The 281,151-nt window shown below is 54.0% G+C and overlaps 5 protein-coding genes and 3 long non-coding RNA genes across 21 annotated transcripts; 3 read left to right on the top strand and 5 right to left on the bottom strand.

The window, feature by feature from the left end:
- Positions 1-64,110: 64,110 nt before the first annotated feature.
- Positions 64,111-77,730, top strand: LOC125090225 (uncharacterized). Of its 4 annotated transcripts, none has more exons than XR_007124247.1 (6): positions 64,111-64,358; positions 65,649-65,756; positions 66,004-66,325; positions 72,326-73,364; positions 73,692-75,367; positions 76,826-77,730. It is a non-coding gene; the product is annotated as an uncharacterized LOC125090225 (long non-coding RNA). The 4 variants fall into 4 exon arrangements; XR_007124246.1 differs by lacking the exon at positions 76,826-77,730 and having other exon boundaries at positions 73,692-73,764; positions 74,221-76,381; XR_007124244.1 differs by lacking the exon at positions 76,826-77,730 and having other exon boundaries at positions 73,692-76,381.
- Positions 77,731-77,781: 51 nt separating this feature from the next.
- On the bottom strand, positions 77,782-85,083 carry LOC125090226 (uncharacterized). Of its 2 annotated transcripts, none has more exons than XR_007124248.1 (3): positions 84,967-85,083; positions 82,821-83,018; positions 77,782-81,547 (listed from the first exon to the last, which is right to left on the bottom strand). It is a non-coding gene; the product is annotated as an uncharacterized LOC125090226 (long non-coding RNA). The 2 variants fall into 2 exon arrangements; XR_007124250.1 differs by lacking the exon at positions 84,967-85,083 and having other exon boundaries at positions 77,782-80,092; positions 80,325-81,547; positions 82,821-83,437.
- On the top strand, positions 83,480-146,887 carry FOXK1 (forkhead box K1). The gene is made up of 9 exons (XM_047712760.1): positions 83,480-84,102; positions 126,181-126,366; positions 134,547-134,703; positions 135,258-135,404; positions 136,037-136,230; positions 138,573-138,739; positions 138,829-139,113; positions 139,833-140,057; positions 140,561-146,887. The coding sequence occupies exons 1-9, from the start codon at positions 83,480-83,482 to the stop codon at positions 140,833-140,835; spliced, it is 2,259 nt and encodes a 752-aa protein (XP_047568716.1). The 3' UTR covers positions 140,836-146,887.
- Positions 94,980-99,512, bottom strand: LOC125090227 (uncharacterized). The gene is made up of 3 exons (XR_007124251.1): positions 99,390-99,512; positions 95,225-95,390; positions 94,980-95,081 (listed from the first exon to the last, which is right to left on the bottom strand). It is a non-coding gene; the product is annotated as an uncharacterized LOC125090227 (long non-coding RNA).
- Positions 146,888-150,793: 3,906 nt separating the features above from the next.
- Positions 150,794-169,441, top strand: AP5Z1 (adaptor related protein complex 5 subunit zeta 1). 4 transcript variants are annotated; one of them, XM_047713350.1, is made up of 21 exons: positions 150,806-150,894; positions 153,441-153,578; positions 153,665-153,851; positions 154,147-154,291; positions 154,465-154,577; positions 154,964-155,132; positions 155,493-155,633; positions 155,909-155,946; positions 156,027-156,189; positions 156,632-156,810; positions 157,410-157,552; positions 157,879-158,019; positions 158,689-158,800; positions 159,036-159,133; positions 159,625-159,757; positions 159,834-160,048; positions 160,294-161,671; positions 162,206-162,367; positions 162,925-163,083; positions 163,562-163,784; positions 165,925-168,303. In XM_047713350.1, exons 1-17 carry the CDS (start codon positions 150,854-150,856, stop codon positions 160,562-160,564), a joined length of 2,427 nt encoding a protein of 808 aa, XP_047569306.1. In that variant the 5' UTR covers positions 150,806-150,853; the 3' UTR covers positions 160,565-161,671; positions 162,206-162,367; positions 162,925-163,083; positions 163,562-163,784; positions 165,925-168,303. The 4 variants fall into 4 exon arrangements, with proteins under 4 accessions (XP_047569309.1, XP_047569306.1, XP_047569307.1 ...); XM_047713351.1 differs by having other exon boundaries at positions 160,294-161,695; XM_047713353.1 differs by lacking the exon at positions 162,206-162,367 and having other exon boundaries at positions 150,794-150,894.
- Positions 163,419-228,692, bottom strand: RADIL (Rap associating with DIL domain). 3 transcript variants are annotated; one of them, XM_047713348.1, is made up of 15 exons: positions 228,636-228,692; positions 224,109-224,707; positions 186,608-186,840; positions 184,428-185,066; positions 182,288-182,325; positions 176,877-177,037; positions 172,643-172,755; positions 171,276-171,513; positions 170,401-170,573; positions 166,775-166,925; positions 165,666-165,856; positions 165,208-165,502; positions 164,397-164,536; positions 164,013-164,152; positions 163,419-163,811 (listed from the first exon to the last, which is right to left on the bottom strand). In XM_047713348.1, exons 2-15 carry the CDS (start codon positions 224,641-224,643, stop codon positions 163,517-163,519), a joined length of 3,342 nt encoding a protein of 1,113 aa, XP_047569304.1. In that variant the 5' UTR covers positions 224,644-224,707; positions 228,636-228,692; the 3' UTR covers positions 163,419-163,516. The 3 variants fall into 3 exon arrangements, with proteins under 3 accessions (XP_047569304.1, XP_047569303.1, XP_047569305.1); XM_047713347.1 differs by lacking the exon at positions 228,636-228,692 and adding an exon at positions 226,722-227,493; XM_047713349.1 differs by lacking the exon at positions 228,636-228,692 and adding an exon at positions 226,722-227,491 and having other exon boundaries at positions 163,419-163,705.
- Positions 210,296-213,488, bottom strand: PAPOLB (poly(A) polymerase beta). Its single transcript, XM_047713354.1, has one exon. The coding sequence runs from the start codon at positions 213,293-213,295 to the stop codon at positions 211,367-211,369; it is 1,929 nt and encodes a 642-aa protein (XP_047569310.1). The 5' UTR covers positions 213,296-213,488; the 3' UTR covers positions 210,296-211,366.
- A 13,135-nt stretch (positions 228,693-241,827) lies between the features above and the next one.
- Positions 241,828-276,885, bottom strand: MMD2 (monocyte to macrophage differentiation associated 2). Of its 5 annotated transcripts, none has more exons than XM_047713397.1 (7): positions 276,651-276,885; positions 254,599-254,680; positions 252,766-252,926; positions 250,832-250,906; positions 248,064-248,165; positions 247,276-247,345; positions 241,828-243,519 (listed from the first exon to the last, which is right to left on the bottom strand). In XM_047713397.1, the coding sequence occupies exons 1-7, from the start codon at positions 276,695-276,697 to the stop codon at positions 243,316-243,318; spliced, it is 741 nt and encodes a 246-aa protein (XP_047569353.1). In that variant the 5' UTR covers positions 276,698-276,885; the 3' UTR covers positions 241,828-243,315. The 5 variants fall into 5 exon arrangements, with proteins under 5 accessions (XP_047569353.1, XP_047569355.1, XP_047569357.1 ...); XM_047713399.1 differs by lacking the exon at positions 276,651-276,885 and adding an exon at positions 276,130-276,370; XM_047713401.1 differs by lacking the exon at positions 276,651-276,885 and adding an exon at positions 266,978-267,164.
- Positions 276,886-281,151: the final 4,266 nt, after the last annotated feature.

Raw genomic sequence — 281,151 nt, 5'->3', positions numbered from 1 at the left:
CCATCTGCGGACACACAAACCGCAGAGAGGCTTTCAGCTTTTTCCTTCCAAATCTAGACACCAATTGGCAATTTGCGCGTCTATTGTGTTCTAAACGAGGCTGGCTACACTCAGCTCCCCGAGGCGTAGCCAGGGTTGAGATGGGCAGGGAGGAAAGTCTGAGCAGTCTCATGAGGCGGTGAACATAAGACTTGGAGCTAAGCCTCCCAAATGAGGGAGGCTCGGGGACAGGATGGCTCGGGCAGGGCTTCTCGAAGCACGGTCCTCAGAGCGCAGGGGCAGCATGGCCTGGGCACTTGTCAGGGTGGCATGAGCTCAGGAAGCAGACACTCGGGCTGAAGCCCAGCTGCCCGGGGTTCTTACCTGTCCCCTGGACCCCGGGGACTCCAGCTGGGGCATCAGCAGTCCAGCGGGCCTCTCTCCCCTGGGCCGCTTGAAGGAGCTGGGGCGGTCTGCAGAGGAGAGAAGGAAGGGGAGCCCCAGGGTGGTCGTGGGGGTGGGCACAGAGCCAAGGATGATGCAAAGGTTGATGGCGCCGGCCCTAGGCGGCATCATTCCTTTCCTACTACCGCCGCAACGAAGTCCACAGACCGTGTCACTTAACCCACGTGCAGGTCCTGCCTCCATATGGAGGCTGGGCAGGCAAGGGCAGGGCATGGCGGGGGAGGAGGGTCCTCTGAGGCCGTGAGGGAGTGTCTCTTCCATCCTGTCTCCTGGCTTCAGGTGGTTTGTTCTCAGTCTTGGTCATTCTTTTCCTTGTGGAGGACTCACCCCCATCCCTGCGTTCTCCCTATGTGCCTTTCTATCCCTGTGGCCGGCTGTCTCCTTTCATGAGGACACCAGTCATACCGGGTTAGGCACCTCCTCAAGACCTCGTCTTGACTAATTATATCTGCAAAGACCCTTTTTCCAAATAAGGTCACATTCACAGTTACTGGCGGTTAGGGCTTCAACATCACTTTGGGGACACAATTCAATCCCAATTTAATTCCTGCTGATTGTGATTCACACAGGCAGGGGCATCTGTGACCCAATAGGAGACAAGACACTGCCAAGATTCTAGGTTGGAACTTGGAGGACATGAGGTCTGACGTGGCGCAGCCATCTGGGGCTTGTCTGGGTAGGATGGGAGTCCGAGAACACACGGTGGGAGCCAACCCCCTCCTGGTGGTAAGTGGAACCAGGAGAATGTAGCAAAACACCGGGTCTAGGTAACATCACTTAAAGGCTTAAAGCCAGGCCTATTCCCACATGTTCCAACTACATGAACCAGTGTCTCCTTTTCATCAGGATCATTTCAGACTGTGGTTTTCTGTCCCTTGAAATCTAAAAAATGTGATGATACATATGGTCCCATGTCTATCTAAAGTCGAAGCTAGTTCTTAGCCCAGTGTGGCCCGTGGAGAAAAGCAGCACAGCTGGAGTCCAAGGGTGGGCTGCTCTCAGCTCAGGAGGGGCCGTGCAGGGCCTCCCGCTGCCCCCAGGTCTGCTGCAGAGAGAGATCTCAGTGCCCAGCACACCAGGGTCTCCAGGCTGGGCACGGGGAGGCCCCAGACCCCTGCTGCTCAGAACGCGGTGCATGTCCCAGCAGCACCCGTCCCCCCACCCCCTGGAACAGGTCAGAAACGCAGGTTCTCAGGGCCCACCCCAGACATTCTGAGCCAGACTCCGCATTTTAAACAGGATCACCATCGATTTATGTGCTCATTAAAGCTCAAGACGCAAAGTTCCAACCTAATTAGTGAGCAAAGTTTTGGTGGATTAAATCCCAGCTATTTAACAATCAAATTGGATTTCTGCTCTTTCTATCTGACTTAAAGCTATTCCTCCAAGGACTGAGATGACCGAACAACCAAATCATCCTATGAATATTACATTATATTGTTATATTCTATCATATCATTATATTAGAAACATAACAACAATAGTAATTTATATTAGAGAGCAGCATAGTGTATAAATCCCACTTTGACGTACACGAGGCATTGGACAGTATGTTTTGTGTTCAATTTATATCTTTACTGAATGGCGTCCTAGAACACTACAAACCATGAGGACAAAGGCTGTGCCCCAAGTGATACTATGCTACCGGACATCTTCAGCACCCTGAGCAAAAATGGCTCAGCTCTCGACTCCACGGGCATCCAGAGTAGCCGAGCAGATACCAGAAGCCCCAGAACAACATTCCCCAGAGACCTGGGCAACCGAAAGCCCCACTGCCAACCTCTGGCAGTCCGTCTGCTATAGAAAGTCAGTTGTCTTTTGCTTCTGAGGTTCATGGAGTTGTTTTCCTGGCCTTGTACTGGCTTCAAGACCTGCTCGGAAAGCCTCGTGGGAGTTGGTTTCCACCAGTGGTCATCGTTCGTGGCACAACGGCCAGGTGAGGACACCGGGCCACCACCTTTCAGCAGGGACCAGCGGCGGTAAGGAAGAATGGCTAGAGGCCACAGACCACCAAGAAACCAAAATGGAACTAATCCTCACATGTGCAAGGCTTTGCAGATAAATAAAAATTAATTTTGGCCTTTTCAGATCTTTGACTCTTTGTATCTTTATTTTATTCTGATCAGAACGGATACCGTCGAAACATAAAACAAAGACAGCCAGAGCTTAAAGAAAATGTACAAAGCAGAGCCCTGGTAAACGAAGAGTAGGAGCGTGGGCCCACGAGGAAACGCACCGAGCAGAAGTGCCAGGTTTGCGTTCTGGACAGGGGAGTGCTAATTAATAACCAACAGCTTCTGCTGCGGGTGGAACAGAATGAGCCCACCAGTGTGTGCACCATTGGTTAAAACAAGCCCTATTGCTCCCTGGTCTGGACAACGCTATCAGTTTGGTCCATTTGGTCCAGGTAGGGTCTGCGATCTGTTCAAATCCACAGCCCTCCCTCCACGGCCACTGGCTGGGGCCAGTCGTGTGACCTCTCCTGGACACGTGCAGCTGTTATCTGGGGTTTTCTATATACAACATACCTTCAGGGACTCAATATCTATTGATCCTGATATCGACGGCTTCTTTTTGGTTGTTGCTCAGATGACACCACATTGGAGGAAACTGTGCCCCCTGACCCCCTCCGCTCCCCACCCCCAGCCCCCGGGCCTGTTCTACTCCTCCTCCTAGTGCCCACCACCGCCTGTGCTGCAATCCTGCTGGGTGCTGCCAGCTGGGTCCGCTCTCGGCAGAAGCTCCACGGGAACTGGGCTTTGTTTTGCTTCCAGCTGCGTTTTCACATCTAGGACAGCGCCCGGCTGGGAGTAGGTGCTCTGAAAATATTTCTGAGTGAAAAGCAGTGCATCAGGTGCTAGACTTCCTAGAGCTTTTCAAGTAAAAAGAGTATTCTAAAACAGAAGTCAGATGCCCTGTATTTTAGTAAAATATATTTTAAACCCCGTACTAAAAAGCACAAGGGGTGGGACAAAAAACATTTGTATCCTGCTTTGGAAGGCAATTTATCAGCATCTAGAAACATTTTAAATTCTCATCCCCTCCCACCCCAGGGCTCTGTCTCTCTGGATCTGCCCCTCCTCTCGTGCCCAAGGAGGAGTGCCCTTGGATGTTCACCCGGCTTTGTTTGTGGAAAACTGAGAGCGGGTCTCGGGCTCCATCCACTGCGTGCCTCCCGTGGGTCTGCGTGGAGAGCACAGCGAGTGCCCAGTGACTGCAGACCTTCCCACCTACAGCAGGAATCCAGTCCCTCCCATCGTGGCCTTTGTCACAGCCGCCTCCGGAAGGGATCCGACCAGTTCCATCAGCAGTCACGGTCTGTTTCCACAGTCTGTGACCCCAGCTTGGGATGTCCTTGATCTGCCCAGGTCTGAGAGTCTGAGCTGCCCTCAAGGGTGAACTGGCCCGCCCCGTCCAGGCCGAGGCTGCCCTGCCCTAGCAGACGCTGTCGGGGGTCGGCTGTTCCGGGGAGATTTTGTGAACTGTGAATGAAGGACCCCAGCAGAGCCGGCAACTCCTGTGCGGCTTCAGACAGCCGAGCAGGAGACAAAGCTTTCCCCCCAGACACTTTCTCGTACAAAGTGAAGATACCACTGGGGCCAGGCTGCCGCAGCATCAATGCTCTGTGTCCACTGGCCGGTCACAGAGCAGTGGGAATCTCTGCCGGAGAATCCCAGACATCCAGGGCTCAGACATCCCGTTTCCACCAGAGCTCAGGAGCACGTGAACAGCTGCTTTTCAAGGGTCACGTGACCCAGGAGCTGCCTCGAAATGCAAGCCCAGAGCCCCACAGGGTCCTCGGTGGTGACTCTCTTGGGGGAGGCTGCCTCCCCTTGGAGCCCAGAGGCAGCAGTTAGTGAGATCTTCATGCCCGTTCTGTCCCCAACAGCCGAAGATGTCACGCCAGCCTCGTTGCTGGACACGTGAAGTCAGAATCTGGACAGGGCCTGGGATTTTCCCTGACATGCAAGCTAATTATTTAGTTTGCCAAATTTTTATACACAGACCACGACAGAAGGACCCAAGACCCCTGGGGCAGAGACAAGGAAGGTTTATTACTCACAGCAAACAGATTAACAGAGCAGCATCTCGTCCATTTCCCCACACCCTAATTCCCGCAGGGCCAGGCGCTGAGGGCCAGATGTTACCTGTACGCGCAGTGGGGTGCACCATGGGACCCTAAAATTAAAAGACTCTGACCTTTTCTGTGGCTGCTTAGCTGCTGGTCCTCGCCTCTGAAGAGATAGATTATTCATTACCCTGGAATGTAAGCAAATATTTCAAGAAGACAAAGGAGATGGTGTCTTTCCTATCCAGAGACCTCCCCAGGGAGGCATTTCTCTAAATTTCTCCGGTGGCAGTTTCTCTAGTTTGCAGCACAGGCTTGCTGTTCGAGCCTGCTCTTTGTTCGGAAGGCCTCCACCATGCAGGAACACAAGAACCCCATGGAGAACCGCCTTCCAACAGTATCACCTTTTGTGAATTGTCTTTTCCAATATTTGGCCCATTTTTTTTTTTTATCTGGCAATCCGTCTTCTTATTGAGCTGTAAGAATGTTTGTACAATTCAGGTCCTTTGTAAGATACGTGTATGACAAACATTGCCAACAAATAAACAAATAAATCCTCCAGTCACATGACTTGCCCTGTTATCTACTCAATGATATTCTCTAGCAGAAAGGTTTTTTTTTTTCAAATATTTTTTTTTAAGATTTTATTTATTTATTTCACAGACAGAGATCACAAGCAGGCAGAGAGGCAGGCAGAGAGAGGGGGGAAGCAGGCTCCCTACTGAGCAGAGGGCCCGATGTGGGGCTCGATCCCAGGACCCCGAGATCATGATCTGAGTCGAAGGCAGAGGCTTTAACCCACTGAGCCACCCAGGCGCCCCTAGCAGAAAGTTTTAAATGTCTTCTAAAGTCCAGTTTACCCATTTTTTAAAATTTCACCATTTTCTTTTTGTATCCTGTTTGAAAAATTCTTGCATGCTCTATGCATTCTTCTAGAACCTTTATAGTTTAAGCCTTCACATTGAGGTCTGTGATCCATTCCGAGTTCGTATTGTCTGTGGTATGATGCCTCACTTGTCTCCCACACGGATATCCCATTACTATAATGCCGTGTGTTGGGAAGACTGTTTTCCCCCACTGGTTTGCCTTGACATCCCTGTCAAAAAATTATTTAATCATATGTGTATGGACCTATTTCTGGATTCTCTATTTTAGCCCAGCCCAGTGTAAATATAATGCAAAATGTAAATGTCAGCTACAAATGTAATTTTGAAATTTCTAGTAGACACATTTTCAAGGGTGGATAGTTATGGGACTGCTGTCTTAATAACCCACAGTTTAGTCGGCCACGAATATTTCCGACTGGTGCTGGGTTTTTTTTTTTAATGACTGGGTCCAGGCTGGCCAACCCAGGTGATGGTCCATCATGAAATATGTGTCAAGTGAAACAAAATTTGACATAGTAAGATTAAATTGGTCCTTAAGGGGGAGCCTCAGCCGAATGCAGAGCCCATGAGTTGCGACTTTCAATGCGATATTACATCAATGCTTTGCATTTCCTCTTGCCCACGCTACACGGAGCAAAGAGTGAGAATCTGTAATCCATACGATGAGTAATATGGAGCTTATATGATTCAAAGAAGAAAGAAATCACTAAAGACTGAAATAAATCCTACAGTTTAGCTAGAAACAGCATATGCTATTCTGCACCCAGCTTTCGTGGGTTAAGCTTCTGGACACAATTGGTAAGGCTTTGTGGTGGGGGAAAAAAAAAAGATTTATAGGAGAATCACCATTAGAAGAACAAAGACTGTGAACAAGGCTGCCTTTAAAATCGCTGATTAGTCCACGAAGAATAAACAACAGAAACAAAGCAAAATAATATAATAAACATCACTTTCCTCCAACTCTAAATCCCATAAAATGGTAGAAAATACAATTTTAAAGAAAATAAATACATGGGGTGCCTGGGTGGCTCAGTGGGTTAAAGCCTTTTGCCTTCGGCTCAGGTCATGAACTCAGAGTCCTGGAATCGAGCTCCGCATCAGGCTCTCCGCTCAACGGGGAGCCTGTTTCTCCCTCTCTCTTTGCTTGCCTCTCTGCCTACTTGTGATCTCTGTCTGCCAAATAAATAAATAAAATCTTCCAAAAAGAAAAAAAAAAAAAGAAAGAAAAGAAATACATAATGGTACTAGACTGGAATTTTAGAAGATTTGTTTGAAGTATAAAAAGTACACAGGATATGATCTAGTGAGGGGGAAAACACAGCAAACAATAGCCCAAAGGCAACACAAAAGCTAACACAGTTTGGGGACCCTCCAAGCCCGGGTCAAAACCCGGAACTCCTGTCTGGCCACTGACTGCTCTACCATATTCCCTATCTTCACTAAAGATTTTCCTAAATAATGTAATATTTTAAAAGTATTCTCAGATTATAAAAATTTGCCCTTTTTAAATCGATTAATTAATATACAGTGTATTATTAGTGTGAGAGGTAGAGTTTAGTGATTCGTCAGTCGCATATAACACCCACTGCTCATAACATCATGTGACCTCCTTAATGCCCATCACTTAACCTCCTTAATGCCCAGCACCCTTCCCCCACCCTCCTCCTGTTTTCAACCTTGGCTGAAGCAACTTCTTGCTAAACTGTCTCCTAAGGCAAGGAAGACAAAAGCTAAAATGAGATATTGAGACTTGATCAAGATAAAAAGCTTTTGCACAATGAAGGAAAGAGTTGACAAAACCAAAAGACAACCAACAGAATGGGAGAAGATGTTTACAAATGTCTCATCAGATAAAGGGCTAGTATCCAAAGTCCGTAAGGAACTTCTCAAACTCAACACCCAAAAACAAATAATCCAGTCAAAAAATGGGCAAAGGACATGAATAGACATTTCTCCAAAGACGTACAAATGGCCAACACACACAAGAAAAAATGTACCACATCACTCGGCATCAGGGAAATACAAATCAAAACCACAGTGAGATACCACCTCACACCAGTCGGAATGGCTAAAATGAACAAGTCAGGAAACAACAGATATTGGTAAGGTTGTGGACAAAGGGGAACCCTCTTATGCTATTGGTGGGAATGCAAGCTGGTACAGCCACTCTGGAAAACAGTATGGAGGTTCCTCAAAAAGTTTAAAATAGAGCTACCCTACAACCCAGCAATTGCACTACTAGGGATTTACCCCGAAGATAAAAATGTAGTGATCTTGGGGCGCCTGGGTGGCTCAGTGGGTTAAGCCTCTGCCTTCTGCTCAGGTCATGGTCTCAGGGTCCTGGGATCGAGCCCCACATTGGGCTCTCTGCTCAGCAGGGAGCCTGCTTCCCCTTCTCTCTCTGCCTGCCTCTCTGTCTACCTTTCTGCCTGCTTGTGCTCTCTCTCTGTCAAATAAATGAATAAAATATTTTTTTTTAAAATGTAGTGATCTGAAGGGACATGTGTACCCGAATGTTTATAGCAGCAATGTCCACAATAACCCAGCTATGGAAAGAGCCCAGATGTCCATTGACAGATGAATGGATAAAGAAAATGTGGTTGTATATATATATACAATGGAATACTATGCCGCCATTAAAAGAAACCAAACCTTGCATTTTGCAATGACATGGATGGAACTAGATGGTATTATGTGAAGCAAAGTAAGTCAGTCAAAGAAAGACAAATATGATTTCACCATAAGTGGAATTTAAGAAACAAAACATGAATATAGGGGAAGGGAGGGCAAGATCTTGGCTTTAAAAAGCGAACAAGGGCCACATGACTGGCTCAGTCAGTAGAGCAGGCAAATCTTGATCTCAGGGTTGTGAGTCTGAGTTCCATGTTAGGTGTGGAGATTGCTTAAAAACAAAAATCTTTAAGAACCATATGATACTCTCAATAGATGCTGAAAAATCATTTGACAAAGTACAGCATCTTTCCTGATCAAAACTCTTCAAAGTTTAGGGAAAGAGGGTACATACCTCAATATCATCAAAGCCATCTATGAAAAACCCACCGCGATTATCATTCTCAATGGAGAAAAACTGAGAGCTTTTCCGCTAAGGTCAGGAACACAGCAGGGATGTCCGTTATCACAACTGCTATTCAACATAGTACTAGAAGTCCTAGCCTCAGCAATCAGACAACAAAAAAAAAATTTAAAGGCATCCAAATTGGCAAAAAAGAAGTCAAACTATCACTCTTTGAAGATGATATGATACTATATGTGGAAAACCCAAAAGACTCCACTCCAAATCTGCTAGAACTTGTACAGGAATTCAGTAAAGTGTCAGGATATAAAATCAATGCACAGATATCAGTTGCATTTCTTTACACCAACAACAGGACAGAAGAAATAGAAATTAAGGAGTCAATCCCATTTACAATTGCACCCAAAACCATAAGATACCTAGGAATAAACCTAACCAAAGAGGCAAAGAATCTATACTCAGAAAACTATAAAGTACTCATGAAAGAAATTGAGGAAGACACAAAGAAATGGAAAAATGTTCCATGCTCATGGATTGGAAGAACAAATATTGTGAAAATGTCTATGCTACCTAAAGCAATCTACACATTTAATGCAATCCTTATCAAAATCCTATCCTTTTTTTTTTTTTTTCAAAGAAATGGAACAAACAATCCTAAAATTTATATGGAACCACAAAAGTCCTCGAATAGCCAGAGGAATATTGAAAAAGAAATCCAAAGTTGGTGGCATCACAATTCCGGACTTCAAGCTCTATTACAAAGCTGTCATCATCAAGACAGCATGATACTGGCACAAAAACAGACACATAGATCAATGGAACAGAAAAGAGAGCCCAGAAATAGACCCTCAACTCTATGGTCAACTAATCTTCGACAAAGCAGGAAAGAATGTCCAATGGAAAAAAGACAGCCTCTTCAACAAATGGTGTTGGGAAAATTGGACAGCCACATGCAGAAAAATGAAACTGGACCATTTCCTTACACCACACATGAAAATAGACTCAAAATGGATGAAGGACCTCAATGTGAGAAAGGAATCCATTAAAATCCTTGAGGAGGGGGCGCCTGGGTGGCTCAGTGAGTTAAAGCCTCTGCCTTCAGCTCAGGTCATGATCTCAGGGTCCTGGGATTGAGTCCCACATCAGGCTCTCTGCTCAGCGGGGAGCCTGCTTCCTCCTCTCTCTCTGCCTGCCTCTCTGCCTACTTGTGATCTCTGTCAAGTAAATAAATAAAGTCTTTGGGAAAAAAAATCCTTGAGAACACAGGCAGCAACCTCCTCGACCTGAGCCACAGCAACTTCTTCCTAGGAACATCACCAAAGGCAAGGGAAGCCTGGGCAAAAATGAACTTTTGGGACTTCATCAAGATCAAAAGCTTTTGCACAGCAAGGGAAACAGTTAACAAAACCAAAAGACAACTGACAGAATAGGAGAAGATATTTGCAAACGACATATCAGATAAAGGGCTAGTATCCAAAATCTATAAAGAACTTATCAAACTCAACACCCAAAGAACAAATAATCCAATCAAGAAATGGGCAGAGGACATGAACAGACATTTCTGCAAGGAAGACATCCAGATGGCCAACAGACACATGAAAAAGTGCTCCACATCACTTGGCATCAGGGAAATACAAATCAAAACCACAATGAGATACCACCTGACACCAGTCAGAATGGCTAAAATTAACAAGTCAGGAAATGAAAGATGCTGGCGAGGACACAGAGAAAGGGGAACCCTCCTACACTGTTGGTGGGAATGCAAGCTGGTGCAGCCACTCTGGAAAACAGCATGGAGTTTCCTCAAAAAGTTGAAAATAGAGCTACCCCATGACCCAACAATTGCACTACTGGGTATTTACCCTAAAGATACAAACGTAGTGATCCGAAGGGGCACGTGCACCCAAATGTTTATAGCAGCAATGTCCACAATAGCCAAACTACGGAAAGAACCTAGATGTCCATCAACTGATGAATGGGTAAAGAAGATGTGGTATATATATACAATGGAATACTATGCAGCCATCAAAAGAAATGAAATCTTGCCATTTGGGACAACATGGATGGAACTAGAGGGTATTATGCATAGCAAAATAAGTCAATCAGAGAAAGACAATTATTGTATGATCTCCCTGATATAAGGAAGTTGAGAGGCAATGTGGGGGGCTTGGGGGTAGGAAAAGAATAAACAAAACAAGATGGGATCAGGAGGGAGACAAACTATAAGAGACTCAATCTCATAAAACAAACTGAGGGTTGTTGCGGGGAATGGGGTAGGGAGAGGTTGGTGGGGTTATGGACATTGGGGAAGGTATGTGCTATGGTGAATGCTGTGACGTGTGTAAACCTGGCGATTCACAGACCTGTACCCCTGGGGCTAATAATACATTATATGTTAATAAAAAAATAAATAATAAAAGTTTTTAAAAATAAATAAAAACAAAAATTCCCTCATTAAAGAAATACCCTAGTTTGTTACCTTTTCTCTTTTCTCTTTTTTATTTTCCTATTTTCAAGTGTATTTACGTAGGCATGATGATAACAGTAGTGCACCTGCAATTTTATGTCCCGATTTTCATTTAACCTTATAGAAGTATTTCCCATCTTGCCACTGAATCTTCGTAGCTATCATTTTTGATATCTACATAATATACTTTGATTGAATGTACCATGGTCTATTTTCTGCTCTCCTTCTTTTTGACCACTTGGGTTGTTTCCAATGTGTGCTATTATAAATAATGCCGTAATTAACATCTTTATTTCCTCAGCTAAATTTAAATCTGTTTTATGAATTAAAAGCAGCTGAGCTGACTTCTGTATCATTCCTTTTTGAACAAAAAACGGAATGTCCTGGTTTCATAACAAGGAACAATCTAAATTTAGGTGTGTAGAGAGAACTGTGTGACAAGTCAGAATAGCAGTGGCAGAGTTCCTAAAGCTTTTCAGACAATGTCTGTTTAGCTCACTTGTCCCTCTTTGGAGAATAGAATAAGTCCCAGGTTGCTTCAGTTTAAAATGAATCTCAAGATTGGTAGTGTTAGCCTTGACAGGAGTTATTTTTTTTAAAACAGTAGCACTTCTGGCTGCATTACTTTCTTCAAATCTTTTCCCACTTGACCAAGGTGAAGGTCAACCACAAATACATAATTTTCAAGCTCTTTGAAATACTGAAACTGACACCGAAAAGGTTTCTGTTTTTTCATGAAGTATTTTGTTGCCACAAATAAAGCAGTGCCTGGTGAGAGTAAGACAGATACATGTGGGCAGGCCAGGGTGAGGTAGGGTGGCGTGAATTTTATAAAAAGGACCGGTTAACAAGTCAAAGAAATTTAGAATATGGTATTAAAAATTTTAAACTCAACAGAGCAGATGACCAGCAGACCGATGCAGCTAGAGATGAATTACGTCCTCGATAATCATACCACTCCAAGAAACACCTAATATGAATTTCGTATGTAGAGAATTGTGGGAATGAGGAAGAGAAAGAATTCTTAATATAATTATCCAGAGTTCTATAAAGACACACGTATGGGGTTGACTGAGTTCCCTGAAAGTTGGTCAGAATGCATGAAACACATTAGCACCTACAGAGCACCCTGGGAAATTTCACAAGGGGAAAGTCCTAAAAGATTACAAAGCAGGCCAAAAAAAAAAAAAAAAAAAGAGGCAGAAGGAGAAAGCATTGCCCGCACAGGAACAAACATCGCATTGGATTCTACCTTCTCTTTGGCAACAATGGTGCTAGAAGACAATGAGCAACAACCTCAAAAGTCTGAACATCGTGTTACAAAGTGATCCCCACCACCGGGTTAGTTAACATCCATCACATCACGACGATTTTATTTCGGGGTGAAAACATTTAAGATCTACTCTCTCAGCAAATTGCAAGGATATAATACAACATCATTAAGTGGAGTCACCATGCTGAATCTGAGATCGCCCCAGAACATTTCCACTTTATCACTGCAAGTGTGTGCCCTTTGGCCAACACCCACCCATTTCCCCCACCCCCAGCCCTGATCACCGCCATTCTTTTTTTATTCCACTATGAGATCACATCATATTTGTTTTTCTCTAACTTCTTTCATTTAGCATCATGCCTCAAGTCCATCCATGTCACCAATGGCAGGACTTCCTTCTTTTTAAGGCTGAATAATGTTCCATTATATATGGACCACATTTTCTTTATCCAATTATCCATTGATGGACACTTGGGTTGTTTCCACATCTTGGCTACTGGGAATCATGCTAAAATGAACATGGAGGTACAGACCTCTCCTTCAGACAGTGTTTTCTTTTCCTTCTGATATTTACCCAGAGGTGGGCTTGATGGATTACGTGGTAGTTCGGGTGTGAATTTTTTGAGGAACCCCCCTACTGCCTTCTGTAGTGACGGCACCAAATCACATTCCCTGCAGCAGTGCCTGAGGGTTCCCTTTCCTTCACATCCTCGTGGACCCTTGTTAGCTCTTGCCTTTCTGATGACACCCATTCTAGCAGTCATGAGGTGACCTCACGGTGGTTTTGATTTTCATCTCCCTGATGATGAGTGATGTTGAGCACCTTCTTGTGGACCTGTTGGCCATTCATATGTCTTTTTTGGGAAACTGTCTGTTCGGGTCCTTTGTCCGTGTTTTTTTTTTTTTTTTTTAAGATTTTACTTATTTATTTGATAGAGATCACAAGTAGGCAGAGAGGTAGGCAGAGAGAGAAGAAGGGAAGCAGGCTCCCTGCTGAGCAGAGAGCCCGATGTGGGACTCGATCCCAGAACCCTGGGATCATGACCTGAGCTGAAGGCAGAGGCTTTAACCCACTGAGCCACCCAGGTGCCCCTTTTGTCCATGTTTTATTAGATTATTACCGTTATGATTATTTTGTTATTGAGTTGTGTGAGATCTTTATGTGTTTTGGACATTAAGCCTTTGTCAGATACACGGTTTGCAAATATTTTCTCCCATTCTGTAGGTCACCTCTTCTTTTTGTTGATTTTTTTTTTTTTTGCCATGCAGAAGTTTGTTTTGTCTTTGTTGTTGCTTATGCTTTTGATATTGTATCTAAAACATCATTGCCATGACCAGCATCGAGGGGATTTTCCCTGTTTTCTTCCAGCAGTTTTACAGCTTTAGGTTTTACATTCAAGTCTTGTCTCCATTTTGAGTTCATTCTTGGGAGTGGCGTGAGATGGGAATCTAGTGTCAATCTTTTGCATGTGAATATCCAGTTTTCCCAACACTGTTTATTGAAAATACTCTCTTTCCCCATTAACTTGACCTTACAATCAAATATTATTTGGCCGTATGTGCAAGGACTTGTTTCTGGGCTCTCGGTTCTGTTCTGTCAGTGCACATGTCTGTTTTCATGCCCGCGCCGTGCTGCTGGACCACTATAGCTTTGCAGTGTAGTTTTAAATCAAAAGTGTGACACCTCCAGCTTTATTCTTCTTCCTCAAGATAGCTTTTGCTGCTCAGGCTCTTTTGTGGTTCCATATGAATTTGAGGATTGTGTGTCTATTTCTGGAGTCCATTAAAGGGGCACTTTCTTAATCTACAGTGTGACCAAGTTTGGTGGGTTTCCTCCCAGCGGCCCCTAAACCACAACCAAGAAGAGCTCACGAGCCACTTTGAGGTCACAGCGAGTACTGAGGTCTGTGTGCCTACTACCCCCACATGGGTGGGTGTAACCACTCCTGAGCCCTTTGGTACTTGGTGCTGGTGACGGGACCAAGCCCAGTGGGGCGTGGCCAAGTTCTCAGGGACACAGAGCTATTTCTGGGGCTGTGGCCAAGACCACTGTTGGCGAACCAGCTGCCTGGGTTCGAACCCTTCCTTCTTAAAATCCTCTCCTTGGTCTTGGGCTGTGCTGAGGCTACAGTCTCCTACCTGGATTCCAGGAACTCCCACAAAGTCACTCTTGTCCACAGACTGATGCCACATTACTGTTGGGGACAGGGGGATGTCTTATTTGTCCACTTTGCTGGCATTGCCCCAGGATTTTAGTTCATACCCTGGTTTCTGGACCCCCCTCATCATCCTGGATCCTCTTATCTGATTATATTTCAAATTTGTCTGGGATTTTTTTCCTCTTAATATAGAACACTCAAGTTTGTAGGCTTACCCTGAGAATCGCCTCTTTTCAAAATCTCTCTGAGCCTTGATACAGTTATCCACCAGAGGATTTGCTTCCCAGCATTCTGGAGGGATTTAATTCACCAGGAGATGAGTACAATGACCACATCCAGGCCCTTGGAGGGACACACACCCACACACACCCCAAAATCGAACATTCCCCGAGTCCATTCAGTGTTGTTCACAAATTCCCCAAAGAGATCATTGGTGTGTTTCATGCTTGCCATCCTCGTGTGGGTTCTTGATTCACATCAGAGTTGCAGTTCGAGTCCCCAGGGTGAGCCAAGCAGGTGGGGGAAGGACCTCGGTTAGCAGATGGCAAGAGCCATCCCGAGGTAGCCCTGTCTTCTCACTTTTCCCAAAAAGGCAGAAACCTAGATTTGGCTGGAGACTCCCCTGACTTCTGTAGTTTGCCAACAAAATAAAATAATTTTTAAACATTCTGTGGGCAAGCAAAACAAAATGCACCTGATTCAGAATAGACTGGAAACGTCCAGCTGCAGCAAAGTCTAATGGGAAATAATTCGCAATGGTGATTAAATTTCTGGGGCCAGAACTTTGGCTCCAGCAGAGAAAGGGAGGTGTGGCAGGGGCGACAAGAGTCACGGCCATCTCTTTGCCAGGGACGCCCCATGGGAGGAGGCTTATTTTTTTTTTCTGTCTTAAGAGATCCACGGGACACTAATAACAATCCCATACATTGATGTAACACTTCAAACCTGAGTGCTTGCTCAGTCACAATCTCATTTGATCCTTATAACAGCCCCATGGGCTTGTCAAGAGTATCCAACACTTTCTCACCCGGTTAGAGGGAGCCAAGGACTCACACAATTTCACTCACAGAAAGAGGGGAGACAGAAAGGTGACCTTTCCCAGCTTTTAGTGGAAATGCTCGAGATAAGTTCATTTTCCCCTAACGTTCATCTGCTCTCTCTTACCCTCCATCGGCTCAACACGCTCCCCTCTTGTTGCAGAAGGAGGAAGAGTTTGGCGCACAGAGAACGGGGCTCAGTGGCAGCAGGAGTGAGAGCTCCAGCCAGGGAAACGGAGCATACCTGCAAGGTTTGTAATGAAAATACCACCTGGTGTTTGAGATCCAGAAACGACCCTCACTGACTTGTTGCTAGCTGAAGAACCAAGCCTTGATTGACCTCCATCAAGTCCTTGGTCAAGTCCTTGGAGCCAGTTATCTGGAGCCAATCCTTATAATCTAGTGGCTCAGAGGTAAATGAGTCTTTTATCAAAATGGGGTAGACGTACCCATTGGGATGGTTTCTAACCAAAAGGGGGAAAAAAAAACACAGAAAATAACCAACGTTGTCAAGGATGCAGAGAAATTGGAGCCCTCGTGCTTTACAGGTGGGAATGTAAAAAATACAGTATTTCCTCAAAATGTTAACAATAGGATTACCACAGGATCCAGCTACTCTGCCTCCCGACATTGACCCCAAGAGATGAGATCGTGGTCCAGAAGAGGTGTTCACACCCTCATGCTTGCAGCGGCATTGCTCGCCCTAGCCGACAGTGGCAGCAGCTCCATGTATGTGGACGCTCCGAGAGGAAGGGGACTCCGACACCTGCTCCACCATAGGTGAACCGTGAGGATGTCGTGCTGAGCGAAAGGTCAGTCCCGGAAAGACAAATGGTGTACGATTCTATTACCAAGCGCCCTTCCATTCAGAGCAGTCAAACACACAGAGACAGAGAGTGAAAGGTGGGTCCCAGGGATGCGGAAGGGAGTCAGGGTTTAATGGGGTCAGAGCTCCAGTGTTGCAAGATGAAGATTTCCAGAGTCGGCCAGGACTGTGTGGGGAGGGCCCATGAAAGCTGACGGTTACCAGGCAGTTTCTCAGCCAGCTGGGGCAGAGAGCAAAGACCCAAATATCTGGAGATGGAGTGTAATTCAAAAGGGGTTATATTGGCCATAAACATGCACACTTTGTGACTTTGTGGGGCATCTCCTAACCTCCCTGAATGGTAAGCACACCAGAGGCTCCCAGGCTGGCATCACTGCAATTTTAGACATCTCTAGGGGGTCTCAGGAAGGCTCCAGGCAAAGCCAGGACCCATGGGAAGTGGGTGGGTTCCTGGCGTGGTCCAAGGTTAAGAGTCCCATAAACTGGGTCCCCAGGGAGGCAGGAGGGCTGGGATTGGGGCAGTGGGCCAAATAATGAAAATGCTTTCAAAGAACAGCCCTGGACACCTACACACACCTCGTCTTACCCAACCCTTCAGGGTACCTGGGCTACAGTCCCTGGAAGAGGAGATCCTACAGCAAACAGTAAAAGAGACTAATTAAAAAAAAAAAAAAAGTGATACCCCCCAAGGGTTATGTAAAAGCCTATTGAAAGGGGAGAGAGACATAGAAGAAGGAAATGAATTATGAATTAGACCACATACGGGTAGTTCAATGATTTATTACAAGAGTGCCAAGGCCACGCACAGAGAAAGAAATCACCTTTTCAGTAAACAGTGCGGGCACAGCGGAATACCCATGAAGGGAAAACGGTTAAAATCCTTACTTCACACCACGTACAAAACTAACTTGAAGTGGATCATAAGCCCTAATATAAGAATGAAAATCCCTAACAAGAATGAAAATGTTCTAACATCTAGAAGAGAAGCCTTGAAGAAAAACTTTGTAACTTTGGGTTAGGCAGAAATTTCTTATATCTGACGACAAAATCACAATCCTTGTAAACAGAGATAAATTCGACTTTATTGAAGTTAAAAACCATTGCTCTCCAGAAGGCACCATTAGGGAAACAAAAAGACAAGCCACAGGCTAAGACAACGTTTTTTCAAATGGTGTATCTAATAAAGAATTTGTATCCAGAATATATAAGAAACTTCCGCATCTCAGTAAGAAGAAAAGAACCCCATTAAAAATGAGCGAAGGACTTGAAAAGACAGGTCATCAAAAAGTTAGGCAGATAGTTAATAAGCAGAAGAAAAAGTGCTTAGTATCCTTAGTCATTAGGGGATGCAGATTAAAACCACTGCGGGATCCCATTACACCTGCTAGAACAGCTACAAGCCTAGGACTGTCGGGCGGGGAGGCAAGGACTCAGGGACGGCACACGCTGTAACACTGGGAAACCCTCGGAAGTTTCTTGAAATGTTAAATGTATACTTCCCTTATAAGCCAGCAATCCCACTCCTACCCCGCTACCCAAGAGAAATGAAAAGCCCACCCAAAGTCTTGTCCCCGAGTGTTCGTTACACTATTATTCATAAGAGCCCCAAACTGGAGACCAGCCGAGTGTCCATCAGCTGGTGGAGAGAGAAGGACCCGCACAGTGGACCATGACCCCATACTAGAAAGGAGGGTGCTGCTGGTGCAGTGAACAGCGCAGAGGGAACTCAGAAGCACGATGTTACATGAAAGCAGCTCAAGGCGAAAAGCAACATGTTGTATAATTTCATTCATAGGAAATTTCTAGAAAGGAGCAAGCAGATCAGTAATTATCTGACTTTGAGGTCGGGAACAGGTACGAGAAAATCTGAGGGGTGACGGGACTGTTCGAAGATCGGATCACAGTGACGGGTGCAGAGTGTATAAGTTTAGTAAAAAACCATTGAACCTGCACTTAACAGTGGTTGAGGTTTATGCTGTATAAATTATACTCCAGTAAAGCCTTTCGCCCAGAAAAGGGTTCTATATGTTACCCAGAAATTCTACACCCAAAAATCTATCCTTAATACGCTTTAGCAAAAACACAAAATGGCCCAGGCATTAACCTGTTTACTGCAGCATTTTGTATATGAGCAAAGGTGGGAAACAGCCCCGTCGCCTGTCAGTGGAGGACTGATCAGCTTGTGGTGTATCCATAAAATGGATACTCGGCCCCCGTAAAAGGGCGTGAAGCAGATTATGGCATATCCTGTATAACAGATTCCCCAAAAATATTGTTAAATGGGAGAACTGAAGCTTCAAAAGAGTTCGCTGATAAAGGAGTTTCAGAACAGGGGTAGTAATGTATTTAAATGTGTGTTTGCATAGCCTTTCAATAAAGACTCCATTTCAGTCTATATATCGATTTTAAAATTCGCTTCCAGAAGAGCCTCTCGCTGGCGTCCGATTCAGTCCAGAACAGCGGCATGGCCGAGGCCGTGTTTAATTCCATGACAATGACAGCTGCCACAGCTACACGGTGTTAAGACTCACGGCCACCAACAGGTGGAGTCTCCCGGGTCTGATAACCTAGGAGTGAAGAAGACGGGGTTTGGGGCTGAAAGAGGACCTCGGAGTCATGGTGGTCAGGGCTTATCACCTGAATCTCCAGGAGAAAATCCTGACTCACAGCAATTTGCCAGTTTCCGTGGTGCAAATGTTGCCATCAGGGCCGATTTCCCGCAGATGCCATGATGTCCCTGAACCCAGCTCCAGGGAAAACTACATTCAGCTGTCATGGGTGTCTAGACCAGTTCAGCCCACAGCTGCAGCGCACTACCATGTCTCCCATCTAGCTGGCCAATCACAGAGCCTGAGGCCACCGAGGGTTTCATAGAAAGAGGCCCCACCGCGTGCCAGGTCCAAAAAAGGGCACGACTGCTGTGGAGAGCCACGCGGCGTTATTGGGAAAGCAGACACACAAACTGCAGTCCAGAAATGTTTGCAGCTCCCACCAGGAGCTGTGGGAACAGCGCTTTTTGCAACATCGCTGGTCGGAGCAGAAAAATAGAACCACTTAAAGGTCCATCGGTAGGAAAAAATTATAAATAAATCCGAGAACAGCCGTTCTATAGAAGAATGCCATCCAGAATTTAAAATTAATAAGCTAATATATGTATCAAGAGGCCCGTGGCTTGGAAAACACAATGTTGTATTAAAACTCAAGCTTTCAAATGTTATGTTATGCATAACAGAGAACTTCCTGAAAGTGGAAAATGCATGAAGTGATTCTCTGCAATTCGGTATAGAAATATACGTTCATTGGGGCGCCTGGGTGGCTCAGTGGGTTAAGCCTCTGCCTTCGGCTCAGGTCATGATCTCAGGGTCCTGGGATCGAGTCCCGCATCGGGCTCTCTGCTTGGTGGGGAGCCTGCTTCCCCCTCTCTCTCTGCCTGCCTCTCTGCCTGCTTGTGATCTCTCTCTCTGTCAAATAAATAAATAAAATCTTAAAAAAAAAAAAAGAAATATACATTCATTGACGCGTGGTGAGATCCTTATAAACAGAGTGGACAAGTTCAAGCTGAATTTATGGTATAGTCCTCTGGAGAGAGAAAAGGAGAGACTGAAACTGGAGAAGGTAGAGAGCGTACTTCGTCCTTCCTGTATTATTCTAGCTCCTTTAAATATTAAAAAAATGCTCATCTGGAATTTAAACAGCAACACACTAATGATTTGAATTCCAGATTCTGAGTCATAGGGCCTGGTGCTGGCTACCTCTGCCGTCACGTTTTTCTGAATTTCAGAAGCTCCTTCGAAACCCTGAGGCAGCATCTTCTGTGACAGAGGTCGTCGATGCTGTCGCCGTTCGCCGGTAAATCCCACGGGCCAGGTGTCCTGGCCACTAAGTGCCACTAAAGCATGGTCGTCTGAGCATTTCCCACGCAGGTGGCATAGGACCGTGGGGATTTCATGCCCCCTCGCCTGACTTCTTCCTCTGAAACCCGACGGTGCCTCACAAATGTGCCTACCGTGACATTGGTCACACCGTATATGCAATAATGACATTGCTGACTCCCCTGCTACACTGTGCGGCCCTCCTGGGGAGGACCTGCACCTTACTTGTCTCTCCATGCCCAGGCTCTGAGGGTGCCTCGGTGGCCACAGGGGTTTGAGCGAATCTGTGAATGAGGCATCATCGTCTCTGTTTGGCACAACCACCTTGTAAATCCAGGGGGAATTCACATATTGAAATGCTAACCCGCAGGGTGGCAGTCCTAGGAGGAGGGGCCTTGAAGGCAGGATGGGGCCACGTGAGTAGAGCCCCGAAGACTGGGATTCACTTTCTTATAAAGGAGACCCCAGCGGGTTTCCTCACCACTTCTGCCCCACGATGTCCTGGGGAACGGTCAGCCCGGAAGCAGCCTCCCCAGACACTGGACCTGCTGGAGCCTTGATCCTGGATGTCTGGCCCCCGGAACCGAAGAGAAAAAGGTCTGTGGTGTCTAGGCCGCCCCGTCTGTGGTGTCCTGTTGCAGCAGCCGGAACGGACCAAGACGGACACGGAGTGCAGAGGTCACACCACTCTGTGAACAGACCAGTCAAGTCACCAGTACCAGCCCTTGCGACGTTCACACACGGCCGTGGGACGTGATGATGGAAGCCTCTTGCAAGTCACTGGGACAGGGAGGGTGGAGCGTTAGCCATGGCGGCCGCTGTCACGACCATGCCAACATCTGGAGCAGCTGGCTTTGGGCCCAGAGCTGCCTTCTGGCTCTTAATCCAAGATAAGTCAATTCGCCAAAACCGTAAGACAATAAGGTCCAGGATATTCTGTCACTCTCATTTTTCTGCTAGAGACAGGGTTGTAACTCCACAAAAATAGAGAAAACAGGGGCGCCCGGGGTTCTGGGATTGAGTCCCGCGACAGGCTCCTTGCTCAGCGGGGCGTCTGCTTATTCCCCTGCTTCCCCCTCCCCCTCTCAAGCTCTCTGTCTCTCTCAAATAAATAAATAAAATCTTATTAAAAATCAAGAAAACAACGAAGTGGGCTTATGGGAAAGCCCACCCGAGGTCCCATGTGCCCACAGAATGGGGGCAGCGGGGTAGGACAAAGAGAGGACAGTGCAGACGGTGGGCGATGTCAAGGCAGGGCCTCAGTCCTGATAGAAAAGAGTGAAGTGTGTTTGCAGGAACACGCAGTTCACACAGCGGTCGGGGTTGGGGAGGGTCTGAAGCCTCATGAGCGATCCTCGGGAAGCCAGTGATGGAGTCATTCAGCAAACCCGTCTGTTTGGTCTAAACCGGGGACTTCCATGCCTTCTGCAGCCCACGAGGGCCTGCCCAGGAAGTGCAGGGCTCCGTGACCTCTGCCAGCAGCTTCGGTGGCTCGCCTCGCGCCTGGAGTCCTGTCGGAGCATCACCTGCATGAACGCCCTCGGTCCTCAGAAGACATCCCCAGGTAGGTGCTAGGATCGTCCCTGCAGCACACATGGAGAAACTGAGGCTCCCCGGGATTGAATAACTCGATCCCCCAGCTTTCAGCTGGCAGAGTCTGCCCCTGGACCAGCACCTCACCCAGCACTGCCTTGTGGTGGCAGCGATCTTCAGCCTCTGAGCAGATCAACAACACACACTCGTACACACACCCCTGTACTCGTGCACATACACTCCTGGATACACACTGATGGACACCAGTGCACGCCAGATGACACATGGGACCCCAGGAAGCAGAGGTTCCAGAAGTTTTACCACAGCGAGCTGCATCCCAAGGGGCTCACGACTGAGACTGTCTACACCATGGGGGCCTCATCACAACAAGACTATCCGATGGAAGTTTCCAGAATACTCACCCCCACATCCTACCATACTTCCTAAAACATTTCTCATCAAAATCACAAAAACCCTGCAAGAAACAAAACCTATTACTAATCTAAAGGCCCATAACCCTCCTTCTAATGGGGACAACAAGGATTCAAATCACATGAAATGCAGCTTGCTCCCTCTCCCGGGCAGTTAGAGGGGAGCTCCTATTCCCAGGTGACTTACAGGAAAGGAGAGAAAACAGAGGATATATTGAAACAGAATTCCAAGTGCCTCTTGAATTCTCGCCGAGTATCGTAGGTACTGATCATCTTACCCTGTCCGTGGGGGCAGCGTAACCCCCGTCTGTCTGACGAGTTTGGCTTATGCCTTTGTTGTTGCTGAATCTCAGAACCCCTGAGTTCTTACCTCCAGGGACACATGGGAAACCCGAGCTGAGGGACAGTCTGAACACCCAGTCAGCATCTCTGTCATAGATCTCCTGAGCCCTACTGGAACACCAGTGGGTTTAGGAAATTCAGACATCAGTGACCTCTTGTAGTCCAGCAGATTTACAGAAGTCTAAGACTTGTTTGTTGAGTGAATAAATGAGAGATGAATAAGTAAATGACGAGGCAGACTCCCCTTCCAGTCGTCCAGCTCAACACAGAAAGTGGGAACAATGCCACCAGTCCACAAACGACAGAGAAAATAAAACACTTGCCCTGTGCGGCCCCTGGGTGGCTCAGTCAGTTGGGTGTCCGACTCTTGATCTCAGCTCAGGGTCATGAGATCGAGCCCCACATTTATTGCATTAATGCACTAGGCATGGAGACTGCTAAAGGAAGAAAAAAAAAAAAACTTGTTCTAAGTTTTCACTTCTGTCACTTTAAAAAAAAACAACAACAAAACTTCCCATCACTGAGTTCAGCTGTGATTTGGGTATTTTAACTGCAAAACAGGGTCCCAGAACTCTACTAAGGAGTTGATACGGGAAAAGTCGAAAGAATATTATTGTGTTTTCAGAGGGAAAATGTCCAGGAAATTCTTAGACAGTACTTGGGCACCCAGGGTCTCAGCAGGGAGGAGTGAGATCGGGCAAACAAGCCTCAGGTCTGGGGGAAGTGAACCCCACAGCGGAGAGCACCCTGCAGGTGGGACTGCCCACTGGCCTTCTAGACATGCGCTCCTAACCTTCTGTCCAGAAGCGGGTCCTAGGACGAGGCATCAGAGCTGGATTACCCAGCAACACCACCACCATCAGTCTGTGCGTCCGCTCGTACATCCCATTCAGTACAGTAATTTCTCAATGATAACGTCAAGCATCTCTCTCCTAGTGCATAAGTGATTCTACTTTTGTATAAACACACACACACATAACTCGTTCAAAGCTTAAAATCTGAAGTCTGTAGACAAGCACCCTCTCCCCTCCAAGCTCAACTCAGCCAGAACGGGCATCCCCTGAAGGTAGAGAAGTGAAGCAGACAGCTCTGGGTCAGGCACCCCAGAGATGTCGCCGTTAGCCAGCAGTGAGTTCGAGCTTGGAAGTAACCACAGGGGGCTGGGAGTTCAATTCTTGAGAGGATTCAAGTATGTGCACGTTTCCCGAAGCTGAACCTTGGGCTGCCCGACAATCTGAAGTTCCAGAGCCATCCTGGAAAATGAAAAGGCTGCCCAGAGCTCGTACTAGGAACAGCCAAGTCTGACTCTAGCATACGCAGCCTCGTGGACCCCTAGCGTGGACCCTCTTGATGGCTAGAACAGCAAGTCCTGGGCTGAATCAGCCCAGGAGGGGGCTGCCCCCCACCCCCGTGCCGCTGGCCACAGGTGCTCCTAACAGCAGACACCAGAGAGCCGAGTGTAGACCTGGCCATGAGCCAGGTGCGGCCTGCGACCGCACTTCTGGAAAGTCTGAAACCTAAGCCCTTCCTCCTGAGGAGGAGCATTTTTACGAGGAAACTAAGCTGGGATTTGCAACCATAAGGAGCAAAAAGGACACCCAAACAACACTTCTCTGACGGTAGCCCAGCGCAGTTCCAAAAAGAAGGCGGAGGTGTTGACTCTCCCAGCATTTAGGGGGTTCTCTTCTGGGTGAAAAGGCCAGGGGAAATGTCTCTTTGTGCCGGGATGGTTAATTTTATGGATCAACGTGGCTAAGCCTCAGTGCCTAGTTTTTGGTCACCCGGCAGGATGACACACACACCCCCGCCCCCCCATCGTGGAGAGGAAGATGCTTCGTTCAAGGTACTGATGTAAAAGTGAATCACATCCTAAAAAGACCATCACACCAAGAGTCTGTGTCTTCAAATTCAGAGAGAAGACTCCGGCTTGGGGCGCCTGGGTGGCTCAGTGGGTTAAAGCCTCTGCCTTCAGCTCAAGTCATGATCTCAGGGTCCTGGGATCGAGCCCCGCATCAGGCTCTCTGCTCAGCGGGGAGCCTGCTTCCTCCTCTCTCTCTGCCTGCCTCTCTGCCTCCTTGTGATCTCTGCCTGTCAAATAAATAAATAAAATCTTAAAAAAAAAAAAAAAAAAGACTCTGGCCTGCCTAGAATTCTATGCTTAAACTATCCATCAAGCAGAATTATATCCAGGCATGCAAGTTCTTAAAAGAAGAAAAAAACAGTAAACAAAACAAAACAAAAACAAAAGAACAAAAAAAAATCTACTCCTATGCATCACTTCTTGGAAAGTTCCAGATGGGAGCTGAAGAACGTGTTAGCCAGCCTTCTTGCAGGAAGCGTTTCGCAGGATAGACACACATCGAATTGTCAACATTGTATACCTTTCGCTTTCACGATGTTACTTGTAAATTATACCTCAAGGAAGCTGGGGAGGGGGGTGATAAGAAGGTGCTCTCTACCAAAGCAAAAGAAGAAACGGAGAGAGGGAAAGCCCTGGGATCCACGAACAGGTAGCAGAGGCCAGCCGAGCAGTTGGCTGATGCTCCGTGGCCTGCAGCCTCGTTTCTGAAGACCTTCCAGGGTCCAGGTGGTGAGTGGGGGCCGAGCGCCGAAGCCAGAGGGGCAAAGCTGCACGGTCCGGGGAGCAGGACAAGGTGCGAGGAGAAGCCCCCCTGCTGCCGCGTTCCCAGGTGGAATTAACGAGCTCGTCTTATCTTCGGAAACCCAGAGCGGCTCCGGGGAGAGCACGGAGAGCAGCGTCTACACGGGTGTGCGGCCGGTGCTGCTGCCCCATGAGGAAACGCGCTCTTCCGTTCTCTTGGCTTGGGCAGGCACCCTCTCCAGTCCCATGGGGGTGTTCTCGGTGAGTCACCCAGCAGCGTCCCCGAGGAGGGAATGTCCCAGGTCCTGCGTGGGGGAGGGGCAGGAACCTTTCAGGTGGAGCTTGTTCTTGTCTCGCACATTACCTTGCTCAGTGTCCCTGGTGTCACAACCACGGAGAAAGTCCTTTTATCGTTTGAAACCGGAAAATGACAAATGGGCCAGCTTTATTCCCCGTTAAATAATGGGACTCAGGCAACGCGACTTTCCTTACTGCCCAGACCAATAGGATTTCCGGTTCCAGATTTGAAATTTAATCACAGTGACTTAGTCCTTGAGGGAGCTTGTTTGTTCCTTTTCGTGGCTTTGATTTATTTTTTCTTTTCCCATAACCTTATTGAATATGTCTTTTATTCTAAGCGGCCTTAATATCTCTCCGGGAATCTCCCAAAGCCGGCTCCACGATCGCCTCCCCATGAATGGCTCTGGGATCCAATTAGTCAAGTTTACAAGAAAGAGAATCATGAAGGCCTGTCTAGAAAAACACTTTTAAGAGGCTTATTTAAGGGGCGTCTGGGTGGCTCAGTGGGTTAAGCCGCTGCCTTCGGCTCAGGTCGTGATCTCAGGGTCCTGGGATCGAGCCCTGCGTCGGGCTCTCTGCTCAGCAGGGAGCCTGCTTCCTCCTCTCTCTCTGCCTGCCTCTCCGCCTACTTGTGATCTCTCTCTGTCAAATAAAATCTTTAAAAAAAAAAAAAAAAGAGGCTTATTTAAGGGGGAACAGGAAAAGGAAGAAAGAAGGATATTCAGACCATTGTGGCCATGAGCGGCAATGATGTGCCCACTCACGAGAGAGTCAAGAGGACTACCACCATGAATGGAGGCCATAATATGAGAAACAGGCAGAAAGAAAGGGAAATGTGGGAAACACAATGTGACCCTAGGAAATAAGTGAACGTTTGTTGGGCATCTCAGGGAAGTGGGAGCGATTGTGGTTGCAAATGGGAAGCTAATTATCAATATGGATAACGTTTTGGTGCAAGGAATGTAGTGTTTTCATACTACGCACATTTCTAGGTTTGCAACCCGAGAAATATTCCACAGAGCCAGAGGTTTCAATAAAGCCTTGCAAAAAAAGAGATGACAAAGCCTGCTGGAGGTCCCTACACTTGGAAATGGAGAAGGGATATCTAAATCTGATTTTTGGTAAAGAATTTCAGACGTCTTCTTCAGGGACCGAGGGGTGAGAGCCGGGATTTGCAGCCCACACTCTGTTGCTGCATCGAACAGTAAGTCCAAGCTGAACAAGGTAGAACAAGGTAGCGTATGACCTGCCCAGGCTTCCCAATCCCGAATGAAATGCAAAGGGGGATAAATTTCAACGGCTGATAGCAGCCATTCCTAAGGCGCTACATTAGGCCTTCCTTAATGAATGATGTTATCGCAAGGAATCAAAACCTTCGCTGACATTTAAACAGGAAAATCAGTCTGGGGGCACCTGGGTGGCACAGTTAAGCGTCCAACTCTTTGATTTCAGCTCAGGTCATAATCTCAGGGTCGTGAGCTCGAGCCCCATTTGGGTTCTGTGCTGGGTGTGGAGCCTGCTTGGGATTCTCTCCCTTCTGCCCTCCCCCTCAAAAAAAAATTGTTAAAATAAAAATCGGTCTGATTTAGAAGCAGGTGAGGGAGGGAAGGAACCTCTTGCTTCCTAACGAATTTTTAGCTAAAGGAGGGATGGATAAATACATCTTCTTGCAACATCTGTCCCCTTTGCTCCCTCTCATTCCTGGACACATGTCCTCTACCATCCCTTCATTCCCACCAGACTGAGTTCCACGTGTGGATGATAGAAATCCTGGATCTCCCGGTGGGGCTGTGTCTTGCATATCACACTCAGAGTCATCACAATGAACTTCGTGCCTGCCCACTGCCCACAGGGCCTCAACGGGACACTTCCAGGCACCGGGTGCAACCCAGCCTCCCACTTCGTCCACTCCCGTGGCAAGGGTTACAACAAGCCATCCAGCTCCTCGGTTCTGCTGGCCCCGAGGACCCATCCACAACGCGGGAGACCGTCAGAGCTGCTAACTCCCTCGAGCTGCTTCAGACAAAGTTGGCCGGTCCCACTGACCCTACACTGTCCAGAATCACCTAGAGCATCAGTGACTCTGCACCCACCAGGCTCAACCCCCAGGAAACACTTCTCCCCAACCACAAAGTCAGGCTCCTCGGTATCTTCTGTATTCAAGGAGTCCAATGAGTGTCCGTGATGTGGCCGTTCATTCAGCGAACGTGTTCTTGGAGCCTCCCGGGGGCTCTGCTGGGCACCACAAGGGGGGCACCGAGAATGCGAGACCTAGAGCAGCGGAAGGATGTGGCTCAACCTCAGACCAGAGATAAAGGCACAGGCTGGTTTGCATCTGGAATATTAATAATTCATTCAGTTACTCACTGAGCTGTTTATCGAGAGCCAGGCATGCTATTCAAGGCTGAGTCTACAGCACAGAAGAAAACAAGCAATTTTCTGCCCTCACCGAACTCCCTGAGAACAGCAGGTGAATTAATAGTAATAAGAATTACAAGAAGAGGGTACCTGGGTGGCTCAGTGGGTTAAAGCCTCTGCCTTCGGCTCAGGTCATGATCTCAGGGTCCTGGGATCGAGCCCCGCATCGGGCTCTCTGCTCAGCGGGGAGCCTGCTTCCCTTCCTCTCTCTCTGCCTGCCTCTCTACCTACTTGTGATCTCTGTCTGTCAAAGAAATAAAACCTTAAAAAAAAAAAGGAATTACAAGAAAACCAGCAAAGCTCTCAGCTGCTGGGTTGGGCGTCGAACAGCCCGTCCCATCCCGCCCACACCAAGACAGTCGTGTGATCACTCCCGATTCACCAGTAAAGAGACAGAAACACAAAGAGTTTCAGGATCTGTGACTCCCAGAGCGTTTTCAGTCAGCCTGTGGTTCGTTTTTTTATTTTTAACATTCGGCACCATTTGGGCGGTGTTAGGACTTCTGATTACCCTCTTTCTTCTTGGACGTCTCATGGCCGGATCTGCCATTTCCCAGGGGGAAAGTTCATGAGACCTTAAAAGTTAAACACAGGCTATGCGAGAAGAGTCAGGCCTTCCCTCTCGGGCGGCTGATAATAAATGAACAATTTTTCTTGAATCAGAAATCTCGCCAAGGTCAGAGAACTCGTAAGTGGCAGAGCCGAGCCTCGACCCCATTCAGTATGCTCCACAGCTTGTCCTCTTGACCATGACATTTGCTAAATTAATCACATAAAGTCGGTTTGCCACGGCCAGGAGTCTGAGCTCACCGCAGTTAGCAAGGATAGATTTAAAGGTGCTGGATTCACTCCCTGCACCTGGCTCGGAAATTGTGCCATAATGCAGGTCGGTCCTGTTTTTGAATTATTAACGAATGCCCTTTGTTTCTTTTTTCTTCTTGGGGTGAGAGCCACACCACGTAAAAATGAACTTTTGTAGACGGATCGGTGGCATTTGGTACATTCACAATGGGGTCTGGGATACATTCACATCGCCTCCCCTTGATTCCAAAACGTGATGCTTTTATCATGCCCGAGACCTCCTTCGACCCTGCTGGTAGTGCTTCAGTCGATGTATGGCAGAGCAGAAACGCAGAGAGAAAGGGAGCCATAACTGTGCTCTGAACGTGACCCCCAAAATTCGTATGTCGAAATCCTAACCCCCAAAAGGTGTTGGTGTCAGAAGATGGGGCCTATGGGAGGCGCTTGGGTCGGGATGGTGGAGGGTTCCTATAAAATGGGATATCACAAACGGGGTTTGTGTTCTCATAAAGGAGGCCCCACGGCGCTGCCCAACCCCTCTACCTCGTGAGGACGCCACGAGTCCGCTGCCATCTGCAGACCGGGAAGGCCTTCGCTGGAACCTGGACATGCTGGCAGCTTGACCTTGGACGTCCAGCCTGCAGGATGGTGAGGGATGAATGTCTGCAGTCTGTAGCAGGACCGCCTGAAGAGACTGAGTGTCAAAAGTCTGTACCCAGAGGTCTAGAACGTTCTCTCCTATGTCATGAGATTGGAGAAGCAAGTTGAATAGGGTAAGAAGGCGTCTCCCATGTGAGACCGGAAAGGCTTCCGGCCCGGCGGGAGTGGGAGAGAGGAAGAGGGTGTGAAGGGTGAGGGGAGAGAGCCTGGAGGAACAGCGCGGGCCAGAAAATGTCCATGCCAGCCAGCGGCTGGGTGCTGCGTGGAGGCCGAGGCCCTGCCCAAGGCTGCCAGTCTGTCCTGGGCAGAAGGCTTCTGAGGGACAGGTCCTTTGGAAGGAAATGATGCCCTGCCATCTTGTCCCCACCCCCGTTTTTAATAACCTTTTGCCGAGGCATCACCTACGTGTGGATGTGCATAGCCCATAAGCATAAAGCTCGGTGTCTTCACAAACTAGATGTGGCCACGGACTCAGATTAAGGAGGAGAACATGACCAGAACCCCAAAAGCCCCCGGGCCCCCTTCCAGTCCACTGTTTCCCCCCAGACGGTACCCTCTCTCTCAACTCCAGCGGCACAGGTGACTTGGGGCTGGTTTTGTCTTTTATATCCGAGCAATGACACGGGATGGAACCTCCCGTCTGCCTTGCTTCACTGAACGTCACCTTTGTGAGATGAGTCTGCATGTGGCGATGATCTCTCCATTTTCACGGCCGCGGAGCATTCCGAGCTGTACCCATGCACAACACACACACCCGTCCCCTTACCGGCGTGCGGGCAGGCGGCTTCCAGCGGGGGACTTCCCTGCGTTTCACTGGAGCGTGTGCTCCACGTGATCCTCCAGTGAGGATCTTGGGTGGGAGATCCTCCGGGCCGGAGGGCGGAAACAGGTCGACTTCAGCAGCCACGGCTGAGCAGTTTTCTAAAGGAATTCTACTCAAACTCACGGGGAAACACAGAGGGCCAGGAAGGGACAGGGCACTGCCTGAGAAGGGGCGAGAAGAAGCAGAAGGAGCAAGTTGGAGGGTAGGACTCTGCGATGGGACTTGTTACAAAGCCACAGTAACTAAGGCGGTTTGGAAATGACTCCAGAGGATAAGATGAGGTGAAGAAGCCTCTCAGAAGAAAAACAAAAGCCTTAAGCTGGTCATGTCCGTCTCACCAGGAAATGAAAATGTCTGCAACGTTGGAAAATATCTGAAAGGGAATCCAAGGGCTTTCATGAAGGTAGGCTGGACGGAGGGGCACCAGCTTGCCCAGCTGTGCTTTGCCGAACAGCCCACCGCCCCCAAGGGGAGGAGTGGGACAGGAACCCAGCCAGCGGTAGGCTTGATGAACTGAGTCCCCCGGGACTGGGTCACCCCAGAGTGCGCTTTTCCCCCAACAGCTTATCACGAAATGTTCCAAACAAGCGGCAAGGTTGAAGGAATTTTGCAGTGAATGCCCAGCACCTGGCTTCCACCGTGAACACTCAGCTGTGCTGACCTTATCGCTTATCTATCCATCACATCACCCACCCCTCCCTTATTTTTTTTTGATACATTCCAAAGAAATTGCAAATATCAATATGCTTTTTCCTAAATACATCGGCATGCATATCATTATCTAGTCTGTTTACTGTGCTTTATGTAAATTTGCATAGAACGATATACATAGATTTTTTTTTAAGATTTTATTTATTTATTTGACAGAGATTACAAATAGGCAGAGAGGCAGGCCTGGGGAGGGGGAGCAGGCTCCCCGCTGAGCAGAGAGCCCGATGGGGGGCTTTAACCCACTAAGCCACCCAGGCACCCCTGCACAGATTTTTTTTTAAGATTTTTTTTTTTTAATTTATTTGTCAGAGAGAGAAAGAGAATGAGCACATGCAAGGGGAGGGGCAGAGGGTGAGGGAGAAGCAGTCTCCCCGCTGAGCAAGGAGAAGAACCTGGGACTCAATCCCAGACCCTGGGATCGTGACCTGAGCTGAAGGCAGACACTTAACCGACTGAGCCCACCAGGCGCCCCAACATGCAGAGATTTTAAAAGCATGTTCATTGGGTTTGGACAAAAGCACACCCTATGTAGCCCAATCCCCATCAATACATAGAACTTTTTTTTTTGAATTAACAAAGAGTTACCTGTGGTTCTGGATAGAAGATTCTAAAAGCCTGAGCAGCCATGAGGTCCTGAGCAGGGCTTCGTCTCCGGAAACTGTGACCTCAGGATCATTATTATGTTGGAAATATATACACTCTTCTAATATTTCATTTATGTAGAGAGAACATGCACACATGTACAGGAGCAGGGGGAGGGACCCAGGGAGAGTCTTGAGACAACCCCAGGCAGACGCCCGACACAGGGCTCTGACCTGAGCCGAAAGCAAGAGTCTGACATCCCCACCACAGGAGGCACCCTGTGCTGCTTGGACTTAAACCCTAATTTGCCAAGCGGAGCCCAACTCTGATTCTGGGTTTCCCACAGGACCGGCGTTGTAGAGCCCGCTCAGCGTCCGGTGAGCACTGAGACCAGCTGAGGAGGCCACGGCAAAGGGACAAACAGTGAGGATGGGCCCCTCTCCTCACAGCAGGAATGTACTTTCTAGAAAACATCTTTTTTTAAAAAGCCGAGGATGTGGCCCTGTGTGAAGAAGGATCCCTCTCCCTGGAAGATGTTCCTGCAAACTGCTCCATGGTGAAAAGCTCAGGCTTCAAGGGCAGGCCTCCTGGATTCAGATCCTGGCTCCCCCAGAAGCTGCTGGGAGCCAGGCCGGCCCCTCTGGGCCCGCAGTCCTTCTCATCCGATGGCTTCTAAGAGTGTCGGCCCCTCAGAGGTGTTTGCATGTTCTTGTTGCTGCTGCAATCATTTACGGAGGTGAGATTCATATCACCTAAAGTGAACCATTCTCAGGTGAACCATTCAGGGGCATCCACTGCCCTCCATGGGTTGGCCCCCAACCTCCCCGGTGGAACGAGCTCACACTGTGATGGGCAGATGCACTCCTTATCAGGACCTTTACTCAGTGCGTCACAGCGAGGATAACATCCACCGCCTCCACGGGGCCAGATTTCCCTCCACCTGACAGAGAGGCTGGTCGTCAGGCTCCAAGAAGCAGGAGCAAGGACCTCACGCACACGTGGTGTGGTGGAGCCTTCCAGAACCTTGACGTTGAGGAAGCAGCAGGGGCCCTGCCTAGAAACAGCTGCGTCCCCAACAGGAGGGCGTCCGCTGGTCGAGCAGCCTCTGGCCTTCTGTCTCGGGCTTGATTTCCACTTCCTTTCTCCTCTCCATGTACATTGCTTCTCTGATCAATTTCCTTATATTTGCAATTAATTTGGAGCTTAATTAGTTTAAGTTTTAGAGGGTGTGCAACAGCTCCAAAGGCTCTCTCGGGACCAAACCACATAAAGCTCAACCTAACAAACCGAGCCGGTCACACGGCCGCCCGTGCAGGCCCCCCGCTGCCCAGGGAAGGCAGCAGGCAGCTGAGGCTCTTCAGGGCAGGCCAGGAAGCCGGGGGCATCCAGAAGGTTCTGTCCTCAAAACCTGAGTGCTGCAAGGGTGTCATTCCGTGCCTGGATTCTGTGAGTCTGGAATTGGGCAGGGCATGGCAGGGTCAGTGGACCTGGGGCTCCCAGGCTGTGGGGGCCTCGCTGGAGGTCGGGGTGGTCTCCCAAGGGGTCTTGGCTCACACATCTGGTGGCTGGTCCATTGGCTCAGCCCTCATCGGGCCTCCAGTGCACCCATACTCAGCATCCCCGTGTGGTGTCTGCGTGGCCGCTTGGGCCCGCTCACCTCATGGTGGTACATCCGAGAGCAAGTGTCACACAAGAAGAAGGCGGAAGTGTGCCCTACGTCGATGACCTCACTTCAGAAGCCACATAGCGTCCTTTCTGCCGGACTGTGTTCCCTGAGGCTGTCTTGAAGGACTGCTCGGTTTCAGAAGGTGAAGGGGACCCTGATGAAGGAGGCAAGGTTCTAGAAGAACACAGAGATCACTGTGGCCATCTCTGGAATCTGTGTCCCCAGCGTCCACGGGAGGGACACCTTATTCCCCCCTCAGCAGGGCGCAGAGCAGGTGCCCTGTCTCTCAGCAGAGCTGCCCCCCCACAAGGAACCTGGCAGTGGCTCCAGAAACCCCGGCCCGCATCAGCCTGTGACCTGAAGGAGGTGCCAGCTCTGTGGAAGGAGCCCTGGGACGTGGAGGTGTGTCTGTAGCTGCGGCTAGACTTGCCTACGCCGGTGAACAAAACCACCAGCCGGAAGAAGACGAGGACACTGACCCGAAAAGACACACGCACCCCTGTCCTTACCGCAGCGTTATTTGCAACAGCCAAGTGTCCGCTGACAGGTGGATGGATGCAGAAGATGTGGTGTATGCACCCAACGGAATATTCTTCAGCCATAAAAAAAGGAGATTTTGCCGTCCGCAACAACGTGGATGGAGCTAGAGGGATCGTGCGAAGGGAACTAAGTCAGAGGCAGACAAATACCGTATGATTTCACTCATATGTGGGATTTAAGAAACAAGACAAACGGGCAAAGAAAGAGACAAAAAGCTTTTTTTTTTTTAATGTAAATTTTTTTTATTTTATTTATTTATTTTTTTTAACCTCAGTTTTTTTGAGACAAAAAGCTTCTTAAATGCAGAGAGCAAACTGGCCGTGGGCAGCGGTGAGGGGGATGGGTGAAGTAGGTAAAGGAGATGAGAAGTGCTTTTACTGCGATGAGTACCACCTATGGCGTGGACTGTGGAATCACTATATTGAACACCTGAAATTAAGATAACACCGTATGTCAACTATACTTCAATGAGAAAATAAAATAAATAAAACCATCTAAAAATGGAAGCCAGGGCTGCCTTTCTCACCAGGTGCCAGAGAAAGGACACAGTCCTGCCAGATTCATCACCCAAGAGAACCCTTCAGTGCTCACCAGAACCCACGTGTTCTCGGCTCAGTTTCTCCATTTACAAAACACTTTCACTGTCTTCTCCCTTAATCAGGGTAACCAAAGCCAACCAGAGATGTGCCAGTTTCACCTCCTAAAGCCCTCCAGACTCCACCGACGTCCCTCCACACCGTGTCTGAGCCCCAGCTGTCCTCCTCCTCCCCCTCCCCTGCCCTGGGCTCTGCACGCACTCCTGTTCCCACTCCATCCTTTGGGACACCCTCTTACAACCGTCCATGGCTTCTGCTTTTCTTAAGACCAAGCCCAAAATCCTAACCATGGCTCCCAGGCCTATAAGTACATAGAATGTGTATTTTGGGTGGGTGTATACAGACATTTAAAAAATCCTAACCATGGCTCCCAGGCCCCACCTGCTCTGAGAAGTGGGACGCTCTCCAGCTTTTACCCCTGCCTTCCCTTCCCTACGCTCCGGTCCCACAGAGGCTCCTTGGTGACATGGGCTCACGAGCCACGTGTGGCCAGCAGCCTCCTGGGGTGGACACCCTCGTCCCTACGCTGCTCTGTCTCTCCTTCACTCCCTGGGCAGCTCTTCCTCAGTGTTGTGCTTTGTCCTGCTTGTCCCCCTGAGGCAGATTCTATCTCTGTGTTTCTATTTTTAGTACACATTATTCTGCTAAGCCACCTAAAACCATGTGTGGACCGAATGTCTGCTTTGTTCCTCTGAATGTGGCTGTGCGGCTGGACAGCAGGATCATGCCTTTTTAATCATCTCATTATAGAATCTGAGATGTGCAGTTCTGTCTCTCATAAACTCACAGAGAACATCTTATTCTGTTATATTTTATTTATTAGTAACTAAATGCTTCTGTCGAAAGAAAAGTCCCTGTGGATACAGAGACCCCCCAGCCCCCATATGAAGAGTCTCGGGCAGTCAGAGCTGCTGTGATTGAAATGGACAAGGACCTGCCCACCCCCTCACTCTCTGCCCTGTGCTGGGAAGGCCCCACGGCCCTCCTGCTCCAAGGAACAAAGTTTGAGAACCAGCGATTCAAGTCATGACAACACATAAGCTTCTTTATGAATTCCAGCATCGTTTGCATATAAAATGTATATTAAAGTCTGGAGAGATCGCGTAGGCTCTTCAAAGTTATTAAAAGATCATTTTAGAAGTGAAAATCGCCTTAGAGATAACTTCTGGAGAATTTTAATTTGTCTGTGAGTTCAAGACAGCTGAGATAGAGTGAGAGAGAATGTCGGTTAGAGCCAGAGGACCTGGCGAGGAGTTCTGACTCCAGGTACCAAAAACACGTAGCTTCACGAAGCTCCTGTTAGCCGTGTTTCCTGCAAGACGGCAGGAAGACTTCCTGGCCAGTTGCCTTGAGAGCTAAACAAGACAGAAACTGGGAACACACCCAAGGTTAGAAAGAATGCACAAGAAACTTCCCCTTAAAAAAATAATTGGACAGGGGTGCCTGGGTGGCTCAGTCTGTTAAGCGTTGGCCTTTGGCTCAGGTCATGATCCCGGGGTCCTGGGATCGAGTCCCGCATCAGGTTCCCTGCTCAGTGGGAAGCCTGCTTCTCCCTCTCCCTCTGCCCCTCCCCATGCTTGTTCCCTCTCTCCCCCTCCCACCCTCTGTCAAATAAATAAATAAAATCTTTGAAAGATAATAATAATTGGGCAATTAGCACACTACGGCTATAGAAACCGAGGTTGAGGAAAAGATTTATGATGGAAAGAAATTCGTAATCTGTTGCAGAGAGCTGATGCATATGCCACGAGTTTTGTAAATGTGTTTTTAATTTTGTACAAATATATAATTTTATCATCATCCAGAAATCATCCTATAAGTACGTAGAATGTGTATTTTGGGTGGGTGTATACAGACATTTAAAAACCAGAGGGTCACTAATAAAATATTGGTGGTGGTTATCTCCGGGCATCAGGCTTCGTGAGAGATATTTAATCTTTGTGTTTTCTGTGGGTTGGTTTAGGGGTTTTATTTGTTTTTCTTTTTTTTTTTTTTCAAGTTTTTTTTGCACTGGGTATGAACTGTTTGTGATCAGACGGCAAGGTCGCCCGTTCCCCCGTGTGAGCAGAGCTCTGAGCGACCGACCGCTCCTTCCAGATGCACACAGGCAAGGAGAGTTGCCCGTCGAGTCTGATTTACGGGAAAGTTGTTTGTTTGGTTTGGCGGTTTGGTTCGGGTTGGCTTGACCTGGTTTGAATGAGGCCCGAAGAGACAGCTCTGTCTTGACCTTGGCTCTTTGACCCAACCAGCCACTGGACACCTGGCAGACCCTCTGTGCCAAGGAGGGCGCCCGAACTGGAGGCAGGTGCCAATATCGGCAAAGATCTGCCTGGAAAGGGATGTCCCGGTGCCCCTGGAGAGGGGCCTGGGCACTGATGGGTGGTGGACAGCAACACGAGAGAAAACCGGGGCCCAGGTGGGGGTGCACAGGTGTGAGTGTCATGGAGGAGAGTCAGGGCGCCGGGGGAGCCACGTACCAAGTGTTCCAAGCAGGCTCCACCGGGTGGTCTCGGGAGTTGCTCAGGACAGAGCTGCAGCTGGATGTCTGCTCTCAGTGCAGCCGAGATCACCGAAGAAGTGAGTGGAGGCAAGGGCAGGGCCCCGAAAAGCACTCTCCTTGATTCATCAGGAAGGATGGAAGGCTGGGAGGGAGGCTGGCATTGGCCACTCGGTCTTGTCATGTGAGTTGCGCAGGCTTCCAGTCGGATCTGGAGACAGAGAACACCAGAAGTCTTCTTGTCAGAGCTGAGTGCACACGTCCACCTGCCCGGGGGTAGGACAGGTGCAGAGGGAGTCTAATAGGACTGTCTGCTCAAGGTGAATTTGATCAGGAAACAAAGGAGGCTGTAGACAGGTGCTTTGGAAAATGGAAGCCCTGTTCCTGTTCCTCCTACTGCACTGAGAAAGGGCCTGGTGACAGGAAGCTTGTGGGAAGCCAATGCAGCACTGCCTCTGTGCCCCCTGCCTGCAGCTGTCCTAGACCTTCAGCCCTGCTGCACACTGACCTCCTGCTCCTTCCCTTCACCGTCCCCTTTCCTTGACCACACGGAGCCCAGAGGCCAGCTCTGGTCCCCCACAGTGTGATCCCCTCCCATTCCTCCTGATCCTTCCTGGCTGTCCCCACCTTTCCCACACCTTATCTAAAGCCCCAAACTCATCCCTCAGATGGGCAGCCTGGCCTCTCCCTTCAAGGGGATCAGGACCCTCAGATCTAAATTATTCCATGTCTCCTCTACTCTCTACTCCCCTCAGGGCCGGTGCCTCCGTTCTGTGCACACCTGCTTCCTGGCCCCACTCAGTTGCGTTAACAGCTAACCCATCCCAAGGGCATCGACTGGATGTGGTCATCAAGAAGTCATTCCCAGCCTTGAGCGGGACATCTCCAGATGGGATGGGGGCATAAGGTAGATTGTGGTAGGAGGTCAAAAGGAGGAGGTGGAGATGGAGCGTTGGGGGATGATGGAATGTTCTAGAACTCCATTGCGGGGGAGGGTCCATGATGATATTTGTCAAAACTCATAGAACTGCACACCAATAAGGGTAAATTTCACTAGATGTAAATTATACTTCCGTGAAACTGACTTCAGTATAAACATTTAAAATAAATCATTCTCACTCAACAGTGATCCCTTCCTTCTCCAAACGACTCTGTTCCCTTCCACACATCACAGCTCAGATGGCGCTAACAGAAAAGACAACGCACATAAATATTTCTCTCCCGCTCCGTTTTCCACTTTCTCTGCTCACCAATTTTCTTCCCATTTTTCCCTCAGCACAGACTTTCCTCCATTCCCTTAATAGTCCCCGTTCTATAATTAGTAGCTGTGATAATTCTTTTATCATGTATGTTTTATTTCTAAAATATTCACTGCCGTGGCTCTCCCATAATGCCTTAATTCTCAATTCCCTGATCACCGTTTTTACAATCGTGTGGTATTAATAATATCTTCTATTTCGGTAGGGCCTTTTTTTTTTCTTTTTGTCTAACGAACAAAAAAGTACTTTGCAGGCATTTTATATCCCTGTGAGGTAGTTAGAGAATGAAGAGAGATCCTGCAGATGGAAATACACAGGTATAAAACGTGCACCGTGAGCTGCTCGGAAGATGGCAATGAACATTGGCCAAAGCTCAATTCAGAGCTCCGGATCCCAAGAAAGGTGCAGGGGCCCCCGACCCGACAGTGCCCTCCTCTGCTCCCTCCACACCTGGGGCAATCTAGGGTCAGCCCAAGACCAGCCTCTGAGTGGGGGCCCAGACTGCGCATCTCCCTTTACAAGGCAGAATACAGAATCGGCCCCATCCTGATCCTGACCCTGAGCCAGAGACTCACTGGAGGCTGGCGTGGGAGACCCAGCGCTCACCTGAGCCCACCCAGGACTGCCAAGCCGAGACCCAACCCACCAGGGCTGCCTCCAGCATTGTTTCTCCGGGTTCCCTGGGTCCAAGTCATTCTCTCAACAAATGCAGGACCTCTGGGTCGTTGGACTCTCCCCAGTGTTCCTCCTGTGGCAATACTCTGCCACTGATCAGGGTGCCTGGGTAGCTCAGTCGGTGAAGCACCTGCCTTCAGCTCAGGTCATGATCTCAGGGTCCTGGGATCCAGCCCCACGTCGGGCTCCAGCCCCACGTCGGGCTCCTCGCTCAGTGGGGAGTCTGCTTCTCCCTCTGCCTCTGCCTCTCTCTCTCTCTGTCTCTCAAGAATAAATAAAATCTTTTTAAAAATCTCAAAAAAAAAAAAAGAAAAGAAAAAAAGGGGGGCGCCTGGGTGGCTCAGTGGGTTAAAACCTCTGCCTTCGGCTCAGGTCATGATCCCAGGGGCCTGGAATCAAGCCCCGCATCGGGGGTCTCTGCTCAGCAGGGAGCCTGCTTCCCTTCCTCTGTCTCTCTCTTTCTCTCTCTCTGCCTGCCTCTCTGCCCTTGTGATCTCTGTCAAATTAAAAAAAAAAAAAATTCTCTGCCGCAAAATCTGCCTTGTCACAACAAAGTCAGTGGTAGACATCAGTCTTCCTGACAGCGCAGGCCATGTCACATACAGACCATACGCATGGCAGTTAAGACGTGCAAAGGGCCTGGCAGCTGACCTGAGGCGGTGACCCTAACAGGCACCTCCAGCCACTGCTCACTGCACACTCCAGCTCTCATGTGTGCAGGAGGTACAGGTCGAAGGTCACTCTGGGAATGAATGGAGGAGCCCAGCTTGGACCACAGACCATGCCCCTTCTGCTGCCTTTCTCTTATGTAAATCATAAATAGGGGCCGTGGGTGGGATTGGCAGAGGGTTCTTCCAAATCTTTGGTTCCTTGGCGTCACTGTCTCCCTCCAGTCTTAGGCAGGTCGCGTTTTCTGAAAGTGACCACAGCCCTATCTCCCATCCCACCTGCTCTTCTAAAAATAGTAACTTGATGCTGCTTCCGCAAAATGATAGGACCTGTGTCCCCTCCCCTGGAATCCGGGCGGCTTGGGAAGAGTAAACCTCATTCACTCATTCATTTATTTGATACTATTTATTGAGCACCCCCTATGTGCCTGGCATCCTCGCTCTGCTTTCAAAGACTTAAGACTCCACATTTGCCTTTCAGGAGAGAAACTGCTCCCTCGCAGGTTGCTGCCTGGTTTGCCCTTGGAGCAAGACGACCATTGAGGACCCAGGGCGGTGTCTCTGCTAGGTACCAGGCAGACCCAGTACCGAATCCACACCCAGTCCCCACCCTTTGCCCTGGGAAGCTGGGTTGTGTGTGGAGCAGGGAGGAAGCGTCCCGCGTTAGACTCCCCATCTGATTGTAGGAGATCCAGCATCCGTCCAGGAACCTTACGTGTCGCCCGGAGCAATCAGTGTGACCACCCATCGCCTCCCTTGTTTGTCTGGGTGTTCGTATTTAAGGCACGCCAGTCCCCTCGCTTTGTAACATCGGCTTCCTCTTAAATCATATCCCAATACCATAAAGCGTCAGGCTGACAGGGAGCTTGGGAAACGCACTGCTTTGATTAATTGTGTTTCTGGTTGACAGAGTCGAGCTGCAGCCATTCTGCTCTGATTCTTGGTGTTGTAAAGCTCTCTACTCTCCAGACTCGGTAAGTGTTGGCTAATAAACATAATTGGATCCCACTTTGATGACAAGCCTTTTTGGGCACCAGGGAGCCTCTGTTTCCATGTGAGGTAGGACTTCCTTGGCTCTGGGTTACAACCAACCGCAGATGGGATTGGCATACTAAGGAGGCAGGAGTCGTGAGCATGACTCAAGGCTCCAGAACAGACCGCAGCCAGGGACCTGAGCAGTTGAAGGAACCCAGGCATCGGTCCGCCTTCTTGGCATGCCCGGTCACCTGGGAGAGGATGTCCTCTGCCCGAGGCACACAGGGCTTCCCTCCCCGGGGTCCAGTGAGTCAGACTCAACTCTAACCGACCTGGAGTCTCTGGTTGGACCAGCTGTGGTCAGAAATCCCCTCCAGAGCGTCCGTGGCCGGTGCTGAACAAGCTTGGTGGCTCCCGCTGGGACTGTCAGTTGGATGTTGGATGCACTGGGCAGGGGGGTGGGGGGAATTTCCCAAACTGAAGCCTGAGTAGACAAGATCGCAGGTCTCCAACTGCACTTTCAAGATCTGTGGTTGATGTCCAGCCCTGGACCTGGAAACGCAATTCCAGCTGAGCCCCCCATGTCGTGTGTCCTCTGTGTCAGGTGCAATTGGTGATCACAGCGGGCTTTCTCAGCCTGGGTCCTCCCAGAGGCGGCGCTAGATGCCCACGGGAGTACAAGCCGTGTATCCGGGACGCGCATGGTGCGTTGTCTAAGATCACTTCTGACACGTTCAGAGTTTTCTCTGGAGACGGAAGGCAACCTCTGACAAAGAAATCACATATTTTATGCAAATAGGAGGGAGAACTTCGTGTCCCCAAATAATGTATTTTCAAGTTTTAGGGCAGCACATCACTGACTATTACCTTCTTTGGAAAATACAAAACTTGTAGATTAGAGGCGATACTGGAATTCGTTTTCCATGGCGCTGTGTGTGTGTGTGTGTGTGTGTGTGTGTGTGTGTGCGCGCGCGCGCGCGCGTGCACGTTGTCTGTTTTTACCTATTAGAGTTTTCCGGAGACTTTTGATGCAGCGTGTGCAACAGCGCCCCCTAGTGGTCGGTATGTTGCATTCCGTGTGTTGGCGTGTTCTGGGCTACAGGGCAAGTCCCTCAAGGAAGGAGCCCCTCTCATAGGTCAATTTGCTCCTCTCCTCCTGCCTTCTCTTTCTTCTCCCAACACCTCATTCATCAAACTCGGGCTAGCTGCTGTAACAAACCAACCCCCGAACGTGCTGGGGCTTAACGCAGTGAGAATGCTCTTCCCTCGTTCTCAAGGACCAGACCCAGGCTGGGTGTTGCTGATGGGCTGGGGGCTCCGCTCCACCTCGGCGTTCCAGGGCCCAGCCTGCCTGGGAGCTGTGCTGCCCTGGGTGGGTCTGGGTCTCCCAGGCCGACCTTCCCAGCTGTCCACATGGAAGATCATGGGGGAGGGGACACGGGACCAGCAGGTGTGCTGTGCCCCTAAGCACAGTGGGGACACTCTGGTGCTGGGCAAACAGGCCTGACAAGGAAAGAGAAAAGCACACATTGGCAATGGCTTTCAGCCCAACCTACCCATCCATGGAGCCACCCTCCTTCTGCAGAGAGACAAACTCCCCTCCCCCTCCTGCTATGCCCTCTAAGAGAAAGCCTCCTTTCCATGGAAATATGAGTCAAGGAGCCCCACCCAGCCTTGGAGGTTCTCTGCACCCCTTCTCCCCAAGTGCCTTATGCTCCAGCCACCCTAGGTGACCCCTTTTGCCCCAGAACTCCGTGCACTTTTCTGCCTCAGGGCCTTGGCTCATGCTGTTCCTCCACCATACTTGCCCATCCTTTCTTTGTCTAATGGGGAAAACTGTATGCATCCTTTCAGACCTAGTGCTTTCAGACTTACCTCATTTCCAGAAGATTCCTTAACACCCACCTCCCCAGCAGCACTGACGCACCCCCAGCAGTGCCCCTCCAGGACCTCGTCACTTGTGTGGGTATCCTCGAGGCGCTCCGGGCCTCGAGGGCTGGGTCCGTACAGGAAATAAGGCACGTATTCAACACCTTATTTTTTAATGAGGACATAAATGGATGAACACGTCCGACACATTTTGACTCCCGTCCATGGAAGGACTCCGCACACGTCACCGCCCCCTGCCCATCCCCAACACCCTTCCCTACGAAGATGAAGAAGGCTCTGTGAGTTGTAGAATCGCCAGGATTCAGGCAACGGCTCTTTGTCTCCTTCTCAGAGGGAAATTTCTCATTCTCCTGGGTGGCTACTCCTACATAATGTAAAATAATCACCTCTTCGTGGCCTAAAAAAAACCTCTTCTTGCATCTAGCTGGTAGATGTCTCAGATGGAAGGCTCCAGCACAGCAGAACGTGCAGAGCCCGAGTGCTGGGGAGCTCCGGCACCCCCTCTGCTGGCTGGCACGGAACGTGGTGAGCCCTGCAATGTCAGAGCCAAGGGAGGGAAGCGCCGGGCTCCAGGCCCAACTCCAGAGGAGAAACCGTCACACCCTCCCATCTGCCTCCTCCTCCTGCCCGCTGTCGTGCCCCCCCTCCCACCACCACCACCGCAGTCACACTGCTCTGGGTTTGCCCAGCATGCCACGAGCTTTGCAAACACTCCCATGCCGAGCTCTCGTGGGATCCTGCAAGGGCATCCCGAGGGCCTGGTTACTCCCCATGCTCTCCTGCAGAGGCCCAGCCTCAAGGGCAAGACAGAGTTTACTGGATGGAGCAGGAGTGCGGGGTCAGGGCTGCCTCTGCGCCGCACCTGGAATTAGAGATGACCCACGGGCCCCCGAGGAGGACGCCTGCTCAGAACAGCCACGCGCAGGATCCAGGCTGCCAAGAGCTGTCAATTTGAGAAAGGCCTCTCCAGGAGAGGGGGCAGCCGTGCCTTCCCGCCTTGCCGGGGAGAATGTAAATTGGCTGGTCCTTCTAAAAGGCAGCGTGCTCTGATGCCTGCCGGATTTGGAAACTCAGAGGCTCGACATCGGGTGGAAAAAATCAATGAGTCAGGACCCAGGCTTCTGATTCCGGTTCTGCCACCGTCGCGGCTGTGTGACCTTGTACAAAGTGCCCGGTCACCCTGGGAGGCCCTGTAAGAAGAAGATAAGGGGAGGCTTCCGGGGGTCTTCAGCCTGTGGGCTCTCAGAGTTCATGACTTCCAAACTCAAAAAGACCCACATTTCCCAGAGAGCAGCAGTGTTGTACCAGCACACTGGTAATTATTACAAAGCACTCGCTTCCCACCCACATTCTATCTGGCGCCACAGGTAAGAGGTTCTGCTTCTAAATCAGACAGTGTCTGAGCAGGAGACCCGCCACCGGGAAGGTCTGGGTTCACACCCACCCGCCCACCCCCGCGGAGTGTGACCCTGGGCCTTACCTGTAAATCCAGTCTACAAAACGGGGCTTCTGTTAGCGCACACAATAGGTCAGACAGCGCCACGGTGAAGGCTCTTGGAGACGACAGCGCACCTGCACACGGAAGGGTCCAGAAAGCACACCTAATACTCTGATCATTCACATTGAACAAAAATGATAAAGACAGTTACTTCAAAGTTAGTTGACTTAGCCACCAGATGCCAATATATAGATAAGGAGGGAGGGAGGGAGATAGGTGTAGATAGATACTGAAAAATTCTTGAGTTAATGAAGAGACTAGCTTAAAGCAACATAACAGAAAGACCTGACATTTCGAATTCTGTCTCAACCCCACAGTAGGTTAAGTGGCTGCCCCTCCAGCCCTGATCCCTGGGACCCCAGGTTCCCTCCCAGCAAGTCCTAGATGCGGCCCCTCCCCCTCCTGCTTGCCCTGCCCTCCCGCCGCCATATTCACCCACTTTTCACCATCGCTTGGCCACTGGTGTGGGAGGCACCAACCCCTTGGGGCAGGTCCTTCTGGTCAGCTGGAGCCTTTCGACCCTTTGGTTCCACAGAAACCTTGTCCGATGGGATTTGCACTCCAGCACCAAGGAGATGGGAGTTATTTTATCTCACAACTTGATGAGCAGCTTGGGTGGGTTTTTGGTTTGGGTTTTTTTTTTTTTCCTTTGTCAGTGTCAAGACTAGTGATCACAGATTTATATGCCTGTAGCAGCAGTTACCATAAATAAGTGAAGACTTGGGGAAGGAATCCGGTGCCAGCATTAGCATATGTCCATTTTGCTACAACCGTTGACAGAGACTTTGGGCTTGGGGGACAGTATGGTGTGGTGAAAACTGAGGCTAACTGGAGACAGATGCAAAATAGCCTCTGTGTTATAATTTGGGAGTGAGAGCCCTAATTCTCTATTTTCTCTGATTTCCCAGATTTTTCCAGATTTTTAGACAAGATCTGCCAGATTTAAAAATATCAGCTCAATTTTGTTCCTTGTGTGGGCCAGATAGCCCAGCAGGCCAGATGCAGCCCGTGGGCCATCATTTTGTGAGCTTTCATTGGGCCATCTCTGCCCCGTCCTCACCATCACCTCTGTTGTGTGTGGACAATGGTGAAGAGCGACAGGGTCACCCTGTGTGGTTGTCCAGGGTGTGCACTGCCCAAGGGTACCACACCTAAGAGGCTGCACGTTCCATCTCAGACATCCAAGGTCAGTACTATGAATTTCAGCAGTCTTCCAGCAGAGGGCAGTCACATGTCATGCTCTAACAAAATCAGCTTTTATCAAGAACATTTTCATCGGATGCAAGTGTCTTAAGGCAGGGGTGTCCTTTTTCTAATTCCCGAAAAACGTTGTAAGAACCAGTGGTGGAGAATATTTTTTTTAAGATTTTATTTATTTATTTATTTATTTATTTATTTGAGAGGGAGAGAAGGCGAGAGACATACATGAGTTGAGGGGGAGAGGGAGAAGCAGAGGCCCTGCTGAGCAAGGACCCCGATGCGGGACTCTATTCCAGGGCCCCGAGATCATGACCTGAGCGAAGGGCAGTCAATTCACCGACTGAGCCACCCAGGTGCCCCCTGAGGGTGGAGAGTATTGAAGAGTATGATCCCATCCATTCTGACTGGGTTGCAAAATGGAGATTCCAAACCAAGTGTCAGAGCAGTTCTAGGAGGACGCAGAGCTGCCGCGCAGCTCCGGGGGGTAAATCAGCACACCCCCACTTGTCAAACCGGCAGTGAACGTACAAATACTCATGAGTTGGCAGTTCACCAGGTGTACGCCCACCAGCGCTCGTACCTACACGCACCCAGGAACGCGTTCTAGACCGTCCCCGAGCACACCGTTTCAGAGACCCCAGACGGGAAGGAGCTCTGATGTCCATCGGTGACTGGAAGGATCAGTAGACAGCCATGCAAAAGAGGAACCACTACCACAAACCATAACATAGAGGAGCTCACAAAGCTCACGTTGAGTAAGTGAACCCAGCCCCCCGAGAGCACTTCCTGGGAGACAGCATGTGTATAAAACGTAAACAGGAGGGGCACCCAGGTGGCTCAGTCGGTTAAAGCTTCTGCCTTCAGCTCAGGTCATGATCTCAGGGTCCTGCTCTCTGCTCAGCCGGGAGCCTGCTTCCCCGCTCTTTCCCTCTGCCTGCCTCTCTACCTACTTGTGATCTCTGTCTGTCAAATAAATAAATAAATCTTAAAAAAAAAAAAAAAAGTAAACAGGAAGCAAAGCTCACTTCTCGCGCCCAACATCGGGACAGCACTTTCGGGGATTGGGGAGTCGGGGAGAAGAGGTGGGGGGCTAGGGAGGGCACACAGGGAATCTCGTAAGGTGCTGGAAGGTTCCGCTCCTTGAGCCGGGTGGTGGTCCCACGAACGGATTCACTCTGGGTACATCTACCCATGCATTCACACTCTTGCTTTCTGCACTTTCCCATAAGCATGCACTAGCCCAGTGAACAACGTCACAGTAGACAGTCCCATGTGTGCATCGGGCAGGGAAGGGCTTTGGAGGAGAGGGGAAGAGAAAACCACCACACCACTGGAAAGCGTTGTTGGCCTCTTGCTTCCTGGAGGAAACGAAACTGTTACAAGTTATCAGCACACATTTAACAATTTATCACACCCAGGAGCCTGATGAAGTTGATTTGTGACTTGTGAGCAGGGTGGGCAGCCACCCATCCCCCCCAGTTCCAAAACGGAGATGTTCAGGCAGGAAACACCACGAGGTCAAAGTCTAGACCCAGCATTCCCCCATGTCCCAAGAGACGACCGCGTGCACTATCTGAACTCCCCCAAAGTCTCACAGTTCTTTTTGACCTCCCATGGCTTTGGGGGGAGCTTTGCTTCTGATGGAAGCACCTGTAGAAATGGAGAGGTGCCTGGAGGGTGCACCCCCTAGATGAGCCCTTGGTCAGGGACACACAGGTATTTGAATATGAAAGCCCAGCTCCTTGGTGTAAGCCTGGACACACCCTCTGGGGGAGGTTGCCAAAACCACTGACCCCTTTCGGCTTCTTTGTCTCTTCCCCCTTTGCCCCTTCCACCCTGGGACCACGACCCGACCCTAACGGGTGACTTGCACACCAATCTCCATCTCAGGGTTTACTCCCCGGGGAACCTGACCTAGAAGAGAGGGGGAAATGGATTCTAGCATCTAGGAGATTTCGAAATCTGAGACAGCCACGGCCGTGGCAGGGACTCCTGCCTCCCACATGCATGCCTGAGTGTCAGGTTTCTGCAAAGACCAGCCAGAGGCTCGTAACAAGCTTGCAAGCGGCTGTCATCATTTCCAGAACTTGCTATTACTCAAGTTGTAATGTTTTCTTTGGGTACACAGACAGGCTCCCACAGGCGGTGCACCAGGGCTCTTTCCGACATCCCCGGCCTGGAACTCGGAACAACACGCTTTCCCGTAAAAGTCACAGTGACAGCAAGCATCGGGAAGGGCACCATAACTGACAAAGCCTGCTCCCCGCAGAGCCTTCTTGACCCACGTGTGGCCGCCTTTAACGATTAAAGCGCTCATCTGAAAAAAAAAGTACAAACCGAGTTCTAGTGGTCTTCCTCCAGTTTGAGGGGAGGAAAGAGATTGTTCCTCTCCTAGCACTTCTGCAGGGCCAGCGTGAGCATGCATGCTCTGCCACGGGAAGAGGGCTGGCTTGAGCATTTACAAGCTGCTCATCTTCAGACAAGCCACGGGCCCTGCTTGCCCTCCCAAAGTCCCCATCCGTCCAGTGGTCACAAGAGTGCCAGCCTCTCAGGATTATAGTGAGTCTCATTCACATAGAACATTAAGTGGGAGACCGGCCTCCGCAAAGGTGTTCTACATGATTAACCACCAAAGAAATGCAAAGAAAACGCACAACTGGGGTGCCTGGGTGGCTCCGTGGGTTAAAGCCTCTGCCTTCAGCTCAGGTCATGATCCCAGGGTCCTGGGATCGAGCCCCGCATCGGGCTCTCTGCTTGGCGGGGAGCCTGCTTCCTCCTCTCTCTCTGCCTGCCTCTCTGCCTACCTGTGATCTATCTCTGTCAAATAAATAAAATCTTAAAAAAAAAAAAAGAAAGAAAGAAAGAAAAGAAAGCGCACAGCTCTATCACAGGTTGGGCAAAAGACAAGCCTCTCCCATTCCGTGGGAGCACAACCCACGTCCTGGCAAGCTCACCCCTTCCCAAGAGAAATAAGGGCCCGGATGCACCCAAAGGCAAGTTCAAGAATATCCACCACAGCCTCATTTATGACCAGCAAAATCTGGACGCTACCCAAACGTCCCTTGGTGAGTTGTACCGTGTGGAATATTCTGGTGATGGAATCACAAGAGGGAGCAAACCCCCTCCGCAACAACATGCATGGGTCTCACAGACACTGCCCGGCAAGGAAGCCCAATCAGGTTCAAGAACAGGCAAAACTGTCTCAGTTCTGGTTGCTACAACAAAGTTCCTGCGGACTGGGTAGCTTATAAATAACAGAAACTTATTTCCTGCAGTGCCGAAAGCTACAAGTCCAGGATCAGGGTGCCAAGGGGGTCAGGTTCTGGCAAAGACCCCCTTCTGGGGTGTAGACGCCTTTGCATAGAATATTCCAGCAATTCCACTCTCAGGTAAATAACCAGAAGAGAGGAAAACGGGCGTTCAAGCCAAGACCTGTGCGTGAACTTTCGTTAGCACGATTCACAAGAGCCAGAAGGTGGAAACAGCCCGGTGTCCATCAGTGGAGGAAGAGATCAACCAAATGCGGTCCGTCCAGAGAGTAAACTATTATTCCTCCATAGAAGGAACGAAGTGCCTACTGCCACATGCCAGAATGTGGTTGGACTGCAAAACCTAAGTGAGAAGAGCCAGATGCAAAAGGACGTCTATGGTAGAATTCCACTTAAATGAAATACTTGAGATCGCAAATCCATAGGGACGGAAAGCAGATGAATGATTTGCGGTGTCTAGGGGGAAAGGGAATGGGGAGGGGGTACAGGGTTTCAGTTTAGGGACAACATTCTGCAACCCGATCATGGGTATGGTCGCACAATTTGCCATTTACTTAGTGGCACTGAATTGTGCACTTTAAAATGGCTCGAATGATAGATTTCATGTTCTGTGTATTTTGCCAAACACACACACACACACACACACACACACACACACACACGTACAGCTAAACACAGAACTACCATATGACTCAGCAATTCCCCTAAGTTTAGAGCCAAGCAAAGTGAAAGCACATGTCCACATAGAAACCTGTTCATGACTGTTCACAGCTGCGGGACTCCTAACAGCCACGAGTAGACACAATCCCGATGTCCCTCAAACTATGAACGCGTGTGTGAGCTTCCTAGGGCTGCCGAACCAAATTTCCGCAAACCAGGTGACTTGCAACCAGGGGAATGTCCCGTCTCACAGCTCTGGAGACCAGATGTTTGAAATCGGGGCACGGGCAGGGCTGTGCTCCTCTGGGAGCTGGAGGGGAACCTTCCCTTGCCCCTCGCAGCCTCGTGGTGGCCCGCCATGCTCGGAGTTTCTCCGCTCGTGGGTGTGTCACTTCCCTTTCTGCCTCTGCTCTCACCCCACCCTCTTCTCTCTGCCTATCTTATCAAGACCCCAGTCATTACCCGCTCACTCCTCAGCATAGCCGTACTCAACCAGCTCCCTCTGCAGCCACCTCATTTCCAAATAAGGTCACATTCTGAGGTTCAGAGGGTTAAGATTTCAACATCTCCTTCGGGGAGGACCCAACTCAGCTCCTAACAATGGATACACGCACCGTGGTCTGTCCATACAAGGGAATACTATTCAGTCAGAAAGGCGAATAAAACCCCAGCCGCCGCTAGGATGCGCAAAGCCCAAAAACATGATGCTGCAGGAAAGAAACCGGACACACAAGGTCCCGTGGTGTGGGATTCATGCCAGAACAGGCGAATCCAGACAGACAATAGATTTCGGGGGCTAGAGGAGAGGAAAGAATGAGGAGGAACCACTAGTGGGTCTGGCGTTTCTTTTTGGAGTGATGGAGGTGTTCAGGAATTTAATAGTGAGAACGGTTGTGCAACATTGTGAATACACTGAAAACTAGTGGGGTGTGCACGTTAAGGGGGTGAATTTCTGGTATGTCAATTATATCTCAGCGGGGGCGGGGGATAAAAGACCCTGTTAAGGGGTTAAAAACACAAGTTACAGACTAGGAGAGAATATTTGCAAACAACTTCTTTAGCAAAGGACTTGTATTTAGAATATATTTTTAAAAGAACGCTCCAAAATCCACTGGGAAAAAAAATCGAATCGGAAAATGGGCAAAAGGAACAAAAAGGCATTTCACTGAAAAAAAAAAAAAAAACAGACGGCAAATAAGCACGTGCGGAGAGTCTGACGATATTAGCCCCTGGAGAAATGCAAATTAAAACCACCATGAAATGTCACCACACACCTATCAGGATGGCTAAAATAAAACACAGTGACAACTCCCAGTGCTGGCGAGGGTGTGGAGAGACTGGATCCCACACACGTTGCTGGCAGAATCGTAAAACGGGCCAGCCGCTCTGGAAAATGGCTTGGCGATCTCTCACAGAAGTAAATACACACTCACCGTACAACCCAGAAATTGTGCTCCTGGGCATCTGCCCAGAAATGAAAACTGAGGTGCTCACAAAAACCTGTACACGGCTGTTTGTAGCAGCTTTATTTGCAACGGCCCGAGACTGGGAACAAACCCAGTACGCTTCCACAAAACCGTTACCTCCACCAGCACGAATGCTACCTAGCAATGAAAAGGAACAAACCATTGATACACATAATAACTTTTATGAATCCCAAGGGACTGATGCTGAGTGGAGAGAAAAAGCCAGTCTCCAAAGGTTACGTTCAACAAGATTGCAGTTAGTGAACAGTCTTTCTTTCTTTTTTTTTTTTTAAGATTTTATTTATTTATTTGAGGTTGGGGGACAGCGAGAGAGGGAACACAAGCAGCGGGAGAGGGAGAGGGAGAAGCCGGCTTGCCGACAAGCAGAGAACCCGATGCAGGGCTCGATCCCAGGACTTTGGGATCATGACCTGAGCCAAAGGCAGATGCTTAATGACTGAGCCACCCAGGCGCCCCTAGAACATTCTTTAAATGATAAAATGATAGGGAAGGACCCCAGATTCGTGGTTTCCCAGGGGTGGGAATGCGGGTGGGTCGTGTGCACCATAAAGGGGCAGCATAAGAGGGATCTTTGTGGTGGTGGCACAGTTCTGGGTCTTGATTGTGGTGACGGTTACCCACGTCTACACGTGAGATAAAAGCACACAGAACTGCCCACACACACACCCCCCCCCCCCAGAGGCGCTGAAACTGAGTTCTGCATCTTTCCCCAAATGTCAGTTTCCTGGGTAGGTAACGGGACTCTGACTATCCATGTTACCATTGAGGAAAACGGGATGTAGTCCGTGGGACCCCCCCCCCCCGCATATATATGTTTTGCAACTTTTTGAGAGCCTGCAGTCTGTTCAAAATAAATAGCGTTTTAAAAACAGATCATTTATTTACAAACACAGCAAGCAGCCAGTACTCCCGGCGCAGTAACGCGTCGGAACAGAGCCCAGGCGTGAACAACCCGTGTGGCCAGCCCCACTGTGGCGGCCCAGCAGCCGCACACAGACCTCAAGGTGAAACCACCCAAGTTACCAAATGTGCCGTGGAAGCCTGCGTCCCTTTATGATTCTGTTTATTTCCTAAAAGCTAGAAAACCACAAGTTGGTGGAGTATTTATTGTTATGAATATGTTATTAATGATGTTTATCTCTGGGTAGTGGTATTACAGGTGATTTTGATCTTTTTTTTTTTCTTTCCTGTATTTTCCTTTTTTTTTTTTTACCCCCACAGTAAATCTGAATTGTTTTTATAAGAAGAAAAAAGTAAGTTACGGTATCAGTCTTCTTTGGCTGAAAGTCACAGAAAGTAAGCAATCTAAGAAAAAACAAGTCCTGGGAAGGACGTTGGGGGCTGAGGCAAAGAGTGAGACTTGCCCCCACCCCCCCCCAACATCCACTTTGTGTCTCTCTTCCTTCCTAATAGAAGCCTGCTTTTAGTCAGGGTGGGAATGTGTCCAGTTTCCCTTAAAACTGGGGTGGCTGTGTGACACTGTTATGGTAGACCAGATATAAATGCAAGACCACTGGGTTCAAATCCTGCGAAAGATTTTTTTTTTTTTTTTTAATGGCTGACTGTGCTGCCAATGCCCTTTTGTCCCTCCTCTCTCCTCATTCTTCCTATATGGAATATGAACGTGATGTGATGGCTGGTCCTACAGCAGCAGTCATGGCATTATTTGACCTTGAGGATGGAAGCCACAAGCTTGTTGGAGCAGAAAGACAGGAAGAGTCTGGGACAGTAGTGACTCTGTGGGGCCACAGACCAGACCAGCTCCTATCTGATATTTAAGCCGCTCTTTTTCCACGGTCTGCAAACTCTTCTCTGGGTGATTCTGGGCTCACAGGACCCACAAGAAGCTGAAGAGCCAGGCTTGAGAACAGGCCAGAAGGAAGACGACTCAAGAGTTAAGAAGAACCACACCCACAAGGTTATGGGTGACCTCCTCACCCACATGTGAGGACCCTCCTTCTGGAGGAGGCAGCTGGGTTCGTAAACAGTCACCTGGGTCTGAAAGCAAACCACATCCTTTCCTGGAAGCCAAGCTATAGGTTAGGAAAAGGAGAAAAACAGCAAGGTCTATACATTTGCCTTCTAAAAGCCCCTCTTCAGAGGTTCTGCTTGGTTATTGTCATGGTGTTTCCAGGGCAAAACTCACCTTCTCCTCGTCTCAAATAAAACCTAAGTTATGTGCCCACAGGTCTCTATCACAAGAGACTTCCCCACCATGCTGAACAGTGAGCTGTGAGCAGCTGCTTGTGCCCATACCCCCGCCAGATAAGCGTGGCCCCCTCAGATCCCCCAGAAAAGCGATGACAGCGGCCTCCAGCAGAGAGCTGGAAGGACTGTGGATGCCACCTCAATATGGTGTCCGGTGGCGTTCCCTAAGGAAGAAGTATTAGCAAAGCCCTCAAGAGCTCTAGAAATTCCATCGTGTTGTAATTGTCAAAAATCTAAGTATCCCCTAACCCCATAGGGGGCAGGGCCCTCGTTTCAGCACATCCTAAGACAACAGAAGGCCCCATAAGAAGGGGCACAGAAGGGGCGCCTGGTGGCTCAGTCATTAAGCGTCTGCGTTTGGCTCAGGTCATGATCCCAGGGCCCTGGGATCCAGTGCCACATCGGGCTCCCTCTCCCACTCCCCTTGCTTGTGTTCCTTCTCTCTCTGTGAGTCTCTGTCAAATAAATAAAATATTTTTAAAAAGGGGGGCTCCGAAAATAACCCCACTCATTTTGTTGCCTCTTTGTTCTTTGCCCTGGGTGGGGTTTCCAGAGGAAGAAGCCTCCAGGGGGGCTGGCTTGGGTCATATGACCACCCCCCCACTCCCCCACCCCAGCAGTGGCTGGCCGGGGGGAGGGGCGGTGGACACTGGACTCTATATAAGCCCCACCCACCACCCTTGAGCTGTCCCTAGCAGGAAAGAGACAGGTGACTCCTTGTGCAGAATGAGAGGGAATGGGTACTTGGGAAATATGCCTTTTCTTAACTTTTAAATACATAAAAATTAGATGTTCAAAAGACAATGTAGGGGCGCCTGGGTGGTTCAGTGGGTTAAAGCCTCTGCCTTCAGCTCGGGTCATGATCCCAGGGTCCTGGGATCGAACCCCACATCGGGCTCTCTGCTCTCTGCTCGGCAAGGAGCCTGCCTCCTCTTCTCTCTCTCTGCCTACTTGTGATCTCTATCTGTCTAATAAAAAAATAAAATCTTTAAAAAAAAAAGACAATGTAATCTAAAACCTTCACTTTTTAAAAGAGAAAACCAAAGATCCAGGGGAAGTGAGGAGATGCTCAGATGGCGTGTCTGTGCTTTACGGGTTCGCGTTTCTAGGCCCAGATGAATCCTGAGCTGAGATCTGCCTGAACAACACTGTGATTCTCTCTGGCCGCACGGAGATGAGTGAGGGGGTCGCTGGCCTTGACAAGTCCTCAGTCCAGAGAGGGAGATAGAGCTAGACAAACCATAAAGCAGGGGGTAAGACCCGTGAAAGGTACCTGGCAAAAACACCACAGGAAAGCAGAGAAAGAGGCTTGTTAATTTGACCCTCAAGATCAGAGAAGGCTTCCTGGAGGAGGTGACCCTTGAGTAGAAGATAAGGATGAAGACAGCGACTTGGACCAAAGGATGGGGAGTTTTGAATGTCACACTGGATTTTCCTGTGGAAAATGGGAGAGTCTCTGAAGGTTTTTGAGCAGAAGGATAGAATACGGTCTTATCTTAGCAGGCGGGTAGAGATTAGATTACCCCAGGGGGAGAGGTTAAAGGTCAGGAGACCAGCAGGAATGTGGTGGTGGTAATTCGGATGAGACACGATAAGGGGCTGTTTCAGAGCCCAGGGAAGCTACGGTAATGAGGAGAAGCCACATTCCAGGGAGCAAGACTGGGCAAGTCTCAATGAATAATTGGACCTCCCGGGGGATCAAATGTAAGATAATGTAAGATTTCTGTCTTGGGTGACCTGGTGGATAGCGATGCTGTTAACCAGTCTAGGGAACTTGGGAAGCAGTGCAACGGATGATGGGTTGATTGGGGTCAGGTAGGGTTTGAGATGTGTTGGAGACCCCCCAGCAGAACTGTTGCATACGTACCTGGAAATCTGAGTCGAAAACTCCGGAAGAAAACGTCGGCAGTCATTTCCTTGAGCACTGAAGTATGGACTGCCTTTTGTCGGGTTATTTTTAGGATCCTCAGTGGGCATGTGTGACTTGTAGAGTTACCAAAGAGGACATGCTGTGTTTTAAGGAGAACTAATGCAGGAGCCTGGCGGGGGATCCAGGACACCGGGACCACCACAGACAGGATGGCCAGATGGCGGCATTTCAGTTCAGGGTGGATTGACTTGGTTACTGTATGCATGTACTCTGCCAGACTCTGGGAGTGCCGCGGCACACGGGTCAGGGACCAGGACAGAGGTAACCCCCATCCTCAGAGAACCCCGAGGCGCGGGAAGATGCCAGGAAGGAGAGATGAACATCGGTCCTTCTTTGCAAAAAACCAAGGAAAGGCAGATTCTAGAAGCTGTGGACCTCGACGTCTGGCTGGTCAAAAATTCTTTAGTCTTGTAAACCCTAGGACCAGAAGGGGCAAGCAGATGGCCCTTGGAGGGGGGCGCCTGGATCCAAAGAGACCACTCATCCCAGAGGAAGCTCATCTCCCCTCCTGGGAGGAGAGACGAAAGACACGATGGGTCTGGGGTTTGGCCTGACAGTGGGCAGAGGTCCCCAGGAGGCTCCTGTGGGCAGGCTCGACAAACACGAGCCGAGGGGAGTCAAGTGAGACAGATTCAGTAGCGGCCGAAGGGCCAAGTGCAAAGTTCTGATTAATGGGTTGATGTCAAGCAAGAGAAAGGTCTTGTGACCCACGTTCTCGTGGCTCTGTCCTATTTATCATCTTTCTTCTAAAAAACTAGGGAAATAGATACCAGCTCAGGATAGAGAAGAACTTAAGCAGTCCAAAAAAAGAAACGGTAGAGCCATTGTGGTTGGGGAGTCCCCTCCCCGAGTCTGTGGGGGCAGCCCCCATGACCCTGAAACGTGAAGTCCCGGGTGAAGGGCGCAGTGGCATCCTTCCCAAATCGAGCACCTTCCCACCTAGAAGCAGCCTCCGGACACTCCGGACGCCCCACCGGCCATGTCGGCAAACTCAACACGTCTGCAAGTGAGCTTTCCAGCCTCTGAAGGCAGCCGGGCTTCGCGGGAGGCCCAGGGTCTTTCCAGCCATCGGAAGCCACCACGGTCCAGATGTGCGCGCCAGAGACAAGGCACCCACTCCTGCCCTCCCGCAGCCTCAGGACCTGCTCTGTTAGAGGCAGACCACACCTCCCTCACTGTTTCGAGGGTTCAGTAAGGACCATTGTGACCTTCCAGCGCCCGGATCCGCCATCTGCTTGTGCCGAGTACTCCATGAGAGGCTGGGAATCCGGCAGAGAGGCCACAGACAGACAGACAATTAAAATGGACAAATGAGCCAAAGAACGTATCATGACAAAGAGGGAGAGACCGGGGAAAGGCGTGGGGCATCAGAACACACCTCTCTGACTCTGAAAAACGATCTGAGAATTTTGAAGGGGTGGGGGGTGGGAGGTTGGGGGCACCAGGTGGTGGGTATTGTAGAGGGCACGGATTGCATGGAGCACTGGGTGTGGTGCAAAAATAATGAATACTGTTATGCTGAAAAATTTAAAAAAAAAAATTAAAGTTATTTTGTAAAAATAAAGAAAGAAAGAAAGAAAGAACACACCTCTCTGAGCTTAAAAAAAAATCATCTGTGCAGAGCCTTTCAAGCGTGGCACACAGTAGGTATCTAAAAAATGACAGTCCCTTCCCTGCACCAGCCATGCTCCAAATGGTGAGGATTCTGACCCAGATGCCCCAACAAAGAGCCACAGACCAGGCAGCTTACACAACAGAAATATACTTTCTGCACAGTTCCAGCAGCTGGAAGCCCGAGGTCAAGTCCGGCAGAGCCTGTGGGAGCTCCCGCCCTGGCCTGCAGACGGCCACCCCCTCGCGATGGACCTTACGTGACAGAGAGACGCTCTCATAGGGACACTCAGTGGACGGGATCGGGCCCCATTGGCATCGAATGTCATCAGTTCCTCGGAGGCCGCATATCCAGATGCAGCGCCCCTGAGGGCCCAGGCTCAACAGGTGCGTTTCCGAGAGGCACCAGCATCCATCCATCACCTGCGGTGGTCTCACCGCACAGTGCCCAGAGCAATTTCCACTCCCTGGCCTCCGGCATCGGGCCCCTCCCTTGTCTTTCCCCTGGTGAACTTGGTGGCCTGTTAGGACTTACCCTCGACATTTCCCCCAGGGCCAACGGCAGCCAGATCCTCATGCCTCAGACCCTGCCGCTACACCCCTGCTGGCCTCCAAATTCACAACGGTTGAACTCTTAGGACCTCAGCTGCTCTCCCCAGACCTCGACACACTCGAAGGTGAACCATTCAAGACCCCCATGACCTGTCAGTGATGCCGACCACCGGAATGTCTACTACCTACCGACTGACGTGGGGTCATGACATGGAACAGAGATCAGCTATTGGCTACGTGCTGTGCTCCGCACTTGCTGTGATTCACCAACCCTGGGAGCTGGGGCGGGTGACTTCTCCCCTTCCAGGGAGCCCAGGCGCCGACCCACCAGGTCACATGGGAAGGTCAGGCAGGATTTGAACCCAGGCCATCAGGCCCCGATGCACCCAGGGAAGGAGGTCTGCCTGGCCCATCTGTCCAGCCGAGGAGGAGCGGGTCAGTGAAATGCCTGAAACCTGTTTGTCTTGAACTATTAAGGAAGAAAATTCTAGTAATTTAGCAAGTAATTCAAAACATTGTTTTTATGCTGAACACTCCTCTGTCACCGAGTAGATTGCAAAATGCATGAGCATTTGTAAGATAAAGCTGGATGCTTCAGGGGAATTTCAGCAAGGTGGGTGCTGTATGGTCCCTCGGGGTAGTGAGGGGGAGCCCTGGCTCCCTGCTCCCAGCATCAGCCGTGCCGCCCACCATGCCTCACGACCCTGGTCCACACTGCCCTAACCTGCCCACTGTCGTGTCCCTCACCTGCCGGGACCACCCCCATTCCTCCCCAGCACCCACGCTCTTCCCTCTGAACCCCATGGTGCCTCCTCACCCCTTCAGCACCTGCTCCACAACCACGCCGGCCTGTCCTCTTCCTTCTCCCGTGTGATTTCCCATCTCTTCGATGGAAGCAGTGGTTCTTGGCAGGCAGGAGCTGGGCTTTGCTTCTCCACATGGTGCACGCCCAGGGGACACGTGCTCATTATTTCGGGAGTGGCTGTTTCCTCAAAAGTCAGGCTTCTGTGGGTTGGGAGTGACACACTGTCCCATAAACTCTAGCTCTGATTGGCTGCGACTAGTCTGAGCCAGCGATAAGGGGCGAGGGTAGGGAAGTGTGTGGTTTGCAAAGATGGGCATCAGGCTCTGTCTCTCAATCTCTGCACTGCCCACCCTGCGGAGCGCCTTATCTGTCCCTCGGATCTCGCCTCCCCATGAGGTCACGGCGCTCTCCCTTCGGCCCCAAGCACCAGGAGGCTCTCCTCGGAGCACTTAGAGTTTACAAGGACTCGGGGAGACTTGCTCACTGTTGGTTTTCTTGCCTTGGATCTCGGTCCCCAGCACTTGGCAGGCTGCTGGTCACACAGTCGACAATCCATTAAGTACTGCTGGTTGAATACGGAGCGCTCCCCGTTCTGGCCGGTCAGCACGGCCCTACTGCCCACGTCCACCCCCACGGTCCTGTCGGAGGATGGCTCCGGGAGGGGTGCTCGCCTCACACTCCCCACGTGGCGAGGACACAGGGGCTCGGGGCTGGAAGCCCAGGGAGAACCCATCCCGGTCCGGGAGGAGCCGCTGCGGTCTGCCGCTGTGGCCTGCCGCTGTGGCCTCCTTCAATCCCCGGCCTGCCCCCTCCAGGGCTCTGTGGCGCTCTCCAGGATTGCCGAAGGGGCGGCAGACCAGGCCAGCAAACACAAAATCACCCTCCTAATAGGGGCTTTCAATCCAAGAATGGGGGGGGGCATGGGGAGGCAGTTGTTCAAATCTACCAGGGACAGAAGCCAGAAGCCCTGACACCCGCCGCCCATCCCCTCCACTATGAGCTGGTGAGATCACAGGGCCGAGACAGGGAGCAGCACCCTAGGCCTTGTCGAGTGCCGCTTCCCAGGCAGGGGGCTGGGGTGCAGCCTGAGAGTCTGAATTCTCAGCAAACCCCAGCTGCCGCTGGCCTTATGCCACAGTCCTTCCTTGATGTTGAAAATGCGGACCAAGGGCCAGCAACAAGGGCCTCGGTATCACCTGGAAGACTTCGCTACTCAAAGTGCCGTCCTGTTTTGGCAGCTCCCGCATTCGGAGATCCTTAGAAACAGAGTCTGGGCCCCATCCCAGACTTCCCGGATGGGAATCTACATCTGAACCAGACCCCGCCCCTCCTGGAGTGAGTCACAGACACAGTGAAGTGTGAGATGCTCTGTTCTCTGTTCTCGAAGGCTGGTCCTCGAGCCCCGTCCACACGTTGACACAAACCACCGGTGGGGCTTTAAAAAAAATACTGATGTGGGAATTCCTAGAGACCCTGGTTTAGTCTTTATTGGGTACAACCTGTCTATCAGGGCACTGGAGAAACTTCTTCCGTTATTCCAACATAAAGCAGAGTTTGAGGGCTTTGCTCTATATTAGAATATTTTCTCAATATTTTATTTTTAAAAAAAGGTCCTGTCCTGGCTGCTAGATTCCTGAAGTGCTGTAGATTCTAGGCCCTTCTTTGTCTGTTTTGCATATTAAACACTATTTATCTTGGTTCCTGTTACCCCTTGATATTGTTTATAAGGTTTGCTGTAATACATGTTGAATTATGTTTGCGGGGTTGTCATTTAAAAACACACACACACACAGAAAAAAAACTCATTAAATTTGACTAATTTATTTTCTTAATATTGATTAGCATTTCCTTTCTCCAGGGAAGACACATAAATGTCCAACCAGCACATGAAAAGATACTCAACATCATTAATCATTAGGGAAATGCAAATCAAAACACAGCAAGATACCACCTCGCACCCACAAGGAACGGATATAATTTTTAAAACGGAAACTAGCAAGTGCTGGCAAGGAGCGTCCAGAAATTGGAACCCTCGGCACATGTCTGCTGGGAATGTAGAAAGGTGTGGCCACTGTGCAAAGCGGCATGGCAATTTCTCGGAAGGTTGAAATGGAATTTCCATGTGACCCAGCTGCTGGCAGTCCCAGCTGTACACTCAAAAGAATTGCACACAGAGCCTCAGGACTTGTAGGTACAGGTTCACAGTGGCATGATTCTTTTTTGTTGTTGTTTTAAAGATTTTATTTATTTATTTGACAGAGAGAGATCACAAGTAGGCAGAGAGGCAGGCAGAGAGAGAGGAGGAAGCAGGCTCCTCGCTGAGCAGAGAGCCCGATGCGGGGCTCGATCCCAGGACCCCTGGGATCATGACCTGAGCTGAAGGCAGAGGCTTTAACCCACGGAGCCACCCAGGTGCCCCTCACAGCAGCATTATTCTTAAGGGCCAAAAGGAAGGCACAGCCCAAGTGTTGATCAGCAAATCCACAAGTAAGCAAAACGTGGTCATACAGTGGAATCCTATCGGGCCACAAAAAGGAATGATGTGCTCACTCACACCAGAACACAACGAGCCCCCAAATCATGATGCTCAGTGAAGGGAGCCGGCCAGACACAAAGAACACTGCATGATTCCGCTTACACGAAGTATCTAGAACAGGCAGGTCCGAGGAGAGAGACATGTATGTACTCATATGTCTTTGCAAGAAGCCACAAGTTCCAAGAACCGCACCGCGGCTTGCCCGGAGGTCCTCTAGGTCTCTTGCCCGGAGGTCCTCTAGGTCTCCTGCACAGAGCTAGGGACCTTCGTAAGCTCGATTTTGTCCAGAAAATTTCTGGTGTCTTCTAGTTCTCAGAGAGAGAAGATTACTCATATAGATTTTGCACATTTTTTTTTTAGTGTATTCCTGGTGTCATTTATTTTGCATGGTAAAAGGGGTAGTTTCTCCCACGTATTTTCTGAGGAGCTGCCATTTTGTATATAGGAATATCACTGATTTTTTTTTTTTAATATCCATCTATCGTATGGTCATTTTCCAGTTGTGGTCTTGGGTTTCCAGGTATGGCTCATGCCATGCCCAAAAGTTTTAGGTGAGTCCCTTCTTCCAGCCCTTCCCAAGCTATGTGCAGTGAAGGACGAGGCTCTGGGCCTCTTCCCAGTGCGTTTTGTAAGACAGATGACAAGTCTGTGGGAGCCACTCTCGGATGTCATTAAAATGTCAGATTCCTAAAGAAGTTTCATCATGTGTATTTCCAGTGTCTGTCCTTTCTGGTCACAGACCAGTAAGCAGTTGGCAGACCAGGAGAGATCCAGAACCTCACTCCGCATCTCATTGCTTTAGCCCTGTTCTCTGATGATTTGAGATGCTAGGATTCATGCTCTGTGCCCAGGTACCAAATTCTTTTCCCGATGGTGAGGTCCTCAGCAGCGATTAAGCCGAGTACAGGAACCTGGGTTAGTCAGTTCCATAGTCCTGATGTGTGTGTAGTAGACTTATGTCTAAAACTGGGGAAAAAAAGGGAGGAAGAAAGGACAATATTCCAGGGATAGATATACAGAGATAGTGATACTGAAAGATAAATATAGATACAGATATTGATACAGATTTTCTCCAGATTTGGAGGATTGGGAAGGAGCAGGAGGAAGCTGGGCCAAACACTAGGGTTTTAAAATTCTGAACAAATTACAATTGGGTGGGAGAGAAAAGCTAAGTGTTTAAAAATAGGTCCTGCACTGAAGACGTCTCACCTCACTGTTGCTTGGTGGGACGAGGCAGGAAGAGCCTAATCGCTCCCACTGCAGGAGAGCCACGCCCACGGCTGGGATCCCGTGACTACACGTTTAAGAGAGGAGGTGTGATGTAAACTCATGTTTGTTTGTTTGTTTAAGATTTTATTTATTTATTTGACAGAGATCACAAGTAAGCAGAAAGGCAGGCAGAGAGAGAGGAAGGGAAGCAGGCTCCCCGCTGAGCAGAGAGCCCGATGCGGGGCTCGATCCCAGAACCCTGGGATCATGACCTGAGCCGAAGGCAGAGGCTTTAACCCACTGAGCCACCCAAGTGCCCCAAACACACGTTTTAATAAGACTTTCTCACCGGGTACCAGTGGGACCCCACAGCTGACCAAAGCCCGGCCCGTACCACCTCTTTAACCCATGGCAAGCTTGTGCGGACCCGGCGTGGAATCCAGCGATTCCTTCCAAAGGATCTACTGAGCGCTTCTGGTGCGTCAGGCCGGCCTGATGCTGCCGACACACCCAGGAACGGGAGCAGGGCGGCTCTCAGAAGCAGGCGAGGCCCAGTAAACCACCCTCCAAGGCTCTGGAGGCAGTGAGACGGGGTCACGAAACAGAAGGCTGTGTGCTGCTTTAGGAGGGGACTGCTCTCTGAGGAGACATCTCGGCCAAACGAGGTCCGGCGGACTCAGACCCTGAAGCCCCCATCTGTGTGGCCGGAGCAGAGGCCCTGGGATGGATGCGAGAGAGAGCCGAGCTCCAGGCCCCTCTCTGCTCTGCAACCCTGGCCCTGTCATTTCACTTTAGACATCCTTTTCTCCACCTGTAGAAAGAGCTAAGATCACCTGTAGTGATTTTTAAAAAAATGGCTCCGAAAATCGTGGATGTTCCTCCCCCCAAGAGGTGGATCCGTGTCCCCTGCCCTTGAATCTGGACAGATTTCGGGTTGCTCTACCCAACAAAGTATGACAGAAGTGAGGCTATGTGACTTTTGGGGTTACATCCTAAAAGGCCATATGGTTTCTGCCTGGTTCACTCGGGGGCCTCTGCACAGGAGAAGTCCAGCTACCCTGAGGCCACTGAGCTGAAGGAGCCACAGGTGGGCACGCCCAAGGCAGCCCTCCCTGAGCTCCCAGCTCCCAGCCACACCAACCAGCCATGGGGGCAGTCAGCCCCCTCCAGATGCCCGCACTTCCACCCACACCAGACAGCAACCGCATGAGACCTCGATGGAGAACTGCGTAGCTGAGTCCTAAATGAACTCCTGACCTACCAGACCATGGGCCAACAAAGCGATCGCTTTACACTAGCAAGTTTGAGGGCACTTCCCATAGTTATAATAACAGGAGCCCTAAGTCTCTGCCTTCATCTCTTAAACCCCTCCCTCCCTCACAAGCTCCTACCGCCTGGTCTCTTCCTGCTCCTCAAACACTCCAAAAACGGTTCAGGCCTCAGGGCTTTTGTACTAACTGTCCTCTCTCGCCAGAAAAATCCTCCTTTCCACTTCTCCCCCGCCTCTTGCATGGAAATCTCCCTGTGATTCAGGCCTCGGTTCCAGCCGCCCTCACTCAGAGCACCCCAACTAGCTTCGAACCCCGGTCCCCAGCCACCTTATGGTTTTCCCAGCACTTCTGCCAGCTGACATTTTGCTGTTGGTGTTTATTGACTATGCCCTCTGCCAGAATAAAAAGTCGAGGAGAGTCTTTTCCTATTTGGATGCCCTGTGCACCCCCGGTCTTGGACGTCTAGCAGAAAATAAGCACAGGTCTGTGTCTATTGAATGAGTCCGCAAGAAGGAAACAGCTGTGTAGAGAAGGAAAAGCATGTCTATCAGAACACCGAGGAGCAGTGACGATGGTGTGTTCTAGGTTAGAAAGGCGGCTAGCTGGGGCTGGAGGGGTTCAGGATGATGTGAGCAGGGACTGGAGAGGTGGAGCTTTTCAGAACCTAGAAAGGACATCCTTGGGCAGAACTCGGTGTGATGTTCAGTGGGGAGGATGTGGTAAAACATACACCACATACGATTTGCCATTTTAGCCATTCTTCTGCGCAGGATTCAGGGGTGTGAAGCAGCTGCCATCACCATCCGTTGACTCTGTCCCCATCAAAAGAATTTTCATCCCCTGGGCACCTCTATTTTTCTAGATCTCTCCTCTTAGTGGACTCCTACATTAGTCGTCCTTCCGTCTCTGGCTTCTGTCAGTCAGTCTAATATCCCCTAGGTTCACCTATCCTTGGGTCAGAATTGCCCTCCTTTTTTATTGTGATGAAATACACCTAACATAAAAGTTCCTTCCATGCCCTTTAAACCTAAGCAGCATTCCACTTAGTCTAAACACCACATTTTGTTCATGCATTTCATAGGAGGCTGGCGGGGAGGGGGGGGCAGCTGCTGTGTTTAAAGGCTCTCTGGGGCCTCCACGTGGGCCAGGGAGGACATCGGGTCAAGTCCAGAGCTCACATGCCCGGCCAGCCACCTGAGGTCCCCTTTATAGGCGAGACCCGGGCTCAGGGCACCCAGACGGCCTGCTGCGGGGTGTAGCCACGGAAGGACCCCCGCAGGGCCTGGAGAGGCTTCAGGCGCGGTCCCCAGCTCTTCCCGGCCGCCGCCCTCCCCCTCCCGGACACCCGTCCCAGCCCGGCGCGGAGGCGTGCTCCCTCGCCAGTGCGCTTGCGCAGAAAGAGACACGCAGAGGGCACAAGGCGCATGCGCATGAGGCTCCGCTCCCCGGGCGGTAATCCGCGATCCGGGGTTTAGGCCCTGCCGGGAGCTCTGTTTATAAACACACCGCGCGGCCACCGGCCAGGGGTAACCCTAAAGGTGGTGGGGTCGAAGGCCAGAGGTCAGCAGGGGTGCCAGCGGGGAGACCGATTCTTTCGCCTTCTCCGGCTTGCTGGTTGCGCAGGGTGGCGGGTCGTGTCGCCCTACCAGGGTCCCGGGCTGCCGGGTGCGCCACGTGGTGCGCACGTGGTCCGGTCCCAGCGCTGCGCCTCCCTTCCCCCCGCGGCGCCGGCGGCCAGTGGCGCCCTCAGGTGGCGGCCCCGCGCCCTGCACTGCACGTCGCGCCTGCGCACAACGCGTCACGACGCGCCTTCCGGTCTGCGTGCGAGCGGGGCGTGGGTCGGTTACGTCCTCGCGACAGCTGCGCGTCCGCCGATCCCGGGGTCCCGGGCGGGGGCGGTGCGACCCGCCCAAGGTCGCGCCCGCGGCGCTGCCTTCGGGCAGGCCCTGGGATCCCGCGGCAGGCGGGGCGGGGCCTCCGGCGTCCACGTGGACCCGGAGGCGGAGCTCTGGGCTCGCCGCTAGCATCCCGAGTCCCCGTTGCTGTGCGGCGGCCGCGGGGGCGCTCCCTGGTGCCCCGTGCGAGGTGAATGCGAGCCGGGCGGCGCTGGCGGGCGGCGGAGAGAGTGCAGCAGTGACGTGTCCAGCTTCTCCCGTCAGCTGCGGGGCGCACGCTGAGCACGGGGCTGTGCGGCCCACTAGTAGGGCTGTTCTACCCGCCTTTGATTTTATACCTCATTGATGCCAGAAAGATAGCAGGAGGCTGCCGGCTTGAGAAAGCCGACTCCCCACCCCACCCCCCGACTTTTTTTTTTTTTTTCTTCCTTTTTGTCATTTTCTCAGAAAGGCTCACAATTGCTTTGCCACTGCCGGTTGCTCTGTCAAAGTCAGTATTTCGCTCAAGTTTGCATGCTTTGACAACATTTAAAATGCCTGTGTGCCAGGCGCTGCTCTGGGCTCTGAGGGACCTGGGTCACACGTGGGAAAGAGGCGACTCTAAACCTGGCCGAGTTACCCGGGGAAGCCAGAAAGTGCTCACGCTGAAGTTCAGGCCATGGGACTGTAGGCGTGCCTATGTCGCTGATAGCAAGCAAGGGCAGCGCCCCTCTACACGATAAACAGCAGTCTCGCTTCTAAATCTCTTAGAGCCCACTGATGCTCGGAGAACGCTTTTGCTTGTTTTCGCTGGACTCTTGTACCCTGGCCAACCCCTAGTTGACATTCTCCCCAGATATGGCAGATTGAGTTGCCTCCCAACCTACTATTTTCCAAAAAAAACTTGTCAGTCAATGTAATCCGGGGTATGAACACGGCTGATGTTTCATTAATAAGTAAGACAGAAAGGAAGCCAAAGAGATGTCGGAATTTCATCAGTGCTGTGAGCAACTGCTTTGCCAAATTCGATGGTGGCTTCCAAATACAGTTTTTCCTCAACGTTTTGTGCTGTTTACTAGATAAGGGCTGCAGACTTGACACAAAGTTAAGTTTAAATACATTGTTAATTTTCTTTATTACTTGGAAGTCTAGACTAGTGGTTGGGTCAGATGGCAAATATTTTAGACTCTGCCAGACACATGTAATCTCTGCCACATAGACTTTGTTTTGTCTACCACCCTTCTCAACCTCCAAGCTCTGAACTATAAAATTTCTAGATCCCGGGAATATAAATATTCCTCCGATGGCCGATTTCAAATGACCGACATGGAGTGTCTGAGGGCAGGGTTGAGAATGCTACTTCCAGCATATGGATCCGATAGATGTAGATAATCTAGAGAGCATAGGTCATGGTAGAATAATTGGGAAGTAATGGATTTTGAAACCTTGTTGTCAATAGCACCGATTTCACTGTAAACTTACATAATTTAACTTTTGATAGTACCTGTTCAACAGCAAGCCCACAGAATGCCTGAAGATTTAACATTTGGTTCTCGTGAGCCAGTTCCGGCTCGGCAATGGTCTTACCCCTAAGTGGAGACGGGAGTGGGTAAGTTAGGCTTCCAGGTTGGTGGTCAATGTTCCGTTTCTTCACCTAGGTTCCACTTAGGCACACCCCAAGGGGACCCCCAGTGAGTCAACTCCCTGTATCATCCCCTCTGTGCAAGTATGGGCTGGACCCGTCATGTGCTTCTGACCAACAGAATTTGGTGAAAGGGGCAGGATGTCCCTCCTTTGACGATGTCATGTCATGTGTAAGGATGATGGATGTCACGCCATCATGCTTGTTTTCTCAGGATGACTGGAGACGGACTTTCTAGCAGTCCTTGCAGGAGCCAACAGCCAAGTGAAAAGGCCCCGGAGAGGATCACGTGGCCGGGGACTGTGGGCATCCTCCAGAACCTGAGGGTGGCCTCCTGCCGGCAACCAGGAAGAAGCTGGGGCCCTCGGTCATGCAGTCACGAGGATACGCATCTCCCGGTGACCTGAATGAGCTTGAAAGAGTCGCATCTCCAGACAAGAGCAAAGGTCAGCCTGTCCCTGAATCATAGGCCCTGGGAGACCCTGAACTGGACCCAGCTACAGCCAAGCCCCAGCTCCTGCCCCACGGAAGTGGAGGTAAGTGCATTTTTTAAGTTCCTAAATTTGTGGTCGTCTGTTATACTGTTATACGTCTTTCTACTGAAGCAGAAAGTGAACACGTCTTTATTTGCAAGATGTATGCACCTGTGTGTGTGTGTGTGTGTGTGTGTGTGTGTGTACATGCATTACATTCCTCAATTTTAAAAGGTTGGGGAGAGGAAATGTACACAGTACACGATACAGAGAGCAGGAAAGATCTGTACCCGCGTGCCGGCCAGAACGCTCTTAGACAGTGTGACTGTGAGGAAACTCACAGAGGGTTTCCATTTGAAGTCTTTTCTTTCTCCTGATGACCCTCTGTCCTGACTGCATGGCCTGTCCGCACTGTGAGGTGGGTGTGAGGTCGGGATCAAGCCCCGTTTACACCTCGGTGCCAGAGCTCCCTGCCTGTGTGTCTCAGCACGCCTCTATGTGCTCACCTTTAACGTGGAGATGACCAGAGTAACTGCTCGGGGCACCACTGGACAGGACTCGGTGGGACAGATGCTGTCAGGGGACCGCGTGGTGTGGCCTTTGTCCCTTGTAGCCCTCGTGTTGTGGAGCCGTCGGGGCGGGGGGGGGGGGGGCTCCTCCAGCTCTGCACCCAGCTGGGTCTGTGCTGCGCATGGTGAGTGATTCAGGAATCTAAGTCGGTCACTGTCTGCCATTCTCATGGCCATCAGGGAGAGGTCAGGCCTCCGTTTGATAGGAATTTCCAGAAAAGTATTCTTTCCTTCTGAGATGTTGCTGTGAGAAGAGAGGCCATGGGAGGGGGCTAGCTCTGTGGCCATAGCCTTCCAGGCTGCCACAGAAAGAGAGCAGAGCTGGCCTCACTGTCGACTGAGGGAGCTGGGGCCGTGAGGTCCAGCCAGCCCCAAATTCTACCTACATCCAGAGCCCCATCGTGTGGACTGACACAGTTTGGCATTGTTGAGACCATCTCGAGTTGAGTTTTCTGGCTCCTGACAGCCGAGTTTGCATCCTTGTTAGGTCATCACGTGAAACTGTACCCTGGGGAGGACATGGTGGGGGGACATGAGGGACAGCGGACGGCGGATGTTGGATTCTGTGTCCACAGCTCCCCCTGGAGTTGGGTGTGTTGGGCATGGCACGCTGGCCACCAGGTCATCGTGGCTAAAGCCCTGGGAGGCTTTCTGTAGCCTGGCTGCCGTCTACTGGCACCTTGAGCTTGGACTCCCAGCCTCCAGACTGGGAGAAGTCAGCGTCTGTTGTTTGTAAGTGGACCCGAGCGGTTTGTTGCCACAGGCTGAGCAGACTAACATACTTTCCACTTCAAGCAGTATGTGCCATTGCCTCTGAAGTCTTTTTTTTTTTTTAAAGATTTTATATATTTGCTTAGAGAAAAGGAACAAGGGGGAGGAGCAGAGAGAGAGGGAGAAGCAGACTCCCCTGCTGAGCAGAGAGCCCAGTGCGGGGGGGCTCGATCCCAGGACCCTGAGATCATGACCTGAGCCGAAGGCAGACGCTTCACCCACTGAGCCACTCAGGCGCCCCTACCTCTGAAGTCTTGTCGCGAAGCACTTCCACACTTGGGCGAAATCGCCGGTGGCCATGTTAGCGCCGGGCCTCCCACCGAGTCAGAGCCGCCAATGCTGAGCGCCTGGCTTTGGAATCTGCTCCGGAGGCTGCCGTCCACCCTGCCTGGCACCCAGCAGCTCTTCAATGGAGAGACGGGGTCTGTGCTCTGAGGAAGCGAAACGTCCCCATTGCCCCTCACTCAACTGTGTCTAGAACAACCCGCCGATGCCCGCGCTCAGACTCAGGCACCCAAGCAATGTCAAGCTGGTGTGGGACCTGCTGGGGCCACGGTTGCCGGGCCTGGGCCTCCTGGCAGTTGCTTTGCTTCCTGCTTTAATTCCCCTCTGCCTTGTCCCCTCCCTTCCACTTCCCAAGCACTCCCTAGACTCTGCTGTGGTCATAGGAGCCTGTCTTCTACTCCCGGCACTGAGGCCTGGAGGCCCAGCCAACTTGGCGCCTCCACGGAGGGGCCGTCTCGCAACCCCTTCCCCAGGATCACACGTCACCAGTGCCCAGCCCCCCTCCCCCACGCCTTTGCTCTTCTCTTGCCTGCGGGATCTCACAAAAGAGAACAGAGTCTCTGGGCCCCTGGCCTCCGAGTGCTTTGTGAGGCCAGGCCTCCCCACTTTTCCGGCCAGACTCCAGGGCCCACCCCGGAGGAGAAAGCTCCTGCGAATCGCACTGCCCAGGATGCAGGCAGATGAATTTTTACAGACCAGCATGGGTCTGAGGTTGGCCCGGCAGGGGCGAAACCAAGCGGCCGAGGACCGGACCGGACTCCCAGCTGGCAGCCCTATCTCGGCTTTATTGCCTGTTTTCTGCCAAACAAAGGCCCTGCCCGCCCTGGGAGCTCACGCTGCCGCTCTATTGAAATCTCGAGGTGGTTCCCTGTTAATCACTCCCTTTGGTCCCTCTGAGGCCAAAAAGAGTCAAACAAAACCTCTTTTCTAAGCAGGAAGAGCTCTGCAGAGACCTGAGCAGAAAGACCCCCCCCCCACCACCGCTCTCCAGTATGACACCAACAAGATGCTGGGGCTCCCAGACTCACACAAACAACACTTGCTTCCTGGCGGCTGGAGGGGTATTTGGAATGTGACCAGGTCCTCCACATGCTCCAGAAGGCTCCACACAGGAGGCAGGGCCCCTGAGCGAGCAGTCTCCCTGCATGCAGCCCCCTCTTTATTTTAAAAACCAAAAAACAACCAATTAAATTATTATTATCTTTTTAAGTAGACACATACTAGGAAGGTGGGAGGAGGAAAAAAAATTCCATCTCTCTCCCTCCCCTCACATAACCTTGACCCTCAACTCCCAAGCTTGTCTTTCATTCTGATGTTGCCATTCTGCCATTAATCAGTAACTAATACGGCATTATTCATTATTCTATAAATATGAAGTTTGGCTTCTTTTCTTAAACAGACACACCAAGGCCAAACAGCAAGCCGTCACTGACCGAGACAAGTCTTCATTTCCCAGGGAGCAGGCCTGGTATCTGTGGGCCAGCGTTCGGATTCTCCTGTCGCAGAGAGAAATGGCTTTTTCGTCCAGATGCTATGGCCCCTATCAGGCATGAGGACCAACAGGCCCAAAATTTTTACGCCTCTGAACGGAAGCACGTTCTTTTTCATAAACATTATTTTAAAAGGGGAAAAAAATTGGCTCGAAGAATACTGGCGTGCCATCCGTTCGCGTGAGGACAGAAGACCATCCTTTTAAAACCAGTGTATCGGGGTGCCTGGGTGGCTCATTGGGTTAAGCCGCTGCCTTCGGCTCAGGTCGTGATCTCAGGGTCCTGGGATCGAGCCCCCATTGGGCTCTCTGCTCAGCAGGGAGCCTGCTTCCTCCTCTCTCTCTGCCTGCCTCTCTGCCTGCTTGTGATCTCTGTCTGTCAAATAAATAAATAAATAAAATCTTTAAAAATAAATAAATAAATAAATAAAATAAAACCAGTGTATCATATTAGCTTGGAAAATCAGTTGGATAAAGAGACAACAAATTCACAGGAAAGGCATCATCCTTCACCCGGCAATACAGGGAACACGCTTCGAAGTGTAGAATTTGGCCCGGCTCGGATACAGCGGTCGTCTTGTGAGTCTAAACCAGGTTTGGTACAGAGGACAGGAACGATGCAGCGGGGGGGGGGGGGGGGGGGGGGGGGGGCTAGTATTGTCACGCTGGGTGATCAGTGGGGACGCTTCAGCTCAGGAGGGCAGACGCTTGCCTCACAAAAATAATAAACCCGAGAAACAGATCACGTGGCTTGATTTGTGATCGGCCAGGCCTCCTCACTCCTTAAAGCTTACCGGAATTAAATGAGTGGACCGTATCCGTGTTCGGGGTGTGGATAGACCAGCCTCATGGGCAAATCAGGGGGAGTCTTACTAGGGCAGTTGGAAAGTTCTTCTGCAGCCTCGCTGTTGTGAGGTGGTTGTTTTTTGTGTGGTTTTTTTTTTTTTTAATTAGAAAAATGACACTCATAATAGGAGAGATGATTATGGTAATGGCTCTCCAGTGCTGCTTAAGGATCCATCAGAGCAGTTAAGGGAGGAAATTTAAGGTGCAGCAGGGGGGTAGCTCACTGTTATTCTAGGAAGGGCTCGGGCACTTGATGGCTCATCTTTTTGAAAAATGCCACTAATAGAGAGTTTGATGTTCCGCTTTATGGTTTGTAGCACAAATCAAGGCTCCGGGATCCCCCCTTGCCCCCCCCATACACACAAATCAGACACGTTCCTCCCACCCCTTCCTCCTTGATACAGGCTTTCTCCCCACCTCCCCCCTGCCCTGCCCCCCAGCTGAAGAAGAGACCAGCAGGCAGCCCAGCCTCTGACCTACCTGCACCAGGCAGCACGTGACGACAGTGAGTGATGTGAACACTTAGGTTCTCCGCTCCCCGATCCCCCCCACCCGGTGATAGTCCTTCCCGAGCACAGACTTATGCTGTTCTGCCAAAAGTCACTGATCGATGCGTGCGCTCTGCGGTTAAAATGACGTCAACTAAGAACTTTTAATAACGTGGGGGAAATACCACGTACAGGGAAGTGACTCGAAACAGGTAAGCCAAGAGACAGAACATGCGGGCACACACACAGGGCTGGGGGGGCGGCGCGTGCCCGTGCGCGCTCGGGGAAAAGCACTCACCTGTTGGAAAGTGGTCAGTGGTGAGATGAGGCATGCGACTCATTTCTTTTTTTGTAAATACTAAGTGATTTTCTCCAACGAACCTACGTTGCATTTCTAAGCAGGAGAAGTGTCCTTTCTTACAATGAAATAGAACAGACACGGGAAAGGCTCTCCGGTATTCCTACCCACCCAGCCCCCTCTATGCCCCCTTTCTCTGATGATTGATTTCTGTGGCCCGTTCAGGCCCCCTTTATTCCATTCCTGCCGTGCTGGCTTGTTGCTTGGTAACAATCATTTTTACTGATTGCCGGCTTCTCATCTGCGCTCGTTAGCGAGGCTGCACTGCGGCGCGATCTGCTGCAAAAGGGTCTTCTGTCCAGGGCAGTCAACAAGACCATCTCATCTCCTCAGTTATCACACCTTCCACCTTATGAGGCGTGAGGGCCGCTGCCAGCTTCCCAAAACATTGCATTTCGTTAACGTCCCGCCAGAGGAGCAGCTTGCAGGTTCCAGGGCCCTAGTTTTCACTTCCACACCCAGGCATGAGATCTCTCCTCTTAAGCTGCCCCCGATGGGGCTGCTGGTTCTCAGCATGTGTCCTCTGCCCTTTGTGGCAGGTGCATTCTGGCTGCCTCCCTAGCCGCCCCTTCCCTACCCCTCCTCTACCCCTCCTTTTCCTGCCCAGAGAACTCCACTTTTGTCCGGATACCCACCCCCATCCACTGCAGGAGCAGTGGGGCCCAGCTCGCAAGAGAGCCATCACGACTGAGCTAAGAAAAGCATGGTGGTGGGTCCCGCAGCCCTTGCCGGGACGTAGTTTGGGCACAGGTACAGAGGGTAATTTTGGCCAACAAGACATGAGGGGAGGTGGGCTGGAGAGGGAGAAAAGTGTCTCTGTTCCTAAAAAGGGATGCATGAAGCAAACCTGGTCTCCAGATCCTGGTTTGGGAGGATAGGGGGGCTAAGGCCCCTGGAGCCACCTCAGAAGCCCCAGAGTCAGTACATCAAGGCCGTAAGAGCCACATGGCAGAGAGAAACTGAGTGCCCGGTGGTGCCACAGAGTCAGCAAATCCACACGCCCAAGGCCCAGCCTTTCTCCTAAGTCCTTACATGTGAGGCCATAAGTCCCCTTTGTTTCAGAGCCACATGGGGTCAGGTTTTCTGTTCTTCACAGTTAAAGCCTTCTAACCAAGCCAGTGCTGAAGTTAGACGTGTGTGCATGATGGAGACCCCCGGTCACCCTCACGGAGGGTGCCTCACGGGTCCTGGGCTCTCCAGCCCACTCACACCGTGATCCTGGAACAGTTTCAGCCGGTGTCCCATCTTTCTCTGCAGAGTGCCCCAGTTTCGGATGATCGACGCTACGGTCATTGTTCTGGGTCAAGCTATGTCCCCACGATTGTCATATGTCGAAACCCTGCCTTAAGCACCTCTGAGTGTGGCCTCGCTTGGAAGCAGGGTCATGACTGGTGTAATTCGTTAGAACGGAACCGCTCAGGAGGAGGGCGGCCCCGGATCCGGCACGACTGGGATTCTTACGAAAAGGGGAAATTTGGAGACGGGTCCTCCCCTAGCTCCTGTACCTCCGTCTCAGACTTCCAGCCTCCAGACTGTGAGACAACACTTCTCTGTGGATTAAGCCACTCGGTTCAGGGTACTTTGTTTCAGCAGCCCCGGGACACTCATCCAGTCATCCTACCTACACACTGTGTCTGAGGAGGAAGGCATCTTCCAGCTGCCAGTGACCTGAGCTGTTAGCATTTGAGAGGAAACTTGAGGAGGGCTGGGACGCCACAGACCGGGATGGTGCGTGGAGAGAGGGCCTGACCCACACCCCGTGCAGCAGGAGGGGGACAGGCAAAGGGACACGTGCTGGCCAGCGGCCTCTTCCCCTTTCAAAGGACCTTCTTTGAGAATGGCCAACAGTTCCAGTTTGCCCGGGACCATGGGGTCTCCCAGGATGCAGGACTCTCATCGCTACACCCAAGAAAGTCTAGGCAGACTGGAACGCGTCGGTCATCCTGAGCCCTGTGACCTGTGCTGAAGCACATTAAGCGCAGTGACCTTGAGTGGCCGCCCCTGGCCTCAAGGAAGGCTCAGGGCCATCCCAGGCAAAACCGGAGTTGTGCGAGTTAGGAGGAAGTGCAGAACAGGCACGGAGGAGGCTGCTGGTGCTTCTGCCCTTGTAACTCCAGCCTGTGGTCTGGCCCACCCCACAGCACCACCTGTGAGCATGTGACTGCCCGAAGCACCTGACCAGAGCCACGACTGCCCACAGTGGCTTCCCGGGGGCCGTGTGGCCCGATCTCCTCACTCCAACACTGCTTCACTTCTGGCATCCTAGAGAGGAGAGCCCCCCAACCCCCAGAGCATTGTAAGTCTTCAATGGCTAGTTCAAGTCTGTAGGGGAGGGGCCGGACAGTCAGGTCCCACCCACGAGAGTAGCTGCTGCGTGATCGTCGGCCCACAGAGAAACATGGAGGTGTCATAGGAGTCCCCTTTGTTTTTCTGTGCATGGGGTCAAGCATGGCTTTTCCCAAGTGGGAATCAGCAGTTTTCATTCTTAGTTTTAAGAGACGTTCAGGGATCCTGGGGCCTGTACTCTGTTCCTTCCTTTCTTCTTTCCTTTCTTTCTTATGCTATGTTCTGTTTTTTTGGTGCTTTTCTCAGACGTTATCCTTTTATTCTTGGTTTATTCTAGATACCCTTTAGGACTTGCATTTGCTGCTTTTGGCGAGGCAAGAAAACGCTTGCCCGGGAGGATTTCCAACCTGGTGAGTGGATGTGTCCGTGCCCTTCAGCTTTGGTAGCTAGCTGCTCATTCTGGATCCAGGGCACCGATAGACATACAAAGAGGGAAGCAAAATGGTGTCTTACTGATTTAGTCCTTTTCCATTAGCATGAGCTCTGTGAGACTCTCTTAGCCAGCTTGCCTTTCCCTCTGATGCTGTGATCGGGTAAACAGCGGAGGGGAAATACGACCGGTGGATACCAGACACCGGGGGGATGCTGGGCTGTGCGGGTGTCGTGTGCGTTCCGTGGCCTCCCTGCACCGCGTCCACGGCAAAGGTACGTGCAGAACGGGAGGCCAGCATCTTGTCTGCTTTCAGTGACCCCCGATCAGAGTGCGTCTGGCCCAGCCATGCTTTTGATAAATGGCTGGGAGTTGGGCTGGAAGCCAGGGCTTCTGGAATTCCATTTCCTTCTCTAAGCTACGCATTTCTTCACAGATGTGGGGAGCTGCGTTCGCTGCTTCCTTTCCTCCCACTTCGAAACCAGAACTGTGGTCATGTGCGTTTGGAAGCGGGTGAGAAGCAGGCAGCCACCCCCTGTGGCACCGTGTCCGTGACGTCCAGTCTCATTTTGTCTCGCCGTGTGTGGCTCCATCTTCTTCCCTGTACAGACCTCGGGGGATTTCTGGTTGCGCTCTACACTTGGGTCTGTGTCTGTTTTATTGAGCTAGGGTGCTGTTGATAACCATAGGTTGAAACATATGAGATTAGTGACCGTTGGCCGGAGGTGACCTTTCTTGAACAGCAGTGGGGTGATTGGGCCTGATGACGAGTAGCACACTGAGATCTGGCTTCCCTGCCAGGCGCTGCAGTGTGCCCTCTACACACAAGACCCCCCCATCTACTCCAGAGGTTTACAGGAATTGGGAAACTGAGGCACAGGAGGGAGCGAGTAACTTGCAGGCAGTTTAAGTGTGGGAGCCACACCTAGAACCTGAGGGGGTTGTCCACGCACCCACCACCCCTGTGAGCCATCAGCTCTCCTAACCGAGGGAGGAGAAGCATATTGTCACCTGTGTGGGTGACAAAGCATTTTGTAGGAAGTGTTATGGGAAAGCTTTTTGCCTATGTATTTTAGAAAATTCCCCTTTACCTAATAAATTTCAGCAATTCGCAAGGAGAAGGGGGTACAAAGAGCCCAAGCGGGCTTTAACAACACCCTGGTCCGGCAACTAAACAAGCCGGGGGCCTAAGGTGACCCCTTCACTTCTTTAAACCTTGGTTCACTTGTCTGTGCTGTCAAACAGGGCTGGTGATCATGCTTTCACGGGGTCGTTTAGAGAACAAATAAGAGGGGCGAGGTGCCTAGCACAGTGCCTGGCATGCAGCAAGCACACAATAAATGTTAACGGAAATAAAGTATGATGCAGCAAATCGCCAAAGGAAGAGATCTGCTTTCGGGACTAGTTGGGTTAATTTTTCACCAGCAGCTTCCATGGGCTGTGGCAACACTTCATATCTAGTCTCCGTCCTCCCAGCTGTCGAAGCAGGACAACGGTGGCCTCCAGCCACCTTGTGAGGATGGACGAGAAGCTGCCAGAGGTCTTGGAGAAGATCGCGTCCTTGTAGGCACGAGCAAGACGCTGTAAGCTGGGGGCCCTGACCCACCCTATCTGAAGGGTAGCCTCCTGGTTATAAACAGATGTGACAGCACCTCCCTCTGTTTTGGCATCTGCTTGCAAATCAGATTAAAACACCCCCCCGCCCACCCACAAAAAAGACTTTGAACAAGATAGAAGCAAAGTATTGTTTTAAGACACAAAGTCATGGTCCCTAACAATGGGCAGGAGGTTTCCTGGTGTCTAAATTTGTATCTTGTTCTGTCTGCATTTATTTCTGGACTTAGCCCAGCCTCGTGTGCCCTTGCGTGGAGGCCACTGGGACTGCAGAACTGAACTCACCAGCCTCCAGCTGATGCTAGAGCTTCTGAGGAGGGAGGAGAGAAAGGGAAGAGTTCCAGAAGGGGCACTCTGGCCGCCCCAAGATGCTTTCTCCTCCAAAATTTTCCCTTCTTAGCCATTTCCCAGATACAGAATCATTCATCGTGGGGTCCGTGGTCTGCTTTCTCTAAGCACCAGGCTTGGGGTTCATCCTTATTGTCCCACATACCAGCAGGCCGTCCTTGTTCGTGCCGATTGGGCTTGATTGCAGGAATCTACCGGTTTAAAAAAAAAAAAAAAAAAAAAGGAAACCAGCCCACTAGTTGATAGACATGTGGATCGTTTCCAGTTCGGGTTTTATGAATAATTCTGCTGTAAACATTCACGGAGGAGTCTGTGGCATGTGCATTCATTTCTCTTGAGCAGATTCCCCAGGGTGGAGGTGCTGGGCTGAACCCTGAATGTACGTTAGAACTTTTCACTACGCTGTTCTCCTGAGCGAGGACTGGCTGCCGTTGTGAGTGGCGGAAACATTCTAAATAATATCAGAAGACCGGACGGGGCGACAGTTCGTCAAACTGCACTCACAGGGTGAAGTTGAATTTCTGCCTGATAACATTGTTAAATAGTGAGAATCTTGGGGCGCCTGGGGCACCTGAGTGGCTCAGTGGGTTAAAACTTCTGCCTTCGGCTCAGGTCAGGATCTCAGGGTCCTGGGATGGAGCCGTGCGTCAGGCTTTCTGCCCCGCAGGGAGTCTGCTTCCCTCTCTCTCTGCCTGCCTCTCTGCCTACTTGTGATCTCTGTCTGTCAAATAAATAAATAAAATCTTTTTTAAAAAAAAGAATCTGAACACCGGCCAGAAACGTGGTCCGATTACAGCATTGTTGGAATTCTTCTATGGGTGATGACACGGTGGTTATTTATTTATTTATTTATTTATTTATTTTAAACAAACTCTTGTCCCGGAGAGACACCCGTGGAGTTAGAGGAAATGATATAATGCCTGAGATATGCTCCGAAATGATTCAGGAGGATTTGGGGAGCTTATAGATAAGACAAGCCTGACCCTACCTGGATCCTTGTGGAAGCTGGGTGACGGGTCCGTGGAAGTTTATTTTTTACTTCCTCTTCTGTACGAGTCTGATGTGTTTCCACATTTCAGAGTTTGCAAAGATGGACTTAAGAGTCTCTCAAAAGAGCTGAATTGGTGGAGTCCTCCAGTGGTCACTGACGAAATCAGGTTGGAATGAGGCAGTGGATACGTACGGTTTCTGCCTGCTCAGCACACCCTCCCCCTCCCGCTCACAGTGGGTAGACTTTGCTTGGAGGACCGGCCGCCCTCTGCTTGTGTCTTCAGGGTCTGCCCACCTTTGGCCCAGATCTGGGTCCAGAACCCCTGCCGGCCGGCCAGCTGCCGTCCCCTGGGCATTCCTGCACACAAGGGATAGTGCAAGAAGGGGAGAAGCCTGAGCTGCTCTATCCCCAGGGGCCCCCACTGCTCCCCCTTGCCCCCAAGAGAACAGCCTTGGGGAGCTGCTGCTCTAAATTCCCACGGTGGCTGACTCCCACCCTTTTCGGAAGCCCGGACCTTGCCTCTCTCTGGTCCTGTGAACTGCCCAGCAACACATGGATGAATTCCCTTCTTGTTTAAGTTGGCCGGCGTTTGTTCCCATGGCCAAAGACCAAAGCACCCTGGGGCAGACACCGCGCATGGCTCGGCACGCGCTCTGCGCGTCCCTTCGACGTCTACACCTCCCTCCCTGGCAGATTCAGCTACGGACGCAGGCCACTTGGACACGGTGACTTGCACAAGGCGATCTGACAAGTAAGAGAGGAAGGAATCCCCACGACACTGAGACACCAAACTGAGAGCTAGGAGTCCTTGCTCTACTCAAACACAAACGGAAAGGATCATCAGGAAAACAGAAATATCTACCGGACCCAAAAACGGTCGCTGGCCTCTAACATACGATCCCGCAGAAATAGAATGTGAGACACAGATGTACTTCTAAATATCCTAGGAGCTGCGTTAAGATGGTGAAAATAAGTGACTTTAATTTTAGTGTTACACTAAATAGTGTTACACTATTTAACCCAAATATTATCATTTAATTAACCCAAATATGCCCCAAATATTATCATTTCAAACTGTAACCCATATAAAAACTATGAATGTATTAATCATATGTTGCCTTTTTTGTAACTAAATCTTTGAAATCCGTTGTCTAGTGTACTTGACACTTTCAGCATACCTCTGGACCAGCCACATTTCAAACGCTCAGTGGCTGCATGGGACCGGTGGCTGCATGTTGGAAACTCAGGGGCTGGAAGCTGTCCCTCACGCATTCCTGAACGTGTCCGGGATCGCGAACCCTTAGAATGGCCACCGCATCGCCATGCCATAGTGCTTCCCTGTCCGGGCTCTGACCTGAGGCGGGGAAGCTGGGGGGACCCCGTTCACCGGGTGCAGAGGTGATCCACGGGGCCCTTCAGACCTCTCTCCAGAAGAGCTAGCACTCGAGCTCTTAGGGGATTGAGCCGTCTGCGGTGGGGGTGGACACTCAAACCTTTGCTGAGAAGCAGAAACAGAGCTGCTGAACCATCACTTATCCTCACTTCCCCCTCCCAGTCCCGCGTGCCAGGGCCATAGACGTCATGGTTCCGTCCACACTGCGCGAGAAAGGCGAGCACGTGGGAAATGAACGGCTCTTCTCAGACCCCTCCGAGAAGCGAGGCCACAGGGCAGACCTCTGTCCACACACCAGGAGACAGGCAGTGGACGCAGAGAGTCACAGCTGCCCAGAGCACAAGCCCGAGAACAGGAAGCAGCGGAGGAACCCGCAGGGGTCAGGAAAGCCACCCCTCGACGACACTGGACACGTCTGGGAGTTGAAAAGTCTCAATCCTGGGGGGGTCCTGAGACTTTCATGAGTTTCCCCACCCCATCAGGTCTTCATGGTGAAGATCAGAAGAAAATATCTACCCCGGGCATGTCCATCGTGCAGTGCTCTTGCAGTCCGTCCAGAGCGCTCCCTGGGGGGTGCTGGCCTGCCCTTGTAACCACGGGGATGTTGTAGACGTGGCAGGGTGGGGCTTTTGAGGGTCATACAGAGACCGTGCAGCCCTCCCTCTGCTCTCTCTTGGATGCGTCCTCCTAAGGGAAGCCAGCCACCCTGCCCTCACCCCGCCTGTGGGGAGGTCCCCCAGCTGGGGAGCAACATCTTGACAGAGACCCTCAAGCCAGAGCCGCCTGGCTAAATCATTCCCCAGTCCCTGACCTACAGAAACTAGGAGGTGACATGTGTGTTTCTGACGGAAGCCACGGCCTGTGGCAGCCAGTGATCACACAGCAGTTGATGAGTCACACCCAGCCTGCCCCTTTTCCCAAGTGCCAGCACCAGTGTATCCTGCCAAGAGAACTTTCCGCCCCAGCCTTGGTCTCCTCCTGTGTTGCCGAAGTCAGACACAGCTTTTCCCAAACTGGTGTTTCAGGAAGGACAGGGTGGTAGGCTGTAAAAGAAAAACAAGTCAGCCTGCTCCCAGGGAGCTCTGCACGCAGCAGGGCTCACATCTGTTGGGTTCTTGGGCTGTGGTCTCAAACCCGCAAGGCAGGGCTCCGATGGAGGACTGTTCTGTCTCTCGCGCTCTCTGTCCTCTCTGGCTGTCTTTTGCAGTCCTGTCCAGTAAGGGTCTGAGGTCCCTTGGCTGCGTGACGGGAGGCCCTCGGAACTCAGCAAAGAGGCAGGAAGCAGCCCCGGGGCCGCAGGAAGGATCCCAGGAGGATACGGCAGCAGCAGGAAGAGACACTCGGCAGACAGGAAAAGGATGAGAAGACAGTGGTCTGGGTTCCCCAGGCATTCCACAGATGTTAAGAGAGTTCCCACCCCTCCATGAGGCTGGTGTGGACCAGCAGCTTCCAGACTCGGAGGCTTCTCCTCCTCGGCCCCACCAGCCAGCTTCGGGGCTGAAGTTTCCTTCAGCCTCCTGTCTCATGCTGGGGCTCTGCTCTGCTTCTTTGCACGTATCTGCCCCAAGACCAAGTTGAAAACCCCTCAGAGCTGCTGGGGCCCCCCACCGTCCCTTCTTTGTGGGTTTTGTGCAGCTTCTCTGCGCAGGGCATGAATCCGGACTTTGGAAGATAAAGAGAGGAGCAACCAGAAGCCAGCAGCCCAGCCTCACCCCACCCTCGGAGCAGCCAGTAGAACTCTCTGCAATGATGGGAATGTTCTTTATCTGCATCAATCAGCACAGCAGCCACGCAGCTGTCCAGATCCCACACTGGACACAGGGCCCATGCCCACCGAGGAACGGAAAGTTTCATTTTCCTTCATTTTAATTAGAATATACATAGACAGCCAGTCGTGGCTTGTGGCTTCTGAATTGGGCAACCTGGTTCTTAATCCTTGACGGGGGTCTGTAAACACAAGCTCTGTAGAGTTGTTTTAATTTGTAAAAAGGCACTATTTACATACAGTAAAATTCACTTTTCTGAGTGTACAGTTTTGCTACTTTGGACAGATACACAGAGTCACACAGTCGCCACCACCATCACCGCCCCCTCCCCCCCCCCCCCCCCCCCCCCCCCCCGCCAAAAAAAATTCCCACGTGTCATTTTATGCTCAGCCTCTCCCCAGCCCCCCAGCCCCCCAGCCCCCCCTCACCTGCTTCCATTTCTCGAGTTGTACTTCGCCCAGAATGTCTTATAAGAGAAAGCACACGCAGGGCATTGGGGGGGGTTCCTCCGTGTCGTTCCACACTTTGCTCCTTTTCCTGGGGCCGCGAAGCCCATCACGTGACTGTACGGCGGTTTGTTTACCCCTTTCCCGGCTGAGGTTCATCTGGGCGGTTGGGGTGTTTCCAGTGCTCGGTGGTGAGTATTTGTGTACAGGTCCTCGTGTCAACACAAGTTTTGTTTCACTTGGGTTAAAGCCTAGCGATGGGACTGCCAACCACCGGGTCAGTCTACTGACCCGCACGAGAACCTGCCAGACCATTTTCTCAAACACCTGCTATGTCGGGGGCCCTGCCGCCCCTCCTCGTTGGCAACGACAGATGGTTTCATCATTTCCTTTAAGTAATTTTAATAGGTGTCCAGTAATATCTTGTCTTTTTAACTGGCTCCTAACAAACAATGAAGTTGAGCATCTTTTCCTGTGCTTGTCTGTGATTGGTGTATCTTCTTGGAGAAATAATGTGTTCCCATGTTTTGTCTTTTCTTTCTTTTTTTTTTTTTTTTTCAATGAGCTCGTTCTCCAGATAGCTCACTGCCTCTTTCTAACACAGCCTTAATGGTCACCTCCCAATTCGGCCTACTTGTCGATGGTTTAGTGCCTTGGAGTTAACTTCTGTTCCTTCCTGTTTCCGCAGCCAGCTCCAGAGGCTTCTAACAGGGTAAGAGCCTGCGTATCTTGGATCCCAAAGGTTGACAAGGCTCTCCCCGGCCAGCCGTTCATTGCTCCTTTCTTGAGTGTGTGCTTTCTGGACCAGGTTCAGCATGCCCTCTAGACCAGGACAGAACAAGAAGAACCCACTGTCTTTAGTGGTCCTTACTGGCCCTTTCCTTGTGCCCTCTGCTGACTCTGTCAGTATATCGAGCAGCTGGCTGTTGGAGGGAGGAATTGCAAAGGATGGGGTTCTGGACTTAGCAAGGTCACCCGGCGTCAGCCCTGTGAGCTCCTGGTGTTAGCACACGCAGGTTCTTGGTCCTCGGGAAAAGATTCCTATAGCTTAGGTTGTGCGTAAGTCTTCATGTGTCATAGTCCAGAAGGGCCTGGAGGTACACATGGACCACTTGTCCTCAAACAGACCTGGCATTAAAATGCAAGAAGTCCCCTCAGATGAGCCAGAAGAAAGAAACTTGGAGGTTGCATGTAAATCCCTTGCTCTTAAAAATATAGATACCACTGTAAAATAGACCACGTGAATTTCACCGGCTTAACTATCTTAAGTGTATAGTTCGGTGGTGTTGAGTACAGTCACAGCACTGGGCAACCATCACCACCATTCAGCACCAAAACCTCTCTATCTTGCAAAACCCAAACTCTGTCCGCATTAGCTCTCCATTCTCCACCGCTCCACCCAGCCCCTGAGGTCCACCCTTCCAATGCCCGTGTCTAAGACCTTGACCACTCTCAGGACAGGACGTGTCCTTCTGTGGCTGCGAGCTTCCTCCACGTGGTGTCAGTCGGCTTCCTTTTCAAGGCTGAGCTATATTCCCTTGCCTGTGTATCCCACGTGTGTCGATGGAACTTTGGCTCACGCCTTTGGGAGTTGTGAATAATGCTGCTCTGAATGTGGGTGTACAAATACCTTTTCAAGACCCCGCTTTCCGTTCTTTTGGCTTTATACCTAGAAGTCTCATTGCTGGATCGTGTGGCCACTTTATGTTTAATGTTTTGAAGAAGGGCCATCCTGTTTTCTCGAGTGACTGCCCCATTCTACCTCCTTAACACCAGAGTGTTTCTAAATGCCTTTGGGTGACGTAAGCATTGCCCAAATCCCCCAACGTCTGTCCACCTCACTCCTCCAACACCCCCTTGCCTGGGCCACCAGCTTCCCAACCAGCCACCCATGGTCACTGACCCCTTTCTGATCCAGACTCCACATACCAGCTGGTGGGCCTGCCAGTAACCCCTCACTGGTTTCTGTGGCGAGTAGAACAAGACCTAAACCCGGACATGACCCAAATGGCCCTAATCGGGTTCAGCTGACCTGGTCACTCTCGCTTCCATCCCCAGGGACCCGTCAATCCCCCCAAAGGTGCCCCGCTCCCTTCCTTAACATGTGCTGTTGCATGGCTGGAATGCCATCCCCCAGACCCCAGCCCCTCTTCCCACAGATCAACCTTGGACTTGTGTCATTCCTTAGGGACGAGATCCCTGACCCCGTTTTTACTGTCCTCCTCCCTCTGTCAAGTAGGTTCTCTTGTTACAGCTTTTCATAAAAATATGTTCCTTGACCAACACCCCCCCCCCCAACATTTGCCTATCTCTGTCTGTCTCTGTGTATTCGCTCAGGTGATGATTGGCCCAATATGGACTGCAGGTCCAGGGGAAAGTGAGTAAGCAGACAAGCTTCCCACCCTGGGGGCCCCATCTCCCCGCACACTCACAGGCCACCACCCAGCAATGCCTTGCAGGACTCGCCACATTTCTTACCGGACCGGACCGGCTGAAGGGGGAAGGCCTGATCAGCACACTGGAGCACCAAAGGATCCAAGCCCCGATGCCCCACTGGCCCGGCATCTGGCTCCCCATGAGCCAGCCGGTCAGCGGTTTGAAGGGCGAGGCGGTGGCTGGTGCCCAGAGTGCGGCCGCGGGATTTGAGCTGGCTGTTTGTTGAGTGAATAAATGACTCTAGAAAGACACACGGGGCATTAGGGATCACAAGCATCTTTTGACAAACTTCAATTACAGTTCGAAAACCGTTCATTCGAGTGAGTGTGACCTCTGTTTAGGGTGGGCCGAGGGAGGAAGCGAGTCCGGCCCAGAGACTCCTGAGGTCACTGGTTCCTGTCCCCAGGGAGCCTGGAGCAAAACTTTCCAGGGAGACTTTCGGGGGTTCCCCTCCGCGACCCCTCCAGGACGAGGCGGCAGCTGGGGCCGGAGGCGGCGGCGGGGTTAGGGCAGCGCGCCGGCCGGCGTGGACACCTCCCCGGCTCGCCCCGGGAGCGCCGGCGGGAGGGGGCGCGCGCTCGTTCGGCCACTGGCTCCGCTCCGCAGAGATCCGGTCCGGGATGCCGCGCCCGCCCGCGCCCCGCGGAGCCCCGCCCCCCGCCGCCGCGCCGCCGCCGGAGGCCGCTCGGAGCTGCGCGAACATGGCCGAAGTCGGCGAGGACAGCGGGGCCCGCGCCCTGCTGGCGCTGCGCTCGGCGCCCTGCAGCCCCGTGCTGTGCGCCGCCGCTGCCGCTGCCGCCGCCTTCCCCGCCGCCGCAGCCCCCGCGGCCCCGGCGCCCGGGCCCGCCGCCCCGTCGCCGCCACCGCCCGCCCAGCCCCCGCCGCCGCCGCCACCGCCGCCGCCGCCGCCGCCGCCGCTGCCGGGTGCGATCGCGGGCAGCGCGGGGGCCGCAGGCGCTGGGGGCGCGATCGCGGGGGCCGCGGGCGGCGCGGCGGCGGGCCCGGGCGCGGGGGCCGCGGCGGGCGAGGCCCTGGTGGCCGCGGCGGCCGCCTCGGTGCGTCGGAGCCCCGGGCCCGCGCTGGCGCGCCTTGAGGGCCGTGAGTTCGAGTTCCTCATGCGGCAGCCCAGCGTCACCATCGGCCGCAACTCGTCGCAGGGCTCGGTGGACCTGAGCATGGGCCTGTCCAGCTTCATCTCGCGGCGCCACCTGCAGCTCACCTTCCAGGAGCCGCACTTCTACCTGCGCTGCCTCGGCAAGAACGGCGTCTTCGTGGACGGGGCCTTCCAGCGGCGCGGCGCGCCCGCCCTGCAGCTGCCCAAACAGTGAGTGCCACGGCCCCCGCCCGGCCTGGACCCCGGGCCCCCCCTGGATCCCTGACCCGGCCTGGACGCCAGGGTCACCAGGGCCCTCGGCCCAACTCCGACTCGGGGTCGCTTTCGGCCTTTGACCCGGCTTGGACCCGGAGGTCACCCTGGCCCGGGGCCCAACCACCCCCTGGATCCGTAACCTGATTGGGTAGATCCTGGGGTCACCCCAAGCCCTGGCCCGACCCCGCCCTGCCCTGCCCGACACCCGAGACGCCTCCGACCCCGCCCAGCCGGGGCCTCAGGGACGCTCTCCGACCCAGGTCCGATCCATGCTCAGTCTGGACCCGGGGTCCACTCCCGACCTCCAGCCTGCCCGGACCTTGGGCTCCGAGGGTCTCCCGGCCCCGCCTGGCCTAAACCGTAAGGGTCACCTTTGCTCCTGCCAGGCCTGGACCAGAGGACACCCCTGAGGCTCGGCCAGCCTGGGTCCCCAGGTTCGCCCCACTCCCCACCAGGTCTGAATCCCGGGTCGACCCTGCACGCACTCCTGAAAAGGGTAGCATCAGGTGGTTTCAGTGTCGGAGGTGTGCCCCCTCACTTCCCCACAGTGGGGGTTCAGGTCTGAATGGCAGTGACTTGGGCTGGGAACGGACGTCCAGGACAGGAAGTGCTGTCTCTCCAGTGTCCCTGGAGATGAAGCTTCTGGGACAGGACAGTGGTACCCAGCACTCAGGCTTTCCTAGCACAGCTGGGGTTCCTGGGCCAGAAGGGAAAACAGCAGGGCATGGGGGCCAGGGCAGGGAGAAGGCAGCCCCCAACAGCCTTAGGGATGGCTGGGCCCCAGATGCCCCATGGGTACTTTTAGGGACATTGACTCACTTTCCCTTGTCTTCTGGTTCCCGTGTCCGCTTTTCTCTGCCATGGACTGTGCCCGGTGATCCTTGCTTTCTCAGGATCTGTTGATCAGGAGAGGACCTATTTAACTACTGTGCTTCCTCTTTGGGCACTTTCTGTTTCTGTGTAGTAAGTGCCTTGAACTCCTCACTAGTGTTTATATTTCTCCAATGGGTTTCCTGTTCCACGCTTGTCTCTGATGATCTAGTTATGCTTCTGTGAGAGAGTCCAGGGGATTTTTGCTGGGGTGATTCCCAGCGACCAAAGCTTGCTTCTGTAAACTTCTCCCCTCTCTAGGGTCTCCCTGTGTTTGGTTGTAAATAATGCATTGGTTTCCCAGTGCAGCCTCAACAATGACTTACTCCTGTTTAGGGTGTGAGAGGGACATCATACCTTTATTTTATGAAGGTGAAAGGTATGTATTTTGGTGAAGTCAGGGCTTGGTGAGTAACAAAGTTATTCTGTCCTATTTTTGTTACTACTTTGTTCTCTTTTCCTAACCTGCTCAGTGTCTGTTCTGGGCCATTAAATACATTTCAGGGCCAACCACTCCTCTGATGAGAAAGTGACAGGCAGAACAGCCGCATCCCTGCCCTGCCCCCAGGCTCTTAGAGGCCTGTTGCGCTAATGCACTTTTCCATAATTCAGTGGGATTTTTAGAGCTCCCTGCCCACCTGCTGTGTAGGTCAGCTCCTGACTGGGGCCTAGCTTACTGAATCTGGTGCCCTCTATAGTTTGTTCTCTAACTGGAGGGGAAGGAATGCCAGCTCGCCGAGGCCTCAGATCATCCTCTGAATAGGCCAGTACCAGGTCCGTCGTTTACATGGTGTCGTGGGAGCTGGTGGACCCCCGGCTGGTTTGTGTTCAAGGGGCTTGACTTCTGGGTGGCCGACAACCTGAGCCCTTCACTGCTCTCTGACCACGTTCTTTGCCCCACTGTGCCTGTGTTTGCCTTCGGCTGGGCTTCTGAGCAGTCTCCACGTAGGCAGTGATGTAAAATGCATGAGAACAGAACGACCGGGCAGAAGGAGAACCATTCAGGGGGCATCTGTGTCTCCCTCCTCCTGCTTCCTTCTGAAAATTGGCCGAGCCTGTTGACCTGTGCGTTTAGCGGTTGGAGCTAGCTTACAGTTTTTTCTGTTTTGGAGAGTGTAAACCTGAGTAGTCCTGTATGTGGAGTGGGCTGTTGTAAACTGCTTTTCTAGCGCTGGGTCAAGGCTCTTTGGCCTATCACATAGAAAGCAATCAAGAAATTTTACTGAATTTAGTGCAAGGAAGTTGAATGTGTACGTTTTTGTTACTCCAAAGTGGGAAATTCATTACTGGCTTTTAAAGAAGGGTAGTAATTACGGTCCATTTCCTCTCAGACGTTGGTACGTGGTTTTGCCTTTAATGTTTGAAGCTCTGATTATGAAGTTTGAAGCTATGATTATGATAGTTTGAAGCTATGGTAAATTTCTTTACCATAAATTAATTAATTAATTTTTAAAGATTTTGTTCATTTATTTTACAGAGACACAGCGAGAGCGGAACATAAGCAGGGAATGTGGGAGAGGGAGAGGCAGGCTTCCCGCCGAGCAGGGAGCCTGATGTGGGGCTCGATCCCAGGACCCTGGGATCATGACCTGAGCCAAAGACACACGTTTAATGGCTTGAGCCACCCAGGCGGCCCCCATAAATTAAAAATTCCTGTTGTACTGGGCATTTCATGGACTTGCTATGCTTGGATTTAGTGGAGTGAGGTTCATGAGCCTTGAAGTTTTTGTTTTGTTCTGTTAGCGTTGTGATGATATGCATGCCAGTTCCTGATAGGTGACGTCCGTCCTGAGAGGCATCGCTCGCACTGCCCACTCCCAGGGACAGCTCCCACGATGTCTTTCCTCCCTCTTCTTTCCTACTGCAGAAAGCGTGTGTTTAAGATGAATACCAGAATTTACCCCCATTTATTACTGCAAGTACGTTCTTCCCCAAAGATCAGTATTTTTTAATTATTGGCGGGAAGACCATTCCTTGTGATCCATTCAGAACTGATCTTGCTGTCCTGGACACTCCCAGGGAGGGAGTGCACATCCGTTATAACTCAGCCCCCACCTGACTTGACTCAGCAAAGGCTTCTGGGCCCCGAGTCTAGCATTTCTTCCACCCTGCGAGCTCCCCGAGGGCCGAGAATAGCTCTCTTTCACCCAGGACAGTAACTGGCTGGCAGGAGGTGCACAACTGAATTGTGTTTGTTGAATGAATATATGAGTTAACTGAATGAATTTGCAGCTTCCGGGGGTGTGGAGGAAGCAATGTCATCGATTTCACGTGGTTTTCAGAGGTGGCAAGTCAGCTTTCCTCTGGTCTGTGTGGCCCGCCCTCTCTGGGTACATGGGCGGGTGTGGTTCCTGTGTGACTGTGGTCCTTTATACCGTCAGATTTAGAGTTGGATGTGAACTACACAGAAACAGGCCCATACACGGCCCCTCACTTGCTCTTCCCTCTTTTTTTTTTTTTTTGTATCCTTTTTTTTTTTTTTGTATCCTTTTTTTTTTTTTAAACATGTTTGTAATAAACGTGAACTACTCGATTGATTATAGTAAAAACAAGACTTCTGTTTGTGGTAGCCTCTGTGAGTGGTAAGGTCATGGGATTCTTTCTTTTCTTTTTACTTTTCTGCATTTCCCAGACTTTCTGCGATGAGCATGGCTCTTTTTTTCTTTTTTAACACTTTCTGTTACCGAAAATTTCAAACGTGAGAATAGAGCAGTGAACTTGAACGTAACCGTCCCCATCATCAACGGTTAACATGTCGGGACCTAGCTTGCTTTACCTTTGTCCCCACTCATCTTTCCTCGAGCCCCCTGGCGACCTGGAAGCTGGTCACAGATGTCCCATCGTTCTGCGTGTGTAAACACTTCAGTAAAAGATGAAGATCCTATTTTTTAAAAAAAGATTTTTTTTTAAAAGATTTTACTTATTTATTTGAGAGAGAGACAGTGAGAGAGCGCATGAGCGAGGAGAAGGTCAGAGGGAGAAGCAGACTCCCCGTGGATCTGGGAGCCCGATGTGGGACTCGATCCCGGGACCTGATCTGACTGCCTGAGCCGAAGGCAGTCGTCCAACCAACTGAGCCACCTAGGCGTCCCTAAAAAAAGATTTTATTTATTTATTTGATAGAGATCACAAGTAGGCAGAGGCAGATGGAGGGCGGGCAGGGGTGGGGGAAGCAGGCTCCCCACCGAGCAGAGAGCCTGATGCAGGGCCCAATCCCAGGCCCCCAAGATCATGACCCAAGCCGAAGGCAGAGGCTTAACCCAATGAGTCACCCAGGCACTCCGAAGATCCTTTTTTAAAGAAACCTAACCACAATGTCATGAACACACCTTAAAAGTTAATTGTAATTTTTTACTGTCATCAAACTTCTGGTTAGCACTCGCATTTCCCTTGCTGTCTCACAGATTTCTTATGGCGCGTTTGTTCTGATCAGGAGCTAAATCAGACAGCGTGATCGGTTGGTGTCATTACATCTCTTGTCATCTATAGGCTCCATCTGTGTCTTTTTTTCTTCCTCTTTGAAGAGACGGGTCCTCTGTCCTGTAGAGTTCGCACCCCCTGCGTTTATGGACTGGGTCCCCTGGTGTACGCTTACTGTAAATCAGTTGTGGGACCCAGAGATTTGATCAGACTCAGAGTTGATGTGTTTTTGGCCAGAAGCCACCTCATAGACGCTAGTGCGTGTGTCTGTCAGGAAACAGAGACGTCTGTCTGTCTGTGTTAGCACCTGGGTCCATCAAGTGATTACTGCCCGTACTGTAGCTGTTCACCTTGGCCGCGTGGGTGCGCTCCACCCCAGGAAGGACATGTGGAGGGTGACCTGTGGGAGGGATCATAGCTTCTGTGCGTGGACTGCGATGGGACGTGACTGTGACCCCCACAGCATTTTATTGCAGATGAGTTTGTTTCGTATGGTTTCCCAGTGCTCTTCCAACCGGTCCCTTAAAAAGTATGGGATTAGTTACTAACCGTCACACAAGTAGTTACCAGATTGAAGTCACTTTGAAATTCGTTGGAAACTGCCGCAGACTTGAAGACGGCAGTCAGCCAGCGGTACCTGGCCGTGGCCGTCGGCCTGGGAGCGGGCCCTGTGCTGCACGGGGTTTACACGGGGGGCAGCGGGTGGTGTCAGCTCAGCGGACCCGTGTGTGGGGGTGTGTGGGGCCGGAGAGAGGAGCAGTAGCCCAAAGAGCCTCTGAGGAAGAAACGTTCCCGTCTGGTGCCCGTTTGGACGTGGAAGTTGGAGGAGTGAGAAATGCCGCGTGGAGAAACCGGGACCCTGGGAGCAGGAGACACGGAGACGAAGCTGTAGCAGGTTCAGCCGCGTCGTGTATGGGGAGTATGGCCAAAACCTGGCATGTGCGTTTTTGCTAAGTAAACCCTTTATCCTGGTTTTTTTGCTCGTTGACAGTCACTGTGGGTCGCATACATTTTCCAGAGTTACTCTGTCGCTTCCTTTGTGAGGATTTATGGGACTGTAGTGAATTGGGGGCTAGGACCCTGAATGTTTGTTAATGAAAATATGGGCCACTGTCCAGCATTCAGTTCACGCCGAGGTTTTTCGGGCCTGTCACCCTTACAGGAGAACATATATGGTATTTTAGACATCGGTCTCTCACGATGTGTGTGCTGAATTGAATTTATGTATTTATATGTTTATATATTTATATATTTATTATAATAATTTAGGAAAGCCTCTTGTGAATAAAGGGAGATGGTTGGTGGACGCTACAAGGGTATCTTGTAGAGTTTTAACGATGTTCACGGTTAGTGCTTTGGAAAAAGAGACACAGCTCTGTTTCAGATCATGTGCTGAGATGAAAGGAAAGCTTTTGATTTGGAGATACAGTCATTTACTATTTGCTGTTTTTGCATCTTGTGAATGTCAGGGGATAAACTTGGTAAATTAGTGACAACTCAAATTACAGCAATGTCTCATCTCCATAATTACCCTACATTTAAAGCATTTCATATTAAAATGAGAGGATTATAGAAATGCTTTTACTTTGATTTCCTGGAAGTAGGGCCTGGCATTGTGACTCGCTAGGAGGTTTCATGTGGTTAATGTTCAGTCCGCTCTCTCGCCTTTTGCAAGTTTCCGGTTTTCTGGTAAGAGGTTCCTGATGGATTTAAAGGATAGAAAATGGAATCTCTGGGTGTAAACGTATTTTGTGAAAATACAAAGGAAGCCGCGAGGGTGTGCCGCAAGCCGCCTGGGAGCCTCGACCGGGGCCTGGGAGCCTCGACCGGGGCTGTGGGGGCGTCGGGTGCAGCTGGCCTGTGTCCCTTGGGCCTCGGCAGCCCCACTTCTGGGAGGCCGACGGCAGGACTCCTGTCTTTGGACATAGCAGTTCCCGCACTAAATCATGAGCTGATTGCAAACGTGTGGCTTCTCTCTCCTACGAATACTTTCCAGGAGGCACACAGAGAAGAGATGCGTGTTTTATACATGGTTTGATGAAGAAGAAACTTCCCCCTTAGTCATTGGTGACATGTTTAACCATGCCCAGAAAGGGCATTATTTCCTCCACGGGGGAGGGATCTTGCCCTGTCCACACGTGTGTGCAGAACGGGGCTCAGACCATCACCTTCCTGCTGGAAGCCACAGCAGCTGCCCCCAGCCCACTCGGGCCCGGCCTGGCCCCTCAGCCCAGGTCCCCATGTCGCTAATGGTGACCTGCCACCTCTTACCCCTGGCCACCCCCTGCCTTTGTCTATTCCAGGAAGACCCAAGGTTTTGGGTCCAAGAGCCCTTTCACACCCTCACACGTTGCTGGGGACCCCAGAGAGCTCACATGTGGGTGCGGTTTGTCTCTTACACTCACTGCATTAGAGATGAGAACCAAGAAGTTAAAATATACTTATTTATGAACCTATTAAAAACAGCAGGAGTAAACAAATCTCAGAAATCATTTCTTGTGATAAAATCACTGTATTTCCCAAAACAGAGAACGAGAGAATAGGGCTATTTGTTTTTTGTTAAGTCTCTCCTGTCTGGCTCGTGGAGGACAGCTGGGATCTCATGGTGCTTGTACTTTTCCTCTGTTGTGATAGGTTTCAGTTCAGCATCGGGAGAAAAGCCAGCCTCCCGTAGACCTGAACTGGCAGGGGGACGGCTGTTTCCATGGGCTTTCGGATGGTGGTTGATGCCCTTCCTTGATGCTGCACCAGAACTGGACAGGCCGTGGTTACTTAACGGTCACTTGTGCTGTGGGGTCTGAAGCGTCCTCAGGGGGCTTTTGTACTCTGTTAGGTTAAAATCCACTGCTCTGTCTTGCATTTTGAATACATCTTCGATTACCCATGCATGGTTTTGTTACTTCATGCATTGATCATTGGGGGAAATATTGATTGAATTATGCAGATCTTCTAATGTCAGTATGTCTTACTATATACAGAAAAGCATATTTTGATCCCCGTCAAACTCAGATCATGTTTGAAAACAGAAATCTTTGAAAGGATCCAGAATTTTGGTATAGTTTAATTTTGAAATTTGCTCTAAAAGTTGAGTTGATGGTATATTTTTATAGAAATAAAAAAAGGTCATATGATGTAATTATGGGTCTTATTAGTACCTCATAACATCATTTGGCTTACATCTCATATTGTGTGTGTGTGTGTGTGTGTGCGCGTGCGCGCGCGCGGTCAGTGTGTGATGACTTTGGATGGGCCCGTGCGGCCCATGGTTAGTGCTGCTCGCGCCCGGTGCTGGTGAGCCCCATGTGACTCGGGTTCACGCATACGCACAGGCAATGACCAGCACCAGTTGTCCATCGACAGCCTTCCCAGGAAAACTCCCTCCTATCACATGAGTTGACTGTAGTTTACGGGTGAAGCTCAGGATCCTTCTGTACCATTCCACTAAGCTGTGTCTGGAACACAGTGAGAAGGAGCTTGGGAACCCCATGAGCTCTTGGAGCTGATTTAGAAGGAACGTGAACAGGGAATCTGATGGCAGAGCAAACAGGTTGCCAGCTGTGAAGTTCTATGAACAGAAGTTTGTATACCTCCTCCTCTGCCCTTGGGGACACGAGTATATCCGGTCAGTTGGCAGGTACATCCCTGAAGCTGGGAACGGTGACTCATCACAGCCTGAGCAAAACATCTTTCCCTTTAGAGTATCCACCTCCCTTTGGTTGGTTCCGTATTAACCAGGAATGTTTATAGCCCTCCCTCCACTCCCAGTGTGCGGGAAGACTGCTGAGTATCTCGTTTTCTTAGCAATTGTGTTTTTCTCTGCAAATTGCTGCATGAATGGATTTTCCACACCTGCTGACCCTTGGGTTAGCCAATAGGAGATCTCACAGAGTCAAGAACTTTCTGCAGTGATAGAGATGTTCTTTGAGCCGTCCAGGATGGTGGCTCTAGTCCTGTGTGGTCACTGAGCCTTTGAAATGTGGCTGAGAACTCAGTTTTTAATATTTAGCTGGAAGTTCATTTAAGTTTAAGTAGCCACACGTGCTGACGGCCATGCAAGCCTGGATCCCCAGCCCCTGGCTGTGGCTGCTGCCTCAGTTTACCCCATTCACCTCCGAGGCACAAGTGTTCTTTTCTTCAGTATGCTTCAAGGTGAGGAAGACCAACTGGTCCGGTCTGGGCTTGGGGCTCAGGCAGACCCACGGCTGTTCCACGGGCTGCGGTGAGGAAGTAGCCAGCCGAAGTATTTGCGAAACGTCTTCTGGCCGAAGAGGCTGGTCATTGTCTTCAATTTCTACTATTCTGAACTGCAGATAAGTGGAGAATGGGCAGTTTTCATTTTCCCCTTTATTACCCTAGTTCTGGAAGCCCCAGGAAAGAAGTAAGGGACCTAAGAGATCGTTCCTGGGGGTAATAAAGAGAAGAGATACATTTGCTGGTGCAGGAAGTTTTCTGAAAAACTCTGTGGCCCTTTCTAGCCCTTGATTTACCATGTATATTGGTTATTGATGGATTCCTTTTGAGCAGTTCCTTTATAAAGAAGTGCATGAGTATCGTGTGTCTATCCCGTGTGGCGCGTATGTGGACTCCTGCTCATAGCTGGTGGCACTGGTCATTGTGGCTGGTCATTCTGTGTTGTGACTGTGGGTCGTGTCCTCCCCTGCAGGGAGTGGGGGCAGGGCTGAGCTCTCCATGGCATGTTGTATTCCTGGGGCCGGCGGAGTGCGTGGCACTTGGAGGACACGCAGCGTATATTGACTGGATGTTGACTTACAGACACAATCTTCTGTGGCTGCTGCTAGTGGTAATAGATCAGTTCCAGCATCTGGCTCACAGTTAGTCCCAAATCAGTGCTTCCAGTCAGTGGTCAGAAAATGTGTCTTTCGTGTGGCAAATGAGCGACCCAGCCGGCACCAACTGGTAAGCCCACCATTGGTAACGTGACTCTCCAGGCTGTAGGAGGGTTGTGTGGGGGAGTGTTGGTGGGCCGGGCCTGGAAGTGGCAAATCCCACTTGTGCCCGTGTGCCCGTGATCAGAGCGGAGGCCACGACCACTCCAGGGGAGGGCCGTGTGTCCAGGAAGAAGAGGAAAGGCTCTGGAGAGCACTTAGCCAGTCTCAGCACCGTTCAGTCTGGGCAGCAAACTGCACCCTGTGGGCCCAGGCCCGCCAGACTATGGTTTGTATAAATAAAGTTTTATGGGAACACAGCCACACCCTTTGTTTACGTGGTCTGTGGCTGCTTAGTTGAGACAGACTGTGTGGCCTGGAAACCTAATTTACTTAGTGTCTGGCCCTTTATAGAAACGGTGTGTGCCTCCCCCACAACCCGTGCTCTAACGCATACACTTTCCTCCCTGCCAATGATGCTTTTTACTGGGGTTAATCCCCACCCTTATGTTATGGTTTTCTTTGTATGGAGCTTCTATGTTTCTTAATATGTTATGCTCAATTTCAGGCGTTTTATATATTTGTTTTGGGGATGGTCAATATTGAATGGGATCTTTTTCCTTATTTTCTAAAGGGTTAGTGTTTCCATGTAGGAAAGGTGGGGTGTGTGTGTGTACGTGTGTGTGTGTGTGTGTGTGTGTGTGTGTGTGTTTCTTTTCTCCTTTTTTTGGTATGGGCTTTATGATACCAATTTAGTTTTAAAATTTTACACTTTGAAAACATTTCAAGCTTCCAGAAAAGTTGCCAGACTCGTTCAGACTAGTTCAAATAACTCCTGTCCTCGGCCCTGATTCACCCATTTTTAACATTCCACTGTATTTGCTTTACTATTTCCCTGCATGCGTACGTGCTACGTAAGAGTCGGTTAAATGTACTGCACCCCCTTTTCCCTTACTACTACAGTCTGTGTTTCTTTAGGATAAGGGTGTTTTCCATAACCACAGCCTGGTAACAGAGTTGAGGAAACCGGACCTCACTGTGGTGCTGCTCTCTGACCCACCACCCGGGGGACAGGGCTGTCAGCCCCCTCGGGGACCAGGGCTGTCACCTGCCCCAGGGGCATCCTTGCAGCGTCCGTCATCCTGTCCAGCGTGGAGCTCTGTGGTCTCCTTATTCTGGGACAGTTCCTTGGTCTTTCTCTGTATTGACCTTGACATTTAAAAAAACAGAGCAGGACAGCTGTTTTATCAGATGCTTCTGGAATGAGATTGGTCTGATGAGAGAGTCATGCTGGGCTACTGAGATTGGGGGTGGGGACCTGGGGCTGGAATGCGGGGTGGGAGGGCGCCCACCCTCCTCTGGCATCTCTCCAGGCGAGGCGCAGCTGCCCTTCCCGGCAGAGTTCACGGGAATCGCTTGCTTTAGGTATTGGTGGTAGCTTCTCCACCCAATGGTTACTGTTTTTCTTTTTGTAGTTAATAAGTAATTTTTGCCATTCAGTGCCGGAATAAAATATTTATTTTGTATCCAGTCACAGCTACCATTTCCCCTAACAGTCTTTTAAGTTAACTTTTTTGCATGCATTTTCTAGGTCAGATTTTCATCCACACATGACAGTTTTGTCTCTTTTCCGATGTTTCGTTGTTGTTGTTGTTGTTTTTAATCTCATTCCTTGTTGTTGTCTTGTTGAACTTGCTAGAACCTCCAGATACCACGGAGTAAATCCCATGGTGGTGGGCTCTGTTCTTGTTCCCAGCCCTACAAGGAGGGCTTTCATGTCCGAGTCAGTGTGGCTTTGCTGATCAGAAGCCCCTTTCCTAGGGCAGCTCCCTGGTTTCTCCCCGAGGTGCGTCCTGTGGGCTGCACGCCCCCAGCGCCCCTGGTCTCACGGTCCCACTGACCGTAGGGCTGGTAGTCTGTTGCGCAGACCCGCACTGGTGTCGGGGCAGGACGGCCTTTTTCTTATTACCGCTGTAACCCAGCGCCACCCGGTGATCCCAGGCGGGGCATGTGGTTGACACTTTATAAATTGGTGGCAGAATGAATAAAGACGCCAACAGAAGAGGTCTGAATGCAGAAGCAGCGGGGCAGAAGACAGTGATCAGAAATGACAGAAGCTTAGCGTTTAGCAGGTGTGCGTCTGGGGTGCCTGGGCAGTCAGTAGGTGAGGCCTCTGACGCGTGATTTCAGCTCAGGTCGGGATCCCAGGCTCCTGGGATCCAGCCCTGCTTTTGGTCTGTGCTTAGCGGGGAGCTATCTCTCTCCCTGTCCCTTCCCACCCTTGCTCATACGCACACTCTATCTAAAATAAATCAATAAATCCTTTTTAAAATTTAATTTAAAAAATAATAAAAGGCCTGTCATCACCCCCCCCAGCTGGGTGCCCTTGGGCAGGTGCCCTGACCTCAAGCTCCCCTTTCCTCATCTGTAAAATGGGCACACTGCCCACTTGGCTGGGTATTTATGAGAACTAAAGGTGGTGTGCCAGAGTGCTAGCTTGGCGTGTGGTGCATGGGTGCTCTCTCCACAAGCCCGCATCATCACTGTCGCTGCCATCATTGTGACCATCTGTGCGGCATCTGGGTGTCAGAAGTGGCCGGGAGGCCGTACCCCAGTCTGGAACCAATCCCAGTGGGGTAGCCTGGTCCCCACTTCCAGCAGAGGCGCCAGTCACTGACGGGGTGTCGCTGAGGACAGCTGCAGAACGGGCTTGGGCGGCCGGGGTCCCTCCCAGCTCCTGAGAGGTACAATCTGAGCAGATTTGTCGGGATTTTCTCTGAGCTGCTTGCCCAGAGGGTAGGGATGTAAAAAGACAGCTCGGGCTTTCTCTTGAATCGGTTTGAATGACCTTGGTGGGGCTCAGACCCCGGCTCACTCAGGAGGCTGAGAGGGAGGCTGGCCTCCTCCCATCAGCCTGCTCCACCCTGTGGCAGTCCACAGAGAAGCAGCAAGAACGGGATGGAAGGCAGATGTGGTTCCGTGATCGGTCTGTCCGTCCAGGTGTTTGACGGTACAGACAAGTACAGAAGATGATCCAGCGTGTGCTTGGGGCCCATGGAGAATGGACCCTCGTTCACATTTCGCCATGTACTCTCAGTGGAGAAGCATCACGTCAAGGTGACCTTACCACGGTGTCTCTGTCCCTTCTCCAGAGGCACGGAGCCCTCGTTCTGTCTCTCGGTGCCCGGTGCAGAGCCGGCTCTCTGTCTCAGTGGTCAGGGCGGGGGCATTGCGAGTCTCCTTGTCGTGCCGTGTGCATTCTGCACTTCTCCAGAAGACGGCTTCAGAGGTGACACCGCGAGACACAGGCCTGTGCCTGTGTCTCCATGGCTTAGGTACCTGGACCTCCGTGCTTCCCCGCTCTGCAGCCTGCCTCCTGCCTCTCCTTCGTCCCCTCCTTCCCCGGCTTCCTGTCAGCCCCTCTAGCACTCCCACATGCGCGCCAGCTTGCGGGGGGGCCCCTCCGTGTCTCAGCCAGTGCATCTAGGCCTGCTCTGCTCCTACCTGGTCTGGGGAGACTCCCAGGTGCGTTCCCAGGCTTGTCTCCCCTGGGCCCACCCGCAGTATCCCCATGTGGAAACTAAACAGAGTTGGGAAGATGCCCCCCCGCGCCCCCCCCCCACACCCCCATGCCCAGGTGGCTCCTAAGGCCTTCGATGTTCCTTTCATTGCAAGTGGGCACTCCCTGTGCGTTTGGTGCCGTGGGAGCTGGAAAAGCAGACGGAGCAGGACAGACTCGCTCCTCGCCTCTGTGAATCGGGGGGACGTCATAATCACAGAGAGGAGCATGTGGTGTCATTTCTGCTAGTGCAAGGAGTGAACCAGAGGACATGTTCTTCAGGTGGATGGGAGGACCCTTCTGGGGAAATGCTGTTTTCAGATCTAAACTGCGAGCAGGAGCTCCTGATGGGGAGCGTCAAGCATGGGGACTTTCCTGGGAGTGGGACCCACAGGTGCAGTGGCTTGAAGTGACAGGGGGAAGGCCCGCTGATAGGGGAATCCAGAAATTGAGGTGACCTCAAGGGCTCCCGGCAAGGTTTGAAGGAGAGGAGTGATAAGCCCAGCAGGGCCCCCTGGGAGGTCACACTCAGGCACAGGGACCAGAGTGCTGACCCTGGCCCTGGGGAGAGGTCTGTAGAGTCTGCAGGGCTTGGTGATAGGCTGGCTTTGAGTGTGTGGGAGACGTGTGTGTGTGTGTGTGTGTGTGTACACACAACTCCCCAAAGCCCCTGAGGGATGCCCCCTCTCCCGGACCTGGGGTCCTCACCTCGCCCAGGGCTTTCCAGCCGTGCCTAGACTCGTGGTACAGGAGGAAAGAGAATGTGTACAAGATGTATGGAGCCCATAGACAAGGGTGGGTTTTTACACCTGAACGTTGGGGACAGAATTAAGAATTAAGAATGATTGTTTCTGTGTGTCAAAGATAGAAGCTTCTGTAAGGAAAGCTCATGAGCTGGTGTGAGCCCCCCAGGCAGGGGCTGTTGCTCCCCGAGAATCAGAGCTCTGCCCAGACAGCGGGAAGGCCCTTCCGGACTCTGGAGACATTTTCAGCTCATCTTTCCAGGAACGATGAATGAAAGTACAGTCGCAGCCATGGTTTCATCTGGGGGTTGGAGCGGGGAGCAGCAGGCAGTAGTCACGTGGGTTGTGCCTGGGAGCTGAGCCCCGCTCGTGTCTGTGAGTACGGAAAACCTCCCCGTGGAGGGAAAAGGTATGTGTGTGGGCTTGTGGCTGTTTTGAGAGCATCTGTCTCTGTGTTTGGGATATGTGTTTGGAGGCTGCTCGCTCGGTAAAAGACCGTGGGGCTAAATCCCCCCGACAGCTGGTTGTGGAGGGTCCAGACCCTGCCCCTGTAGGCTTGGTGACGGCACAGGAAGCAGGAAGCGTCTTGGCTCGAAGGATCCTGAGTCCTTTGTGAGTGATGGGGACCCCTGCTTGGAGACTGATGAGCCGAGGTGCAGACCGCCGCGGAGGGGTCCAGGTATCACAGCAGAGGCCAGCGTTGGGGACCCAAGTTAGCAGCTCTCCCACTCACGCCGTGGTCTGCAGTTGCTGCCGCTTTGCTGGGCCTGTGGGAGGCGGCGGGGTGGCCAAAGCCCCCCCCCCCCGACTGATGCTGGAGAGAGCGTGCGTGCTTGTTGCCCTGGCCCACCGCCTCCCCTTGCCTGCAGGCCCTGGGGCACAAGGTGAGCTCTGCCGCCTATCTCCCTGCCGACCCCACTCGCACCCGGGAGACCTGGGCCCTGGCTCCAGATGGAGCCCAAAGAATGGATCTCCCAGCTGCTGGGAGCCCTGTGCGTGCCAGGGCTGTCCTTGGCCCTGGTTACTGTCTGCCGAAAGAGACAGGTGACCCAGCCACTGGGGTGAGAGGATGTGAACTCTAAAGGCCTGGAGGCTGGAGCCACATGGACGGTGTCCCTCTGGGGCTCTCTGAGGGGGCCTGCAGGCGGGCCAGTGACAGGGAGCAGCAGGTGGGACAGAGCCTGACCGGCCTGACAGGACCGCAGGGAGGAGCGAGGGGCTGTCCCTGTCTGTGTCCTCTGTGTGCAGGGGCCCGTGGACTCCTGTAGGTATGCCCTGGGCAGGGGCTCGCAGCAGGAGGGGTGCTTCCCTCTAACACACAAGACCGACGTCCACTTCTCTCTCTGGGCCAGGGTGTCGGACTGTCCCAGGAACCCTCCAGCTTCACCTGGAGGCGGGCAGAACGGCTTCTCTTCCCCCTGTTTCATGTACTGCCCCTTCCTGTAAGATCCTTCCTAATACTTTGATTTACGAACTTGCATCAGCCCAAGAATTTAATTTTTCTAAAGTAGATTTTTTTTTTTTAATTTGTTTTTCAAATGCCAGTGAGATTTGAGATGGGGCCTCACTGGGCAGCTTTAACCGAGCGGGGGTGGGGGCACAGACTGAGCCCCCCAGTGGGGGCAGCGTGCCTGCCACCCCAGGCCCAGAAGCCATCCCCCCCACCCCCCCACCCCGCCCCGGCAGCTCCACCCCCCCTTGGACACTCCCTCCCCAGCCCCAGCACTCCCTTTCCCTCTCCTCTCTGGATTGGCCTCCTTTTACCCCTCTTGCCTGTCTGAACGTCCACGGCTCCTTAACGTCTGTGTTGGTGTAGGCCCGCGACTTCTCAGCAGCCAGGCCCTGCAGTGTCCCTGCTGCCTGCCTGCTGTCCAGCCAGCTCGTCCTCAGCCCAGCTTCTTCTGTGACGTCGTTCCAGCGTCACTTCCTCAGGCCCAGTTGGGGCACTCGTTGTTTGCAGGCTCTGCATTTTTTCAAGGTATTAGTGTTGTTTGTAATTGTGTATTTTCTAGACTTAGTGCTCTCCTCCCCTCCCCCCTTCCTGCCCTGTTAATCTGGAAGGTCCGGGAGGGTGAGAACCACACGTGGAAGCATTTCTGGTGTGGCCTGTGAGATTGATCTGGGCCTCTGCCCTGTTGAGTGTGTGGTGGCAGAGGAGAGCGTGAGTGTCCCCTCCTGCCTTCCAGGACCCGCAGGTGACATGGCTGTTTGAATAGTCCCCTCCTCCCTGTGCATGTGCGGTCAGCATCCCTGGGACGTCCGGTTCCGGCACTGCCTTCAGGCACCTCCCGCAAGCTCGGCAAACCCTAGCAGCACGTTCAGCCCATGTTCGCAGATGGTTAATCCTTCGAGTTTCTGGTCTTCTGATTCCCCTCTTGCCTCTAAGGGACTGAACCGTAACTCTGACACGTGGAGATTTGATGCACGCATTCGTACCTCTTTTTCTCATCAGTAATTTTGTCCATTTTTATTACAACTCTGCCTTCGTCTTTTACTAGTTCAGAATGGTAATCTCATTTTGTTCATAGTCACCGACGAGGCCACGGAGGTTAAAATGTGTTTTTAATAAATTAACTTTAAAAATGTGCGAAAATTTCAAAGTCAGTAATTTTCCACAGGAGCAGAGGATTATCTCTTCAGAGAATTTGTCTGTCCAAAATGCATTCTGTTCTGGAGGATTCTAGACTGCTAATACAGTAATTAGCAGAAAGCGCAAAGTCTTTTGTTCTGCAGTTTATTTAGGAGTTTATCCTATAAGCCTGCGTTCTGTAATTCTTAAAAGTCAAAAAATTTTGGTCATTTCTTTTTTTTTTTTTTTTAAAGACTTTATTTATTTATTTGACAGACAGAGATCACAAGCAGGCAGAAAGGCAGGCACAGAGAGAGGAGGAAGCAGGCTCCCCACTGAGCAGAGAGCCCAATGCGGGGCTTGATCCCAGGACCTGATCATGACCTGAGCCGAAGGCAGAGGCTTAACCCACTGAGCCACCCAGGTGCCCCAATTTTTGGTCATTTCTAACAGAGCCAGTTTTTAAAAGAAAGCCCCAGACAGTGCTCAGTAGCTTCTGTGCTCTGTGTTTCCTTTACTGCGTGAGACTCTTCGCTATTCTGTCTGCGGTCCACACTTAAAGAAACTTGGGAAAACATGGAGATGTAGAAAGGAGAAAAGCCCTGTCCAGCTGCTTGATGTGGCGACGCTTGCTAACACAACACCATGTCTTTTCCTTGTGTCTGCTTCCTTTTTAAAGGAAGGCATTTTGCTGAAACTGCATATTTGCAATTTCACAACCACTGATGATCTGAGTCCCTCTGGTCCGGACTCTGAGGCGCCTTTTTTTAATGTTAACGTCTGTTTAACCAAACTGCTCTGCCCCGCTAAGCTGGGAGTCCTCTGCTAGCCCGCCTGCCCAGGCCACTGGGCTTCGTGCTAAAGTTTCCTCAGTGAGGGGGGAGGCCCCAGCTGGCAGAGGCCTGGCAGGCAGCTCCTGGCACCTGGCCCTGCTTTCTGTGATTCCCCCTTATCAGGAAGGAACCTCTCCACCCGTCCTTGGCAGACAGCGCCAGATAAGGCTTGTGGTAACCAAATCCAAAATATGATTGCTAGTTTTTTCTGAATTGTTTTCAGGGTGGGAAAACTTAGAAGATGTCCCAGTGCACCAGGTTACAGAGAGCCGTGTTTGCAGGGTGAGCGAGGGACTGGGTCCTCTGCCATAAGTGCCGGCTGGGTCCCCTGGGGCTCGGGGGCAGGGTTGGTCCTTTCTTCGCCTACCTGGGCAGCTCCCTCTCCAGAGGCTACAGACACTTGCCACTTTTCTTTTAACACTTTGGATTTGCAGGGTCTTCAAATGAATTTATTGAGAGTGAACAAATAACACCGGTTTGTGAAAAACTCTCCCCTAGAATTAACTCAGCTACTTTTGCCCTGGCTCAACTCCATTGCACTCTGAAGAAATGCCAACTACAGCCTTCGAGTCTCCTGCCTTCGCCCAATCGGGGACGAGATGCTGTGGCGGGCCTGCCTGGTGGCCAGCGGGGAGGGAGAGAGATGCTTCTCCCTTCTCCCCATTTTCCGTGCCCCCGGAGTGCCGATGTGTACCACAGAGACGCAGAAGGAGGGAAGAGCGCCTGGGAATGTCGGGGCTGCGGGAGAAGGGTCTGCTCCATTTTTATTTCAGAGCAAACTGAGCTGATGAATAGGCCGTTGGGGATTCCGGGATGTGGCCGAGTGTGCGATTTACATAACAATTAAACTAGTTCAGGGGCGCCTGGGTGGCTCAGTGGGTTAAAGCCTCTGCCTTCGGCTCAGGTCATGATCCCAGGGTCCTGGGATCGAGCCCCGCATCGGGCTCTCTCCTCAGCGGGAAGCCTGCTTCTCCCTCTCTCTCTCTGCGTGCCTCTCTGCCTACTTATGATTTCTGTCTGTCAAATAAATAAATAAAATCTTTAAAAAAAAAAAAAAAAAGTTCAGTAGGCCTCCGCTGCTGCCTCCGAAACCAGGCCTGACTCCACGCGAGAGTCTTGGGCTTGGGCGGTATTAATCTGCTTTATGACCCGCTTTCCCCAGATGGCTCATTTCTTCTCCTCAGCACTAAGTATGTACGGAGACCGGGGTCTTTGGGATCGGGCGCCTGGTTCCATGGCATCCGTGGCCTGTTCTCCGCCCCAGGCCAGGGCCATCCGTCCAGGGTGGGGGGAGGGCTGGCTGGTCCCCCGTCTTTCCCGTGTGTACAGCCCCGGAGAGCCGCACGGTCCTGCCTGGCCTCCGTGTGTGAAAGCGGGTCTTGCCCTCCACCCTCAGGTTTTCCCAATGTTCTACCGATTCTGAGTCAGTGCGGAGGAGGATGCAGGTCCGGCGCAGGCCCTGACTCCCGATGAGCTGGGAAGGACTCGCGGTTTCCCCTCCGGGGCCAGTCACGGGGTTGGACCGGCAGGGCCGCGCTCTTGGAAGGGGCCTGCGTCCTGAGCCAGATAAAGGCCTTTTCACTTTCTGCCTGGTGCTGATGCTGTTCGCTGTGTTTGCTTCTGGGCTTGATCCGGGATGGCAGCGAGGTCTCTCCAGCGAGTCTCGTCATTTCGTAAACATCGATTGGTTGCCAGCGATGATCCGGCTTCACTCAGGAAAACCCGCAAGTGCTTCTAGACTCTCTGATCCAGCTTCTGCCTTATCAACGGCTGCTAAATTGGGGGAGATTAGCCTGAGGGTAACTTGGAGAGTATCTCAGGAGAAGACTCTGCTCCCTTAGGAAAGGGACAGTCGCTTCGAATCTCACTTGACCTTAAACTATCTAAAGTTTCTTGGTTTAGTATGGGATTTTATGTGGCAGAATAAGGACAAAGGTGTATAGGGTATAATAAACTCGTGTCATAAAAATGTAACAATTTGCCCCCGACAATAAGCTTCAGCTTCTTTTGTGTGACCCGGGAAAGAGTTTTCTCTGAACGTTTCTGTGGTGAAGCCACAGCAGCCTGGGCCCACGGACTGGGGGGTGCAGACAGTGGGGCGCAGGTGTCTGTGAGCCTCAAGCCCCGTTCCTGTGTCCCCAGTGCCTCCTCCATGCGTGGCCTTGAATGCCATATCCGCTCCTATCTCCCGGCCTCACATGCCTCTCCTCCCCCAGTTTTGTTTATGGGGCTGGGCTGAGGCCCTTCTCTGGCTGCTCTCGCCCCCCTCGTCGCTCCTACGCAGCATCTCTCCCATGGCTGTGTTTATTTGCCTCCCTGACTCGGTCACGGGCCCCACAAAGGACTATTTTTCTTCTCAGGGCCCATGGGGAGCGGGGCGCTTCACAAGCACCTACTAACTCTCGGTGGCTGAGTCACCGGCTGCAGGGTGCATGGTGGCATGGACTGTCGTTGGCCAGGCTGCGGTGACTCACACTGCCGGCCGGTGACCCGGTGAGTGCTGCCCTCTCTTCTGCTGTGGGCCTCACCGCCACACTTGGGTCTTGTCAACCAACTCAGACCTCGCCCCAGAGCTCAGACTGTCCCCTGCACACACACATGTCTTCCCGGCATGGAGACAGGTGGCTAGGTCTGGGGCTGGCACGTGTGGTCACCTGGCACTGGAAGGGGGCGTTTCAGAATTTAACGTCAGTAAAACATGGACTGATTCTGCCACGTGAGGTTTCATTCACACAATAATACACTCAGGTCATGCTGCTGCACGTAAATGCCGTGCTGATGGCCCCTGGCTCGAGTGGCTGGGCACTGCCCGTGTGTCCGTCACTGCTCAATGGCAGCTTCCTTTCCGGGAAGTGCGCAGACCCGTGCCTGGCACCGTGGGTAAGGTCTGATGCTCCAGAAGAGAACACGAGGCAGGAGGAAGTGGTCCCGTAAGCTTTGATCGTCCAGTGCAAAGCTGACTCATCGGCAGCGTCAGTGGTTCTCACTGTTGAAATTTTTCACAAACTTCGCAAAATTCTTTGCTTTTGCATCTGAGGAGGTAAAAGGTCAAGGCTTACACAGAGGCTGTCATTGACTGCTTCGATAATTCGATGGCCTGGGACAAATGACTCATCCCCCCATGTCCCTGTGTCCTCCTCTATAAGGCAGAGCAGACCCACTTCCTTCCTGGGCTGACGGAAACCTTGCAAAGTCCTGGATGAGGGAGTGTGTGGCCTTAGGACCTGCGCACACTTGACCCACACGCCTGGGCTCCAGCTGCAGTGGCCTCCGTCTGTGTTTTAATTCACGACTGAATGCGGGACGCAGACGGGGGATTTATGTACGGAACCACGTGGGTGCCAGGTCTGCGGCTCCTGCTAGCGGGACATCTCTCCCTCGCTCCAGAGACAGGGCCGACTGCCTGGCAGCCTCCCACAGGCCTGTCCCCACAGTGAGTGCAGTCGAGACTGCTCGTAGCGGGAACGGAGCTCGGCGGAGCCCTGGCCTGCGCCGTGCGGAGTTAGCGCAGCTCCGTGTCCACGTCCTGACCAGCCCCCACTCTGTGCTCTTCGTGGCATTGTTGGTTCTCATCACCGCGCTGCCGTCCTGGTGTCCTTCCTGCTCAGTTCTTCTTTCTACAGAGGCATGTGTCCATCGGCGTCATGTCCGGAGCCCCTGTCCGGTGTTGTTCTAGCCGTTGGGTGCTTGGGCCACCAGGCCGCAAGTCCAAGACTTGAGACGGTCTCTGAGCCACTAAGGGCTCACAGGGCACCGAGAACCTGGCAGGTGGCAAAGCTGGGACAGATCCCTCCTCTCTGACCCTTGGTCGGCATTGCTTTTGGCACGGAGAGAGGTGTTTCTGCATGGCGCCGTGCCCGAGACAGAGTTTACCGTGGCTTGGTTTGGGCATTGGTGTGCGGTGTGCGGTGTTTGTGCGGCGGGTACCTCTGGCAGCACAGGGGTGGCGCGTTCCTGCCGCAGGGAGCTTCTGCAGAGGGCAGCCTCCGGGAGCACAGCCGTAAAGGCCACGTGCTTGTGCGTGAAACCGTGCATCTGCCAGAGGCGAGGCTGGGTAACAGGGACACCACCGACGATGGTTTCTCAGCGGCTGGAACGGGAGGAAGAGCGGTAGACAGGCCCTGCTGCTGATGGGAGCAGAGCTCCTTCCCGGCGGGAGGGGCCGCCACAGGGAACAGCCACCCTGTCCTCAGGATGCTAGCCCAGAAACGGTTGCCGTCCCAGCACTCACATTCCTTTGGAGAGAACTGGTCTGGGGGCACCCACAGCCACACAGCCTGCTGTGAGGGCTGGTTCAGCAGTGGCCCCGGAGGAAGACGTGGTTTTGGCAGAAGCAGCCAGCAGTCACTCTAGCAAGACCGCCGACCTGGATGTTTGAGGAAGAGGGACCTGGGGTAGAGGAGGACGCGGTGCTCCTAGTGGACCTCAGATGTGCTGGCCAGTGGAGAGGGTGGGGACGTTGGAAGTTTTCAGAGGAGGCACATGTGTGGTTAGCAGCACGGTGAGGAGTGCCAGTCAGCAGCAGCCCGCCAGGGGGTCGGAGTGAGGTGGCCACGAGCCTGTGGGAGAGCGGTGACGATGACGATGGTGGTAACTGCTCTTAGTCCTGGGCCCGTGGCCTGTGCACAGGCCTGAGCGTATCACCCAGGCTGACCAGCCGTTCTCCCCGTAGTCCCATGTGGCAGGCGAAGTGCCATCACGGAGTCCCTCCCTGGGGGCACATAGCCAGCCAGGCCAGGCCCGACGTGCGTTCAGATGTGCCCTCGATGAAGGAGCGCGGTAGCCTCAGGGAGAAGCAGGCCAGAGCCGCAAGCTGGCCTGGAGTGCAGCTGGGCTGGGCTTGACAGGAGCTCAGCCTCTTGGACTGGGGCAGGGCCTCCGGGCACTGGGAGACGTGCATTTGCAGGGAGGCAGGCGGGCAGGGCTAGAGCCGGGCGGTATGCAGAGGACGGCCTGCCATTGCGGTGCCTTGGGAGTCCTTTCTTATGAGGACATCCAAAACCAGGCATTCGTGTGCTTGACCTGTCAGGGAGCGCCTGCCAGCTCTGCCGCGCCTGCTGGAGACCCTAGACGTGGAGGTGTGGTGAGCGCCGTGGCCTGGGGTCGATGCTGCGGATGGTCTTGGCTAATCCAACTGAGGACGGCCGCTTCCCTGAAGACGGGAGTGTACTCCTTCCGAGTCTTCCCCGGCGCCTTCCACCTTGCAGGACCGTCACTGCAGACCGGGGGACGCTGTGCTCACTCCTGCTTGTCCATCCACCGGGGGGAGGGGCGCTCCTAACAGGTGGGCAAGCCCCTTTGTTGGGCCTCCCATGCTTCCTCGGAAGGGGCGCTGAGAGCTGACAGAGTCCGACCACTGCCCTCTGAAGTCTGGATTTATTCCCGCCACATGGTGTGTCTTCAGTTTCCGTGTCCCAGCTCTCTGGCTTCTCGCTTTATCCCTTGGGCTTCCTGTCCTCTTCCTTGCTCATCTGGTCCTCAGGGAGGCGACACTTAGTTCTGCTGATAATTTGGGGTGCGCTCAGAGCCACTTATGACGAGACGCTGCTCAGACAGCCGGCGTGAGAATTACTGACCGAGCAGGTGTGGTGTGGACGGAGGGCTTGGGAGGGGAAGGAGGAGTCGTAGTTCTCTGTTCTGTGTATTTCCAGTTGACAAGGCAGGACGTTTATTTTTAAATTGTGCTCAGAGCTCTGTGACTTCTGCAGAACTCTGAGCAAGATTTCATTTTAAAATTATGGTAAGAAAGGGCATAACAGTCAGTACTTCTGAGGGCCCGTCCCTGGTCCCTGTCCGTCTGTGAGCCGCACGTCCAGATTTGTAGTCAGTTACCTTGGTTCAGGTAGTTTATCCAAGCAGGTTTGTGACTTAAAGTCTCCTCCTGTCCTGCTGTTTTGCTAGTTACTTAGTTTCTAAGTAGTCAGCTAAGTTATTAACTGTTCTCTAGCTCACTGTATAAGCTTAAAGTAGTGAAAAGTGGTTCTTTCGTGTGATTTTTTTCAGCACGGTTCTGTGCCAGGCCCTGAGCTAGGCCCCAGGCTTGGCGGAGGTCGGGGCTCCTGCCTTCACCGAGCTTGGTGTAGTGGAAAAGTTAGGTGGGCAAGAACCAGACCGTGCAGCCCACGGGGCCACTCACTCCAGGAGGGCCCATGGGGGGTCAGCTCCCAAACAAGATTCCGAGAGCCACCGTCTGTTTGCTTTCTCTCTCATCTTGGAGCTGTTCCTAAAGTCCCTGGTTCCGAACGCTGCAAAGCACTTGCTTTGCGGCTCGCAGGGTTTGTCACTGACACACAGACGGACGAGGACAGAGGTGAGACCGTCTCCTCTTGTTAACCTCGTGGAGTTTGAGGGGGCAAACCTCCCTTCACCTTCGCAGTCTGCTAGACACGGCCCAGGTGCGAGATGAGATCCAGGTCTCGCGTTTGTGCCCAAATCGGGCGCTCTTTTGCTTGCTTCACTTTTAGAAAACACATTTTATGAATTTTGATTTTAATGTTTTCTGAAGAGGCGACATGTTCCCACAGTTCAAAATTCCAAGGGTACGCCGTCCGCAGTCTCCGCTCTGTCTTCCCGGCTTCCATTCCTGATAATCCGGCTCTGCTTCCTTGTACAGCAAGCCTGTAAGATTAAGTGTCCTTTCTGCACTGACCTCCATTTCTCCAAAGAGAGCCCCGATTAGCGTAATGTTTTCATGCACATTCTTGGAGAGCATGTGTGCACGTAGAGGTGTGCGTAAGTGTCACACCGCCCTGCCCCTTCCTGCCCCAGCCGCAGACCCAAACCCACAGCACCAGAAATCAGGCTTCACGTGGAGGCGAAAAGGTAGCTTTTCTGGGTAGCTGAGTTTCTTGTTTTGTCTAATACAGAAAATACTCAAAAGGCCTCTACGTGAAATTGTGTTGGAGCGCGTGGGTGTCTCATTTCAAGGAGCAAGCGTAATTAATGGCTTCCGTTTGCTGGAGGAGCATGTCTCCTAGTGACACTGTCAGCGTCAGGCTGAGTGTGACACGGAGCCCAGGCCCTGGCGAGACGGTCTGCACACCCCACTCTGCCTGGCCGTCCTCTTCTTCAGCGGACCGGCTGGGCCTTGGGCCCTCTGGCTGGTGGCAGAGTCGGGGATGCCTAACCTATGAGAAGCTCTCTGTATATCAACATTTCAGCTTTTGACTTGAGCAGAGCCAAGTTTGGAATGAATGAATAGGATATTTGGAAATACTCTGGTGTTGTGAAATATGAAACTTTGCAAGTTCTTTGTTTTCCTCTGTAACTGACTAACAGGAGCCGGTTCTGGCTGAGAGGCTTTGTGGGGCATCTGAGGAAGTCATGTGCCCTTGGACAGCCCACAGCCAGCCTCTCCCCACGACGGAGAGCTCATGCCCACAGCTGGTTCTTGGAAGATAAAGAAATGGAAGCAAAAGCAAGCCTGTCTACAGGCTAGGAGTTGCCACACTTGAACCTAGACCTCACCACCTGGAATCTGTCCTATGAGGACCAGCAAAACAGGGTTGCCTCTCTTGAGTATCTGCGGGAGCCGTGTTCTGTGTCTGAGGGCACTTCCAACATTTCCTAGGGTACCTGGGGCCATGGCTGTCCACATCATAAGAATGCACGGACACAGGCCAGGCCAGTCTGCCTGGAGGGAAAGAAAATGGGGGCCTCCCAGGAGCACTCGCGTGTCCCTGTGGCCAGGGTGCTCTTTGGGCGCGCTCAGGTCGGGCACGTGTGTGGGAAAGGCACACGGTGCAGGTGGACCCTGTCCCCAGCAGCCCATGAGCAGAGCACCAGACCCCACTTCACAGAGTCCGAGCTGGCTTACGAAGAGGAGGCATCACAGTGTTGGTGTGTTTTAATTTTATGATAATTTTATTTTAAGCCGATGGCTTGATTTTTCTCTTTTCCTTTTTTTTTTTTTAATCAGAGTTACAACTGGTTGTCAGTTTGTGTCTGGTTTTTGAGGTGATGCAGCTCCCCGGGTGAAGGGGAGGTGTGTGCCGTGTGGGGCACATGCGCCGGGACCAGGCCACGCTGCACCTGCCCCCGACTCCCCCCACCGCCACCTCCCGCCGTGTCGCTGGGCACCTGTTCCTTCATCTGTAGCAAGGAGAGTGGGAGTTGTACTCTGAGTCCTGTTGATTCTGAAATGTTAACTGCGTTGGTCTGGACTTAGCTTTGGTGCACCTGCCCACGTTCCCTTCTGGAGTCACTGGTACCTTCCCAGAGGTGAGGAGCCCGGCCTCGAGTCGGTAAGGCTTTTCGGTTCTGCCCTCCAGCTGTGCTGAGGGCTGTCGGGTTATTTTTTCTGTCATAGGAGAGGAAGACCATTAAGCACCCTTACCTTCTCCCCTCCCCTTTCTGATAAATGCGCACTGACACTGTTTTGTGTGGATGAACTGGCCGCCGGCTTTCTTATCCCCTACGTGGTACTGACATTTTGAAAAAAAGGAGCGTGGAAGCCCCCTGCATGGGTGGGGGCGGGGCTTGCTGCTATCAGTGTGACTTTCCCCAGGAGTCCCAGCTCCCCCGCACACTTCTTATGTTGAGGTCATTGTAGATTCACAGGAAGCCGTGACTCTGTTCGGAGAGGTCTGCCGTGTGCTCACCATTGCCGCTGCCGGTTGGATCTTGTGGTCGTGGGACAGGGTCCGAGCCAGGGAGCTGCTGTGCGTGCTTATGTCATGTGACCCCACGGTGGGATCTGTGGAACCCCCAGCTACCCCCAGACGCGTGACCATCCCAGCACAGCACAGCCCTCCCTGGTGCCGCCCCACCCCCCACCCCTACCCCCCACCCTGAGCCACACCTAGCCCACGCCCCAGCCCCTGGCAACCACGTCTGTTCTCCCGCTCTGTCGCCTGTGATCTGGGGTTCGGCTGTTTGATATCACATACCGCACCACACCTTCTGTGCGGGTGTAGCCTGCCCCAGCGGTGCTTGGCCTCCACGGCCAGGTAACTGGGCCCACCGAGCAGTCTCCTCCACCCACGGAGGGATGTCTGTCTGGCCCAGTTTGGGGGCCGTTACCCATAGAGCTGCTGTGGACAGTGGCGTCCAGGTTTCACATGGATGGGAGCTTCATTTCACAGGGGAAAAGCCCAGGAGCATAGCTGCGAAGTTGAACCGTGGGCATGTATTTGGGTAAAGATACTGCCAGCCTACCATCCGTGGGAGCGCTGGTCGTGGGCCACGGGAGACCACCTGGGAGCGCTGGTTCTAGCCATGGCCCTTCAGCCAGAGTGGTATCAGACAGCCTTTGTGTTCCCGACAGCCAGGGATGGCGTCCCCTCCTGCGCCTCTGCCACCTGGGGACCCTTTCACCGACGTGTCTGCTTGTGCTTTCCTGTCTGCATTCTACCTGAGTGGTTTGGGTTCTGCTGCTGGTTTTTCAGAGCTGTTGGGATCTCGGTGTGAGCCTCTGCCCGGCCCATGGTGGCAGGTCCCTCGGCCAGCCTGAAGCCCTTTGTCCTCTGACCAACATGCACCAACAGTTTTAATGGTGGTGAAGCCTAGTTTGTTATTTTTTCTCTTTTACGGACCACACATTTGGTGTTGTGTCTAAGAACTCTGCACCAAGCTCTAGCTCCCAAAATTTTTTTTGAAATTTGAATTTCTCCCCCCATAGGGAATGCACCATTTCATGCTGGCTGCTTCCAAGATATAAAGAAAAGGTCTTGGGTGTTCAGAAGTTTGGTGTGGGTTTCTTTGCGTTTATCCTGCTTAAGATTCATCCGTGTTCTTGAATCTGTAGGTTCACCTCTTCTGCCAGATTTGGGGACCTTTCAGCCGTTCTTCGAATGTTCCCTGCGCTCTTCCATGTGTTGGTCTCCCTTCTGAGGCTCGGGCAACATGGATGTTCAATCTTTTGTAGAAAGTCCCTTGCGTCCTCTTTCTTTCTGTCCCCTGCTTCCGCATAATTGCTTGCCAGAGAGTTTCCACGATGGCTGCGCTGCAACCCTTGTCATGTGACCCTGACATCACCGTGGTCCTGCGTTGGTGTCTGTTGGCACCTTTTCTCATTTCATTTGAGACCTTCTCATTCTTGGTAGGGCAGGTCATTTTTTATCGGAACCCGGACATTTGGGGTATCATGTTGAAAACGTTGGATTTTACTTAAATCCTTTGTTTCATGAGTCCATCTCTGATACCACTCTGGTGGGTGAAGTAGGCATGTCCCTCGTTCTTCCTTCCCACTTGCCTCCAAGGGGCCCTACAGCTGTGCCCGGTGCACACACATCGTTCCCACCCCAGGTCAGCCTGCCTCTCACTCTCTGCATGGCTTGTTGTCCCCAAGTCCTCAGGGGAATGACCTGTTCCCTAGATGCTCCCTCAGTGGGGAACGGCCTGGGTCCCTGGCCTTGGCACATGTGGCAGTGGCACGTTTTGCAGGGGCTCTTCTCCACTGTGGGTCTGTGGCTGCCTCTCAGACCTCAGCAGCACAAGGCCTGTGTGTCTCCAGCCCCGCTGTCTGTGTGCAAAGCATTGTCATCTCAGTCACCTGGCTCAGTGTCCTTTCTCCCCGATGGCAGATGCCTCCTTCGAATCCGACAGATGCCGGGTAGACTCTGGCAAACTGTTAGCATATGTTCACGTTCAGGTGGGTCTCCTTGTCCTTTAGTGGAGTTTTACAGTGTTCCTTCTTGGTGTACCTCTGTGGCTCGTTTGTTCGTAGGTGGGCTCTTTCTCACTGTCGCTGCTGGAGCCTTCCAGGCAATTCACTCTCTGCCGCGAGCCTCCAGGCTCTGGTCATCATGCCATGGAGTGCACCTCTGCCCAGATCTAGCTGCGGGTTATCACAAATCAGCTCAGCCTCACGTGGGGTCCTGGGCTTTGTGGGGCCTTGCGGTGTGTGCTGCACTCGCAGTGCATGGAAACCCCCGCCCCAGCCCCAAATTCCCCAGCTGGCCCCTGTGGCCTTGTGGCCTGTGGTGGCAACGTGACTCCCCACCTCCCCTGTGGCCTCGGTGAGAAGGTAGCGTTCCCTGTGACAACCAAGCCTGTTGTCAAGAATAGGCAGGCGGTATTCTAGAAAATGGCCTGACTGCTGACCATGAGCTGACAGCAGTCACTGAGAAGAATTTTCAGCTTTGAGAGTGAGAATCATTCCACCCCTCCAGCCATGAGAATCCTGGGCTGATGGCTCAGAAGCAGTTTCCTTCTGTCCCATTTCAGCGAGCATTGCTGGGCCTCTCCTGTGTGCCAGGCCTGGGAACACCGCTGTGAGCAGGAAGGGCCTTGCCCTGCACCCTGGACACCCGCCCCTGTGATCCCAGAGCACAGCGTGTGCTGTGAGGGCAGGAACGGAGTGCATCAGAGGGCAGGTGTGGGGCTGCTGTGCGCTGGGACAGAGGGGTCCTCGCCGAGTGTGACCACCATGCCGTGGACCCACGTCAGGGCAGGGGTGGGTGTGAGTCTTCCCAGCAGGGCAGCCGCTAGAGGAAGGAGCATCGGGGGCGCCCCATGGGGCTCGAAGTTCGCATTTTCTTCTGAGAGCTGTGGGTAGTTCGAGGAAGGACCTGATTCGATGTGAGGCTTCTCGAAGACCGTCCCGCTGTAATGCAGAGAGCAGAGGACATGACAGGGCGGGCATGGGAGGAGCCGAGTTTAGCGATGAGAGCTCTTGGCCCCGGCCCGGCCTTTGAATTCCAGCTCGGCATCTGACAAATGTGTGAGTTTTGGTGAAACTTAATACTATCTTAATTTTTAACTGAAAAATAGCCCAGAAATACTTAAACCTTCCTTGAATTAAGCCTGAAGCAAGCACACTTGCTCACTGCCACTTAGAATTGTCATGAGCTGTCACGGGATGACTTTCTTCCTCGAGTGGTGTGTTTGCCTCAGACCTGGAAACACTGGTGTTAACTCTTACTTTCACTGGTGACTGCCACTCCCGGTAATAAACGTGACCACATTTAAGAGGCACGGCGACAGTAGCTCATCTTGGGCTGTGTGGAAGGCGTCACTTGGGTAATCCCCTCCATCTTCAGTGAAGGAGAACGGGAAGATTGTGGAACAAATAAAACTGCGAAAACAAGAGACGTCCATATTGTTTCATTTTAGAATTGAACTTGAATTTCAGTGCAGCCCATGTCCCGCAGGACACGTGGCTGCCCTGCGCCCCTGGGGAGGTCCCCCCCATCCGTGGGGACCTTGCTGAAGGGGGGCCTGCGGCAAGGTGGGGGTCATGTCCTGCCCTGACCAAGTAGTCGAGGAAATGGGGGTGTGTGCCCTTCCCCTGCCGCCTTCCCGAGTGTCCCTGCTCCGGTGACCGTCCACACGCTCCTGTTATAGAAGCTCTCCCGGGTGGTGCCTGGATTCTCATTTTAGCTCTGACGTGTGTTGGCAGGATTTCCTTACCTGAAGGCGTGTTCTGTGGGTAGGTGTCCCATGACATCTTGGCCAGAGGCTGTCTGGAGCCCCAGTTGGTGACAGTGCGGGCTGCGTGGGGGTGCTGCTGTGATCTGGGCATGGCAGGTGTGGTGTCCTGGGCTGCCGCAGAGATGGCCTAGGGCTTAGTTGTTACACGGTGGTGCACTCTCATGCGTGTTGTGGGAGGTTCTCAGTGGACTTTCTCTCAGAAACGCCACCTACAGGAATGTTGAGGAAACACAGTGGGCCGGCAGTGAAGCCGGGTGGGGGGCAAGAGTGGCCTCCACTGCAACCCTCCGCAGTGTCCCCGCCCCTTCCCTTTCTCCCTTGGGTGGGTCCAGCTCCCAGGAAGTCAGGTTGTGCCCAGGAGCCTTGTATGCAGAGTTGTCTGTTGGAGGCATGTGGGCAAAAGCACAGAGTCTCCCTGGAGAAGCCCCGGAAGAGGTGGCAGGCGCTGGCACCCTCCGACTTTGCCATCCGAACAAGAGGCTTGTTCAGCCTCATGGTCCCGACTGACATGTGCTATCTCCAAGCCCAGATCCTTCGTCTGTCAAAGTGAGGAGCACACTGGGTCCGCCTTAACGCTGTGGGAGTCGGCGATCTGGTGCTCGGAAGTGCACCCCGTTCCCACAGGACATCGGTGCTGCTCCCCCGAGTCGCAGGGGCAGGAAATGTAGCCGGAGAGCCTGTTGGTTGGCATCGCCTAAAAACATGGGCTTCGTTTGTCTTCTCAGAGCTGCTTTGCTTTGTTCGTTTTGAATGTGCTAAGCTGACTTCTTTCAAGGACCGTCTTTGAGTGATGTCGCTGGTGAGAGGCCTCCTGAACACGCAGAAGGAGCCCGTGCCGCGTGGTGCCGGCTGGCCTGGTCTCCCGGGCCGGCGTGCGTGTGTGTGCCCTGCTCCCTGCGGACGTGCTTCCCTGGTGCTGTGGCAGGACCGCCCTGGCTGCAGCATAAAGAGGAGTTCTTCCAGGAGCCAGGAAGGGTTTTCTTCCTCCTGTCTTCTTCAGGCACATTTTGCTCAAAATAATCACCATTAAATATCAAGAAACTGAAGCGATGTAGTCAGCATTTTCTGCTTCTTAGGTTTTCTGGGGCCATTGGCCTTTTGGGTCTTTAATTTGTGTGCATTAAAGTGATAATGGCATTGCCAGACAGGCTCCAGGCCCACTCCCCAGTGCCCTGCTGTGCACTGGACTGTTTTGGAAACTCAGCCCGCCCTTCTGGGAGCTGCTGTACAAACAGTAATTCAACTTTTTCTTTAGTAGGGAGCCCTGACTTATTTTCCTTTCTAAAACCAAGCAGTTTTCTTTGATCCAAGATGTGGAAAGGATAAGAGGCTTGCTTACACCTTGCTGTGTGTGTGTGTTCAGTGTAGTTTTGCTGCCTCTATCACAGACTGCAGCTGAGGCCCGACTTGGCTCAGCAAATACCAAGCCTGCTTCTGTTTTTCTGTCCCACCATTCTTAGCAAGAGGCTTTTGTTTTCAAGGTCATCTTGTCCAGGGTGGCTGCTGATGCACCGGCCATCACAGTTTCATCCTAGGCAAGAAATGGAGGAAGAACTAATGGACAGTTAATGCTCACATGGTAACTGTCCCTCTGCCTCTTTGGGGACTCTCTGCGTGGCCTGCCTGTGAGGTTCTGCTCACTTTTCACTGGTCAGTTCCCACCACAGAGATAGCTGGAAAATAGTCTTTTAGCTGGGACATGGGCACGGAGGAAAAAGTAGGGGGAGGAATAAAGGAAGTGTGTTCAGGTGTGTGCGGCACCTTCTCCCCTTGCCCAGTTTGCCTGGGCCGCCCTCTCTGTACCCCACCACCCAGCGCACCCCTTCACCTCGCAGCCCCCATGGAATGCCCTCCCCTGGCCTTGCCTGTGCGGGCTCCTTCTGTGACTCAGCCTGGTGCCATTTAAGGTTGCTGGGAGGTAGGGGCTGCCGCTTGAGAGTAACAGCCCTTAGCTTCTCCTCTCACACAAACCCCCAGAGGACACCACCCCTGTTTCCCTTTTGCTGCCTCCAAGGACAGAAGAGGGCTAGCAGGAGCTCCGTAGATCAGCGAGAGGATGCTGCTCTGTACAGTTTCAGCGCAGTGTCCCGTCCGATCATTTCCACATCTGTGCCTGAAGTGAAACCCAGCCGGGGTGGAACTGAGGGCAGGAGAGCGCTTTCCCTTTTGCTCTGGGGCCCTGCACGCCTGCTCAGGGTGCGGGGGTGCGTGGTGCACCAGGAGCAGGCCCGCCCAAGCCTGGACGGGCCTGGACAGATTGTGCACAGTTCTCAATCTCTGTCAACTGTGACAGCTTCCCAGGCCTGCTGGCGGGCTTACAGTTCTTTGGGAAGTGGCTGGACGCCAATGCAGCTCGCAGATGTTGGGGGGGGGCAGGGGAGACAGAGCTGCACAAGCCCGCTGGCGGCCCCTCCCTAACTTGGCCCAGCTGGCTCCCTGCAGGTTTCGCTTTGTGCCTAGTCGCATTTTCCAAATTAGGAAAGTAAGCTGAGCTTTATCCTTGATAAAGCAAGGATGTGATTTGTCGGGCATTCAAACGCAGTCCCTGTTGTGTTTTGACAAATGGAACCTTAAAAAAAAAAAAAAAAAAAAAAAGCCAGCAAGAACTATTTATTCTTTGTGGAGGTGAACTGGCAGTTTCTGTTTGAGGGTTCTCTCTCGGACTTTGCTACTGTCTTGGGGTGTATCAGAAGGGAAGGTCTTGAGTGCAGTGTGAGGTGTGTGGGGGGTTGCCTCGTGGTTTGCCCGGAACATTCCTGTTCATGGCAAGCTCGCGCAACCCTATAGAAGGACAGCCTTGCCACAGACCTTCCATTGGGCGGCTGTGGTGGGGACGCCGTTCTGGCAGGCCCTCCCGGGCTCTGCCTTCAGCTTCTGAAAGCATTTTCTCTGCCAAGTTGAACAAAATTGAACTTGGGCCTTTTTGACAAAAGTTTCCAGAATCCAGAAGATAAACATGCAGAGCTGATTTCTGCTTTGTTTTCTGTTTCTCCGCCCCTTGTGCAGTTCAACAGCTGCTTTGTCTGAAGTTTTTCCTTTCGGCCCCTCTGTTTCCTAGGGCAACAATACCACAGCAGTTTCTCTGTGCTGTCCTCCGAGTACACGTATGGAAATAAGAGCAGTGTCCGGAGAAACGGGGTGTCCGGGTTAGTGCCTGTGTTTAGAGCCTTGGGTGTGTGGTTCCCTGGCACACTTGCTAACAGCAGATGCTAGTTTTTAACTGTTAGTGCGTTATTATTGAATTTTGGGTTAAGGTTTAGGAAAAAGACTAAATTTTGCAAATTATTTTTTGCTAATTATTTTGCAGTTTATTGCAGTTTTGCAAATTATCCTTGCATGGAATGCCTCTCCTTGTGTGCCATGTCCCGGTGGCTGTCAGAGCCCTCCCTGACCCATCCAAAGTTCCTCATGTCACCTGGATGTCATCCCCCATAGGGTGTGGGTCTGTGACCTGAGGAAGAGCAGGGAGTTTTGAAGGGCAAATGGGACCATTACTTACTGGGTGGTGACTTCTCTTTCCTGGAGCTCCCAGTGGCTTTGCTCTCCTGCCCGAGTGCCCCATGCTCCAGGAGAGGAGGGGAAGCGGTATGTACAGACGGGGCAGTGTGGGCCCCCATCTCCAGATCAGGTGGCTGTTAGGCAGGTACAGATCACTGCACAGAACACTCCCCCCCGCCCCGTTTCAGTGACACAGTGACCCCCCCCCCCCAACCCCGGCAACCTGGCCCGAGGACCCTGGGCTCTGTGGGCAGAGTATCTACAGCCTGCTGGGTGGCACTCAGGGCTGCTGCCAACAGTGCCATCTCCGCCTGAGCCTGTCTTTAGAAAGCATGGACATGGATGGGAGCGGCTGAGTCCGAGACACACGGGTCCCCCACGAGCGATAGAGCAATGGCGCAATGGTCCCCCCCTCGCGCACTGAACGTTCTCTGACTCTGGCCCGTTGACCCTGCTAAACACAGTGAAGGTGTACCGTCTATACCCTTACGAGGTGACTCTCTTGTCCTTCATCTCTGGCGATTCTGCAGCAGCCAGGTGTCAGCTGTACCCCTGCCTCGTGCCGCGGCTTGTGCGGTGCTCCAGTGAGAATTTACCTCTTCCCACCTGTAAGCTGTTTCCGTGCCCTCGCCTCTTTTTTTTTTTTAAGATTTTTATTTATTTATTTGACAGAGCAATCACAAGTGGTCAGAGAGGCAGGCACAGAGAGAGGGGGAAGCAGGCTCCCCACTGAGCAGAGAGCCCAATGCGGGGTTCGATCCCAGGACCCCAAGATCATGACCCAAGCCAAAGGCAGAGGTTTAACCTACTGAGCCACCCAGGCGCCCCATGCCCTCACCTCTTGATAGACTTTAAGTTCCAAAAATAGGTTATGGTGACCTTGTTGTGGGCTCTGACATGCGTGTGCACCACGTGCCAGGAGAGCAGAGCACCCCCAGCAGTGACACCTCCCTTGGGGGCTGGCAGGGTGGAGCAGCCCCGAGCCAGGCCCATCACCGTGCGTTCCAGGGAGTTCGGCAGTTTCCTGAACATGCCCGAGAACGAGGCTTTCTTGGGGGGAAGAGTCTCTGGCCCTTGAAAACACAGGTGCTGGGGCTCTCCCCACCTCAGAGGACACAGTAACACTGCAGACACGAGCAGGAGTCCTCAGAGGGACACCCCAGAAATGACCCCGAACCCTGTGGCTGGATTTGGTCAGAGTCTTGCTTCCGAGAAAGGGGGTGAAATGATTCTGGAGGGACCAGGAACCCCAGGGTGCCTCCTTGGCCGTCTCCCGCAGGGGGTGCCCGGAACTGCTATGAGTGGACCCCACTTAGCAGGCTCTGGGAGACGACGGCACGTCATCACGGCTGCTCCCACGCTGTCTCTACTCGGGGCTCCTCAGCTGGGGGCTAAACCTTCATTTTTACCAAGGACCCCTGGCTTTGACCAGGCCTTTGGCTGCATTTTTGACTGGGTTTTGGAGTTTACCAGAGGGGCCGGAGTATTCTGCAGTCTTTTTTCTTTTCTTTTTTTTCTGTAAAAGTAGTTTTGGCCTGACTGTAAAACTATATTGTTGTTTGTTTTTTTTTTAAATAGATCATAGAAAAATATCTAACGAACAAAGCAGGGGTACCTGGGTGGCTCAGTCGGAGAAGCGTCTGCTTTCGGCTCAGGTCATGGTCTCACGGTCCTGGGATCAAGTCCCACATCGGACTCCCTGCTCGGCGTGGGGCCTGCTTCCCCCCATCCCTCTAACCCTCCTCCTCCTTATGTGTGCACACGCGTTCTCTCTCTCTCTTTCTCTCTCAAATAAATAAATAAAAATCTTCAAAGAAGAAAACCAAGTAAACTTCTAAACAAGAATTATTTAAGTTGCCGTATTTCATTCCCACGCCCACGTTGCTGCTGCACCGACCAGAGCTGAGCGTGCGGACAGCACCGTGTCTGTCACCGCCTGCTCCCTGGCTGCTGGCTGGCCAAGGTCACAGCTGTGTGAGTGGCCCCTACCCAAGGCTGAGGGGTCACTTCAGAGGTGGAGTGAGCAGACGAGCAGTCAGGATCGCAGCCTCGGTTCATGGAGGAGGGATGAGGAGCAGGCAGAGAAGGTTGGGTTTTGAGTTTCTGTGGGTGTGTCAGGGACCGGACAGAGCCAGAGCCTGGTCAGGGACAGTGGTCATCCCGCCTTGCGAAACCTCGACAGTCTGCTTCCCTTTGCTCTTCCTGGTTCGAGCTTGTATTTTGATTCCTGCCCTGTTGGTCCACCTGTGTCGTGCACCCCTCCACCGATGGCCCCTGGCTTTGCCGTGAGGGTGTCCTCACAGCCTGACGAGCCCCCGTGGCTGCAGCCTGCCTCCTGCAGTTTTGGCTGTTCCAGCAAAATGTATTAAATTGTTAGTAAAATTCGATCTTTTAGGCCTAAAAAAAAAAAAAAATAAGATTGTCAGAATCCCTTGATTTGGGGATTGGATATATAAGTTTTTCAAAACCTTGTCCTGAACAGTCTTATTTTCCTCCCATGTTCTTACAGAAGTCCGAGCAGATTCTAGCCCCTCTGGCTTTCTAATTGCAGATGTAGGTATGTGGGAGCCGCTGTGGGCTGCGTTGAGGACAGCTGCCTCCTGGCCTCCACCTGGAACACAGGGCTAGAGCCCCCCTGGGCTAGAGGGGCCTGGCGGGTGGTCTGTGGAGTCCTGTTCCGGGGGCCTCCCGGCCTTGCCTTCAGACCTAGTGGCCTGGCCACGTTGCCACCTTCCTCCCCCCAGATCTGGACACAAGGGCAGATCTGGGCCAGGATTAATTCTCCACAAGGTTTCTGGAAGACCTGTCATGTCTTGGAAAATCCAAAGGACTCATTATCAAGTATTTGCTCTCCAATTCTTTTTTTTTTTTTTTAAGATTTTTTATTTATTTATTTGACAGAGAGAGAGATCACAAGTAGGCAGAGAGAGGGGGGAAGCAGGCTCTCTGCTCAGCAGGGATGCTGAGGCAGATGTGGGGCTCGATCCCAGGACCCCGAGACCATGACCTGAGCCGAAGGCAGCAGCTCAATCCCCTGAGCCACCCAGGCGCCCCTGCTCTCCAATTCTCGACTGTTTCATTACTTAAAGGACCCGGTAACAATGTCAAAAGAATATTTGGATAGAAGACGGGGGGTCCTGGAAGGCCACCCCAATCCAAGGCTCTTTCGTCCTTCTTCCTCGCTCTCTCTGCTCATGAGAACACCGGCGTGCTGTTGGCCACTTGCTGTGTGCCAGGCCTCGTGCTTGGTGTCCTCGCTGCATCTGGGCTCGGAGACTTCCAGGTTCCCCCCCCACTGTCCCCACAGCCCGTACTCCAGCCGGGCCTGGTCAGCTCCAGATCCCACACCATTCACCATGACTCTAGGCCCTCTGGTCTCTGCATTTGATCTGTCACCATCACACTTGTCCATGGGGCAGTGGTTAGTGTGTGGTGTGCCCAGAAGCTGTGTGTGCTTCTAGTCACTTCACTTTCTGTTCCCGTTTACGTCCCTAAGAACCCCGTGCGCTGTGCTCTGTAGTTACCCAGTGCTTCTTGATGAGGAGAGCAGGCTGATGCACGGCGATGAGATGTATCCTTCCAAGAATGTTTGCCCGAACCACACACCGTAGTCTGTTCAGCAGTTCTTCACCGTAGGGAGCTCTTTGGCTGTTTACAGTTAGGTTATAGTTTTGGTTTTTGTAACCAGGGTCAGAGTAACGAGGGCAAAGTTGATCTTTTTTTCCTGGATGTAACAGTCTTAACGTAAGCTGATAGAGCAGTTCCCAGCTTTTTTCTATGACATCGTTGTGTTACCCTGTATCCATTTTATGCCCCACGGTAGCTGCTGCAGCTCCTGCCATCACACTCGCACTTTGGCCATTGGGAAGGGGAAGAGGTGAAGAAGACGCTCTTTTCCTCCTGAGGGCATGACTGTTAGCATCTCATTGACCAGCACAATCTCTTGGTGCAGGAGAGGCAGAGAAGCATTGTGTTTAGGCAGACGGCTGCGTGCGTAGCTGTTCACTGTCAGAGCAAGAGGATGTGTGTCCAGTGAAGTAGCGGCTTCTGCCATAGTCCGCCTTTTGGCCACACACATATGTGTCCCTTCTTCCAAAATAAAAACACTCCTCCCCGTCATCAGAGGAAGCTGCCCAAGTCCCACCCAGTGACTGGACCCCATAAAATGCAGGGTCTGCGGTGATGAGCGCGTCCCTCATCAGGGCGTTCCAGGTGGTCCCTCTGTGGAATGCTGAGGCAAGTAGAAGGCAGAAGAAAGCAATCCCAACTCCCCGCTGGAAAAGAGAAGAACAGGAACCACCCTCACTGGTCACAGACGTTCTCAAAAGCATGACCCTGCAAGGCCGTTGCTGGGTCTGCATTCTGGAAGGATCTCTGCCCACCAGCCTCCCTGGCCTCATCAGAAGAGGGCCGTGGAGATGATCTGCTTCTTAGCAGCCCGTCCCACCTAGTGCAGGAACCACGGCAGGGACCTCTGGAGGCAGGTTTTGAAAACTGGTCTTTTGTTTACCGTTGTCTGGTGCGGGCCCTCTCTGCCGGTCTCCCATGAGTGGGGGATTCCTTGAGGCTCCCCGAAGCCATAGGCTTGCCAGGCTGGTTCCTATTCTCTAGCCAAATGGCAACCGCTTGAGGAAGACGCAGCACCCCTCCTGCAGCCCATGGCGTTGGTTCACTACAAGCCACACCGGCGTCCCCGTACATCTGATCCCGGTGGCAGGCTCTGTCCACGCCAAGCCTGCTGTCACGTGCTGCCCGGAAGGGTGAACAGATTGTAGCCCGTGACGCCCTCGTCAGGGGTGAGGACCTCCTAGCCAGCCAGCTTGTAGCAACACTGGGTTCTCTGATGGTTAGGAAGTTGGTACAAAAGCCACGGGTCTGGTCCTAGGATCCCGTGCCTTCTTCGCTGTAGCTTCCTGAGAAGGATTCCTCTGTAGAAGAACTTTTGTTCCGATGTGAACCTCTTGGCCAGAGCCACCAAAATTTTTGTGTCTTTTCAGGAGACATTTTCCAGCCTCATCCAGCCTTCCTTCTAGAGTTTTCTTTCCTTTGTACGTCTCATTGTCCAGGTTTCTTGTTTTTCCCTGGAGGTAACTTTTGGGGCCCTCACTCCATAGGCAGCAGGGGCCTTTATCTTGGGAGACAAGGGGTCTGCCTTCTCTTCTGCTCTGGGTCATCTGTTTCTCTGAGACCGCCCCCCAATTGCTTGGTTCCTGTCTTCCTAAGAGATGCTCCCCAGCGTCTGTTTTTTCCTGGCTTTCCGTCCACACGTAAGAGCTAGGTCCTCCCACGGACGGCTGCTGCACCTGCCAGGGTGGTCTGCTGGCTGGTTCCTTGTCCGGTGGGCTTCACCGGGGGCAGGACACAAATGCCCGTCTGCAGCCTTCGTCCTGGGCTGTCGTCCGCTGGGGGGTGTTGGGAAGGTTCGGGGTGGCGTGGCTGGCATGCAGAATTTCAGGCATCCGTAGTCAGTGCAGGATGTCGTCCCCATTCATTGTGCGGGCCCAGGCCCATCCGCTCTGCTGGACGCGGTGGGATGAGCGGCAGGCCAGGGGACTATTACAGCTTTGGAGGGGGAACGCTCTGTTGCCTTAATTTTTTAAAATTTTTCTGGAAAGTTTCACATGGAGTTCTTTCTCTCTCTGCCTATTTCCTGTGTCTGGAATGAAGATCACTGTACTTGTATTTGTATCAGTAAGGATTAGAGGAGCCCTTTTGTGTCCGGCAATGTCCTGGCTGGTAGGGCCGGGGGTGGGATTCCGTTTTAAGGACCAAGTGGAAGCAACAGTAAGCGACCACCCCAGCCCCCCCTGAAAACCTTAGGCTCCTTCGTGCTGAGCAGAGCCAGAACCAGCCTTCTGGGCCATGATCTTTGACCTGCTGCTGAAGAGAGCAGCTTTGCGTGGCAGCAGGGTTGCCACGGTTTGGCCCAATTTCTAGGAGCCTTTGGCCTCCACGTGGCCCCGGGAACTGCGCGAGCCTGGGGCAGACCCTGAGCGCGGGAGCTGTGAGGCACGAACATTGTTTCACAGGAGCCTGAGGGACGTGTAATTCATGGAGCTCACAACTAACCCACTTAAGTTGTCCAGTTCAGTGGTTCTTTCTCTGTTGGCAGTTGTGCAGCTCGCACCAACGTGGATTTTAGAACGTCTCTCCGTCACCCGTGAAAGCCAGCTCCCCCCGCCCCAGCCCTGCACCAGCACCCAGTTCCTCTCTGCTGTAGGTGAGGGCCAGCGTGCTGCAGGGGGATCGGAAGAACCGTCCCTCGCAGGGTGGGTGCATGCCGGTCGGAGACGTGCTGCAGGCTGGGGTGGGACATGCACACACATGCACGCACACACACATATGCACACACGCCTACACACGCTCCTCTGTAGCCGTGATCCCCAGTGCTGACGGCGCTTGGGGTCAGGTCGAACGTGGAGCACCTCCCAGAGAATAGCTTTAATTGCAAAACATGCTCATTAAAACACTGACCAGGGCCCGAAACCGGAATGGAAATATTATAGGGAGAGAAGTAATTGGTGAACCCGGGAGCACCCTGGGGAGATGTCTGTTTAAAATTAAGTAGCTTCCTGGTGTTTCTCCTCCTAGGTAGGAAACAGTTTGCCTTGGGGTAATTTCTGGAAGAGTGGGTCAGGAGCTGCTTTTGAAATAGCTGTTGCAGTAAATAATAAGAAAATGTTTATTGTTAAACTTTAATTGGGGATGACTCTTACAGTAGGAAATTGCATGTTTGAATCCGTTATAGACGGTGTTTGATTTCGCTACTAATTTGCTAACCCAAATCCCTGACCTACAAGATGTTGTGTTTTGTTTCACTAAAAACTCCACACGTATGCATGTATTATCTGGAATCTTTGTTTTTTTAAACTGGAAGGTGCCTAGGAGGTCATCTCGTGTGCTCAGAGCCTCCCCTTTTGTTAGCTAAGAACGGAACTACGGAGGTTGGGGCACTGAACTCAGGAGCGGTTCTCAGCCCCCGTCTTCCTACAGGCTGTGTCCCTGATTCTCAGTTCCCATCCTGACACCTCGCCTTCAAAGGGGGGCTCAGAAGCCCTCCCTGGGCACGTAGCTCACTTCCCAAGAATTGCCCTGGGGTCTGGGAGCGATGCAGCCCTGGGCCGGCCGGGCTGCCTGGAGCCTGGCTTCCCCACCCCCATTCCCAGGATCCTGCGCCAACCCTTGTCTTCACCCACAGCCCTGTTTTCTGACGTTCCACTCTGCCTTGTGACCTGTCATAGGCCAGAAGCCACATCCTCTTTCTGGTTGCCCTGATGATGGTAGAGGGGTGCTGTGAGTGCACCCTCGTGTGGGGGCTTTCACAGCACGGACGGCACAATGCCGGGCCCTTCTGGCAGGTAGTGGAGTGGAGTTTATTGTGTCCATTCGCAGCTGCCAAAGGAAGAGACAATGGTTAAGGACAGAAACACTGCCTTTAAATATTCGTCGTTCTTGCTTCTGTGTATGACACTGTGGCACAGGGCTGCATGCGTGTGTTTGTGTGTGTTCGTGTGTGCGCGTGCGCGCGCGTGTGTGTGCATGGGTATGCGTGTGCATGGAGCCCTCAGCCAGATTCCCCGTTGCAAACTCTTTCCTTCCTCCTCTGGTTCGGGGACGGCAGCCGTCTTCAGGCATGAGCTGGGACGGATGTTGGCTCCATGCCCTCCAGGTCTGGAGAGCCCGGAGGCCTCAGAGAGCATCGTAGGCAAGTGTGTGATGTAACTTTCTAGCCAAAATACTAACGAAGGAGGTTTCTGTTGGGTTGTGGGAAACTAAGGAAAGTGGAAGCAACATCAAACGTCTTTTAACCACGGCTTACAAGAGGAAAATTGCAGAATGTGTTTGGATGGCCGCAGGTGGCCTTACGCAGAACGGGGGCCGGGGGGTGATGTGGACATGACAGGGCGGACACCCCACCCCCGCCCTGACATGCTGGTGTTTGGACCGCATCTCCCAGAACTGAAATAGTGTCAGAATCTCTGTGTTGTGGTTCTGGGTTTGGAAATACAAAGCTGGTGCCCGTGGGTCAGACAGCGGCCTGGTGCTTTGTTCCCTGCCTTTGCGGAGATGGCCAGTCCCCGTGTTCGGGCATCTCTGGAAGAATGAGTACTGGCCAGTCGAGCCAGTTTGAGTTACTGACTTCCCCTGGGAGGTGCAGGCGGCCTGGCTGTTGGAGCAGACGCCGCCTGTGCTGCTGAGTCATTCCAGGAGCAGGGGCTTCCCGAGGGGAAAGCTCGTGTACCCCGTGCGCCCACTCTAGACGTTTACTGCCTCTCGTGGGCCCAGAACCTATTTTGACCTGCTCTTAAGTCAGGTTTTTGATGACTTTGATGAAGAGGAAAAGGGAATTGAAATGAAGAGGGTGAATGCTGTGTCCCCGGGAGTCTGAAGGTGTCCCTGCCATGTAAATCGTGCTGCTGAGTTAACACGGGCACGCAGCCTGTTTGAACACCTGGCGTGCTCTGAACACCTTTCGGGAACGGTCGGGAGTGCACTGAAGGTGGGAGTGGATACACGTCCCCTCCAGTCCCCTAACCACGCTGCCCTTGTCTTGCAAAGAGCCTTTTCTGAGCAGTTGCTACAGGCAGGGCTGTCCTCTCTGTTCTCACTTGGGTTTGCATTTCTGTTTGTAACTAAAGTTTCAGTTAGCAACCTGTTGATGACTTGTGCGTCTGGAAGTCAGGTGTGCTGGATACATAATGTCCAGATTTTACGCAGATGTTTCTTGGAGGGTAGGCAACCTTGGTTTGGCGTGGCACACGCAGGGTGTGGCTGGGTGTGTGCGGCCGCCTGCCAGCAGAGGCCCAGAGCTGGTCACACAGGGAGTCACGGGCTGTTCTCTGCCGGGTGCCTGCCGGCCTGGCGAGGGTGGTTCCGCCCCCGTGGTCCCACTCCACAGCTTCTCAAGACACGGCCTGTCTTTACGCTCGCTGCTGAGCGGCGACCATGGTGGTTTAGCTTCCCAACGAGCGTACTCTGCGAGCTAGTGAGCCCCACTAAGGTATGCCTGCACCCACCCCAGTAGGCGGGAGGTGGCGGCATGTCTGAGCCTCTGCTGGGGCCCCGCCGGGTTCCTACCTCTGTCTTCACGTGTGCAGGAAAAGGAAAACCCGTATCAATGTCAGTAAGTGTCCCAGATCGGATTTTGGCTTCACTCTGTGAACCCAGAGTGACACTGGGGTTTTGTGACGTCAGGCGACCCCACCATCAGGTGAACCAGAAACGTTCTGCAGCCTCCTCATCCCTGTCTCCCCTGCACTAACACACGCTCTCCTTGTTACAGGTGCACTTTCCGATTCCCCAGCACGGCCATAAAGATCCATTTCACGTCACTGTACCGTCCAGAGGAGGCCCCAGCATCTCCCCTCCGGCCCCTGTACCCGCAGATCTCCCCTCTGAAGATTCACATTCCGGAGCCGGATCTCCGCAGCTTGGTCAGCCCCGTCCCGTCCCCGACCGGCACCATCAGGTAAGCGCCCCCCAGCGCCCCCGCCAAGCACCGGGGTCCCCCTGCTCTGGCCGTCTGTGTGAGAAGCAGGAGGGGGACACAGGCATTCCAAGTCTTGGACAGCACTCAGTAGGTCTCTGGAAAACTGCAGGGCTTGGAGATTTTGAAACTATTTTAAGTGCATCAAGGGACCTGACGCCTTAAATCTCCAGAGAGTTCTCTCCTGGACTGGAGAGTCCCTGCTGCACAAATCACTTCTTCAGTCTGTCGCTCAGGGTCTCGGGAGCTTGCTCGAGAAGCAGCACAGGTGTGGTTGCGCTAAAGACACAGACCGCTCTTTCATCTGTGCACGGCAGGACTTGAACTTTGTTGTTCTAAACTCTAAACTTCATTTACAAAGTTTTAGGACTTGATCTAGAATCAGAAGGAGAGAAAGTCCTCAGACGTTCTCGTCCTCAGTGTGGTGTACAGAGAGTCCTTGGGGGAGGGTTTCGGGGAGATCCCCGTAGAGAGGGGCTAGCTGGGCTCTCGACTTCGTGTCCTACCCTCTCTCCGTGTGGTACTGGTGCTGGTGTCACGGCTCTGGCCTCGGCACCGGCAGCCTGCCCATGGCTGCTGCATCCTTGGTGTGAATGTCAGACCTGGAAAAGGCAGGTCATGGCTGAGTCTGGTTTTGCCCCCACATACCTCCTGCAGGGGTCTCGGTCCTCAGGGGTGTCTCCGAGTCACGCCTAGAGAACCGCTGCTGCTCGGGTGAGAGCTCTGCTGTCCCTACAGTCGTCTGGTCAGATGCCATGCCATCCCTCACTAAGGGACGCTCTGGTGGCCCTCATGTTCTAGAACCATGTGTCCCTTGGTCTTTCTGGAACAGTTGTGCCTCACCGCGCGTCCTGTTCTCCTGCTAGGACACGTTGCTGACACACTGGGAACAGCTTGCATTCAGCCAGCTTGGAGTCCAGGTCCTGAAGAGCCAGGGACAAGGTGTGTCTCCCTCTTAGGGAGGGAGTGACAGTGTTGATCATGGCGTGGCCTGGAACTCAAGCCTGGGCCCCTGGTTCTGGTTCTGGCCATGTATCTATGGGAGAACCAGGGGCTTCCTTGGGCCTTGTTTTCCTTGTCGTGAGCCCAGAGGCAGATGTCCTGGCTCTGGGACATGGGGACGAGCAGCAGCGTCCTGCGAGCCACATGCACATGAGGTCCTGTGCTCGGCATGATGCTGGCAGCATTGCTCACTTCAGGTTCCTAGAATGACTCTGCTCTAAAGCCCCGCATGGAACGTGTGATCTCGTTGTTCCAGACGGCGAGCTAGAACTTAGTGTAGAGCAGGAGTTTCATGCTCACGTGAAATACCCCTGCACTTTCGTGTCTGTGATGTATCCACTGCTAGGAAATGACACACGGGGAGATGAGGTGGCCCCAGCGGACGAGGCTCTGGCTCTTCCTCACACGGCTGACGGGCCGCTCTGGACCCGCAGCTCACCGGAGCTGGAGGTCCTGGCTGGAACTCATGCACAAGCGCTCACGGCATCGGTGTCCCTAACAGCTGCGAGGCGGGAGCCTCTCGGGGTCAGATGTGTGCAGTCACGGTGGAACGTTATTTGGCCATTAAAGGGGATGAAGCGCTGACACGTGGCAGAATGTCCCATGGGAACACGATGCGGAGTGAGGGCGGCCAGGGCAGACAGCCGCCACCGTTAGGACACCGTTGATAGGAAACGCCTGGAACAGGCAGGCAGCTGTGGGGCTGGGGGTCGGAGGGTGGGCTCGCCAGCTGCTGCGGCATTTGTTCCCCGGGGCGATGATGGAAACGCCGTGGACTCAGGCAGTGGGGATGGCCACTGACTCCGTGAGTACCCCAGAAATGCGGGGCTGTGCTCTAATGCGGGACTGACCTCCCAGTGAAGCTGACACAAAACCAGGCCTGCCCTGACACCTTCGTCCAGGAGCGGCCTAAAGCCGTGGCGGGCACAGTGACCAGCGGCGTGCCATGCCCGTGCTGCTGGCCACTCGCGGCTGGTCCTGGGCGGCTGGGGGCGCCTGGAGGGCCCAGGCCATCGGCTTATGATCCAGCCCAATAGACGCTTTCTAAGAAAGAAAAATGTGTTGGTTTTTTACCTGGAGGGCTTCAGAAAGTAAATCTGTCTCCCAGGAATAATCCAAGTCCAAATGGTGGCCACCCGGTTACCATATTCAAGCCAGGCTTTGTGGTCCGGATGTCACTTTTGTGTCAGAAGGAGGCACGAGCTGGAGGTAGTCAAGGGAAGTGTGGACGCTGCTGTTAGGGGTTGAGCCTGTGTGGCTGGAGCTGTGCTGAGCCTTTGGGGAAGCAAGGGGCCAGGCCCCAGCCTGATTTGTGGGGGCGCTGTGTCCTCCCCACCCCCCTCTCCTTTCCATTTGGCAGAAGATCTGGGGAGAAAGCCACTGTGGGACTGGCTCTCTCTCCCTTTCTGGTCTTTAAATATCAGAGAAAGGACCTCTGTTTACATCCGTTTATCTTAGCGCTGTGGAATCCACTTGAGTGTTTAGAAACCTCAGGGGCCCTTGTGGTTTCACTTGCCAAGATCTGATCATCTTCTGGGCGGTTGCAGGGGTGGGGCTGTGTGTTTACAAACACCCGCCCCCTCCTCCACCCTGGGACGCCCCCCCACCTCCCCACCCCACAGCGCTGGAGGAGGGGCCCAGGGCAGAGGGGGTGGGGCTGGCCCCCTTCCCGTGGCCTGCCTGCTGCAGCTGTCCCCCACCTTCCTGTCCCTTCGGACTAGACAGCGGCAGGAGGGGAGGGAGCCCCTTTTCCTAGTTTGGTGTGCCTGCGTCCTGCTCTCGCCATTGGCCAGCTCACCCGCGCCGCCTAGGGGCCTTGGTCTGAGTCGCTTTCCTGCCGGAACCCCAGTTTCTCCAGCACCCTGGCCTGAGCCCCACCCCCTCCACGGTTTTCTGAGTGGCTGTCCCTGGAGGAACATTCCCGGGAGGAACTTTCTGGAGAACAAACAGCCCCGCCCCATGCTGTGGCCCCACCCGCCTTCCTTTCAGTTTGGCCTTTTCCTGCTTCCCTGGCAGGCCAGGGGGTGTGGCGCGCCTGCGGTGGGATTTGTGTTTTTGTTTTGGGCGTTTGTGTGTGTGCGTGCGCGTGCGCGCCCCCCCCCCCGCCCCCCCCCCCCCCCCCCCGGGGGGCTGATGTACTCCACCCAGAAAATGAATGAATGCTCTTTGAAATAAATTCTGCTGTCTCCAGCAGCATTTTGTTGACTTTTTTGTTGACTTTTTTGCAAAGAAGTGGTGTTTTTAGGAAGAAAAAATCAGTTCATCATTTTCTGGGTTTTACAAAGCGAGACCCCAATCTATAAAGAGCTCTTGGAGCCGGGAGTTTCAGGGACAGAGTGGAAATGAAGGCAGAAGGGGCGGGGGGCAGAGCTGGTCTTCACAAGAGCCACACTTTACAAGCGGTTTCTTTAAGAAGCTTTTCCTTTCCTTGATTTTATTCAAGGTGTCGAGCTCAAAAACCTGAGTAATGTGTGTTGTGACTCCGGCAAAATCTAGGCCACCCTTGACCGTGGTCTTCAGGCTCAGTCCACCCCGTCAGTGGTTGGAGCTCGGCCACCTTCCCTTCCTGCCATCCATCCCGTCCCATCCGTTGGGGAGAAGCGCTTGCGTTTTTCCAGCCGACGGGGGCCCTTTCTTGGGGTGACGTTTCCTGCGTCACAGCTCCCAGCCCTGCCTCCAGACACCTCCTGTCATGCCAGCAGGGGCCTTTGCCCGCTGATGCATCCATTGCTCCAGGAACCCCAGTGTCTGAGGCTCACTTGGGGGCCACTTTCCTTTCTGGCACCTCTCCTGTGGGCCTCGCACCCCCACGTTGCCCTTGCCCTTCCCAAACTCCAAGAAGTAAAAATTGGATCGTCCAGACAGAAAGGCGGGCCCCCGCGTTCTCTGTATTTTCCCTTCTGCCAAAATCTGTGCCAGGATGTATTTTGGCTCTAAAATGTTGAGATAAAGTTCTTATATTCGCTAGAGTAGCCATTTTCTGGTTCTTGGCCACATCTCATGGGGGCCCTTTGAAGGTTCCTGCTTTGAGTGTTCTTGGCCATGCCTTGTGGGCAACGCCCAGCCTTGTGGGTGCTGCTGCTCAGCGTGGGCCCATGAGCCTGCGATACTGGGTCTCCCAGGCCTCACACTTGGGAAGCAGGAAGAATCTAGAGTGCAGGGGCTGGGGGGCATCCCCCCAAGGTCTGCCCCAGACAGGCTGCCCCTCAAGGTCTGTGTGCCTGGCGACACCTGGGCTGACCAGCAGCTCGGGCCAGCATGCCGACCGCTGTGCACGGGGCAGAATGCGTTGCAGAAACGTGTTGGGCTTCTGAAATAGCTTCCCAGGATTTCGCAGCATCACATTTATCGTAAGCGTTCCTAAGAGAGGCCTCAGAAGCTGGCCTCTGGCTCTTCTTTCCCTGTTCTCTCATTCTTTCCAGGTTACAGAATCACTGTGTGTGCATCACACACAACTCAGACATTCTGGAGAATGAAGCTCGCGGAGTGCACCGTTCCCAGGACCGGCTCGGTGCCCTCTCCCAGCAGCTTGTCTCAAAGGGCTGCTGTGGGTTTCTCCTTCCCTTGTCACCACACTGCCGGGGCTCGGATTGCTTCCTGAGTCCCCACAAGGGGACCCATGGGCCGTTTCCAGGGTCTTGCCCTCAGGGGCAGCCCTCCCGAAACGTCTGCCTACGTGTCTTCCGCGGGGGCGATGGATTCTCAGATTTGGTTATTTTGTTGAAGATAAACTCTGGGAGGGTCAGAGCTGCTGGAATCGAGGAACAGTGATGAGGAGAGGAACTGGGACACTTATTTTAGAGAACAAAAACATCCTGATCTTCAGAAAAGTTTGAAAGGCATGAATGAGAAACAGAATTACCACTCAGCTCTATGTCTTCATCGGACGTATGATCTTCTGCTTGAAAAGTCTGTTTGCTCAGCCGCCGTTGAGGAGCTGATTCTGTATTTTGACTAAAAATTAATAATCTAATGAAAATCTCAGTAGCACTCCACAAAAAAGACTGAGCTTCCAGAAAACCATCTGGATGATCCCTGAAGCGGTGGTATGGGTCCGGGGCTCATGGAGGGTACCCGGTGGCCACTCGAGGGGCTGGGGCAGGAAGTGGGGCATAGATGCCCCCAGCAACCGTCCTAAGCACACTGTTTGGGGCACGGGGGCCATGGTTCTCTGCATGATGGCCAGGAGCGGTCCCGGGAGGGGAGAGGACCTGACTGCGCCTTCCAGACTTCAGCCCAGCCTCTTCTTCCAGCACCCATACCTGGGTGGTCCCAGGCACCCATACTGATCTCGGCTATGCGGTTCGAATCTGGGGAGGCTGGCACGGGAAGAAAATGCCCACAGTCCCAGGGCAGACCAGGCGGGCTGGCCTCTGAGTGGGGGTCCAGGCCTGGTGGAGCCTGGGGCCGCCTGGAGGGGTGGCAGTGGGACGCCATGGAAAAGGCCACAGGGACGGAATTGGCCGGCCTGCCTTTTTTCCCACTGGTTTTTCTCAGCATGATTTCTTACCGTCACAGTGAGACCTAGAAACAACTTTTCCCATCGGGTTGCTCCTTCTTTTCCAGAATCTGTCAACATAGGGTGCAGAGTCAAGGCCAGGCGTGACCCGCGTGGTCACAGAGGTCATGTGCTGGGCCCGGCAGTCACAGAGCCAGCCTGGGTTTGCCCCAGCCCGGAGAGCTGCTGGCAGGACAGGCCAGCCCAAGCAGCCGCCCCCCGAGACCATGAACCTGTCTTGCCTGAAACAAAAATGTGACTTCAGAGCTGGTTTCCCAGAAAAGGGGGAGTCAGCAACGAACGGTTGAAAGTGCACGTTCTGCTGCATTTCCCCTGGAACCCTGAATTGGGAAGAACGGGCACTCGTGTGGTGTGACGTCTGGTAGGCGGCAGCCACTCGGGCTCTGCTCCTTCCCCGTGTGCCCAGATGCAGACGCCCCCGCCACCCCGACAAAGTGAGCAGTTCTTTGCTAAGCCTGGCCGGCTCAGTCAGTAGAGCCTACAACTTTTGATCTCAGGGTCATGAGTTCAAGCCCCACATTGGGCATGGAGTCTACTCCAAAAAAAAAAAAAAATCTTTTTTCCAGCTTTTGCTAGTAGGGAGGGAGATTTCCAGCATGGTGGGATACATCTCTGTAGGGACACCGAGTGTCTTGGTTGGTTCCTGAGCCCCTTGAGTCCCCATCTCACACCTGCCCCTTGGAGGCCCATCTTAGAGCCGAGCTCATGTGGCTTCTTGCTTTCATCCTTCTCTTCCAGAGGCGGTGCGATGTCAGGGCCACCGGGTGCCAGGGACAGCTGTCTTAGCACAGACAGGCCCGCGGGGACAACTCAGGGGGTCACGGGAAAGCTTGAGGCTCTGAGACTAGAAGGGCTGTGTGCACACACACATTCTCCTGGGACAGGCCCACAGGGCCATGGCGGCAGTGGCGCTCTGTCCCCTGTGAGCACTGGCCAGCACGAGTCCCCAGCTGCCCCCTTGCTTGCTCCCCTGTGAATTATTCCCGTTCGAAATCACTCTTGGTGAATGACAGCCTTTACTCTGGATTTTGCCTCTGAGAGTTAGAGATAGATTTTCTGCAGTGTTCTGCAAAATAGTGACCTGTGGTGGCCAGCACAGCCCCATGTGCCTAAGCCCAGAGGTCGTGTGTGTCCTCGCCCCTGGTAGGGGCGGCTGGTCCGCGTCACACAAGGGCAGGAAGCCACCTGCCTCCCGGCTGGTGTGACTTTGTGTCCAGGAGTGATGGTTTTTGTCCCTGTGGTCTGATGTGCTTTACTGTGTTCAGGTCCACAGGGGGCGTCGCGTGTGTGCGGGAACCAAGCGGGCTGACAGGGCTGCCACGCACCAGGCATCCCGTGCTTCTGCACTGTTTGGCGGAGGACAGCGCAGAGAATCTTCAGGAAAGGCGCCTCACCTCAGGGTCGTGTGACCGCTGAACCACAGCTTCGTGCCACACGGTGGCATTTCGTTCCCAGATGGCTGTGTTTGAGAAGCCTGCTTCCGAGCGTGTGACTGTTACCGGTCCCCTAACGTTACGAGCTTGGGTGTTGTTTGTCTGGTTCCGAATTAAGTTAAGAAAAAGAGAACGTCTCAGCTAAGATTCCTTGAGTCTGGGGCACCCGGGCGGCTCAGGAGAGGGACGGAGGGGAGGATGCAGGAGCACATGGGGTGTGTTCCAAAAGCTGGGGCCTTCTGGACCGTTCCTGGTGGGGTGCTGCCTCGGAGGAGCTCTCCTGAGGGCAGGGCCCCAGGTCCACTGTGACTGGCCTTGTCCCCGCCCTGTGGGCCAGACTCCGTGCGGGAAGGGGCGCCTGTGGTCCCACGTGGGGCTGGCCAACGGGGCACCTTTTACCTGGGCTTGTTACCTAGTGTTTGCATTGGTGTTTTCTGAATATTTTGTAATAGAATTAGTTTTCAGAATCGGAATTTCATTGTAGTTTGATAATCAAAGTCCGCCTTGTCAATGAGAGGCACTGTGCCAGCGCCTGTCACCACTGGGCTGGGCTGGGCCAGGCGAGCTCCAGCAGGATGCGGGCCAGGGACCCTGTAGGCCTGGCAGTGGCCAGTGTGTGCTCAGGACCTGCTTGAGCCACAGGTGTGCCTGGCCCGTGTATTTGGCTGCAATTCCCCACTTCCGATTGGCACGGCAGCCCAGGAGAGAGAGCCACTGGGCCACAGAGGTGGAAGCCGTGGCCCTGAGAAACTGGGGGAGGGCCCATCCCAGAGGTCCTGATGCCCCTGCGCAAGGCCTTGTCTCCCCAGCCCTGGTCCACAGCGCCCTCGTGTGGACAGTGAGCACACGACAGCCAGCCCTGTCAGCAACCCCTGCCCTGTGGGTGGTGCCCCTCTGGGCCCAGGCTGTGTGCGGTGCTGGGGCGGGGGTCAGGACCCACAGCTCCGCACCACGGTCAGAAACTGCCGCTGTAATACCACACATCGCACCTGCCGCATGTGGACATGAACTGTTCTCTGGCTGCTCACGGGTGGTCCTTTATCAGAGGCAAGGTGTGGCATCCTGACAGTACAGCACAGGGAAGGAAGGGGTCACATTTCCCCGTAGCCCGGCATCGCCCAGCATCACCTGGCAGGTCCTGAAGTCCTGTGACTTCATGTCTTCCTTGCCAGGGTCATGAACTCAGGCCGTGTCGTTTCTCTCCGCAGTGTTCCCAACTCCTGCCCGGCCAGTCCGCGTGGGGCTGGGTCGTCCGGCTACCGCTTTGTTCAGAACGTGACCTCGGACCTGCAGCTGGCCGCAGAGTTTGCCGCGAAGGCCGCCTCGGAGCAGCAGGCAGACACATCCGGAGGGGACAGCCCTAAGGTCTCAGGACTCATGGCGCACGCGGCTGCGTGGTGACCGTGCCCGGGGCACGGCACGGGCACACCCAGGGCTGCTCCAGTGAGCGCGGTGGGCTTGCGGGGTGCGGGCGTGAGAAGGAGCCGCGCCCGGGGGCAGGACGCCAGCCCCCTGCCTGGATAGCACACGTGGCTCCCTCAGTGACATCGCTCGGGCCCCAGGCCCTCTCTCCGGCTCTGCACCTCCTCGGCCTTCTGTCCTCATCCCCTCTGTGGGTGACATGACGGCTTCAGGGCTTTTCCTTGCAGCTTTGGTATCTTAGCTCATTCTCCTCTGATATCAACCTTAAATCGATTTGCTAAGGAAGTGAGAAATTTCAGAATTAAATTATGATGAAAATCTGATTTCTCCCTATGGGGCTGGAACGGCTGTCCCTCGTTGAGTGCACGCGCGTTGGCAGGCCGCAGGTGGTCCCTGGGATTGAGTTAGCTGGACTTGGGTGCTCTCCAGGAGCAGGGGCACATGGCAGGTGGCCCGGAAAGCCTGCCGGAGCTGACGGCTGCTGCCTTTCCCTTCAGGATGAGTCGAAGCCGCCGTACTCCTACGCTCAGCTGATCGTGCAGGCCATCTCGTCTGCGCAGGACAGGCAGCTAACACTAAGTGGGATCTACGCCCACATCACCAAGCATTACCCCTACTACCGCACGGCTGACAAAGGCTGGCAGGTGAGGCCCGAGCCCAAGAAGCCAGACTCCCAGTCTGGGAACAAGGAGGTTAACAGGGAGGTCATTTTCTGTGGGACAGAGTGGTCCCAGGGGGGAGTGTCTCTGCTGATGGCCCGTGGCACATCGGAACTGAGCGACAGCCCCAGTGAGTCCAAATAGTCTCCCTCCCTCCGACGTCCAAAAAAGGGAGGGCAGTTGCCTGGTGTTTTCAAGCCTACCGTGGCTTCCGATCGTGTGCTGTGTTGGAAATGGACCATGCCCCTGTGCCTCACAGCGGCCCGCGTGTACCAGGACCGTCAGACCTCGTGTCAGGCTTGTTCAGGAACGTTTTCCCCATGGTTCTTCTTTTCCCCTGGCCGGTTGACTTAGTACAAGTTCTGATCTACAGACTCTGGGTCATGGCCCATCTTTCGGTTTCACTTTTTGTCTGAGAAATGCCGTGCTAAATTTTGTTAGGAAAAGCTACCACTGTGCCTTTGCACTTCCTGGTAGAATCCAGTGACCTTGCCCCCTGTGGGGCGCCCGCACCAGCACGAACGCTGGGCTCTCCTATCGCCTCTGGTCTCGTGTCTCTTACGTTCAGATTCCGTTTTCTGACATGCTAACTGGTGACTGTCTCTGCTTGCCCACAGAATTCCATCCGACACAATCTCTCTTTGAACCGTTACTTTATTAAAGTCCCTCGTTCCCAGGAGGAGCCTGGGAAGGGGTCTTTTTGGCGAATAGACCCTGCCTCAGAAGCGAAGCTTGTGGAACAGGCATTCCGAAAACGGAGGCAGAGGGGCGTCTCCTGTTTCCGTACCCCCTTCGGGCCTCTGTCTTCCAGGTAAGCCCCCGCTCTGCCCTCGCTCAGCACCCCGGCTCCCCAGACGTCCACGTTCATAGGACCACCTCTGGCTCTTCAAACGCGTCACTTTTATGTTTTTGAGTGAGACGGTGTCAGGACCGGTGACTCTGGGACAGTGAAGTTAGTAAGTGGGCCATGGGCTGCTCCTCTGACGGGTCTGTTCTCAGAAGCTGAAATGTGGGCAGCGGTGGGACCAGAACCTGAAGCCAGAGAGGAGTGGAAGGGGCCTGCGGGGCTCCATGGACGCGAGCGTGCTGGCAAAGGGCCTGACAGGACAGGTCTGGCCGAGCTCAGACAGGCTGTGTTGTTAACGAAGCCGCCGTTGGGAAGTGGGCACCGTCTGCCCTCTGGTCAGGGCCCCTCCCGCTCTGCACATGGACGGGCCAAGAGGTCTTCCCAAGGTCGCCAGTCCAGGGAGAGCATGGGGCAAGAGAAGACAGATGCTCTCTGAAGAGAGAAGTTTCTCTGAAGAAGTTTCTTGGAAGGAAACTGTGCTTTCCACATCGTGTAGCTAACGTGATTCTGTGACAGACTGCTCAGACGTCCAGAAACGTCTGGTATGGGGTCAGGCCTGATTCTCAGTTCTGTAGCCAGAGCAGAAATCGGAGCAAAGGTGACGGTCGTACCGGTAAGGTAGGAATTCAGAACACGTCTGCTGAGCTCACGTTTTCCCGAACACCACGTCGTGTGAGTAGGGCTTGGAGAGAAAGTGCTGTCGGAGTGGCTGAGTTCGCCAGGGGGGCGGCCCAGAGACGTGGTGGCCGTACGACAGCTCCTCCTCCCTCACGCTCCTGTAGCCAGAGGCCCTGGTGGCAGTGGGGTGCGTTTCTCTGCGCCGTGAGGGCATCCGCTCCAGGCCTTTCCCTGCTCCTGGCACTTTGCTGGCGATCTCCAGCGCCCGCGGGCTCAGGGGGCCAGCTCCCCGACCTCCACCCACATCTCTCCTGCTGTTCTCCCCGAGCACGCCAGTGTCTAGATTGCCCCTGTAACAGGACACCGGTCACTGGGTTAGGGACCATCCTACCCACCAGCTCCCAGCAAGGCCCCCCGGTGTAGCACTGGTGATTTCTGGGGATGCAGCTTAGCCCTTAATGGTGAGCACCATGACTTGTCACTTGTCAGACGAGCCTGTGGCCAGCTAGGGGAGTAGGTACGGGGCTGGCTCTATGCGCCCGGCACTTCCCAGGGAACCCTGATTGGAGGTGTCTCTGGAGGATGACAAGGGGGCCTATCTTTACCGTCATCCTGGGAGTGAGGGCCACAGTCTCGTGAATCTGCACAGTGGCCAGCAGGGAATTCTTGGGCCCAGGAGGAAGGCTGTGCACGCTGTGTCTTCAGGAGAGGGAGGGCGTCTCATGGCTGCAGAGCTGGGATTCTGTAGGAGAAAGGCGGTGGGTGTGTTTGTGTCGGGTGGCAGGCGGGTGGAAAGCAGGGTAGGCTCAGTGCAGAGCTGAAGAGGGCCTGCCAGGAATTTGGGCTCCTGAGGTCAGAGGAAGGCTGTCTGTCACAGGCTCAGGGGCTGGGAAGCCTGGGCATGAGCAGAGGGGCTCCAGGTCTGGGTGGGAGGCGGACCAGCCAGCTGAGAGGTGGGAGAAGCAGGAGGAAGACTCGGGGGTGGGGGGGAGGGTACCAGGTCTGTGCCTGAGGAGACCAGGGCATCCACAGCACCCCATGTCTGGAGGGGCAAACAGTACCACCCACGGGGGCGTTTACTGTGCTCACGGGAAATGCAGAGCAAAGACTGCTTCCTCCAGGCAGCCCCGGTATCCTGCCTTGGAGAGTTTGCGTTGACCCTGGGACTCTGAGGGACCACGAGTCCCCGCGCTGCACAGCCAGTCCCAGGACAGCCCCAGTGGAGCACAAGCTGGACCATGGTGAATGGTGACAGAGGGAGCAGCCTCCCCCAGACCAGTAGCCATGTGAGCCGGACAGCCATGCACCCAAAGCCTGTCTGGTCCTCTGGCCGTAGGTCTGTCCTGGTGGGAAATGCGCACCCGTCCCACCAAAGCCTAGCTCTTTCACAATCCCGTGGGGGGACTGGCTGGTCCCCTTCAGGAAGCAAATTCTCTGGAAGCCATAATTGATGGCATCTCCTACTTCCTGGCTTAAACGCCTGCTGGCTATTGGTCTGTCGGGTAGCTCGTTGTCACTGCACGGTATTACATTAGCGTGGGAACCACCTCGTGAGGACAGAGAAGCATCGGAAAAGGCAAGGGGCCATGGAGCGTGGACGTCGAGGTGTCTGTGTTTTGCGAAGCACCACTTTCATTTCTGACCTTGTGTACTTACTGCCATGGTCCCTTCTCTTGTGTCTTCCTCAGGAGCGCTCCAGCTTCGCCCACTCACCCCGGGCTAATGTCCCCTCGTTCTAGTGGCCTGCAGACCCCAGAGTGCCTGTCTCGAGAGGGCTCACCCATTCCACACGACCCTGACTTTGGGTCAAAGTTAGCTTCTGTTCCAGAGTATCGGTATTCCCAAAGTGCGCCTGGTAAGATGGTCTTGTCCCTGCCCCCTGACATGGCGGAACAGAGCGTCGCGTGTCTGCGGGCCTTAGTGCTCCTGTTCCTTCTCGCACAGGCTCTCCCGTCAGTGCCCAGCCCGTGATCATGGCCGTGCCTCCCCGCCCGCCCAGCCTGGTGGCCAAGCCGGTCGCCTACATGCCGGCGTCCATAGTGACGGCACAGCAGCCATCGGGCCACGCGATCCACGTCGTGCAGCAGGCCCCCCCTGTCACCATGCTCAGAGTGGTCACCACCTCCGCCAGCTCTGCCAACGGCTACATCCTCGCCAGCCAGGCCTCGGCAGGGGGCGCCCACGAGGCAGCGGGCACAGCCGTGCTGGACCTGGGCAGCGAGGCCAGAGGTAAGGAGGGCGTGTGCTCACCGGGCTGCGATGGGGATGGAGCTCACCTGCCAGGGCCACAGGCAGTCCCTGGGGGCCAACGATTCTCAGGCTGCTGCCTTTCCTCTCTGCTACTTACTGTCTTGGGGAGTGTGTCCTTTGAAATCCACACCGATGGTCCTCTAAACCGTCTCCAGGTGTGCGGCGCCCGAGCTGACAGGCCTGGGACACAGGCTTGATGTTGCCATCCAGAGGGTGATGGTTTCAGGGTCCCCGGCCGGGAGGCTTTAGCGGTCCCGCAGAAAGTCACCACAGGCCCCTGTGTGTGGCGTCTTGAGCCCAGGGGGTCATGGGGTCAGTACTGAGAGCGCAGCTGCCTGGGCGGGAGCCCTCAAACCACACACGGTCTCCTGGGCTCTCGGGCCTCTGTCTGCTGACCCGCAGCCCGTTCATAGTGTCATGACAGCGAAGCAGTTTGCCAGTCTTTTTGTTCCAAATAATGTTTTCTTTTCCCCATTATGTTTGGGTGGGTTAAAGTTCAAGGTATTTAGAAGTTTTTCTAAAATTCTACAGTTGTTTTTTTTACTTGGAATGTACTTCATTGGGGGATGTTTCTTTTGAGCATAGTTGATGCTTCAAAACCACGGTCCGTTCCCCCATAAACAGACTTCCTGCTGAGCACGAAGGAGAGTGGGCCGCCCCATGGGGCGAATGGGGTCCTGACACCCTTTCTCCTGCAGGCCTGGAGGAGAAGCCCACCATCGCGTTCGCCACCATCCCCACCGCCAGCCGCGTCATCCAGACCGTGGCCAGCCAGATGGCCCCAGGGGTCCCCGGACACACGGTCACCATACTGCAGCCAGCCACACCGGTGACCCTCGGGCAGCACCACCTCCCCGTCCGGGCCGTCACTCAGAACGGCAAGCACGCGGTCCCCACCAACAGTTTAGCCAGCAGCACTTACGGTGAGGCCCTGCCCACGCCTGCTCGCCTCAGCCCCGCTGTTCTGCCAGGGAGGCCTGCGGCACGAGATCGCATGTCCCCTCGATCCGCGCGCCCCGTGGTCGGGCCAAGGCACAACCCCTGCCGCAGAGGCAGATCCCCCGGTCCTGGTACTTGTGCCCACTGGGTCAGACGAGAGGTGGGAGGGAAGGGCAATGGTTGGAGGTGGACGGGGAGGGCGGGCGCAGGGAGGGTGGCTCAGGGCAGGCACCTGTGTTAAGCATCTGCTAGAGGTGAGGGCGGGAGCCCTTGGCTGTCTATAGAGATGCCAGTGGCAACAGCAAGAGGAGGCCCCTCGGGCGAGAGCAGGGTGGGGGCAGGGAGGGCGTGGCAGGCAAGGCTCAGCTGGCGAGGGGCAGGCACCCCGGGGCTGGGCATGCTGGGAGCCGGGGTCCCGTGTGCTCAGAACTGGCCTGCGCTGGTCTTCGCCCCTTGCCAACGCACATCTCTTTTCCTCCACTCCTAGCCCTCACCAGCCCCCTGCAGCTCCTGGCAGCCCAGGCTAGTTCGTCCACGCCGGTGGTGGTCACGCGGGTGTGCGAGGTGGGGCCTGAGGAGCCGGCAGCAGTGGCTGCCACCCCAGCCACCCCAGCGACCCCGGCCACCGCTCCCACCTCTGCCTCTTCCACCGGGGAACCCGAGGTTAAAAGGTCACGTGTGGAGGAACCCAGTGGGACTGTGACAGCGCAAGCCGGGGTGATCGCGGCCGCCGGCCCACAGGGACCCGGAACCGGGGAGTGATGTACCCTGTGTGTGGGCCGAGTGGGATGCTCGCCAAAAGGGATTCTGGGGCCGGGCCCTGACTGCCGGGCTCCCGCCGCCCGCGGACCGTGACGAGGAGGCTCCACGCTGACCTGCTCCCAGACACGCTCGTCCTCCTTGTTCTGTTTCCTATTCCTGCTGTGGTTTAAAACAAAACCCATAAACAAGTTCAGACAGCTGATTGTATGATCCGGGAATGCTTGTTTTTATTTTCCTTCTCCCTTGCACCGTGTCTCCTCCCAGGAGGGCTGGGTCACGGGCCGGCCCGGCCACGCGCACAGACCAGGCTTCTGGAGCAGCCTTGGCCCCCGAAGACGACAGAGGCTGTGCGCAGGAGGGCCCAGCAGGCACAAGGCCCGTGAGCCGCTGAGCGGGAGGAGGCAGGAGAGAGGGAGGACCTGCCCAAGCTCAGACTGTCTCGTGGGGTTTGTGCCCTAAAGTAGCGACACGGAAAGTCTTGGCATTAATTGGGGGGAGGGGACTCTGGCTTGGCTTTGGACCCCAAAGACTTGTTGTTTCATTGAAATGAATTGAGGCTTCATCATAGATCTGAGATAAATGCAGGAGGAAGCTCGTGTCTGTGAGGCCATGTCTGTGGACGGCGTAACAGCTGTGGGTCTGGGCTGTGAGCCGGCATTAACCCCGAGAAGAGTCGCCACCGCTGCTCTGTCTGCTAACTTCAAGAAAGATCGGCGGCCGCCTGGATCGCCCTTGGGGGCAGAAAGTTATCTGGGGGAGGAGCGGTGCCCCTCGTCTGGAGGCTCCGAAACTAGGAATCGGTGAGCACCATGTCCTCTGCGGCCCGAGGCCCCATGCCGGGTTGCTGTGGGAAGCGCTGGCCAGGTCGCTCCCACCACCTCTGTCACCGAGTCACACTGGCTTTACCACCCGTACCTCCTGCCGTTTGTCCCGCCGTCTCCTGTGCATGCTGCACTGGGGCCGGGAGCAGGGGCCACCCCTGCCTTTGGCTCCTGCGAACTTCTGGCCACAGGACCCGGCGAGTGGTACCAGCTTCCCCAGGGAGGGTCCCCTGTGCTTGCAGACACCCCCTGCTGCCTGGAGCGGTTCCCGGAGCAGGAAGGGAGCCCGCCGGATCACAGTTCTCCAGCTCCTCGTGGAGAACGTTCTCAGGAAATGTCAAGTGCGTCTGTGAAAAGTGACTCTGAACGTGGTCGGCCGCCCTGGCATTGGACCCTGTGCAGCACAGCAGCCCCAGACTCTGCACCAAAGTCCGGTGGGGACAGTTTTCTTCCTGGAAGTAGCCTGTCCTCAGCATTGGTCTCCCTGCCCAGCAAAGTTGCCTGCGCCCACCCACCCCAACAGCAGCACCCGTGAGAGCACGCAGTCCACAGAAAACCGCTGAGAGGAGGAGCAGGCCTCGCGGGCCACATCAGATCCTGGCTTAAGAACAAGAGGAAAACCGTGGAACTCCGCTTCTAGGCCGTTCACGCAGGACTGGCTCGTGTGCTGTGTGCCCCACCAGCAGCGCTGTGGCTGGGCTGGGTGTGACAAGCCGTCTTGCCACCACAGCCCACAGTTGCCGGTTGCTGGGGACACGTGCGGCCTGTCCTCCTCCCTGGCCCGTGGTGACAGCTGCCCTGGCGTCCTCAGAGCCCGAATGAGGCATTTCTACTGCACGAAACTTAAAGTGGGGGAAAAGTCCTCTTGTGACATCCACACCTGTTGGCTTCAGTGACATGGGCATGGACTTGGCCAGTGTGCCTTCCTCAGTGAAGAGAAGTCACACTCCGTTCCGCATCGACGTTTTCCGTTGCTTTATAAACTTGGTCTCTTGTGGCGTGTGGTGTGTGCACGAACGGGCACACAGGTTGGGCGGAGGCCGAGGCACGCACACGGGCAATTCAGGTCCTTGCCTTGGGCCTTACCTCTAAGGGTCTGCCCCAGGACCTGCCTTCGGCTCACCTGTTGCTGCTTCTTCCCCGTGGTCATTGTTTACGGGGTCCTTGCGAGGGGGACTGCCCAGGTTTGTCTACCGTGTAAAAGCTGTCACCATCTCCAGAGAACTCAGGACAATCAGCCACGGACGCGCATCAGGCATTTGCCCGATCGGGTCCGTCTGACTCTGACCCTTTGCTTTCCCGGCTCTTGAGATGTTTGGGTTTCTGCTCATTTTGGGTGATGATCACACTGTCCGGGCAGGGGTTCCATGAGGAGGGAGCGCGGAGAGGTCAGAACATCAATGGCTGGTGTTGCGTCACGTGGAGAGCTCACACCTTTTCAGCTCCTGCTGGGGCTGGGAAGGGGACCCTGTGGGGTCCGCTCAGGCTGGGCCTTGGGGGAACAGCCACTCCGGGTTCACAGACAGTGAGCTTCTGCATGGGTTTCTGGTCATCTCATGCTGCCGCACGTCCTGGGACTGGTACCTGAAGGCCTGGGATGGCCCCCGCCTCTGTGCCCTCAGAGCCAACCAAGGGACGGCCTCCCTCAACCCGGAAGCAAGGGCACCAGGCCAGATACCACCAGAGGACTGCGGCCCTCCGAATTGGGGCTGCCTATGACCCACCACAAGCCACAAACACACCCGCCCTCCTAGAGAGCAGGTCAACCCCAGCCAGGATTAGGAGAAGCAGAAATAGGTCCGTTCTGGCATCAGGCGGTGTCACCGTGGCCTCAAGGGTCCGAGGACCTTCTTGATCACCCCGGGGTTCGCGCGTGTGTGAAGAGGTCAGCCAGGCCAAAGGTGTGTGGGCTTCGGGATGAGCCCACCTCCTCCGCGCCATGCCCTGGGGTACACAGGCCCTGTGCTCCCAGTACCAGGTGCCTCGTCTCATTGTCCTGCTGGACTGGTCGCCATGTTTACCAGCACCAGAAATGGGAAAACACCCTCTCTGCCTAGGGAGTCACACACGTCACCCCTTTTCCCCTTTTCAGTAGTTGGGCGTTCCCCAGCAAGACAGTCTGCTCTCGTGTTGGAAGGGGGAGGCTTGTACCCCAAGGTCACGGTGGTGTCACAGGGCCCAGTGCATGGGGCAGTGTGGGACACTGAAGGCCGTGGAGACGTGGCTCCTGGCGCCCCAGGGTGGACCTCCTGAGCTGTCTGTATCTGTCCACGCTGACGCCCTCCTGAGTACCGTGTGGTAGCCGAGGACCGGCCAGACAGCGCCATGGGGAGTCAGACAGACTGTCCCTTTACCACCAGCTCTGTAAATTCTGACACGTTTACATGGCGTGTGTCCCTCGAGGGGTCCACACAGATGCCGGAACAGCCCCAAGTCCTGGGACATGGCCGTCGTGGCCCTGCCCCACGCTCCGAAGATGGCAGGACCCCTCACCGGGTCCGCCATGCAGAGCCACACGAGGGCACCCTGGGGCAACAGGGTCTGTGCCCACGGCCAAGCCCGTCAGCTTCCCTCTCTGGCGGGTTCATGTTTGAGGTTTGCAGTTTTTCTCTTTAAGAACCGAGCAAAGTTGAGAAGATGAGGGGTGTTTTCTGGGTTGATAAAATGAGTAATCCGTGATCCTCGAGCTGGGAGGGAACAAGTTCAGGGTGGGGGTGTTGGCACCGCTGGAGCGTGGGGGTCCCCACTTCGCCTCAAGCAGCCTGACCATACAGGGTCCAGTGGGGACATCCTGGTCCCTTTCCTGCTGCTCCCTGGGACTGGGGGATGACCGGCTTGAGGCCTCCAACATCACTGGGTCCGCACACTCGCTTTCCTGAGAACAGGTCTCCGGCTTTCTGTGGAGAACTGGGAGGCCGCCACCCTCTCCAGAGGGAGTGACGGGACTCCCCGCTATGGAAGCCCTGTCGTGGGTCCAGAGTTCAGGAGAAAGAGCAGGCTTGCCTCTGGCCTTGGGGTCAGTTTCTTCATAGAACAGAAACAGGCAAAGAAGGGAGCTCGTCGTCAAACATGAGAACATGTCAAGGAAGAAACACGGCTCCCCGAGCTCTTGGAGCTCAGCTGTCAGTCCAGGGGTGTGAGCGACTGTGGGGGGCGCGGGACGCCTCGGGGGCCCACGGCCCAGCCCCCTGTCTCTGGGAGGACCCAGCTCCCCTGAAAGGGGTCTCAGGGCAGCCCAGCCTGTGGGCATGGACGCCTGTGTCCACGCAAGTCTGTAAGTGCACTCCTTGTTCTAGAACCAGGTTCTAGAAGCTGGGAGGTGGAAGGCCGCCTGACCTCAGCCCCACTGCTGGTTTGGCCTGAAGGAAAGACCGTTTCCCGCAGCCACTCGCCAGCCGCCTTGACGATCCTGCCTCGGAGTGACAGTGCTCGGATGAAATCTCGCAGACTGGCTGCTCCAGACGGGCCGCCGCCCCTCACCCTGTTTCTGTCCATTGTTTTCAAGTTGTTTCCCCATTTTATAAAGCCCTTTCATTTTAGGAGCTGTTTCCCAAGACCTCGATTCCCCCATGAGGTTTTAAACGCTCAGGACGCAGCCGGGTGGGTGCGGGACGCTGCTGCGTTTTTACACGGGACGGAACTGAAAGTCTTGGAATTAGTGAGACTTGGGGCTCCTGTGTGTCCGTTCTAACCGCTGGTTTTGGCCCTCGCCGTTTCAGCCAGGAGTGAGCGGAGCAGCGCTATCTCTAAGGACAAACGCCACAAAGCACTTTGTCCAGTTCTGGCACCTGCTTGTCATTGGGGTGCACTTGGGGGGTGGGAGAAGCGGGGATCCGGGGCCGCGGGGGTCGGGGGCGGCCGGGAGCCCACTGCATGGGAGCTGCGTCCGCGGCCTGCGTCCTGCGGGTTCTAGTCTCCCACCCGCATCCCAGGCGGGCCAGAGTCTCTCCGGGTGCCTCTCTCCTTTCTCTGACCCTGTTAACTTTTTAAAAGAGTCAAATACAATTGGAAGAATCCTGGCTCCTTCTCTGTTCGGGAATTTTTTCTGGAATAGTTAGTTTGATTCCTCCAAGTGCTTCTTGATGGTTTACTCCACGTCAGAAACAGTGAAAAGTGCCCGGGAGGAAGGTGCTTAGCCGCAGTCAAGGGCCTTGCCCTTCTGAGCTGTCTCCCCGAGTCCTGAGGCGCGTTGAGACCTGCCCCTGAACGCCGAGCCCTCAGGCTGCGCAGGAACGAGTCTGTGACTCCAAGCTGGGTTTTCCCACGTGAAGTTAAGGGGCTTGTAGCCTCCTAAGCTCTTGGCCTCTAAGTTCTGTGTTAACTGACCCCCATCTTTTTCTTTTTTTTTTTTTTTTTTTAATAATCCTTAAAAATGGGATTTAAAATCCAAACATTTAAAGTTTGGCCCTTCCGTGCTTCTCTCCCAGCTTCCTTTCCGAAGGCTTTCTGCATACCCATATTCTTCATTTACGCGGCTCGGTCTGTATTTCAGGATGGGGGTCGGGGAGGAAAGAAACGAAAGTGTGACCCCGACTCTCACCTGGGTCCGCCAAGTTCAGCCCCATGAGCCGCGTGTGCCCCACAAACCCCCGCGCCCCGCAGCCAGGCCCGCGGGCAGAGGGATTGAACCCGTACTGAGACTTTGTTTTCTTACCTGCTGGCAATTCTCCTGTAAAGATAACTTGGGGGGCGGGTGTGAGGGGTGTGTGTGCGTGCGCGTGTGGGAGCGTGTGTTTTGTTTTGTTTTGTTTTTTTTACAGTGGCTGTCTAAAGTATTTTCCACAGTACGTGTAATAATCAGTGCTTTAAAAGCGGTGGTACCCATACGGTGGAATCGAAGGCCCCGCCGCGCTGCTGGCTTCTGCCGCCTGTGCACGCGTGGGCCCGCGGGAAGCCCCGGCGGTGGCAGGGAGCCAGCGGTCCCGTCCTCAGAAAGACGAGAGGCCCACAGCAGCCGGGCCCGCCTGCGTTTTCATTTCAAATGGGATACAGTATTTTTTTAATAAGGAGCCATACTTTTTTTTTAAAGTTTGAGATCTGAATGTGATTTCTAATTGTATCAGACATTAATGTTTTAAAGCTATAACAAAGTTTAAAATTTCTACTTGTTTTCCACTTATTTTAACTGTCCTTTTATCTATTAAATTGTTGTATGTGGGTGGGGAAGTTCTGTTTCTCCCCTTAGCATTTGTTTCTATAACCAGAAATAAAATTATATATTACAGAAACGAGCCCGGGGCTCCATGTGGTCCTTGGGAGTGGCTTCTGGAGGCAGACGGGTAGATGGGCAGATGCCTGGACACGCAGCCCCCGTGGGCTCCCTGGAGGGGGGCGCCTGACCCGAGGGGCGGCCGCTGGGAAAGGTGTGCGTTTGCCTATTGTGCTCAGAGGCCCCCTCCGGGCAAGATGCACACTGTCAGGGGAGGCGCCCGTGATTTCCTGACCTCACAGAGCCCCATCAAGTTCTCTAAATCCGAGTGTCTGCACCCCAGGGACAGGAAGACCATTCCCATCGGCCCCCGGACGTGGACAAGCTGGCGGAGCCTCGCCCTGCACCCAGGCACCCGGAGCTCCACTGGGGGTGCCCATGGCTTTCTCTGCAGCTGCGCCCGTGCACCCACAAGGAGCAGACCCTGGACAGCTGGGGGTCCCTCCTGCCGGCACTCGGCTGTGTGAGCCTTTCTGCCGCTGTGCGCACTTCGTCTCTTAGGCCTTGTGTGTTCTGGGTACCGGCGACAAAGCTGTGGGCGACGTTAGCAAAAGTGGTCGGCCCCGGCGCTGAGGTCAGACTTGGATTCAAAGTCTGGCCGGGGGTCAGCGGGGGAGGTTTAAGTGGCAAGTAGCTCCATTATCTATTAAAAAATAGATAATAAAAATAAGATTTCAGGATAATATTTGGCACAAACATGAATTTCGTGAGAAACCATCGTGTGTCACGACCCCTGGGAAGAGGCTTGGGTTGTGCGTGTGTGCAGAGAGAACGGCCCGGCCCATGGCTGTGTTCTCAGAAGTGAAGCCAGCCGGCGAAGGCGGGCTGGTATGGAAGTGGGCAGAGGGCACAGCCCCCGCCACGGACCGCCTACACGTCCAGCCGTGTTCACGGTTGCCGAAGCTGGAGGCCGACCAGGGGGTACACCGACAGCGGAATGGCTGAGAGGTGGTAATTCCCCGTGGTCATCTGTTCCCAGAACGCGGCCGTGAGGACGGCCTGCTGTGACATCCCCCCCCCCCCATGGGGGATGGAGCCATAGAGAAGCCTGCACGATGTGGGGCTCCGTTTGTATGAACCGCAAAGAGGCAGGACTAACCCACGGCGACAAGAGGAGGTGCTGAGAGCCACGGGGAGGGCTGGGCCAGGGTCAGCTGGACACAGCGGCTTGCTCTGTTTTCAGGAATGTGGGCAGCCAGCTGCTAAAGCCATCATTCAAATTTTAGTGATATAAACTTAACGATAGTGATACAAACTTAAAATTAAATACATTACATTAAAAAAGAAGGCGGTAAGTACGCTGTTTGTTTCTTACTATCGTCTGACTCTCCCCATGCCCTCCCGGTCACCACCCCCCCCCCCCCCCCCGTCCCTCGTGTCCATTTGGTTTCCCAGCTTTCCCGGCGGAGCAGTGACATCACGGTGGCAGCCTAAAATCTGCCATTTGGTGGGTATCTGTACACAGAAATCATCAAACACTACAGGTCAGCCCCTCGCCTCCCCGCGCCCCCCCATTAAACATTTCCCAGTGTATCACGCTCAGATTAGTGGGAAGGATCACGGAGTTCACTTACAATCTGTATACTTTATACATGCTTTACCTTAATAAATGCTTTTTTAAGCTCCAATATTAGTATCCTAACTCCTTTCCAGGTCTCAGTGCAGGTACCTGCGGATTCGCTGTGCATACCACGGCCCAGGTAAACCAGCAGACTCCCTCCACAGCCGCGGGTTGTGACCAAGCAACGGGAGGGCGGCTTCACTCCCAGCCTCCTGTGTGCTTGTGATTCCCGCGCCGGGCCAGGGCAGGGGGCGCAAACCCCGCCTCGGCTCTCCCAGCCTCTCCCTTTCCTACCGGGGCCTGGAAGGCGAGAGGGTGCTTCCTGGCCCTGGCCACATCCTTCATCAAACGCTCTGACAACAGCCGGCTTAGTCTCTGCAGCCCAGCCAGGGCCAGCGCCTCGGGCCAGGGCCACCCCCAGGGGCCACCCCTCCTAGCCCTGGGACCCTCCTGCCACCCCCCTGCAATCTCCCCACATCCCTCTCCCAGCAGCAGCTGCGACTCACCCTCCCTTTCAGGTGTGCAGCCCCAGCAGCCCTTGGGACTTGACCTCTGTGGCCCCGCATCCTCCCAGATGTCTTCCCGCTGCTCCGGCCATTCTTCAGTGGGTGACAGGTGGGGGACAGCATGGCTGCTTGGCTCATCATGCTTCTCCCCTGACAGGTGTAGACCTCGGGCACCTTACCTGGTTTTAGCTTCAGTCCAATCGTCCTTCAAATGGTAATAAAACTTGACTCGGAGTTGACTGACAGGTTTAACGAGATCACCGATGCACGGTGCTTGTCCCTCCCCAAGGACCCCCTGTAACAGACTTCCTGGAGGCCCAGCTCCCCTCCGAATCCCTCTGCAGCTCCCATCTCTAACTCCTTGGCACCGGCTGCCCTCCACACCTCCTGGGTACCATCAGGACATCTCAAAACTGTCAAGTCCGGGTTTCTGGCAGGTGAGTAGCTGGACTGTCCTCTCTCCGCCCCCTCTCCTCCATCAGGCGTCTCCCTCGCTGCTGACTCCCGCCACCCTGCCCAGACACCCGACTGCCCATAGCGCCTGCTCTCACTCGGCACCATCCTCCCTCTGTGGCATTTCCCACTATTAGGCCGCGGTGTGTGTTTGCATATTTGATCACTGTCCACTTATCAGCTATAAATTCTCCGAGGGCAGGGGCCTGGCCTCCCCTGTTCACTGTTCCCCGGAACCTAAAATACTCCCTAGCTCAGCGAAGGGACTCAGTCCTTGCCGGCTCATTGAATGAATGACTCCCCAGACGTCTCTTCTGCCCCAGTGCCAAGGGAACAGGACCACACAGAAAGCCAGGAACCTGCTGTTGCCCTGTTCCTCCTCCTGTCCCCAGTCCATCTCCAGGTCCTATAAATCCTAGTCATGAATGGTGACAGAGTCTGCCTACTGCCTGTCCTCATGGCCTGTACCTAGCTTGGGCAGCCTCCCCGCGCCCTGTCTATCCTGCTGCCAGAGGTCAGGTTCCGGTCAGGTGCACGTAGTCTCAGGAAGCAGGCCTGAACCGCTCTGTTCAGGACCTTGGCTCCCGCCTGCCTCTCCCCACCCTAGGTCTGACACCCTCTGGAAGTCTTCCCCCCCCCCCCCACCCCCCACCCCCCCCCACCACCCCCCCCCCACCCCGGCACCCTGCCTGCTCAGTTCAGGCTGTACGTGCATTTACCACACATGCAGCCTTTAGGCGGGGATACTGTGGCGGACGCGACTTTCAGAAGGGCTAGAAGCTAGATTTCCCTCTTCTAAGCCTGTTGCAGCCATGGTCCGTGGTTATGGCGGGCAGGGAATAAGACTATTCAAAGCAGCGCTACAGCCCATGATAGGCGCTAAATATGTGAGAGCCTCAGAACAGCAAAGCTGCACTGCGGAGGGGCTGGGTTGCCCTTGCAGACTGCTGAACACGGATCCGCCCAGCCACGGAGCGCGTGTCGTGCGTTCAGGTCATACTGATCCAAGGACCCCCACAGGACAGTGCCGTGGGTGGTCAGGAGACGACCCAGAAATGGGGCAGTGGCGCGGGGGCTGGCCACAGGCCCTCTCCTGACGGCACCCGCGTGCCCAGAGTCCGTGGGGGGAGAGGCGGACCTGGGATCCTGGGGTGCCAAGGTCCCAGGATCACAGAATCCTAGGGTCCCAGAGTAACTAAGTTCCCGCGTCATGGGCTCCTGGGAGCTCGGGATCCCGGGGTGCCGAGCTCCTAGATCTTGGGACCCGGGATGCCCAGATTCCGAGGTCTCAGGGTCCCAGTCCCGGGCACTGGCGGCCGGCTCTCTGACGGCCCCGCCCCCGAGGGAAAGGCCTCCGCCAAAGCACATTGGCCCGCGGCCTGGCCGCCCCGCCCACGTGACGCAGCACGTGATGCGACCCGGAAGCGGCGGAGCTGCATCTCCCGGCGGCGGCTGCGGCGGCGGCGGCATGTTCACGGCGGGGGCCGAGAGTCTGCTCCACCAGGCCAGGTGGCCCGGCCTTTCCCTTGGGGCTCCTGGCGGGGGCGGGGGCGGGGGGGTGTTCTTACAGAGCGGGGCCCGCGCGCGGCGACCTGCAGCAGCCCACATAGACCCGCTACGGAGGCCCGGGGAGCGGGGTAGGGTCCGGCCGGCCCAGGAGGCAGCGGCGCCTGAGCCTCGGGGCGAGGGGTGCGTGCCCGGGAAGCGGGGCGGGGCCCCCAGGCTTGGCGGCGACACCCGCGCGTCCCGCAGCCAGGCGGGGAGCCAGAGGCTGCCCGGTGCTTCAGGGGCAAGAGCATGAAGCCGCCAAGAGGCTGGAGAGCCTCCTGGCATTGAGGCCCGGCGAGCTCTGCGTGCCAGCCTCGGGAATCGGATACCATCGGAGGGCTCTGGGGAGCCAGGGGCGAAATCCCCGATTTAGAAACTCGCTCTCCTCAGGGTGCATTAGATAGGATGGAGAAATTACTCACCGGCTTCTGGCCCCCAGCTGGCCCTGAACTCCCACTGACTAGTCCGTAGCCCCTTTCCTGAGCCCCTACCCAGCCACGGGAGAAAGCAGAATGCAGGCTAGGACTAAAACCCCACAGTCCATCAGACGGTGTAAAACTTGACGCCACTTGTTTAGAAGAAAATGCATTCGGGACCACAGGGCAGTGATAAAAACAAAAAACCTAAAACTGGATCCAGAGCTGGACCGACCACTTGGTGGGAGAGACTGGGATGGTTGAGGCTGCTGCCAGCTAGGGAAACAAGATCTTGAATACCAGTTAGGTTTGAAGGCTGGGAACAGGGCAAGAATCCTCTGTGGTCAAAATAACCCTTAAAAATCTGCTCAGAAGGTGCCTTGTGGGTTCATAGCACCATCTGCGTCTCCCTCATTGTTGGACAGATACTCCAGTATTCAAGCTCGAGGATTAGAAATCGAGCTCACCTGAACTTCGGGGATGTAGTACGTGAAGATAGCATCTCACTCAACATGTGACACAGTCACCCTAGTGTTCTCGCCAAGAGGCACTCAACTGAGACCCACCCAGAACCTCACGGGGGTTACATCTCCCCAGCTCAGCTTCTACTCCAGGTCATAAATTTGCAGAATGAATAGTCCTCACTCTCTGCATTCGCTCTCTGTCTCAGGTAGGGCGGTGGGAGAGTTGAGGGTAGCACATTTTCCAATATCCCAAAGCAAGATACTTGAAATTATGTGAATTATGCAAGAATTATGCACATTCTCTCCATTAGGGTTTGAAGAAAGCTAGTCATGATCAGTTAGGTCTTAGTTTTTCACTGTATTCTACCCTAATGAAGCCTGTGATTCGGGGTGTCACAAGAGAAGTAGGACTCGTGGTTCTCAGAGAAGGCGAGCCCAGGACCCTGTCAGCCTTGTTAGAGTCAGTAGGAGTTCAGGTTTGAAAGCACTGGGGAGCTGTTGGAGGGTTTGAGCAAATTGGCCTTTTAGAATCCTGGGATTTAGAGAATATACTGGAAGGCATTCACTGGGATGAGGGGTACCACCATTCTAGGAAAGAGTCTGCTGTGTGAGTTTGAGGCAGCCTGGTACCTTCCCAATCCGTCTCGTTAGGCCCGGGGAGAAACACACCTGACCAGGCCTCTTTTCCTATATCCTCATTCCACACGTGACTGTTGTGTTTGTAGGAAATGAAAACGGGTTAGGAGGTAGGAGGGAGATGGGGAGTGGTGGGGAATTCACAGAGGTTCATCAGCCAACCTTCAAGGAAGAACAAGAAACAGAGGAAGCAGCCCCAGGCCCCCAGCCCCACATGCTCGGCCGCCCTCCTCGTCAGCCCGAGACTGGAGCTGCCCCGTCTCGATTCAAAATCCCAGGTTCTGAGGTCGAGTGTCTGATCAGTCGAGCCTGGATCCGGTGGACTTCCGCTGTGGCTAGGGGGCTGGAGGGGGCCCTCCTCTGAGAGCACCGCCCCCCACCCCAGCCAGAGGTCCCTAGTACTGTGTTTCCTGGGCTTGCCTTGCCTTTCAGACTGGAAGAGGAACCCAGAAAACCAGGTTTCTGTTTTGATTTCTGTTTCTGTTGATGCTTGAAGATACAATTTTTTAACGAAGCCGAGTAAATACTAGGAACCGTGGTAGTCATACCTGAGAACATGACCCAGTGTTTGTCCTCTAACGTAGCAGATTTCGCTCTTGTTCCCAGGAGCGGGAGGCTCACTAAAGAAATCTTCTTGAAAAGCAACTTATTTCAGACGATGCTTCATTTTGAGTGCTAACATCAGTGGGTTTTAGTTCTTTCACTCCTGGGACAACAAAAACCTGGAGGTGTGGTGTCTCTCCTGAAAGCCCTACCAGCAGGGGAGGGGAGTGACCGCACGGTGACAGGGGACAGTGGCTGCATCCCAGGGAGGGCAGAGCCGCAGGTGGTGTCCTCGCTTTCCCACACAAAGCCCGTGATGCTGGCTTCTCTGCTCCATGGGGATGTCCCTTCAGACCCAGGACCATGGGTCACAGCTCAGGGTGGGATTGCCAGCTCCCGCGGACAGGTCCCCCAACTCCAGGTCGCCAACACCCCGCTTTTCATTTAGGGAGATCCAAGACGAGGAGCTGCAGAAGTTCTGTTCCCGGGTCGCGAAGCTGCTGCAGAAGGACGACCCGGGGCCTGACGCGGTGGACGCCCTACAGAGGCTGTTCCTCATCGTCTCAGCCACGAAATACAAGAGGCGGTGAGTGTGCTGACCTTTGGGGGCACGGCCGCGTGGGTGGGGTGCTGAGTGACATGCCCCCCGTGCATGTGGCCCTGCGTTCCCAGGCTGGAGAAGACGTGCGTGGACCTGCTGCAGACCACCCTCCGCTCGCCCAAGTGCCCCGAGCAGCTCCAGCTTCTGTGCGCTGCCATCCTGAGAGAGAGGTCGCCCTCCGATGACCTGAGCCTGTCCTGTGACCATGTCCAGAGCAGCCAGCAGCTGAGCCTGGTGGCCTCGGTGCTCTTGGCCCAGGTGATGTGCCCATCCTGCCCCTGGTGCCCCTGGGACAACCGCCAGCCTCCCACACCCCCTCCTGCTCTCCTGCCCCTTGTTCCCGGGGACAGGGCAGGGCTCTGGGAAGGGCCCAGATTCCGGCTGCTCCGGTGACGCCCCGGACGTGTTAAGCGGCGGCGGTACGGAAACAGGTGTCCTCGTGGAGCGGCGGCCTTCAGGACCGGCTGCCCCTTCCCCGGTGTTTTCAGACTAGATGCCGTGTCACTCACACACACAGGTTATCACTTCACATTCCCCCATGTTCCGTTTGAAGGGTGACAGAAAGGAGGAGGTCCGAAGCGTGGGCCAGCGCGCCTTCAGAGTCCTCGAGAGCCGGCAGCCCGAGGGGCCCAGTCTGAGGCACCTGCTCCCAGTCGTGTCCAAGGTCACGCGCCTGGCCCCGCACTCCCTCCATGAAGGTAGCCACCCTTCCGGAAAGGCCATTGTGGGCACAGAGCGAGAGGCGCGCCCTGATGGCCCAGCACCCTGTCCAGAGCTTGTTTTCTAGAAAGTTCTACTAGTGCCACTACAGCCCGAGTCTGTGGGATTGACTATTTCCCACATGTTGTCCCTGCCCGCCTCCCACCCATAGACCAGACCAGCCTGCTCAGCAAGAGGTTGGTGGACTGGCTTCGCTATGCCAGCATCCAGCAAGGGGTCCCACACGCTTCTGGAGGCTTCTTCTCCACACCCAGAGCCCGGCAGGTGAGCCTGGAGACTCAGGACCTCCCTGTTCTTCCACCTGCCCTGGTTCCGGAATGATCCCTCTTTCGTGTCTGCACTCAGGTTGGGGGGCTTTGGGTCCCCGGGGTCACAGCCCTCCTAACCCATGATGCTGTGCGCCAAACCCACTGGCAGGGGTCACTTACCTGACAGAGGACCACGTCCACTCGGGTGCCAGTGTTTATGTGTCTTTTGGGGGCCAACCCCGGTCCTCGAGAGCATGAGGGTGGGGCTCCCACTGGCACGCAGCCCCCCTCCCACCTTCCCTGGTATCTGTGAGCCCGTTGGCCGCACCCGGCCCCCGGCCTTAGACCCCAGCACCTCCCCAGCCTGCGTCCCCACAGCTTGTCCTTCCTTGCCTCCCACAGCCGGGCCCTGTCACTGAGGTAGATGGGGCGGTAGCCACAGATTTCTTCACGGTGCTGTCCACGGGCCAGCACTTCACGGAGGACCAGCGGCTGAACGTGCAGGCTTTCTCCATGCTGCGGGCGTGGCTGCTGGCCAGCAGCCCCCAGGGCCCCAGCGCCCTGGACTCAGGTGGGACATGGGGGGGTCACACAGGCAGGAGGTGGACGGCACCAGGTGTGGCCCCCAGGTGACGCTGGGAGCACTGGTTGAGCCTCGTCAGCCCCGGGAGGCCCGTCCCCGTTGTGTAGGAGAAGCCACAGAGGGCACAGAAAGTCACAGAGGGCAGACGGCAGCACGGGTGCTGACAGCTTCACCGAATGCCCTCCCCCATGCAGACTGGCCAGTGGTGGGGACAGACTGGGCTTCCGGGAGAGACACCGCCCCGCCCATGGCCTCTGGTGGGGGTGAAGGTGGCCACGGGTGGGGCTGGGCCTCGGCCACCTGCCACAGGGACTCCGTGCCCCTCGAGCACCTCATTCTCCTTTCCAGATGACAAGTCGGAGCTGGAGGGCTCCACGCTGTCCGTGCTGTCGGCCACGTCCACCGCCAGCCACCTGCTGCCACCCCAGGAGCGGCTGAGGGAGAAGGCCTTTGAGTACTGCCAGCGCCTGGTGGAGCAGAGCACGCGGCGTGAGTCCTGTCGCTGCGTCTCCTCCCCGAGGGGGCGTCCCTCGCTGCTCCTGGGGGGCGGGGGCCTGCACAGCCTCTGTGTCCCCGGGGACTCTTTGCTCCTGGTGCAGACCTCGGGAGCTGGGCAGGGGGCAGAACCTGTCCCCAGCCTCCCGTGCATCCGCCCTGGGGTGGGGGGGTCACTGTCTGCCCTCTCCTCCAGCTTCTAGAACAGGGTGCTTCTCGCTCACTGTGTTGCCTCTGACGGAGATGGGGGGCCTTTCTTCCTTCCACAGGAGCCCTGAGAAAGGGGGACGCAGACCTGCAGAAAGCCGTAAGTGCCCGCGGTGTCGGGGGCAGGGCGGGCCCCCCACGCGGCTCCCTGTAATCCAGGCCCCCCACACGTCTCCGCAGTGCCTGGTGGAGGCCGTGCTGGTGCTGGACGTGCTCTGCCGGCAGGACCCGTCCTTCCTGTACCGCACGCTGTCCTGCCTGAAGGCGCTGCACACACGGCTGTGCGGGGACCCGGCGCGGGCGCGGGCGCTGCTGCCCATCGCGCAGTTCTTCCTGAGACACGGTGAGCCTCGTGCAGGGCGGGCCCGGGCCTCTCTTCCGTCGGGGGCTTCCTTCGTCTGTAGAACCGTGGCTTTGAGCGGCCGTTGGCGCCCGGTGGAAAGGTGTTAGATGGGTTTGAGGGGCTCATTGAAGCCGAGCAGCTTTACGCTGATCTTGGAACGCTCTTTGCCACGAGAGTTCACGGGAGTTTTGTGTGAGGGACTGTGAAACCAGCACCTTCCAAAGAACTTTCTTCATTGTGTGACCCAGAGGGACTGGGAGGTCGCTGGAGACTCTCGGGGCGGGACAGGCGAGGCTCGGCCGGGGTTCCCCGTGCAGCGTACACACCTCAGGGCCCCTGGTGTCTGGAACCCTGAGCGCCCCCCCACCAGGAGGGGGGTCCTCGTGACAAGGTGAGGTCCCTCGTGCCGGGGCCAGGCCCTGACGAGGCCGGTGCGTTTCAGGGGAGGCAGCCGCCGTGGACTCAGAAGCCATCCTCCAGCACCTGTTCACCAGGGTCCCCTGTGAGCTCTTCCACAGCCCCACGCTGGCCTTCGAGTTCGTCCGCTTCTGCGGGGACAGCCTGCCCCTGTTCGGCAGGAACCCTGACATTCTCAAGCAGAGCTTCCCCAACCTCTTCAAGGCACGCTCGGTTGTTCTCGGGCCGGTGGGGGGTGGGGGGTACAGTGCCCCCCGCTCGTCCTCCAGACTGGCAGCAGTCACTAGCGTCCGGGGAGTGGCCTGGGATGCTGGCAGAGGGCCATGGGACAGCCCAGGGGGTCCATGCGTCCCGTCGGAACAGCGTCCCCGCCGGGGAGAACCCCAGGCTGAGCGCCTTCAGAGGAGCCTCGAGGCTGGACTGTGGCTCATTCTAGAGTTTGTCCTGATTGTCGCAGCTGGTAGGTTCCTGTCATCTGGGAGCCTCACTGGCTGTGTTCAGCTCTTTGTAAAGAGCTGTTACCTTTCGATGCGCTGTTTGTGACCGGCTGTGGTCTCCGTGTGGTCTTTGCAAATTTAATTGGAGCCTTGGTCCTTCCATTAGAGGAGAAACAGTGACAAGTGCGAAGTGATTGCTATAACGTTGGTGCAAAAGGCGGCGCAAGAAAAGTGGGGGGCACTGGCACCCCGCCCATCCGGTACCGAGGTGCACTCCCCTGAGGCAGCCACAGGTCCAGCCGCTGGCCCGCACGCCCCACATGGGCCCTCCTGGTGCCCACTGAGCCACCACGCTTGTTCCTGCAGCTCCTGGCCTGGAACAGCCCGCCCCTCACCTCCGAGTTCGTGGAGCTCCTGCCGTGGCTGGTGGACCCCGGCACAGCTGTGGAGATGCTCCACGCGCTGCTGGACCTGCCCTGTCTGACCGCGGCCTTGGATCTGCAGCTCAGGTGAGCCTGAGGGATGATGCCTGTCCTTGGGTCCCCTCCCCATTGCCGACTGGATCCCTCCCCGTCCCCTGCTGTTCCGCGAGCTGCCCAGACAAGAGCGCCTCTCTCCAGCCCTGGGCCCCCGAGGCCCTGGCCCGTGTCTCTCGCTGGGAGAGCCTCACCCTGCAGGTACCGAGCCCCAGGTCCCTTCTAGTTCCTCAGGTTCATCTTTGGCGCAGGATAGCGCCTGCTCTGTCTCCGCGAGGGCTGGGGCTGAGTCGGGCCTCCAGTGGCCTGGGCCCAGAGCCCACATCTGAGCCTGGCCTTAGGCGTCTGCTTGCTCACAGGCTGTCACCGGCTGCGTCTGAGAGGCCACTGTGGGACGCCTCCCTCAGGAACCCCAGCTGTCTGGAGGCTTCCCGGGACCCACAGTTCCAGGCTCTTCTCCAGCACCTGCTGCGGGCCAAGGCCAGTGGAACCGTGGAGAGGTAGGGCTGCTCAGGCCGGGGGACCCTGGGGTAGGGCCTGGCTGTGGGGGTCCCTGGCCCCGTGTCTCTGGGTCGGCTCGAAGAGCACTACACGTGGTCAGAGCCTGTTCCCAGGGTAGGTGGGACATGTCTGGGGACATCTGGCCCTGAGCATTGTGCCTTCTAAGCTGAAGAAGCCCCTGTTGTCGTCCCCCATCCCCCTGCCCCTGGCAGTCGCTAGCCGCGCTCCGGGTGCTTGCCGGGCACAGGCCTCACGCTCAGCCCCTTACCAGCGCACCAGTTCGGTTCCCACAACGCTGCGAAGTCGGTGCTGTGGGGACTCCATTGTCCAGAGGGAGCAACCGAGGGGTGGCGCTCCCTAGGAGCAGGTCGGGGGCCAGGACCGGAACAAGGCGTCCTGAGTGCAGACCCCCACGCACGCCCTCCCTGTGTCCCGCGGGAGCAGGGAGCACAGCGCTCAGCAGGAAGCCGTGTGCGTGGTTCCTGGGGGTGGGGGTGGGCGGGCGGGGGCAGGGGGTTCCTCCGAGGAGGCAGCGCAGGTGGTTTCAGAACTTGCCCGGGCTGCGACACTGCGACCCCGTGCCCTGTCCCCTTGGGCACCAGCATGTCTGTGGGCCCCGGGGGAGCGGGTGCGGGCGCTCAGTGGCACGCGCGGCCCCTGTCCTCCAGGTTGGCGCCCCTCCACCAGCTGCTGCAGCCCATGGCCAGCTGTGCCCGGGTGGTCCAGTGCGCCGAGGCCGTGCCCACGCTGCTCCAGGCCTTCTTCTCTGCAGTGACTCAGGTGAGCCCGCTTCAGGGCTGCTCCGTTCCCACAGAGAGGGTGACCCTGGGTCTCGGCAAAGCCGGTGTCCTTGAACACAGATCCCGTTCTGGATCAGCTAGAGGTACTGGGAGGGCGGCCTGACCGCCCCCAAGAGCAGCCCCGGGCTGGCGGGTACCAGCGGGTGTGGAGCAGAATGTGGGGGAGGGTGATGTCAGGGTCGGGGCTGAGTCTGTGTCTCCCTCCCGATCCCCAGTTTGCTGACGGGGTTCTGGCCAACCAGCTGGCGCTGCTGCTCCTGGAGAGATGTGACTCCCTTTACCAGGTGCCCCAGTATGAGGCCCGTGTGCACAGGTGGGCCCTCCTGCCGGCCCCATGAGGTGTCTCGCCCCCTGCCGACCCAGCCCCATTTCACCGCCCCCGGCTCAGCCTACCTTGGCTCTGAGTCTCCACCTCCCCTGTGCTGTGCCCCTTTCCAGCTGCCCTCTGCAGCATGTGCCCTGGTCCCCAGCATCACCTGGGGTCCAGCCGCTGCCCACACTCCTCTCCTTGGTCCAGAACGCCCCCGCCTCCGTCCCTTCTCCCCCAGGTCCGTAATCTCCAGTGCTGGCCCTGGTCCCTCTCCATGGAGCCTTCCAGACCATCTGTGCCCCTTTCCGAAGGCCTGATCCACGCACGCCTGTGCCCACACCACTTAGCAGCCCCAGCTTCCTCCCCAGTGGGCCATGGGTTCCTTTAGGGGCTGAAAGCATCTGGACCTGAACCTGTTCAGAGGCTCTCCCCCTCTCCTCCTGGCTCTGGTTCTGCATGGGGGGCCACAGTCTAGCAGTGTCCTCCCCGGGCAGGGTGCTGAGCTCCCAGTTCCTGGCCCTGTGCGCGCTGCACCCATCACTGGTGGCCGAGCTGTCAGAAGAGCTGCTGGAGTTCGTGGGGGGCGCGAGCAGCGTCCACGGCCGGGGCGCCGTGCTCGCCTCCGTGGTAAGGCCAGCCGCCGCGCCGCCGCCCCCTCCCACGCCGGGGCGCCTGCCGGGATTAAGACTCTGTCCCCATGCAGGCCTGGGCCATCGGCGAGTACCTGTCTGTGTCCTGGGACCGGCGATGCACCGTGGAGCAGATCAACAGATTCTTTGAGGCCCTCGAGGCCCTGCTGTTCGAGCTTACCCAGTCGCGCCCATCTGCCGCCCTCCCCGAGTGCCCCCCACAGGTCATCGCCGTGCTCATGACCACGCTGACCAAGCTGGCCTCCCGGAGCCAAGACCTGATTCCCAGGTACTGGCTGGGGCAGAAGGAGAAGGGGAGCTGGTGCTGGTTGCCTTCCTGGTCCCCAAGGTCTGCATGTGGCTTGCAGCACGAGGGCTCCGGTCAGATACCGGTGGCGGTAGTGTCCCCACGGCCTCGCTGCTCCCAGCTAATGCCCCCTGACCCAGAGCTTTGGGCACCTGGGCCCCCCCGTGGGGCCTCAGCTTCCACGTGAGGGGTGCACCTGCAGCTGACTGGGATCCCTTCGTCCTCAGGGTCTCTCTGTTCCTGTCAAAGATGAGGACCCTGGTCCAGAGCCCGGCGCTGAGTTCCGTGCACCGTGAGGAGGGCGCGGCAGCCGTCCACACACGGGCCACTGAGCTCTTGACGCTGCTAAAGATGCCCAGCGTGGCCCAGTTTGTGTTCACGCCCAGCGCAGAGCTGTCCGAGCCCCGCTACCACCGTGATGCCAACACCGCCCTGCCGCTGGCCCTGCGCATGGTCAGCCGCCTGGTGGAGAAGGAAATGGGCCTCCTGCCAGGGTGAGGGGCGTTGACCTGGGGGACGCTGGCCCAGCCACAGAATGAGCCAAGCTGTGACTGCCACGAGCAGGGGCTTGAGACCCGGGGAGGAGCCCCGGGTGGGTCTGGGTCCCTCTGTGTGGGTCAGGCTGTCCCATCCTCAGCCTTTGGGTGTTTGTCTCTGTCCCATGGTGAACTGTGTGGTGACACAGATCTGATTTGGAGCTCTCACCCCGTTGGGGGTGGGCGGGGTCTGCTTGGTCTGTTTCTGGCAGATCCTTGTTGGGAGGCAAAAGGAGGTGCAGCGGCAATAAACCTCTTCCAGAGAATCCCTGTGTGCACGAGGCTGGGGAGAGGGCCAGATGTGGGGAGCACTGCTGGGCTGGGAGGCCTGGCCCTGGGCGGGGGGGGACCCCCGCCCCGCTGGGCCAGACGCTTGGGGCTGTTCCCTCGTACCAACTCCCCACCGTGTCCCAGATGTTACAGAAATAACAGCACATATGTGGGCGATCAGCAAGGGAGCCGCGTGACTCTCCCACTGGCACAGCTGCCACTGGGAAGGGCCTCTGCTCAGTGTCCTTTCTTAGTCCTCCTTCTGATGCTACTGAATGATGGAAGACGCAGAGGCTGTGGCTCTTCTGGCCTGCAGTCTCTTGCCATCTGGAGGAAGGGCAGGGCCAACCCAGCAGGGACCCCCCCCAAGCCAGGATCGCGCTGGTATTATGCCGAGTGGGGGAGACTAGCCGAGTGTGGGAGCGCAAGAGAGGTGTCGTGGTTCGTCCCCCCACCCGTTAGTGCCTCCTGCCCCAGTTCCACTGAGGTCAGCTTCCTGCCTTGGACACTAGCTCCCAGGGCTGCCCCTCAGCTCCGCCGGCTGCGCGCAGGCATCCGGGACACCAGGTGGCGCTGGTGCTCCGCGAGTCTCCGCCGGTCTCGCCCCGCCCGCCCCGCCCGCCCCGCCCGCCCCGCCGCCTCTGGCCCCGCCCCCGGACGCCGGGCCGTGCGGACGCCAGAGCCGCGCTGCTGCGGCGGGCGGACGCGGTGCGCGGAGTGGACCGAACCGGGCTCCGGCAGGCAGAGTGTCCGCCTCGGCTCCGCCTGGCGTCCCGGTGACGCGTCCCGGTGACGACAGGTGACGCGCCCGTGGAGCGGAGCGGTGGGCGTCGGGGCGGGGCGCGCATGGGGCCCCCTGGTCCTCGCGGGACGGGACAAGACCCGGCTCGGCCGCCCCCTCCCCGCCCCGCGCGGCCCGGGCCCGAGGCGGGAAGGCAGGCCAGGGCTGAGGAGATGGTCGGTCCAGAGGGAGGTGCTAGTTTTGCCAGGTCTCAGGGCGTGTTTTGAGTGGGCGCTCGGCCTGCGGCGTTTCCACGTGCTGGAAGTTTGGGTCCCAAAGCTGCGCGCGAACAAGGTGGTGAGCGTGGGTCCGAGAAGACACGTTTCCCCGCTTGTCAGAGAGCCAGGGCCAGTCCAGAGATGCAGCCTTTACGTTTTCTCTGCCTGGCAGGACCGCCCTGCTGCCTGAGAGTCTAGACAGAAGCTACCCGGGTTTGAACTCGGGGGGTTTGCACTCCCTGAGTGTGCAGTCCACGCACTTGCTGCTGCCTGGTGGGGAGCGGGGAGCTCCCCATTGACCGCGGGCTTCCGTCCCCTGTGCTTTGGCCAACAGGCTGTGGACGCGAGGGACCGGAGCTTGAGACGTGCTGGGGAGCTGGGCTTGGCGGCTCGCACTCTGCCATGGCTAAGGGCATTCCTGGCGGGTAGGCCAGCCTGCGAGGCGGGGAGGACCCCACCTGGAGCTCGGAGTCCCCTGCAGCTGCGCTGAGTGCGGGTGAGGGAGTTGTTCTGGGACCTGAGCGCCGTCCTGGTGTTTCAGGGTGACATTACGGCAGCGTCGGGGAAAGTGGGTGGGAGCTGGGGGCAGTAAACGGTTACTGCCTGGAAGGGGCCTGCTGGGGACTCTGTGCGTGTGTCCCCACTCCCAGGGCTCCAGCCCCTTGGGAACTCAGCTACATGGGGTCCCCGTTCAGCCCCTCGGGTTTCTCTCCTTTGGTGCTGAGCCGCCGAGACCAGGAGCTGGGCAGGCCTCCCTTGGGCTGCTGCTGGCCTTTTGGAACTGGCGCCTTGGATTCAGTTTGGGGCTCTAAGTTTTCCTTTTGGGTTCAATCACATGTTTAAAATGAGTTTTAAAAAAAAAATACATGTGATCTAGCCGCGGGCGCGCTTCTTCCCTGCACTCATCAGCGGGCCGTGTGGGGCTGCGGGCAGCCTAGTGCTCAGGACTGAACGGGGACCTCACAGGTCGTGGGGGGGGGGCTCCCTCCCTGAGACCCCCTCTCCCTGTGAGGGGTGTCGGCAGCCGATGAGCCAGGGCCCCTCTTCCTCCAGGTCTCTGTTCCTCTCCAAGAAGACGACTCTGGCCCTGAGCCCAGCCCTGAGTTCCCTGCTACGGCCACGGCTGCTGAGCCTGCTGAGCACGCCTGGCGCAGGTGTCCAAGCCCTGCTGTCGCCGCGACCCCCACCACAGCCAGCCACCTGGCGGACAAGGTGAGTCTCCTGCTGGAGTGAGGGGAGGGTGACCTGGGGGACGACGACCTGGCCGCAGGTTACCAGCTGCTATTAGGGCCCAGTCATGGCTGTGGTGAGCGAGAGGAGGCCCGGGTGCCCGCAGTGGGGTGAGGGCTCGAACGACAGCCTGGCAGGGGTTGGGGCAGGCGGTTCTAGACCGTCTTTGAGCTATGCTGAGTGTGTGCCGAGCAGGAGCTCCGTGCTTCAGGGTGGGGGCGGGGGGCAGAGGGAGACCCCACCCGCAGCGCTGGGACCCTGTGTCCTCCTGGGGAGCCCGGTGCCGCGCCCACCTTCATTCCACACAGCGCCAGCCCTTCAGAATGCGAAAGATAGTTTATTGAATCTGTACATTTCCATTAAAATCTTTACACATAAAAGCTCTGTAACAAACATCACAACTTAGTGTTCTCTGTCACATAAATAAAATATACACTAAGGTGTACGTCTTCCGCAACAGGGAACGCGGGAACAGCGCGGCAGGAGGTGGCCGCCACCCTAGGAGGGCGGCGCGCGGACGCGGATCTTCTTGGCGGTTTCCACGTCCGACTTGGCAACCAAAAACCGCATCTTCTTGCCCCCACTTCGGATCAGGTCCACAGCCCTGAAACCCAGCGCGGGGGGAGGAGGAGGGAGCCAGGCTCGCGTCGCGGGGACTCCCCGCAGGCCCAGCCTCGGGACAGGTGAGGCAGGCAGGGCTTTGGGGGAACCTGGGATAGGGACCCACTGTCACCCTGCTGTGACGCACCCCCTCGAGGGGCCCCCCCGGTGGGGCTGCCGTGTGCCCAGCGGTTGAAGGAGCCGGCTGGGCGCTGCGCCTCTGCTCCCTCACACCCAGCACAGGGTTGGGATGGGACCTGCTCATGGGCCAGGGGCTCCCCTGGTGGCTGCAGCACGAGGGCGGGGAGTACCTCAGGTAGCTGACGCCCGTCAGGCTGCTGCCGTTCACCTCCAGGATGCGGTCTCCCAGGGACAGGCGGCCGTCCGAAGCCGCGGGGCTGCCCGGGAGCAGGGTCTGGATGTAGAGCCCGGGGGCGCCCAGCGGCGTGTGCTGGGAGACAAGTGGCGGCCTCAGGCTTCCGTGCGCCTGGGCCCGGCTCCCTCACGAGCTCTGCCACGGGGCTGCGAGGGCAGCACCAGACGCCGTCACGTCCCCTGCAGGCCCTTCCCTCCTCTCAGATGCCTCTGAGCCACCCTGCCATACTCTTAGCCCAGACCCTGGTCCCGGCCTTCCCCACGAGCTGGGGGCCAGTAAAGAGAGGGCCCGGCCCAGCAGAGCCCAGAGGGCCACTCACCAGCCCGTCGATCAGGCCCATCCCCAGCCCGGAGGGGCCCCGCTCCAGCTCCACAACGAAGACGTAGCAGAAATCCTCCGTGCTGGAGCTGCGGCTGGGAGGGGCCGGAGGGGGCTCGTCCGTGGGACCCACGCTGTCCCCTGGGTGGGCAAGGAGCGGGGGGGGGGCTGCTCTGTCTGCACTGCTGTGGCAGCCTGTCCCCAGGAAGGGTGCTCACTGTGTTCTAGCAAGTCCCCAACTACTGTCAGGGTAAGGGGTCCAGGCCACACCCCCGTATGTTTGGAAGAGGCACCACCATCCCCCTCGTGGCTGGCCCTTTCCAGGGGCCAAACAGGGGCCTCTGCTCAGGCTCATTCTGACACCCTGCTTCCTCCTTCTGCACCTCTAAGTGCTGACTCCACCTCTGTCCACCCCCCTTTTCTGACCCAGCCCCCCAGCCCAGCATCAGGGCCCCGAGCGAGCCCGCCCCCTTCTTGAGCTGGAGCCACCCGGAAGGACCTGTGGTTGTGGCCCCAGGACCACGGCTGGCGCTGCCATGGCCTAGAGATCCCCATCCCTCTGCCTCCCCGCCTTCCCTTCTTCTGTGCTTGTCTCCTGAGCCATCCCTCCCTGCCTCCCCCTATCCTCAGGGTAGCGACTTGGTCCCACAGATGGCTCCGCATGGCCCAGCCGCCCTCTGGCATCCTGGGCGGGCACTGCGAGCCCCAGGTGAACATGACGCCAGGACCTCATGGGTGGCATGACTCCCAAGGGGCTCTGCCAGGTGGCAACAGGGCTGGGGTGCGAGCATGAGCCTGGGGACATGTCTCACCTTCTGGAGCTGCGTTCCTCCTCCCTTCCAGGAGCACTTTCCCACAGGTGCCTCTAGGCTCGGGCCAGTCCGGGACAGCGGGCTCGAGGCTGAGTGGGGTGCTGGGAGGCGTGAGTAGGCACGAGGAGTCTATGTGCAGGGGGCCAGCCTGGGGGCCCCCGCGGCTCTGCCTTCCTGAAAGGCCCTGTGCACGGGGAGCCCCCGCAGAAGCCAGATTGCGCCCCTGGCCAGCTTCACGGGCTCCCCTGCAAACTAGCGGGCCGCTCTGGCCCTCAGAGGTGGTGTGGTGCGGGCCCTGGGCGGCAAGGGGGAGAAAGAACTCAGGGACTTGGCGGCCGGGCGTGGTGGGAGAATTAGAGGGGCTCCGGGCACTCCCAGGGGCAGCAGCCAGGCCCTGAGCTGGCTGCCCCTGGCCACCCTGCTGTCCGAGTCCACGCACCCCCAGCTGCACCCGGTACCTCGAGGCCCCCTGGCTGGGAAGGCCCCCCAACGGGGCTGGGCTTGCTACGCAGACTCCACAGGAAGTGGCGGATGTAGAGAAGGTGCTGGTAGATGCTGTCGTCCAGGCAGTCGGCCTCCAAGTCCACCTGGAAGCCCTCGCTCGGCAACACAATGGGTGGGGGGTTTTCATATGACTCCAGGACCTCCTCTGTTGGGGGGAGGAGCAGGGGATGGCATGACAGGCCCAGCAAGACCAGACTTCCTGTTCCTCCCCAGGTGTGCCAGCCACCCCCACCCCACACCATCAGGACTGCGGACGCCGCCGTGGGGCATCCGGGCAAAGGCAGCCTGCCCAGACCAGCGCTCCGTCGTCTGTGTCCAGTAACCCGCCAGGGCAAAGCTCGAGCCGCCAGCTGGAACCTCTGCCCACAGTGGGCCCCTGACACTTCCCCTCGGGGCACCCCTCCCACTGCCCCCGTCCACTGTGACCTGCATGTGGCCCTGGGACCCAGACGGTGGGGGGGCATGTCTGCCCTAAAATAGACCCACCCCCATGGGGGCCCCCAGCAGAGCACCCCCACGTGGCAGGCCTCCAAAGTGAGGAGGCGCAGTCCTGCTCAGAGCAGTGGCTCTGTCCAGGTTGAACCCCTAGGGGACAGGGACACAGTTTCCAACTGTAGTTTCTACCTCCTTGTAATTTCTGTGTGTCATAGTGTATCATGCAGCAGAGAGATACATCCCTAGTTGTGAGACACACACAGGCCCACGTAGGCCATATATGTGCACGCACATGGCAAGCACAGTCTCCGCACACAGACCCTGCTCTTCTCTTGGTCGGCTATGCCCCAAGTGAGGCCGCAGCCTCGGGCTCCTCAATGGGTAGGACCCAGCCTGACCAGAGGTTGGATCTAGGTCATGGCCTGTGGGCTCTGACTACCCCCATCCCCTTCTGTGAGGGTCTCCAGGTCCCCAGGTGGGGGACAGGGCAGGGTGTTCCCAGAAGAAGATGGCCCAGGATGAAGGTCCCCAAGGCTCTGCAGGCTCCCATAGGAACTCCCCCAGGGAGCTCCCTTTTGCCCCAACACGGCACACGGGGCCCCCAGCTCCTGGCCCAGAGGCGGCTCACCTGACTTGAAGGCATCGGGGCTGTCCTGGGCGCCTGGCTCCCAGGCACTCATGGGGCCCACAGCCGAGGCCAGCTGGTACTGGGTCAGCAGCCGGTGCAGCTGCGCGGGGCTCAGGGTGGGGAAGGCGGCCCGCAGGTTTGCCCAGCTCATCTGTGTGACAAGCAGCAGCTCATGATCAAAGGCTCCGGGATGGCACAGCCACACCCCCAGGAGGGGTGTTCTAGGCACTCTGGGGGCAGGGGCAGAGGGCCTGGGCTGCCTGGCCCCGTGCTCCCAGCTCGCTCACGCGGGCCTTGGCGCCCCTGGGGGCCGGTGAGGTCACTGAGGGGCCCAGGGGGCAGCCAGCAGGCACCCCACCCAGGGCTCTGTCTACTGACTACACCTACCACCACGTCATCCTCCCGGGGCTGAGAAGGGAGGGAGAGTCCCAGGGATTTGACAAGTGGGATTCCTGCTTTATAGCACATAAGAGACCTGACCCACCAGGCTGAAAGGAAAACATAAATGCAAAGCCTTCTACCACCTGGGACCCCCAAGATTGGCTCTGTGGGCACAGGACAGGGAGGCTCCCTCAAGTGGGTCCAGCAGCCCAAGCTGTGCAGAAGAAGGTGAACTTATGCGTGAAATCCAGCAGCCTGCACCGTCCCCTGCAACCCTGGTCTCCACTGGCCAGGGACGCCCCTCCTCTCTGGTTTTCTGGGTCCCTCTCTCCTCTGCGGGTGAATCCGCTTCTCTGTGACGCCATCATTCCTGACTGCCATTGGAGGCGCTGGCCCAACTCGTGCCCTCTGGGGCCCCCAGCTTCTGACTTGGCTCTTGAAAGTCAGAAAGCACCCTGATGGCTCATCGCCAGGATGTGTCCTGTCTTATTCTTCCAGAAAGTTCACAGGCTTCTCATGGCCGTGGTTCCGACATTGCGGTGCTCAGCCCCCTGCAAGTCTGCTCCCCCGTCAAGCTCTTGGCTCCTGGCTGCGCGTTCTGGAACCTCAGGGAAAGTGGGGGAGGGGCGTATTGGTCCCCCTCCATGCCGCAGCAGCCACCTCCCCTGCTCTTTCCTGACTCAGTGTTTGAAGCCTGGGCCTCGCCAGTGGGTCCTTCTCTCTTCCCTCCCTTTGCTCCTCTGCTTCTCTCTCTTCTGGGTTTACTGCCAAGAGGCTGGGGCTGTGGGTAGCCAGTGCCTTTGCTGGAGGGACAACCGTGTCCTGAGGCTACCTTGTTGGGGTGCGGGGCAGCCTCTGGGAGCTGCCTCCTTGCCCCCAGCTCAGGATGGCCTCTGTTGGCCTGAGGCAGTGCCTTTGGGGAATCCCGGCTTCCGTCCCATGGCTGTGCGGCATCCAGGGCTGGTGTCAGCGCGGGCCCAGCACACTCCCATGTCCTTACCTGAGTGCAGGGACACTTTCTGGGTGACTTCCTGGACTTTGTTTCCCGATCTTGCCACTGAGTCCTTCCTCTCCGCTGCCATGGTTTTAGTTTCCAAGAATCCTTTTGGTTCTTTTATAAAGTCCTGTTGTTACTTTACAGACACTAAGTCTTCTCTTTATGAAGATTTTTTTTTTTTAAGTTTCTTCTCCCTGAAGTCTGTTTCAGGGAATGGTGAACTGTGGCCTGAGGCCTATATTTATAGGGCCCTCAAGCTAAAAATGGTTTTCAGATTTTTATAAAAGCATTAAAACCACAACAAAGAACCTGGGATGGCCAAATTCTCCATGGCCCACGAAGGCTGAACTATCGACCACGCAGCCCTTCACAGAGAAGTCTGCCAACCCGATCCGTGTCCCCCACCCCCTCTCCCTACATCCATCTCTCGTGTCGGAACCCGTTCCCTCCCATTCCCAGAGAGGGTGCTGAGTCTGCCCGGCCAGCTCACAGTGGGACGCAGGTCTGCACCCCCAGGCTGTCACCAAACACCCAGCACCGCCAGGCCAGCCTCCTGCCATGGGGAGGGCACAGGCCCCCGCCGAGCCGGCAGCACTCAGAAGCTCCCTGGCCCCCAGGAAGCCTCCTTGCCGTCTGCGCTCTAGAACTCAGCCCCGGGCGTCTGGCCATGCGGGAAGGGACAGTAGGACCCGGCGCCACTGCTTCGTCCTCTTCCTGTGTGTCTCGCATTAACGAGGGTGGCTGGGCGCCGAGTGGGGCGCTGGTGGCCCGTGACCTCCGTGCGCACATCTGTGACGTCTGGGCCGCAGCCCCTGTGGCAGGGCAGCCACGCGCCCATTCCTGTGAGCAGTTTTAAATATTTTCCGCAGTTTGACAAAGACGCGGTCATTACTATTCATCAACGTCCGTGCTGAAGATGTCCCCTTCTCTGTTTCCACACTGGCTGTTGGTGACTTCCCACTTCCGTTCCGCTCTTCAAAAAGCCGCTCAAGGCCTGTTGCTCCTCTGCTCTCTCTTCACACTGCTGGGTTTGGCTGCTCCCGGGCCAGGACCTTCCTTCTCAGGCCGGTTCTCCACACGTTCTCGAGCCTTTTCCGCAGCTCAGACGGTCACCTGCCTCCTAGCTTGACGCGTCGCATCTCCTCTGTGTTCTTTCTCCCTGGGGGCTCGTGCCACCGAGAAGCCAACCAAATGCCCCGGTCCCATCCGTGATCTGCACCCACATGTCCTGTTTCTGAATTTTCTCTGGTGAACCCATGTGTCACTTTAAGAATAAAACAATCCAGTAACTTAACATTTTGACACCTGAGCAGGATCTAGGCCCCAGCACGTGGGAAGTTGTCTGTACCCGCTGAGTGATCTGTGGCCATGGGGCCCTGGCGTGGCCAGCACGAGGCTGAGGTCGCTGTGCGGGCAGCTGGTCACACCCCACGGGTGCACAGTCAGCCAGCAGCTACCACCGTTACTTAAAGCACCGGTGACCCAAAAGCACGTGAGACCTTCTGTGTGGTGACCCTCAGGCTGAGACAGAGGCTCAGACTTGACACCAGACAGGTGGGTCTGTGATCCCCATAGGGGTGTCCTGCTGGCTATGCCCAAGGTGACCATGGTCCTGACGCTCCCAGCGGCGCCAGCCATACGGACCTCTCCCCAAGGTCCCCGGGGCACTACTGCCAGACGGGAAAGGAACACCACTGGTTCGCTTTCATGGATCATCCGTGACCACTGTCCGGTAGCTACCAGGGGGTTGGGAGGGGGGTTCCTAGCTTCCTGTCGTGCCTCCGACAAGTGACCACACACAGTTTCGGGGGCCAGACGTCCCCAGACATGGGGCCAAAGCCAAGAAGCCAGCACGGCTGCATCCTCCTTGCACACATGGGCCATCCGAATCTGGCTGAGGCCCATGCCCAGCTTCTGGAGGCCGCCACGGCCCACAGTCCCTCTGCAGAGCCAGCTGGGCCATCGAGTCCCTCCTCCCATCCTCTCTCGGACCCAGGCTTCTGCCTCTCTCTTCCGCTTCTAAGCATCACGTGCTTAGATGGGGCCCAGTGGACAAGCGAAGGAGGCCCCCATCTCGGAGACCCTGACCTTCATCACACGTGCAGAGCCCCCGGCCGTGTGGGGTCAGACGGTGCAGGGCCTCCTGCCTGCAGGTGGGCACAGCTGTGGGACAGAAGCCTTCTGCAAGTTCTCGGGGCCCCAGAAGCCAGGGCCTGACCCTTGCCCGATCTGTCCGGCACCCCCCTACCTGGATGAGCTGCGCACGGGGCGTGGCCAGCAAGTTGAGCGTGCAGGAAAGCTTCCGGAAGAAGCGCTCCCCGGCCTCCCCGTGGCCAGCACTCCGCATCCACTCCAGGAGCTGCTGCAGGCGGGCGCAGGCCTGGACGCCGCGGGGCCAGTGGAAGCAGCTCAGAGAGGGGCCTGGAGCGGGGACACAAGGTCACACCTGATGCCCAGCAGCCCCTCCCAGATGGCGGGCATCCCGCCTCCCTGACGCCTGTCCTCCCTGATGCAAAGCCTCTGAGAACAGGCCTGACAACCGAACACGGGTTTCCAAGGCCCCTAGCCTGTTTCTGGACCCCCCTCTGGGAGGGAGGGCTGGAACACCCACAGAATCCCAAATGCAAAGACTATCGCACCTACAGCCGAGGACCCCTGCTCCCACCCAGATCCTGCCCATGGACCCCAACCAGCGCTGGAAGGTCACGCTGGTGATGTGCCATGGGTCTGCTGCACGGCATGGTCACGTCCCTGTGTCCCAATGGAGCCCCCTGGAAGGAACTGGCACCCCAAGACCCTGGCAGGGAGGAGAGCCAGGGGTCCAGAGGCCACGCCCCTTTTCTGAGCCTGTCCCTCCTCGCTCCCGCTGGGGCTGTGTGGAGATAAAAGGAACCAGAAAAGGCCTGTGCAGCCCCCACCCCTACCCTGGGGCCGCTCTGCAGACCCTGCCAGACAGTACTGCTCCTGGAGGTACCCGCTCTGCCACAGAAGCTGGTCTCCTGGGCCTCGACCTGCCACCTAGACCCCCAGGCAGTGAGATGCCTCAGACCCCCAGTGCCCGCCAGCACCTGCTTGGCTTCTCCCGCAGCAGGGGTAGGGGTCCCCAGCGCCCCCGGCCCTCACCCTTGTCCAGGAGCTGGTTGAAGAGCAGAGTGCTGGAGAAGAAAAAGAGGTAGGCCAGCACCTGCGAGGCGATCTCGGGGTGCACCCGGAACTGCCGCAGGAGGTCCATGGTGGCCTGGTACACGGACACGACATGGCGCAGCTCCTCAGGCAGCTGGAGGGCGGAGCACCAGCTCTCCCTGCGCTCCGTCTGGAAAGGGGGGCACTCCAGCAGGGCTGGGAGGCAGACGTACAGGGACTGGGGGCGACAGGGAAACACCAGCTGTACACAAGGCCTTGCCTGGCCTGAGTGCGTGTCCTGCCGGACACGCCCCAGCCGCCTAGGGCCAGCCCCGGGTAAAGGTGCAGAGGACACCCAGAGGGGCAGACAGAGATGCCCCACAGGTCTGGGGGGAGGGGGGCTCTGCCCGTCTTGTTTTAGCAGACAGAAGAGTGGCCAGCAGGCAGCCAGCTGGTCTCTCGGTACCGGCGCACCCCTCCCGCGGAGCCGAGCCGGGCACGGCAGCCTGGGCGCCAAGGCAGCAGCCCTGGCGGAAGGCCGGGAGGACGGCAGGCACCCACACTCGTCTCGGGGGTGACAGGGCAGCATCGGCTGCTCCCCAGAAACAAGGTGAATGCACACCTCCCTGGGGAGTCCTTGCTGCCACCACCCCTCAAGGTGATCCTGGGACAACAGGTCAAGGGCCACGCACATCCCCACTCGGACCCCTGGGCATGTGGACTGGGGGCTTCTCCCCATTTGGCCGAGACACTGAGGCTGTGTCCTCCTCAACACGGGGCTCCGCGCAGCTGGGAGCAACTGAGCACAGGGCTGCCTGACTCAACCACCTTAACCCCATCGCTTCTCCGAGCACTGTCCCCAGCGCGCTGTCCCCAACCAACCCTTCTTGCTTCCTGCTGGAGAGCAGCGGGGGCCAGGCTCCACACGCCCCAGCAAATCCATCCGAGTTCACACTCACTCTCGGCAAGTCCCCTGGGCTCCCCCAGTCAGGACCACCTACCACAGGGGCCCCTCCTCTCTCCACCTGCCTGCACCCTCTCCATACCTGGAGGCTCCATCGCCCTCTCTGCTCACCACAATGGCCACCAGTGCCCACGGAGGCCACGCTCCACCTTCCAAATCACTGCCCAGAGCCTCCAGCACCGCGGACCCTGCACGGCCGGCCACCTCCCAGGACAAGAGCGATGCGCACAGGAGGTTGAGGAGCCGGCCGTCGAGGGCACAGAGGCAGCCATTAGAGCCCCAAATCCTCAAGCAGTGGTGGGGCGAGCACCCATCTCCTTCCCGGCGCCCCGCCCCCAGCCTGGGCGGGGGGGCAGGAGGAGCACCCCCCACCGCGTGGGAGCGAGCCAGCCACGCGCCGCACCTTGGAGACGTAGTACACGCACTGCTGGAAGGCGTGCAGAATGACCTCCTCCAGCACCGCCATGGCCTCCTCGCTGGCCGTCAGCGCGCAGGAGAACAGCGACTCCCTGGAGCCTACGGGGAGACGGCAGCACACAGTCACCCCTGGAGTGCGCAGGCCATGTCCCCATCTGGGGTTTGGGGCGGCAAGAGCCAAAGCCCCCCAGCCCGGCCGGCTGCCCCCCCCCAGCCAGGCTGTCGCGCCTTCCCAGGGCCCTGTACTCCCAGGCCCAGTGATGCCAAAGCCATGAGAGGTGCATCCGCGGCTCGTTAGTGAGCAGAGTCCGGACACGTTTTCTGCTGGAACCAGCAGCCCCGGCAAGAGCAGATTCTGACCCAGGTCCCCTGCAGCCACTTCTCACTCCGCACACAGGTCAAAGGCACACCGGCCGGAGCTCCAAAGGAGACCGTCACTCCCCAGAACTGTGATGTTTCCGAGAAGACAGAAACCTAATGGCCTACGTGCCCTGTTCTCCCCCCAGCACCCGGGAGAGACTGCCCGGAATCTCCACAGCCCCACGGAGGGAGGCAGCCTCGGCTCCATGCAGGTCCCCCAGAACCACAGGCCCAGGGGCGTCCAACTCCCCCATCAGGCTGGAGCTGAGCCTGGGCGGCTGGCAGGGAGGCTGCCCAGCAGGGTGACGGGGTGCCCGTGGATGCCCGCTGATTCCTTCCTTCTGGGAAGGGTTTCTGCAAAGGCAAGAAGCCCAGGGGTGGGAGGGGGGAAGGGGAATGTCCTGAAGGGCCCCCCCCACCGACACGGGAGACACGCAGCGCCCCAGCAGCACTCAGCTGAGTGCCCACGGCCCGGTCTCCCTCCCACTCGGCAACTCGCTTCGCTGCGGAGCCGCGGGCAGGCAGCCGGGACGCGCGTGTCCCGCAGAGACGGGCGCTGCTCATCTTGCTACGGCCTTTTCATTCCCACGCAGCGCAGGTCCCACGGTCTCGGGCTCTCCTCCCAGGGCTGGGAGGGAGGCGCTGGGTCTGACGGGGCTCCAGGAGCACAGAATGGAAACAGAGCCCCTCCCCCCGCAACATCTGGATGCGCCACTGTTCGAGGCACTTCTCTTTGCAGGGCTCGGGTCTCTCCTGCCCCTGGGCCCACAGACCACCCCCGAAGGGCTCCTCCCCTGGAACCCGCCAGAGGCCTGCCCCACCTGCCCAGGGTCCTCCCCTGAGCCCGGCTATGGGGTCGGATTTGGGACCGACCCTGATGGGGTCTGGCTGCTCCCGGCGGCAGCCCCACTGGCTTTCAGAGGAGAAGTAAATCAGGCAACGTTGGGGGTCCCATGGCTTGGGGGAGCAAGAGGCTCTTACAGGCCGCCGGGCTGCAGCAACCCCTGTCGGAAGCACGCAAGGCGCCCACTGCTGACCGCGGCCCCTGTAGGTCAAACGTGACCCCCAGCCGACCGAAGCCAGCAGGACCCGGACCAAGGAACCAGTTCCGAACCCCCTCCCTGGAGCGGGGCCCGGACCAGGGGACCTCCAGGCAGCCAACTTGTCTGAGAAAGCCCACCTCTACCCCCCGCAGGGCCATGAGGGCTCTGGCAGAGGAGGGACGGCAGAAAGAGGAGGCGGCCAGGACTCTGCGGAACGCGGCCGTGGGGAGGCTCCCGGCAGATGCCACATGGGTCTCTCTGATGCCACGGGAAAACCAGCTGAAACACTTGCTCCCGTGGTGCAGGCTCTGCTGGGTTGCTCCCAGATACAGGGTCCCTGTGCTCAGTTTCCGACCAAGCTGACACAGAAGCCCTTTGGGGGTCAGGGGCCTGTACTTGAGGCCCCCAGATCCATAATGGCTAAGGCAAAGCCACGAAGGCACCCAGAGAGCTCTCCGTGGATAAAATGCCCCCACCCCTGCTGGGCCCACCTCCCGGCTGCCCGTGGGAGGGAGGCGTCCTGGGTAAGAGCTTGGAACAACCGAGATTGTTTGCGGAATGCAGAGGCGATTTTCCAGTATTCAGGACGTGACATCTGTTTTCAGAATTCTTCCCACAGAAATTTCCTGCTGAAGGTCAGGAGGCCGAGAGGCGACTCTAACCTGGCCTCTGGCCTCTGCTGATGTGATGTTTCCTCCAAGCTCTCCAGCGCCTGCCCCACACAGGACACTGTTTGTGGGACGCCCGGGTCCTGCCACAGCTTCCCTGGCCCACGCACTCCCCAGGGCGGACAGAGGCGGGCCCGGCCACGCAGCAGCTCTCTCTCCCAGCATCAGCCAGCCTAAGCGACCTCCAGGGCCAGACCAAAAATAACTCCCTCCGAGAGCAGAGGCAGCAGCTACAGAAGCAGAGCCTCCACCAGCTCCAAGTAGCCCGTTTAACGCAGCCAGATGCGGGGTCCCTGTGCTCGGGCAGCAGGCCCGATGGGACCCAAAGACCACAGCCTCTCCGCAGAGCGTGTGAAACCAGGGCAGACGAGATGGGGCCGCGGGACTCACCCACCGACACTGTGCCCAGAAGCCACGGCAGCAGTAGTTCTCCCCACGCACTCTGCTGTGGCCAGGATGGGGGGACTTGCTGTCAACACCCTCAACCTCAGAAGGGCCACAGGCACTTGGAGACCAGCCAGAGGCCCAGTGCTCCCCGGCCAGCGCCACCTCCAGAAGAGGGGCCCCTCCGCTTGGAACCGCTGGAGGCCGCAAGGAGACTGGCTTCGGAAGAGGGAGGCCCGAGGTTCTGGAAGCACCATGCTCGGGACAGCCCAGTGCCCTGGCTTTGGACACGCACAGGGAAGGCCGTTTATGTCGTATTCGGGGGAAAAGACCAGGTAACGGGCTACTTAGGCCCAGGCCTTGGGACAGAGCACACAGCAGCCTGTCCCGCGAGGTCTCACTGGACGCCTTGCACAACGTTCACCCAAGGATAACAGGGATGGGGGCAATAGGTCAACAGGCCTAAATGCCCACTGGGACACAGAAGGTTCCAGTATATCCCTCTACATCTCCCTGGAAGCCCTAATTCCCAGGCCCCAGAAGCCCAAGGAAGTTCCCAATGTCCCTTTCACTGTGAGGTGGGGGATAAGAAAACACAAAGAAGCCATGACTGACGAGAAGGGACCCAGACACAGCAGCTGGCTCTGTGTCCCATCAACCCGACACGTCCCCGCCAGGCCTCCTCCACTGGCTCCACGTGGCCCAGCACTGGCCCAGCACTGGCCCAGCTGGCCCTCCAGCCCACCCATCTGCAGAGCTCCCAGGCTGCCGAGCCAGCACACAGTAGGACAGCCTGCCCTGTGCAGACCACCGCTCCTTACCGTCAGCCACCAGGAGCCCCTCAGCTCTGGGAATCTAGCCCCTCCTGGGGGCTCAGCAGGGTCCTACACCACCTGGACAAGGTCCAGGGCCCCAGGCTATGTGCTCAGGGTTCTCCCACATGGAGCCCACAGCCATCCCCCGGGAGACACAGCTAAGCACACAGATGCCTAGCTGCGTCCGGCAGACTGAGCCCACGGGGGAGCCTTGGCCAGGCCCGGCCTGCCTGCCTGGCTTTCCTCCCAGCTCCGGGGGGAGCGGGGGGTGGGGGGCAGCCTTTAGGGGCAGGGCCGCTGACCACGCCTGCCCAGGACCCCACCACCACAGGGACAGAGGCAGGTGAGCGGCTCTGGTTTTGTTACAGGAGTGAAGGAGCTGGATCAAAACCAGGCTCACCCACGGAAGGCTGTGGCCCCGGCCCCTGGAGCGACCCCACCCTCCTTCCCCGCTCGTTCCTCGGGCCATGAGGCAGACACGTGGCAACTGAAGTCCCAGCCAGCCTCAGGGCCCGGCTGAAGCCACCCTCTTCTGGAAGCCCCCACCTCTGGCTGCCCCAGGCAGTCTCTCCCAGTGCTGCCATCTCAGGTTCTGTGGGCACATCCCCTGCCACAGAGTCCCGAAGCCACCCAGCCCCCGGGGCACCGTGTCTCCTCTCAGAAACCCCAGAGCCCCCAGTAAGGGAGAGCCCAGGGCCGAGGCACCGCATGCTTTCTACCAGCCTCCCCAGGCGACACGCGGCGGAAGACACAGTGCATGACACAACGGGGGACACGAGGCTGGGTCTGCCTGACCGCCAGGGTCACCCCCTCTCAGAGGGACCTGGACACAGCGCCACCTCCCTTGGTTTGAGCAGCTGACTCCAGCCTGGGATGAAGAGGGGCCGGGCCGCTGCCCCCCCCCAGGGAGCCCCCTGTCCCCACACTCGCCCCGGAGCAGCAGCCCGCACCTGTGACGTCCAACTCCTCCTCCAGACTCTGCATGTAGAGCGGGCACTTCTGCTGGATGAAGTAGAGCAGCTCCACCGAGTTGGACATCCAGAAGAGAATGTGCTGCAGGTCCGGGACCAGGCCCGCCATGGGGAAGCTGGCCAGGGACAGGGGCTCCTGGCTGCCGAGACAGAGGACCCAGAGTTAGTCCCAAACGGGCCCCCGGGAAGGGAGGCCGGATCAGCACTGTGCACACAAGGACGTTCATTCCAACGGGACACCAGTGGGACCCCAGCAAACCCGCAGCCCGGCTGGGACAGGAGGTACACAGACAAGCCGCAGGACAGGTGGGCTGGAGACGCACACCCTCCAGACGGTGCAGGAAGGGCCACCAGGGGCCACAGCCCTTGGGAAAGGATGCTCGTAAACTCTTCTCGCATCTTCTCTTCTGGGACTGAGACAAGGAGGGAGCGTGGAGGAGCGCGTGGGTGTGTATGGGAGGGGGCGGCCGGCGGGCGGGAGCAGCAGCCCGAATGTCAGGCTGTCGCTGACGCTAAACCAACAGCAAACGAACTGCTGTGGGAGGCGCGCAGGCAGAATTAGCTAAAAACTCCTGGTCGTAGCCGGAAGATGGTGTGGAGACTCCGTGGGTCAGACAAGGCCCTGAGAGCACGTCACTGGGAGACTTAGGGTTAACAGGAAACCAGAAGCTGCCCAATTCAGGCCTGGTGCTGCCCACACAAGCTCTTCACACGGACTCCACTGGTAGGGCCGCACGTGTCGCTGCAGCTCGTTAAATCAGAAAGCTTCCAGGCACCGGGCACAGGGCTGGAATCTTCCCGCCCCTCTGATGCCCATTACAAGCCTGGGCCACAGCTAGCTCGGGCTGGAGGTAGCCCTGGGGGCACTCCTCCCTCCTGAGCCGGCACCTTGAGACTCCATGCTCCCTTTCTAGGGGACGATGGCAACATCAGGGCCACCTGTCTCCTGGGTCCAGCGGGGTCCGGCCCAGCCCAGACCCACCCCAGGCCCCTCTCCTCGCCTCTGGTCTCCTGTGCACCAGCCCCTGGGATCCAGGACCTTGTGCCTGTGGCAGGAAGCCCCCAGCACTGTCCTGAGCAGCTCTCCAGAAGGCCGGGGGAGGCGGCGGCGAGGCCATGCCGAGCTCTGGGGTTTCCTTGACTGCAAACGTAAGGGCCAGTCTCTCTGGGCCTGATGTCCTGTCGTGTCGCACCCACTTAGCGGAGGCAGGTCAGCAGGCTGCGCTGTGGTGGCCTCTGAGGATGCCCGAGCCTGGTGGCTACAGGGCCAGGACACGGTCTCCGGGGCCGGCGTGACTGTACCCAGGGACTCTCCGGACAGGTGAGCACAGATCCGTTGAGCAGCAAACCACCCAAATGTGACTCAGGTCTGTCTGCGAGGGACAGCACCCTGGGTGTCCAACGGTGCAAGTGACCCCGCGCCAGAACAGCGACTCTGCAGGCAGACCAATAGGGGCAGGCCAGGTGGCGGCATCTGCGAGGACAGTGCTGTCCCTGGGCCCGGCCAGGGCACAGGGCCCTTTGTCCTGCCTGGTGGGCATCACAGCAGCTCAGGGACTTCCTGTCGTTCGTGATGGTCACAGCCAGGGTCACGGTGGCCGGCTTGTGAGGCCGCTCCCGTGGGCCCGGGCGGAGACCTCAGGCTCCCATGTACATGTTCCTCTCGTGCCTGCAGTTTCATTGCTCTGACGTAGCTTCGCTCATGTCACTGCGGTGTGACCGCTCTACTCCCCGCAAGGGAAGGCAGTGGCTTTGGGCCGGGTGTCCTTGCTCTCACTGCTAGGTAGGTCTGCGGCTGCCGCCCCCCGCTCGTCTTCCAGAGCCCCGAGTGCTGCGGGTCAGTAAGAAAGGATCAATCGGGCTCTTCAGAGCCAAATTCCATTGTGTTTTCCACATCTGCGGCCCTTCTCAATTTCACCCAGAACTCAAAGGGACAGAAGGGCCTCTCCTGACAAGTCAACCACCAGGTATGGCCAAGTGGCGTTTTGGAGTCGAATCGCAGCACACCTGCCCCTGCAGGCCACACGCAGCAGCGCACGAACTCGGGGGGTCTGGGCCCTCCCTTCAAGTGAGCACAGAGCAGAAGCAACAGTTTCACGGATGGGACCCCAAAAGTAGACAAGTGGGATGACCTCATGCTGCCAAGCTCCTGCACAGTGGAGGAAGCCACAGCAGAGTGAAAAAGCCACCCACGGCACGCGAGAAACACTTGCAAACCCTGCATCTGAGCGGGGCTAGTTTCCAGACCCGGGAGGAACGTCGATCATTCGAAAGCAAAAAACACTAACAACCTGGATAAAAAATGGGTTGAAGACCTGAAGAGAGACTTCTCCAGAGAAGACCTCCAGACGGCCAACGGGCACGCAGGGAGGTGCTCAGCCTCGCCAACCACCAGGTGAACGCAAACCAAAACCACGACGCGCACTCGCCTCATACCTGTTGGAGTGGCCGTCGTCGAAAGGGCAAGAGATGACAAGTGTCGGAGAGAGTGTGGAGAGACCAGAGACCCTTGTGCACTGCTGGGGGATGGGTGCAAAAGGGAGCGGCCGCTGTGGGAAACAGGACGGACACCCTCAGAACATGGACAGTGGCGCTGCCGTCTGACCCGGCAAGTCCACGTCTGCATATTCACCCGAAGGAACCGATCGGGATCGCCGAGTGGTGCCCGGGTCAGTGCCGCACGGCTGCCGATACAGGACATGCGGGTCACACTCAGTGTCCATGGACGGAGGACAGGGTAAAAACGAAATCTGGTACGTGGTCTGATGAAATGTATTTCAGCCTTTAAAAAATCAAGGAAACCCTGCAGTGTGCTAGGACACAGATGAGCCCTGAAGACGTTCCGCGAAGTGGACTGAGCCGATCACAGAAGGAAAAATACCACAAGATTCCGCTGAGATATCTGAGAAGGTCCAACCCATGCGGAATGGTGGCTGCCAGGGGCTGGAAGGAGGGAGAGACTGGAAACTGCTAATATGCACTTCAGAACTTAAAGGGGTGGTTTTGGGGGCGCCTGGGTGACTCAGCTGGATAAGCGTATGCCTTCGGCTCAGGTCGTGATCCCAGCGTCCTGGGATCAAGCCCTGCATCAGTCTCCCTGCTCAGCAGGGAGTCTGCTTCTCCCTCTCCCTCTGCTGCTCCCCATGCTTGTGCACTCTCTCTCTCTCTAATAAATAAAATCTTAATAAATTTTTTTTAATTTTTAAGATTTTATTTATTTGACAGAGATCACAAGTAGAAAGAGAGGCAGGCAGAGAGAGAAGAAGGGAACTAAATACAAGAGAGATGAAAATAGTACCAAAAGAATACAAGGAACAATTTTATCCTAGTAACTTGGAGGACGAAAGCAGAAGTCCCCAAAATCAATACAAGCAGAGGGACAGAACCAGACACACCGATAATCACTGACGAAGCAGGCCGGGCCGGGGCGCCCAGATGCTCCCACAGGCTACCTCGCCAGCCCCCACGGCCTCACCACACACGACCTGACGCGGGGAACTGGAAACGGTGGCCCCGTTCGCTTTCTGGGAACCTTGCTATTAAAGTCAGACCAGGACAATGGGTGAAAATCCTAGATCACTCTGACATGTGAATTCAGGTGAAAAAATGCTAATTAAAATGTCCACAAACTGTCAGTCGCCATCCTGCACAAATCCGTAGCCACGAAGAGCTGAATCCCAGGGACTCAGCCACAGATCCGGATGCGAAGAGCAGCTAGCGCCGCGCCCGCGCTCACGGGTGCCCAGGGAGAAGGCCGAGGACCACAGGGGCGAAAAAAGCACGCGGTGAAGGTCCCCAGTCGCCTGCAGTGTGACAAGAAGCACAGCACGAGAGCCTGAAGCCCGCGGGGCACAATGTTCATGACGTGAAGCTTGGGTGTAGGTTCTTGGGTGACTACTGTCGTCTGTGCTTTTCTACATTTTGGCAGTGAATCAAAAACTGTTTAAAAAGGAGAAAGGCAGCATTCCCTGGGGATGGACTCAGGGCTGTTTTTTGGCCCTAACAACAGGCGTTCTGGACACAGACCAGGCAGTAGCTGCTGGGGGGATGCCTCAGTTTCCCCGATGAGTGGGCACTCGGGAGGAGGAGGAGCTAGTTAGGGTGAGGGCTGGGCGAGCCCCTAAATCCTCGGCTCCATCCCCTCCAGGCCCCAACACCACCTGGAAGCCAGCCTGTCCCTCAGGCTGGGGGGCAAGGGTGAGGTGACCACACCTGCCCCTGGGTCCCCAAGGCCAGCCCCTCACACAGAAAACCTAGAGCACGGTGGTCGGCGCTGTTGTCTCCACCGCCCTCTGAAGGGCCTGGTCTACACTGAGCGCCGCAGGGTGAGCTGGGTGGCAGAGCCCGGGCCTCCCAGAACAGACTCGGCCTTGGGGGTACTGCACTGGGCCCTGAACACGTCCCCTATTGTCAGCAGGGGCCAAAAAGCCCGCGTGTGCGAGCGGCAGGAGCCGCTCTCCACCTCCAGCCATTGGCGCGTGGGGGAGGGGTGGGGGGGTCTGCGGCCCCAGGCTCCAGTCCCTGCCTGCAACGGGCGGAGCCGAGTCCTTGCCCGTCGTAGGACCGGGACGACACCGAAGCACTATGGCCACGGCACAGCCACTGTGGACCAGCGGCAGACACAAGAGCGGAGCAGACCACGGACCCAGCTGCGAAGGGCAGGAACCACCCCTGTGACCACGGCCCCTTGGCTGCTGCCGCATCCGCACGGCCCAGAGGGACAGCCAAGCACACTTGCAGTGACATCGCGGGGCTCCGCTGCGTGCCGGGGCGGGATTCCAATGCAGGCGAAGCGCATGGGCTGTTCACGCTCACTGTCTCCCAAGCGTCCACGGCACAACCCCACGGCACGCTGCCCCGGGGGCACGTGGCTTGTTCTAGCCTCTGCGTTTATGGACGAGGACTTAGGAGTGGGCCGCGTGCGCCCCGTGTGCCAGCACCTCATGGCAGGGCCTCCTCGGGAGTGCACACGGCTGGGCGGCAGCACGTGCCCGTCCCCATCATTAACACCAGTTTCCCAAGTCCCAGCAGCACTCTGCACGCAAGGACAGGGCTTCCAATGGACACGGACTGCCCTAGCTCCACGCCCGGAGTCTGCATTCTCCCGAAGAGGCGGGCTCGCTGGAGCACCGTCGTTAGGGGAAGTGAAGGCAGGACGAGGCTCTGGAGAGGTTCTCGCCTACTCGGTCTAACGGGCGCCCTGGAGAAACTCCCCAAACCCAGCGCTTCCCAGGGGCCGAGCGCAGACATGGAAACAGCCACTCAGAGACAGAAGGACAGTGTGACAGAAGCCCATAGCTGACCCCAAAGGTCTGCCCCCCCCCATCTTGGCCCCATGGGGCGGTGCAGGTCTCCCGGGATCTAGGGGCCCACGGGGAAGCCAGACTTACAGCTGCGCCTGCTTCTCTGCCAGTTCTTTGGTTTTCTCCTACAGTTACAAAGACAAGAAAGCAAACGTGAGAAAACACAGGATACCACAGGATGCACTCCATGAGAACACCACTAAATCCACGGGACACCGTCCACCTAAAAACCACGGCGCTGTTGCGGCAGACATCCTGCACCGTGCGGGCTGTTTACCGGAAGCGCGGCTGGAAAGGATAAGTTTCTGTTCCATTCCTGAATGTGACCTGCGCACTTCCCGCAGCAGACAGAACCTACACCCCCTGGCTGACGGAACCACCGGCGCGGTGAGATGTTAAGTGGTCACGCATTTCACACACCCCGGAATGAACACTCAACGCCGCTTACCGTTGAGCCTCACACACAGGCTCTCCAGCATCTGCCACTGGGGCAGTGAGTAGACGGACGTGTGCTCAGGTGTCCACAGTACAGTTAAACATCCCAGCAGGGACGCAGGCTTACCAACATTTTCTGTCCTTTTTAATCAAGAAATGGTTCCTGCGAGGCACCTGGGTGGCTCAGTCAGTTAAAGCCTCTGCCTTTGGCTCAGGTCATGATCCCAGGGTCCTGGGACTGAACCCTGTGTCAGGCTCTCCGCTCAGCGGGGAGCCTGCTTCCTCCCCTCTCTCTCTGCCTGCTTGTAATCTCTCTCTCTCTCGCTGTCAAATAAAGAAATAAAATATTTTTTTAAAAAGAAAAAGGAAAAGAAAGGAAACGGTTCCTGCTTTCGTAGCAAGTTGTCTTCTAAGCAGAGCCCTAGCTGCTGACCCCGTTACTTGTTCTAGGATCTGTCTCGAGTAGGTGGGAGATAGAGCGGTTGATGCCCAAGACACAGACGGACAAACGAAATGTCTGGGGCTCTCAGAAGACCAGGGCTGAGAAACCACGAACAGGGGAAGCATGTGGGGAGGCACACAGGGAATGGCCTAGGTCTGGACTCCTCTGCTTCTGAGCTCCAGACCTTGGATGTTGTTCACCTTGACAAGCCTCAGTTTCCCCAGCTGGGACATGGCCTATGGCACAGGCATCATAGCGTCTGACTCACTAGGAATTGTCTGCCCCAGAGCTGACTTAGGATGGGACGGTGTTCTGTGTAGACAGTCACCGCAGGCCCCGGTGTGGTCGGGTTCCCGCATGGCACGGACTTGACCTGGCCCGAGCACAGACCACACGAGGGAAGCGACCACACCAGGACAGTCCCAACATCGATCCACGCGGGAACACTGGGAGGTTCAGATGCCCACGATCCACATGGGTAACTTACACAAATCTCTGGACGTGACGGCCCATGTTGGTTTTTGCTTTTAAAAGGCTTTGAACATTTTAAATGTGGGTTTTAATCTTAGGACCCCATTCAGTTTCTACAATCTACGCAGTTTACAGGCCAGGATGAATGGGCAACTCTTGGAGGGACTGCGTATAACCACCAGCCACGCTTTGGGTCCCCGGGGAGTCTAGGCACTAGAGGGTGGGAGGGCCCAGGAGTCGGTGGGGGCCCTGAGGGCTGGACCCAGGCAGCCTGCAGCGCGCTTGCCCTGGCCCTGCAGGGACAGGCCTGCACTTGCCCCCAGGGGATGCCTGGCGGGGCCCGGAGCCATTTCCGGGAGGGGAAGGGAGCGCTGGCAGGCAGCTGGTGGAGCCCAGGGGCGCTGGCTGACATCAGACCACATGCAGACCGGCCCCCCAGCCGGGCCCAAACAGGCGTGGTACTGTGCTCTAGACACCCTGACGGAGGGAAGTGTTTCCACGTACAGAAGCCAGCCAGTCCTGTGCCCCCACCACCGGCTGATGAGGGTTCCACACCAGAGTGCTGGCGGAAGCCCAGCCTGCTCCTGGCAGAAAGCACGGGGCACAAAGGCCAAGTGGGTGTTGGGGCTCGGGGGCTCTGTGGCATGCCGTGGCTGGGCTGCACTTGGGAGGGACACGGGACCAGAGCTCAGGATGCCACAGCTGACTGCACAGGGACAGAGCACCACAGAGGACACCCTGGGCTCACTGGGTGTGCACAGGCAGGGCAGGCTGGCCCTCAGACTTCCCACAGGTGGCCCCAGTTCCCACCCAGCTCCTCCCACAGCCACAAGCACCCTCCCACCTGCCACGGCCGCACCCAACACGCCTGTGACTGACCCAGACTGTCTCTCGGATGGCCTTGGCGATCTTGAGCAGCAGCTGCCCGAATGAGCCGGGTTCCAGGCGGGTAGCCGAGTGCTGGATGCAGAGGCAGAGGAGGAAGGCGGGAGCCAGCTTGTGGTCATCCCCCCCAGGCTCAACCAGCGTCAGGATTCTCTGCAGCAGCGTGTCCTCCACCTCTGGCTCGAACTCCAGGTGCAGCGGCCTCGGCCGGGGCAGGGTGGCCGGCGCGGAGCCAGAGGCCGAGGTGCCCCGGGCCCGGAGCACAGCTCCGCACAGCCCGCAGCTCCGTGGCATGGCACGCAGCCGGGCCAGGGCCTGGGCAGGCAGGGGCTGGGCCTGCGCTGGGTCCTTGAACAGCAACAGGTAGTAGAGGCCAAGGGAGAGCAAGTCCCCATGGCGCAGCACCACGGCCCGGCCTCCAACCTCCGCGAAGTTGACAGAGACAGGCGCCCCGGGGATGGGTTCCAGCACCAGCCTGCTCGCCGCCGGCTCTGGGCCCGGGGGCTGGTGCCTGCGGATGGTGCAGTGCAGGGGCAGGATATCTGGGGCCGAGAGGCTGACGCTGGGCTTGCTGGACGGGGTCCTCTGGCCCACCGTATGCTGCTCCCGGTTCAGCAGGTACACCAGGCTGTCCTGAAATGCAAATACTAGGCCTCAGGAGCAGGACACCACCTCGGGCAAATCTGTCACTGGGAAGAAAGGAAAAGGTGTCCCTATCTCTGGTCACCTAAGCCACATGGCCAGGGCTGCCATCCTGGGCCAGCCCTGCCCTGGAGCCCTTCCTAGGTTACTGCTGGCCCCAGCCTGCCCCACACTGGGCACCCATGCTGTCCCCAGGAGAGGGGGCACACCAGAGGAGGAGGAGGCACCGGAGGAGGCCTCGGGGGCACACCGGACACCTAGGGATGACTCCAGCTCAGAGACAACAGAGGCCCGACAAGGGCCGCGCTGGGCACAGTCACTGGTTCACAGGCATGGCCAAGAGCCGCCAAGCACCCCCCGCCCCTGCCGGTGATCTGTGACCCGCTGTGGGCAAACTCCTTCCCCTGCGGCTCCAGCTCGGCGAGGACAGATGCCTCCTCGAGAGACAGCGTCTCCCCAAACCCTCATGCACTGACACTGTTTCATAAACAAGAAACTTCCTGTAAGAAAACTCCTGAGCCTGTGTTTCTGGAGCAATAGGTCTTAGCAGTGCAGAAAGCAGATATCAGGCTAAAGACCGAGTCTGCACCCAGAAGAACCGGCGGGATCGGGCGGCACCAGCCTGTACCAAGACGGGCCCCTGACGCTGGCCTCCCAGTGTGTGCGGTGACCACTGGGGGCCCTCAACTTAGCTCCACCTCACGGGAATGCGACAAGTCACACCCATGACTGAAGGTCTACCGTGCTAGTGAGACGCGCCGTGTATGGAGAAGCGCGCTGAGGACACACGCACCGAGGGCGCCCTCCCCTCTCAACCCTGCCCAAGGAACCCCCCACCTCCGACCTCTCCGCGGGGAGTCCGCCTAAGGACTCCTTCCCTCCAGCTCTTGCCTGTGGGCTGGAGTGGAGCCCCAGGAAAGTCTCGTCCGTAACCCTCTCCGGCCTCCTGTCTACAGCTTGCAGGCGCCAGGCCAGGTTTGGTAGGACTAAGCTGAGCTCGGAGAGCCGCACAGCGCGCACAGGTGGAGCCTGAAGGGGGCTCAGCAAACCGGCGGGGAGCAGAGGAGCCGGGAGGAAGAGCCGGCAGGAGCTTCTGGGGAATCCGCCCCTCCAGCCAAGGGCCCCGCACAGACATGGTGGGAAGCATGGGCCTGGGGGCCTGAGGAGGCGGCTTCCCGCAGTGCACTCGGGGCCGGGAGCCCCACAAGCCTGCCAAGCACCCATCTGGACAAGTGGGCGGGCCCATGTCGGGGTCCCCACAACCAGGGCACAGTATGGCCTGAGACACCGCCTGGAGGATGGCAGACGATTCTTTGAGAAGGAACCTGGTATTAGGTGAGCTCCCCTGCCTGCGGGCTCCTGCTGGGGCCTGGGCAGAGAATGCTCTGGAAACCAAGCACAGGGGAAGCCTCTGCTCCCTCCAGAATCTAGGACAGCCCCGCTTCCACAGCCTCTTCAACGCCAGAGCTGACTTGGCGGCTCGGACTACTCCATGGGGTGGGGGCGGCCGGGCAGCGGGCAGGGGTGCTCACGTGCTGCTGGCTGTAGCCCTGCAGGAGGAGCAGGTGGGGCGACTCGTAGAGGGAGAAGCGCATGGTGTCCTGGGCTCGCTCCTCGGGGCCCTGGGTGGCGGCTGAGCTCAGGCTGCTCTCACTGACGGTGCGGCGCAGCCGGGGTGTGGGGGGGCTCCGGACGCCCCCTGAAGCCAGGACTGGGGTTCCCTTGGCACGGTGCCGCTGCAGCCTCCGGGCCTGGGCGTTTATCCCTGAAACAGAAGCAACACGGGGCAAATGGTCAGAGGCTAACTGAGGCTCGCCTCCGGGCACCGCTGAATTTAGATCTCACGGACCCACGCGTGACACCAGGCACCGTCTGCTCAGCAGAGCTGGAGAAGCGTGTGAGATTCCACCCTTTGAGCCCATCCCGGCCAGGCCGGGACACCTCTGGGGCTTCCTCCGAAAAGCAGACAGCCCAGCCATCCATGACCTGAGATGCCCTGCAGGAGCCCATGACCCACCCCATCCCTAGCAGCGGCACCGCAGCCCCTCCCCTCCCGATGCCAAACCCACTGCAGCATCAACTTCTGCTGGGTCACCATGTTCATGTGAGTCGCTGCCCTGTCCCCAGAGCCCTGCTGGCCCACCAGCGTGTGTGCACACGTGTGCGTCGGGGGGGACAGTGCCCATGTACACGTACACGAGTGCGTGTTGTGACCAGGTGAGACGAGAACCCTGCATGGTCCCCCCACACCCCCCTTACAGCGCCCTCGTCACCTGCAGTGCCCTCGTCACCTGCACATTCCCCCCCACACCCCCTTTACAGTGCCCGCGTCACCTGCACAGTCTCCCTGCACACCGCTTTAATGTGCCCTCGTCGCCTGGCGCGCTGAGCCGGCTGGTCTGTCTAGGACAGAATGGCTGCTTGTCCCCTGAGGCCGCCCCCGCCAGGGCCAGGTCAGAACGCACATGCGTGCACGGACACACACACATGCAAACACGCATGCACACATGTGCACATACACCCCCCCATGAAAGAGTCTTATGCATCCAGGATGTGGTCTTTTAAACTGATGCCGCTGCAAACCCAGAAGCCAGACGGAGCCCAGGTCGGGCTCCCGTCACCGGCACGGGCAGGGCTGACCCCGGCGCGTTCTTTCACAGCCCTCTGCCGACTCTGCTCTGCACAGCCTCCCTCCCTCCACCCCCCCTGCAGCCTCCCTTCCCACAACCATTCGCCCCGAACAGACAGAGCCCGAGAAGGGGAGGCAGGCTAGCTGCAGCGAGGTGCTGCCTTACCGGAGACCTGCCCTTCCCAGAGGAAGCGGCTTCTGCAGCCGGCGGGAGGCGGGAAGCGAGTCTGCAGGAGGCCGGGCTGGCGGAGAGCTGCAGTGCGAGGCTGTCTGAGGCTGTCCCCCCTCCCCCCCCCCCCCCCCCGGGCGCCCGCTGCTCCCTGCCTGCTGCAGAGCCGGCCAGCCCAGCCCCTGACAGGCACCAGCGTCTAGGGCAGGGGGAGGAAGGGCAGGGGAGCAGGGGAGGCGGGGAGTGGGGGCCGGGGGCAGGCCGGGATGGGGAGAGTAGGCAGGAGGGAGAGGGGGTGGGGGAGGAGGGCATGGAAGCAGGTGGGGGGAGGCAGAGGCCGCAGGGGGCTGTGGGAAGGGCAGAAGGAGGTGGGGGACAAGCCGGGCCAAGGGTGGGGGGAAGGCAGGGGGAACCAGCAGGGGCTGGTAGGGCAGATGGAAGCCAGCCTCCCCTGCCTCAACTGCCCTGTCCCACCTGCCCCTCTTAAGGATGACAGACCCAGCACTTGAGGCAGCGCGGTATGACCATGAGGGCATACCTAAAAGAAGAAACATTTAAAAACCAGCCCAAAATGAAGTTCTAGGCCAGAAGCTTCTCCATCTGGGATGGAGCCAGAGGATGAGAGGAGCCTCAGAACCACCTTCCAAGAGTCCGGAGCCTGAGACAGCGGTCCTTTCCTCTTAGATTCCCAGGGGCTCCCAGGGGCCCCCCAGCTGAGGCCGGAGACCGATGGCAGAGTCCCCGGGCTGTAGCCCACAAGAGAGCTCCCCGCCGACCAGGCTCCAGTGCAGCTGGGCTCCCACAGCCCCTGGCACATGGCCCTCCCCGGGCCCAGGGCCGGCTTCCCTGACCCCGCTGGGGCAAGCAGTTCTCACCCTGCACTCAGACCCTCCTGGGCAGCTCGATCTGGCTTCCAGGTCCCCTTACTGGGTCCCGGGGCAGCCACGTGAGCACAGAAGGGCCAGGGCTGAGGGGCGGTGGGGTGCAGCAGCCATCAGAAGGGACGCACCCAGGCCAGCATGGCTCAAGGGCAGCGCAGCCCACAGCGCCCAGCAGACGTGACCCTGACGGGACCCCGCATACTCCGGCCCGTGGCACGCATGCATAGACACCCATGCAAGGACACAGAATGGACCACGGTACCCTCTGGGGGACTGGGATCGTAGGCTAAAGATGCTACAGGGGGAAAGGGGGGGTCAAGCGTGCCCCCGGAAGGGGGGTGGAAGCAGGAGGCTGGAGAATAACACAGAAGGAGGAGGACCTCCCGGTCACAGCCCTCAGAAGTGAGGGAAACGTCATTGTGTGCTGCTCACGGGTTAGGGGTCACCTACGCACCCACGGAAAGCTCTTCTTAAAAACAGATAAAAGGGGCACCTGGGTGGCTCAGTGGGTTAAAGCCTCTGCCTTCGGCTCAGGTCATGATCCCAGAATCCTGGGATCGAGCTCCGCATCGGGCTCTCTGCTCCGCGGAAAGCCTGCTTCCCCCTCTCTCTGCCTACCTCTCTGCCTACTTGTGATTTCTGTCTGTCAAATAAATAAATAAAATCTTAAAAAAAAACCAGATAGAAAAGACATGCAGCAAACTGAGGAAACGGCTGACTCGAGGGGCGGTGCAGAGTCTGCGTATGACCAGGTACCGCAGCAGGCAGGACACATGTGCAGCCCCAGAACCTGGCCCTGTCTGTGGCTATATACAGACAATGCTCTGCTTTCACTTAAGAAAATTCTAGATCAATATGATTTCAAGATGTCATGTCAGTTCTGGGAGGAAGATACGGGTGTCAGTCACATTATGTAAACTGTTACTTCTTTAAACTTTCTTAAAGTAAAACTCAAAAACATTTTGTGGGTCTGCCCCAGGCGTGTGACCATGGCTTCCCCACGGCGGGGTGGGGCGCTCTGGGGTCAGGCCAGCCTGATGCCGCTGCTGGAGATGAACCCCAGCCCCACACTCGGGGAGCAGCTCAGAGGAGGACCCGAGGCTTCCCGAGGGCTTGTAGGACAGCCCCTTCCCTGATGACATCTGATTCTCCTTCAACTTTGCCGTCATCAGGTCCATGTGTCTGTGCACCGCGCACAAGGACAGAGCTGCCGAACTGTGTGGTCCTCCGCTCTGGGTGGGGAATGCCAGGTGGCACACAGCCTGACAGAATCCTGGCCAGATTCACCCCCAGAAACCTTCAAAAGCATGGCACATGCCGCTGGCCTGCACAGCACGGCAGTTTTCAGGGCGCTGAGCCCCTGGGGCCCAGGCTGCCTGTGATGTGGCTAAGGAGCAGAGAGCAAGGGCTGGGGGCCGGCGGGGTCTGGGGCCTGATGGTGGGGTCTCTGCACCCCTCCTCCCCCCACTGGTCAGGGATTTCATTCACAAGGGGGAGACTGGACCGGGAAGCACTGTTCTCCACCAAAGGAGTTCTAATGAAATAAGAGGGTAGCAGGGTCCACAGCTTCCAGGCCACAGGGAGTCTAGGTGGAAAGCGGTTCACCCTATGGAAGAGCGCCTCCCCCGGCCTGTGCGCGGAGTGGGTGGAGATGCGCTCCAAGGCCCGGGAGGCCAGAGGACACCCACTCTCCCATCACACCCGCCACCCTCCCCACATGGGCCGTACATGCTGATCCCACAGTTTCCGCTCCACTGCGACTGAGCTCAGTGGGGCCAGAGGTTCTGGCCTGATTCTGTAGGTCTGAGGGACACCCAGGAATCTGTACTTCATAAAAGCACCCAGAAGGCTCTGGAACACGGTAGACAGGCAGAGGAACTCCTGCAGGGCCACTCTCCCTTCTTTGTCCCCAAAGCCCTGTCTACAGAGATGCACGGAGCCCTTGGTAAACTTACTTGACCACCTACCAATTTAACTTGAGTTTTGGATTTCTAATTCTTTTCTCTAGACAAGTGTTTGTCAGCTCCTGGAAAGGTGGCAGATACAGGCTCCCCACTCCCGCCCTGACATACCCGCCCCAGTGGAAAAGCAGAAATACCCAGCAGAGGAGGGAAAGCAGGGGTCTGGGTAATCAGAACCTGGGGAGGGTTCTGTGCTGCCACAGGGCACACATGGGGCCCACCTCGTCGGGTTCACAAACAAGGACACACACAGGACCCATCTTGTCGTGTTCACAACCAAGGAGGACCCACCTTGTCATGTTCACTACCAAGGACACACACACGGCACCCACCCTATCGTGTTCACAACCAACGACACACACAGGACCCACCTTGTGATGTTCACAAACAAGGACACACAGAGGACCCACCTTGTGTTCACAACCAACGACACACACAGGACCCACCTTGTCATGTTCACAACAAAGGACACACACGGGACCGACCTTGTCGTGTTAAAACCAAGGACACACACAGGACTCACCTTGTCATGTTCACAACCAATGACACACACAGGACCTACCTTGTCATGTTCACAACCAAGGACACACACACAGCACCCGCCTTGTCGTGTTCACAACCAGGGACACACACAGGGACCCACTTTGTCATCTTCACAAGCAAGGACATATACACGGGACCCACCTTGTCATGTTCATAACCAAGGACACACACACGGAGACCCACCTTGTCGCATTCACATCCAAGGACACACACATAGGGGACTCAAGTTGTCATGTTCACAATGAAAGACACACATACAGCACCCACCTTGTCGTGTTCATAACCACGGACACACACAGGACCCACCTGTTGTGTTCACAACCAAGGACACACAGGGATGCACCTTGTCATGTTTACAACCAAGGACACACACAGGGACCCACCCTGTCATGTTCACAACCCAGGACACACAGGACCCACCTTCTCATGTTCATGACCAGGCACAGGACCCACCCTGTCATGTTCACAACCAAGGACACACACGGGGAACCACTCTGTCATGTTCACAACCAAGGACACACAAGACCCACCTTGTCATTTTCATAACTAACACACACGGGACCCACTTTGTCGTGTTCACAACCAAGGACACACACACAAGACTCATCTTGTCATGTTCACAACCAGGGACACACACAGGGACCCACCTTGTCATCTTCACAAGCAAGGACATATACACGGGACCCACTTTGTTGTGTTCACAACCAAGGACATACACACAGGGACCCACCTTGTCGTGTTCACAACTAAGGACACACACGGGACCGACCTTGTCATGTTAAAACCAAGGACACACACACACCACCTATCTTGTCATGTTCACAACCAAGGACACACACACGGCACCCACCCTATTGTGTTCACAACCAAGGACACATACAGGGACCCACCCTGTCATGTTCACAACCAAAGACACACAGGTAGCCACCTTGTCATGTTCACAAACAAGGACACACAGGACCCACTTTGTTGTGTTCACAACTGACACACAAGGGACCGAACCTTGTCGTGTTCACAACCAAGGACACATACACAGGACCTGCCAGGCCACCTAACACTTGCTAACACACACAGGCACCAGACCCAGAAGCAAAGTGATCACTTTCCACGTTTTGAGAGGATAACTGAACTCGAGGAGATTGTGAAGCAACCGGAGGCTCAACGCAAACAGGAGGCATGGGGTCGCCAGCCTCTCCTGGACGGTCTGCCTCTGACCCGGGAACTGAGAAGGGGCTCCAAGTCTGCAGGTGTGACCTTGATCGAGACCGTGAGAGAACGGACACGTTTGCAGAAAGGAGCTCTGGGCCTTGCTTCCCCAGGCCACCGGCTCTAGCTTGCCCCTCACCAGTCCGGGGAGAAGCCCCCCGGTGTGTGGCTTCCCAGGGCAGGACTCCCTGGTTCCTCGTCCCCTGCTCGGACTTGCCAGTGGGGTGGGGAGGCAGCCAGCTGGGCAGGGAAAGAGGAGGTGGGGGGGTGACACCCTGGGCCCCACAGCTCTTTGACATGTATCCCCTCTTCTAGCCACAACAGGCTGGAGCAGATGTCCCCTCTGCTGGCGGAGAGGAGAGGACTGCGCATACCAGGGGTGGCAAAATTAATTTTGAAAACAGTGGGTAGCTGTCATCAGAGCTCCGGTCATGGGCTCGAGCGCTGGAAAGAAAAACACAGCTCCTTCCTGAACGTCACTAAGTTCAGGACAATAAATTTAACCTGCCGGTTTTACCTCGGAATCCTGTTTGCTCTTCCCTCCGGGACTCTAAGAGTTTGAAACAATATGTACGATCTGGAAACTTTAGTGTTGTGTGCACCCGCCAGCCGGGGCTGGAGGTCTCACAGATGTGGTTACCACTGGCAATGGACGGGGCAACAAAAGGGTCCTGCGTAAGGGAATTTTACCAGAATTGGGGGAATTAAACTATTTTAAATAATCCCTAATAACAGTTGGGATACACCCCTAACAAATGCAGAAGGGGGCTCAAGTGAGTCCTCTTGAATTAGAATGTCCTTTTTAACCTTAGCAAAGATAGGGGATGGAGTTCTTGGTACCAAGCAATCCTTAAAGTTAATGTTTTGTATTCAAAATACACACACACAAAAAAACAACTAACTTACAGATAATTTGGGGAGCACCTACCTACTACATAGCCAGTCTTATTCTGGGCATTCTGCATTTAATTCTATTTCATTCTCACATTAAACCCCATAAAGGTTTAATACCGCAGGTGGATGGGAATACGTTAGCACAGCTTTTGAGGACAAGTATGACCACTGGCAGAGAAAATTCTCAACAAAATGTGTACCAAGCCCCCTCCCCCAGCAGGAAGAAGATGAGGATGCTGCTGACCATTTCTGTTTAACATCACACTGGAGGTCCCCGGCCAGTATAATTAAGGCAGGGAAAACAAAGGAAAGGTCTAAGAATGGAAAAGAAAGAAAGAAAATTATAAGTATTTTGCAGACACTGTGATCGTGTTTCTAGAAACTGCGGAAGGATCTTATGGACGAATTACTAGAATTAGTGAGGCGAGGAGATGTGGCGGGTGTGCACATCCCATCATGTTTTCACATGGGAGAGACAATGAGAAAAGGATCTGTAATGACACAAAACTACTGCAGAGTAAGTCCATCAGACGATGTGCAGGACCACAACACTGAAAACTGCACGGCACCGCGGACAGAAATAGAAGTCTTGATATATAGAAAGGTTTATATCAAGCTGATGGAGTACACGATGTCCGTTCTCTCCAAATTGGTGTGTAAGCCCAATGCAGTGCAGACAGGGTCTCGGCAGGTGTGTGTGTGTGTGTGTGTGTGTGTGTGTGTGTGCAGGGACATGTGTGCATGAGCAACTGTGTGCATGCATGTGTGTGTATACGCAAACTGGTAAAATGTATATGGCAATGCAAAGGGTGAGGTAGCCTTGAAGACCAACGACAACGCTGAACACTCGTACTACCAGATAAGAGCCTGTTCTAAGCTACGAGAACTGAGAGAATGGGGCACCGGTATAAGGACCAACAGACCACTGGGACAGAAATGAGAGTCCTGGAACAGAACCTCACATCCACAGGAAGGATGGTCTTCTCAATAAATGATACTGAGCCAACTGCATCTCCATACGGAAAAAACATGAATCACGACCCCTACCTCACACCATCCACAAAAATTAACTCCTGATGGATTACAGATCTAGACACAGAGGCAGAACAAGAAAGCACTCAGAAGAAAACACAGGCCAAGATGCTCATGACATTGGGCACACAAAGACTTCTTACATGGCGGGGGGGAAGGTTTGCTCACAAAGGGAAGACTGCCCACAGATGCTTCTCAGGGCTGCGAGGTTACAGACCCTGACAAGTACAGCTCTCCAGTATGACACTTACATTGCTCAGAGAAACAAGACAGTTTCGGAGGGACTCTAAAAGAATGTTTCTTTGTCAACCAAACTAAAAACCGGATATAAAATTTAACTATGTGGTTTGTGGAATAACAGCGAAAACTGAATTCACAGCCTCACCAAGTTTCCCGTGTGTTAAGACACTGACTGGGAAAAAGAGGGACCCTAACGGTTGGAACAGGGAAAGCAGGGTGGGCTCCAATGACACAGAGAAGCTTGAACCCCTGATTCAATCTGAGCCTTACTTACCAAGAGAAGTAGACTGTCTTCCTGTATCTGAAAAAGACCAGCCTTCCCTTGCTTCTAGAACATACAATAACCTCACGTGGGAGCCACAAGAAGAGGTCTCCCTCCCTGAACACCCACTCCCGCCCTTAAGAGCACACCTCAGTGAGCGACTAAACCCACAGGGGCCAAGTTTCAGTGGAGACCAGAGCAAGAGGAAGATGGGCAGCGAGTCTGGGCTGCAGGCAAGCTGCCCAGACCTTGGGATCTGACAGACCCGGGAGAATCTGCGGCCACTCTGGGGTTCGGAGCACGGCTTCTTCTTTGAGAAATAACCCTGACCCATTATTCAATGGGACCTGGAGGGTCTCATAAAGGGATATGGCAGGACCGGGAACCTGAGTTCCCCTCCCCATCTGGGGTGGTTTCTGCTTTTCCGACACAATCATTGTATTACGAACTTCTCTTCAGAAGAACCCAGAGGCCATGTGCAGAGAAGAGGAGACATTTATAGGACACACATCGGAAAAAGACTCGTCTCCAAAATCAATACGGAAAAGGCAGAGAACCCAACAGATAAGTAGACGGGAGCGTTGAACAGATACTGCAAAGTAAGAGTGTCCGGAATGGTCTTTAAACATAGGAAAATGTGGTTAGCCTCATTAATCATCAGATTTATAAATTAAAACCACAAAGCAGTACCACCGTACCACTGTGAGAAGAGCTAAAATGGAGAAGACAGGCCGCACCGAGTGTGAGAGAGAAAACAGAACAGCCCGCTCTCTCACACCGCTGGTGGGAGGGAGAACAAGCCGGCAGGCTTAGGAGAAAAAGGTTGAGCAGCATCTCTGGCCGCGGGACGTGCGCACGCCCACTGCCCCCCGCCCCGACCCCAGTCCCAGGTGCACCCTTTATTTACTTATTTGAAAGAGCCCGAGAAGGAGGAGGGGCAGAGTGAGAAGCAGGCGCCCCACCGAGCAGAGAGCCTGATGTGGGGCTCGACTCTGGGACCCCAGGATCATGACCGGAGCCAAAGGCAGACGCCCGACCGCCTGAGTCCCCGCAGGCGCCCCTCCCAGGTGCAGACTTGACAGAAGCGCACGCGTCATCACAACACGGGCCCAGCAGCATCACCCGACTGAGCCCAGCCTGGAAACAAGCCGAGTGTGTGTCAGCAAGAGAATGGCCGCATAAACCTTGCGCATTCCCACGTCGCAGTACTGTACAGCAATGAAAACGAGGGACCCGCTTCCCTAAGCAGCAACGTGAGCACGTCTTTAGAATAGGATATTAAGCAAAAAACAAAACAAGGCCAGAGACGAAAAAGTCTCCAACAAGACAATGGCAAACCAAATCCGGCAAGAGATAAAAAGGAGGGTACATCACCCCCGAGCAGGATTTATGCCAGGAACGCAAGGTGGATTTAACACACAAAAATCAATCAATCACTGGAAGGCACCAAATCCAGACTACGAGTCTACGCCATGCGATCCTTTCCACAGACACAGCACAGTGCTCGGTTCACCTGGGACAGCTGAGGAAGGGTCTCCACAAATCCTCTTCCCAAAGACCCACACACTCAAAACAGCTGAAATGACACTACTGCGTGGGAAAAACCACAGGGCTGCTATCACTGAAAAGCGAGAAGGCGGACGTGAGGCGATCAGGACAGGGACTTGAGAGAAAGGCGAGGGCTGAGTCAGAGTGACCTGATGGGGATGGCAGACCATGACCCACCCAGGAGCCAAGCCAGCAGAGATACACCCCGACGACATGCGACGACATGCGACATGCGGGGACACACCTGTCCTCCAGGCACAGCTCGGCTGGGCAGTTTTCCCCCGAGGCCAGCCCTCGTGCTCTCCACCCTCACCTGCACACGGTCCCCTCCCTAACTGCCGCCACACATACCCCACCCTGGCCTCTCCAGGGCATAGAGGACACAACCTGGCTGGCGGGGGGCCCTGCAGGAGACACTGGGGACACCAGAAGCCAGGCACACGGCACAGAGACCACTCACAGTAGCCGTCTACACCAGCCTAGTCTACCCCAGCAGTTCTGAAAACGGGCTGCCACCAGGAGGGGCTGAGTCCTGTCCGCTCCCTCCTGGGCACATGCAGGCTGTCTATAGTGGGCACTCACCGTCCACTGCCAGCCCTGCGGCTTCCACTGCCACCGGCTCCACTGCTACCGCACACTGCCAGCTCTCCCCAAGGAGCTACCAAATGCTTCCTTCCTGCCGGCGACCCAGGGACTCGATTCCGGGGGAAATGCAGATGTCCTGAGCTCCCTGACTTTCTCTCCATGTACCCTGGGAGAATCCAGGAAAACTTCCACGGGAACAACGTGCCCCCCGCCCCCCGGATCTCTGTAGCAGCCCCATCCCTTCAGCGGGGTCAGACGGACACTAATAGTTCAGCACATCAATCTGTGTCTGCTCTCATGCACTTGCAGTATCTCAAAATCAAGCACACCGGTAGGGAGTGAGAATTATAAACACTTGATAAACATCATAAAAGCGGTCGACCTTGCAAATCCTCCGGGAACACAAACTGCAGCAACGAGAAACCGTGTTCCCCTGTCAAACCAGCAGACAATTTTAAATGACGGAATCACGCGATGCTGAGGGTACGGAGATGGGCATTCTCAGAAACTGCTGGTGGGGATGGAAAGTGGCCCTGATCCACCCCCAGCTTTAAAAATAGCTCTTGAGGGGCACCTCGGTGTCTCAGTGGTTAAGCATCTGCCTTTGGCTCAGGTCATGATCTCAGGGTCCTGGGATCGAGCCCCGCATCGGGCATTCTGCTCAGTGAGGAGCCTGCTTCCCCCTCTCTCTCTCTGCCTGACTCTCTGCCTACTTGTGATCTCTGTCTGTCACATAAATAAATAAAATCTTAAAAGAAAAAATTATGTTCCCAATATGAGCAAATAAATAAAAGTTTAAAAAGAGGGCATATAACTATGTATATTTAGTTGTGTAAGAAAGTAAATACGACACTGAGCCTGGAATGATAGGAGGGGACATTTAGGTGATTTTTAGTCTCTTCTTTATACTTTCCCTATTTTCCAAATTTTCGACAATAGGAATGTCATTTTTTAAGCAGAGAAATTGCATTTTTTTTTAAATTTTATTCTGTTTTACATAACTTCAGTTAATTACCATATAGTATAGCATTAGTTTCAGAGGGAGAGGTCAGGGATTCGTCAGTTGCACTGAACACCAGCGCTCCTTCCATCACGTGCCCTCCTTCATGCCTGTCACCCAGTTACCCCCTCCCCCTGAGATACTGCATTTTAAAGCACTGATGAGCATTATTTCTGTGGTAAAACCTGGACCCTCTCACATTAATTCGAGTCTCAGTGAGGAAGTAACATCCCCTCTTTAGAAGGAACTAATAACTCAATTAAGATAATGGGTAACCGAGTAGATAAAATGCTCAAGCCATTTGTCAATCAGTCACAGACGGACTGACTGTGAAGAGCCTTCCAGAACTGTGGCAAAGAAACAGCGGTGTGGCAGAAGCAAGAATGTTCTTTAGCTGGACCCAAGGCCCTGTCTGGTTCCCCCAAGACGACGAGATGGTGCTAAGTCTTCTCTCAGGAAGGATTGAGCGACACGTGACAACTAGCACACACAGACGTGGCTGACCTCGGGCCACTTTCCGCTCCAGCCACAGCCAGTGGGCGTCCCCTGGGTCCAGTGGCAGAAGCAGTTCCTCCTACCAGAGCAGAGCAGTCCCATCTCTCTTAAGGAAGCCTGGCCCCAGAGAAGGGTCACTCCCGCCACTCCCCCCCCCCAATTCTGCATCTCCACCCCCCACTGCTGCCCTGGAATGAGCTCCCCTCGCTCACCGCTCACCGCAGGCTGGAAGAGGTGGTGGAGGCTGCTGCTTTGAAAGTGGAGCAAAAAGGCAAAGATGAGAAACTAGGAGACCAAAAGTCAGAAAAACAGATCCAGGACTTGAATAACAGAAGAGCCAAAAGAAATCATCAAGGCAGTAACAGCTTTTCAGAACTGAAGATCACGAGTTTTTAGACTAAAATGGCCCATCCAAAGTCCAACACATAACAGAGACTAAAAATGCATGAAGGGGGACACCTGGGTGGCTCAGTCGGCTAAGTGGCTGCCTTCGGCTCAGGTCATGATCCCAGGGTGCTGGGACTGAGTCCCACATCGGGCTCCTTGCTCAGCGGGGAGACTGCTTCTCTGCCTCTGCCTGCTGCTCTGCCTGCTTGTGCGCTCGCTCTCTCTCTGACAAATAAATAAAAATAAAAAATAATAATAAAAATGCATGAAGAGTCAAGATACGCAACCATAATTTTTTAAATGAAAAGGTAAGACTAACACCAGAGTCCAAATACACCCTCCCAAGGCACACAGGTCACTGTTCAGGGCAAGGCTGGGGCGGGAGCAGCATAAAGAAATTATGTGCTTCCAGAAGGAGAAGAAAGCCACTGAGCATGAGGGGTGAGGAAGCAGCATCTAGCAGCTTCTCAGAGAAGCGCTGGAAGTTACGAGAAATGCGCCAACACCGTCAACGTTCTAGGAAGAACGTTGTTTTCAACTCTACATCCAGATAAATATTGAGCATTAAGCAGGATAATGATCTTTTGAGACATACAGGGTCTTAAGCAATTTTAATTCCCATGCGCACTTTCTCAGGAAGCCACCGGGGAGACACCCCACCAAGAGAGGGGCGTATAACCTAGAACAAGGAAGGGGGAAACAGAGGGTCCTTCCCCAGGGAGAGGCATGCGAACCATGGCTACAGGCTTCAGGGGCGGCCAGCCTAGACTGAAATAAGGCAGGAGACTCCAAAACCCTGGAGCCGATCAAATATGCCATATGTCCAAGCATCTTTCCATCTTTTTCTTTAATATATATATTCTTGATTTTTAAAAAGATGTTTATATATTTATTTATTTGAGAGAAAGGCAGGGGAGGGATAGAGGGAGAAAAAGACTTGCCACTGAGCAGAGTCAAATGTGGGACTCGATCCCAGGACCCTGGGATCATGACCTGAGCTGAAGGCAGATGCTTAACTAACTGAGCCGCCCCAGCGTCCCCAGCTACCTGAGCATCTTGAAATAAGGTAATTGGCAGAGAGCTAGGGGATACTGCATTAGCAAAAAGTACCGAGAAAAAACAAACAATAATGACAATAATTAATTTCAAAAGAAACTAAAGGTTGGGCAGGGAGGAAAAGTGCACCCCGGTTCCTAATCCAACCACTGCTCGGACCGACTGCACGGGGAGCACGCACGGCAGCTGGACGTTTCAACAAGAGCCATTCCCACCTTCACGGTAGGAAGTCACTACATGTGCCCAAAATTAAAAAAAAAAAAATCAAGTAGTAGTAGGATAAGCTTGTTATTTTAAGCTGTGGAATTAATGGAATTAAATGACAAGAAAGATATAGTTCACTGAGGAGAATGATTTCCTTGGAGGAGTGCAAAATTGGAAAGACGGGCAGGCTGGGGCAGGGAACTCCACGTGTGGTCTTTGGTTTTGTTTTTATTTTTCCATTTTTTTTTAAATAATTTTTTTTATTTTTAATTTATTTGACAGAGAGAGATCACAAGTAGGCAGAGAGGCAGGCAGAGAGAGAGAGGAGGAAGCAGGCTCTCTGCCGAGCAGAGAGCCCAATGCGGGACTTGATCCCAGGACCCTGAGATCATGACCTGAGCTGAAGGCAGAGGCTTACCCCACTGAGCCATCCAGGCGCCCCTACGGTTTTGTTTTTAATGAGGACTGCCTTAACTGTGCACCTATGTAACTTTGGTGAAAATAATTTTTTTTTTCAAGTAAGCTCCATACCCAGCACAGAGCACAACGTGGGGCTTGAACTCATGACCCTGAGATCAAGACCCGAGCCAAGATCAAGACCCCAGCTGAGATCAAGAGTTGTACACTTTGGGGGGGTCTGGGTGGCTCAGTCGGTTAAGCATCTGCCTTCGGATCCTGGGATCAAGCCCTGCACTGGGCTCCCTGCTCAGCGGGGAGCCTGCTTTTCTCTCTTACTCTCCCTCTGTTCTCTATATCTCTCAAATAAATAAATAAAATCTTTAAAAAAAAAAGAAAAAGAAAGAGTTGTAACCAACTGAGCCACCCAGGCATCCCAATAAATAAATGTTTTTAAACATATATCCTCTTCAATCTACTAAACGAATGAATGAACGTACACACTGATGTCATCCATTCCTAGATACACTTTTCTTTACATTTTAAATTCTTGCCATTATTTGCATCTTTGAAAGTGGTAAGGCGTCCTGTATGCACACGGCTGGTCAGCCTGGCCACAACTTGGTTGTCACTCCCCGCGAGGCCGGGGGTCGGGGGAGATCCTACAATATTTCAGTCAGTTACGGATTATTTGAAGAAGGAGCATGAGCGCGAGCTGTCACATACAAAACTCACAGAATTTCATGCCAACTGCTGGGAAGAAGGCCGCAGAGATGATGGTGGGGCCCTCTCTGTGCTCTGGAGGGCAGAGAAGAGGCCACTGTGTGCACACGGGCACGTCCATGGCCCGGGCTTGAAAAGAAGAATCAGACACTGGACTTATTTCACTCGCCTTTATCTTTTCATGTATGTGCAAAATGAATACTGATGAAAATCCACATTTAAATAAATCTTTAGGTTTACTAGAACTCTTTACGGAAGTAAGAAACTAAGAACCCTAAGTAACAGTGAAGCATTGTGTCCGGTTTAACTAAAAGTCCTTTTCATTTTAGTGCTAAGTAATACATATTATTATCTATTTTAGTGGTAAGTTACACACAGTCCTGTATTGTGAAATTGTTCTTAATGATCCCAAAACATACATAGCACTCCATCCACACCATGGAATATTCTTTAATTCCTAAAGTGAATGAATGGGAACTGTAATAGATGTGTGTGGGTGGGAGAGTTTCTCCATCTCTGACAAATAAATAAAATCTTCAAAAAAAAAAAAAAAAGACGTAGAAGGAGTTTGGCAGGAAAATCAAGTATGCGATCCCATTCCTTAAAACAACAGACTTTGACCCAAACCCCGTGCGTGTACCTGCTTGAGTAGGGTCTGCACCAGACTACCCAAGTGCAGAGAAACTACAGAAGGCCACTGAGGGAGACCAGACTCTAAGATGACCCCCATCACCTCCACCTCCTGGGATTACTCCCATCGTTGTGTTCAAGGTCCAAGAGATTCTGTAGATCTAAGTGAGGCCCCGACCGGGTTGACCTTAAGATACAGAGACAATCCAGCGGGCCCGACCTAACATGAGTGCCTTCAAAGCAAGGAGTTTTCTCCAGCCAGTCACAGAAAACAGAGACCTGACCTCTGAGAAGGGTTTGAACAAGGGGGTGCTCCACTGTGGGGCTGGGAGGGGTCCCTGGTTGACAGCTAGCAGCAGCAGAAGGCAAGGCAGAGGCCAGATGGGGACCTCAGTCCTGCGACCCCAAGGAACTCCATGCTGCCAGTAGCCCACGGGCCTGAGAGCCTGGAGCCGCCAAGTGAGCGAGGATCCTGCTACCCGGCGCCAGCCTCCCGACCCATGACACCGTGAGACACTAGAAGGCACTAGATGCGCAGTTGTTTGTTGCACAGATGACCGTGGACTTGCGTGCTACGAAGTGAGGCACTGCTGTGACCGACACGTACAACGGGGAAGGTACTCCAGAGTCAGGCAGAGGGTGGAAGCCGGAAGAATCCAGGGAGCATGGCAGAAAGAGCTCCGATGGCCTTCAGCAAGCGAGTCAGAGGAAGGCAGCAGGAAAGACGCTGCTGGTGAGGGCTCGTAAGAGAGTGAACACTTCCCCAAAGTGCCTCAGAGGAAGCAGAAACGGCTAGAAGCGGCGTGTCCCAGGCACCCGGACTTGGAGCGGGCAGCAGCGGAGGCTCATGAGGACACAAGAGATGTGCCCCCAGCAGCCTGGAAGGGGGCCTGGTTGTGCGGAAGCAGGACCTGTCACCGAAAGGCCCGAACGGACCACTCAGCAGAAGCCACCTGCCATCCACTGGCTACCCGCCTCGAGAGGCCGAGAGGAGAGAAGCAAAGAGCTGAGAGTCCACAGGGAGCCCGACTGCAGGACAGCAAATGCTCAGCCTCCCCGCAGACAGAAGAGGCCGAGAGTCAGACCCCGCCTCGGGGGAGTGTGGCACAGAGACGAGGCTCACTGTCCCGCTCAAGCCTCTTTTTGCACCTCAGAAGAACCTGAAGGTCTGAGCGCTGGACCACACAAAGCCCCTGTGGAGAGACCAACTCGGGGTGCCCCTCAGCCGTTCTCCCCATCCACCCAGGGGCGCTGCAGCAGCTCGCAAGCACCCAGAAGAAGCTGGAAGCGGAGAAGGGCCATGTCAGGAACGTGGTCTGTGGCGGGGGTCTATGTGACAGGTGAATGTCCCTGGGGTTCCGGCCGGGCTGGGCCTCCAGGTGCCCGAGCACAAGCAGCTCAGACAAAGGCAGAGTGAGCTAGATGGGCAGGGAGACCCCGCCTAGGCTGTGGCCAGAGGGAGTCACTCGCTGGGCTGCGGAGGAGTCCCATCTTTCAGGAAAATGCGATGCTGGCTCAGAGCCCAGCGGATGGCAGGCAGAGTGGTTCCAGGCCTTGAAATGCAACCACAGACTCCAGCTGCGGTTTGCCTGGCTGGATTTCAAACACCGCCAGTGACTCCGCCTCGCCGTCCACGGCCCTCTTTCTAAACCCGGAGCACCGTGACCCTTGTCCTGCACCTGGCCAGCCACAGCCTGCCGGGGGCCTCTGGTCCCACAGGCAGGCAGGTGGGGAGGCTGGCGCCCTGCACCTGGGGGCTGTGCTTACTGGACGGACTCGGGCCCCTGCTCCACGCCCGACTCCCAGGATGTACCCGACAAGCATTTGCACGTGAACGGACACATGACTGCATGAGGCTGTGGGGCCTGGAGGGGTGGAACGTTCTGCCATTGCTACGGTTATAGAAGTGGATCTCAGGTAGCCAGACCGAAGATGACCCCCCATGAGCCTCGCCCTTGTAGCATCACCTCCCCTGAACGCAGAGGAACCCATACATGTGGAAGCCGTCACACCCCGAGTGATGCTCTGCTTTAGGGCAAAAGAGGTTTTTGCAGATGTAACTGATCAGTTCACTCTGGGTTCATCTAAAGGGAGATTATCCGGGGGCAGGGGATGCCTAACCCCAGCCCATGAGCCTTTAAAAGCCAAGAGGAAGGCAAAGATTTGAAGAACAAGGGAGGGCTGGTCCAACACTGCTGACCTGCAGGGGTTGGGGACCATGGGGGAAGGAGATGGGGGCCAGCAGGGAAGTGGGAACCTCAGTCCTCTGACCGCGAGGAAACAAATTCTGCCAACAGTAAGGCTGAGCCTCCTGACACAAGCTTAGCCTGGGTGACATCTTGGATTTGACCTTGTGGTGCCTGGAGCTCCCAGCCACACCACAAGAGACTTCCAACCCGGGAGCTGAGGACTGGGTGCCGTGCTTACAAAACTCTATCCTATGGCAAGAGAAAATGAACACAGGCCCATACCACGTTATTACCAGGGAATCAGGAAGCATCACAACAGCGGAGGCACTGATGTGAGACAGCAGAATTCCATGGTACAAAAAAGTTTCTATCATGTGAGCAGATTTATGTAAAATTAAACATAAGTGAATTTGCTAGCATTAAGAGAGGTGTTTTTTTTTTTAAAAGATTTTATTTATTTACTTGACAGATAGAGATCACATGTAGGCAGAGAAGCGGGTGTGCGGGGGTGGGGAGAGGCAGGCTCCCCACCGAGCAGGGAGCCCGATGTGGGCCTTGATCCCAGTACCTGGGATCATGACTGGAGCAGAAGGCGGAGGCTTTAACCCACTGAGCCACCCAGGCACCCCGAGAGAGATGTTTGTTCCCTAAAATACAACAATCTAATCGGGACCAGTCAGCTGACTGTGGACAAGGACAGCATTGCCACTGAAGACGACAGACTCTGGCCGCGCGGGGCGCACACAACTGAGAAAGAAACTGTTCGGCCAACCTCTGACCAAGAAGAACCCAGAGGTGGGAGTTTCTGAAAGCAACTCTGGTCCTGAAAGCGTCGGCTGGCTCCAGGGAGCAAGAGCAGGGGTGCGGCAAGAAACCAAAGCCCCGGGCTCGCCATGCTGGAGGCTCCCACCGGAGAGACCCTCCCCGCTTTCCCACCCTTAAATTCTCTGGCTCCGGCTTCATAAACTGCTGCTTCTCCTTCTGTCCTCTGGAGCCGTCAGGGGAGCAGTATTGGAATAATCTTGTCCTCAGCGTGAGAAAGAACTGGCCTGTTCAGACGCGGGGTCTGGGGTCCGCACGACGGGCTGGGTCTGAGCGTGCGTCCGAACTGCTCACACTCTCTCCCTCTCTCTCTCCGCCAGGGAGACTGTCCAGGAGTTCAGTCTTTGCTCACGCACTACTTCCAGCTTGCACTACCAGTCTTTCCAAAGAACCTACTTTTCATTTTATTGATCCTCTCCTTTGCACGTTTTCTGTTTGCTTTCTGCTCCATACTGTTTACTTGCTTCTCTCACGGAGGTTATTAGACATGTATTTGTACCTAATGCAGTAGGGGGGGAGCTCATCAGTGTCCAGGCTTCATTCAGTATAAGCATGTAAAGCAATGGCCCTCCTTGGGGGCGCCTGCATGGCTCAGTCAGTTGAGTGTCTGACTCTTGGTTTCAGCTCAGGTCATGATCTCAGGGTCATGAGACTGAGCCCCGTGTCGGGCTCCACGCTCAGCACGGAGTCTGCTTGAGAGACTCTCTGCCCCTCTCCCCCACTTGTGCTAGGACTTTAAAATAAATAAAATCTTGGGGGCGCCTGGGTGGCTCAGTGGGTTAAAGCCTCTGCCTTCGGCTCGGGTCATGATCCCAGGGTCCTGGGATCGAGCCCCGCATTGGGCTCTCTGCTCTGTAGGGAGACTGCTTTCCCCCCTCTGCCAGCCTCTCTGCCTACTTGTGATCTCTGTCAAGTAAATAAATAAAATCTTAATAAAATAAAATCTTAAAAAAAAAAAAAGCTATTCCCTTCTTTCCAAATCCCACATCAGCTGCCTCCCCCAAGTTCTGATCCACACTGAAGTCTTTCTTGATCCCTGAGTTACTTGGCATATCTGAGTGCTGTGTGGGAGATGGCCATCACTGCTGGACAGGACCCATTCTCTCCTCCTCCCTAACAGCAGCACGGTGAGCAACGACGAGGTAACAATCCCAGCTCACAAAAACTACCTTTCCCAATCTTTCCTGCAGATTGGCAGGGCCTCGTGACAAAGGTCTGGTCAGTGAGCGAGGACGGCATGTTCCCACTGAGACTTCTAGGAAAGTTCCACGGAAGGAGGATACGGTTGGCAAAGACACCTATGCCCGGCCCCCTCTTCCTGCTTCAAATGCCGATGTGATGGCAGTGGCCCTGTGATCATCCTGCGCTGGAGGGGACCTTCTGGACTGCAGGCATGATCTAGAATGGTGGGGCTGAACATAGAGGCAGCTGTGATGACCCCGACTACTGCTGCTGGTAGAAAGAAAAGAAACCTGTCTCGGGCTCAGCTCATTACCTAATGCAGCTCCTGACACTTCTAAGATACCACTGTGGTATTGGGTTTTTGACCACAGAATAGTCACACGTCTGAGAGCATTTATAACTTAGACCAACAATAAAACGAACACTGCTTCATCCACCACCTAACCTGAAAAAGGTAGAACATTTCTAGGCTCACTGTGTTCTTGAAACTTCACCTCCCTGTCCTCTCCCCACCTCTTATCTCACCAAAGGGAAGCACAACTCCGAATTCTATGATTAATGTTCCCTTATTCTTTATTTACAGTTGGATCATACGGTTTTGTATCCCTAAGTTATACTGCTCTACTTTGTATCCCACTATTTTTCTGCAATTGTCTTGTTTACTCCAGGTTATGAGCTAGCTCTACGCTGATGCATGGAGCTATGGCTCATTTGACCTCACAGCTCTACGCTGTTCATTGCATGAAGACACCACCATCTATCCATTCCCCCATTTATGGGTTTGTGGTTATTTCAAGCTTTAAGCTATTACAAAATGCTGCTCCGAATACTCCTGTACGTGTCTCCTGGTGATCCATGGAACAGAGTCTCTAGGAGAGTGCTTCTGACTCTTCTGACACCATGGCATATGTAGAAAATGCCATTTACGTGCACACTGGAGGAAAACTGGAGGCGTGTAGTGCTCTGGAGGCAGCTGCAGAGGGGACCCACAGAAAGGCACCTCTAAGGTTCGGGGGACCAGTAAAAGGAACCACAGCAATGCCCCACAGCCCGGTGGCAGAGACATGCACGAGCGGGCCAATGGTGCTGGTTAAGTCGAAACTGTCTCCCGAGGGGCAGAGAGCACTTCCCACTTTCACAGTCCCGTGTTAGAGCTCCCTCGGCTCCCCCTCGTCCACAAGCCCGCATGTTGTCAGACTGACGTTCTGTAGGACCAATTGCTGTGTTCTTAATTCATGTTTCCTCACCGCTACGGAGACGGGGCATCTTTCTGTGCTGACTGCATTCCTAGCTCCTCTTCTGAGAAGCCTATGTACTTCTCTTGCCCATGTTTTACTGGGGAGTTTCATCTTGAACAGACTGTTTCTGGCACCCTTGATACAGTCCAGATACAGTAATCATTTCGCAGGTTTATGTTCTACCATCTCCCTGCACGGGCTTGTTTTTCACTTTTCACTCTTCATTATTTATTACAATTAAGAGATTCTGTGCATCAGTCTTTAATGGTTTCTGTCATTTTTTGGCATCTTCTTTAGGAAACTCTTCTCTATGCTATTTGTTACTGAATAAAATAAAACCTGTTTTGCAATCAGAGACTATGCTCTATGAATCTGACATTCTGTAATATGTGGAGTCTTATTTTCTAATCAAGCAGGAGGCTAATTTTTGCACACGTCCAGGGCTTATTTGAGAATGATACACACTTTCCAATAGTTGGCTGGAAGGTACTCTAATAGGTGTCCAATAGATCAGGGATGACCAATGCCGGCCGGTGGGGGATGGGTAACAAATCCAGCCCCGGCCATCTGTGTACATATTGTGGCCGCTTGCACTCCACGAAGCCAGGGTTAAGTAGTTGAGATGGAGACTGTATGGCCTCACAAAGCTGAAAATATTTACTATCAAGCCCTCTATAGGAGCTTGCCAACCTCTCATGTTCAAAACTGTTACCCCTGTCCTTTTTATTTTTTGTCTTTTTTTGTCTGCTTGATATCAATTAATGGAAGAGCTGCTTTAAAATCTTTTATGACAATGATACTTTGGCAATTTCTGCTAATCCTCACTTGTTATGTTACTTTATGTTGAGGCTCATTTATTGGGTGCAAATAAGTTTCAAATTGTTCCATGTTCATGGTATATCATTTATTCTACCACTAGAGCAGTGATCACTTTTTGTCCCTAGTTGTTATCTGCTCTGAAATCTGCCTGGGTGACATTGTCATTCTATCAGTCTCTCTTCCTTAGGATGTATTATTTCCATTCTTTTATATCTTAACTTTTGGATGTGTCTCTCGTAAGTAGCATACAGCTGCACTCAGTTATTCCATGGAATCCAAAGTGCTCTTCTTAAGTCAAAGTCTGGTCCATTCGTTATATATAGTTACCTATACTTGGTTTCATTTCCACCCTCTTAGACTGTATTTTCTTTTTACCCATTTTTTCCTATGCTCTGTCCCCCTTTTTTCTTGCCTTTTAAAAAAAAATTGTCAGAGAGAGAGAGAGAGAGAGAGAAAGCACACACAAGCAGGCAGAGGCAGAGAGAGAGCAGGCTCCCCACTGAGCAAGGAGCCCGATGCAGGACTCTATCCCATGACCCTGGGATCATGACCTGAGCCGAAGGCAGCAGCTTAACCAACTGAGCCACCCAGGCATCCCTTGCCTTCTTTTGATTAAAATTTTTGCTCCATTTTTTTTTACCTTATGAAGTTTCAATGCTTTCACATGTTCCCCTAGCATTATAACATGAATTCTAGACTTAATAAAGTCAAAAATTTCATCAGCGTCTTTACCCTCCTCTGCAACAATGTAAGAGCAACTGAACTTTTTTTTTTTTTTTTTTTTGAGAGAGAGAGAGAGAAATGGGAGCAGAGGGAAGGGCAGAGGGAGAGGGAGGAGCAGACTCCCTGTTGAGCACAGAGCCTAATGTGGGGTTCGATCCAGGGACTCCAGGATCATCGTGACCTGAGCCTAACTAAGGCAGACACTTAAGCAACTGAGCCCCCCAGGCATCCCAAGCATCTGAACTCTTTTTGTCAGATTTAAACCCCTTTGCTTGCTTCTTTATTATTATTGTGTTTTCAATGGAGAAATACATCATCTGTTTGCAAAATAGCGCTTGAAAAATACAAGGGGTACAGGTTTTATAAAACAAAGCCAACTCCAGTCATGAGACACTATGTATGTACATCATGTGAAAAACTCATCTGATATTCAGTTAATGAAAACTAGAAAGCTCCAAGTTTCCAATGTGTTTAAACAAGTAGAGTTACATAAAACACTTAATAAACTAATTTTTCCACCAACGTGTAAACAAAATGACAAGACTACATTTGTGCCTGGCAATTCCAGCCAGACCCCACAGGTCTTGGGCACACTTCACCTGACTTACTGTGGTGGAAGGGCAAGGTGACTGCATGGAGCAAAGATGTGGGCAACAGGAACACTGTGTACTTGACATCACAAAGTAGGGGTGAAAACAAAGCCTCAATTACTGCAGAGCCTAAAAGGAAGAAGACTATACTCCAACTTTGGAAAGTTAATCTAGAAAGATAGGGAAAGGGCTTAAGAAATAAATTACGGCTTCACATGAAAAATGCACATGTGGTAGAAGGGCAGGAATTAGGACCAGGCTAACCGGAAAAACTATCAAGGCTCACTGTGTCTAAATTAAGACAAAACTTCAATTCATCTACATCTGCTGCCATTCACGTGTCCTAAACATGGACGTCCTGCCACTTAGTTATGAGTAGTCTTTTTTTTTTTTTAATTTAAAGGAAGGCATTCCTAATCTCTTGTAGAATAAAACAAAAACCGGAAGCTACTAGATAGCAAGTGCTTGCTAGGAACTATTTTGTATGTTTCCACATATAAAATTTGCTGATAAATTTTAGCGATTCCTTTAAAAATAAAAATTGGATTAAGTATTTTGGAGAAGAGGCCATTTTGCTACAGGTTTAAACTGGAAATTAGCTTTACTGTAAGCAGATACTCTGTGGGACATACAAAATTTCTCCTCTGTATAGGTCAAACAGCCATCCAAGACCAATAACGGTTTCCCAATTCATTACTTTCAGTAAAGCTTTCATGAAATATTAGCCATGGAATCAAAATCCAGTGTTTTGTACCATGTGGCCACAGGATTGTGTGTTTCACATCATGGTTAAGAATACATTAGCATTCTGGGGGCTTAGGACTCTTACATACAAGCATACCTTGTACATGCAAGCAAAGAGAAGGGAGGGGAAGTAAAAGTTTTTTTGTTTAGGACAAATGCTTAAGGACACAAGAATATGGAGCTCTGTTAGCTCTGAGACACTATTTGCTGTGTGACTGCTGATTGTATGCACTCTAAAACAATTCCACAGATAAAACCAACATATTATTTCTTGATGGCGTCCCAGCAAAACCAAAGACTTACTGATCACTGTTTCAGCGTCAGATATATACCCAATGAGCTGACATTTCATTTTAAAGGGTTAAAGCTACGTCATGGGGACCAAGCTAAATGGATGTTTGTGCTTTTTCTGGAGTTTAGTACATACTGCACAAGGGCATCCGGTTTGACAGTTAATAATGAAGAAAACTCTTTAGGAAAAAAACTAAAACTCATCAAGCTGAAAAACTTAAAATTAGTTCTACTTTCTAATAAAAATATACATAAAGTGCATCATCAGTATAAGGAATTCCAATACCAGTTTGTATTGCAAATTTTCCCCAACAATGCATTAAACATAAATCCAGTCCGGATGTCAGGCATGGGTACAAATATATCTGGAGGGCTTTTTCTCTTGTTTTTCTCTTTATGGGCAGTCGTCCTTTAAAACAGTTACTGTAATCGCTGCTGACGCATTTGTAGTAGTACTTCTAGCATCATATACTAACCTGGACCTCTGATCAAGGTCTTGGACCTTGGACCTAGCCAAGTAAGGGAAGTTACCAAGTAAGGCTAAATCTAGCTTGAGTCAAATCTAGTTTGGTACCCTTCGTTCTCCTCCTTTAGCATTTGAAGACAACAGGATGAGTTGGCAGATATAGTTTATGGACCTTTGAGGTTGTTTGCATCAGTTCAATCTGTCTTCCCGAATTCTTGGTAACAGGATTTGCAGGGAGAGCTGGGATATTAGAAAGTTCTGTACTGGATGTTTGCCACAAGGCCAGCCACTGTCAGAGTAGTTTCTAATGGAGCTGTACTTGTCTCTTTATGAGACTGTTCCTCTTCTTTTAGTTTCCTTGGTCCTTTATGAGGTAAGAATGCCGACTAGACGCCCACAATAGGATTAGCTATGTTTGTCGCAGTGCTCCCTGAAGGCCTGGGTGGATGGTTTACCAGACATGTTGAAGAAACAACTCTGGCAACTGTGGCCTTTGGTGGTGGAAGGAGGGCTGGCTGTGAGGCAGTCTGAGGAATGCTTTCGCTTGACGCACCCCCTAAGCTTTCGCTGGGAGTCCCTTGTTGCAAGGAAACTTCAGTAACTTGTACGGCGGTCACAGATGCTGCCATTACAGCAGGAGCAGGACTGTTTCTGCCCTGAGAGCTGCCAGTCACTGGGCCGGTCTTCATAGTGCCAGCAGGTAAAGGCACAGACATGCTGTCTTCACTGTCTGTAGACAAGTCAAGGCTGCAGTCACTCAAAGCTGTTAAAGTGACACCTTCCGTTGAATGGGTTTTCCGTTTCTGAAGCACATGATTAGGCAGTAGTTGATGAAGTTCCTTTCTTCTTAAATGCATTGCAGCAATTTTCATATCCATCTCAAACATCTTGCTATTTATTGCTTGCCTATAAACTGTATCTGTGAAAGACTGGATATCATAGGTGAGATCAATACTGAGAACGTCAGAGTTTTCTGGCCTTTTTAACACTAACCCAATCACCCACATTGTACGAAATTGTTCCTTGTCAGGATTTTCTTTAGGTGCCGGAAACGACTGAGGATTCACATGCGCCAGAGTAATAAATTCATTCTTCTCCAAGCTTCCAACCAGGATTCGGATTTTTGATTCCACCAAGCCCACCCATTCTAGATGTTGTTTTTCTGTTGGTGCACTTGCTAGGAGTACAATATAATGCTTGTACTTTTGAAAGAAGCTTGGAGCTTCAAAAAGCTTGGACCACTCTGCCTTACTCAGCAAAATTTCATGTGTGATAGCAAGCCCTTGTTTAAACTCCTCAATCATGACCATCCTCGTTGAAACAGACACATTGTATGTGGAGTTCTGCTGTGGGTACGCTGGTGTGATTATGGGCATAAGATGATACCTATCACTGGGATTTACTCTTGGGTCCCATACAGGCAAATTAAGATTCCGCTCTTCAGGCTCTTTCAGTAGCACTGGATTTGGCCATTCCCATTCAGAAAATACCAAGAAAAACTTACGAACAAGAGTTGATGCTACTGCATTTGGGTAGAGCTGGCAAGTTCTCGCTACTAGCATGGCCCAAGAAACACCTCCCAGGAATCCTAATATATTGGAATAGATATTGTGGCATTTGGCCCACAGTTTGATGGCTCTGAGAGTTAACCTGAAGTTGTCAATGTTTGGAACTAGATGTAAAATTTCATCTGTCACCCGGCAACCGTTAAGGCTTCTTATGCATCTAATATCTAAGTTTTTAAGCAGACTGTCATCTCTTAGGTCCAAATCTTCTGGAATAGTCTGCAGTGCCAACCTCGCAAACAAAATATCAATCTCTATACCATCAAAACACAGTTTAATAACTGGTACAAAGGCCTCCTCAACAGCCCTTAAATCTTTTACTTCTTCGTGTAGTTTCAATTTGTCATAGAATGAGGTGAAAAAGTCACTTCGATCAACATGTCTCGGCGCAACGCACAGTGCATCAATGTCAGCGCCTTTTGTGTGTACTCCTAATCTGTAAGAGCCAAAAGTAAAGATTTTCCCTCCAACATTTTCAATTACAGCTTGTGGAAGGCTCTTGCTTTCACTGATTTCTCGTATCCATTCCTTTACCAGATTATTTAATTTTTCCAAAATTAAAATCCTGCGCTGCAGTTCCTCTTCCTCTTCAAAAACCCCAAAGGGCTTCAGGGTTTCAATTAACTTCTGAGTAAGTACGCAGTCAGTCTCCTTGGGGGCTGCTAAGCTGATGGGGGAGGAGATGCCATAGCGCTTGGGCGGCGGCAGTGTCTGTTGTGATCCCGGGGTTGTCACCGGAAACGGCATCATCTCTAGCGCCGGCCCTGCCACGCCACGTCCCCCGCCACCGCGACCTCCACGGCCGCTGCCCGGGTCATGATCCGCTGAGGCGGGAGGGGCGGGGCTCCTACCAACCCAGGTCCAACCCTCCCGCACCACTCCCGCCGCTTCAAGCTCCTCCCTGCAGTCCCCTCGGCCCCAACATGGCGCCCGGGCCCTCGGAGCGGCGTTCTAGAACGGCCACGCACACCACGTATGCCACGGCACCTGCGTGCCGCGCGGAGCCTCACGGGAGTTGTAGTTTCTGAGGTTCCACCGCAAAACTCCCGACAGGTATAGTTGGTCAGGGGTACGCCTCGCTCTTGGCTTCATCTGTACTGGTTACACACCCCTACCGTCCAGTCCCTTGATCACCGTTTTCCCATACACCTCAGATCGTCTTCCCCTCCAGGGGCAGCTTCGGGTGGCCTTCGACCTCAGGCGCATCCTTCAGAAGCCCCTCACAGTGAGGGTCTGCCGTGCAGAGCACCTGCGTTGCATCCTCCACGGCCAGGTGCCTGGCCGGTGGTGTAGCTGGGTCTGCAAATCCGGACTGACAGTTCTGTTCTTCCCAGCTGCCGCCTCTGGTTTCTACGGTCTCTGTTGAGAAGTGCGCAGTCTGGCTGACCTGCTCCCCTGTCCTTTCTCTGGCAGCCGCAAAAATCCTCTGTGCCCTCAGTGTCCTGCGGTGTGACCACCACTAGGTGTCAAGGGGCACACGTGATTTCTGAATCATAAGATTCGTGCTTTTTATTCCATGAGCTCAGGAAGAAACTCAGGCATGTCCTTAGAATATGCTCCCCACACTGTTCTCTTGATTCTCTTCATGTGGACATGCGATAAACTTTCTCATTGGGTTCTCCAGTCTCTTACCTCCTGTTTCCTCCTAGGTGGTGATCAATTCTCCAGTTGTTGTAGTTAGTCTCAGCTGTAGTTAGTCTGCTGTTTAAGCCATCACGGAAGCATCTATTTAAGTACTTAGATTTTTGATTACTGGAAGCATTATCTTGTTCTTTTCCACATCTTCCCTCTTTGGGAGACACTCTATTACTTCCTGTTTCCTTTCTACCTTCTGTTCAGTAAACATTTCAAACTTACTATATTATTCTATAACTAGTTATAACTATTACTAATGGTCCCAATTCTTAATACTCTTAAGTATTAATTCTTAATACTCTTGAGAATCTGAGTCTAGCTTATTTTCTATGGACTCAGACAGGCATTGCTTCAGGGGTCTTATAATTTTTGGATCGTGATCTCATCTCTGGTGAGTCTGGGGATGCCTGTGTGGATGTACTTCCAAAGAGGAATTGTTTCGTCCCTATCAGATGTTCTTGTACGCTATCAAATTGTACGCTGTAATTGAATTCCTTTTCCAAGGACTAGCCAGATCACCTGAGTAGTGTGATTCTGAATCCCAAACATACGTTAAAGGAAGAGTGGTTTTTTATTCTAGGGAAGAGTTTTCCCCACCCAGAGCCCAGATCCAGAAGGAGAACTGTCACCTCCTTTCACCAGCTATCGGATTCTTCCTCTCCCATCTTCTCACTCATTGTGTCGCCCTTCAAGAGTTGCAACCATATCCAGGGGTTTCAGTTCCCACTCCCTGCCTCTTTAGGTCCTGAAGTTCTAGGTCTCTCTCTCTCTTTTTTTTTTAAAGATTTTATTTATTTTATTTGACAGACAGAGATCACAAGTAGGCAGAGAGGCAGGCAGAGAGAGAGAGAGAAGGAAGCAGGCTCCCTGCTGAGCAGAGAGCCCAATGCAGGGCTTGATCCCAGGACCCTGGGATCACAACCTGAGCCAAAGGCAGAGGCTTTAATCCACTGAGCCACACAGGCACCCCTCTAGGTCTCTTTCTAGGGCAGCTGTTAAAGTTTCTTGATTGCAAAGACTGGCAAATGCCTCCAGAACAATCATAACATAGAGAGCCAGCTAAGATTCTGAGGTTTCAAAGTACCTCTTTTTGGTTTCTTTTCACCCCTGCCGATTTACTTTATTTTCTTGGGTACTCAGCTATGCATCTTAAAGGAGATTCTTTTATACTTCAACCAACACTTCCAGGTACTTTATATAGTAAGATTTTCTAGGGTAAGTAATCCCAACATATTGCAAGAAACAGAAGTACCTATTTTTCCACCCATTTCAATATAGTTTGCATGCTCAACATTCCAGCAACACAGCTATCAGTAAGGTCTTTGGTGACTTCCACATTGCTTAATCCAATGGATCCAACCATCTGCATCTTTTTTGACCTATAGTAGCCTCTCCTTGGCCTCCATGGCACCACGCTCTTTGTGCTGTCATGTATATCCTAGGCCTCCCCTCAGCCTAATTTGCTGATTGCCCCTCCATTACCTAGCCTCTAAAGTTGGTGTTTCTCTCGTTTCGATATTAAGCTCTCATTTCTCCTTATTGTATGTACATTCACTACCTCGATCTCTATTTTCACAGCTTTATTTTTTTAAGATTTTATTTATTTATTTGACAGAGAGAGAGAGATTACAAGTAGGCAGAGCAGCAGGCAGAGAGAGAGGGGGAAGCAGGATCCCTGCTGAGCAGAGAGCCAGATGCGGGGCTCCATCCCAGGAACCTGAGATCATGACCTGAGCTGAAGGCAGAGGCTTTAACCCACTGAGCCACCCAGGTGCCCCTATTTTCACAGCTTTAAATATCACCTATTTACAGCTTAATTTAAGCCTCTGTAACAGACCCTTTTTAAAGATTATATATACACACACATACATACGTACGTATGTATGTATGTATGTATATGAGAGAAAGCACGCGCACGCATGAGAGGGGCAGAGGGAAAGGGAGAGAATCCCAAACAGACTCCACCTGAGCACACAGAGAGCCCCATACAGGGCTCAATCTCACAACCCTGAGATCGTGACCTGAGCTGAAACCAAAAGACAGACACCTAACCGACTGAGCTATCCAGATGCCGCATGACAGACTGTCTTCTGAGCTCCAGATCTGTATTGACTTCCTGTCTACCACCTCCATTGAACATCTGAAACTTAACCTAGTCCAAAGAGAGCTCTCCTCCCTCCATAATTTGTTTCTCTCTCAGTCACCATTTTAGTAAATGGCATCTCCACCCCCCCCCCCCCGCCAGATGCACATGCCAGCAACTGGGGAGTCGTTCTCAACACCTCCCTCTTTCTCAAACTCACCATCGAGTTCATTTACAAATATTGTTGATTCTGCCTCCAGAATATATTTGGGGTTCATACACTTCTACCTGTTCTCTCACAACTCTACTTGAGGTCACCATCAACTCTCATCTAGACTCCTATAATAACCTAATTAACTGTCTACTGACTTTTTCAAATATTTTCTACTAGGAGCCACAGTGGTGTTTTAACCCCTTCAGTGGCCTCCCATTATACTTAGTCTAAAATCTAAGATACCCAACAACCCAGGTTGGTCTTCCCCGACCATCTCTCCAGCCTCAATGTCCACAGCTTCCCCCCATGCTCCAGCCACATGGCCTTCTTCCAGTGCTGAAGGCACTAAAGGCAGTGCCTTACCTTTGCTTCACTGTCTCTCATCCCTGAGTCTGCACACAATGCTCTTCCCCCCGCCCAGAAAGCTCTTCTGGCTCCACAGGTGTCCACTACTCTTCACCTGGTTAACGTGTTGTCATTCTTGAGACTGGCTTAAAATTTACCTCCTCAGAGAGAATTTTCCTAACCTTCACGCTCAACTAGCACATGTGCTTTTCTTCCACAGCACTGACCACAGTTTGTAATTACGTTTTCCATGTGATTGTTTGCCTTTGCTTCCCACTAGACTCTCCACTCCATGAGAACATGATCTATTTGTTTCTTCCCTGCTATCTATATATACACCTGGTCAGGCACCAATGGAGTAGCACTCAGCAAATATTCGCTGACAAATGAATGAATGAGCACGAAAAAGAAAATTCTTTCTCCTTTGAGTCACTGGTAATCAACATCCAGAAGACTCATTTCTTGGATTTTGATTAGGTAGAGGTCAGTTTCCGATCTACACGTTGCAACCCAATTCATTTTGGAGCTCGGTTCGCAGCTACTCATCCCAGTTGGCTACAGGGAGTTCCTGTAGCCTCATGACTCCAGCAGCCCACGACACTACAGCACCTTTTGATGAGGGAGGTGTCCGTGGGTCAGGGGCTCATACTCAGTGCCTGAGGATGGGGAAGGGCCACACAAGGAAGTATACCACGGTCACAGCAGCCTCTCTGGAGAAGCTGGGGTCCAGCAGTGCTTACTAGGAAACCAAGTGGACGTGTCTATAAGCCAGAAGTTCTATTTCTGGAGAATACCATCAGAGAACTCTGGACAGACCCTTAAGAGGGTGGATGTGCCATTGTTCGTAGTAGGATGAAGCTGGATGCAACCTGAGTGCCTGTGATTTGGGAAATGGATAATGTGGTATATGTAAATACATGTAAATGATGGAAAACTATGCCTCCGTCAAAAGCGACAAACTGAAATTTACAGCACCACAGGGAGATATTAATCTTATCATGTAGTGTCCTTAAAAGTTTAAACACTGATAGGACACCTGGGTGGCTCAGTGGGTTAAGCCTCTGCCTTCAACTCGGGTCATGGTCTCAGGGTCCTGGGATCGAACCCCACATCCGGCTCTCTGCTCCGCAGGGAACCTGCTTCGCCCCTTTCTCTGCCTGCCTCTCTGCCTACTTTTGATCTCTGTCAAATAAATAAATAAAATCCTTTTTTTTTTAAGTTTAAACTTTGATATAGTCAAATCCATCTACCTTTTCCCCTTGCGGTTTGTGCCTTTTAAGCACAAAGTCTTTCCTTCTTTTTGCTGAGGCCAATTATCCAAACACCAATTACAAAATCCTTTCCCCACTACCTAGAAGGCAATCTACATTGCACCAAATTCCCATTGGGTCAATCAACATAGGTCTGCCTCTGCCTTCTCTATCCTGTGCCTTCCATCTGCTTGGACATTCCTGCCCCTAAACCACATGTCTAAATTACCATGGTTTTAAAACACATCTCAGAGCTGAGGAGGTCAATCTCCCCTACCCATGCTCATCTTGTTCAAACCTATCTTGGGCATCTGAGAACCAGGCTCCTTTCACAAAGATGGACTCAGTCTATGCAAGGACAGCACAGCAAAGAGGGTGAACTTGGGCCTCATTTACTGCTTTCACTCCATACTCATCCGAACATGTGTTCAAGATCTCTGGAGATGTTTCTGCCACCACAACCATCAGAAGGAAAAAAAGGAGTTGACTAGCATTCTCTGTTTATTATTATCTAAAACCAGTGAGAGACACTATGCTATATGATTTAAATATATCCCCCGCAATCTTTCCCCAGAATTATAAGACCCTTTTGGGAACCAACAGATATCAACCTGCTTTAAATGTTAATAAAACATAGTTGTTAGTATGTTAATACTTCTTGGATATGCTTCACATGGTTGGCTGGACTAAATGAGGTTTCTCTTTCCATTTAACCAGATTCAAAATTTTGGTTTTATGTCTACCCGTTTCAAGACAGCTTTAAAGAGGTTGATCTGCTTTGCTGCAATTTGGTACAACCCAGAAGGGATCAAGAACCAGTGGATTTGTTATACTACGCACAAATGCTGGCTAATGGATTTTTTTTTTTAAACATACTTCTTCCAGAATTTTAAAATCAATTTCGGTAAAACTATAAAGAGGTTTTAGAAAATATGAGTTAAATGCTATTTATAAAATCACTAGTTACTAGTGACAAGCAATTATCACCCCCTCTCACCATGTGAGCATCCCAGTTGGGGGCCAAACATGAAGAAAGATGAGGAACCGTGGATCTGAGGGCTGCCAGAAGTCTGGTGTTCCTGCTTGTCCCCCGACCCTGACACCTAAGCCCTCTGGCTCCAGCACCCCAGGAGAGCCCGCATGCCCGCACACACACTCTCCTTTCACTGCCTAAATTCCTGCCCTGCAGTGTCCACACTGGCCGCTTCGCCAATCCCTCTAGTTTACAGCTTGTCAACATTTTACACCAGTTAGTTCTGACCTCCCATTGTGGGTTTGAAGGTAAGCTTTGGAGGCTCCCTGTATAATGTGGCCGGAAGTCCCCGGGGACGCGAGGGTGCTGCTGGCCAGGCCCCCCGGTGGGCGCCACCCAGCTCAGGGGAACAGGACTGTTAAGCCACCTCCAACACTGCACTTCTTTGTGAAACTGAAGGTTCTGGACTTTTAAAAAATCTACACAAGGAATTAAAGATGAGACGGGGTACAAGCAAGTGACCATTCGACTTTATGTTCTCTTTGAATTAAAAATTCTCAAAAATGTCTTTTAAGCTCAAAGACTTTAGACTGATAAGAAGAGATAGTTGTCTTGCTTTTCACCAAACCCTGTAAAATAAACTCTGCCCACAATGATTCTATCCCTGCGAATATACTCAAAGGAGTCTCACTCAAGACTCACAAGGCAGTCACCCCCAAATAAAAGGAGATGAAAACCCAGATGGCCTCTTTTATCCTGAGAGAAGTTATTAAAGAGCATATTCATTGCAGAAGGAAAATGTCAAAAGCACAGGGAGGTTGGGGGAGGTGTGAGGACAGAATTCATGGTGCACAATCCATGAGTGGAGACAGCAGAGGGCAGCCCCAACATTTCTGTCACTGGAAGGGGGGTTGGGGGGGCGTCCAGGCTCCATCTGCCCATCTGTGGATGGAAAGGTTTAAGGAACCACACACCGAAGTCAGGTGCTCAGAGTCAATGCATCTGCCACCACCGGCCACTCACACTGGGCCTGAAGGAGAGGGGAGGTGAGCAGCTTGTACAGTGAGGTGCCCAAGAGGCACAGTCCCCGTCACTCAAGCGACAGCTTGCACCAGGGACCGCCACCCCGTCGGCACACCACCCTCTCTCCTCCCCGTCCCCAACCCCCGGCAAAGAAAATGGATTCCAACTCTGGAGTCTTAGACACATGTGGGAAGTGGGACTCAGGGAGGAGCTTGCTCCCCTTACGGGCAGCAGTCCTTCAACAAGCACTTAACGAGCCCCTACTGTATGCTCCACACTGTACAGAACCCCGTACAGTGGTTGGTCAAAAGCCCCGAGGCCGAGAGGCCCTGCAGTGGCATGGCCTGCACACCTCAGGTCAGAGGCTTTAGACCCGCTCTAAGCTCACCTCCTTCACAGAGGACACCCGAGGCAGGGAAGGAGCCCCCATGTGCAGGGAATGGAACAACGCTGAGCCTCCGAGGGCCACAGAGGCCACACAGAAAGGCATCCACGGGCAGGAAAACAAGCCCTGCATGTCACCCTTAAGTTACTGGGCTTTCAAGGCACCCAAGTCCCTCCGTGAGCCACAGAGAGCGAGCGTGGCCTGAGGACCATGAAGGCACATGGCCACGTTTCCACATACAGGAAACATTGACCACTGGCCCCAGTGGTCAAGCACTTGTTGTGGCCAACAAACTAAGCTCAGGCCGCTGGGTCCAAACTGATACTTCCCAGTCCAGGACCAGTTTGCCCCCAGGGACACCCGCCAATGCCAGGAGACATTTTCGGTTGCCACAGCGAGTAGGAGTGTTGCTGGCACCTAGCGGGCAGAGGCCTGGAACTACAAACTACCCTCCAGTGTACAGGTCGGCCCTCACAGCAAACCGCGGGCGGAAAACGTCAGTGAGGCCAAGGCTGAGAAATCCAGGCTAAACACACCCTTCAGTCCTAGAGACACAAAGGAACCTTCACTCACCCCCTCCCAAGCCACTGATACAGACCACATGGCCCAGCTGTCACCCCTCCCCAAAGTGTGCAGAAGTGATCACTATCTCCGTGTCAGTGACAGAACCCAGAGCCCTGTCTGTGCTCCTGATCCGAAACACCAGCCTCCTGGGAATACGCGAGTGGGAGAGGCCCTGCTGCCCTGCCTACGCAGCCGCCTCTCTCCCAGAGCGGATGCACAATATTTTGATACTCTGGAAATCAGGGGTAAGCTGGCAGCTGTGAAAAGACAGTGTTTATGAAAACAAAACCCAGAGTGCCTGAGTGCATTACTATGGGTGCATAGCAGTGGTCCAAATGGAGAAGGGGAGCCCCAGGAAGCGCCCGGCGCACCCTTTCACACCCTGATTCAGAGGGGACCCTCCTGAGCCTGCAGGAAGAGGGCCTTCCCGGTGCCCACTCCCGGCTGCTTCTTAGCTCCAAAGAGCCACCAGGACGCACGCCCTGGGCACTGGCTGAGCGAGCCCCGACCCCCAGGCCGCATGAAGTCACATGCACACTGCACACACTGATGCACACATACACACACATGCATATGTGCACACGCAGATGGTCCCTTCCCTTCTCCACCACTCTTCCCATACGAGGTGGACTGCTGCTGGCTCACAGGAAGAGTAGGGACAAGCTTGCCTGCTTTTAGGGGAAGGAGGAGAGCAGAGAAGCGTGGAGCACCACAGTGCAGGAGAATTCAGCTGGGTCCTGAACACCAAACACCCCACCTCAGCAGGCGTTGCTTGCCCCTAGGCACACGTCCCCTCTATCCCCCCATCCCCCCGCCCCCTCCCCCGCCCCGCAGCCTCCCAGCCACACACAGGCCAGTGAGGCACCCCCTCTCTAGAGGACAGGCAGGCACAGCAGGGGCCGGGGGAGGTGGGGTTCGGCAGGAGACACCGGGCAAAGTCTTCCCGAGGAGGCGGACCAACAAGCTTGAGATTCCTTCTCATTATCAGACTTGGCCCAGAATCGTTAACACACACGGAATGTTCGCTGCGACTCCTGGGGGACGGCTCAGACGACCCGTGACCCTCCACATGCCTCACTGCACCGTCTTGCCCATCACGGGCGGGGGGTACAGCATGGTCCGGGGTCCCAGAGTGCCCAGACCACACCCCAAGGGAAGGCCAGCAGCAAAGGCCGACTTTCCAGGGTCCAGGAGGCCTGCTTCAGGCAGGTAACACAACCCACTTCCAGCCCGGAGAAGTGTGTCAGTGAGACTGGTCCCTGTCAATAGACTCTTTATTTGAAAGGTTTTGCAAAACCAACACCAGGTTGAATAGGCTGTGGGCAATCAGGCCTTCTCTTGCCTCGACTCACATAAAAGGCAGGCCATCTACAAGGGGCTGGTGAAGAAGGAGACAGAGTTCTGTGTCCTACAGATGGCATCTGGCCCCAGGGCCCCACCAGCCATCACCTGTACGACACAGAGCAAGCTTTCAAAGGCCCTGGCCGGGCACCGAGGGCAGAGTGACCCCTGTGCCCTTCACTCAGCAGAGAAAACACCAGGTGAGACAGTGACCAGGAGCTGAACACCAGTGCAGGCCCTCAGCAGGTCTGCCTGGCCTGGTGAGAGGCAAAGCATGACCAGATAAAAAACCAAAGCCTGGGGGCACCTGGGTGGCTCAGTGGGTTAAGCCTCTGCCTTTGGCTCAGGTCATGATCCCAGGGTCCTGGGATCGAGCCCCACATCGGGCTCTCTGCTCAGTGGGGACCCTGCTTCCCCCTCTCTGTCTGCCTGCCTCTCTGCCTACTTGTGATCTCTGTCTGTCAAATAAATAAATTTAAAAAAAAAAAAAGCCTGGGCCTGCAGGGGGGCTGGGGAACTCGGGGTGCTGGTCCAGGGAGGCTTGAAAACAATGATACAAACTACACCCGGGCCTGCTTGTGATTCTCACCATGTGCCAGCAACTCCCAGAGCCGTCAGGGGTAACTCCCCCCCATCAGAAGGACCCCCAGCTCTGTCCTCAGCTCACTTCTGCCTAGGAGCACACGGAACAGACTGCTTGCCACATACAGGAAACATTAATAATACGCAACTATGACCCCTGCACGTCTGCCACGCACCATGCTAAGCGCTTTACTGTATCACTAACGCCCATGATGCTGAAGTCATGGCCCCATTCTCCAGATTGGGAAACCAAGGCCACAAGAGGCAAACTAATTTGCCCAAGGTCACAGAGGGCCACTGCTGCTGAATGTCAACCATGGCCCCCTCTGGACTGTGAGACTCAGAGGTTCCCATCAGGCCCGAGTGACCCTAGCCCCTGGGACACCTACCGGACCCCCACCCCCTGCTCATCTCTACACACTGAAAGTACAAAGCAGGCCCCGGAGCAGAAGCAGGGCTAGAGAGAATGAGCATTTGCAACACCTCGGGGACACACACAACAGGTCAGGAGGGCTCAAGGCCCTTTCAACCCCGGGACATCATGAAATCAAACGACAACACAGGGCCACACAGAACAAGTCCCTTCTTTACATAGAGCCACCATTTTCTCCAGGAAATTAAGAAAAAAACAAATACAACTTAAAATACATTTAGAAGTCTTTCCACGTTTGAAAAAAATTATTATTTATGGTGTTCACCTATTAAGATAATCAACTTCCCACCAACTGAACAAGAAGCAGACATAGAGCAGCAGCCCACAGGCCTCCAACTGCCCCAGGTACCCACAGACCCAGGCCCACCCAATGCACCCCGTCCCCTCTGGAGACCCCACTTCCTCCCTTGTCCTTTCACCGGCCAGTCTCTGAGATTCCAGACTTCTCTAACACACTCGCCACCCGCACGGACCCAGAGCACGTGGTGCGCCCGGCTCTCGGCACCCAGGCATCTGACCGCAAGACTAAAGCACCAGCCCCCAGTCCTGCAGGAGAGATGGACCGCAGTCTCCACGGCAGCTTGGATTAAAGCGGGAAATCTATGAAGTCCTTAAACGCCGTGATAGAGCAAACATACCTTCCTGAGTTTTCCCCCAAACAGAGCCCTGAGCCTCTGGCTTTTTGTTCTCCCCAGGCCAGCCCCCGCTTTCCCTGAAGCGTCTCCCCCTCCTCACCTGCGGTCATGGTGTCCACATCCTTGGCTGCCAGCTCCTCCACGTCGGACCTCTTTCGTAGCTCAAACCTCCGGGACAAGCCTTCTCGGGGTTTCCATAATTCCTGGATCAAGAGGGGCTTCTCGTTATCTCCAAAGACCCGAAAGCACTCAGCCTGCCACTGCTGCCCCGAGCCGCCGGCCTGGCCCACCACATCGCACAGCACGTACTGGCTGGCGCACTCAGGGCTAAGGGCGTAGCGCTCCAGCGCCTCCTTCACCAGCTCCTGGGCGCTGGACATGCCGGTGGCCAGGACGCTCTTGTAGTGCGTTCCCGTGCAGACGCTGTCCCCAAACACCTTCAGGACCCCAGGGGCCGAGAGCTGGGTGGAGAGTTCCGCGGGGTCGTCGCTGGCACCCAGGCTGGAGAAGGTGGTGTCCAGGTCCCGGTACTTGTAGCTCAGCGTCCTGGACAGCATGCTGGACAGCAGCTGGCTCTGCCGCTTCAGCTTGCTCTTGGTGGGGGGAGACATGATGAAGTGGGTCCCATAAAACATGGTGGGCCAGCCGTCATGGACAAGGGCGGGCGGCTCTGGCCAATGGCATGGGAAACACTGCGTCCTGGGAGAAAAACGACAGGTGGGTTAGCATCGACCATCGAGTGGCAAGAGCAAACGAGGCTCAGGTGAGTCTAGGGGACATAAGGGTCCATCCAGGGTCCCGAGTCCCAACCCAGCCAGCAGCACACTCCCTCCGGCCACCAGAGCACCTAAGTCGCAGGGACTGCCGGGGACAAAGCAGGTTTGAACGGCCTGAAGCGCCCTTCGAGGAAAGCCGTTACCAGGAAGCATGAAGAGGCCGCCAAGAGGTAAGAACCGCTCTGCAATGGGGTTCTGACGCTCTGACGCTCTGACGCTCTGACGCTCTGACGTTCTGACGTCTGCGGAGAGCCGGGCGCGCGCGCCCTATGGCAGGCAGCCAGGAAACAGGCTGCGGGCACATGGATGAGCGGGCTTGTCCCGCAGAATTGTGACAGGGCTGGCCCTGTCCCATGGGAGGCGGCCCACAGAGGGCAGCAACGCACATTGCCTTAAGCTCAGCCTCTCCTACACCATAGCCTCTAATACGGGAAATTAATCGCAAGCACCAACGGAACTAAGAAAACAGGCAAAGACACGGACACATTAACAGAGTGATCGGACACCCGGAACACAGATCCCCCCAAACGCGGCTCCTCGATGACTGGTCCTGGCTTGGAGAAGCTGCTTCCCTGGGACAGCTGCTCTACAACGTCCACGCGACCACAATGGACACAAAAGGGCTCTTCCAGAACCAGCGGAGGCATGACTGGAATGTATGCAACCCACCCACCGCATCTAGCCTGGTATTCAGGCCTGGTCCAGGCCAGCGATGCAATCTCGCTGGACAAATCAGAAGACAGCTCTGGGACGCTGTGGCGTGTCATAAAATCATAATTCCATGCACCTAGAGCTCGAAGGGCTTAGGATTCTAAAGAGACAGTTTACCAGGCTCTCCCCGCCCAGGAGCTGTGGGAGCAGGAAGGCAGCCTTGGCTTCCTAAACACTGAAGCTTTGCAACAAGTCGGGGACACTGAAAAACCACACCCATCCATCACCCAGCCACCCTACATTCAACTCCTGTGCTCATGTCCTTGCTGAAGACAACAGCAGGCAGACTAACCCAGAAAAGTCTACCCTCTCAAGGCTCTGCAAACAATGGCCCAGGTCCCAGTGAGTACAGCAGTGGGCCACTGCCTTTGGGACAAATGTCAGTACTCACTCAGCCAGTGTCTGCAGTCCTGACCCACTCCTGGCTCCATAGGCACCAGAGAAGGCTATCTGGAAGCGAAGTTGTGTGCTTAGGGCAGGAGAAAGTCACTGAGGACCCCCCAAACAAAAGGACCCACATTGACCCCAAGGGAACTCACAGAGGTCCTGCGCTTGGGCCTCCTGCTAGCCATCCTCTAGGCTTCCGTCATGTTCTCTAAGTCCCTCACTCCATCTGGACGAAAGCGTGGAAGCAGACCTGCCATTCAACTCCTCTAGGACCAGCCTGGGTCTGTCAGCCGCCACACACACTCAGAGAATACCAAATGCTTCAAAACCTTCTGACAGCTTAAAGCGCCAAAAGCCAAAGACGAGGTTCCAAACACTGACGCCTCCCCCTCAGGGGTGGGCGGGGGACACTCCTGTCCTGTAGCCTATCATTTGTGCCCCCCCACCCCCTCCCAAAGCTCTTTAGCACCTGCAGTCAGTGTCCTCAGCAGAACAAGCCTTTGGGGCTCTCTCTGGCCTCCGTGAATGGCTCTAGAAAGGCTTCGTTTCTCTCCTCCTGAGGAATGTGAGACCCATCTCCTTGTGAAATCCTAAGGAGGCCAGAGCTGGCCCCGACCCCCACCCCCGCACCTCCCTGCATGGGCCGGTCAGATACTACGAGGCCTTTTGGCTAGAACCTGCATGCTAAGTTCATACGCTACATCCACAGCCCATTCCCACTCGAGCCTTCCGTGTTACACAAGCGTTACACAACGTGCCTCTCAGGACACCCCGGCTCAGAAGCCTCTGGGTCAGCACCTTCTCAAAGGACCTGAACCCTCCCCAGACTCTCTGCTTACCTGGCCGCCTCCTTCAAGCACAGGTCCCAGGGTCTCGGCCCAAACCCAAAGTGGCCCAGAGGCTTGGAAGCCGCTGCCTCTCGAGAAGGGGTCTGAATTCGAACTTAAATACGATGCTGTCAAAAGACTGCAAGAAAGGCCCCCAGATGCGATGTAGACGGGAACTGCTGTGCCTGGCACGGGGGGCCAGGTTCTGTATTAATTCTGCCTTAATAAACAAGAAATAGAAACTGACCCAGCTTCTAGGTCCCCTCCCAGGGCCTCAGAAGTGAGCACCCCTCCCTTCTCTTCAGCAGGATTCCAAGGCAAAGTTCGCAAAAGCACATCAAGAGCAGAGAAAATGTAGGACAGACTGTGATCTGTTCTCTTCACGAGCACCTTCTTAAGCCCCAAGAAGTCCAGGCAAACACAGATCCTGGTCTGTTTGGTCTATCTGGTCAGGAAGCCTTTTTCTCCCCATGGTCACTCCCTCTGTGGCCATCTTCAGAGAGCAGCCCCCCCTGACGGTGGCCACGTGTCCCCTCGCCAACGTCCTCCCTGATTGCAGAATGCAGAGAACGACCTATTTGTCCCCCTGTGCCGCCGGACAGTCCCCTAGCAAGGCCAGGAGCGCAGGCACACCCTCCAGAGCAGGGCGCACCCTGGGTAACCCGATCTGGGTTTTGGAGGCATGACCTGTCCTTCCTCTTGCTGCCCACTCCTCTTTCACACAAACATTTGGGGGAAACACGGGCCCAAGGGTGTAAGACACTTGCTGTTGCTTCTCTCAGGCGATGTTTTTCTCTTGTTCTCCAGAAAGAATCCAATTTCTGATGAAAACAAGCTCAAGTCACACCAGTGAGTGCAATGAGCGAGGTCAGAACCCGGCTGATGAAATGGGTGGAGGCACATGGCCGGCCCAACGCCACAATGTGGAACTCATTAGAATTTCCACCAGGACAGGGAAGGAAGAGGGTAAACTCTGAGACTCGGCTTTGTCCCCCGCCCTCCATAAATCCTACCTTGACAGCTCTAGCCAGAGCAGTGCTGTCAACTACAAAAATAATTTAATCAGATGTAATTCTGACAGGCTACCCTCTTAAGAGGTGACTTTTCCCACCAATGGGATTAAGGACCGGCTCCTCTCTGGAATGCACAAGAGGTACTAACTGGAGACACCTGTAATCACCCTCCACTTGCAAATTCTTTTGGGCAATTCAGATTAACCACTTAACAGGGTGTGTGGGGGGTGCTGAGCAGGCGGGTCTGCAGCTCCCCCCCACCTTGGTCCTACCAACCGGCTCCCTGATGGGAAATAAGACAGTTTCTTCCTGGGGGTGGTGGGGGGGCCCCGAGCTCCAGCTCAGCATCTGTTTTCTTAGCTGCAGTATTTGTCGAGGGGCTGGAGGTGGTACAGAAATAGCTGGGAGACAATGCTTTCAGCTGGCACAGAAGTGGGGAACGCGCTGCTATGTGAGCAGAAAAACCAGGACCGGTTGTGCGCGCCCGGGGGTGGGGTATGTCACGCCGACCCTGGAGGGAGGGTGCGGACCCCCATGCCCTGCTCCCGTGCAGCGCCCGCGCTGCCAGACCTCCTCTAACGGACCACCAGGGAGACTGGGGTGCCCTGCAGCGGAGGGCCAGACTCCCGGGTCTCAGGGGACGGTAGCCACAGCCGAACCTGGAACCCGCAGGGCCCGGCCGCCCTCGCCCGCGCTGGCCCCCCTCCGGGTCCCACCCCCCTCCCCCCGCCGGGGCCGCGCCGGGGGCCCGACAGTGGCCGGTCTCCATGACAACAGGACAAGCCCGGCCGGAACGGCCCGGGAGATGCCCCGAGAGGGCCCCGTTGCCCCAGCGCGCGCCCCGCGGCCTCCCCGCCGGCCAGCTCTGCGTCCCGGGGCCCCGGCCGCCGCTCCTCGCGCAACCCGCGCTTACCTCCGCCACAGCCCGCCACCGCCGCCGCGTTCCCGCGCGGCTCCCACACCGCCGTTAGCCCGCGCCCGCGCCCCACGCCCCGCGCGTGGCGCGGCGCCTCCTGCCGGCCGCCCAACGGACGGGGCGGGGTCTACAAGGGGCGGGGGTTGTGGGGGCGGAGCCTCCTGCCCCCCTCCCCCCCTCGCCAACTGCTGGGCGGGGCCTGGTGGGGCGGGGCAGGGCCTGCTAGGGCGGAGCAAGGCTACCCGTTGACGGCTACCTACCTAATGAACGAGGGTTAGACCTCGAGGGGGTGGAGCCTCGAGGGAGGGGCGGGGCTCGTGAAGAGTTGGGCGGAGCGCCAGCGCCACCTGTCGGCCAATTAATGGATGTGGGCGTGGCCTCGAGTATAGGGGCGGGGTTCCCCGGGGGGCGGGGCTGGCCGCTGAGAGCCAGGACCAAAGCAGCAAACCCCTGAACACAGCTCAAGGGGTGGGGCCTCCGAAGGAGAGGCGGAGCTGTGCTATGCTCTAGTGCCACTGGCTGGTCTAAGGCCTTGGGGGACCGGTGGGTTGTTTTGTTCCCACTTTTTAGTTCCCCAATGGACAGGCCCAGGAAAAGGAGGGAAAAAGGCAAACCAAACGATTACCAAAAAGGGGACAGCCCCAATATATGAACAGCTAAGACCCTGAAAGTGTCCCATTTCCCAGAAAACCTGTCCCCACCCAGCAGCCAGAGTTTTAAATAACAAATCAAATAATGGCACTTCTGCTTAAAACGATGCAAAAAGGGGCCAGGTCAGCTCCGGTGTTCTGGCCCAACGGCACTCTTTGGATAACGTGTTTCAACAGAAGCTCACGTCCTTAGTAATCTAGCATCAGTCCTCCTGCTGGGGTTTCACCTTGGGGAAAGACTCATCCCTTTGTCCACACCCGGGGGCATTCATTCACCTGGTCTTGAATGTAGATGCAGAATTCTGACCCTGGCAGTGAACATTTTTGCTGACAGCTCGCTATTGGGGTAGAAAGTCTTATAAAAGTGACTTCCTATATGCAAGAGGAAAGGGGGGGGGACAGTCATTAATGGACTACCTACTGTGTCATCTCACTTAGAGCTCACGTGTTGACTCGTGGGAGGCATTTTTTTCTGCCACTATTCAGATGAAGAAAAAAAGGTTCAGAGAAACCAGACAGAGGTAGAGCCCAGAACTGAGCCTGGATTATAGAAGACCCTTTACAGGACTCCCCACATACCACCACTCCCCCAACCTCGACCCTCAACAGGTAAATATCAGGGCTGGAGGGAGAGCCTGGGGTTAGTTCTGTGTTCTCCTCCTAAGGTACTTCTTGGCATGACCCAGCCCCTGCACCCCTCTTCAACAGGTGTTGGCAAACGATGCCCTGTGGGCTGCCGTTTTTTTTTTTTTTTTAAAGATTTTATTTATTTATTTGACAGAGAGAGATCACAAGTAGACAGAGAGGAAGGCAGAGAGAGAGAGAGAGAGAGGGAAGCAGGCTTCCTGCTGAGCAGAGAGCCCGATGTGGGACTCGATCCCAGGACCCTGAGATCATGACCTGAGCCAAAGGCAGCGGCTTAACCCACTGAGCCACCCAGGCGCCCTGGGCTGCCGTTTTTGTAAATAAAGATTTATTGGAACACAGCCCTATCCATTTGTTTATGTCTTGTCTATAACCATTGTCACGCAACAGAGAGTTTACAGCCTGGAATAACATCAAGGAAATACTATTCTCTGGTTCTGTACAGGAGTTTGCTGGCCCCTGTTCTTCAGGATCTCGTAATGCCAACTATATGGGATTACTACAGTGTTTCATACGTCTAGATCTTGGCTCAGGCCTTGGAATACTTTTTCAACTTTCTCAACTGTATTAGCTTTCCGGACCTGCTGTAGCAGAACACCACACGCTGGGCAGCGGAACCTGCAGACATTTATTCTCTCACTGTCTGGAGGCTAGAAGGCCAAGACCAAGGCATCAGCAGGGTTGGCTTCTCCGAAAGCTTCTGTCTTTGGTCTGGGGACGGCTCCGCTCTCCCCGAGTCCTCACATGGACGGCCCTCTGGGTGTGTCTGTGTACTAATCTTCTAAGGACGCCAGTCATAGTGGATTAACGCCCACCCCAATGACCTCGTTTTGCCTTAATCCCCTCTTAAAGGCCCCATCTGCCAATCCAGTTGTTCTGAGGGATTGGGGGTCAGCACTCCAACCCATAGATTTTAGAGGGACCCAGTTCAGCCCTCACACACATCTTCATCCCTCCTCCAATCCCCACTCTTCCTTTAGGACTCAGATTTTGGGTGTGTGTGTGTGTGTGTGTTTTAAAGATTTTATTTAATTATTTGACAGAGATTGCAAGTAGGCAGAGAGGCAGGAAGGGAGAGAGAGGAGGAAGCAGGCTCCCAGCCGAGCAGAGAGCCCAATGTGGGACTCTATCCCAGGACTCTGGGATCATGACCTGAGCCGAAGGCAGAGGCTTAACCCACTGAGCCACCCAGGTGCCCCTCAGATCTGGTGTTTTTTATGGGGTAGTCAACCTCCAAGGGGATCCCCAATGGGCCCTCCAGCCTCAGCAGCCCTCAGACGGATGCCATCCTGACCATCAAGCTGACTACATCTCCCGAGGGTCCCTGAGCCAGACCCACCCAGCAGAGCTGCTCCCAAATTCCCAACCCTCGGAAACCGCAGGAGGAGAACAGTTTCTTATTGATTTAACCCACTGGTCTGGGGACAGTTTGTTACGTGGGAATAGATAGCTAATAACTTTTCCGGGAAGGGCTCCCTGTCCTCTAGACTTGGACCTGCACCGCTCTCCTGTGCTCCCGGGTTTGCCTTATATCAAACCCTACCTACCTGGCCTGCTGACCGCTCCATGACCCCTCCAACCCAGCACTCCAGCCACGCAGAACTTCTGTTCTCAAACGTGTTCTGTAAAGGCGAGCCCCTCATTTGCCTTGTTTACTGCAATACTGGATACCTAGCACGTGCTCAATTAAATACTGGCTAAATGAGTAAACAAAGGAATTGATAGATTGCCACCCATATCCTTCTCGACCCTTCAGCTGGAGGCTTATCAAGGGCTAACAACTGAGTTTTAGTCATCTGCACCAGGCCCATGGCTGGGTGAGGAAAATAAGTTTTTGAGCTGCAAGGTTGAATGTCTTCGGAAATCCACGGAATAAAACGGAGTGTTGCGCTGCCCCACTATGGCCACCAGAGGGCAACAGAGACCGAGATATCATCAAGGAAAGGCGCTGGAGGTCCAAGTGCAGGGTTCCCAAGAGATGACCTGTCTAGAGGCAGAAAGACAGGATTCCTGTCTTTCTGGGGGGGACCAGAGGAGAGGAAGGACAGGTGGCAGCAAGCACATGCACAGTCTTAGATCCCAGCCTTTCTTTCTGTCCAAACAAGGGATTGAATCCTGGGATTCCATTCTCGCTGAACTCGGCACCGAAACCCAAATCCGGGTTTGGTGGTTCCCTGTACACTTGTCAGCCAAAACTCAGTGATTGTTACTTTTCTTGCCGTGTTGTATGTTGAGCAACTTCCAGTCAACAGTGTAGTACTTCCTGGCTCTGGGAACGTATGGGGTACCAGGAATATGGAGAAATTGTATTTGATATTACTCAGTTTAAAGTTGATATGGTTATTCTGACGTAGGTGTCTAATAGGCATTTCGATCTGCAGCTCAGGTGAGACGTTTCATTGGAAAACACTGATTCCAAGCACAGACATGGGAAATGAAGCCAGGAGTAGGTGTGTCCAGTTGAAACAAATCTTTCCACGCCGTTAAAATGGCTGAGGTCAAGGTCACTTGACCCTTGTTTGCTTGGTCTGTTCTACAAAACCTGAACCCCATTTGTTTGATTGTCAAAGATTTTAGTGCTGGTGGGACTTAGGAAATCACCCACCTTTGTGGTTAGTAAACTATGCATGGGGAGGCAGGCTCTGGAAACTCTAGTCCCAGTCTTGGGGCCGGAGAACATATTGAAAAGTTGTATTTCCAACCAAGAAGGAGTTAGGATCAACTCCGATCATGTGACAGGATCACAACATAAAATCACGAACATGAGTGCAGGTGGCCTCAAGAAACACATGTCTATAACCAGGTATGTTCTGCTAAGTCTGACATTTCCATTCATTATTTTGTTTACTTGGTTTGATGCCTGTGACCATTTCTTACAGAGGGTACCGTTTGGTTTATGACGTATGTACGAGAACAAATAATTAAGACTGAGAAAATACGATGCAGTAACTTTTCTGAAGTGAGAATTGGAACACGTGGTCATTTTTCAATTTGGGCTGAAAGAGCTTGGTCCAGCTGGAGATCCTTCTCTCACACAAGGAGAGACATGCGTGAGAGCCTTAATCTAATTCAGTGTCTACACGGAAGCCACGAGAGGCTAACGGACTTGCCCCAAAACACAAAATGTTATTAATAACATCGCTTCTCTGTTGCCAAACACCTCAAGAAGAGGGGCCAGTGGGATAGACCAAGATTATGAACGGTGATTATTTCTGGGTGATGGAGTTTGAGGCAGTAGCCAAAGATGGGCCTGTGGATACGTCCACATCTCACACACTCTTCTTCCACTGTAACTCATACTCTCCGTCACCAGGTGGTGGGGAGAGCTGCCTTCCCTCCCCTTGAACTTGGGAGGACTTCCCCCCCACCCCGGAAGGACTTTTTAGCTGTGTCCCCGGAGAACATAGCAGAACTGAAGACTTCCAGAGCTAGGTCATAAAAAAGGTCATGTCTCGTACCTGGCTCTTTTTCTTGAGACCCAGCCCCCCTGTTGGAAAGGGAAACTCAGACCAAGGGGCAAGTCACTCGGTGTGTATTAAGATGTCTTTGTTTTTGACGTTCTCATGGCTGGGTCCTTACACCGATCATGGGAAGACTGCCCCTCCCGGGGGTAGTTGATCTCTGGAGAGAGTCAACAACCCACCTGCAAGGCAGAAAGAGCTGGAGACCAGCCCTCCTCCACCTTCTCTTTTGGGCTCCTATATTCTACCGACCAATACTCCCCTGTCCTCTTCACCCCAGGACCAAGTACCACACAAGGAAGGACAGTCCCTCTGCCCCAGAGCCTGCAGAAATTCTTCAAACTAGCCAATCTGAAATCTGATCCTAAACCTTAACTGTCCTTTCCCTCGTGAAGCCACAATTCATATGTCTTCCCCTTGCTCTCTATCTCCTGATCGACCCTAGAGCTTCCTGCGTGGCCCTGTGTGGCATCCTGTGCCCCTACCCCCGGAACTATGAGGGACACACTGTCCTATCCAGGTCAGTCATTTCCTGATCTCTTGGCTTTACCATCCCTGAGTAATAAAATCTACATTTTGGAACAGGCTGCTTGGTCAGTCAGGGCCCTCCCCGGCTGCCAGGGTCACCCAGCGGACCTGTGAGCGGACAGAGTTCGCTGCCAGCCTTCTTCACACCTCGGGCTGAGGCCCAGACTCTGAATTCCCAACTGACGGAAGCCATGAGAAATGCCAGTGATTACTGATGTTCGAAGCGACTGTATTTTAGGGTCCCTCGTTTTGCACCAAGAGACAAAAGGGTTTTTACTTTACGCTTTTCCGAATATTCCAAGTCTACAGTGAACAGAGACTGCTCTGATAAAAAGAATGAACAGATGTCATTTTTTAAAGGTCTTATTTGTTTTACAGATTTTATTTATCTATTTGAGAGACAGAGACAGAGCAGTTGCATGAGACCACAGGAGGGGCAGAGGGAGAGGAAGAAGCAGGCTCCCCGCTGAGCAGGGAGCGGGACGCAGGGCTCGTTCCCAGGACCCCGGGGATCATGACCGGAGCCGAAGGTAGAGGCTTCACCGACTGAGCCACCCAGGCATCTCTGGACAGACGTTACTTTTAAAAAGACAGCTGGACAAGCGTGACCCATCTTGAATTTTTATTTTTTTTTAAGTTCTTTCTACTCCAGGGCAAACAGTAACATTGACCAGCAGGATTATTCCTCTTGGCTACAAATGTTTATCAAAAGTCGTATTAATACAAAAGAGAAATTTCACAAACACAAAGAAGGTCCAATACCAGCAGGACGTCTTTTTTTTTTTTTTTAAGTCATGCCACAGATGCTAGTCTCCAACACTGTAGACACGACATGTCTAGAAAAACACATGTGAAAGGCAGTCAGACCTCCTGCTCCCCACCCCCACCCTCCAAAGGAAAGGAATTCCCAAGCAACAGGAGTGGAAAGATTCCTCGTGAAACCCGGGGGAGTAAACAGGACTGGTGGATAATTCATTCCACGGGGACCAGGGCCCGGGATTTGAAATTGCTTCTGGACGCACAATAGCTTTTGCAAAGTTGCTCATTTTTCAGTCGGATTCACTGTCTCCTTCCTACCTTCCTAGCCCTGACTGAAGGCACGATGACCCACGTTCCTGAGGTCTCTATGACCATCCAGCCCCCCAAGGTCCCCCCGAACCTGGGGCCATCATCAGGACAAGAGACCCCAAAATTGGGTCTTGGATTCCTCTTAGCGGGGTCAGGGTTCTGAGCAGCCAGATCCTCCAAAGCTCCTAACTTCCTTCTTAACCGTCCCCATTTGGCCCTGGGCCCCCAAGTTCTCAAGGTCTGGCCCCACGGGGACCCCTGCCAATCACACAACTAGGCACTTCGTACGTAATACCAATGTCCATGCCTTCCTAGGACAGAACCACCGAGATTAGTTTCCAGAGCTGACGGCCCAGACCCACTTGTGAGACATACAAGCACTGTAACAGGTTGCACCCGGCAAGCTGAGAGAAAGACAAAGGGTAGGATGTCTAGGGCAGTGTGGGAAACCACCCTGTGCATCACGTGGGTAGGTCTGCTTTGGCGATGGACGTGTGAACCGGCATCAGTGTAAAATGCATTTCTTATGATGGATATTGATTAAAATTTTGGAAAACACAGACGTCTGGGAATAAATGGAGGACAGCTGACCCCTGCAGCCTGCAGCCTGATCCCCGCAAAGGGGCAGCCCGATCCCATGAGACATAGGTGATCCTCCTATGAGGGCCTGCAGCTGGGACACGGTGACCCCCCTCCCCATGGCAATGCCACAATGAGGGTACAGGTGGGTTTGAGAGCCCAGCAGGAGGCCGGCTTTGCAAAGGGTAGGTGTCCGGACACCTGCGAGCTGAGGTTGTGTGGGTAGAGAGACTCCATGCAGAGCTGGGGTAACCCACTGTGGCTTCACCCCCACCCCACCCCCACGGGGCCCCAGTGATGAAGGGCCGCCCCACAGCTCGGGCCTCCGTGGCTGTCAGGCCCTGTGGGAGGCATTGGGCTCCAGCGTCCTACACCCCGTGGGGAGGGCCCCAGCCTTGGCCAGTTCCCAAAGGCAGGAGCAGAGAACACCCACATTTCATCCGTGGGCCTCGCAGGGCTCAGGCAAAACTGACTGAGAGCAGGAACCGAGCAGCCAGAGGACGGCATTGCTCCAGCCAGGGAAACGCGGCCCCGAAAGGACGTGAAGGAGATGTGGTCCCAGGCCCCGGAGCTCAGCTCCCGGGGAGCAAGGTGGCAGAAGGAGGACCATGTGACAGCCGAAGGCCATGACGTGGATTCCAGCGCGGCCCTGCACCACGGATGACCTTGGACAAGTCACGTAGCCTCCCTGAACAGCCTCAGTTTCCCTGTGTTGCCGGTTTTGCCGGGAGAAGTACACAAGAATGGGAATGTGTACACGTTCAGAGCCATGTGTCTACTGCCTGTTACGCTGATAAAGACGGCGTCGACTGCAGAGACGTGTACGCAGACCGCAGGCCGCGGCATGCTGCTCAAACAGCTCTCCAGAGACACCAGGCTCTGATCTATAGCCTTTGCCGAGTCCCACGGTGTCAGGATTCCCACCGAGGCCAATCTCACACCGCTCCTGGTTTAACGACTTGCCAGCCCCGGGGATATTTAACCACTGGTCTCCAGGATGTTGCAAGCATGCAGAGTACCCCAACACCACCACAGCCTCCTGTCTCCCATGGGCAGTGGACAGCGACAATCGGGATCCCGTAGGCCCAAGCAGCCATGCAGCAGGCAGCAGGCAGCAGGCAGCGGGAAGGGACCCCTCCCCAGTCCACACCTCCCTCTTCTGCCCTACCCCACTACAAACTAGACCACCTGCAGAACAGGGCCGTGCTCCCCTCCCCACCCCACACCCCCCCCACAGCTCATGCCCCATGAGAGGGCCAGAGCCAGCTGCTCTAAACCTTCCAGAAAAACCAGCTCTTGGTAGGACCCACTCAGGGCAGAGTCAAACCCACTACAGACTTGAGTTGGGAAAAACCAGCCCAGGAGCCTCCTACCAGCATTCTGGCTTGTCCTCTGATGTTCAGACTCGCCTAGAGTAAAGGCCAGGGCAGAGTCCACGAGGACCACAGTTGGGAACTTGCCCAGCCCTGGATGCAAAGGGCCAACACATCCACAAGGGTGTCCCAGACCAGTGCTCACATCTGTCCTGCCTCCCCATCCTGCCCACGTCTCCAGGATCAGTGAAAACGGGCTAAAATGAGGGGAGTGTTGGTCTGGGATCTTGGCCCCTCGAGCGACATTTGTAACCCTCTGTAAAACATAGGGAAAAGTCTAGATCAGTGGTTCTCCACAATGCTGGGCCTCCCAAGGTCCTTTCGGGGGCTCAGGAGATGAAGCTGTTTTCATGAAAGCCCCAGGACATAGTCCTGCTTTCATGCAAATGGTTTCCAGAGACTATGGCACAGGTGACTGTCACACACTCACCAAAACCCAAGGCGGGGAGTCCTGTGGGCTTCTGCTGAGCCAGATGTTTAAGAGATTTGCAAGAATGTGAAACCATGCCACGCCCCCCCATGTCTCTTTTTGTTTAGAAAAATGTAGCTATTCTCAATAGAAAAAATGTTACTGATGTTAACCTGTAGGGAGTGTATCTTTGTGTGATTTAATAGGTACTTTCAAATACTTTCAGTTTGAGTTTCTAGTATGGTGAATGTTAATATTAGATATATCTATCTAACAATAATGAAGAAAAGTTCTTTGGTGTCCTCCATAGTTTTTAAGAGCACAAAGGAGCTCCACGACCATAAAAAGGCTGGAGAAACACTGATCTACTAGCACTATCACTGATGGAACAGCCTCCCTCCCCGTATGGGCTTTGTGCCCACCCTGGACATGCACAGTCTAGAAATGGGCCAGCAGCTGACAATCAGCCGAGCGAGACCACCAGCTCCTTTTACGGCTGACCAGAAGGAAGCCCAGAGAGGGTAAGTAACCTGCCCCAAGTCACACAACATGTGGGAAGTTCAAGTGCACCACATCCACACACAGAAAAACAGGCCACGAGGGAGGGCTGGTACTTCCCCCCTGCCAGACCCAGAGGCCCCATGCCACCTGTGCTGGGCTGTGAGAGAGGCAGCAGGCTGCACATTCTGTCGCTGGAGGGGGACAAGCCTGGCCACGGTGCCTGGGGAAGGAAAGAGAGGTATGTGGGAGGAGAAGGCACCGGCCCCAGCTCTCCCCGGCTCTGTGCCCCGGGAAGGTCACTCCTTGGCCCTCCCTGATTCTCTGGGTACAAAACCAAGCTGTCCCAACCCTTTTGCATCACGTTCAAGGTCTGGCTACTCAGCCTCCCAGCCTGGGAAGTACAGATCCCGGCCGCCCACCTGTCCACAGGCAGGGTGTCCCGCTGGGACCTGGGGCTTGGAGCTGTTTACAGGGGTCCAGTTTCTGTGTGAGCAGGATAGCCTCAGGCCAGAGAATGTCCTGGGAGTAAGCCCAGGGATGGGGGTGGCACCACTCCTGCCGGCCTCCCGGCCACTAGGAGCCATGCCATATGCTACACATTCTCCCAGATCAGCCTCTTTTGAAAGCCTGAGTGGAAGCTTCTGTCAGTGCTTCCAACATGGACCTGAACAGGGGGCTAGTGAACAAAGCCTCAGACCTTCGGTATAACTGGTCAGAGCACACAGACCAGTTGACATGCCCACCGGCATGTCAGCAGCAGCTATCCACAGGCTGGGAATCCTAAAACGGACTTGCCAGTGTTTTAGGGAGCAGACAGTGGAGTGGGGGAGAGCCCACGGCTGCCACTTACTCGCTGTGTGCCCTTGGATGAGTTACTTAACTTCTCTGAGCCTCAGTCTCCAAGTCGATGAAAGGGGATCCTCCCTACTTCGCAGAGTTGTTGTAAAGACAACACAAATCCCAGGGCTTGGCACAGAGCTTATGAAACATTAGGGATTGAGCCCAACTTCAGGAATGGCCCGTGTAGAAACACAAGCTGCTAAGGGGTATTTGTGAATTTCCTACCTTGTGAATGTCAGAAACGAAGTGAGAAAGAGATAGCCCAAAGCAAGAGCCGTGGTTAGGTCCTTCGCTCCTGGACACGAGTCTGTCCTCTGAACTCTGACTCGGGAACCCCATCACTGACATGCGGGGCATGGCCTCCAAGTAGATGAGCTCCAGAGTGGGGCTTCTGGAACCAGCGTCCAGACTCCAGAGCACCACCCTGATCTACTGGCTCAGTAGCAATCCTAGGCGGGTGGCAGCCGGGACCTGGGGTCCAGCAAACCCCTGCAGAGGCTCCCTGGCCAGACCCAAGGGAGTTGAGAGTCTGGCATGCTGGCCTGTGTAGGGCTGGACCCTGAGCAGGTCTGCCTGGCTCCAGGTTCCAGACCCCACAGACAGAGGATCTGGGCAGCCCAGTGCCAGGCCCACTCCCCCTCCTGCCAGGACCCCTAGGGACCCCAGGCTAGCTCCGTGAGAATCTGGGAAGTGAGGGAAGTCGTGGGGGCAGTGGTGTGCCAGACGGGCCCATGCGGGCCTTCAAGGGCCAGACAGGGGCATCCCCTCCCAAGACCTCTTCCGTGATGTCACCTCAGCGGCTTGAAATCAGCCATGGGAACATTTATGCCAGGAAAATCAGCAAATGCTACACACCAGTGTTTTGTTTTGTTTCTGAAATTCTTAAGAATGTTCAGCCCAGCATTCCTCCCTGGAGGACAGATATGGGGGCAGCGGGTGTCCTTGGAAACAGGTGGTGCGGCCGTGGGACCTGACACTTGGAGATTAGATAGTCCTGGCTTCAAAGCTTGGCTTTGCTGGTTGGACGCTGGGTGCCCTTGGGGAAGTCGCCAAACTTCTCTGTGCTCTGGTTTCCTGCTCTGTAAGATCAGTGAATGGACCTTACCCCGCAGAGGGGACTTTGTCAACCAATGGACAAGAGCATCTAGGAAGCCGCCAGCACAGAGACCGGCCCCCGGGAGGGGCGCCCTTTGGGTAAAGCCTCTGCCACCCCAGATTCCTGCTCCTTCCCCTCACACCTGCGCTGCACCATACCTATGAGTGTATGTGTCTGCGTACTCACGTGGGACGGCCCCAGGTTCTTTTGGGACCCCGCAATGTGGTTCCCAGAACCCATCTTTCAGCATCTGGTTGCGCAGTGTGTGGGGGCGAAGGTGACCAGTACCTTCTTGACTAAGTCTCTAGGTTCATTTCCCAGACCTCTGAGCTCTACCTGCCTCTCTTAGCACCTGAGCTGTCCCCCACCCCTACTTCCCAGCAGGGGCCTGACCCCAAATGCAGGAGCTCAGTGGAAGCGCCGCAGCATTTGCAGAGGAATTTGGAAAGGAGAGCCTGGTGCGGTGAAAACCCAGAAGGGCAGCATTTTCAGGAAGCCCTCCAGGCCACCCCACTGTGCTGGGCCCCCGCCCACCACCAGCCTGGCTTTGGGCCCTCCATCTAGGCCCCCTCGCAACTCCCATCCTGCCCCCATCCCTGCCCAGCGCTTTCCTAGGATCCTCCCCAGCCTGAGCCTGAAACAAGGACATCAGCCCTGTTCCCACCATATGCACGATTTCCAATCAAGGGGAAAAGGCAGCTCTGGTCCGTGATGTTGGCTTAAAGCCCACTGGCCTGAAAGCTGCTGGCTCTGGGGACAGCCGTCAGCAAGCTCCCCTCAGGGCCTGTCACGGATAGCCTGCCAGCTGGCAGGCAGGACTCTCCACCCTCATGATGGCCAGGGGACTCGCTAAGCAGGCTGTCACCTCCAGGCCTGTCCCCCAGCCCGCCTAACTCAGGAGCAGCAACAGAAGAGCCCAGAGCATGGAAGAGTCCTTCTGACCTCCTCCCTGGTTCCCTGGGACATGACAGCTACTCTGCAGGATCGTTCTAGCATGTGACAGCCTCAAAAGTGGCCAGGAAGAGGGAGCTGGCATCTGAGTTCCCAGTGCCCTACCCTCTCCACCCCACCTGCCCAGCGCACAGACTGGAACACTTACCCACAGGAGGGACTGGCCTGAGGAACATCTTTTCCTTCCCTGCACTGCTGGTGACACACTTTGGGGGAGGTCCAGGGCCTAGGTTTGGGTGAAATGGAATGCTGGGAAACTCACTTTCACAATGATGCTGAGGAAGAGAAAAGGTTCATGGGAAACATCCTGAATTGGACCAAGGGGAAGGAATGTGGTCACGGCCCTACAGCAGTGTCCTCACCAGCCTGTCCACAGTTGGAAATTCCACCATTAGTGATTCACTCCTTTGGCCAGCACAGCTGACACTCCTGGACGAGGGTCATCTTCATTATCAAAGGCTGCTTCCCAAGGACAGCTAAAGGAGCTAATCAGAATACCAGGCTGGGTATTTCACATTCATTACCCTACTGAATCTTTAAGCAAACTTGCAAGGTGCTGCCTTACTATCCCCATCTTAGAGCTGAGGTTAAAGAACTTGCCCAAGCCCTTACAAACAGAAGCAGCCAGATTGGATGTCAAGTCCAGCAAGACACAGCTCATCCCTTAGAGAGCTCCCGGGGTGGGAGGCAAGTGCAAAGACCAGGGTGATGAAGGATAGAGTTCCGAGCCTCGATGCAGGTAAGCATGGGGGCGGGGTGGAGGGGAGGTGATGGGAAGTAGGTGGGAAGCCCTAAGTCAGAGGAAGGCCAGAAGTCCCTCGATACTGATGCCTGAGCAGGGCTTTGGAGGATGAGTAGGAATAAGATGGGTGGATGAGGGGGTGAACCAGCACCTCCAAAGGTGGGCATAAAGGGGCAGGCTGTCTTGGGGAAAATCTAAGATCAAGTAGCCAAAAGGAGGGGGCAGAAGGAGATGCAAGTGTCACAGAAGGAGCTCAGCTCTGGGGCCAATAAAGAAGTCCCAGGTCAGTGTCCCTGTTCCCCCATCACTGGCAAGCCCCTCTTTAGGGGGCCCTCCCCCACAAACTTCCTCTCCCCACCCCAACCTCCAACCCTGACCCCAACTGACGGTGGGCAGACTGGATGAAGGCAGCTTCTCAAAGCTGGGTGTGCAAGTGTAGACACACACACACACACACACACACACACACGGCAAGCGGACAAAGCTTACTGCCAGAGTCTGTCAGCTCAGAACCCGCCTGTCTGAGGAATGTGTCTGATGATTTCCTACTGGCTTCGGTACATGGGATTTCAGGAACCCTGAAATACTTTGGAATGTACTAGAACTAAGCACAAGGTGTCCTGTCTTGGAGGCTGAGGACTGTCTGCCTTGACAGATGCTTGATTCAGAGATTCCAAGGTTCCCATTCAGCTCAGGAGCTGGGCCTGGATCCCCTTCCCCAGTAAACGTCCAAGCATCAGCTACAGAGGGGCCAGCCCAGGCCCAGGGGGACGCTCTGAGGACAGGTCCCTGAAAGCCTTGTCATGGGGCCACTAGCGGCTTGAGAGGTAGGGGTATCCCAACGCTGGGGACGCTCTGCCCAAATCCCTATCGAACTAGCCAGGCCTTCCCTCCAGGGCTCATCGGAGGAGCTTCCAAGGGCTGCTGCTTGGCACCAAGCAAGAATCTGAATGCTGGCATCACGAGCCCTAAATCTGGAGCAGGTGAGCAAGACCCCCCGGAATGAATGGCTCCGATGCTTTCTCTGGATTTTTTTCAGCAGAAGAAACGGCCAAGTAACAGCTTCCTCATCCCCTACCACTCACTCCTCCTCTGTTCTGAGAGGCAGCTATGTGGAGCAGAAAGCCAGGGGCTGCTCGGGCTGTCTGCCTCGGTCTCCCTTCACTGCCCCCCAGACGGCCTGCCCCGGGAGCTCCCCCAGCAGGAGATAAGCAGGCTCTCCGACATGGTCTGGCCGTGCTCCCACGGCAGGGCACACTGGACAGGAGAGTCTAAGGGGTGCCATCGTGCGTGATGAGTCCATAGGTTCGTGGCCGCCCAGAGCCCCTCCCGGAGGAGAATCCTGATTCCGCACCGTGCTGCAGTTGATTGGTGATGTCTGCTACGGTCACGGATATTAACCATCCCTGATCTACAGGCTGGGTGACCTCTTCCCTGAACAGGGCACAATCCCCCAGCCAGGACTTTGGTTGCAGAGGAGGCCTTGGCCAGTGGGGTACAAACTACTCCACCGACTCCCACACGGGCCCAGGGTCCCCCAGTCTGCCAGGACAATGTCTGCTCCCTTTTCTGTGGATGTTAATGTTGGTTGAATTAGGAAACACTTGCCTAGAATAGAAACACGTTACAGGGTTAATGGCTTCTCTGCCAAAATGACTACATGCTTTCTTCCTCACCTGGGACCCGAAGGACATTCTGGCTGTTCCCAGGAGTAGCCTCCGACCCATCAAAACTCTGCCCGTGGACGTGCAGATGGGCCTGGGAGCCGTGCTCTGGACCAGAGTTCATAGAAACACTTCTCGCGATGCTCCGACCCTGTGCAGTCTGGGCCGCCTCATTTGGACACCTTGGCCTGCAGGGTGCTGGGCAGATAGAGGTACCTCCAGATGGCATAGTAGTGGGTACCAGCCCCGAAGGCCACAAAGAGATGCCAGATGGCGTGGGCAAAGGGGATCCTCCCGTCACTCTTGAAGAACACCATACCCAAGCAGTAGAAGACCCCTCCGGTCATCAGCTCCCAGATGCCCTCGGTGTTGGGCTGTCAGAAAGGACAAGGGTGGGGCACGGGTCAGAGAGGCAGCCATCAAGGCTGAGAGCCCCCTCCCGCCACTCTCCCACACCCCAAAACGGAAAGAGGTGTGGATGGCGAGCCAGCCCAGATGCCTGGGTAGGAAGTCTCAACACATGTTGTCTATCCTCTCCAACTTAATTCTCAGATGTTACCATTTCTATCAAAATCTCGAAGACTATTCCGAGTGCGCAGCAGCCAAGTTTTACGTATACTGTATCACAACTTTCTTAAAAGGAATACAGGTCCGGGATGAAGAATTATAAAGAAACCAAACAAAAAACATTAAGAAAAAAGGAGTCGTCCTTGCCGTCAGAGATGAGTGCTGTTAATACCCACATGAATGCTTCGTGGTTAAAGGGAATGGCAGAGACTGAGCGAGGAGAACCTGCCACACCACCGCCCCCCCCGCCCCCCCCCCCCCCCGTCTCCCCGGGGCCGCCCATACACCTGTTACAGGCTCCCACTGCTGACAGTATCCTTCTAGAAACACATGCTAGGCACTTCAGGTGGATGTAAGAAGCACAGGAACTGACTGTTCCAGACAAAGGGGTTCCTTCACCACCTCCTCCACGCTGCAACCCCACCTTGGGTCACTGCCCTTTGGGGGGACCCGTCCGCGTCTCACAGGGACAGCCCCCTCCAGCTTCTGAACAGCTCCACGGTATTTCAGCGCCTTTGCGGACACGGATGCCCTCGGTCCTCGAGAGAGTCATACTGGAGCACTAATGACCCAGGAGACCCAGCCCGTCCCCGCTCCTGCTCCCTCCACCAGCAAAGGAGGCAGGCAGGACCGCACGTGGCGGTCAAGGAGACGCGCCCACAGCACACACTAAGGGAGGAAAGTGGGTCGCAGAGAAGAGGAACAACGGAGTCAGGAGTCCATAAGTCTGCATGGCCATATCGATTTGCACATAAATAAATAAATGAAAAGGACACACAAACTGAACGGTGGTTGCAGCTGGGGCACCGTACTGGGGAGGAGGGGGACGGGGGCCTTGGTTCCTTCACACATTTTCAGACTTATTTTTTGCAGGGACTGTGTATTTAACTATACCCTGACTATATAGAAGTATATATATGTACTTAAACATATGTAATACATCGTTTGATGGATATTGCATAACTTAGTACTTATTTCATGCAATTTATAAAATTTATACATTTTTTTAAAGATTTTATTTATTTATTTGACAGAGAGAGATCACAAGTAGGCAGAGAGGCAGGCAGGGAGAGAGGGGGAAGCAGGCTCTCTGCTGAGCAGAGACCCCCGATGCGGGGTTCGATCCCAGGACCCTGAGATCATGACCTGAGCCAAAGGCAGTGGCTTAACCCACTGAGCCACCCAGGTGCCCCTAAAATTTATACATTTTTAAGTAAGTTTCAAAGAATTTTTTAAAAGTCTAAACTTTTAAAAAATATTTATCTAACATAAATTATATAATGTAATATTTAATATACTTCATAAAATTTTTTAAAGTTTTTTAAATTTAAATTGCTTTAAAATTTCAAGATATTACAATAGTTGGTTTAATATAATTCATAAGATTTTTAAAATAAATTTAAGTGAATTCTTTAAAATTTAAAGAAACTAAACATTTTTCATTTAAATGACAGCATACTTATTTATTTTTTAAATACTCTTCATAGATTTTTGAAACCTTTTTAAAAATACATTTAAATGTTTTACATTTTTTTTTGTTTAAAGATTTTTTATTTATTTATTTGACAGACAGGGATCACAAGTAGGCAGAGAGGCAGGCAGAGAGAGAGGGAGAAGCAGGCTCCCTGCTGAGCAGAGAGCCCGATGTGGGGCTCGATCCCAGGACCCTGAGATCATGACCTGAGCCGAAGGCAAAGGCTTTAACCCACTGAGCCACCCAGGCGCCCCTAAATGTTTTAAATTTTTTAAATGTTAAAAATATTGTAAAGATTTTTTTAAGATTTTATTTTTTAAAAGATTCTATTTTTTTTTTAAGATTTTATTTTATTTTTTTTTTTTTTAAGATTTTATTTATTTATTTGACAGAGAGAGATCACAAGTAGATGGAGAGGCAGGCAGAGAGAGAGAGGGAAGCAGGATCTCTGCTGAGCAGAGAACCCAATGCGGGACTCGATCCCAGGACCCTGAGATCATGACCTGAGCTGAAGGCAGCGGCTTAACCCACTGAGCCACCCAGGCTCCCTTTAAGATTTTATTTATTTATTTGACACAGACAGAGGGATCACAAGTAGGCAGAGAGGCAGGCAGAGGGAGAGAGGGGGGAAGCAAGCTCCCCGCTGAGCAGAGAGCCCGATGCAGGCTTTGATCCCAGGACACTGAGATTGTGACCTGAGCCAAAGGCAGAGGTTTAACCCACTGAGCCACCCAGGTGCCCTATAAATTTTTTAAAAATAAAAAAAAATTTTTTTAAATTTTAAAACTTTAGTATTTGTTTACTATAAATTATATAAAGTTTAACTTAAATAATCCTCAGAAAATTTTTTAATTTTTTAAAAAATAAATTTAAATATTTTTTAACTTTAAATTTTAAAAAATATTTAATATAGATACAATAATATAATATTTAATTTAATATTATACAGCCTAATAGATAAATATACATATTTAAATAAAAATGAACTTGGAGGGGAAAAGGCAGTCTGTGAGAATAAATAGGTATCATTGGGAAAATGCTGAGCAGACAAAATGACGGGGCCACAGATTAAAACATAATTAAGCTACATTAAGTAAAACAGTGGTATCAGGATAGAGACGGGCCCCTAGGGGAAACAGAACTGAAATATCGGAGGGAGACCCACATCTACATTTGAATTAAACGTGTGACCAAAGAAGCTCATGGAAATGACGGATAATTGACATCACTAGCTAGGGGCTCGGGGACGGATCACCGCGCCCAGGAGAAACCACAGTGGCAAGGTTAAACCACAAGAGAGACAGGAGAAGGCACAGGTAAATATTTACGTGAACTTGGAGAAAGAAGACCCTCCTAACCATACCGCTTAGGTTTGTAAAGCTATACAATGTTTAAAAACACAAAACCTCTGCTAAACTTGATGACGTATAATTTTACCACCTCCCAATAACCACTGTATAAGGTAATAAACTCGGGGAGGGTGCCAGGCTGGTGAGTTTACTGTGCCCACTTGACAGATGGGACAACTGAGGCTGGCAGAGGCAAGGTGGTCCACGTGTGGCCCACCCAGCTGCTTCTCTGCCTAGGTTCTGCCCCTCGTGGGTCCAGGCGGAGAGGCCCAAAGATTCTCGTCCCCACAGTCAGTGGTGATGGGGGCCAATCTCAGCTCAGCCACTCAGGGGTGGCCCCCGCGCGCGGGCCAGCCAAGCTGTCATGAACAGGACCTCATGTCCAGTTCATGGGACTTGGAACTTACTATGTTCCAGGCACCGTCCTATTCGCTGTCCGTGGGTCTTCCTATCGAATCCTTAAACACACAGGGAGCCTGACACAGGGATGGGGGCTGATGTGGGGGAACGGGGGCTGATGTGGGGAGGGTCGCCATGCTCCCTGGAGGTTAGGCAGGGTCAGCCCCTGCAAGGCCAGGGAGTCGAGCCCCCCAGGGCTAGCCTCTCTGCTCTACTGAGTACCACTTGAGGCCTCTGCTTGCCCAGGCACCAGAGGCGGGGCTCAGAAACGGCCATCCCCAGAGTTACTTGGGGTCCCTCCAGCCCGCTGGGAGACTCCTGGCCAGGTGGGTGGGACTCACCATTGAGAGGATGACCAGGGCGGGGAAGAAGCCCATGACGACGTAGCAGAGCAGCTCCACAAGCTTGTACCTGGCAGGAAGACAAGCCATCTGGGCCTCGGGACAGCCTCCCCAGGAGGAACGGCACACAGCTCCCCGTTCTGGGTAGGAGGGGACACCCCAACCAAAAGAGTGAGAAGAACGCCGCCCTCTGCCCAGCCCTCCCGGGCTCTGACTTCACCCCGTGACACGCGGCAGGTGCCGGCAGAGCTGGGTGGCCCTGGGCGGCTGTCCTTCCCTCTGGGACTTGGTCTCCATCAGTGGGAGGACAGGCCAGGATTGTCCCTGCTAAGTATAGCGCATGTGCGGGCCCCTGCCACAGTTCAGGCCAGGGGCTGTCATCACCATGGGATCCCAGGACCTCTTCCCCGCCAGGCCCAGGCAGCTGCCCTCCATCCGTCCGAGTGGCTGCACTGGCTGACAGATTTGCCCTCCCTGGAAATTCCAGAAGTCAGCTACTCCTTTTTGCTTCCATAGCTCTATTTCCTTCCTCATACGGCAGAATGGAGCCTCTCCCCTCATCTAACAACCCAGCTTAGGGAACACAGGTAACACGGAACCTACAAGGTCTTTTTCAAAACCTCTTCAGATCGACCCGACAGGCTGTGGCTCTGGTGGCCATCCCTGGGCCTGAACCCCAGGATGCCGGGCAGAGCTGTGCCCTCATGTTTTGGGGTCATCCTCTCCCCAAGGCCAGGGAGGAGGCCCAGCCCACCTGATCCCCTGCCCCATCCCCAGCCTTGGCTTACCGCTCGTGGAAGAAGAAGACATAGATGGTGCCCACTGAGGCCATGATCCAGACCAGCCAACGCATATGGGAGGCCCAGGGGCCCAGCTCCCGAAGGTTCAGCCTGAGAGAGAGCCAAGGGCACAGACTGAGGGGGGTTACCGGGGGCCCAGCCCCTCCTGGGAAGACAGATCCCAGAGCAGCCCTGGGCCCCATGGCTCTGCAAGTGGGATGTGGGCTCTCAGGGTGGAAAGACAGACAGAGAAACAGACAGAAACAATAAGCAATGATTAGAGGAAAAGGCTCTTCCTTCCTGATTCTCCCACCAGCTTCCGAGAGCAGGCTTCTCTCTGCGCTGCTGGGCTGAGGCCATTCCCCCTGGGGCAGGCACCTGCAGGGACCCTGCTCTCTCCAGCATTTGGCCACAGCAGCAGGCCACACCTACGCCCCCCCCCCCCCCGCCCCAGCAGCCTCTCTGTCACCCTGTGGGCAAAGGCCAGGCCCTTTCCGATGAGGGGGGATCTCTGCCCTGGATGGAGGCGGGCCTGGTCTTAGCCGTCCCTTGTATCTGTCACTACGGGCTTCTCTAGATTTTGTGTTTGACACTCATTAATCAATTCTCCCCTCCTCTAATCTTCTATGATGAATCCTTTATACCAAATGTGCTGCGTTCAAATCATTGTATGGTTTCTGTCCCCCAACGGCACCCTGCCAGATACACCACGCTGTGACACTGTCACAGCAGCTGGGAAACAGGAGACCAGTCCGTACTTAGGTGCAGACATCTCCCAGCGTGTCGCTAGGTGTGGTGGTGGGGAGCGAGGGGAGAGTAACAGGACTGCATTATTTACACATGTGAAGAGAGACGTGTAACTGTGTGGGACACCGATCAGAGCCCCTTGTCGGGTGGGGAGCGGGAGATCCTTCTAGAAAGGGACAGTTGATGATGGCAGTGGTTGGGGGGGAAAGGATCTTTTCACTTTTTTCTGGAGTGAATTTCTTCAATGAGAATGTCTTATATACAACCTCTGTCCACCCCCCGTGTCCCCCAAAAAGCAATCGGCTCCGAGTCCAATTGTTATTATGAAGAAGTTCATGTATAAGTGAAAAGCTTAAAGGTAAAATAAATAAATAAACTGACTCATTACTTGGAAGAACTATCAGTGAGGATCATTCTAACTGGCTTTCCAAACAGACACAAAACAGGCCAGTGGGAAGGAGAATCAGTATAAAATGGGATGGAGGGGACGGGTGGAGGAAGGGATGGGAGGACTGGCTGGGATGGGGTTGTGGGGAGCCTCGACGACACAGGTCAATGCTTACTAAAATATCACACTGAATCTCCACCAGACTTTAAAAGAAGAAAATTAACTCTCCCCCCCAAAAAAGTGTGCTGCATTTCAAACAAATATTTCTGCTCCCCCTCTCTCTGCTACCTCAGAGGCTCTCAAGAATCTTTAAGAATAGGGGCGCCTGGGCGTGCCTGGGTGGCTCAGTGGGTTAGGCCGCTGCCTTCGGCTCGGGTCATCTTCTCAGGGTCCTGGGATCGGGTCACACGTCAGGCTCTCGGCTCAGCAGGGAGCCTGCTTCCCTTTCCCTCTCTCTCTGCCTGCTTCTCTGCCTACTTGTGATCTCTGTGAAATGAATAAATAAAACCTTAAAAAAAAAAAAAAAGAATAGGGGCACCTGGGTGGCTCAGTGAGTTAAAGCCTCTGCCTTTGGCCCAGGTCATGGTCTCAGGGTCCTGGGATCAAGCCCCGCATCGGGCTCTCTGCTCAGCAGGGACCCTGCTTCCCCTTCTTTCTCTGCCTGCCCCTCTCTGCCTGCTTGTGATCTCCATCTGTCAAATAAGTAAATAAAATCTTTTAAAAAAAATCTTTAAGACTGTATTCAGGAATCTTACACATAAATCCAATCTACCAAAAACAAACATTAAAATATGGGGTTTCCTGACTAAGGCAAGGATGGGGGAACCCACGGTCACTCACACCCCCACCCCTCCATGGTCTTCTGGGGACCTAGAGGGCTCTGCAGAAAACGGCGTGAAAACCAGAGCCATTCAAAGAAAAATACCCACCAAATGATTCTACACCGCCTTGCCCCATGTCCCATTTTCCCATGCACCCAGCCCGGAAACTGGTCACCAAGCCCCTTTGTCTGTCTACCTCCTCCCACACAACCAATCAACCCGCTCGGCCACATGAAACTGTTTCTGGAGGTCAGAAAAGGCCGCCTCTTAGCAACGTCATAGGATTCGAGCCAACACATCCACGCACGGGTACTAAGGAGACTGACTGTGGCAAGGTCTCTCCTACCCAAGGGACGGAGCTCCCCAATGCCAGAAACATCTATAAGCAGGGGACAGCCAGGAAATGTTATGCTGTTGTAGAAAAACAAAACAAAAGACAGGGGCATTCTTCAATGTACTAATTACAGAGAGTCGCCCCCGGGGAAAATCACCGAGAGAGCAAAAGCAAATCACAGTTTGTATAGTGCCCCTCCTTTTGCATTAGAAGCCGGAGGAAAAGTATGAACGCAGATGCATTTACAGTATTATGGGCACACACCTGGGGCTCTCTTTGCACAAAATAACTCTGGAAAGAGACCCAGGAAACTGGTCGTAAGTAGTTGCTTCCAGAAGGAGAACGGGCAGAGGGCGTCGTTTTACCGACACGCTTTTGTGCGGGAGTCAACAGATGACCCAGCCAAAGAGAAGACATTCAGAGAGAGGAAGCCAGGCTAGGCCCCCCACTGCCTCACCCCTGCCCGGGAGGATACAGAGATACTCACCAGGGTGCGTAGGACGCCGCGATGAAGAAGTAGATGACCATGCGGTCGAACATGTGCAGGCAATGCTCCACCATCCTGGGGCAGAGAAGGGGTAGGGAACAGGGTTAAGGCCCCAGAGCCACACCCTGGGACAAACGTGCCTCCTTGCCTGCAGGTGCAGAGGGGACTGGGTTGGGGGCTTGGGTGCCAGCATTCTGGTTCAGGTCCAGGTCGGGAACCAGAAGACCAAAGTTCTAATCCCAACCTCACCACTTACGGACTATGACCTTGAACCAGCTCTCTGATCTGTGGGGTGGGGAGGACACCAGCAGCCCATCACAGGGCGGCCATGCGGGTTAAGCACGTTGGTACTTAGCATAGCACCATGCGTATCAGGATGTGCTCAATAAACGTTCACCGTTTTTGTCGTGACCTCACGTTGAGTAGCCAACGGTAGCCGTCAAAAGTGTTCGCCCAGTGTGGTGGCCAACCTCCAAAATGGTGCCCAAAGAGCCCCACTTGCTGGTATCCACACCCATGCGTGGCCCCCTCCCACGATGAATAAGGCAAACACATGTAACCAACAGAGGGCTGAAGAAATATGGTGATTTCTGAGGCTTGATCATAGACGCTCTAAGGTTTCCCGTTATTTAAAACCCCTGTGACTGGGGCGCCTGGGTGGCTCAGTCAGTTGAGTTGTCTGCCTTCGGCTCAGGTCATGATTTCAGGGTCCTGGGATCGAGCCCCACATCGGGCTCCCTGCCCAGCGGGGAGCCTGCTTCTCCCTCTCTCTCTGCCCCTCCCCCTGGCTTGTGCTCTCTCGCTCTTACTCACCCAGTAAATAAATAAATAAAATCTTTAAAAATAAATAAAACCTCTGTGACGGAGGGGTAACGTATTACAGAGCCACAGATAACTACTATAAACTGATTCTGCCCAGAAAACTGCAGCCCTCGGTGTAACAGACCGGGGATCCTGCGTGTGGTTTCATCGCGTGTCCTCCTAGAACTGAAAGTGACAATAGCAGCTAGCGTGATGCGTGCAGCGTGGGCCATAAGCACATCACTGGGAGTGACAGCCGGAAGTCTAGGAACACGGGGGCCACCAGAAGGTGGAAGAGGCGGGATTTTCCCGTAGAGACTTTAGAGGGCGCATGGTCCCACCAAAGCCTGGATCTCGGCCTTCTGGCCTCCTAAACTACAAGAGAATGAATTCTGTTGTTTCCAGCGGCCCCATCCATGGTCTTTTGTTCCAGCAGCCACAAGAAACTCATACAGTGGGGCAGGACCGAGACCCACAGAGAAGGCAAGAACAGGAAACAGGAATGGGGGCTAGAGCGGAGTCACGGGGCTCCTGGGGAGGAGGGGGCCGCTGAAGCTGGAGATGAGCGGTCACTGCAAAAAAAGGGACAGAGCTTCCATTCAGGAAGAGGAAGAAAGTTCTGGAGTTGGGTGGTGGTGTTGGCGCCACAGTGTGACTGTGTTTAAAGCCCCTGAATTGGACACTTCAGACTGGCGAAGAGAGTCCATTTATGTTATGGGTATTTGCCCCAGTGTTTTTAAAAATGGAAAGCAAAGCAAAAATGTAAAAATCTGAGACAATGCCTAGACCGCAGAATTATTGAAAAGATTACGGGTGATGTCTGTATGCGAGGCCTGGACCCAGGGCGGTGGCGGGGGCGGGGGTACCCAGAAGGGGTAGGTCATTCTGACGGTTCTGACAGTTAGGAGGGTCCCTTGTAACAATACTGGGAGTTGGGGGCTTGCTCTCCGGGCCTCTTGGGGGTGAGCAAACGAGGTCTGCCCAGCTGGGACCCAATCCGGGGTGGCCAGCCGAGGCAAAGACAACATGACAGTCACCGCCCCAGACCCCTCTGGGTTCAGCTAGACATGCCCCCCCACCCACCCTGGTCACCTGCCCGGCCCACGTCCCTCCCGTGGACTAGACAGAGGCACCTGAGATGGCTCTTCTTCCAGGAGATGGTGTGGAACACGGTGGACACCACGAAAAGCCCACAGAGGCCGAGCCCGTAGACCCAGGCAGAGATGGTCTCCCAGTCGTCGTCGGACAGGAAGTAGAGGTTGGAGCTGCCGAGGATGCTGGGAATGATCCAGAGCTGAAAGCAGAGAGAGGACGGGTGCTGCAGGGCCAGGCTTGGACATGGGGAGCAGGGAGGTACGCAGTCCCTGAGCTTCCCCAAGCACCTGCCTACCCTCTCCTCCAGACTCCCACCATCCAACAGAACCTCCGTCCCTGGTGGGAAGGTCCCAGACCAACACCATCCAGCGTGGGATCCACTGGGCCCCTGACCGCCAAGCACCTGAGTCGTGACTTGCCAATAACGTGAAGTTTTTTATTTTATTTCATTTTCATTGATTTTAGTCTCAATTTCAGCCACGCCATGGAGCCCGTGGCTACCATATTGGGCAGCACAGCTCTAGAGAAGGTCGTGGAAAACACGAAGGCTCCCCGCCTCAAGGAGCATCACAGGTCATCAACCTTGCGGTCCCTGGGCACGCCACGCCACCCCACACCTGTGTGGTTGCCCATGTAGTTAGCACCTTCTGGAGAAAATAGCCCTCCCCACCAGGCCCACCTGGAGAACCCTTCTCTCTTCACACCTTGGTTAACCCATCATTTCCCTGGAGAAGTCTAGAACTCTCCAAAGCACTTTCAGGGACCACCCCCCCCCGAAAGTGTGCCCAGTTCTGCCTGTCAGGAGCACCTTTTCAGGAGAAACGGTCTATGGCAGCCCCAGCCAACAGAACTGTAACGTGAGTCGCCCAGGTCATCTTGGATGTTCTGGGACCCATGTTTTTGTTTGTTTGTTTGTTTGTTTGTTTGTTTTAATTATAGTTTTTTTTTTAAGATTTTATTTTATTTATTGGACAGACAGAGATCACAAGTAGACAGAGAGGCAGGCAGAGAGAGAGGAAGGGAAGCAGGCTCCCTGCTTCACAGAGAGCCCGATGTGGGGCTCGATCCCAGGACCCTGGGATCATGACCTGAGCCGAAAGCAGAGGCTTTAATCCGCTGAGCCACCCAGGCGCCCCTGGGACCCATGTTTTTAAAGAGAGAAACAAACAGGTGAAATGAACGTGAATACTATATTGTGTTCAGCCCAGTATATCCAAAATACTGTGTACTATACACAAACATATTAAGGAGATATTTTACATCCTGTTTTCCCTGCCATGTCTTCCCAAGTGGGCATGGAGGTCACGCTCCCAGCACACCTCCAAGGGACGAGCTGCATTTCAAGGACACGATAGCCACTCCGGGCCAGCAGCTACCAAACCGGACAACGTGGGTCTAGAGTTTTCATTATTTCCAAAGGGGTCCACTGCCCAGAGAAGGATTTCTTAGACAAGACAAGTACTCCAGGCAGAGGGAACGGCATATGCCAAGGCCTGGAAGTGTATCTTCTACCCAGGAAACAGCACCTTCAGACGCTGGAACCTGGGAGAAGGGTGTGGCAGGGGGGAAGCCGGCCAACTTAGGAGCTAACACTTGCTGCAAGCTTCCTACAGGGTCCAGATGCTGTGCAGGAACCAGGGAGCCGGGAAGGTTCACAGAGCAAAAGAGAGGCACGCTCAGTACCACAGTCCAATGTACCCAAATGGCCTTCCCTCCAGATCCCACTCACTCTTCCAAGGGCCACAGAGGACTTGCCATCAGTTGGGACGTTGCTGCGGAAGAGATGTTGACTCTCTCCAAGGGTGAAGAGCCTGCTCCCCTCCCACCTGAAAGTGTCCCCCGCTCTCAGCACCCCCCAAAAGCCGACTCACAGCGTGGGTGGCACAGTTGGCCGCATGCTCGTACTCGGTGGGCTGGTACCTCTTGTGGGCGGGGACTCGGTGGTTCATGAACCTGGAAAGAGAGGCAGCATTCCCAGAAGCTGGGCCAGGAAGCCGGGAACAGCTGTGGTCCCAGGATTCCCAGGAGACCTGAAGTTGGGGTCCCTCCTGGTGGGAAAAGAGGATCCCTCCTCCTCCCCATTCCCCTCCTCTCTTCCTCCTCCCCCTTCTCCTCCCATCCCCCTCCTCCGGAGCCCCCCTCCCATCTTCTCCCCACCTCCCTCTCCTCCCTCTTTCTATTACACTTTTTTTGAACTGGCCAGTATTTAGTGCCTGATCCCCAATGTGGTATTCGCTACACAACTTTGCTAAATACAAAATTCTCTTCACTTCCTGTTTCTCCTTTCCCTCCGTCTCACTGACATAGAGCAGGGCTCCCTATGGGTACAGCCTGGCCAGGTCTCACTTGTGTCCCCACACGCATAACCACCACAAAAGAGGAGCTGGAGCTCATGGCCCGCCCCCACCCCCAAGAAAGGGCCCTTAAGGCCCCTCCCAGGGACTCTTCCCTCAAGGGAAACCACTCGTGACACTGTCATCATTGATTAGTTTGGCCCGTTCTTGAACTTCCCATCAATGGGATCACACAGCACAAATCCTTCTTTGTCTGGCTTCTTGGGTTCCACGTGATTTTGGCGAGATTCATTCATATTGTTGGACGCAGAGATCAGCTGTTTTCATCGCCATAGAGAATTCCAGACACTATTTATGTTATCTGCTCTCCCGGAGGTGGACGGTCCGATCTGGGGCCACCACGGAGAACCCCGTCCGCAAGCATCTGCACACACTTCTTTCATGACCATTGCACTCATTGCTGCCGGACGTAGGTCCACAGTGGAACCGCCAGGAGGCTTTATCTGGAGCAGTAGGCATTCCTGGGGCCCCCTCCAGTCTCTCCTTTGACCACACTGGAGCTCGGAGGGAGACACCACCCCACCCATTTTGCGGAGGGGAGGCTAGAGTGCAGAGTGTAGGAATTTAGTGCTGGGTCAGGCTGGCGTGACTCTGTGCGTGGTTGGGGGTGGTGCAAGTCAGGCTGGGAAGGTCGCCCGGCAGGGTGGGGAAGGGGTGTCAGAGAGCTGGGGGGTGAGGTCTGCAAGCACCTGGTTCCCTCCCTGGACCACACAGGCTCAGGATCAGGGAAACGGGCCGTTCACCTGTTCCCCTTGGACTCTGCTGACCGTCACCCCCGCAATGGAGTTAAATTCCACTGCGACATCAAATACTTCCCCCCAGGATCCCACTAATTACTCTGAAGACCCACAGACATAAGGGACGGACATGTGGCTCAGAACACAGGGCTCAGCGCGGTAGAGTTCACAGAGCATTTACGGAGCACCTTCTTTCCGCTGAGTGCCTGCCCGATGCAGGTCTCCGAGCATATCCTGAGCTTTTGGGTGCTGGCACCACATCATGACAGATCGCAGAGCATTTATGGAGCACCTTCTGTGTGTTGGATCTGTGCCAATGAAGTTCACAACGCATTTATGGAGCACCTCCTGTATGCCGTATCCGTGTTAAACATACTTCACTGAGGATTTGTCAATAACTCTACACCGGATCAGTGCCACACAGTTCATAGAGCATTTGTCAAGCACCTTCTGTATGCTGGTTTTACACTGAAATCTAGGGACAGTGGGTTGGGGTGACCCGGCCTTGCTCTCAAGAAGCTCACAATCCAGAAGGCACCAGATCCAAGCAGAAATCCCAATACCGTGTGATTCGTGCTCCCCATCCTTTCAGGAAATGCTCGGGAGCTCCTACTACATGCTGGCTGGAGTTGAGAGGGACACGGCAGAGTGTGAAGGCCTCCAAGAGGGCACAGGCTCCCCAAGGCACAGGCACACCCGCACAGTACCCAGCTCCACAGCGGACACTGGCCGACAGATATCGAAGGATAAGTGAGTTTACCAGACAAAAAGACAGGTAGGAGAAGGAAGGGTGCTGGCCCACGGAGAAGTAGACAGGAGTGTGCAGAGCAGGGTGGCAAGCAGCCCAGTGTGTATGGGGCAGTGTTACGGGCTGAATGGTGTCTTCCCAAAATTCCTATGTGGGTGGAGGTCCTAAACCCCAAGGACCTCAGAAAGTGACCTCATCTGGAAACACAGCTGGTGCAGGTGTCCTCAGTTAAGGTCTCACCGGAGGAGGGTGAGCCCCCAGTCTGCTATGACTAGGGTGTTTATGGGGAAAGAACCACAGAGCTGAAGCCCACGAGACAATGGAGACACTGATCACAGTGATGTGACCACAGAGGGGTGCTGAAACCGCCAGAGGCTGGGAGACCGGCACAGAAGCCTCTCCTTCAGGGTCTCGGGAAGGAGTCAGTCCGGTCGACACCTTGGTGTTGCACTTCCGGCCTCCGGAGCTGGGAGACCAAATTTGTGTTCAGTCACCAAGTGTATGGCCATTTGTACTATAGCCCTAGAGACACTAACACAGGTAGGCGCAGTGTTCATTTTGATAGATCCCACCCAAAAGCCCCCAAGAGGGCTGTGCCAATGAGGCGAGGGTGGGCAGAGGCCAACTGTGCAGGGACACGGCCGACGTCTTTCTGCAAGGTGGGAAACCGAGTCTGGGGCTGAGGGAGCACTTGTCCACCTGCCACCAGGCACGGCACGGCCACTCTCTCCTCTGCTCCCTTAACAAACACCAGTAAGCTACCCACGGTGCCAGCCACACGGGTTCAAGGGAGACATCGCGTTGCCGTGGCGACCCACGATGGGTAGCTCTTTATTTGTTTCTGGGTTCCACAAAACCCTCCTTGTCTCTGCCCCGTGCTCCAGCCACTGAACAGGAGAAAGGCGGGCAGAGAAAAAGGCTGGGAGACAAGGGCCCAGGGCCCCAGGGCAAATGCCCAAGAAAGAGAGTTCCCACAACCCTCCAGAACCAAGAACTTTTTCTTTACCTCCTTGTGGCCTACTTTCTTCCTTCAGAGCCTCTAGGCAGACCTTTCTTAAGAAAACAATGAATTGTTTTATTTAGGTTGTCACTTTTCCTTTGCATTTACATACAGTATAATTTCTTGCCCTTTTTTGCTACCCAGTTTTATGAGCTCAGGCAAATGGAGACTGACGTCACCACCACCACAATCAAGATTAATAAGAGATCCTTCATCCTCCCCAAACACCCACACACACAGGGTCCCCGATTACCCCACCCCAAGCGCAGAACCACCACCCTGTTCTCTGCCCCTATAGCTTTGTCTTTCCCTATGTAAATGCCATCGCAGGGTTGGCCTGCCGCGGTTTTGTTTTTGGGTTTTTTTTTTTAATGTCTAAAAAGAATTTATTTTATAAAGTCAAAGTGCTTTCAGGTGGGAAGAAATGGCTCTGAATGCCAAGCAGGGATTTACTTAGTTCTATTTAAAATACATCTAAGGGGGCACCTGGGTGGCTCAGTCAGTTAAGCATCTGCCTTCGGTTAGGTCATGATCTGGGGGTCCTGGGGTGGAGCCCTGCATCGGGCTCCCTGCTCAGCAGGAAACCTGCTTCTCCCTCTCCAGTTCCACTCTGCTTGTGTTCCCTCTCTTGCTGCCTCTCTCTGTCAAATGAATAAATAAAATCTTTTAAAAAAATAAAATAAAATGCATCTAAGATAAACTTGTTTTATACAAGGAGAAAATGGGCCTTCCTAAATCACACATTACTGTTCTTGGCGATTATTCTCAGCCATTTCATCCTCTCTCTCTCTTTTTTTTTTTCCTGCATAGCCTTTTGAGTTTGGCTTTTTTCACTGGGCATCATGAATGTGAGGTCCACCCGTGTTGTCACTGTGTTCTGATGGCTCCTTCCTTTTTACTGCTGAGCCCTATTCTGTTGTCTGGATGTACAATATATTGTTTATCCATTTCCCAGTAGAGAGATAAGGGACTCATTTTTAACAGATGAAGCATATAGATAAAATTTAGAATGTTCTAGAACAGAGATGACAGGAAAGGAGCAGCCTTCCAGATTTTGGGAAGTTCCTCTCCAAAGAGTTGATATTTCCAGGAGGCTGTTACTAGTTAAACTAAAGGAGGGAAGTGGGCCTTTCTGCCTCCTGTCTGAAGAACAGAATCACCATTCTGTGGCCAACCCTCCTGCTTAGATAACCACAGGGCCATGGCATTTGTGAGGGAAGAGGAGGGCAACTCCATATGGAGAGCTCCCCATACAGAGTCAGGATCCAGAGTCCACGCCAGCAGGGAGGCAAGGACAGAGGCTGAATTCCATTCTGAACAGATGAAGTCAGAGCTTTGGAGCTGGGCATAGCTGCATGGAAAATCTCTGCAGAGTTACTTAGGTGCTGGGAGACCTGGGGGAAATTACTTCCCTTCTCTGGACTGCAGCTTCCTTATATATAAAAAGAGACACTGCTACCAACCCTACAGGTACCATGAGGTGATATGGCTCAAAAGTGGGGCACCTGGATGGTTCAGTCGGTTAAGCAACTGACTCTTGATTTTGGCTCAGGTCATGATCTCATGGGTCATGGAATTGAGCCCAATGGCAGGCTTTGAGCTCAGTGGGGAGTCTGCTTCTCCCTCTCCCTCTACCCCTCCCCCTGTTCATGTTCTCTCTCTCTCTAAAATAACTAAGTCTTCTTAAAAAAATGGCTCAAGAGGCCACAAGAATAGACATACTTTTCACCTCTTCCTGGGGAGCCCAAAGAGCCCAGGCACCATTTTTCTTACTGATGGTTGACCCATCCATGTACCTCCCATTAAAGGCCACCAATCCTGGCAAAGTAGATATTATTATCCCAATTTGAAGGTGAGGCCATACAAGGTTAGGCCAGTGGTTCTCAACCTCGGCTGTACAAGGACGGGTAGGTCAAAAAAACCGTGATCCATCCATATGATAGGATAGTACTCAGTGGTAAAAGGGAAGGACATTCTGATATCTGCTACACATACAAACCTCAAGCATGGGATGCTGTCCTATGAGTGGAAGAAGCCAAACATAAAAGGTCTCATATTATATGGTTCTATTTATATGAAATATCCAGAATAGGCCAATCAGTAATGACAGAGAGATTAGTGGTTGCCCCAGGCTGGAAGGAGCAACCACTTAATGGGTACAGGGTCTCCTTTTAGGGGGATTTGCTATTCACTTTAAAATGGCAAATTTGGGGGGCACATGGGTGGCTCAATCAGTTAGGCATCTGATTCCTGATCTCAGCTCAGATCCTGATCTCGGGGTTGTGAGTTCAAATCTTGTGTTGGGTTCTACACTGGGCGTGCAGCCCATTTTAAAATGAAATAAAATGGGAAATTTCATATGTCAATTTCACCTTAGTTTTTTTTAATGCTAAGAAAAAAAAATCACCTAGGAAGCTTTTAAACATGCCAATGCCCCCAGCTACATCCCAGATCAAATAATCTGGAATCTCTAGAACTCCACGGTTGGGACCCAGGCATTGGTATTAAAGCTGGGACATCAATGGGCCGCTGAGACAGAGAAGCACTGAGTAAGGTACATGAAAAGCCCAAGCTGGACAAATCCCAGTAAAGGAGTTAACCTGAATGTCTAAGTAGATCAGTGGTAAAGGCATCCAAAGATTCCTGGGAAAAACAGAGGAGAGGTGGATGGTATTGGGGTTTCTGGTCACAGAGGACTTTGGCTGCTCCTTATTTCTTTGAACTTGTAGGACTGGGTGGGAGATCAAAGGAGATTTTCCATTGCCCTATACTGTTTGAATTTTTATGGGATTATATTGAAGGTCTTTGTGTGTAACTAGAAGTCAGTTTTTTTAACTGTGTAATGACATAGGAAATGTTTGCCATATATCTATCATCAGGTGGGAAAGTGACTATATAACTTATTATGATTATAATAAGGTCAAAATATGTATACAGATGGAATAAGTCCCGTTAATACACAAAAATGAAATACATATTTGTGGTGAGGCCATGGGATTCACTCTTGATGGCATTTTTCTTCTTAAGAATTCATTTAAGGGGGGCATCTGGGTGGCTCAGTGGGTTAAAGCCTCTGCCATCAGTTCAGGTCATGATTCCAGAGTCCTGGGATTGAGCCCCGCATCAGGCTCTCTGCTCAGTGGGAGCCTGCTTCCCCCTCTCTCTCTGCCTGTCTCTCTGCCTACTTGTGATCTCTGTCTGTCAAATAAATAGAAAAAAACCTTTAAAAAAAAAAAGAATTCATTTAAGGGTTTGGAGGGAAGAATGCCTATCAGATTACAGTGTTGTATCATGGGCTGGGAGAGATAATGGTTATGGGGGAGAATGCCCTTCCTTAGGAGACACATGTTGATGTGTTGGAGGATAAGTGTCCAGATGCCTGGAATTTATCCTCGAAAGGTTCAGAGAGAAGAGGAAGTGATAAAGCCAACATTGCAAAAGGTTAATATCCAGTGACTCTAAGTGAATGGCGTTCATGAACTTTTCTTGCAACTTTTTGATACACATTCGAAATCTTTCCGAATCAAAAGTTGGGGAAACTTCTCTTAGGGTCACTATGCCAATGCTTTTATGATGTAAAGATTGCAACAACAGAAGACCAGTCCTCTGCTGGGAGGTGATGTCACAGACACGATGGGATGGTCACACAGAAGACAGCAGTGGGAACTTCTGGAGCCCAAAGGGCAGCAGGAAAGGAGTGGGAAGGTGGAGGAGTGCTCAGAGGCTGGAGGTGGGGGTGCCCACCAGGCTGGAGTGGGAGCTGGGCCTGTGGCAGGGGTCAGGAGACAATCCCAGTCCCCGGATCCCAGCGTTCCAGCATCTCTATGCTCCAGAACCATTCCTGACTCATTCCCCAGGAAACGGACCCTGCGCTCAGTGCACAGCTGCCCAGAATAAAGGAAGTCCTGAAGGACAACATCTGGAGTTAGGCTGTCTACCCATGTCCCCCTACTCTTGTAGGGCTGACAGAGCTTTCTCAGCGGCTGCAAAATGTTGCCTTATCCCCATAACTCCCTAAAGACATTATCGATGCACCTCGGTATTACAGATCTCAAATGTGAACATTTTTAACTGATCATGAAAAGGAGAAGATAATGTGACTTTATTAAATGTTTCCATTGGCTCTCCCACTGTCCACAAGACAACAACCATACTTCCCAATACATTTCCAGTTACCAACTTCGGAACTAGCTGGATGGGAAGGTGGGTAAGTAGACTGGAGAGAGAGGCAAGCGGCTTGATAGGCAAGTAACTAGATAAGTAGATATTTGTCTGGAAGGTTGGGTGGATGGATCCACAAATGGGAAGATGGGGAATGAATGGTAGATGGATGGATGGATGGATGGATGGGGGATGGATGGATGGATGGATTAATGGGGAGATTGGAGGATGGATGGATGAATGGAAGGGGAATGGGTGGGGGTAAATGGAGGGATGGATGGGGAATGGATGGGTGGGGGATGGACAGATGGTGAGGGGATGGATGGGTAGATGGATGGAGGGGTGGGTGAGTATGTGAGTAGGAGAGATAGGCACATAGCTTGGTAGAAAAATAAGTGTATAGGTAGACGCAAAGTTGTCTGATGGGACGGAAGGATGGATGGCAGAAAATCTGTTTTCCAAGATGAACACCAAATCACTTTCAAGTGTTTCTTCAAGTAAATTATGCTTAGCTGAGGCTCAGTGTCCTGCCTAATATAACACTGGAGTCCCAGGAGGTGCCTGTCCCAGTCCTGTATTAAAATGGCAAGCGCTTTCCCTGCCCTCCTCCTGCCTGAGCCTGCAGCAAAGTGAGCAGGTCCGAGATTCTGACTGCCCTCTTATACAAGGATTCAGAGACGTTGAACTACAGGCTAGGAAGTAGTGCCTCTGAGATGTGAGCCCAGACCTTCAGACTGCTGTTTTATTCTTTGCACTGCACTCATCCCCTTTCAGCCCTGTCTGTGATTCTGCCATCAGTCTTTTACACGATAGTATAACATATCTGGGCATCCTCTCCAGGATGGAGAATCTGGAGGCAAAGAATGGAAGGGACAGAGCCCTCTCCCAGCTCCTAAAATCACTGCCTCATTGGCCAGTGGTCAGAGCAACCCTGGCCACAAGTGGCCCATGATCCCCAGTCCCCCCCAAGCCCCAGCTTTGTCAGTCCCTCCCATCTTAGAAAGTCTAACACCAAGACTCAAAGATCTCATGCACCCGTGCAAAACCCTGGTCAACCCAGAGCACAACAAGAACAAAAAGAGCCTGTGTCCCAGGGGGACCTGCTTCTTTTGTTTCCTATCCCTGCCTTTGACCCCACAATTTTCCCCACCCCAAGAAAGCTCTCCCCATGGCCCATAGTCATCATGTTTCTGGGCCTCCCACATATCTTTTCTTCTGCCTAAAAATCCCTTCCCCACTTCTCTAGCTGGAGAACTCCTATTCAGCCTTCAAAGCCCAGGTCCAGAGGCCCCTCTGAAAAGCTTTTTTTGATCCTTACACCCCCATCTGGACTGGAGAGTAAACAGCTTTCTCTCACCTGTAGGTCTCTGCACAAGCCGTTGCTGTCATGGACCCCTTCTTTCTCTTCCTGGGGCATTCCTAGGCAGAGAGAGTAGCTCCTTCCTTTGGACTCCCACAATTGCCCTTGCAACGCTTATCATAGCACCTGCGACATGGCCGTGGGTGCTTCAGGGTCGGTCTTGGCCCCCAAACTGCAAACAACAAGGGCCTGTCCCCGACTCACCTTCATCTTCCTGGTACCAGGGCACAGCCAGGCATGCAACAGGTAATGCCCATGTCAACTACCTGAATCGCCCATCATCTCAGTCAGTGTTTATGAAGTCATTACGACTTGAGAGATAACAAGTTAAGAAAAGTCCCGGCTTTTAAAATCTTCCAAAAATTTTGGAGCAGACAGACTTCTGAGACATCTGGGTCAATCCAGCCAGGATGAGGTTTGTTCAAGGTCATGCAACCTAAGAGACAGGCCCAGGAGCTGAACGGGAAAAGCAGAAGATGTGATGGGGAATCCTAGGGGAGAGACCTCGGGGAGAAGGGTGGGAAACACTACTTTTTTCCCTTATATTTCTGCATTGCTTCACCAGCTCCAGTGTCCATCTACTACGTCAGTAATTTTAAAAAATCTCATCAAAAAAAACATCTTAAACATGGAAGTCCGTATTTGAAATCCGTATTTGAGAGCAGGCGTTCTCAAAACGGCCGCATCAGAGTTAGGGGACAGAAGGGGCTGGTCGCAAGGAGAATGCTGGAAACTACCCAAAATGCTCATCCAGGGCAGGAGAGACAGAAACTGAGGGAGGCACACCACGGAACGGCAGACTGGGTGGACAGGCCAGCAGCTACACAGGGAACCCGGCGCACATCTCAGACTTGGCGCTGGACCACGGTACCGCTCTTCGGTTCTATTTCTAGAAACTTCAAGAATCAGCAACAGGAGGCTTTGATGATAAAAACCTGGACAATGGGTACCCTCGGGAATGGGGGACAGCGACTGGAGCGCGCCTAAGAGGGGGGGTGTCTGGCAACTGGCACTGTTTGACACCTTGATCTAGGTGCTGATTCCCCAGCGGGTCTGGGGTTCGAGCTAGAAGCCAAAGGCAGGCTCTCCTGTATGTTATCATCCCGCAGAAGCCCACAGAGCAGCCCCACGCTCCTGAGGGCTAGGTCTGGGTGGGGTCTGAAAAGGGAAGCTTTTTGGGGTGCCTGGCTGGCTCAGTGAGTGAAGCGTGTAATGCCTAATCTCAGGGTTGTGGGTTCAAGCCCTACACTAGGTGTAGAGATTACTTAAAAATAAAATCTTTTTACAAAGAGGGGTGGGGGATTGCTTTCTAAAACATTTCTGCCCCAGACAGGGCCGAAGGTGGCTGACCTGCCGGGTCCCCACCGCCTGGACCCCCAGCACATCCCAGCTGCTCACCTCCCCTCTTGTCAGGCCCAGCCTCAGAGCTGCTGCAGTTTCTCCTTCTCCTCCCAGCCCGGGCCCATGGCTGTAGCCCCCAGAGAGAAGCAGCCCTCCTCTCCCAGGAAAACTAGAGCGGCCGGCCCTTCCGGACGGGGCCGTGCCTGGCAGTGGGCAGCCCTGGGATCCCAGGACAGAGGACTAAAGAGATGCGTCCAGGCTTCCACACAAAGGGGGGTCTGTCTGTCTGTCCCACAGAGGCCAGGGCAGCCCAGGGCCAAGCTGGCCCTGGGCTCTGAGAGCCTCCCCTTCTCCAGCTTGGCCCCAGGATACTTCTTTGTGTCCATTCATGAATGCAGTCCCCTCCTGGGTGCAGACAGCATCTTGGCTCAGGCTTTGGGAGAGAGTTTTTGGACCGGTGCCTCCCCACAGTGGTCTCAAGATCAAAATCCCCGGGGAGAGCGAGTGGGAACAGGAAGGGGAAACTGAGGAAGGGGTGGGAAGGGGACTGGGGAACTCTGTCACGGTCTGTAGGAGGGAACACAGGCTTTGGGGCATTCCACGTGGACAGCGCCTGGAGGTGTATACCTGGTAGGCCTGGCCGGACAGACCTGGACAGACCCCAGCCCCAGCCCCGTACCCTCCCTGTGGCTCCTTAGGGAACATCCTCCCCTCTGGGATAATGAGAATCCCCATCCCTGAAGCAGGGACCACCCCTGTCCCCTGCCTCACTGAAGTTGCTGGAAGACAGCAAGTGAGAGACCTTTTGAACCAGAAATCCTAGGTTGGCCAGGCGGGGGGCTTCCACAGTCCTTGCAACAAGAGGCAGAGGCAAGCCCACCCCCGACCCACCCAAGTGTCCAGTGGTTTACTGCCTGTGGTACTCGGCCTCTGCCAGGGACACAATGAGCCAAGGAGAGTGCCAGGCCTCTGTGCCCAGTGGGGAGCATCCAATGCATGCACCACACGGTCTCCCAACAGAACCAGCTCGCTTCTTAACAAACCCCTCAGCGGTTGCGTGCCCTTCCCTGGGCTCATTCCCCACTCTCTTGATGTGCCTTGGGGTCGCCTCTCACACTCACTGCTTGCCTTTGAGTCCTTGACTTGGGGTCTGCTGCTGGGGAGACCCAAACTAAGGCAGCTTCTCTGTGACTAAGAGTCGGCCTCTCAGGACACCAGCCACAAGACCCCTGGGCAAGCAAGCACCATCACTTCTCGGTGCGCCCAGTCCCATCTGGGGATGCTGTTGGGATACCAGAAGGCTTGTCTGTACAGCACTCCACGGTTCGCAAGGCTCGCTCACACCCCATATCCGGGCTCCTCCGGCGACAGCTGCCTGAGCCTGGGACCCACACCTGCTCGGTTCACTGACGCTTTCCCTGGGGCAGAGCCTGAAATGAATCTGAAGTCACTCCTCAGCTCCCCTGCAAAGCCCTCGGAGCTTGCGGGGCGGGGGTGGGGGGGTGGGGGGGGGTGATGCTTCCTAGCCCATTTTTCCAAAGAGGAAATGAGGCTCATAAAGGCGGCCAGCAGAGTACAGCCAGACCCTGACTTAGGGACGCTGGGATGCAAGGGCTCCTCGGGGACCATGGCTCTGGCTCTGCCACCAAAACGCGTGGCCCGCAGCCTCCCCCATACAAGGCCGCCCTGGCCTCCCTGACCCATCTGCATCCCGGCAGTCTTCCCCTCCCTGCTGCCATGATGGGATTACAATCCAGAACATCCCCCGTGAGAGCTCATGGAAAACATCCCTTTCACAGTGACGGCCCCTGGAACGACTAGCCCTGCCAACCTAGTGTCACCGATGGCCAACGGTCCAACGCACCCTCCCGGGACAGGCAGAACCACAGGAACTCCGAAGCAGAGGGCCGGGGATTTGCAGAAGCCGGATTTCCACCCAGCTCCATCCCCTATGACCAAGATTCAGGCACCCATCCCTGAACACGGAGGCTACCTGCTAGGAGATCTATACCTCTCTGGGACCAAATGCACACAGACACACACATGTGCACACACACACACACACACACACACAATCTTAGAATATCTACTCTATAAACAGACTCATTCATTCTGTCCTCCAGAAGCCTTTCTTGCCAAGAAATGAACCATGGTTTTCTCTTGGATGAATAATGAAGATCCCACCACTTGGGTACACTAAGTGCAGAGAAGTTTGGAGGGGGACGGTGCTGAGTGGCTGGATATTCAAAAGGAGCCAAGGGACCCCAAGATCAATCTTGGCATCAGCGGAAATGGGGCAATCAGATGTCTAACACCCTCCCACCCCCGCCCCGGAGAGACGCACGGTGAAGTTTCTTGCCTTTCTGGCCAAGAACGTGATCCTGAACCTGATCTAGCCTCAACAGGTACGCTAGCTAACACAGCACGAGCCACATGTGGTTAAGGAAATACACCTTCTCTAAAACTAGGTAAAGGTTATAATTCAAGCGCATCAGTAGCACAAGGGAATTATTGCCAACGCTCACAGGTTAGGGAAAACCTGTCCTCACCAGCTAGAGATGTGCACTGAAATCAGACCCTCCGGGATCTGTCCTCAAATATGGTGGCAGAGAGAAGAGAGAGATGAAACAACTTTGGCAAAACGTTGGTAACTGTCAAGTTCAGGCTACAGGGCATCGGGGGCTCATTCTTCTCTCTGCTTTTATGAATGAAAGTTCTCATCACGTGAGGACTGGAGTATTTACACAATCCCAAAGTAACCCCTCCCCGCAAAGGCTACCAATTACCAAAACCAACAATAACTTTTACAGACAGAAAACCCACAGGACATCAACGTGAGCAAGCGATTGGGGTTCACTGCCCGTTATGAGACGCCTAGAAGAACCGGCATCGCTTCCACCAAAAACACGAAGACCAAAAACACGGAGCCTCAGTCTAACCATGAGACCCCAAACGGAGCCCAGGCACCCCACCACCCTGGGACAGCCTCCAGAACACCCGGCCTGGACACCTCGGAAACATGGACATCTGACAGGAAGATGGGGGGTGAATTCTGGATTTGAGGAGGTTAAGGAAACAGCACAGGGCACCCCGAATCAGACCTGGCAGCTGGGACAGTGACCAGGCAAAGCGGTAAAGTCGGAATCTGGAAGACTCATGAAATAACCTTGCATCAATGCTCACATTCCTTTTTTTTTTCCTCCTCTTTCCCTCGCATTTAATAAATGACCTACATGTGTCCCCGTTTTCAGCTAGGTTTCATTTATTTATTTATCTTCTTTTTTTCATCGTGGTAAAATATTCTCAATGTAGAATTTACTGTCTTAACCAGTTTTCAGGGTCCAGTTCAGGGGTGATAAGCACGTTCACCCTGTTGAGAAGCCGCCACCACCGTCAGGCTCCGGAACGTTCCATTCCCCCCACACTGAGACTCTGTCTCCAGGACACACTGACCCCCACCCCCTCCTCAGCAGTAGCAACAAGCTGCTATCCTATCTGATGGCACTCAGGCACTCACTTTCCTTTTCAGCCTCACCTTCCTCCTCTCACTCCACTGGGCTCAGGTGGAACCACACACCATCACCCCCGCCAAGCCATGCCTGACTCCCAAACTCCATGCTCCAAAGGATCTAGACTTGACATAGCCCTTCCCCCGGACCCCGGTGACAGGCTCAGGAGTGGCCATGCCATCCAAGCCAGGACACAGACACTCGAGTCCAGGACAGTGGTGATCCTGCCAGGAAAGAGAAACTCTGGGTCCACAAAGGCTGCGAGCAGTCCAGACAATGCAGCCCCCAGAGGAAAGAGAGCCCAGAGACAAAGAGAGACAGACAGCCCGGGTCCTCTTTGAGACCCTGGATCCAGCTGCACCTGAACCCAGACACTCCTGAACTTTTCAGTTCTGGACACAGACTCATTTCTTTTTTCTGATGTTCCCTTCTCTCTCCTCGTCGTCCTCCTTCCTCTCCTTGTTCTCATCCTCCTTCTCTCTCTCCTCCTTCCTCTTCCTTCTCTCTATCTCTCTTCCTCTGTCCTGCCTTCCTTCTCGCTCCTCTAAACCAGTTCAAGTTGAGGTTTTCTGTTATTACTTATGACTGAGAGTACCTGGCTGACCCTCAAGCACCTCCCTCCCCCCGGCCCCAGGCACTCGAGTAGAAACCGTGCCCCTCTTTCCCTGCATGCTTGTCGACATCTCAATTCTGCATTCACTCACATGGTATTATTAGGAAACTGAGTCCTCCCCTAAAGCATGAGCTTCCATATGTCTGGGATGGAGCCCGTGATTCTGCATTTCTGACAAGCACTAGATGACACCAGTGTAACTGATCCACGGAGAATGCTGCAGAATGGCCTTAGAGGGTCCCACTCTCGCCAACACCCACAAACCAATTTAAAGAAGCCTCATGCATCTGGGTCACGGGGGATCCAGTGCTCATCACTGGCAACAGTCCGAGCTATCGCCCCAGCTATCCACTTTATAACTAACCCAGGCAAGCCCCAGGAGGGGACTTCTCCACCTCTCTTGTCCCGTGTCCTCGAGACCAAAGACAGTTGCAAACCCATACAGTGGAGTACTGTTCAGCCCTAAAGAGGAAGGAAATTCGGACACAAGGGATGAACCTTGTGGACTTTCTGCAGAGTGAAATGAGCCAGTCACAAAAGGACAAACGCTGTATGACTCCACTTATGAGAGATCCCCAGAGTCATTGGAGTCCCAGAGACAGTGGTGGCGGTGCCAGGGCCTGGGGGAGGGGAGGCAGGAAGGGAGTATCTGATGGGAAGAGAGTGGGAGTGATGACACACAGCAATGTGAATGAACTTTATGCCCCTGAACTGGACACCTAAAAACGGCTAAGATGGTAAATGTAATGTTAGGTATACTTTATCACATTAAGAAAGAAAAGACCGCATCCACGTGCTGTGGAGGTCTGTGGGTGACACCAGATAGCGGGGAGGGCATGGGCAGCCCCAGTGCTGAGGTCAGAGGGAAGCCCCATTAACCCATCCATCCAAGCCTTGCTCTCGGAGACACGGCTCACGGGTTCCTGCCTGAGACTGAGAGTCACTGCCCAGCGGTCTCAGCCACCATGTCCTGCTCTGCCCATGGTTCCAGGCTCTGGAGACACTCAGGACCTAACCCAGAAATCCCAACAGGGGCACATGGCAGCCAAGGAACACCATGCATGATTAATAAATTCGTATCAACCCTGAACTTGCCCTCGTCGGGGCCCGATGTGCCTACCAGAGGCATGATACCTACTTTTCACCTTGGCTCTGGAGGTGAGAAGTTTCCTTTTCATAAGAGGAGACTCAATCACATTTTCAAAAAAAAAAAAAAAAAATCAAAATACTTGAGCTGTACTTAAGCACTTAAATAAAATACAAATACTTTATTTTACGTACTTTCTGACTTCAAGTTTTATGCTTATTAATCTTCATTTGTATTTTGCCTTTCAAATTTAAGAAAAGTTTGGATACTCTAAAATAAAAATAAGGGTTTTTTTTTCAATTTTTTTAATATTTGGTTTACTTTAGAGTTGTGGGGTATTTTTTATTTTTATTTATTTATTTCTTTAAGATTTTATTTACTTGACAAAGAGAGAGAGAGCACACGCAGGGGGAGCAGGAGAGGGAGAAGCAGACTCCTTGTTGAGCAGGGAGCCCAATATGGGACTCGATCCCAGAACCCCAGGATCATGACCTGAGCCAAGGCAGACACTTATTAACCAACTGAGTCATCCAGGCGCCCCAAGATTTGAATTTAAATAACCACAGGTAGGGGCAGATGGGTGGTTCAGTTGGTTAAGTGTCTAACTTTTGGTCTCAGCTCAAGTCTTGATCTCAGGGTTGTGAGTTCAAGCCCAGCGTCGCACTCCATGCTGGGCATGGAGCTGACTTTAATTACTTAATTAATTTAAATAAATAAATAAATAAATAAATAAATAAAGAGCCACAGGTGGCCTAGTGCGACTGCCTTGGATTGCACAACTCTAGATGATTACTAGAACCCAACTTTAGGGAAAATCTTGAGTGGAAGTAACATAATTAATGATTTTGCTGCAATGAAGAGAAAAATAACTGGTATGAAATATACAGCAATTAACAAATTATGCATGCCTCTATCTTACTCCCCACCCAGGCACGGCTGGCCCAGCCATAAATGCCAAGGCACCCACAGCCAGCCTTCAACCACCCGACGGCCACGCTTTACCAGAGTGTTCCATTTTTGTCATTATAGAAGTGTATTTGCCCAAGAGGACAGAACCTGTTTTGTTGAAAAGCCTATTAGCTAGATTTTCAACTTAAAATATTCAGACATATGGTGTGTGGGCTTCCTGTGGAACACTTGCTCTGGCCCCACCAATGCTCAGGTGAACGAAGCAGGCTGCACACAGAGGGCATGAGCTCTGGCCCTATGCCACAAACACAGGTGACCATAGGGATCGTGATCCCCATGGTTGTGTGGGAGGCAGAAAAGGAAAGCACGGTCCAGGTGTGAACCTCACTATGTGCTCTGGGACCAGGGGCAAACCATGTAAGGATAAAAAACAGTCACTTATGGGGCACCTGGGTGGCTCAGTGGGTTAAAGCCTCTGCCTTCAGCTCAGGTCATGATCCCAGGGTCCTGGGATCGAGCCCCACATCGGGCTCTCTGCTCGGCGGGAGCCTGCTTCCTCCTCTCTCTCTCTCTCTGCCTGCCTCTCTGCCTACTTGTGATCTCTGCCTGTCAAATAAATAAATAAAATCTAAAAAAAAAACAAAAAAACAAAAAAAACAGTAACTTCTCCCCCCACAGTTAAGGGCCGAAGGAGATGGTGAAAGGAAGGTGCACGGTCCAAGAAGGGTGCCATGGCTCGGTGACTAAGTTGACTACTTAAGAGAACCCAGCAAAGAGATGAGCAGAATCAGAACACAAGCTCCAAGCTCCTTCCACTCCCACTCCCCAAGGACACCGCTGTGGGAAGAGCTGGGCCCTGACCTTCATGTGGCCTTAGTGGCAACTTCAAACCCGTGGCAAGAACAGCGCGATGGGGGCCAGTCCTGGGGGCACCCCAAGACCTGGTCCTTATAAACTGGGCAGTCAATGAGCATCACAGCGAACTGAGACCCACAGGAGTTGGCTAATGCCCAGAGGTTAATTTCCTTGCCCAAAGGCGCACAGCCACTAGTCATTCACCAGATCTAACTGGTACCTACTCAGATGACAGGTGCTATTCTGGGCCCCAGGGAGGCAACAATGGGCAAAGACAGGGAGGACGACACTTCCCAGCCTCCCTTGCAGGAAGGCGTGGCCACATGCGTAAGTCTCCCCCTGGGAATGGGAACTGTCTCGTAGGACACGGAGAATCCAGCTTGGTTTTCTTCCCAAGTCAAGAATTAGAACACTGCCAGGACCCAGAAGCACCCTGTGTATTCCCCCCTCCCTTAGAGGTAGCCACTGAGCTGATTTTGCAATAATCGTGTTCTGGCTTTCCACGGACCTTCCTTCCTCTGCATTCCTAAACGACAGTTGGTTTGCATGCTTTTAAGCGTTGAATGATGGGATTCATACCTTCCTTTGTGTTTTGCTATCACTCAACACGTCTATGAGATCTATCTACACCGCTGCCTGAATGGGAAAGTCACTCTCCTTGCAGGGTCTTTATGGATATCCACCATGCTACCAATGACGTTTGGGATGTCTCCAGGTCTTGCTTATCACGAACAACGCTGCTGAGAAAATTCTTATCTGTTTCCAGTGACGCACGTGTGCACAGGTTTCTCCAGGGAAGACCCCCAATGAAAACGAACAGTTTTTCATATGCTCACGGATCATTCGTGCTCTCTTCTCTCTCTTTGTGTTCGTTTGCAAAACGATTGGTCTTTTTACACTTTCTGTCCTCTTGTTTGTTTGTTTGTTTTTTTTTCATTGTAGTTGTTTACATGTTCTAGATGTTAATTATCTTGGTGGGTAAATGTGCTGCAAATATATCCTTCAAGTTTGCAGCTCGTCTTCTACTTTCCTTTTTTTTTCTTAAGACTTTATTTATTTATTTTAACAGAGAGAGAGAGAGAGAGAGAGGTCACAAGTAGGCAGAGAGGCAGGCAGAGGAAGAGGGGGAAACAGGCTCCCTGCCGAGCAGAGAGCCTGATGCGGGGCTCAATCCCAGGACCCTGAGATCATGACCTGAGCCGAAGGCAGAGGCTTTAACCCACTGAGCCACCTAGGCACTCCTCGTCTTCTACTTTCTTCATGGCATTTTTCAGTGAATAGAAATCCGTAATTGTTAATGCAGTCTGGTTTACCCATCTACCCTGTAATGGTCTTAACTTTTTGTGCCTTCAGAAATCTTTACCTAACATGAAATCCAAAAGATGGTCTTTCCTATTTTCTAAAAGTTTTCATTTTTAAAAAAATTCACTTCTAAGATTTTTAATCCATCCAGAAATGCAGTAGGGCTCCAGTTTCACTGTTTCTGTCTGGATAACGAATTGTCTCAGTACCGTTTATTCAATGGACGAGCCTTGCCTCGTCTGATCAGCAATACTACCTTTCTCAAAAAATCAATGTCTTTATCGGCATGAATCTGTTTCTGGCCTCTTTATTCTGTTCCACTGGCCAATCTGCACCAACACTACAATCTTTAATTCCTATAGCTTCATGATAAATGTATTTCTTGATCTAGGCAGACCATTCAAGGGTTCTGGTTAGAACCTGAAAGATGAGCCGGTCCAACCACCCAATGCAAAACAGAGGCTCAACAAGGAAAAACATCTTCTACAGTATCACACAGCATTTAACTAGGAACAAGGTTAAGGGCTGAATGGTTGTGTTCTCCCTCCTCCCCACAAAAAATTCTTTTCTTTTTTTTTTTTTAGAGATTTTATTTATTTATTTATTTGACAGAGAGAGTGAGATCACAAGTAGCAGAGAGGTAGAGAGCAGAGCAGAGAGCCTGATGTGGGGCTCAATCCCAGGACCCTGAGATCATGACCTGAGCCGAAGGCAGAGGCTTAACCCACTGAGCCACCCAGGTGCCCCCCCACACACACAAAAAATTTTTTTTTAAGTTTTTTTTTTAAGATTTTATTTATTTGACAGAGAGAGATCATAAGTGGGTAGAGAGGCAAGCAGAGAGAGAGAGAGAGGAGGAAGCAGACTCCCTGCAGAGCAGAGAGCCTGATGTGGGACTCGATCCCAGGACCCTGAGATCACGACCTGAGCCGAAGGCAGAGGCTTAACCCACTGAGCCACCCAGGCGCCCCCACACACACAAAAAATTCTTATGCTGAAATCTAATTTCCAGTGTGATGGCATCTGGAGGTGGGACGTGTAGGGCATAATTAGTTCAAGGGGGTGGGGCCCTCATGAATGAGATTAGTGCCCTTCTAAGAGGCCAGAGAGCAGGCTCCTTCTCTTTCTGCCACATGAAGATACAATGAGAAGTCTGTAGTCTGCAACCCAAAAGATGGCCCTCACCGGGACCCAATCATGCCGGCACCCTGATCTCAGACCTCCAGCCTCCAGAACTATGAGAAATCATTTTCTATTGTTTATAAGCCATCAGTCTACGGTGCTTCCTTACAGCAGCCAGAACTGAGTGAGACAAACTGATGAGACATGTCTCATCCTGGAAGATATTCCTGTGCTATTGAATACGGCAGCTGCTGGGCACGTCGGGCTCTTGAGCACTTGAAAAATAGCTAGTCCAAACCGAGACGGGCCATGAGTATAAAATACACAAATAGATCTCAAAGACTTGCTGAGAGAATGTAATGAAAAGAGAATGTTAAGTACCTCATGAATGATCCATTCATATTGATTACATGTTGAAATGCAACATTTTGCATATTAAGGATCAACTATAATACATTCTTTAAATTAATTTCACTGTGTTTTGCCTTTTTATGACAATGAGATAGAAAATCAGTCACACATTAAATTGAATAGCTACTAAAAAACGTACAATTATGCATGTGGCTGGTGTGACATTTCTACTGGATGACGCTAGCTCACACTATTAAAGTCACTCAATCAGGAAGCCTTTATTAAGGACCTAACTTGTGGGCTGTACCAGGGTAAGGGCCATGCCATGAGGAAGGGAACAGAAATAGTTCTAATCAATGTCCTCTACTTCCTCCCTGGACTTGTCACCCATAGAATGGAAAAAGCTCCTGGTCCAGCCCCTGGACCAGCTAGAGAGCTCTAACCCAGCCAGGGAGGGCAGCACCAGAGTCCAAATCTACAGCTCATTCAGAACAACCCTCCTGTCCTTACAAATCAACCAGCGGAGATCCAGAGAGGTTGAGACACTGACCTGAGACCACACAGCAGATGCAGGACAGGCGAAGGCCCATGGTACAGGCTTCAGAGCTCATTCTGTGCCTGTTTACACCTGAGGCCTCAAGTCCCGGAATCTTCCCTTTCCTTCCAGCAAACCCTCTACCAACTTGTACCTCATAATAGCATACAGGACAGTTGAGAACACGCCTTTGAAAATCCAAGTGCCCATATCAGAGAGGATTCCATGGATTTGGGCAGCCAGTCCCTCCCACCTTCCAGCCAAATGAAAAACCACAAGAACTTCCCCATGTGCCCCCTTCCAGTGGGACTCCCCAACCTTACGAAGAAGACATGCACAGCCTCCCCCCTACCCATGCCATGCTCAGCCTGGACATCTCTGATCAAGCTCTGCCATCTGACCAGAACTTGTGGAGACCTCCTGGGGACAGGGACCCTCAGCAATTGTCAGGAGACAATGAGCCACAAAGATGTGGCTATCAAAAATGATGCCACTCTGGGGGTGCCTGGGTGGCTCAGTGGGTTAAAGCCTCTGCCTTTGGCTCGGGTCATGATCTCAGGGTCCTGGGATCGAGCCCGGTATCAGGCTCTTTGCCCAGCAGGGAGCCTGTTTCTCTCTCTCTCTCTCTCTCTCTGGCTGCCTCTCTGCCTACTTGTGGTCTTTCTCTGTCAAATAAATAAATGGGATCTTTAAAAAAAAAAAATGATGCCACTCTGTCTCAAATTCACCCCCTGCCCACCCCACCCAGAAGCAGCAGACCCAAGGGGAAGGGCAAAAAGTCAGCAGAGCAGGCTGGGTGCCCCCCTGAGTGCCCAAGCACAGGCAAACGCCCACACTCCTGGAACAGCTTGTCCTCCCTCCAGACCTCTAGGGGCTGAGGGCTACTTCCAGGAAGGGTTTTCCTGACAGCTTTCAGGCAAGCAGACCCCAAAAAGTCTCAGAGAAACTTAATGGTTATGAACCTCCCCATTTAACTTGTAATCAGTGCAAGGGGGAGCTTGGCTTCCGCTCCGCAGTCCGGCGGAGCGGGAAGGGGGGGGGGAAGTGTCTGCCATCACCATTTTAGGAGAAACTGAGCCTCAGGACTGTGAAAAAGCCGAGATGGACAAGCAGCTCTCCCTGGGTTCTAAGCCTCAGTTTCCCCCATCTAAAAAGAGCTTTAAACTCATTCCTCCAGTTGCCATGGGGGCGGTGAAGGCTGGGGGGGAAAGGAGTGGGGCGCGGTGAGAGGAACAGTGAGGGGAAGGCAAGGGCAGTGTAGGGGGTACTGGGGGAACACCGCTGGGGCGTGCTAACACCTTTTCTCATTAACAAAAACGCCGGATAAAAACTGAGCGATTACTCTGCTCCGGGAGCCACGCAAAGTGCCTCACGGGGTCCCCAGGGACGGGGACGTACATTATCCCCGTTTTGCAGACCTGGAAATTGAGGTTCCGGGAGGTGAAGCGACTCGCCTCAGGGCTCGCCGCTAGGAGAGCAGGCGCTGGGAACCCGCGCTCCTCCCGCTCCGGGGCGCAAAGCTGGGCGCCGAGACTCTCACAAAGACCGCCAAGTCTCCTTTCTGGTTTCTTCCGGCCGAGGCTAGGGTCCATTTGTCAACTCGAATTCTCCGCGCGGCGGGGGGAGTGAGGCCCGCGGCGCAGGGCCGGGAGAGAGCCTCGGCCGCCCCTCCCCGCGCATCCCCTTCCGGCGCCCCCACCCCGCACGCGCGTCCCCTTCCCCGCGCGCCCCTCCGGGTGCGGTCCGCTCCCCGCGCGCCCCCTCCCCGCGCGTCCCCCCTCCCGCGCGCGTCCCCTTCCCGGCTCGCCCCCTCCCCTCCCCTTCTCCCCACGCGCCCGTCCCCGCGCGCGTTCCCTTCCCCACGCGCGTTCCCTTCCCCGCGCGCCCCTCCCCGCACGCCCCCTCTCCTCCCCTTCTCCCCGCTTGCCCCCACCCTCACCTCGCGTACTTCGTCTTCTGGAAATCCAGGAGCCGGGGAGCGAACATCGCGGCGGTTCCATCAGCACCCAGCCCGAGGCTCCGACAACCGGCGCGAGGAGGGAGCGCGGGAGGCAGGGAGGGAGGCGCGGGGCGCGGGAGCAGCAGGTAGGCGGGCGCGGGGCGGGGGCCGGCCGGGGGGCGCGCGGAGCCCGAGCTGGAGCCGAGCCGAGCCGGAGCCCGAGACGCCGACGCCAAATCCCTAGCAGATGGGGAGGGGCGGAGCCGGCGGGGGGGCTCCGGGCCAATCGCCTTAGTCCCCTCGGCCGCGGCCCCCTCCCGGTGCCCCGCAGACCCCTCCTGCCCTGGCTGGCTGGGGGAGGAGGAGGGGCGATAGGGAGGGATGGGGGCTTCCCCTTGGAGCCCCTTCCCTCCCTCTCCCGGTGTGCCCTCTCCCGGTAGTTTCCAGAGCGAGGTCACGGCCTGCTAGACGGAGCCCCGCTGTCCTCGGCCGGGACTGGGCTGGAAAGGGAGCGGACACCGCTGGCGCGCCAGGCGTTCAGGCCCCCGGCGTGGCCGGCCTGGGGAGTGGACTTGTAGCTCGCACTTCCCCCAAGGCCAGCGCCTGCTGCTTCCGAGCGCCTGCGAGGCGCGACGGCCCAGGGGATCCGCCCGGGAATGGCCGCAGTCTCTGGCGGAACCTCTCAACTCCCAGAGACTGTGACTCTAGGGACCCTCACGACCCCCAGACAGGGGCACGCGCATTTTAATGTCGGATCGCAGCGTACCCACGATCTGCCCACTCACCCACCCCCCATCTTCTACGAAATCCAGCTCTCTCCTTTAGGAGACCTTGGTTCGGGTTATAGGCTGTGGGAAACCACCAACAGGAGCGGATGACACTTTTGGGGACTGAGGGAAGCAGAAGAGCCTTCACCATGGAAGGGCAGGTGTCTAAACTGAAAGGCAGGCACCTCCTTCCCCCCTCCTCTCTCTTCCCTTCGGTTCCCAAACCCCAGCTCCCTGCGATTTTAAATAACAAGGCTTTCTTTGAGATCCTAGTACACATTCAGGAAATAATCCCACCCAGGGCAAAGCGACCCTATGGAATTCATTTCTGCACTCCCAAATGCTGGGCACGGAGACACCCAGGATTAGTGTGGACAAGAAAAATTGCAGGTACAGGCATTCACAGGCTGCGGGGAGAGGGAAGACTGGAGATAGGGACCAGAAAAGGGGTCTGGGGATGTTTAGGAGGTCAAATGGATTAGAAGTGAAGGGTGACCCCTGGGCTTCTGGCTGGCCCTGCTGGGTAAGTACTGATGACATTTGGGGGTGTGGAGAGAGGGGGAGGAGACCAAGGGAGGAGCAGCAGGGAGTAGAGGGAAGATGTGATTTGGGTTTTGTCCAGGTAGACTTGAGGTCAAGGTTCCAGGTGAGCTGGAAGGTTCCTCAGAGCGAGCTGCAAGTTTTGAACTTTCATCTGGACCTCCCAGAGCGGCGACCTCCAACATGAAAGCCACCAGCCTCCTGTGTCTGGTTATTTCTACGTTAAATAAAATGAAATGCAATTTGAAATGCAGCTCTTGGGTCACACAAGCCACATTTCAAGTACTCACTCAGCAGCTACATGTGATCAGTGGCTGGCGTGTCGGACCATTCCCAACACCACAGAAAGTCCTAGGGGGCAGCGTGGTTCTAGAAGATCAGGGAGTCAGCCGGCCAGCGACGAGCAGCTGTTGGAAATGAAACAGAAAAGACATTCTGTCCAGAGTACACGGTGCCAGGAGAGAATAAGTCACATTCAGGAAACTTGTTTCAGTTGTCTCTTTACATTTTGGGAGAGGCTCATGGGTACAGTGACCAATACCTCCTGTCCTCTCAATGGAGGAGGGAAAGAGGCTAAGAGGACCAGGGGACTCTCCCAAGGTCACACAGCCAGAGGACCTGCCCAGGACCTGAGCTCTGAACCTGCATTTCATGGCTTCTTCCCTGACCTTAACCTCCCTCACCATTGTTGTGACCCCCCCCCCCCCACCCAGGCCTTATTGTCAGCCCCACTGGGACACACCTGTCCCCAGGTGCCAGGCATACCTCCTCTTCTGCCCTCAACTTCAATTCCAAAAAGGTCCCTGCTGACTTTATAGAAGTGAAAGCCCCCAGGGGTCTGACCTCCCTGTGGCCCCCTCTTCCCTGGGGAATCCAGGGCAGGCCCGGGGCATCGATCGTCATTGAGCGCAGCCATCCAGAGGCTGAGGGAAGCCACAGGTGTGGGACCAGAGCTCCTCAGGCTGCTGGCCCGCTGGCCTCCTCCTGGCCCCAGCCTGCGGTCGACCTTCCCCAGGTCTTGGCAGTGGGCTCAGCGGGGTCCCAGAGGAGACCCCTGAAGGGAAACACAAACCTCGAACTGGATTTTCTTTTTCTCAAAGAGCAAAAAAAAAGTTGAATAAGAAATGTTACTATTTTTACTGCTGGGATCCAGTTGTTATGGCAACTGAGGGCCTGACTCCCACGGGGGAGTCAGGGTTAGACTGTGCATGAAGGAAACGGTGTGGGTGCCAGGGGTGGCAGCAGCCACCGGACAAGCCTTGGGCTCCTGACCCTGGAGCCCTCTGGGATCTCCGCTGCCCCACCCCCCTGGCTCTGTCCTTTCCCCCCATGGCAGAAGTTCACCTGTGCCTACCTCACTATGGCCAGCCGTCTCTTTGGTGCAAGCCCACCTCCTGCTCACTGTGTGGGTTCAGGCTCCCCCAGCCTTGTCACCGGGCCTGTCCGTCACCACTCCTGGGAGGGGATGCCTCTCCCCTTTTCTCCAGATGCAAACTGCGGCCCCTCCCACAGTGACAGCTCACAGTCACCTAGGAGATCGGCCCCACAACCAGGTGGCCAAAACCCACCCCATTTTCCTGGGACTCTGGGGCTCCTTCTCTGACCCCCGGCCCAGAAGGCCACCCCACGCCACCCCCTTGGCCGGGCCAGCCGCGGCTGGGAACTCTGAAGGTGGCCTTCCCAGGATCCATCACCTGTTTCTGCCACCAGCTAGCTGTGTGCCCTGAACCCAGGTGCTTCCCACTCAAGGCTCAGTTTCCCCACTTGTAAAGTGGAAATAACAGTACCTTCCTTGCAGGATTACTGAAGGAACAAAGGCAGCCCGGGCCCAGTGTCATCACTGTCATTACCCCTCTAGTCCCCTCTGTAACTCTACAAGGTAGGAGTGCCCTTCCTAATTTGCAGGTGAGGGGCTGTGCTCAAGCACACACAGACCTACATCTGTCTGTCCCTGAAATGCCCTGCACTGTTGAATGCGCACTGATTAAGCACCTACTCTCTTCCTGGCTCTTTGGAGGGGCAGAATGGCAAGTGGGGTGGAAGAGAAAGCCGCCCCCCCCAGCAACTACCCATGCTTTTCACCGCTTCCTTGGATGGAGCCTTGACCACATCACCAGTCTCCTCCCATGAGGCCACCCTCTGCCATCTGTCCCCAGGACCCGATGTCCCCTTCTGACCTGACCTGATTCTCCTCCTCCCTCCTGGTGACTTCCATCCTCAATCAGCAGATCCCACATGAGCATCTACTATATGCTTAGCAACAAAGTCCCCATTGTCCCCATTGTCTCGGCCTCTCCAGCCCATAAACCCTCCCTACCAGAGCAACGTTCTGAAACACAAGTCTGATTAAGTCCCTCTCCCTAAAATCCTTCAGTGGTCCCCTTCCCTTCAGGATGGAGTTAGGATAAAACAGCCTTGCCCAGCCCCCATACCCAGCAAATGAATCCAAACAGACTCCCAGAATGGGTACAGCTTTCTCATGCTCTGTGACTACGCAGATGCTGTTCCACCTGGAAGGCCTTTCCCTCTCAGTTTGGCTAGCAGGTCTCTAGTTATTCTTCCAGACCCAGTTCAAAGGTCACTTTTGCCAGAGGTTTTAAGGAAATGGGCTTTCCTTCTCTTTGTGCCACCTTCGAACCAGCCCCAGAGCCCCACGGTATTATCCTGTCAAAGCCCACCAGCGAAAGGAGGTTTACTGACTGGTTACAAGAATTCAGAGGGTACGCCATGGGGAACCATAGGACTCTCCTCCAGGAAGGGTCAGGAAAGACTCAGGGCAGAATTTGTACTTGCCTTAGGTGCTTGGGGAAGTTCAAGGAAGTGGGGTTGTACTTTTTACTGGATACTATTAGGAAGCAGGACCAATTTTTGGTGGCATATCTTCTTCTCTAAAAGGAGGACAGAGCAGGGGGAGGGTGGGGCTGTGATTGCCAAATCCGTGACTGTCATTTATATTAGCCAGGAGAGTAGGGCTTTTTGGTATTTTTGTGCTTTGCACGGGGACCTTAATTTCTGTGGCTAGACAAGTTTTTGAGCTGGTTTTGGTCTCTGTCTCACTATACCAGGGTCACAGAGTGGCATTGTCTGACATGGGTGGACAGCTCCTGGCTGGCTGGGACTCCCTTGCCTCTCTCAGCCCTCTGCCGTGAGATCAGCTTCCTGCCCAGCTTCTTCTAACCTATGGGGACCACGGC

Source organism: Lutra lutra, chromosome 18 (assembly GCF_902655055.1).
Source record: "Lutra lutra chromosome 18, mLutLut1.2, whole genome shotgun sequence".
Taxonomy (NCBI): Eukaryota; Metazoa; Chordata; class Mammalia; order Carnivora; family Mustelidae; genus Lutra; species Lutra lutra.
This window is presented reverse-complemented; position numbering and strand designations above follow the sequence as displayed.

What these genes read in the sequence shown, in the direction of transcription:
- FOXK1 (XM_047712760.1), top strand. Translation starts at nt 83,480, where the DNA reads ATGGCCGAAGTCGGCGAGGACAGCGGGGCCCGCGCCCTGCTGGCGCTG. An exon ending in TTCGGGCCTCTGTCTTCCAG is followed by an intron (nt 136,231 to 138,572) that starts GTAAGCCCCCGC and finishes TGTCTTCCTCAG; the next exon opens with GAGCGCTCCAGCTTCGCCCA. An exon ending in CCTGGGCAGCGAGGCCAGAG is followed by an intron (nt 139,114 to 139,832) that starts GTAAGGAGGGCG and finishes TTTCTCCTGCAG; the next exon opens with GCCTGGAGGAGAAGCCCACC.
- AP5Z1 (XM_047713353.1), top strand. Translation starts at nt 150,797, where the DNA reads ATGCGACCCGGAAGCGGCGGAGCTGCATCTCCCGGCGGCGGCTGCGGC. An exon ending in GGTGGAGCAGAGCACGCGGC is followed by an intron (nt 155,634 to 155,908) that starts GTGAGTCCTGTC and finishes TTCCTTCCACAG; the next exon opens with GAGCCCTGAGAAAGGGGGAC. An exon ending in GCCAGTGGAACCGTGGAGAG is followed by an intron (nt 158,020 to 158,688) that starts GTAGGGCTGCTC and finishes CCTGTCCTCCAG; the next exon opens with GTTGGCGCCCCTCCACCAGC.
- PAPOLB (XM_047713354.1), bottom strand. Translation starts at nt 213,295, where the DNA reads ATGATGCCGTTTCCGGTGACAACCCCGGGATCACAACAGACACTGCCG.
- RADIL (XM_047713348.1), bottom strand. Translation starts at nt 224,643, where the DNA reads ATGTTTTATGGGACCCACTTCATCATGTCTCCCCCCACCAAGAGCAAG. An exon ending in TGTGGACACCATGACCGCAG is followed by an intron (nt 186,841 to 224,108) that starts GTGAGGAGGGGG and finishes CTTCTGTTTCAG; the next exon opens with GGATAAACGCCCAGGCCCGG. An exon ending in CCCCGATGCCTTCAAGTCAG is followed by an intron (nt 165,857 to 166,774) that starts GTGAGCCGCCTC and finishes TCCCCCCAACAG; the next exon opens with AGGAGGTCCTGGAGTCATAT.
- MMD2 (XM_047713397.1), bottom strand. Translation starts at nt 276,697, where the DNA reads ATGTTCGCTCCCCGGCTCCTGGATTTCCAGAAGACGAAGTACGCGAG. An exon ending in CAGAAGACGAAGTACGCGAG is followed by an intron (nt 254,681 to 276,650) that starts GTGAGGGTGGGG and finishes CTCTCTTTCCAG; the next exon opens with GTTCATGAACCACCGAGTCC. An exon ending in GCGGCGTCCTACGCACCCTG is followed by an intron (nt 248,166 to 250,831) that starts GTGAGTATCTCT and finishes GCTCTCTCTCAG; the next exon opens with GCTGAACCTTCGGGAGCTGG.